The sequence below is a fragment of the Salarias fasciatus genome, chromosome 5 (genome assembly GCF_902148845.1).
Source record: "Salarias fasciatus chromosome 5, fSalaFa1.1, whole genome shotgun sequence".
NCBI lineage: Eukaryota > Metazoa > Chordata > Actinopteri > Blenniiformes > Blenniidae > Salarias > Salarias fasciatus.
In genome coordinates this window covers 4,867,455-5,155,812 of record NC_043749.1, presented here as the reverse complement: position 1 = coordinate 5,155,812, position 288,358 = coordinate 4,867,455, and the positions used below count along the sequence as shown (strand labels likewise).

The window sequence follows — 288,358 nt, the reverse complement described above, 5'->3', positions numbered from 1 at the left end:
ACAGGAGAGTGCATGTGCTCAGGTGAAGTGGAAACTGTAGTTTTGTAGTCGGTTTATCGAGCAAGTCTTACCATCGCAGTGCAGGAAGGAAACTTTCCAAGTTTCTCCACAGACCTGACAGCCCTCGGCTTTAGATAAGGTCTCCCCTCAAGGCATATTAGCCGAGCAAAGTCAGTGTGGTATCAGTCATCTGTGTTATGTTTACACCAAGAAAGAAGCAGCAGCAGCGGTGTGAGGAAGGACAGTATCAGTGGATGTCAACAAATCCAAGTCACCCTCGCCAAGCCTTCCTTCCTCCTCCTCTTCTCTTTTGACACATGCAAATGTTTAGGTCATAAGACTCTCCTGCAGGATTTAACTGTTGAAGAAATGGCTAAAACTGGCGTGACTGTTTTTGTTAAGCGTTAAAAATTAGCCATACATACATGCACACTTGTTTTAAACTTTCCGTTTCCTCTAAGTTCTGCTTTGCTCTCTTTACACTTCTGAAGATAAATTGTAACCGCTAATGCTCAAATGAAGGATTCCCACCCTTTTGTGTGGGTGAAAAGTGATTGTGCTGTCATGTAGCTGTTGTCATTATCTCTGTGTCGTAGGCTCTTTCATAAGGATTACAGTATTGGACCCCAGGGCCAGCATTTTGCAGCAGCTTACCATGAGAAAAGTGAGAAAGATGTTTTTTCAGGCTGTTTGGAATCGTTCCTGGTTTTAATGGTGAAAGTTAGAATATAAAACCCCAGACCTTACTTTGTATAACCACAAACAGCGTCTTGAAGGGATTTCTCACTGAAAACAGTTTTGCTGTGGTTCAGTTTTCACAGCAGTAATGCTGTCGTGTTTATGTGTGCATTACTTGAGGGTAAAAGTGAGGTGTGATCTCTAACTTCTCTAATAATCAGTCGGATTTAGGTAGAAATAAAAGTTTTGTTAACTTTTAATACAACCAAGTTCATCACTAACATGAATAAGTGCTTCAGTTTGGGTTTTTCTGCCCTCTATATGGTTTTGTTTTTCCTGCATGATATTTCAACCCCCAGCCTTCAACTCTTCTGAACTTTTTTAAAACTTGGCATGAAATATATTTTATTTACGCAAGACTAAAGAACAGACCTGGGAACCGGGGACCAACGGCCCACATGTAGACCGATTCTGCCGTTGTGCCCCAAGAGATCGTGTCTAAATTAGACGATGCAATGAAGAAGGTCAAGTAACTTCATCGGAGCCCAATATCACTTACAATTGTTGCTTTATAACTGTAACACTAAAAGCATTTATTTCCAATTCTCTTTCATTGTTAGATAGTCCCAGTGAAACTCAGGAGTAACTCCCATCCAATTGAATGTATTGTATAATTTCTATAGTTTTGAGGGTAATTCAATTGGCTGAAGCTTTTATCTAAACAGATAACAGAACTTGTCTTATCTTAGATGTTGGCTTTAATCTGCGTTCATTGATAATATCTTTTGAAACACAAAGAGTCTTTGTGATTTTTATGTCTTTTTTGCCATAGAGTGTTAATACAGCACTTGCCGTGACACTTGCCGTGTTAAACAGTGATTGCTCCGTGTTCTGCTGCAGGTGACAGAAAACTGAAGCTATTTATGATCAAGCGAGACTCCTTCAGATCAGCTCCTCGTTAGAACATCGGACCCCAGTAAATGAATGGATCCATTATAGGAGTCTACAGGGCTCTCTGTTTGAAAAAGGATGGGGTAGTCATGTTATTTGGCCAAGTAACAGTGCAAATTTAAGTGATTCACTCATCACTCAGACATTATCGGTTTTAAAGCGCGCATAAGACTTTAATGATAGCCTCTGTCCTCCTGTTTTTAATCACGTACTCCTTGCTCGATTTTGTCGGAATAATTCTGGCGAAATAAATGAGTGTTTGTCCAGGGAAGATGGGTGGCTAGAGGGCGAGTTGTGGCCTGCAGTCCATCCATCAGTGGCGGTCGCTAGTCCTCTGAGGCACAAATAAGACCCCAGTTCTCAGTGAAGGGAGGAAAAAAAAAGCACTTAATGTTCTCCAGTTGTCAAAATAATCTCCTGATTTTAATGGTCCTCTGTGAGTAAGTGGCCTTGATGAGTCTTGCAGGAAAACAAAGGTGCGGGCACATCGTGGCAGATCCATGAAGGAACGAGGGGACTGGAGTTTGACTCAGAATTACCTCAACTTTACTCACTCTACTCAGTAGCCTCGCTGTACGTGCTTTCAGCCTCACCTGATCTTCAAGAAAATAGTCAGTATTATGCACTTCGAGCTTCCCCTCGAGGTCAGTCGTTGCCAGGTTTTATTTCCCATCACCCTCTGCTGCTTTGCATCAGTGCTCCTGTCTAACAAACTGACCGTCGGGCTCTGAAGCTTGTCTCTTGCTTTTGATCGATGAATCGCCTAATAATATTCAAAGCAAGTTTGCTCTCACACAGTCACATATTGGCTCTCAGGAGTGGCGTCTTATCTTGTTTGCAGCCGCAGTAATGTGTATAAAAAGCATTTTTGCCCACAGTGCCACAGGCGTAATGGGATTTTGCTAGTAAATAAAAGCATGAGCATTACTAATTTTGGCAGTGATTGCTGTGGTTGGAGCGAGATAAAACAGATACAGGATGTCTGTTTGCCAGCGTCTCTCAGCCTTCTCACATATTGTGAAGTCCTTATTGCTGTTGTAGAAATATATGTCCTGTTATGGGCTTTGTCTTTTATTTCCATTCGTCGTTTCCCGTTTTGGAAAGTCACAGTTTTCATTCGTGTTTGTCTCCATTCTCACTGTTATTTAACAGCGATTCAGCGGCTGTGTCACCAGCTAGCATAGCAACATCATCTTGAATGAACCCCTTTGTTGCTCCTAAGCGGTTAGCCATGTTTAGAGGTGTTTTACAGCGTTTGTAGCGCTCTGCTTCGACTCAACCTCAAACCGTAGCCCTATAAACCTCACAGTTAAACCCCTATTGGTAAACACCAACTCCCCCCTAAAGTTGGTTTTGGTTTCTACCCTCAGGAAGTGGGTTTGTGTCAGTGGTTTTTCCTGACAGGGACTGGGAGCACAGTTTTGCTGGCTGGTTGTGGACCAGTAGGGAAAGCGAGCAATGGGGGTGTGCGGCTGCAGATTACCTGGCCCGGGGGGAATGTGAGAGGAGGCGGGGGCCAGTTTTAACCCAGAGCATGGAAGTGTTTTGTTAATGTCATGGTCTGCTGCCGCCGCCGCTACTGCCTTCAGGCGGGTTCCCGTCGCTGGTGAAAGTCCTGTCAGTGGTCAGAAACCTCAACCACTGTCACACATGTTGGAGCACACAGAGGAAACCCAGAGGAAATGAAACATTAAGGGACCGTCTGCTTGAATGTCACAGGCTGGCAAACACAGCGTTTTCTCCTTTCAGCCGGCGATTTGTTTTACTTATCCTATTAATAAGCGTGAAAAGTAATTTTCATGCACTGCAACTGCTTTTGCTCTCAGTTCAGGGTTTTTGTCACGGTAACTCCTGCTGTTGGTAGGTTTGAGTTTGATGTAAGCACACCGAAGAAACATTTCGTCTTTGGCTGGAGCGGCAGATCTTAGTGCTGAGATGCAGCAGCAGCAGCAGCAGCACTCAGCAGGGTTGACTCTTGTGGTTTTTTTCTGCATGTCTCGCTACGCAGCCTTGTAATTTTGTGGTGTTGGGAGTCATTATACCCAGTTTGTTTATTGTCATAGTTTTTGCTCGCCTTGTGACTGGCGTATCCTCTGGCAGATGTTTTAAAGTCCCAGCTCGAGCGTTTGGAAGGGTTTCGGATGATGTTATCGTTGGCACTGATTTTTATCAACCGCTTTTTTTTTTTTTCCCTGCCTTATCAAGCCGTTTGAGACGGAGGTTCGGTCCAAGCTCACAGAGAGCCAAATTCAAAGTGGCAATATCTTTTCGTACCCTTCATTAAAGCAGCTGAGGCCACTCGTGCGGCACATTAGCGTTGAACAAACTAGGAAGAAGCAGCAAAGGTTAAGCCCCGGCTCTAATAACGACAGATAAAGTCTGACATTTACATGAAGATATGGAATGAGCTCACAGCCTCACTCTTGGCTTTAATGACAATCAAACAGCTGCTACCACAAGTCATCCTGCAGGAATCCAGTCAGCAGAATAGATGGCCCTTTTGTGAAGACACTTCCAGGCGCCAAGTTTTTTTTTTTTCTTTCTTCCCCCTTCTCTTCTCCCGCTCCCCCAAAGTCAGTGTCTACAAAGTGGGCTTGATCAATGAATCATCTGTGAATTCTCTACATCTGGTAAGAGTTTGAAGAATCTGGAGAAGATGTTAGAAAAAAAAAAGCGTGACTTGGACTGAGACAGGGAGAGGTACTGCGCAAGTGAAGCAACGTCTGCCCAGAAAACAGGAGGTGCTCGGAGACGGGGGAGGAGGGGGGCATTAACTAACTTGGTCTCTAACTTCCCTAACACTACATCCTGTCTGTCCAGCATATGGTATTTTATGATACTGTAGAAAAGCAGCAGCAGAGATTTGGTGTCTAGACACCCACTAATTTACGTGCAATTATTATCAAGAGAGAGTAATTAGTGCTCTGCTCGAAAAACAAACATCGGTCGAGAGAAATTCGACCAAATGAAAATCGTTCTCACTTTGAAGTTGACCTTTCTGTCGACCGCGACAATGAACTGCTCTGGAAGGACATGCAGCATTTAAAGCTATTATTTCTGATGTATAAAGTTTATTTTCATTGAATCTGGTAGAGGTAAGACCTGAAAATTGTTCCTGTGGTCTTGGAAATGATGCAGAATACACACAGATTAGTTCAACATCACAACTTGACAAAACTTTTCTACGGCTGCCTTTAGCTGAACCAGTGTTGTTCTGTGGAGGGTCTTCAAGGAGCTTTCTGAAATATTTCCACTTTTTCCGCGGGAATTCTAGACTTTGACAGTATTCAGATATGTATTTCACCCCTCAGCAGTCAGACCTTTTCAGCTTAGGAGTTTGGCTTTGAACACACCGTAACTACGTTTTATTGAAAGTATTCTGCTGAAGCCTGGCTAGAATCAAAGTGGCTATGAATAAAGACTTGTCCCTAGTTTGATGCAATGACATAACTTCCCCAAGAGCCTCTGCAGCCTCATTTGTGAAGTTCTTAGAAACATCAGTGATTTAATAGTTGACATATTTATGTTTTGGACAAAAACATTGAAAATCCTGTGTTAACAACAGCTTTTAATTTAGACATCAAACTAAGGGTAGCGTTCTGAGACTGAGTGTCTGGGAGTATGATATCTTGACTTTTTCCCCCTAACCATGGGTGCATGTGGCCTGACTTCATTCTTACACATTGCAGCCTGTTGTAGGTTGTGATTGAACTCCTCATCCGGAGTGTCCAGGCTGGCGTCGCTGGGCCCGGCCACGGGTTCACGTCGTGCCTCGGGCTGGTGCAGACTCTTTTCTCAACCTTGTCCCTGTTTGTTTGGAGGGCCCCGCTCCGTCTGCCGTTCCCGAGAGCGGCGCGCTGCACATGGTCCCAAGATGTTGGCCCGTTCTTCCTGCCTCGGAAAAACTTCAGAAACAGAGTCACGCTCCGGGCCTGACTGATTTCAAAGGCCCGAGCAGCTTCTTTGTTGAGTTGTGTGGGGGCGTCGGGGATCTGTAATGCAAATGGTGAAATATGCCGACCCCATCTGCGCTACGTCTCTCTGATCTTGCACCTAAGTCCCCCCCCTTTACCTCCCCACCCTTTCAGGATCTCACGCTTGCTGGCAGTTTTTCATGGATTTTAGCGAATCGGATTTATCACTGTTGTAACAAATCTTGTTGGTCAGCTTATGCTTTTAACCTTGTCAAAGTTGATAAGATATTGTATGCTTTTCTTCTCCTCCTCTTCCTCCTCCTCCTCCTCCTCCTCCTCGTTTCCTTAAGTTTGTCTTGCGTGTAAAATGGTGGCCTGAAGCTGGTGTTAGCTTTGTGTACACTCTCACTGCAGTTGCTGAGCTATAAACTGGTCCTTTATGGCAGGAAGAGCGGTGTGTGTGTGTGTGCCTGCCTCTGGCTCTCTGACACGCAGGTTATTATTTGACTGGTTTTATGATGCTCTGAAAGCAGCCGCATTAAAGGGCCTTTGTCTTGCAGCTGGACTACAGGAGGCTCATCACTGACATCACTTCACACTTTCCGCGAGCAAAGTTCGCGCCGCATTTATCTGCGCTGCAAACGGGAAAGATAATGATGATGTATCTGTGTGTGGTGTGTGTACGGGTCCCCGCTCCGTCCCTCCCTCCCTCCCTGCTCACACACACACACACTCAAACACCCTCTTCTCCCACACACAGACTATGAGCTGACTTACTAGCATAGTGTCATTTGCAATGACATCACTTCAAGCACTCCCAGCTTTCACTCGACTCCCACAGCACCCATAACACTGCTATTTTTTAAAGCGCTTTAATGAGTTTTGGTTGTCAAATCAGCTACGTGGTCCAGCAATGACGGTTTATTGCAGGCACTGAGCCCTGTTTTTCTTTGCGAGACAGACGCTTCATCAAACGGGCCTTTTTACGACTTTATCACTTTGTCTTTTGAAGACTTCTTTCCCAGGTTGGCTGAGACAGAAGCAAATGTTCAGATCACTCTTGTAGGCCCCCAGACATTGGTTAACTTATATCTGCCGTCTTGAATGATGAATGGAACTGCAGCTAAAAGCAGTCCTCTGTATGATCCAGCTGTTGATTTGCCTTTGTTTTTTTCACATTGTCTTTGAGTGACTTTCACACAAACTCAGAAGTGACTCACTTCTTCATGTCAAACCTGTGTAACAAACAGAACATTCCAGTTGTCACCGGGACTCCCGATGGTTTTCATGGCTCAGGAGCTCACGTTGCAGAAGAATTGAAGCCTGAATTGTGAGTCAATTTAAAAGACAACCAATGTCTGTAATTTGACATTTAGCTCTTCACCAGCTCATTGTTTTTCAAGAAGTGGCGATTATTGTCATCATGAGTCATTATGTTACAGCAACGATGATTTCTGGCCTTTCGTGCTCAGGCGAGGTGTTATTTCCTTCTTGTGGACATTGTGTGCGACATGTGGGGCATTGGACCGAGGCGGCCCTGGACCGGCCGGGTGGGGTTGGAAGGTGGGATTGTAACTGTGCCTCTTTATCCCATATGAGCCCTCTCTACAGCTGCCCTCTTGTTTCATGTCCCTCCAGTTCTGCTGACAGAACGCGGGTTACTCTGACCTTTGAGCTTGCTGGTGGCCAGTACAGCTGCAGGCTCCAGTGTGGACTGGATAGCAGACATTAAATACGGCCTGCTTTTGTTATATTTAAAGCTAATTGTGCAAAGTGCTCACCTGCATGCCGTACAGCGGCTTCAAATTGGAGGGAAAATCGCTACTTGGCTCAGCCTGCATCTTCTCATTATCCCACACTTTCTTTGTTTATGTTCTTTTGATTTGAATGGCGCTGAGAAATGTCCAACCATTATGAAGTAGCTGTTCCATACAAAAGAACGCAGCGTTTCAAGCATTCAAAGAATTCACAAGCTAAATCACTTTGTGCTTATTCACAGCATCTCAACAACACATCCTTTTACTAGTGGCTGAATCATAGAGCCTGTTTTTATAGAAGGTTAATACCGGTTTAACTTCTGACTGGTTGTTTTCGTTTGTACGAGTGTGACTTGTTCCTATTCATGTGCGTCTTTCCACACATGCAGCAGCCTCAAATTCCCCCTCAAAGTCAAAGAGCTTGAAAACCCATTTGCCTCTGTCAGCACTGAAGCTGCATTCCCCCTCCTCTGCCCCTACGTGAACAAAGTTTTATCTTCGTCGGCCTTGCAGTAGGCGCTAAAACACTGTGAAACTTATCTCATCTGATAGGGAAGTCAAAATTAATCCGAACGGATAGTCTGGAGAAAAAGGCTCAGTTGTGTAAACACCATGCATGACTGAGGAAAAAGCCATATGCCTGTTTGTGCACACACACACCCATGCACGTATGCACACACACACACGCACACACACACACACACACACACACACACACACACACACACACACACACACACACACACACACACACAAAGGACTAGTTTTGTTTATTGCCACGGCCTTTAGCACTGGCATGGCAGGTTTAACTCGCAAACGAGACTTCTTTTTTTTTAATTTTCCCAGTCTCCGGCTTGTGTTGTTTTGCCATTCTTCATTTTAGGCTTGGAGTGTCACACAAATAAACACATGCACGGCGAAATTCCTCCAATCCACTTCAAAATAATGACCGAACTCCGAGTAATTCCTTACGGTGACCGGTAAAGCTCCTCAACCTCATCAAAACTCCGGTTTGAACTTTCAGTAGACAGCGCTCTCCCAAGTTCATCCTGTCTGCTGCAGAAATGTGTGTATGCGTGTGTGTGTGTGTGTGTGTGTGTGTGTGTGTGTGTGTGTGTGCGTGCGTGCGCTGGACGATTATCCATACCTCCAGGCGGTGGCCGTAACGAGGTAATTGCCTCCCGTTGCAGGGGACGACAATTTAGCAGTTGAGGCCACAATGGGAGGTTCCCCAGTAATTGATCGCGACACAGACATGCGTGCACACCTCCTTGTCAGTCCTTTGCCTGCAGGGCAGACACATGCGCTGCTATTATCTCGTCACACACGAACACACACGCACACATGTGAGTGCAGTAGGAGGCTGTCATTATCTGCAATTGAGCTCTGAAGACAAGAAAGGGAAATCTGTAAAGTGATATTGAGATTAATAGGCATAAATTGTTTTAAAAAGTTCATGATGCATAACTAAAAGTGGTTTATTGTGGTTTTTAGCTCTCTTTATATGCGTTCCCACTCATGGTAAATTGCAAAGAGGTTTTTTTGGCCCCATAGGTCCTTTAAGGCCACGGCGGGACAAGAGAATGAGGAATGTGTTAAATCAGGTAAAAGTGTCCCTGCAGTCTCTGGGAACAAGTAGCCATCTCTCGGCAGGCCTGTGAAACATTCCTGGGTCGTCTCTCACGTCTGGTCGGAGGGACGGAGGGGCGGGAGGCGGGCGGCTCGGAGCTGTGGGCTCCCTTTGTCTCGCCCGACCTAACCCCACCCCGCAAACACAAACAGCGCTCTCACTGCGGCCGCCTCGCTGCCAACGGGCAAGCCGCATGCCAGCGAGGCAGGAGGCGTGTGCGTATGCGTCTGTGTGTGTGTGTGTGTGTGTGTGTGTGTGTGTGTGTGTGTGTGTAGAGGGGGCAGCGATCGCACTTATTTATGCATGAAATAAGCTCGGTTCACATGCGGTGGGAATCTCAATCCGAAATGTGTGCTGGGTTCACCCGCAGCCGCCTCCTCCCCCTCGCAGGCCTCATTCACTCCCTCTCTGACAGCACTGTCTCTGTATCAACAGACAAATCACTCTCTAATAAGCCTCGGTACAAGTCAAGTGCCAGCTATTAAATACACTGTTAGCCTAAAGTGCAAATTGACTGCTGCAGATGAATGGCCTGTGGGTTATGTTTGGAAAGCGAGCCGGGAGAGAGACACCCTGTATCGACGGTATCGATCGCGGCCCTTCTTGAAGGCCGGCTGAATTTATGCACTGCAGTGTTTGGAGGCGTACTTAATGTGAACGGATCAGGCAGTTTGTCAAGTGGGAGATATAATTGTTGCCATCGATCGAGGTCCCGGTTTAAACGACGCAAAATAAAACAACTTAAAAAAAATGTAATAAATGCGCAAATGAACAGGTTGTTGGATTTCAAGCACCTTGACATAAACGTTGTCCTTTCTGTTTTCAGAAATCTTGGCCACAACAAGCTAACTGTCATCAACCCCGAAGCCTTTGCCAACCTTCTCAACTTGAGAGAGCTGTAAGTAATCTCCTTCATCCGAACACCTTCACATTCAGTTTTCCTTTTGCTTTCTTTCTCTTTATCCAAGAGTTGAGGAAGGTTTTCATCCATGACAAACTACCTCTCACTTCCTAGCAGCACCCTTCATGTGCGTCGCCTTGAGCTAAGCCCAATTGAGAATTAAGCGGCGGTTTTCTATATTAAGCCTTCCCCTCCACCACCTGATACTGTGGCCAACACCGGCCTTGTAAATATTTTATATGGTGAGGAGAGGGCTTGGCTTTGTGTCACTCAGCGCCGGTACACAAGGCACACACACACACACACACACACACACGCGCACGAGCTAACCAGTGATACACACTCTGGTGACATCTTTGGCAGGCCTGCTGGCCGGAGTCATACGCTCCTGGACATCTGTTTTACTCCCGGGTTATTTTTGGTCTTTAAAAAGATGACTTTGCCACTTGCTCTGCGGCAGACGTGACAAGTTGTATTTGAAATGTTTTTGATTTATTCGAGGTATGATTCATGTTACTGAAGACCCAGTGAATTAAAATGTCTTTCACTCGTGCTTCTATAACGGGGTGTCAAACACATTTGAGTTCAGGGGCCACATATAGCCCGATTTCATCTTTCTTTTGTTTTCACAAGACTAAACAATTACAGCGGAAATCTCAACATAAAGCCAATTTTAATGAAACCCTCTGGTGTAAAATACTTTCTCCACATACATATCCTCCTCCTTATACATATTTTTACAATGGCATTGCCATGCTTATATTTTCTGTGCACGAGTCTTGTCTAACAGTGTATCCCTGTGTGCGTGTCGATTTCAGGAGGCTCGACCACAATGAACTGACCTCCATACCGGATTTAGGACAGGCTGCTTCCAAGATCGTATCCCTCTACCTGTGAGTACCGCTCGCCTCACTGCTTAACATGGTATCAGAATGGTGCGGCTGTATTCTTAGTTCCAGTGGCCTCTTTGAAGCGCTCTTGAAATAGTCTCGTGACGTCTGTCGAGACTGCGTTTGCCTCAGCATCTCCTCAGTGAACGCTGCGACAAAGCGACCGGGCCGCCTGAAGCCGGATCCGAGCTGCCCTCGGCAGCGGGCTCTCTGGTGCCAACGGCACTGAGAGTCTGTCTGGAGCGATCAGCATGTGGTCGAATAAGCGACTGGTCTCATTAGCCGGCCTCGTCTGCGGCGTCTCACTGAGCTCGTGTGCAGTTCCTGCTTGGCTGCTTGCAGTTGTGAAACCGTGCCTTTGGGGACTGCCAGCGCTGGCATCTCACCGGAGATTTACTGCCGTATTTGGGAAGGGCGTATGTGCGCCTGTGTGGGTGTGTGTGTGTGTGTGTGTGTGTGTGTGTGTGTGTGTGTGTGAGCCTACGCATTACTGAAGTGTACTCAGCAGCCTGGTTTTAAACCCATCTCAAGGAACGTTGTGGCTCTTTGGTGGTTGCCAAATACAAAGTTTTAGGAAAATGCACAAAAATATGCAAAATATTGATTCCAGAAACTCAAAACCCTTTGTAATTCATTGGAATGCACTAGTAGTACTTGAGTTTCTGCGACTGCCAAAAACAGAGAACAGCATGTGTACACAAGCCGCAGTTCATTATTCATCCAATACCTCAATCTTCAGTGTAATTCGAGTACCAACGCTAAGTTGTTGTGTTGCTGTGACACTCAGGAATGCCAAGAGGAATGCCATGCACACAAAGCAATCGGCGGAATAAAAGGCTTGCCCAAATCGGAGCGAAACAGGGTAGAGATGAAAGTCAGAACGATATAAAAGCTTGTTGCTATGTTTATTAGAAGAAAATTATGTCAGGCGCGCTCGCACAGAGGGCTGAGTGTGACGGTGTCGATGTTCCACTGGTATCATATGTTGGACGCTCTGTTGTTTTTTCCTCTCGTGTGACCGGGGAACATTCTCGCATCTCATTCAACCCGAAACAAGAAAGTCGTCCGCCCCCTCTAAGCTAGCCCGTTGCTAACCGTTAGCACTGCGCCCGTATTTTCTTTCACACCTTGACTTGGCAGCTCCGCCGAGCGCCCGGTAGTAAAGCGCTCAGCTGCCGGCTCCCGTCACGTCGGTCGCCGTCGTATCGCTTTCAGCGGTGAGCTTCGTGGGAGTCACACGCTCGCCTCCCCCCCCATGTGTCATCTGCCTGCTTCTCAGAACTGACCATGATGCACTGATGTGGTCAGAATATTCCTGTAAGCCGTGGGCAGTCGGCATGGGGGAGTGATTTGAAGTTTGACTCAGCAAACGCCGACACCTGTCCGGTCAAATGTGCCATTTTTCCACAGATAGGGCGCATTATGAGCCTGGATCAGGGCGGTCCGAACAGAGAGCGGCGCGAGTTCACCTTTACGTGCACAAACTGTGTCACGGCCCATCCGAATGATCGGGGTGTCTTTTTTTGGCCTGACTTGAGGCCTGTTGCTAGGGGGAGGGGGAGGCTCTGTAGCGGCGATGGGAGTGGAGGCTGGAGGGAGGGTCAGATTTTTACAAAGCCACGCAGCTGAGGCGAAGGCCTGCCGAAGCACTTGCAGCTGCAGCTGTCAGTCACATGGCTTACAGTAAAACGGGCAACAGCGAGGAGGGGAGGAAGGATGAGAAAACGGGGAGGGATGTGAATAGCGCCGGGCCGGGATGACATCAGCCCACGTTGAAAGAGGTCTGGTTAAGGAGAAGCAGTGGAGGAGATAGCAGGAGGGTGCAGACGGAGGACGAAGGGAAGTCAACGCAGGCTCAAGTTTTTGTTTTTTGTTCTTCCAAAAATTGATTCCAGTGCCCCGACCGACCGAGCCGTCTGGACTGCGCCAGGGTTTTCTCTGTGCGTGCTGGCAAACACACTGCAGGCCACTGTCGTGCCATGAGTTTGAGATAGTCTGGAATGTTGTCCAACTACAAGTTTGTGTGAGACGGCAGCTCCTCGTGCACACAAACAAATTGAGAGGGAGTCTGTCTTCAGCAAATTCTCTAATCTCTGAGAATCTTTCATATAGTTCTGTCTGAAAACCAAACGCTTGTGTCTGCCCGTTCACCAGTGAGTCAGTGGCCAATCATTTACTGATGAAAGAGGAGTCAAGTAAGACATGGCTGGTATTACATTTTTGAGAAGGAAAACAACTCGGAACAAGTTCACCATCCGTCTTCAGTTTTCAGTAACTTGACTCAGAATCATTTTGAAAGTCCACAATTCTGCATTTGTGTCATTTAGAAATACACCGTTTGGTAGAAGACATGAAGAAAATGAGTTGTGAAAAATAACACAAAACATCAGCGCACAAAAAATAGTCCCAATTATTCCACTCTCGAACTCAGCAAATCCTCCACAGCTGTGTATTAGACCGACAGTGTGTGGCGGCCAGTTTTTCTCATTCCGCATGGATCCACTTCTGTGCTCGGCGCTCGTCTGACGTATTTCACTTGTTTATGGCGCTTTCCTTTAACCCAATTGCAATGTTTCTTGTTACTTTATTTTATTGAGTTGTATTTTTATGCCTTCAATGTGCCTGTAAAGCTCTTTAAATTACCTCGTGCCTGAATAGTGCTATTAGAAATAAACTAAACTTGCCTTGATTTATCTACACTGTCTGTAAATGAAACGGATTCAAGGTCTCCAAAGCTCCTGAGTAATACAGTATTTATCATATTTTGAGGGGAAGACAGCAGGGATTTGTTGGCAGAACTAAAAACACAGTAAATTCTGAGCTGTACTGAGGTAAGGGAACTACTTTTTGTCTATTTATCTAGCAACCATATTTCCTATAAGAAAACTCGTCACTTAATAGGTAATTATCAGCTTGTGACACAGTTGGCGAAGTCAGACCAGAAAGTTCCCGAGCTGTTTGTTTTCCCTGACAGGTACACACATAGCTTGAAGCTTGTTTTCTGTATATGATTCTGTATCCAAACGGTCCTCTGAAATGACACAACAGAGCTCACCAGAACACTTTATCGAGGGTTCTTGAGCTGTACCGACCGGATCCAGAAAATATTAATCAAAACTAGTTTGTTTTTTTTTATTATTTTTATACCTTGTTGTGAAAAAATACAAAGAGATGAGTTGTGTTTTTGCCATTAGACCTGCATCCACATGAATTGTTCTTACGTGGTTCTTCATGCTCCATTTAGGAGCGAAGTACCCAGTGTTTGCTCCAAAGTAATGACTGAAAATCAGCATTTTGACCACAGGAACTTTCCCCAAGCACTAGGAACTATCACCAACTGCCGAAATGAGTTTCTAAATTTAGTTTGGGATAATTTTTCTTACCCTGAAAAAGTCCCTGGCCGTGGGTACATTCCGAAGGTTCAGAAACGTCGGGCGTTTGGTCTGCAGTGCGAAATGTCTGACTGGATGACTACTGGCTGTATCGCATTAATAAAAAAACAACTCTGTACCAAACGCTAAGCTTCATTTATCTCTGCTGTGCTTTGATGAAACGGAGGACTGAAACATTTCTGGTGTTTTGGATCAGCCCTGCCACTTTGTTTCTTCTTTCCAGTGTTGTTTCAATGATCCTGTTTACAATGTAGTGAAGCATGATCAAACACAGCACAAGTGAAGCGCAGACGCCGGCCTCTGCCTTGCTTTTGGGCATTGCCGTTTCAGACACTGATTGTCTTCTTATTGTGCCCTTCTGATCGGAGGAATTCATTCATTGCTTTTCCCGGTGTCCCACTGTGAAACCCTTTAGTTCCTCAAAGACCTCAAACCAAAAGTTTGGTTGAAAAGTGGCTAAAAATGGCCTCCAAACATGAAAGGAGTGTGGATTTACCAAAGTGTGACCACGCACAGGTTCTGATGGGGCATCAAAGCTACGAAAAAGGCTCCTCTTGTCCAAAAACCCCCTACGATTAACGGATCTGTTCAGAGCAGTTCAATTCACAGTCTTGGAAAGGTTGAACTTGCTGATGTGCTACACAGAATTACAAAGAAGAGCAGAAATTCCTAAAAAGGAATGCTTTTTGGCTGCTCCTGATTTGCTTAGCCCTCTTCTTTCTTCCTAATCTCTTGCTTAGTGGAGAGGTGACTCAGTGCCTTTCTTTTGCATTTTTCTGCTTCCTGTTGCTCGCTCCCTTTAGTCCTCCACTGACATGTCTGGCAGCTCTTTCTGATGGCGGCAGCCCTTGTGGAATTCATTAGGCGCAGATAAACCTGACAGGATGGCCGCCTTCACTGTCTGTCAGCAAGGCGACCGGTCTGAGGCCTTGAGGTGCATTTCACCAAGAACTGAGTCGAACAGTAAAACCGATCATCTGAGCATGTTGGAGCTTCTCTCATGACGCGTTCAAAGACCCATATGCCCGTTCTCCCACTGTCCCACAATGCTCTTGGCGAGCCCACTGGATGTCCCACAGGCTCTGAGAATGCAACAGCAGGATGTCTCCCCCCACCAACCCCCCCCCCCCCCCCCCCCCAAAAAAAGAAAAAAAAAAAGTAGAAGCAACAGAAAGTTTTAAAAATACAGTGTCAAAGTGACAGCAGAGCAGCACAAACTTTCCCATTGTGCTCGCTGCCTGCCCGGTCGACATCAAAGAGGCCAGGGATGGAAATCATATGGCCCGCTGGATGATCTGATTTTGAAATAATTCTCCTTTTGTCCCCCATCGCCGGCTTCAAACGGAAAAGGGACAGGCCAAACAATCGACCTCAGAGATGACACTGGAAGCAGGAGAGTGGGTATGCTAGTGCAAACCCCTGATGGACCCGCTCTACATCAAAAGAAGTGTCAGAACGAGCCGGGCCCACGCTAATCAGATGGTCAATGGGGCAGGGTAATGAGATTTGGAATTAAGTGGAATCAAGGCGCATAAGGCCCTCGCAGACATCAAAGAGAACAAGAGCAAACCAAACTCCTCTTCATCAGAACTGTCACTGGCTGTATGATAATCAGTTTTTATAAACGCTGCTATTGTATGTGCGGACTTCAAACGCGTCGAGCACGGAGGCTTTATCTGCCTCTCACCCACAGCTGGGCTTTCGGCTGTGGGATGTCGGAAGGGAGACGGGGGGAAAGGGGAATTCGGTTTTAGCCCTGGAAGTAGAGCGGGGCGAGAGAAAGAGTGAGAGAGGTCAACCTCTCCCACCAGTTTGAGACTGATCTGTTTTTCCCAGCAAAGGTCACCAGCTGTTGACCCCACCTCACTCTTTAATTTGCTCCCGCCTCCTTTTTTTTTCTCCTCCCCCATTCCTTCCCTTCCCCTTTCCCCCCTTCTGCTCACTGTAGCCACTGTGTGTTGCTCCGTCTTGTGTGTGTGTGTGTGTGTGTGTGTGTGTGTATGTGTGTGTGTGTGTGTGTGTGTGTGTGTATGTGTGTGTGTGTGTGTGTGTGTGTGTATGTGTGCGCGCGCAGTTGTTATTTGTGTTGTGTGCGTGCGTGTTTGCGCATGTGTGCTCATCCTTAACCATTTCTGCCACTGTTTATTCAGGTGGGCCTCTGCGGTGTGACCCCTCCTCCTCTCAGACGCCAATAAATATGTGTGTGTGTGTGTGTGCATTCATCTGTTAGTAGTTGTTAGCTGAAGGCTAGGAAGGAAGGAGGGACTGACCTTGTTTTGATGAGTTTGACTGGTAGGACACCTGCTCTCCTTTGCTCTCTGTGAAACACACATGCCCACACACACACACACACACACACACACACACACACACATACAGTCGCGCGCGCCAATATTCTCAAATTCTGGGTGGTTCAGTGAATCAATACACAGATTTGAACATTTTTAAACCAGTGAAGGTTAATCTGGAAGAGACTGATTGTCCTGCCTTCGCTGCTGACTAGTTCACTTCACTGAGTTAATGGTATTTTTAACGAATGACGCAGCAGTAAAGCCAGGCCTACACGCTCTGTTAAGTTAAGATCGATTATGACAGAGTACAAGAAGTGTTGAATATACCACACTGGCTGGTGGAACGTGCTCCAAACACCTGCAGCAGGCCGATCTGTCAGTCTGCCAGGTGCTTGGAATATTCTTAGCCTCTGATAAGACAATCATCTGGATCTCATCGGACTGGCTTTGACACGGTCAGAACGCGTATCATCAGATTTGCCAAAACCCCGAGTGTGATTGTGAAGGAATGGATCGGTCCACTTCAGACGACTCTTCCTCGTTGTGGAGTTTGATGCTAAATCACTTTGTTGAATTCACTCGTGGAAATAAATGTATTTCCACAGTCAACTTTCCCAAAAGAGTCCGATTGGGGGGAAAAAATGATGGAAGGAGGTCAGAAATGTAACCAGTGTGGGATTGAGAGCACACAAGCTTATGTGTAGGCTGACATGTCACAAGCCCAACTCTTAACACACACTCACACACACACACAGCACTGATGTAGCAAGATGGATCACCATCGAACGCTATTTCCCACATTCCACGTCTCCTCCAGATTGAAGAGAAACAGCATTCTTTTACTGTATCGTTCAGTTTTTTTCTTTCTTTTTTTTTTTTTTTCTTTTTTTTCATTTTGGCCACAAGTCCAAATTCCCAAAATAACCCGATACAGATGTGGAGCAAGTGACCCTCCATTCCACAAGAGACCCCCAAAACGAGGCCAAAATTACAGTTGAAATCCGCTCAGTCTCCTCTTAGGCGTCTGGCTCAGCAGTGTAGGCTAACAAAACAGAGTCCAGACGCAGCTCCTGAGCTGAGCTCGTGTGTTTTCGGTCTGCGTAGGAAACATTTAGCTTGTTTCCCGATGTGGAATCACCACGCATCCTTTGTTTCATCAAAACCTCTCTTGTACCTTGTCTGCTGAGAATTTGAAGACCGTGATAATAGTCAGATGTTCTTAAGCACAGGTAGCTGCGGTTGAAGAGTTGATCAGATTTTGCAGTTGTTTCTTTGGCTTCTGAGTTGTTTGAAGAAGATGAACATTCGTTTGGTGGGTCAGGTGAGGTTATAGGGACACCGACAACCAGAGGATTGGGATTTTGTTGTTTTGGGTCCAGTGTTTAACTGCATTTAACACTATTCTTCTTTTTTTATGTACCTTCTTTGCTTTCCAGACATCACAATAAGATCCGCAGTATCGACGGCAGACGGACCAGAGAGCTGGTCTCTGTGGAGACGCTGGACCTGAGCAATAACAACGTCAGTGAGCTGCGGGGACACTGCTTCCCCGCGGGCCTCCAAATCAGAGACCTGTGAGTAAAACCTGGGGGCGTTTCTGTTGCTCGTAACACACCAGGCTTAATAAAACTATCCTTCTCATTTGTGTCTGGATTATCAATAACAAGATTGTTTTTAATGTCAAAGCGAGACTACATGAGGTGAACTCATTGCAGCATTAAAGAAGCATGCAAAAAAAGAAAAGAAATTTTTTTATCAGCCCATGTTTGAGGTTTGTTATGAACTTGTTATGCGGTGCGTCTGTGTTCAGGTACCTGGCTAACAACAAGATCAGCGCGCTGGAGCTGGGAGCGCTGGACCATCTGGGCTCCACGCTGCAGGTTCTGAGACTGAGCCGAAACCGCATCAACCAGATCCCCGTCAGAGCCTTCCAGCTCCCCAGGCTCACCCAGCTGTGAGTACCGCTGGATGCTATCAGCTTAACAGCGGCGTTAGCGTGCTGACAAGCCCCTGCTTTCGTCTGTCTGAACGGTCGGCCCTGCGAAAACACTCGAGACACGCTGCACAATTTCAAAGACTTAAAGAGCGCTAAAGAGGGAGGAGTCTCGAGTGTCCGTTGATCAAGAGCTGTGTGTTTAACATTCGGAACGCTATTAGTGTGAGCTATACCTCCTGGGCTGGATAAGGTCTGACTAGGTAAACACCCGGGCCGTAATATCTGTGATTTATTGCCTCCTTCCACAGCCCCAAAGTGGTTTCGTTCGTTCCCCACATCATGCTCCATTATCTTCGTCAAACTTCCCTCCAGTGGAACAGCCAGCTCCAACCATTTGTAGCTCAACGCCTCCATTCTGCAGAGCAAAGGGACTCACGTAATGAGAGTCTAACCCCCCCCCCACCCCCTCCTCCACCTCATTGTAGCTTCCCCAGGTGCCTTTTGTTAGCCAGGTGGCCCGGGTGACACTGTATCTGCACACGCTGGTGGTGATGCACAGGAGACACAAAAGAAAGCTCTGTGGGTGTTTATCTTTGCCAACCTGAGGGCTTTTACAGCCCTCGCACACACATCGCAGCTGCACGCATTCATTGTTACACGCACAGAGAAAACAGGTGTAGTTTTTAAGCATCTTACACCACCGTTTCTGCCCATCCATCATTTTTAGTTAATTCAAAGCTTGACCTTTGTTTGGGAGCTAATTCCAGCGGGGGAAAGGACACCGCCGAGGAATGTGTGTTTGCTACAGGCCTCTGTGGTTTTGACTTGGTCGTGATGAATGTTTGTGTAGAATGAGGGCATAGCATTCCTGAGTAGAGCGTTCATCGCCGTACAGTGCCTTACAGATTCTGTGTGTGTGTGTGTGTGTGTGTGTGTGCAGTGAGCTGAACAGGAACCGAATCCGTCAGGTGGAGGGTCTGACCTTCCAGGGTCTGTCCAGTCTGGAGGTCCTCAAGCTGCAGAGGAACAGCATCAGCAAACTGACTGACGGAGCCTTCTGGGATTTGGCCAAAATGAAAGTCCTGTAAGTGAAATCAGAGACACAGAAGTACCAGAATATTCGTGCGTTCAAGATGCAGCTGATTCATCCTTTAACCACTCTAAACTTCACACAACAGAAATAGCCTCAGCATTGTCAAGCATGTCATTTATGGAATCCGTGTGCTAATAATAGCAGGGAACGTGCGCTATGTGATGGACTAATCCTATTTGTACCACTTACTGGCTGTTACAGTAACACACATCAGCCAGATCTTTTCAGAAGAACATGTGTTTAAACCTTACTGGAACTCGCGCACAATCAGGAAAATCACACTTCTCCTGAGCTGACCTGCTTTTTTTAAACTCAATTATTCCAATTACATGCAAAATTACAAAGTAATGGCCAACGATTTGTGCTCTGACAAATTTAGTCATTTCAGCTCAGAGTGAAGTCTCTCATAAACTGATTTTCACTGGTGTTCTCCTGCAGCCACCTGGACTATAACAGCCTGACGGAGGTGAACAGCGGCTCCCTGTACGGCCTCTCCTCCCTGCAGCAACTCTTCCTCAGTAACAACTCCATAGCTCGCATCAACCCCGACGGATGGAAGTTCTGCCAGAAGCTGAGAGAGCTGTGAGTACCAGCCTTTAAATTAGATTCTTCAGATTAGATTCAGCAAAAGCCTCTCTCGCCGGTTCCCAAAACTGGGACAATCAGCGCAAATTTATGTTGCAAAGTGTTGATTTAAAATTAGCCATAAAGTCCTGTGACTCAAACGGAGTCATTCTGAAGGCCTGAGAACTGCAGTGGCCCCTCCCACCACCCGTATCATCCATCTACCTTCCCCAGGGTTAAATGACATTTTGCTTTAACACTTAATACGCACCGCTATTCTCAGGATAAGCTGTTTATCCCATAATTAGAGCCGGGCTCTACAGCACTCAAGCCCTTCGACAAGAGTTTTTGTGCTCCGCTCTGAAGCGCCGGGGTTTGGCAAACTGGCGTGTAATCCTCCGCTGGTTGTGTTGTGGTAATTACACTAAAGGATCACCTTCACTGCCTTTGTCTACCAGCGTATTATCTGACAGTCTTCCCCTGTACTGTTGACACGACCGTTGTAGCGCCGCTCTAAAGAGCTTCGCTCAGCTGAGGCGTTGCTAACCAGGAGGTAGCCCAGGCCGCCCGCGGCGCCTGTGTTTGTTTATGTTACGCAGTGCAAAGGGATAAAAACGGAGATGGCGATCCTGCTAGTTTGCTCTGTGTATCTCGGTGCCGCTTCCTGTGCGGCCCCCGCCGTACCAGTCACCAGTTATATGGTTTTTATTATCTGGGGTTATGATGACACTCGGGGCTGATAGAAGTGAGTGACTTGTCTTTATGAGGAGCCTGTTATTGCATTCCTGATGCGCTAGGCTGAGCTGGTCATCAGGGGAGAATCTCTGCACACATGATTGGTCAAGCAAACCTGAGGCCGGGACACAGAGGCAGAAGGAGAGGGCCACGGAGAGGGCAATAAAACGCACAATACTGCCTTTGACCACTGATTGAAAGATACCATTATGGCATTTATTATTATTCGTAATCAGGATTTACCAGAAAGGATTATGTACACTGCAGGAAATAAAACATCCGTACAAGCAGCGTTATCGTACTGGCAGAATTTCACACTTGAGAAAAAAAAGCTGGCAGCGTTTATGTTCCTTTATTAATCCCTTTGGAAAAACTATTTCTTTGCTGCTCCCCTGCACCAGGGGAACGGTTGGGTTTTATGGGTCATGATGAAAGTGGAGACAGGAGATGGCTTTCTATTCCGTCACCTCTTCAGTCTGTAGGCCACTGTGCATTTATGATACGTACTGCAAAATATTGAAACATTTACATCATTCACTGAATTTCCTTTTCAAAAAGCTGATGTTGATGCCTTCGAGAGTGTCAACTCAAGCGCTTAGAAAACTAAAATATCCCATTCACATCGTTGTGGAACAAGGACAAGCTTAAGTGGCTGAATATATGAAGAAGTGACACTTTGAGGAGCGAAGCGGCAGAATCTTCAGCCGGGGTTCACCACACGATCCGGGACGCTCGTAAAAAGACAGTGTAGACACTTTGAGTTCCAGACAAGAATTCCTTTTTCTCCCTTGTCAAGTGATCAGGACCTCGGCGAAGCTCTGCTAAGCTCGTTCCCCATTAGAACCACTTGCGATGAGGAAAAGGTCACAGTGGAAAAGCACATCGGCGAGTGGCGGGCAGACTCCGAATCAGCCATGAAATTGAAGTATAATGATGTCGCGAGCCGCCTCGGTGTTCTGCCAGCCGGCTTCTCCTTCCAGACCTCACACAGAACGTCTCTCCCTCTTCCTTCTTTTCCTACCTTCTTTCACCCCGTCTCTCCCTGTGTCTGCCTGTCTGTCCCTCTCTCTCTCTCTCTCTCTCTCCCTCTCTCTCTCCAGGAATCTGTCCTACAACAACTTGACTCGTCTGGATGAGGGGAGCCTGGCTGTGCTGGGGGATCTCCAGACCCTGCGCCTGGGCCACAACTCCATCAGCCACATCAACGAGGGAGCCTTCAGAGGCCTCAAAGCCGTCCGAGTCCTGTAAGTAAACCCCCCACCACCACCACCCCCCAGCAGCAGCAGCAGCAGCCCTCTCATTACCAGGCTGCCCTGATGTGCCACTGGGGAGCAGTGAAATCGGAGACGTTTAATATTGGCTTTGACGATGCGATATTTGATATTTAGGCGAACGCAGCCCCTTCGGTTGACTTGAAAAAGTGTTGATTGTGTACTTTAGTCTAATTTGCATCTGTGCCTATTGAGGACTTTCTCTTTGTGACTTTTATGAGGGGTCTATTGTCGCCGTCTCTTTGGCAACTTCTTCATGTTTTTGTGCCTTTTCTCACTTAGCTCTCTGGTTTTGTTTGGCGGGGTTGGAGGTGGGAGGGGATTCGTTTTGTCTCCAAACATAGGTTCCCAACAAACTTGGATCGAAAAGTGTTCCGTGTCACTCGGCTCCCTTGAGATCCTTCCCTGGCTTTTAAAAGCCTTGAATAAAGGGGGGAGTTCTTTTTTCCCCTCCGATCCACCTCTTGCACAAAACAGAAAAGGAGAAAACCAAAAGGGAGAAAGCCAGTGTGGATAAATTCAGCAGGAAGACTTGCGGGTCTTGGTTCCTGACCAAGGTCGCCTTGGCTCCAGCTCCTCTCGCCGAACGAGCCAGAGAGGAATCGTGCCAGGGCTCGCTCCACAAGCTCCCTGCCTCGCTCGCTCTCTCGCAGCGAGACGACGAGCCAGCGCACATAAGGCGTCTCTCGCTCTGCTGGCACTCCGGGTTCGAGATAACTCGCTACGGAGGGAAGTGGAGAGGGTGGGACAGCAGCTCCGTCTGCCAAATCTCAACCCTCCTCTCTTGTCTGCCTTTGCGGTCTTTAATTGCTCTTTTTGTTTTGTTTCTTATCCCAAGAGGATCCTGTCGTCGTCTTGTTTTGTCCCCACAGCATCTTGATTTTGCGTGATTTTTTTTTTTTTTTTTTCTTGTGTCGGTGCTGCTTTCCGTGTCTTTGAGGCAGGCCTAATCAAATCAGTGGAGGGGAGGACGGGCCGAGACCGGGCCCTGAAAAGGAGCCGGGGGAGCTTTAATTGGGCCTGCGCCGCTAGCCGTGCTGGCATGGGGCTGGAGCCTGCATCGGGGTGTGAAAGCTCCAAACAAGCCAGCCTGCCCTCTAATTCGGCCACGGGGGTCGTTGTGCTCATCGGGGCCCCCCTTGTCCATGTGCCCGGCCTCTCTCTCTCTCTCTCTCTCTCTCTCTGCTCTCTACCCCCCCACCACTGGCCTTGCTTTAACAAGGCATCGGCCATTCACATCCAGCCAGCCAGAAAGAGGAGGAAATTGGCAGCCCCAATCCAGTTCCAACTAAGACAGTGGCCAGCAGAGACTGAAAGGAGCAGAGGGGGAGAAGAGATGCTTAGAAAGCAAAGCGGGAGGAGGAGGAGGAGGGGGAGGGGGCTGCTTTTGTGGAGGTGGTGGAGGAGGGAGCAGCAGACCGTCATCCTCTGAGGCCTTTCCCAAAGTTTGAGGACGCCGTTAATGGTTGAGTGGAGTTTCTCCAGCTCTGTTGTTTTTCTTTATGATTGCGAGGTTGGGAGGGTGGAGCGGCGCCTCCTCCACAGCTATGACTTCACATAAAGAGGCAGTTTTCAGGCCTTAAAAGAGGGACGGCAGACGCATTCAGCAGGCTTTGGGAAACCCCTGACAGCTGTGGAAGAAGCTCTTTCTCTCCTCTCGTCCTGTTTTCGACTCCGCCTGGCCGCAGCCGAGAGCCGGCCCCCGACCCCGTTGAGACTCTTGGCTTTCCTGCCACCCATCTCCAGGCATTGTGCCCTTGCCGGTTCCTCCGTCCCGTCATGAATGATACATGCTTTTTACCCGTCCTGCGGCGTTTTCTTCACACACACACACACACACACACGGACGCAAACGTGCATTCACGCCGGCCTTCACGCTCCACCCCTCCGAGGAAAGAATGCGCTCGGTTGGCAGAGCAGAGAAGGACCGGGGGCTCTCAAAGCCAGGTGCAGCAGGAAGGGGATGGGGGGGTAAACCCGTGACTTCCAGGGCTGTGAAACCCCTCCAGACCCCGTCCCTGTCCCTCCTCCCGCCTTCCAGCTCTCTTATCCCCCCTTCTTTTCTCCCTCTCTCCGCAGGGAGCTGGACCATAACGACATCTCGGGGACAATAGAGGACACCAATGGGGCCTTCTCCGGATTGGACAGCCTCAACAAGCTGTGAGTGTCTCCCCTCTTCTCTTTCTTCTATCCCCCGCTCCTCTTCCACCCCTCCTCTTCATCCCTCCGTCCGGGCCTGCCGCTGTCTCTAGGAATCTTCAGAAACAGAAGCCAGAACTCTCATTTTTCTCGCATCCAAAAGTTTATGTCCAACTCCCGCTCGCTCTCCCCGTTGCCAAATAAGCTTCGCCAGTTTGAGATGAGAAGCTTAAGACATCCGTCGCCTCAGGACTCCACACTTTCCTCGGAGAGGAAACGCTCACACTGAGCATTGACTCGCTCTGCCTCCCTTTCTCCTTCAGAGAAACATTGAAGGTAATTTTTTTTACTCCGTTCTGTGAAAGGCCAGGCCGCTTTCTCTTCAGCCCAGCTTTTATCTTGTGATATATTAATTTCCCAGAAACTTTACGAGCAAATTGAGTCTTTTTCTTTACACTGATAATGCTGCAAAAAAAAAAAAAAAAAAAGAAAGGGGAGATTATTAAATCAGTTTATCATTACTAATCCGTTTTCATGTGGTCAGTCGAAGAGATCAGCGTAGAAAAACTTGGCGCTCTTAGCAGTTACATCGGGCATGAAGTCGCTGGCAACAAGCAGCAATCGTCAACCTGCAGGATGAAAAGACGATGTCCAGCCAAGATGGTTCCCAGTGTGAGGGCCGCTGGAAGAATAAGACAGAGAAAGAGGCAGAGAAAGGGCTTTTCTCCGTGCTGGCAGGGGTTTGCTCCCCAATAGGCTTACTTCTATTCCTCCTCCGTGCCTTCCCTCCTCTCGTCCCCTCGTTCCCAGTCTCCGATTGTTGGGAGCTGAGAGAGGGTGAAATTGAGGGCCGCATTCAGTCATCAAACATCAAACGCCTTCCACGCCCCGCGCTCCCTGACCCGGCCCTCTTTTGTCACGGCGTTGGCGGAAGCGGCCCGCTGCATCCCGAAGCTGGCAGAGGGAGCCCTGGGAAAAAAGGCGAGACGTCTGACAGGGAAAGAAGGGGGCATCGGAGTCCCCGCTGCACATGCCGAGGCCTCCACAAGCAGCTTTTCCACCAGGCGAACCACGAGGACGAATCAGATTCACTGAGAAAGTATCGACTTCCTTATGACAAGACTGACACCGCGTTTCAAGTGAAAACGCAGCGTTAGAGAAAAGTTTTGCATTTACAGGAAAAGGTCATAGGAAAACGTTAAAATGCGCTGATGAGTTTAAACTGCGGGGTCTTGAGTGTGAGCTGACCGGCCGGCCGTGGCTCCCCGCCGCCACGGGACGAGAGAGGAGGTGGCAGCCAGCAGAGAGGGTGGAGGAAGGGATTAGGAGCCCGAATCAGAGGGGAAAGCAACTCACTTTTCAGCTTGACAGGCACACACACACACACACACACACACACACACACACACACACACACACACACACACCGAGAGCCTTGCCTGGTCATTGCTATTAAATTCTAATAAAGATAAAAGTAGTCTTTGAAGAGCGGCGCAAAGCCCAGGTGCCCCCTCCCTCTCCTTCCTTTACCCCTCCCCCACCCGCCCACCATACCTCTCCCCCATTCAATCCCGCTCACCCTTCCTCCCAGCTAATCTCCGCACAGTTCGGATTTCCAATACCCCAATCCCTTCGCTCTTATCAGATTCAGCCTTGCTAATTGTGCCCCCCCCCCACTCTCTCTCTCTTCCTCTCTGCCTTCATCTATCGACACCCTTCATGTTTGGAAACGGCAGGACTCTGTTTGGAAACAAGATCAAATCGGTGGCCAAGAAAGCCTTCTCCGGCCTGGAGACCCTGGAACACCTGTGAGTATCCCACGAGAGAGAGAGAGAGAGAGAGAGAGAGAGAGGGTGGAGTGTGACGGGGCGGGGGTGGGGGGGTTCTGGAGGGGTGGACGTTGCCAAAAGTAGCTGGCAGAGTGGAGGTTGCTAGCAATTTAATAGCGTCTTTGTAAAAGGAGAAGACAGGGGCTTTTGCGAGCGGCCAGCTGCTCCGCTCTCGTTAGGCTCGCTCAATCTCAACTTTGGCCTTTTTTCTTCCTCTTTTCCTGCCGCGGCGCAGGAGCGGAGTTATTGAGCATATGGCGACGAAGAAGAGGAATTCCTATAAGCTGTTTCACAGGCTTTTGTCAGACAAGGGCAGGGAGTGATGGGAAAGCTGGCGGACGCACAGACCGGGATGTTTCTGGGTTCTGATTCGCCCCGTTACCATTCACCCGCTCTGCTCGTTCTTTCAGGTTTCTCTGATTTACCTGCTCATCGTGTTCTGTTTCGATTTTATAGCTGCAGAATGTCGAGAGAGGGAGAACCCAGATTCAGCTTTTCAATAGGACAGTGTCATGCGTGACACGCTGATGAAGACCGTCATAGTGCTGGAGTCCTGTGGGTTGTTGTAATGACGAGTTAATGAGCACAGAGCTCAATCTGCCTGCTTCCTGGGAGTTTTTCATTTGGCAGGAAATCATAAACGGTCTGGGAGTTATGATGAAAAGAAGTATGCATGTCCAGTCTGCACCGATAGCAGAGGAGTAACATGTTTTTGAGGGTTTTTTTTTTTTTTTACATTTATTCCCTCCACTTCTACTGTTTAATCAGGTATTTAAACAGGAGAGTTTAGATTTGAAATGAATGCAAAAGTCCAGCTGCGACGATGAAGTGTTTACTTGTACTTTCATTACTAAGTTAAAACGTAAATGAATTAGCACAAAAATTGCAGTTTGTAAGACGGTGCCTGATCTCCTAAACAGGAACCTGGGGGAGAACGCCATCCGATCCATCCAGCCCGACGCCTTCAGTAAGATGAGGAACCTCAAAACTCTGTGAGTTAACACATTTACTGAAACACACACACACACACACACACACACACTGGCAGCCTTCAGCAGAAGCAGAAACATTCAGCTGACGCCGTGGCTCTCCTCTCAGGCTGGTGCAGAGCAGCAGTCTGCTGTGCGACTGTCAGCTGCACTGGCTGCCCGGCTGGCTGGCGTCTCGAGGCCTGCAGGCCGGCGTCAACGCCTCCTGCGCTCACCCGGAGAGCCTGAAGGGCACCAGCATCTTCGAGGCTCCGCCCAGCAGCTTCGTCTGCGGTGAGTTGTTCAACGCCGCCCCGAACGCCCGGCTTTGACCCGGACCGTTTTTGATGTTTACCTTCCGTCTCCGTTTCCTTCAGACGACCTTCCCAAACCCCAGATCACCGTGCAGCCGGAAACCACCGTGACGGTCCTGGGCAGCGACGTGCGGCTCACCTGCACGGCGGCGAGCAGCAGCTCCTCCCCCATGACCTTCGCCTGGCGCAAGGACCAGGAGCTGCTCCGGCAGGCCGAGATGGAGAACTACGCCCACGTGCGCCCCCACCACCAGGGCGCCACGTCCGCCGCGCCCGCCGCGGGAGCGGGCGTGATGGAGTACACCACCATCCTGCACCTGCGCCACGTCACCTTCGCCCACGAGGGCCGATACCAGTGCATCATCACCAACCACTTCGGCTCCACCTACTCCAGCAAGGCCCGGCTCATCGTGAACGGTACGCCCCCCTCCGGCCGAGAGCGGGAAACGTTCGCATTTCAGGAAACCGCAGAAAAATATGATGCATGCTAACGCCATCGTTTTCTGTCATTTTCATGTGAACGAACATCGGTACGAAACTTTCCTGAAACAAAAATGCAAAAACGATGCTCTTTCCCTTGAAGCATTGTGGGTAAACGGAGCCTTAAAGGCAGGTTTTGATTTATCTGCTGCTGCATTCCAGGCTGCGGGGGACGAAGGGCTGGGACCGCTGGTCGCCCTCGCTCCGCTACACCGTGACCGAGCACGCCGAAAGGTCATGTTGTTGTTCCTCTGCTGATGGGACCTTGTTTATTTTCGCCCGGCAGTCCTCCCGTCCTTTGTGAAGACTCCCCGGGACAGCACCATCCGCACGGGCCACACCGCCCGGCTGGAGTGCGCCGCCGAGGGCCACCCGGCGCCGCAGATCGCCTGGCAGAAGGACGGCGGCACCGACTTCCCCGCCGCCCGCGAGCGGCGCATGCACGTGATGCCCGACGACGACGTGTTCTTCATCATGGACGTGAAGCCCGAGGACATGGGCGTGTACAGCTGCACCGCCAAGAACACGGCCGGCACCGTGTCGGCCAACGCCACGCTCACCGTCCTGGGTGAGCTCTCCGCCGTCGGGCTGCGGCCGCAGAACGACCACCTTTATTTTATTTTTTTTCTCTTTGTCTGGGCAGCTGTGGCCTTGCAGCAGGTCAGAGGCCAGAGGTCGCGGTCAGGGGTCACGGAGGGGGGGAGAAGACTCACAGAGGGGTGTTTGTTCGGCGTCCCCTCCCCCCGCCGCCGCCCCCCCCCCCCCCCCACCTCGGTGGGAGGGACAGTCATGGCTTCTTCACTGCAGGCCTCGCTGCTCCCACTTTATTGGCTGTTTCACACTGTTAACTCAAACAAGCCAGAGCTTCTCCCCGCATCTCGGCACATAGATCATCTTTGTGCTTTGTCTTTCCGCTCAGTGGCGCCACCCACGAAAAAATAAAAAAAGAAAAAGAAAAGTAAAGGGCAGCGGGAGTCGCTAAATTTAACAGAGTCGGTTTAGCGACGACACTTGTTGGACGTCTCAGCGGGTCCGAGCGGAGCGCTAATCCACTCAGCGGTGTAAAATATTGATGCAGGGAGCCGCCGCCACACGCTGCAACTGTGATGTTTGGGTTTGAGAAGAAGAGGAGGAGGAGGGAGGGGTAGAGGAGGGGTAGAGGAGGGGCCCCTGTCTGGAAGAGAGAAAAACAGGAGCCTAAATAAGAGCTGGAACATGGGGGGCGGGCAAGGGGGAAGCAGAGGGGCTCCAAGAGAAGGAGGAGGGGGAGGGGGAGGGGGAGGGGGAAGCGGGGATTGATGGAGAGGGAGAAAGTATTGATGGAAGAGAGAAGGGCGACTGAAGTGGGTTAAGTGAGATCTCTTAATCTGTGTATGTCCCACTGTGAGGGGAAGTGCTCAATCTGAGAGGAGAGGAGAGGAGCGGAGAGGCCACCCCCCCCCCCCCCCCCCCCGTCTCTCTCTCACACACACACACACACACACACACACACACACACACACACAGTTGCTGAGGAAACACTGAAAACATTGTTCCAGAGGATTGGGTCCCGGGAGAAGTCCTGTGTGTGTGCTGCGGTGTAAAAAGTGTGGATGTGTGTGTGACACAGATGAGCTCGTCATCAAACTCAGATTATTCTCGTTCAGCTGAATCACTGCGATCGATGCCGCGAAGAAACCCGAGAGCAGGAAGCCGAGGGGTCCAGCGGCCGTTTGACTCTCCGCTCTCCCTCCTGCAGAGACGCCCCACCTGGCGCAGGACCTGGAGGACCGCAGCGTCGCCGTGGGCGACACGGTGGCGCTGCAGTGCAAAGCCCTGGGCAGCCCGCCGCCGCGCATCACCTGGCTGCGCAACGACCAGCCGCTGCGGCCGTCCGACAGGCACCACTTCACCCCGGGGAACCAGCTGCTGGTCATCAGCTCCGCCTCGGCCGAGGACGCCGGCCGCTACACCTGCCTCATGTCCAACACGCTGGGCACGGAGCGCGCCCACAGCCAGCTGGTGGTGACGCCGCGGAGGAGCCCCTGCCCGCCGCCCGCCGGCCCCAGCACCGTCACCATCGGCATCATCGTCATCGCCGTGGTGACCAGCATCGTCATCACGTCTCTGGTGTGGGTGTGCATCATCTACCAGACCAGGAAGAAGAGCGAGGAGTGCAGCGTGACCAACACCGGTGAGTCGGTTCAGACGGATTGTTTTCTTCTTCGTTGTTTTTTCTTTGTCGCACAAGAAGCTGCAGCCTCCTCTAGGATGTATGAGAGCGTTCACGTCATGGTTTAAACTTTCTTCTTCTTCTTCTGCCCAGATGAGACCATCGTTCCTCCGGACGTTCCCAGCTACCTCTCCTCTCAGGGCACGCTGTCTGAGCGGCAGGACGTTTGCATCCGTGTGGAGGCCGGCGGCGGCCCGCAGCCCAACGGCCACGTGGTCGACCCCGCAGGTATCCCACCGCTCCTGCAGCTCCTCCCGATGGCTGCCAGGCCGCCGTCTGCTCTGCGTCAGAGGTCATTCCGGCCGTTGACTCTCGGCCTCTCTCTCTCGCCGCCCGCCCGCAGGCTTCGACGGCGCCGTGGTGTGCTCCGACTGCATGGACAACGGCAGCAGCTACTCCAAAGACCACGACTACCTGAGCCACGGCTTCGGCCCCGCCGGGGGCCCGGAGTACCAGCAGCACGACGTCCCGCCGCCCTACTCGCACTGTCACCCGGGGGGGCCGTACGACACCGGCCCGCTCTGCGGCGGGACCCCCAACGGGATCCGGAGAGACGCCCCGGGATCCATGCACCCCAAAAACCACAACACGACACAGCTGAGCCAGCACGACCGGACAGGTGAGGCGATGAGCGCAGCGCGTCTGAAACGGGCCTGTTAGTGCAGGAAGGTTTAACCCCCCCACCCCCAGGACCAGGACCGCCGCCAGCAGCCACAACGCATAAATCCAACGCGCCTCGCTCGGCCCCGCGCCGTCCCGCAGGAGCCTTGCTTCTATCGGCCGATAGCCTGAGAAACCTCAGCGATCCCGGCGCTGCTGTCAGGACGAATTCCTTCAAACCTGATTGTTGATAGATGGTCTCATTCCAGACGGTATCAGAGCCGCGGCGCGGAGCCCCCCCCCCAGGACATCTCTGCGAGCTCTCAGCGCTCCGTCACGTCCAGGCCTGCTCTGGGATATTTTAGCCTCCCAATAACAATTCTCACCTCCACATGTCATCGCGGCTCCGCGCTCACATTCCACCGCGTCTGCCTGTTGAACCCGGTTCACACAACAACATCTCAACTGAAAACGATCCGTTTTGTTTCCGTACACGGACAGACGACCAAGTTGGATCGCCATTACAGATGTAAAACTATCAAGCCCAGGAGAATATTATCCCGTTTCCACGGAGACGGATGCACACTGCTTTCAAAAAGTTGAATTCTAGCACCGCGACACTTGAAGTCATTGCTTCTCCTGCTCTGGTTTGTTCCGCAGCGGGCCGGACGGGACAGCCCAGCGCCCCGCCGCCGGAGGACTCCTTCCACAAGCCGGTGAAGCTGGGCGGCGTGCGCCTCGACACGGACTGCGATTCCGAGCTCAGACAGACTCTGCTCTCCAACGGACACGCCCTCCGAGCGTCTCAGAGCGAGAGCGCGCCGCTGAGGCGGGCCAGCGACTAGCGGCGCCCCCCCCCCCCCCCCCCCGCCCCCGCCCCCCCCCCCCCCCCCCCCCCCCCCCCCCCCATCTGGCCCACCCACGACTGTGACTTCTTGAATTGTTTTTGTTTTTTTGTTTTGTTTTGCACTGGGAAATAAACTGCTACCTCAGATCGAGGCCGAGGATCCCGAGCCTCCCCGCCGCCGCCCGGCGGGGAGGGCATCCGGAGCGTGAAGGCGGAGCTTGAGTGGGCGGCGCCCCATCCGAGCGTTATCAGCTGTACATAGTTTAACAACCTTCCTCTGGGAGGTGACCAATATGAATTCTAGCTCCAAAAAAAAATGTGACTTGCATTCGAGGCATGTAAATGTGGGGAATCCTGTACATGATACTGTATGTGCAAACAGAGAAATCTACAGCGGGACGTTTGACTGTACATAAGAGTTTTCTTATATTATATATTATATAACTTTTACAGAAGAGTGTTTGAATATATGTGCATGACAAAGAAAGGAGTGACGGTATTTTTATTTTTCTTACAAAAAAAAACAAACAAAAAAAAAAACAGCCTTTTTTCAGCTTTTACCAACATCCAGCTGCGGTGCCTTATTGCATGATCAAAGAGAAACTCAACTTGTAATAACATATATCATTTTGTGAGAGCGACCGGTACACTTTTTATAGCAAACAAAACACTTGATTGCACTTGAATGTTTTTTTTTTTTTTTTTTCCGCCAGTCATGGCCTTACAGGAAAAACACACACACACATCACACACATCACACACATTGTCGTTGTATGAAGGAAGAGCTTTGGTCTAGTTTTTGGTACGTCAGATTGTGCGAGGTGGGATCCTCGCGTCGGGCCGGTGTGCTGAAGCACTTTAAAAAAAACACAAACACACACACACATAAACACACAAAACAAACAAAAACCTTCCCTCCTTCATAAACAATCGGGTCGTTTACGCGATCTGCCGGTAGGAATGCGGGAACCTGCGAGGAGACATTCCACAAAGTCAGAGAGAACGCGGCGTACCGCCGAGGCTCCTCCGCCTGCCTCACAGCAGAGCGCTGCCGGGACGGCGGGTTTCGGACACTCGTGGTTCCGTCAGTCCTGCAGCGCTCGGTTTACGTGGCTACGGCCCGCCGCGTGAGTCACGTTCACTGTGCTCAAACTTTGAACTGCCGGCGATGCGATGACCGGAGAGCGACGCCGTGTCGTTGTACTCCTCCTCCTCCCCGTCGCCGTGGTTCACTCATTCATACCCAATACTTGAGGCAACTTGGAAAGCTTGTGAAATGTGCTCTAACCAAACTTTGGGAGGATGAATGCAGCCAGGGATCGCCCCCTTCCCCCCCTCATCAAAACCCTGGGTACACTGGGGGTTAGTAATCGGTGAAATTCAAGTCACACGGTCCTTCATGTACACTCGCGCTCCCCTCCTGTAGTCTGAACTGTGCTCTGTCACCAGTGGCCTTATCAAGGTAAACTGGAGGACACACTCCTCTGGTTACACCCCCCCACTCCAAACCACCCGAAATGATTGGAAATGCCGCAGCATAGCAGCTAAAAGGGACGGACGAGAGGGAGCAAGGTGCACTTCATGTTTTCAGTAATTTATTAAGGCGACCTGTCTGGAAGCGTTGAACCAATGTCAAAGCTAAACCGGTGAAATGTCTCACGTGGCATTGAAGTGTCTAATAAAAATACATTTTGCTAGTAAAACCTGTGTAGTTTCCTGTTTGAATCAGTCGGCGTTCCCGGCGTGTCCGGGAATTCTGATTAACTACTTGGTTTCATATTTAGTGAACCTCTGTCCTGAAGGTTAAATACAGTTGAATTGTGGGATGATGGCAACAATAGCCTGTTGATCCCCACAACTCAAGATGTCCCAAATGGGAAAGTGGACCGCCAGGTACTGGGTCAAACAACTCCCCCCTCTCACACACACACACACACACACACACACACACACACAAAGCTAATCTTCCCAGCAGGAATGTCTGCACAGACAGCAGCCATGTTTTGTTTTCTTTCTGCGGGCTGTTTAAAATATCTGCCATTGGACGGGGGCGGGCCGCGGGTCAGGATGTGCATTCCAGATGGGTGACTGACACGCCCCCGGCCGCGGCCTCCACCAATCGCACGCCGCCCGTTGTTGTCCAACCGCCGGGACGATCCTCCAACCCATCTTCGAACAAGACTTTGCGTTTCTGTGAAAACTCCAGCGCTCGTCCAGTCTGAGCTTGTCTCCAGCTCCACGTCCTCGTGGTCGGGTCAGATGAAGGTTCCAGGGAAGGCCCACGTGCCGCGCTAATAAAACATCAAAGGTGGAATTAAAGGCGCTATCAAGGCGTGCACCTCCAGTCAGAGGCGCAGTCTGCACAGCGAGGAGGAAAACTCCCTCCATGACGGTTTCAGGGTAATCGTCCTTTAATCACCGTGTTTACTTCGCAGTGCGAGTAATTCCAGTCATCTGCCTTTAAATCATCTTCAATAATCTGATTTTCAAGAGAGGAAAAAACAAATTACAGCTCACACTGCTGTAATTAGGTAGTATTTTGAGGTAATTGTACTTTAATATGGAAGCCTATTCACATATAAGTACAGTTTACGCCATGTAAACCACTTCTCTACACAAGCTTTACAGCTCGGTGGCCACAGTTGGAATATTATTTAATCTTTTCGCCACCATGTTTATAGAAAATAATATTTCTCAATTTTCACATTAAAGCTGTTTTTGTAATTTATGACTCGAGTTTTTAGTGCTTTGGTTTTACAAGTATTTTATAGTTTTTAATATTTTTAGCAAATTTAGATCTCTTTTCCTAATTGAGCTGTACTTCCTGCTTTTGTAGTTTTACTTTCTTCAGCCACTTTTTGAGATTTAAAAGTTAAAAAGCTAAAAACAGGCCGTTATTCTCACGCTTTAGCCGACTGCTCTGCCTCAAGGTGTGTTTGCTATTCTCCACTTTGATACACATCAGTTTTGTATTCTTCTGATTCCGGTTGTGAACCAATGTTTACAACATCACGGTGTGGTTTCATGGGAGTTTTTAATTCTGATTTTCTTTTTTTTTTTCCCAAACTCAGCAATTCATGAGCTCGGTGTTTACATGGGAAAATCGAAGGATTAAATCCTATTTAACGCCGGGGGCTGCTAAGCGTTCCGACTGGACAGGGGGCGACCGTGACGTACTTACTGGGGACTCTGGAAGTAAAAGCAGGTTATTTTATGAAACTTATCAACACAAAACCAAAGATAAACTCAAATGTTTCGTGTGGAGAAAACTAACCTTCAATCAGGCTGATTACTTTGGCTAAATTAAACTAAATACAAACAAAAAGATTTTTTTTTTACATTTTAGCTCCATTATGCTGCTGTTTTTTAAGATTTTGGTGAATATTAAAATTTACAAAGAACAATAAATCAATCTTGCAGAAGAATGAACAGTCTGACAAAACTCGACTTCCATAAAAAAAAATGTTGGTCAGGCTGGTCGAAAGCTAAAGTGACTTATTTTAAAAATGATATAACGTGTGAAAAACACAACCAATCAGTGGAAATGCCCAAAATTTAAAACCATGTTCACCTTTTTTTTCCCTCCATGTTTTTTTAAATCTAACTAGAACATGGAATCCATTCTTGTTTGGATTCGTTTATTAATCTCATTAACATTTTTTCTTTTAGTAAATCGCAGTGTGTCGTCACGTCTTACCCTAGGTAATGAGATTCATGCTGCAGGATTTTGATTTAAAAAAAAAAAACTCTGGAGGACACAAGAACAAATAAAGCACAGCTCTCTGTAAAGCTTGGGGTAAAATTATTTTACAGATCAAAGATGATTCCATCTTACATTTCATCTTACGTTTCAAACATTTCGCTGAAGCTCTATTCTCCACACAGCGAATCAGCCAAAGGGAGAAAAAGAAAAGAGGGATGAGGGACTCCCCGAAAGAGAAACAGCTCACCATAAATTCTTGACAGACACGCTGAAGTGCAATAAAAAGCCTGAGAGGAGCACCTGAGCCTCACGCCGTCTCGTTCGTTTAACAAAGTGTTGGACTGCCGGTGCTGACTGAGAGAAAGAAAAAGCCACGGAGCGTTCGCAGGAATGTGGCGACGGCGAGACACGGCAGCGTCTCCTTCACACAGGTGTCTGGGCTCAATGGAGAGGAGAGAGCAATGAAAACACTCGGCTCTCATCCAGCACCTGGACGACCCGGGACTCAGGGACCTTAATCACCAAAACAACCTGATCGTCTGGCTTCTATCAAGCGCAGTAGTGCAGCATTCTGGGTAATGCAGTGATTAACTGATGAATCGTCCTCTGATCACTCGCAGCAGCATGGACGGATCGGGTCACAGCAGGGTGCTCCGGACCTTCTCGTAGGTTCCCAGGAAGATGAAGCCGCCGAGGCTGATGAAGGTCATCCTCGGCACGCTGCCCGCAAACAAGCTGTGGAGGAAGACCAACATTCAGTCTGTCAGCGACCAAAACATCCAGCAGCAAATCACTTTCAAACTCCAATTCAATGTTTTTCACGCCGATTTTATGTGTTTTCACCCGAGCTGGACTGAAATGAGGATTTCCTGACAAACACAACCACAACTACTTTGCCAAGGTTCCATTTCTTTTTTATATTTTCATTTATTTTCACCATTGTTGTAGCTGTAGGATATGAGTTGGCAGGAATTGAAACGGCTCCAGATTTTTGGTGATGGAAGAATGAATAACATTCAAATACAAATGTTTTTTTTTTTTTTGTTGAGGAGATTTACATTAAAAAAAGGCTCATTTAGTTTTTACAAGCAAACAGGACTGTCTCTCGCACCATTTCTAGGTCAGATGACAACGCGTTGAGTAAAAACCCCTTTTTGCATTTTTTATGTTCTTAAAAAGTTGTGTTTTCAGTGTTGTGGTGTAAACGGACCTCCAAAACTCAACCAAAGTTTGATTTTCACATGAAAACATGGTTTTCTAAATGGGCCTGCAGAATCTTGATCACGTGTAGTTTTTTTTTTTCTTTCTTCTTCTCCATAAAACCTTTGCGATACGTCCCACGTCAGGAGGCAGATTGTTCTTTTGCTGAACCTTCAACAGTCCGAGTGAAAAACTATCCGGGAGCAGAAGCGAGATCGCCTAACAAACCCGACCCCCGCCATCTGAGACGGCAGCGCTGCATCGAAGCCGCCCAGACACATGATCGCTCTGGTCGGGGGTGGGCGGGGCCAGAGAGAGACGGAGGGGTCCTGACGGAGCGCTGACGTTGCGGGGGTCAGAGGAAGCGGCGGGCCATGAGAGAGCGCCTGTCTCCCAAGAAGCCCTCCGCCCACGCCTTGTTACGCACAGCTGTTTTTAGGATTAGCCTTCCCCCCCCCCCCCCCCCGCTCTCCTTCTGTCCATGACTGATGGCTAGATGACATCCACACATGTCCTCCGCTGTCTGTCCGTCCAGCCCCCCCCCCCACCCCCCGGCTGGATCAGTTGTTGGGGGATTTCTCCTCCGTCTGCGTTTCTTGCTGCATCATCCGCTCCTCCTGCCGACACCTCCCGTCCGCCAGCAACACCCCCGCCTCACATGGCCAGATGTACAGCATGAGCAGCGCTGTGTGCTGGTGGACGCGTGCCCGAGGTCTCTGCGTCCGTGTGTGTGTGTGTGTGTGTGTGTGTGTGTGTGTGTGTTTGAGGAGAAAGCACATAAAACTGTCTACGCACACAGAAACGTCCGTCTGCGTTCTTCATCACGAGCGCGAGGTACTCGTGTTTCTGTCCCTTCTCATTTTCGCTTAAAGCCCTGAAATGCTGCGAAGTTGGGCTGGGTTTTCGTCAGCGGCGGCGGCGCCTCCGGGGAGCGGCGGCACCAGACACAACACTCGTGAGGAGAAGAGGTTGAGCAGCGAGCGGCCCGGACGGCACGGATTTCGTGTTTGGCCTTCACATTTTCCAGGTTTTGAAGTTTTTGCAGTTTAAAAATCAAACACACCTGCCCTGCCGTGTCTGACGTGTGCGCTGAGGTGTACACACACACACTTTCTCAATTCCTTTCAGCTGTCGTGTGACACCTGCGAGGTCGAGCGAGCCAAGACTTTCTGCTGGTATCTCAGCAACTGGCGGATTTATGAAACAACACAGCGGAGCCTCCTGCGATCCCGGGACATCGCGTTGAGCCGGCCGGCCAATGAAATCCAGCAGGAAACGGACAATCACACGATCTGAGGCTCAATCCACAATCCGAAGATTTATTACAGAGCTGAGCCAAATGTTTTAATTGGTTACGTTTCTGGGAATAAATAATGGAAGGTTGTGTCATTTCTGGCCTTTTTAAGAGAGGAAGCAGAAGTCCAGTGGAAGACGCTGCAGCGCTTTTTGTCAATTTATTTCTGCCTCCCTGCAAAGAAAAAATCTATTCTTCCTCACAAAACTAATTTACAATCTGTTTTGATGACTGTTGTTGTTATAGCTTATTTTACGTAGATAACAAATAAAAAAAAAACCTGCTCCTATATAACACGGAGGTCCAGCATCGATCTGTTTCGCTGAGTTAAAGCCGGAGCAGTAAAGTTGAAATAAGACATCCTATTAAATCTGCAGGAAACGAAGCAGAGCGCTCCCGGGGAAAGTCAAGAGGCGCAAAAGCATAAAAATAAAGAAAAGATGACAAAAAAAACAACACAGGCGAGTCTAGTTTTCCAGGTCTGGTTTAAATCTGAGGCAAGAGAAAGAGCACTGGTGTTTACTGATGCAATGATTGTGCGTTTGCTGGATGAAAATGATCTTCCTGCTGAGGCAGAAACCCAACGGGACGCCGACCGGGACCCGGTGACGGAGCTGCTCGGCAGAGTGAGGAGTGAACCCGTCCTGAACTCGGCGCCGGTGTTTTGTCTCAGCTGTGTTACGTTCAGTCTAGAGAAACAGACTGACGGGACCAGCGCAGCGCTCAGCGCTCACATCGCCACGCGACTCTAAAACCCCTCAAACCTGAAGTCTTCAGCCGAGGAACAATAACTACCAACACACCATAAAAGTTCAGTCTACTTCCCCTCCGGCCTCTGGCGGCTGCTTTGCCGTGTTTTCTCATTTGCTTCAGCTAAAGAAGCTCTGCTCTCCCGCCAGCCTTTGTTTTGCTCGGCGGCGGCGGCGTGCTGCAGGTTACTGGGGGGAGGCGGGCTGCGGCGCGGGGCGGCGCGGCGCTCACACCGGGTCTCTGGGGCCCGCCGCACACATGGAAGCACTTTAGAGCTTCACTACACTGCAATTGGGCCTATTACCATAATTACAGCTTTAAAGCCCCAGCAATTTGTATCAGGCATGCACCAGTGCAACCAGCGGGCCGGCGGCCCCGCCGCTTCCTTCAGCCTTTCACTGCTCACACACTCCGCTGTGTGTCTGCGTCTCGCCGGCCTCGTCCTCCACCCGTCTCTCCTCCGGTTCGGTTTTAAAGAGCTGCTGCTGATTAGTTTGGTCCACTTTTTTAGGTGAAAATGAAAAAAAAAACCCCGTTGGGTTTTGTGTTTGTTTACACGACAGAGGAGATCGGAGTCAACCAACACACAAGTTTTTGAAAAAGGCTCCAAAGGTGGAACTTCTCAACCACTCTGACTCCGTCTCCATGGAAACGGGGGGAAGCCCAAGCTCTCGGAAACACAGACGACCTCTGCAGTTTCTGTGTAAAGGAGAAACGGCAGTTTAACTGCACCAAATGGAGACGCGCTGGACGCGCTTTGCTTTGCTTTGTTTTTCACTTTCAGGTGTTTTCAAACTTGTCGGGTTAAAAACTCAAATCTGGTGAGAATATTGTGCTTGTGTCGTCTATTTATTGGAATTTTTATGAAATTGCAGAGAAAATCTACAGCGATTCTGTTTCCACAGGATAAAAAAAAACAAACTGAAACAAGCTAATCCAACATCTTTTAAAAAGTAGATACCAGGAAAATGTTGAAATTCACAAAGAAATTTCAACATTTTATCATATTTAATGATGATTGTTATTGCGAAATAGAGTCAAATGCAGAAAACAAAGTCTTCTATTTTTCACAAGTTGGAGCAGAAGTCAAACCCTCGACAGGCCCCGGAGCTGCAGTAATGAAGCGATAATTAAAAATGTCTCCACCCGTCTTGTTTTGCTGAACTATTTTGTGAAGTTCTTCACCCCAAGAGGCTCGTCCTCTCTTCAGATCCACGATCTTCATTATAAATAAGATATTTCTGATGTTTGAAAGCAGTTTTTAAACACAAACTTCTCAGGGATCTAATTTTTCCATCAGATTTCTACATCACAAAACATGAATTTCAGAACAGCGCTGCGTGTATGGATGCACTGGTCCGTCTGGCCGCCGTCCTGCAGCTGATCGGCGGTTATTCCTCTTTTGTTCTCGGTTCATCATAAACACGTCAAAACACTCAAATAAAGCGTTCCTCCTGGAACACCTCGATCAATACGGCGGAAGCGGGCAGCAGAGGCTTTTACGCGTGTCGTTTTTCAGCCGGGCGGTGAAGCGGCGTCCAGACCCCCCGCCCCCCGGCGAGCGCTCCGACCCGATTCCACCGGGGATCGAACCCCGGCGTGGAAGCCGCTTGTTTTAACGGCTGCGATGAAACGGTCTGTGTAACAGAGGCTGTTTGGTTTTTAACGGCCTTCAGCTTCTCATCCTGTGGCTGCTGACGGAGTTCGCACGTTTAATAGCTGTGACTCAACTGGCGGCTCGCGGGCCCTATGTGGCCCCTTTTCTCAATCATTCGTGGCCATCCATTCAACTTTTTGACTCAACTGTTCTTGAAAAACCCCATTAATATGATTAAACAGCACAGCTGATCATGCATTGTCAGAATTCCAATGAATTTCTGATTTCTTTCAACATTCACACGGCTGTTATAAAGACAAGAATAAAAAAACTGATAAAAACAAGGGAGAAGCTCATTCAAACCAGTTGGATCAGCAACATGTTAAAAACCATTAAAAGCAGATAAATCTACAACATGACTTTTCTTGGAAAAACGAGTGGACTGTAATATTTTTGGCAGTTCGGCAGACACACACACACACTCACACACACACACACACACACTGACCCTGTGATGCCTCGACTCCTCCACACCTCATAGAGCACCAGCGGGATGTTGCCGCTCGCCGTGGTCGACCCGGCCTGGAGAGAGAAGAGAGAGAGTGTAAATAGAGGTGTGATGATGGATTGATGGTCTCCTTCACTTCCTGTGCTTCGGACAGACACCCTGTTTAGTCTTCCTCAGCTGCCCCCCCCACCCCCACCCCACCCCAGGTGTCACCTCCTGCACCGGCCGGCTGTTCGCCCACTCCGCCGGCTTTATTGACACAACAGGGATGAGGCGGCCGGAGGGGTTTGAATCCGTCACTGCGGAGCGGCGGCCGGGTGACGGTGGGTGAGGAGAGGGTGAGAGGGTGAGAGGGTGAGGGAGCGACTGGAATCTCTGCAGGAACGAGGCCAAGCGACACCTGAAGAGGGGGAAGCTCCCGCGTTGCTGCTGTTTCTGTTGGAGGCAGGAGGCCGAGGCTCCACTCCACTCCCAAGGTTTTTCTTTCCTTCGCTGCTGTGGAACGCCGGAGCGCAGCAGCTTCCAAAACACACAGTCCGCTTTGTGCCGACGAGCAGAAAATATCCCGCTTTCGGTGCATTTCGTCCAGGAACATTGGTCTGAGCTTCAGGTGACCGGGGTGGCGGACGTGCAGGAGTCCGTCCAGCCGGCGGCGTAGGAGGTCTGCGTCCGCCCTGTCCAGCCGTGACCGGACCTGGGCCCTCGCCAGGCCTCACAGCGCCGGGCTTTCACTCGTCCTCCTGCCAGGGTGAAATTGATGTGACGGGTTCAACGCTCGTGTTTCCTCCGCTCCGTCCGATCCTAACTGTCCGTCCACTTCAACCCCAGACTCTCAACGTCTGGACAGTTTGAGGACCAGGAACTCTACTCAACAGAAACTAACCCTAACCACAGTTCAGAGTGTGATGTGTTTCATGATCGCAATTGTTTTAACTGAACTGTCAACACAAGATGCAAACGATTTGTTGAAATGTGTCGTTTCGCATCTGGTTTTCCTCAGGAGTTTTCAAAGTGTGGGTTTATCGTTTCTCATATTATGGGATAATATTGTCAACTGTTGTTTGGATCCATCGAGAATAAAAAGCATAACTTGATAATGAAATGTGTGTTTTAATAATTCGCTGCACGCTTTGTCATTTTTACCATTTCAAAAATTAAAAAGAACAAAATCACAGTGCGGACTGCAGATCTCACTAATAATAAAAACAAACTGCCAAACCTCTGATTGAATTGTAAAATAAAAAAAACAACAAACGAGGTGCTACTGTGACTCATTACTGCCACCTGATGCACAGGAGTGGCATTGCTTTAATGCAACAAATTGACAACTTCAAAGAACATCCAGCAGCAGCATTTAGGAGGAATTATAATAAAAACGGGTAGAAAACTATATTTTAACTTTCTTTTGACAAAATGTGAAAATTAACACAAGTTTTAGACACAATGTTTTAAGTGAAAATGCATCATTTAGGTGTTTTTGTTACAGAAACAAGGGGAAAACAATGTCCGTTTACATGGAAACAGCAAAAAATGCTGAAAATGATGTAGTTACCATGTCAGGCCACGAGTTGGCGCCATTTGTTTGTGCCGTCCAGGCAGGAACAGAGTTGGGGAATTTTTCAAAAACTTGTGTTTTCCCTGTTTCCACAGAGACCGAATTGGAGCGTTTTAGAAAAGTTCCACCTTAGGGAACGTTTTCAAAAAATGCATTATGTGAACAGACCAAAGTTTTCTGTTTCCACTTAAAACTGTCACGTAAACGGGACCATTTCAGATTAAACATTCTGCATTTAATCTGAGTTTTGCCGTCAGAAAAGTCACAGATCAGTAGAAAGGCTCAATAAAATCCATCAGGCTCAAATGTTTCTGCCTAAATTGAAGAAATATCCAGATTTCTTGTGACATTTCCCTTCGTATAAAAACAGAGCAGAAACGAGAGCACTGTTTGACTAACAAACTGTTCCTCTGAGAATGTCTCAGCCACTCTTATGGGAGAACAAACATTTTCTTAGGGATTTTTTTAGGAGGAAAGTTTCCTACTCAGCGCTACATGAATGCGTCCAGGTTTTGAAATCCGCCCACGTTCAGCCTGTCTGCCGAAGCAGCCGGAGTCCCTTTTCCCCGCTCACCTGCGGCGCTTCCAGCGGATCAAAACCTTGGCCTTATAAAGTTATAACTGCGCCTCGGCGCGGGCCGGCCAGCCCTTCGCTGGTGGTTAAATTACAGCAGCTGCATTTCAGATAATGTTTACAGGAAGCCTTTGTGCTCTTCCACCTGCAGCCAGCCGCTTCTCGCAAGACATCAAGACCGGCCGGGTGTTTGGTTAATTCCAGTGTCTCATTAGTTAGGACGGGCGGCGGGGAGGGAACACTGTGTCTTCTCCAAGGACAGCCTGTGTGTGTGTGTGTCGATGGGGGGGGGCTGATTGGGGGTAACAATGAACTCAGTGCCCTTTTATACACAGGAACACAGGACACAGTGAGGGAAGCCAGACGTACAGCCAGAAGCTGGTGGAGAGAGGGAGGAAGAGGAGGAAGAGGAGGGACTCAGGGTTCTGATGGTCTGTTTCAGGAGCCGGACGGAGCGGGACAGCGAACAGGAGGGACGCTGACCCCGCCGCCGCCGCCGGCCGCTGCTTTGCCTCTCCCTGACAAGCAGCCCTGAGATGGACATCCTGCTGGAGCGGCAGCAGGTTTACTCGCTCTAACATTAACCATGTGCACAAACACTGTCTCCGCGGCGCGGCCCGCGCTCCGGCTCAGCTGATGGATGTGTGTGCGCGCGACGCACCGCCGGCCCGGCCTCGCGGCGGCCTGCATGCTCGCTCGGCTCGCTGCCTGCGAGGCATCACCTGACAGCGCTGTTTAAAAGAGGCTGCCAGAGGAGGAGGAGGAGGAGGAGGAGGAGGAGGAGGAGGAGGAGGAGGAGGAGGAGGAAGGGCAGATCGGCTCGGTTTCACTGTGTATACCTTTGCGAGCATGATCCTGGTCTTGGCCACGTCGAGGGGAGTGGTGACGAACGCCGCTACAGCGCCTACAAGAGACACAATCAGAAAACACATGGAGTCTTTTTCACGTTTATCATCTCTCCTCATATCAGAAAGTTGGATTTCTACCTCTAATCAGGCCACAGCTTCAAGATAATGAGGTTAGGGTGAGCTTCTCGAAGGTCGAAATGACTAATAATTTAAGAAAAACAGCAAAATATTCATGAAATCATCTCTGCTGGGTCCAATTAGGTGAAAAATGGAAACTTTCATGTCTTTCCAAACTCTGCTCTGCACATCGTGTCCAGGCCAAAGTGACCCAAAGAAAGTAACAAAGATCAAAATATGAAAATACAACCAGACCCCAGAGAGCTCAGACCAGGGTCCCTGAGAGGGGGGCGGCATGGTACACCAGTGGCATGACCTCCCTCCGTCTGCAGGGTTCCTCCTCCCACAGGCCAAACACAGGCCTGTTAATCAGTGACTCTAAATTTACCGTTTGTGTGTCGAGTAGCACAACACAGAAAACATTTTGTTAGAAAGAGAAAATCAATGCTTTCCTTGAAATTTTGTACAATTTGCCGGGCTGGATTACAGCCGCTAGTGGACCGGCTGGACCCATCGACCTTAGCAGAGTATGACGTGTTCAAATTAAGGAAAGTTCCTGAAGAAACTGGATCAAAGAATTTCCCAGGATGAGAGAAGAGCTGTTTGTTTGATAGGAGACAGCAGTTTACAAAGAAATGCAGGAACACAATTAAAATTGATCAAACAGCTGAAAATATGTAAATTGTTAAATTTATTGAATGTTAAATTTCATAAAATCAGGATAAACTACAATTAATAATATATATATAATATAATATAATATAATATAATATAATATAATATATAATAATAAATAAAAGTTCAGAAGCTCTGTTATCTCAATTTCAAACATTGCTTTATATTAATTATACTTGCTGGTTTAAGATGCAACAAGCTTTAAGTCACTAGCGGGGGTTTAAAATCTTACTATTATTCTGAGCAAGAAAAATTCCTGGATGCAGAAGAACCTTTCGGATTATGCTGCTGATGTCAAATTACAAGTAACCGATGCTGCATAGCAGCATGATCAAAGTCCTCAAATATGAAATCGAAAAAGTCAAAAAGGATGGGGTTTTTTTTTAATTAATTTAGTAGCATTCCAGAAAGAGGAAAGAAAAACAAACAATAACTCAGTGCACTGCACTCCCTCAAACACTGAAAATAAGCTCATAAATAAGTCCAATTACTTAAGCCCAGTGAAAACGACATAATTCAGCATTAAATGGTAAAACGGTTAACCTTTCACTCTACGAAGGTGATAAAAGTGCTAATGTTAGATCATCTCTTACCTTCCCCACTGATTAGACCATTTTGGGACATTATACTCCATTTTGCTTATCAAAATTTGTCTTATGTTAACAGTGTATTCATTTTTTGTTTGGTTTAACAAGAATACAGACATATGAAGACTGCTGTGTTGTTCCTGAGAGAATCTGTAAACTGTTTATCCTTCATGCAGCTTGATGGCTTCCTGCCGTGTGTTCAGAGGAGGATTTGATGGAGGAGGAGACACCTGTGGCTGCTGAAGTGTCCGTCTGCCGAAACCTCTGCAGCCCCTGAAAGTTCTGTGGTCTGATATTTTGATGATCTCCTTTTGTGAAAATTTGAACCACTTGTCAACGAGTCACAGTTCCTTTTAATGCAGGAGCTCCTGTAAAATCACCTTCTATGGTCCCAAATGACACTTAAATGTGTGAGTTAAAGTCGTTACACTGAAGAAAACAAACAGGATGATGGAGGAAAAGGGATTTGTGAAGGTTTGAGGAAGGTTAGATTTGTTGGCGCTTGCGGGGCTCAACTTTCATTTTTTTGTGGTCAAGAGAGTCAAGAAAAAGAAGAAAAACGTGCACACTTGGTTTATGACTGAAATATTCAAATAACCCTCATTGAGTTCATTAAAAATGAAAGATTAGCTTTGGTTGATTCACTGTCAGCCACAAATCATGACATACTGTAGCTTTGTTAGATTATAAAATTTGTCTCAAGGCTAACGAAAAAAAAAAAAAAAAAAAACACAAAGATATGTTTTTTTTTCCACCCCAGTGTAGCTGTTGAAGCTTCTCAGACGCTAAAGGAGACACTTGTGTCAAAGTGTGCACAAAAAAGTCAACATAAAAAGAGAATCAAAGAGGAGAATATCTGAGAGGAGGTGATACTCCGAGCTTAATGAAACAGTGCATTCAGTAACTCCATGGGATCAGGTGTTTCATGACAACCCGAAGCTAAATGTCCTCTGAAGAGACCCACATTAAAGGACGACATTTAGAGTCACACTGGAAAAACTGAGTCTGAATTATTTCTCCACAATTTGGGAACAACAGTGTCTTCTACTGTTGACAAGAAAACATGTTAATAAAGAGAAATTCTATATTTTTTCTCCATTACATGAACTTGTCCTGAAAGTAGTGAAGCTTTTTATTGTTGCTTTTATATTTTATCAAATAGTTTGAGGAGTTTAATTGATTCATTAATAAACTCAATAATACTTTAATAGTAGTTTGAGGAAAGGTTCGTGCTCTGGCCTCTCTGAGCGAGAAATTCGCATATTCAAATCCACATTAAGTGGCTCCAAACAGATGTAGCGATGAACTGCGAGGTGAGAAAGTGGAATAAATAAAGATAAATAACTTAGTTTTTCCTCCTTTTAACAGTCAATGAAGTTGCTCTTCCCATATTGTTGTCTGTCAGGTCCCAGTTCAGGTGACTGTGTTAAACTTTACAGCACACATTAATATAACACTCCATAAATTAATATCCCCACATGCCAAATTAAACTGCAGCTTAGTGCTTTTTGGTATCTGAAAATCAACATTTCACTGTAAAGACAATGAATTTGTATCGAATCTAATATGCACGTCAGAAGAAAACAAAAGTATTTTACATCCATATGCATCAATAGACAAAATGTATTTATTAGTTTTTCTTATAGCTGGCCATTCAGTCTTATGGCACGAGAAAAAAAATGTTGCCGTTAATCCATGCTTTTCACAGTTGGGTCTGGGAGCTGGGTTTACATGTGCAAGGGATGAAATTCACTTTGATATATTTTAGTGTGGATGTGTGCCTGAATAACGTTGTGGGGGGCGTGAACAAGCCGAACCTGTCCTGTGCCCCGACAGTCCCACACCGCGCTCCAGCTGAGCGTCAAAAAACACACACGCTTTTAGCGGTGAAACACGCTCCATTCCTCATTATTTGCCATATTGAACTCGGCTGAATTATCAGAAAAATCACGAGGAAAAAGCTGGTATAAGGCACAAACTGATATAAGGAGCACAAATACGAAAAAAGTGAAAATGAAACTTAAAGCAGACATATTGTGCTTTTTTCACTTTGTGAAGAGTTTCTTACAGTAGTATGTGTTGCCATAGCCTCATTATGACGTTCAAATTTGAGAACTGTTTCCTCCCCGTCTTGCTACGCCACGTTTTGTGAAAATGCCTGTCGAGTTTGAGTTTGGTCCCCTTATCCTGAAATAAGTGGATTTAACTCCTCCCCGTGACTGTGCCCTCACCGTGTGTGTGTGTGTGTGAGAGAGTGGGCGTGGACAGACGCGTTCAAGTGCATACCGAGAAGCAGGCTCAGAAAAAGGAGGGCTGAGGAGGGCTCCTCAGAGCGACTTTTTAGACCACTCAAACTCCAAACAAAGGATGAATTTTGGGCGAACAAACTTAAATACTATGTTTTTGGGATTCTGAGACCTATGTGACGCGACTGAAAAATAGCATAATATGTCCCCTTTAATTCGCGTGTTTTGCCGGCGCAACGTTTCGGCCCCCTGGGCCTTTCTCAGGCCCTTTTAAAACACGCAAAATAAGGTAAATTTCCCTTCAACACACAATCTGGCTTAATAACGGTGAGTATGAGGCACAGTTTGGTGAGACTGAATTCAGGCTGTCTGCTCTGTCTGAGCGTCAGAGATAGAATGAAGTTTGAGAAAGTGTGTGCTCATAAGAAACTTCCATTTTTCATTTGCTCTGGTTTGGTGGTGTGTGTGTGTGTGTGTGTGTGTGTGGGGGGGGGGCAGTCTTGGTAAATACTTGGTATTTTAAGTTATTATATATTATATTTGATTAATTGTTAAAATATTATTGTAAAATTATGCTTCTTGCAAAATTCTTTCAAAAAAAAAATCACTGTCTCCACCTGGGGGCAGGATGATCATAACACAGTACTAATAGAGTACTAACAGAGTACTAGTATTTATTATTGTATTTTGCGCATAATGCGATTAATCGTGATTAGTCATAGAAAAATTCTGCGATTAATCACGATTAAGAAATGCAATCGTTGCCCAGCACTAGTTTTTCTCTATCAACCCTCATTAAGTCATTTTCAGCGGGTAATTTGGGTGACATGAAGACAGTTGTCAAAACAAGACTGTTTCTTTGTCTTCTCCTGCAGATCAATGCTATCGTTCCTCCATACGGCTGTATTCTTGGCGTGCGGTAAATAGCAGCATTGCTAAAACAGTGTTTTGCATTCCAAAGCGCTCGGCGAGGGATCTAAACCGGCCTGATGGAAAGTGACAGTACGAAGCTCAAACACAGGTCAGCTGTTGATGTAAACTGGTCTCTGGAGGCGGTGCAGTTTTCAGCGGGAGGTTCAGGCGGGGTCAGGTCGGCAGTAAGTCAGCCCGGGGTACCAGTGGAGGGATTCGGGATGATTAAAGGCGCCTGTGTGAGCATTTCCAGTGTCGGGCGGATTATGGATGAGTGAAGGGGAGACTGTGAAGAGCCGCGGAAGAGGGAAGTGAATGAAACTCGAGGATCCCTCTCGGATCGCTGCGTGGCCACAGTGGGAAGTGAACCTGACTCCCTCCCCTGGTCCCATGCCCTCCCCGTGCCTCCGCCGGGCCTCGCCGTATTACGTCTCACCATGCCCCCCCCCTCCTCCTCCTCCTCCTGCACGTCTCTGATTGCAGACTGTTTTTTATTCCAACCTAAATAGTCAGTTTTCTCAGTGCTGTGGATTTAAAGTATGCATGTAGTGCACACCGTCTGGGCTTCTGGGCTACTTTCAGAAACATCAGATCCTACTGAGAAACACAAATCACACAGTTTTCATCCAAGACACCCTGACAAGTCTGTAGGTTTCCTCAGCGTTAACCAAAAACACGGTATAAAAAAAAAAGTGTTCATTTTAAAGTTTTCCTGTCTATACTTTGGCAGTAACAAACAATTACTGCAAAAAATGTTAATCTCAGCATGAAGCCACTTTTAAAGACACCGTCTGGTGCGAACAATCATGAATTGTCCATAAAACATCTCCTTCAGCTGTTACATTACATTGTACGTTTTTTTACAGACTCACCCAGACAGCGTGGCTTTGAGGCTGGTGTTAGTTTGCTAGCATTCAGATATCTCTGCCCCGGTCTCAGTGCTGTTTTGTATGCACTACTCTTATGAAATTTCTTTAAAAATCAGTGTTTTCCTTGAAATTGGCCCGATTGAAGCCTCTTGCGGACCAGTCTTGGAACAGGGTTCAAAACTGAATCCCCTGATCTATGACTGGACACCATCGAGGAACTCGACATTTTCTCTTGTTTTGAACATCTGCGAGCGATCAACAGCTGCCATGGAAACCGGGAGATCGGAAACACCTGGTGGCTCGGCTCCGAACATCGATGGGACGATAGGCGTCTCTTTGCTCCGATGCACTGGCGCTGGCTTTGAGGTTTGGGGTTTCCCTGGTGGACTGCGTGGAGAAGATCCAAACCTCTTCAGATCCACTGAGAGTTTAATCTTCCTGAGTCTGAACCTAAACAAAGACACACAACCCTCTTGTCTTCCTGATCCTCTCTAAGCCTTTTTCCCATGCCTATCTCAATCTGCCATCTATTCAGTGGGATCTCTCTCGCTGCTTCCTCCTGGCGGTGGACTGAGTCTGGGTGGGGTGGTGCGAGGCCGTGCCTCGTCCTCATCCTCAACTCTTACTCTCGGTCTGAGCCTGGGAGCAGCTCACCTCCATCTCCCGGTCCTGTCTGGCACGCCGCGGCGCTGCAAGAGTTATGGACTGAAAACTACAAATGTCCGGCCGTGGCTCCGAGGACAGCTCTTCTCTAAAGTGGGTATTTAGATTGCGGGTTTGCAGAAAAAGGTGAAAACGGGACCTGAAGATGAATGATGTGACACATTTTCTCATTGAAAGCGTTCTTCAGCCGGTAATATTCTCCCTGGTTATGAAACACAAGGCCAGAATCCTTCACCGTGTTTTGCAAACGCGGCACAGGTTTTTGACTTGTTTGCAGAGTTGCTGCATCAGTTTTCTTTTTCCTAATGAACTGTTTGCCCTTTCCTTATTATGAGCCATTGAAGCCATGTGTCTGTGTCAGAACTTTTCATTGCTCCCGGCGGTATTACGCATGATCAAAAACTGGGGGCTTACGCAGAGCCACATCATAAAACCACCAATTTATAAGACGGATGGTGTATCGGACTTTATATTGAGCGCCGATCAAACAACAACCCTCACAGGTGTTTTCATTCATTTGAGCGGAGGACGGAGCTCCGCTGCGTCTGCCTGATGTTACTGAGCCTAATGACTGAGTGAGAAGAAGACTGCTCCCCATCCCTCATCGATTAGAGCTGGACGAGCCGTCCCATCTGCTTTAACTCGCCCAACTTGATCCAAAACATCGTGTAACGAGAGCAGCACCGACTTCACCAGAGCCAGGAGGCCGCGGAGCTAATAAAGACTTCTTTTTCTTTTTGTGCACTTGTTGGATTTTACTCTCTGTTTGTTTTGGTAGCGTTTCAGAATGTCACGGCGACGGAGGCGACTGCTTCAAATCAAATCTTGACAGTCCAGTTCCAGGTTACCGATCTGAACTGAACTGCAGTGTTTGTCTCGTTCAGCTTGATTTCACAGGTGGATTGGTAGATAACCATGAAACAACCAACACAACCAATCCACTCCATCCCTCCAAACACAAGATAACCAAGACACAAGTGCGAAAACTTCAACTTCCTCCATCAAACTTAGGATAAGAGGTAGTTTACAGGTGACGAGGTGGCTGCGCCATTGGTGCCAATCCCTGCCTGAACGATCAAACCATCCGCTGCCTCGCTCCACCAACTGAGACCCAGTCACCCAGGAAAACATAACTTCAAGACGTCTCTTTCCTACAGATTTTCCTCAGTATCCAGTAACTCTTCTGTTCATCCTATGAAATCAGCAGAAAATGCCACCTTGGTTTTGCTTCAGGCTTCATAACAGCAACATTTTAAACTCAGATAAGATTGCGAGAAATGTTTCTTTCAAACATACCCTGCTGAAGAAACACATGCAAAGGCATTATAAAGCATAACTTTTAATCTAATGTCCAATGTTTACATATTTAGAGACTGTCTCCGCGCTATGCGCTGTTTTTTTTACTTCCTAGAACTATTGGCTTACAGCTGAATAATAAAAGCTCTCTGAAATGTTTTGACATGAAATGTCCCATATTTAAATAAAAGTAGAATAAAAAACAGCAGTGGCTCAGTCTTTGAAGGCTCATATCAATAAAGCATGACTTCATAAACTGATAAGTGAAGTGTTTTCACTGCTTGCAGCCTTTAAATGGCATGTGCCTCGCAGTTTGACTGCTTTCTCCCTCCTTATCTTCCAATGTTTCTTCTTTCTCTTTGTGTTTTGCAGTCCACTCCCTTTCCCGCTTTCACTCCTTTCCGGCTCCTCTCTCTCTCCGTCCGTCCGTCCGTCTGTCTGTCTCAAAGCGCTTCAGGCTCCAGTGCTCAGGAGGTCGCACAGCTGCAGGGGCCCGGACCCAGAAACGGGCCTCTCCTCTCGCTCTCCCCCGACACTGGTCCGGGCCAGCGCAGGACCGTAAAGTCTGCGTTTCTGCCGGGGCGCTGGCCGGCTGAGCGGCTGGACAGCCGCGATAATGAGGCTCCTCTGTGGAGACGACGGGGCGGGATTGCTGCGTCCGGCCCGCCGGGTTACAGCTTCGACGTCTCGCGCCAACGTTTTCTCTTCGCTCCCACAAGGATTTGGTCATTAGCGAAACGTGACCACACATCCACCTATCCAACATCTATCTATCTATCTATCTATTCATCTCATGGTCCGTGTCCCCGCCGCCTCCAGCCCCCCCCCCCCTCGACTCATTCCCAAAGCAGCATATAATCCCCTGCACCTGCAAAAGCTCCGCACACCGCCGACTGCCAAGAGTAGAGCGTGTGACCTTGCCTCCGCGACCACAGAGTCTGAGAGAGACAGAGCAGAGAAGGGGGGAGATGGAGGAGAGACAAAGAGAAAGGAAAGATTGTGGTTAGTGCAGATATCAGCCGCATTGGAAACACATTGTGATCCCTGCTGCGGTCGGGGTTTCAGAACCGGCGGCTGGGAAACGGGCCGGGCGGCTATTTTAGTGAGGCCTCTCTTCTCCCCTGTGATGCCAGGATGCTCCTTTCCCAAGAACTGGGACAGGATGAAAGGCCGGGTGGGGGTGGGGGTGGGGGGGTTTGGGGGGGGGGGGGTCGGGTCAACCACTGCTTTAACATTCACAGACCACTTAAAAAAAAAACTAAACAAAGTGACATTAAATTAGCTTTATGATAAGATTGGAGGAATTTCTGGTAAAAATTACAAAACTTTACAAATTTTATAGATGTATTATTACAATGTTGGTTGCAGTTGTGACATTTTCAATGGATTATTTAAAAACTACTAAGTGATGATGCTCAAATATCCTATTACACTATGAGGACGTTTGAAATGGTCAAAATGGTTCTCAAGTATTACATTATTGGTTGATGCAAACTATGAGTGCGAGAAAGTGATTGTGTTTGACACAGACAGTGTTTACAGTGGCTATAAATCTGCTTTTCCATCAGAATAGTAATAAATAATTCTGTGTCAGCGGCCACATGCAGCCTGATCTCAGACTCTGGAAACAGTCATTTTTCTGTTTTCAGAAAAACTACACATGCAGACAGAAATATTCTGATAAAAACCGCTGTGCACACAAGAAAATGTTCAGTAAGTATGGAAGGCCACTTGTTAGTGGTGGTTTTTTTTTTTTTAATAATTCGACCGCACATTCCTTCATGTAGAAAACAGTAAAATGCTAATATCCGGGCTTTTTTTCAGCTCTCCTGTTATGTTGTTGATCCGCAACCAGAATGTGAGACACGCGTCTCTCAACACGCCGGTGCAGTGAGTGGGAGTTAATTTTGGGAAGTACTGATAAATCCAGAAGAACGAACATTGTTCTGGAATTGTTATTGCTGTCAAAAAACTTCACATGTGAAATGACTGTGCAGTGCTTCTATTTGTTTATTTATGTATTTATTTTTAAAGAAAAGTTCTGTTTTCTCTGTTTATACAAAGTTCTTTCAAAGATGTTGCAATTTGAAGTCATTTTTTCAAAAATAAAGTCCAATTTTCTGTTGCAACACAAAACAACAAAAGTTTACTGTGGCATCGATCACATCTGATCAACAGAAACTAATTGTAACGAAAAAATGAATATGAACTGTAATCTGCAGTGTTGATCTTCAAATGAATGAGATTTAAAAAAATGGAAAAATCCCATTCTACTCTCATTTTTGTGTATTTGCACAATGAATACATGACAAAATTTGACTTTTCCAGGAATATGACAACAGAAAAATACTAACATTATTAAATCCATTATGATCTTTCATATATTTGCCTAAATGACATTTAAAATTGTGCTGAGAACACACACTGTTAGAGGATCTACAGGTCAAAATACACACATTTCAGCCAAGACATAATCCAGCACCACACTGAGGAGAGCTGTAGAAAGTTGTGTGTGTGTGCAGACCTTCTGAGTGTGTGTTTCAGACCCAGGAACTGGCTGCTCCAATGCAACAGGCTACTGAGTGAAACCACCTGATGTTTGTGTTTTATGATTGAACTCAGGATGAGAAGGGAGGCTCTCTCTCTCTCTCACTCTCTCTCTCTCTCTCTCTCTCTCTCTCTCGGCCCTCCTGGCGGGCGGGGGTCGGGTCGGGGGGACGAGGAGCCTCGCTCTGAGAGGTTATCCTCTGTGTGAAATGCGTGCGGACAGCTGGGCCGCCTCGGGCGCTGCGAGGTATGATTACTTCTCGGGGAGAGCAATTGAGCAACAGCATGGAGCGATTACTAATATTTTCTTTGTGAATCCCTCCTCCTCCTCCTCCTCCTCCTCCTGCAAGCTGCGTGCTTCAGCGTTCGCACATGGCGTATGTGTGCGCATGTGCGAGCGAACACAAACAAGTAAACAGAGAAAACTGAAAGCGGGGAAGCGCGCGTGGCGTCATGTGTATTCCATTAGAGCGCGGATTAAAAAGGTGGTTTTCTTTTCCCACATCAAAGGCGGCAGGCTGGGGGATTCCTCTGTTCCCTCCACTCCGCGGCTTCATGAATAAATAATGAGTAAACCTGGGAAAACAAGACTCTGTGACCTGTGACCTCCTGTGTGAGGGTCACACGTTGCACCTGGCGGACTTCCTGCGGGAGGGAGGAGACGGCGTCCGAAAGGCTGAGAACGACGTAGTTTCATGTGGAGCCACTAGTCGGCACTGTCCCGAGTCCCGGATGTGGACTGGGAGTCAATCGGCTTGTTTGATTTTCTCACGACTTTCTAACATTTCCAGGACCCCTCCTGCATGGGGCACGCCTCTCCGCGATATCCCAGAAATCCACGGAGCAGCTGAACCGAACGCACTGGGCTCAGCTCCCTCCTCACAGCTGTGCCGGCTCGGTGCGAAATACGAGGTTCAGGCCACAACGCAGCACATTATGATGAGGGATCAGGCCGCACACAGGCCAGATCCTAAACTCCAGCACTGTGGTGGTTTTCAGATGAATCACATGAGTTTCGATTGAGAAAATCCTCCGAACGCCTTGGAACGAGCAACAAGATGGAGGTTTGAGCTTAACTTCTGCTGGATGTTACAGAAGGAAAGGAAAGGAAAGGAGGGATGAGACAAGAGGAAGAGAGGAAATGAGCAAAAAGGACAGAGAAAAAGGAGAGGACAGGGGAAGAGGTGAGGAGTTTAGAAGAAAGAGGAAAAGAGGGAGATGATAGAAGAAGAAAGATGGAGGACAGGAAATGAGAATGGAGAAAAGAGAGTAGAGATAACAGGAGATATGTGTAAAAAGGAGTAAAAAAAATGAAGAAAGACAAGAGGAAAAATGTGAGAAGTGATATGGAATGGAAGAAAAGAGAGGAAAAGAAAACAGGATCGGGAGGAAGAGTGAGAAAGAGGAAAAAGGAAGAAAGAAGGAAAACAAGAAAGGACGGGAAAGATGAAAAAGAATAGAAGAGGAGAGATGAGAGGAAGAAAGGATAGAGTGAAGGAGGTAAGAAATGAGAGGGGAGAAAAGAAAGAGTGGAGAAAACTGGAGAAATGAGGAAGAGAAAAAAGGAATGGGAGAGACAAGAGGAAGAAGAGGAGGAAAGGAAAAAGGAACAGAGAGAGAAAAAAGGAGAATGGTGGATAAAGGGCGGCAGAGAGGAAATGAGAAAAAAACAGGTTAGAGGCGACTGAAAAGAGGAGTTAAAAAAAGAGAGAGGTGAGAAGAGAGAGAGAGATTCAGATTCCAGCAGTTCATCTCTCCGCCAACGGACGAGTCCAGATGGCCGCAGAGCGAGAGAAGAAGGCCTTTGACGAAGAAGGACAAAGACGCTCTGTGGCCGACGAAAACCCCGACTCTCGCAAAACGTGCACGCTCGTGCACGCACAGCTGTGCGGCGCATTGTCGGCCCCCGACGAGGGAGGAATGCCCGACGGTCCGACCCCGGAGACGTGACGTCAGTCCTGCAGCACGCCAAGGAGGAGGAGGAGGAGGAGGAAGAGCGGCAGGTGAACGTACCTTTAAATACTCCCAGAGCGGAAACTGCACCAGAGAGAAGGGGATCTGAAAAGCAAGCAGACAGATTTGATGGTCAGGATCGTGTCGGGGGGGGGGGGGGGGGGGGGGGGGGGGGTTTGGATTTTCCTCCACTTTTATCTTCAACCTCCAGCAGCGAGCGCTTTCCTGTCATCCCTGCCACCTTCCTCCTCCTCTTCCTCCTCCTCACCGATGATTAATGAATGAGTCGGCCTGTGGTCTGGCCTTCTTCACTGGCCGTGCGTGCGCATGTGTGTGTGTGTGTGTGTGTGTGTGTGTGTGTGTGTGTGTGTGTGTGTGTGTGTGTGTCTGGAAACGCCAAGTCGACTCAGGCAGGAAGTCACACCAGGAGGAAATCGATGGCAGTGCCAAGGAAAGAGACACGCAGACAAACACACAACGAACACACACTCATCCTGCATTCACACCACTGGGTGTTGGATCAGGAAGGAAGAGAAGAAACAAAGGACTGAGATAAAGCGACGTCCAGCGGTTTGTGCCGCCGCGGCGACAGCAGCATTGTTACCGGATGTGTCGGCACATCAGCGAACAGTGAGTCAGCCAGACAATACACACCGCGCTCAGCATGATGAGCCGACTCAGCACTTTGAGCTGATCTCACATAAACACTCGACGTGAAGCAGATTAGCTGAATGACTGTGAGTCAGGAAACGTATCAAACTCTATTTGGCAAAAGACGGTACTTTCTAAATGAGGGGCGTCTCATTTATTCACACCCGGAGCCTCATCATTACCACAGCTTCCCTCAAAGCGTTTGTTGTTTCTGTGAAAGTTTAAAAAATGCCTGATTACAGTTTAATTCAGTATAAACAGACCGAACACGCATTTCTTTCTTCAGTCTTGAAGTTTGGACAGACTTCTGTAAATCTGTAAATGAAAATAACCACTTTCTCTCTTCTCCTCTTGTAAATGTGGCGTTTTAATGATCCTTTTTAATCACTGATTGGAACCCAGTTCACTAAATGGACACGCACGATGGGGCATTTAGTTTAACATCTTCCACACAATTAAACATTTATTTTCCTGTCTTCTAAACAGTCGAAACTCAGCAAATCGAAGTGAGAACAACAAGCTGAGTTTCCAACATGACCTGAGAGCATCTGACATTCAAAACTACCATTTCTGAGCATTTCTATATGTTAATGTTTGATGATTTTGTTTGATATAACAGTAAAAACAAACAAAAAATAAACTGTCAAGTTCCATGACAATTCAAATATTGTAAATCATTTTCAAATGTAAAGACTACACTGAGCGAGTTGTACATATTTCTGTTCAGAGTTTAAGACTTTTCAAAAGAGCGTCAATAATGAGGAGAAACACCAGATTTTAATTTGCAACATGCTACATTTTGCGATTTGTTGCATTTTAATAGATGAATCATAATATTTGTGACGATCTCTGAACTCTTTATTTCACCATTGGGGTGTCATAGCAGCCAGACAATAAATCAGTCATTAAAAGTACATGAATAAATCATTTGTTTTACTTTATGTCCATTAACAGGCCTCAGTTTGCAGATTTTTTTTTAAAGAGAAATAAACTAAACCAGCTTGGTGGATCTTCTGTTTGAACACAGTTCATTCTGAGGTCATGTATAGAAAAGGTTCAGACTCTGCTGAAACTAATTACACCTTTCTGTTCTTTTCCGTCTGATCCGTCTGTCAGTCTGACTTCATGTTCACACACGCACGTCTTACTGTGCAACAGCAGCTATATTTACTTTCATTCCTTGAATGACTCTATTCAGCTTTATTTTAATTACCGAGCCGTGTCAATGTTTCTGCTGTTTGTGCAGCTTTAATGATGACCACATCCAATACTATTTTAAGCATTAATTATGGTGAATACCGTTTTGCCGCCGTTTCTTCTTCTTGAAAAACGGTTTTCTTACATCAATTTCTTTTTTCTTCATTTTTATCAATATGTCATGATCGTTACAGACGAGGCCTGAACACACTGCAGTGGTTCAGTAACAGCTCTGTACCTACTAAATACATTATTAAAGCATCATGTCTCACGCTGCTGGTCGCTGACACAGGTCTGGTATGGAGGTTGGGGTCGGGGGAGTTCGGCGGGGTAACGGCAGCTTTCGCCCATCTGGTCCATCCGGGGCAGACAGAAGCAGAAATTCTCTCAGTCCGCAGAGATTATCCCCAAATTTTATTTGACATACTGTAAGTCTGGTGTTCAGCCGCTGTTTTAAAAGAGCACCTGTCTTTTATTACAACCCTGATGAGTTCTGCTTTTCCAGGCAGAGAAACAAAAGGAGAAAAGAAATGAAGAAAGAGGAGTGCCGCGGCTGAATGCACGCAGAACATATTGTCCCGATACGACTTTAATCACTTGAAAATCTGACTAAATAAATACAAAGCGTGCATTTCATATTCATTCCTTTGCAACTTTGCATTTTCATAATTCACAGATGTTTCTTTTTGTAGCGCACTGGGAAAACTGCTGTGCTGATCATAAAGTACAGAGGGTTAAAGGCGATGGAAACGCAGCAAACGGATTCCCTGATTTTAAATTTTGCACAAACGAGCAAAGGTTATATTTTTGTTCCTCCAAACAACTGCAGGGAGAGCAGAAAGAGAAAGACAGATGGCTTCAGGAGAAGGTCTGGAAAGAATGATCCACCGGTGATTTATGACTGGCTTTGACACCTCTGGCACACAGGAGTGTGTGTGTGTGTGTGTGTGTGTGTGTGAGACTGACTGAATTGATAAGACATTTCTAGTTATGACAATGCCGAGAGCGAACACACCTCCACACAGTGACTCCACTGAAACACGCAGGTGTTTGTTTGGGCCTGGAAATCAATCACGGAGAATCGGAGAGCGGGTGGCTCCATGACTGCCGAGTTGGTTTTTCCAGAGCTAAAACACACTCTGCTCATCTGACCGCCCTCCCGATGTAATGCTTCCACCTGACGCTGCCGTAATGACGGGAGGAGATGACAGACGGAATAAATCTTCGGGTCGAATGAGAAACGGCGAGGACTGGACGAGCAATCTGTCTCTGCCGCGCACGTCCAAATCGAACTCCAACACACGGATCCTGATAAAGTTTGGCAGCGTGCAAACACACAACTGTATAACCGATGCGTCACTGCCGCTGGCAAGCGCCGACGACTCAAGCCAGGACTCCTCTGAACAGCTCGGGGCGACGGGATGTTTTCCACCTTTTGTTTTTGGTCCTGTGTGATCATGGAAACAAAACATGGGCATCACCTTTGCCATGTGTGGATCAAATGGAGCCATACGTCTCAAAGCTGCAGTCACAGTGGAGTTCCAGCCTTATATCGCAGCAGAAAGTGTGTGTGTGTGTGTGCATGTTTTGAATTGTGCATGCATGAGATTTCTGCAAGTGTAAAATAACATATTTTCACCCCAAGTTTGGACTGGCAGGTGAAAATATATTTCAGAACCAATTCAGATCCTGACCTGCCAAAAACAACCTGTTAGGCAAAACTGAGGGGAAAAAAAGCCCTCTCAGCGGTGAGGGGAGAGCACTAACCACGGTGTGTGGCCTACTTACTTACATTTATCCATTTTTAAACACATTTAATGGTTGATGCTGTTTTATATCACCATTTATATTTATGAATATGTACATCGAAGTTAAGATAATAACAAACAAAATAGATGATTCTGAGCATTTTGTTGAGTAAGATAAAGGTTTGGCGTTCCCCCTGGATCCCTTTAAGGACCACCTGGTTGTAAACAGTTGCAGGTGTTGAACTGAAAGTGACCAGCAGACACTTTTAATAAGCGCTGGTCAGCGGGCCAGAGGACTCTGCCTGGAGGGCTGCTCAGACCTCAGCTATGTCACGCCAGACTGGCGTTGAGCAATGCGGGCAGCCAGGGTCGTTCTACGCCAGGCTAGCATGAAGGCAGCCTGGCAGCAGGAACCGCACGCCGTTCTCAGCCGTAAACTGGCGAGAATGTGTCAGCCTCATATAATGGCTCAGCGAAGGCTGGCCGGTTCAGCTCCACGACGCCGAGGGCTTCAAAAATCCTCTTAAAACTGGAATCGGAAGATATGTTTTTCAGGCGTTTTCCAAACGCTGCAGCGCAGGTTAAATGTGTAGCTATTTAAATGATGAGCTAGCAGGGGGGAAAGTCTCCCCTCCGGCCACAGCAGCATTCACTTTTATATCCACCGAGTGTTCCCTCCGCCTGCCAAGGCTTCCACAGAACACTCCGCTGCAGCTTGAGCCAATCAGCAAGCTGCTCCGGCTCTGTGAGCGACAACCGAGGACACACACACACACACAGACACACATACACACACACCCCGTGTGTCTAACATGATGAGGTCTGTAAACTCGACCTGCCACTGCACAGCAGCTTCACGACAGAATTCACACACCGAACACACACAGTAATGCAGTCATCTGAGAAGCTTGTTGACCGAGTTATTTTACTGTTATTTCAGAAACGCAGTAATTTAGTGGTACTTAGGCAAGAGACCTGAACGTGTAATGTATCTTATCATTTACAATCACATCATGCTGTAGTTTATGATATTACCTCATGTCAAGTATCATATGAAATCATTGTGATCACAATGGCTCTCATGTCATTTTGTATCATGTGTTGAATCATGTTGTGTCTTTTTGGATTGTGCCATTTCCTCTAGTGCCACTCTATATCTTGTGATTTTTTTTTAATCATATCGACTCATATTGTGATAGATTGAACTTGAGATTACAGTAACTGTCTGTATAATGTTGTTACATTTTGTGTCATTTTGTCTCATATTGCATCCAATCATGTAATCATGTATCACTTTTTTGTGTTATACCACAATATGTCGTTTCATATTGTGTCTTTTTCTATCGAGCTGTATCATATCGTATGGAGTCGTATCGTATCGTGTTGTCACGCTGTATCAAATCATGTTCTGTCATCATACATTTTGTTGCATCCAATTCTGCCCATTAACATCCTTTATCACATTGTGCAGTATTGAACTATTTTATCATCTTCAAGTGTGTCATTTTAAAACTGTGTTCCAATGAACTGTGATCTATTGTTAATTCATATAATTTCATATGAGACAGTTTTCTATCATGTCATCTCATATCATATTGCAGTGTCCTGCCATATGGTCATGTATATTGTGTTACATCCAATATTTATATCGTACCACGACGTCATATCCTATCAAATCGTATCATATCCCATTGATGTATCATGCTGGGTCTTAATGCCACACTGTAACGCTTCATCTTGTGTCGTATCATACTGAATTGTGTGAACTGTTTTGTGTCGTGTCATCTCATGCTGAATTACACCACACTAGCAGTATAGTCGTTTTTCCTGAAGTTAGAGTATCACTCCGCTCTCAATGCTCCTCCTCCACCTGACTGACTGCTCCCTTTTCTCTGAGGCGTCGCACTCTTTCCACACAGCGAAATAACAATCGACAACTTTGTGAAACTTGTGCACAAAGAAGAAACAAGGTGCTCTGGAGGCTCTGCAGCATCTGTGTCATCCATCTGTCCTGTGGGAACGGGATCCACAAGCCTGCTCTGCCTCGTGTGCAACCCTCCTGCTTCCTGTATAAATATGTTGGCCTGCTCCATAGTGTTCCTGCTGATTTGTGTGTGTGTGTGTGTGTGTGTGTGTGTGTGTGTGTGTGTGTTTGTGTGAGCATGAAGAGTGGCGTTTAAACCCTCGCTGGCTGTCATGTTCTGCAAATGATCGGAGGTGACAGCGCCACTTGCAGTGACTGTCAGGTGGGGTATTATAGGAATATGGGGAATACGTCTGCTGTGTCATTCTGCTGACAGTGCTCCCGGGTTGTTGTTGTTTTTTTTGTTTTTTTTTTCTGCGTATATATGTGTGTGTGTATGTGCGTGCGTTCCTGCCAACTGTATCAGCGCTAACTTTATTAGTATGCAGAGAGGCTCTGGGCTGTCACAGGTCCTTAGGCACTCAGCGGAGGGCAGGAAAAACACATGTCAAAATATATTCACATTGAGCCTGATTGCAGGCAGGCCAGTTGGCTGCAATTTGACAAATGACTTTTAATAGGTCAGACTGTAGCCTCTGCATACTGATGAGCGTGCAGGAGGGAAACGGAGAGGGAGATGGATATTAAGAGACAAGCAGACAAATATTTGAATGGTTAAACCAACACAGAATAGGGGGGGAAAATTACTTTTTTTCCAGTGGATTCCTGTCTGGGGAAGGGGGGAAGTACCTATTTGCTCACTTTTCAATGTTTTTCAACAACGTATTAGGCTTCTGTATGTTGGAAATCCAAGAACAGGGCCAAAGCGTGTCTTTAATCAAGTACACTGCCAAAAATATCACATATATAGGTAATGTGTAACTTCCACTTAATGGTGACATGTGCGCCGGAAACTCCCTCCTCAACCGAGGACAACAGATCATAAAGCATCACAATGAGACATTAGATCAACTGTTCAAGGCACATTTTCAAGAATACAATCACTCAAACAAAAAGACATCATGTGGCGAGTACGGTAGTAAAAATTTCATCAAAAGTAGCTTTTTGTGACGTTCTCAAACACATGTGAAACCGAAAACCTAACCCTATCAGACATGAGGAGGTCAGATTGTTGACCAGAGAAGAGCGACAGACCGGGAATCACACCGACGAGACTCAAACCAAACAGCTTGACAGAGACATCCCAAAAGATCAGGATTACAACACTGACCGCCTTCAATTGTGGATTTTCTCATGTATCAATGCTGGAAAAAGATATTTTTGGTTCTTTAGAGTTTAAGTTGGTTTCCTGGACATTACTCATAACCAGAACACGCCAAAATCCAGAGAGACTTGACGACTTCATTCAGTCATTAAAAAGGCAATAAAAATCCTTTTCAGGATTATGATATAAAACTTTAGACACAAACAACCACTCGGGCTGAAGAAAGTGTGGCGCAATTCGCCAGAAATCACCAGATGTGGACAAAAAGAGCCAAAGCTTGCCGAGCCAGAGAAGCACACCAGATCCTCGGTCAGTGCTCCATATTCAACCGTCATTTCAAACCTATTCAACAGAAATCTCCAAAAATCTGTGATTTTTCACGGCTGCACATGTACCGATGTACCATCAACTCAAATTCCATCAACGCACAAAATGAAAATCATGCATGGCTCCGTTTGACCCTTCGGTTTAAGAAACAGTGAGTCACACTGGAGTAGTGATTGGAGGAAGAAAGAGGAGCAGATGGGAGTCAGATGGTGGAGCGATCAGCGGAGAGGAATCACTACTGGCTGAACAAGAAACACACACACACACACACACACACACCAAAAAATATAAAAGTCAGCAGAGTAAAGCCTGCAGTCTAAGTCCACATTTATTACCCGTTAATGCAACAGAGCTGCGGGCTGAATTCACTTTCCAAAGACACACACACACACACACACACACACACACACACACACACACACACACACACACTTCTCCCACAAACACGCAGACACACCCACATTCCTTCTGCGTTGTGTCACCAAAGCATGACGGCGAGGAGAGAGCGGTGACACGCTGATAACAAAAAGATCGGTTTTTAATATGCTGAGAGTCGACGGGGTCATTAATCACGTCAGGCGGCCAGGTGGCGGCGAGCGCGTCTCTCCTCGCACCTGTGCCAAGCGCTTCTTGGGCGCACGCCGAAGAAAACGAAGCTTCCAGAAGAGGCCAGACCTGTTGGACTGTCTGCCGCGGTACGTGAGAACGGGATGAGCACGCAAGCGAAGATGACAAAGCAATCGATAAAAAGTGGCACAAGTGGGTCAACAGAACAAACACACACACACACACACACACATACACACCGGTGTGTTTCCAACGGTGTGTTTACAGAACTTCTAATAAAGTGTACCTGATACGTCAGTTGGATGAGTGTAGCAATGCTCCCATCAGCAGTAAACAAGGTGGATATTACCTCTGAGAATAATGCCAGCCCAGATTAATATCCGTTTCACATTTATTTTTAGGTATAATAAAAGAACACACACACACACGCACACAGACACAACTTGCTGCAGCCTTTGATTCTGAAACGATTGCATAAACACTCTTGAAGCAAATTAAATTGGAATTCCCCATCATTATGCTTGTGTAACAGAGATTTTACATCGTGTAGATAAAACACATGCCAAAAATGCTGAAATACTATCTGAAATGTCTGTTAAGTTTTTCATCTATACTTTTATTATTATTATATTTGCGCACTTTAAAATTTGTTCATAATGGCAATATATTCACTTTAAAAATATATGTTTTACCAAAATGTACAACACGATAACAATGCACTTGTTGCAATTTTTGTAATGTTGACTGATTGTTGTGAAGGATCCACCAAACAGTCTAAAATCAAACTCTCCTGTTTTATTCGTATTTTATATTGTGCTGACATTCTGTAATATTATAATTTCCTAGCTTTGCAGTTCAGTCATTTTTTTCCTTATTATTCCACTTCTTGTTTTTGTAAAGTTTCATCTCAGTATTATTATATATTCTAATATCTATTCTGACAGAACACTGTATTCAAATTTTATTGTTATGTCATGATTTAAAACTATACGCCAAAGAAAAACCAGGATGTGTGCATTTAGTTATCGGATCGGACGTTCGCCCTCTGTTCACATTTCTGCTTAAAAACTTTTAGGTACAAAAATGGAAACACTTGGATTTGTTATTTTTAAGTGATGTTATCTATTTCCTGCTCCACAGCAGTGAAGGTGCGATAAAATGAGTTTGCCCGGATTGATTGCAGCAGGAAACAATCAGATCCGAGTCGCACGACTTTCACCCTCAACCAGTTTGAGAGGCTGCGATAAAGAAAAACCAGGCAGACTGGAAGTGGTGACGTTTAATTAGCTTATGCTTCCTTCTCGTCCTGTTCAAGCACGCTGAGCCTTCATTCTGTTAATCGTTTGTTGTTTTGGTTTCAAGCGCTGGTGATAAAGTCTCCAATCATCCTCTCATCCACGGTGTGAACACATGAACTGCGGAGTGAAATGCAGGCAGAGAACAACACTCTATAAACACGAACGCAGCTCTCTGCCCCTGCCTTTTCCCGGCCATCCACCACACCCACCCTCATCACGGTGAGAGAGGAGGGGAGGTAATTATTCCCTGATGAGACTCAGGTGTGCTGCGTTTACTGCCCTCCCACCGGGGCCCCACAGAAACCAGCAAATGTCACGTTTCCTGGCAGCAGTTTACAATATGGCAGCCGCCGACATCGATATGGAACCCAGCTGAATGTGGAACTATTCACTGTCTGTATTTGTACCTTTGTTCTTGCTGTGTTTCCAGCGTTTGGCCTCATCGGGGAGGGCTGAGGGAGAGGTGGGGGGAGGGAGGGACACACCGACTGCAGGGTGTAGAACCGGCGAGCGGCTGATTACTTCTCTCCCGGTGGTTTTAACAGTCCTGGTTAATAAAAAGCTCTGGCCTGCTCTTCTAATTACAGAAAGCAGTGCTCTACTGGCTGAAGCGCGCACACACATAATACCTATCCAGCCCAGACCCACAGAGCGCCCCCCCGCCCCCGTGCTCATCCCAGCGCCACAGAACCTCAATCCGTCACAGATGGGCTGGAGGCCGCGCGCCGTCCTGTCCCTTTAAGGCCCGTACGGTGGAGGTATGAGGAGTGTTCGGCCCTGAGCGACTCGCAATCACTCATCCAAACATCCCCAGCCCGCTCAGCGAGGAGCTGTAAAAACCGGCGCGAGTGTGACTGCACTTGCTGAAGAATTCCACCTGACAGATTTGAATGCCAAGGGCGGCGAGGGCTCAGCGTGTGTGTGTGTGTGTGTGTGAGAGTGTGTGTGTGTTTAAACAAGCCAGACTGGGGTGAGGTTTGAACCCCGGCACATCCTCCACCAGCCAATGGAATGGCGGCCGGCCCCCGGTTCCCATCGCCCGCTGAATCTCTGCTCCTGACAAATTAAGACTTGTTGTGCAGTGAAGGGGGGGGGGGCGGATGAGGAGAGCAGAAGCCTGAAAGTGGTGTCGATGGAGCGGCAGAGAGCGAGAGAAAGAGAGAGAGAGAGAGAGAGAGAAACAGTGCACTGGCAGGGATTCAAGACAGCAATTCCATCGACATGAGAGAAATGCTTCCCAGAAACTCTGGATAATATTTATGTTGTGCTGGAGATTTTTTTTTTTTTTTTTTTTTTTCCCCTTCCTCCCACCTGTGTGCAGCTTTTGTGCAGCCTGTTGCCTCGAGCTGGACTCCAGCAGGCCAGAGCACAAAGGGAAAGCAGACACCTAACGACACTTTCTCAACAGTCCGGCGTGCTTCTAATGAGCCCGACGCGGGACGGAACAACGGCGTTTCGAGGCATGTGAGCAGAGATTATGATTGGTGTGGCAGAACAAAAGGGCAGATATGAAAGGGTAAAAAAAAAAAAAAAAAAAAAGTGTATTCTTTCACCAGGTTTCAAGCATGACGGGCTGATGTGTCACAGCCACTGATGGATGACGGAGGCGTCAGAGTGCATATTAGCCAGTGAATGGTGATGTGGTGCGATACAGGATGCCCCCAGGGTCAACCAATTAGCTGCTGACAGGAAGAGAGATGTATGGCGGCCTCAGGATGTGTCTGAAGCCGCGAGTCAGACGTGGGAGAGTGGACGGAGGGGAAAACATGCTGGTGCTGAGGGCTGAGGCACCGAGGAGGAGGAGGAGGAGGAGGGAGGAGGGGGGGCTTGCTAGAAAGTAATGTGGAAAATGATGTACAATTCTGAATTTTAAAATCTTCTCGAGAATATTTTTATTGTGGAAAAACACACACAATAACAGAACTGTCAAAAAGGTGTACAAAAACAGATTTGGTCTGTACAGTCCAGAAAGGATCACACGTTCTTCTCTCTTTAAATAAGGTCCTATTTACTCAGCGTTTCAAGTGAAAACGCATCAGTTTTACAGTTTTTGTTTCAGAGAAGATCCACGCCGACACGGTAACGATTTGAAAACGACGTCCATCTACACGGAAACGGCAGAAACACCAAAAACGCTGCTGTTTGTTGTTTCTGTAATGAAGCCACACACGTGTAGAGAGAGACATTTGCATGTACAGATGAGGAAGTTGGACTGTTATTAAGGGTGAATCAACTATAAAACCACATAATCTCAGGAGAACATGACACTCTATTGCCGTGTTTCTTCCACCTATTCACTACTAGCAAGTCTCAGAACATTTGCGAAGAGAATCACTGTGACAAAGTTCATTTCAGATCAGAATATTCAAAGAAGAAATCACCTATTGGGCAATCTTTTATTGCCCAATAGGTGCAAAGCTATTTTCAGAATGTATTAAAACTTCATTGCTCCAAGAGTCTGAGTCATTTTATCTGTACTTCTTTATCTCCCTGGTTCTGCCTCACCGAGCTGAGACTGGCCTGTTTTTGAACATCGAGCCTGGTCTCCCGCAGAGAAGCACACGCTCTTTCTGGACCAGAGTATTTGCATCAGGAGCTTTAAACCATCGTCTGAGATCATTCAAATGAAATGCTTCCAGGCTGAACTGACAGACACGGCTCTTGGGGTTTTTTATGACTGTCTGCGTCGCAGTAAAAGAAGTTAGTTTCAGTGTTTTTAACAGCATAATGCAAAACTGAGGCCGTACTTTGGTCAACTGAAGCATTTCATGCGTATAATGTACCAGGGAGTCGTCGACAAATACAGCTGATCCACAGGTTCAGAGCAAGTGGAAGCAGTAAGACGTTATGGGCCGGTGTCTAAGATGGAAATATACAGAAATACACAGTTCAACAGTCTCAATAATGTAGCTAAAAAGAAAGAGAGAAAGAACTCGGCGATGCACATGGTAGAGGTGCAGACAGACACACACACACCCCATGTTTTCTGGGAGCAGAGCCCACAGCTGTAAAACACAGACCAGAGTCATTCCAGTTAACCAAACGCAGCCTGAAGCCCAAGTGAAAAGTTCTTTACACACACACACACACACACACACACACACACACACACACACACACACACACACACACACACACACACACACACACACACACACACACCTTATCAGATAAGCAGAGTTGCAGAAGCAACAGAATCTCCAGAAAAGTGTGGACCGGCAGTGACATAACAAGTCTGGAAACACACACACACACACACACACACACACCACACATGCACACGCACACGCACACGCACACGAACACGCACACAGACAGATGAGTGAGTCAGAACACTCCATGTATGGACCTGATCAATCCGCCTCACGCCGGGACAAAAGACAGATCATCATCGGGCCCGGCTGCAGCATCATTAAGGAGAAATCATTTCCAACACTTCCAGAGAACCTCGCTGAGTTACTGCTTCGTTTCAACAGGAACAAAGACTGAAGAACAATAAATGAACGAGATGTGTCAAACTCACTTTGGCCACAGATGACTCACCGTGCGCTGCACTGGCCAGGCCGGTGAATCAGCAGAACAAGTGGGATCAACTTCAAAGTTTTAGTATCAAAACGTCCGCATATTGTGAAAATATTCAAATTTCAAGCATTTATTAAAAAAAAAAAAAAAAAAAAAAAACTTTTCTGAAGATGCCCTCCGTGGGATTGGGTACAGGGTCATTTAACCATGAACCAGATATTGTTGTGGTTCAGGAATACTCAGCAAACAAAAAAGTCACTTCTCATAACACCTGAACTCTGAAGCCTCTGGCATGTGAGAACAAAATGTAATTCTTCTGCCTACATGTTTGTTTGTTTGTTTGTTTTTTTGCAAATTGATGTAATTACTGCAACACTCGACAACATGATCACATATCATACAGTTCTGATGGGGCCTCAGTTCAGTCTGTTTCTAAATGTTTCCTGCTATGATGTTTTGTGATGATGACAATGAATTTGCAACACATCCTGCAGCCCCAGTTAAGAAAAGTTCCAGTTCTTTTACTGGATGTTTTCATGCGGCTGAGATTCTAAATGATAAATGGTAGACTGTACTCGACAAAAGCTGATGCCAGTTTGAAGAACTTCTCAGATATTCAAAGGTTGTTTGAGAGAGTGAGCATTTGATTTCTGATTAAAATATCTTTAGAAAAAAAGCCTCATGATTAACCTTGGAATACGACTGAAATCATCCCGTTATGGCGTTTGCCAGGTTATTTACTGTCAATAACAAGTTAAAGCTTCATCAAGGTCAGTCAGTTTCTGGACACAAACAAATCCATCCTGGGATAGAAACTATTTCAGCCTGAGCAGAATTCAACAGAAGCCTACTTAACTCTAAAGATTTGTAGAAAGTAAATCCACCATGGAGCTAAAGAACGTTGGAGCAAATCAAGAACCCGTTTCAGCTAAACCTCCGGCTTCCACACAGAGAAGCTCCATGTAACCATCGGTGCTGAATTATGAATTGGTTTGAACTCCTGACCTCTCCGAGGGTCGAATGAGGTAAATGCTTGTGGTTTAGGTGACACTTTATACCCCCCCCCCCCCCCCATCCCCCCGTAGACATTAGGCAGTGACATCACAGCGTGACCTCTGAACTCCAGGTGGTCTGTTCCAGATGCTCCTCCGTCAGCACGGTGATGGCCGTGGCTCTGGAAACCGGGGCAGGCGGGGCGGGAGGAAGTCAGGGGAGCAGGTGTTGTTTCTGGAAAGCCTCGCATGACTGTCGGGGTGGGAGGAGAAAAGGCCACTCGTGAAACGGCGAGCTATTAAACCTGCGGGGTGTATCGCAACGTGATCGGATAATGTCCTACGCTGTCGGCTCATGTTACCGGCGATCATATGTTTTGAGTTGTGGAGTGAACGGCAACTGTAAATCCACAGGCATCTCAGAGGGCCGCTTTCTGAAGAGGATGACGGGGAGAAAAGGACAAGGTTGTTCATCTTTGGATCTCGTTATGAAAAATAACGGCGCTGGAAAAAAGAAGAGTTGGGTTAACCTCTAATTACCCTGCGCTTCCTCATGTGTGGCTTCTGCTCGGCAGCGATCTATCCTCCCTCCAGATCCTTCATCTCTACTGTCATTGCAGGATAAAGTGAAAACAAGGCATCCATCAATCCCTTCTCCCCCAGACTTCGTTCGTGTTGTGTTGGCGGAATAAACTACAGAAGCCACAACATGATTAATTTTTGTAACTTTTTCGAGCTGGTCTGAGGAGACGGGAAGCATTTCAACCCACCAGGTAGCAGTAACCATTAATAAGGTGAAGCATGTTAAGTGCGTTGATGCTAAATGTGCTCTGGACGTGACCTGGAGACGTCCGAGTCCGACGCCTGAATCAACTCGACCAGTTTTCAATGAGAAGCAGCAGCGACGGATTCCTCAGCTTTAGAGACGATCATCCTGGGAGAAAAGTTTATTTTGGCCACTAAGTTGTTCTTTCAGTCATGACACAAAGAACTTTTGTACCATGACTGAAAAAAACAAACAAAAAAAAGACTTTGCCTTTTGGTTCATCTTCCCACATCACAGTCTGGTCCATCGACCACATCCTCGCTGCGACCGATCAGACCCATCCAGAGAGAGTCTGACTGAAATGCTGCTTCAAGTAAAGGCCTCCTGTTCACTATGACTCTCTAATAGTCTAGCTGAGTGAGATGGGTGTTACGGTAATTGGGCAGTTAAAGTATTATGTCACGTTAATGGCTGCTAAAATCAAGTCGAGCCGGCGTCCAACTCACACTGAATCTGCATCGCGGGCATGGCTGCCGGGGGAATAATGCATCACTCTCCATTTCTCGCCGACCAACACCAATGTACAGGAGCACACTCCTGACACTCATTTCCTTCCACATGACATCCAAATCATAGCTGTCCCTTTTTCCCACACACACACAGACACACACACACAGATGCTTCGCCAGGCTGTCGGAGCTGTGTGTTATTAAAAACACATGTGGTGCACCAAAGGTTTTCTGCCTGGATTGAGACAAACATGCATAAAGTTGTGGGAAGCAAACAGAGCCCCGGGACTCAGAGAGACGCGCAGACTAACAAGGCCACCGTGGTCATGTCTGCAGACACACATGCAGCGAAGGGAAAGGGGAACATGTAAACAACTCGGCCTGTCAGAGTCTACTGGGTCTTCTTCCTAATAAAACAAATGTCTGGCGTTAGACCGTGGTAACAAGTCTTCACACGAAAAACGCTGAAATGCACGGAGAATCCCTGCATTGTGAATTATATTCATCAATGACGGATTGGGGGGTGGGAGCACAGAAACGCCGAGCACTGTTCCTCAGCCAAGTCCGCACTGAGCTAAAAGCACAGGCGGGCGTCTGACAGCATGGCAGCCCACTCCCTAAGCCCATCTGACTGCAGAAGCCATCAATCGGAGCGCATGTTGATCTAAGGAAGGTTGCTGAGGGTTAGGCAGAAGCTCCGTTGCCAGGTCGCACGTCAGGGAGGATGGATAGATTTAAGGTGCCTTGGTGAGTGGGCGGGGATTAGCAATACTCCAGATGCACGCCAGCATGGATGTATGGGGATAAATAGAAGAAGAAAAATGCAAAGATGCAATTATATTCACACAAGTAGCCTAATGTGAATGACAGGTGCATCCAGGCACTGAGACAGGATCCCATTCATCTGTCGTCTGCCGTGGCGGTGGGAGTAGAACCATTAATCCCCGGAGTGGCGTCTGTGATAAAGTGATATGAATCATCCGGCGACGACGAGGGAGCCTGAGAGGGTCATCACTCTTCTAACAAGGGTCGTCTCGACCTGCAAACAGCTCCAATAGGGGCGGCGCTCAAAAGGATATTCCATAACTCAGGCAGGTAGACAACGAGGAAAAAACACGGACGACGTCCAGATGGACGGGACGGACAGACGACTCGGGCTGTGGGCTCTTCATGGCCGGAGGCGGCTGTCTTTGAATACCTCGAGTCAATGGTGCAGATTTCCATGTGTCTACATCCATATATCTATATCCACGTAGCTGTGCTTCGCATTGGTCGGACAGAGGTGATTCACTCTTCATTTAGATGAAAGAAATTCGCGCAGTAGCTTCATGCTGCTGTCTGATTGTGAAATGGTCTTGATTTCACCCCCACAAACTTTTACTTTGAAGACTTTTACCTTTTAATCAGTGCGTGCCGAGATAAGCTCAGAGGTTTTCTTTCATCCCTGCAGCAGAACTTTAAAACAGCGAAACGCCGGAGACGTCGCAAAAAGCAAACCTCCAAAAGGTCAAGCAGGAAGCTCTGCTTAATTAGGAGCTTTTGAGAATTTCCTTGCCAAAACCAGGAGGCAACCGTTATAATCATCTGGCTGAAACACAAGGTTTTTCTTTGAAAATTGCAAATTCAAAAACACACAGGCTCCTCTCCAGGTCAAGTCACGTCAAGGATCGACTCTACAAAGGGGCAAAGGACAACAGGTTTTCTCATCCATCTTCAACTCACTGATCGCTGAGTAAACAGATAAGGTAGCACCAGTAACACATCCTTAAAAACACTGGCTGTCATCTGAGAAACAAGCCGTGTCGAGCTTTTATAGATATTTTTGATCGCATATAAAGTATTTATTTGTAAGAGTGTAACTGAAAACTGCAAACCAGAGTCAGCCGGAGAGGATTCCATTTCAATTTCAACCACAAGCCTGATATCTTCTTTGGTTCCCAGTGCCGTCTTGCAATATTTTCCATTTTATTGAATTTATTCTTGTTAAGCAGTTTTCGGTGTTAAATCTATTTAAAAGAGTTATCTGACCGTCCGGCTCTGGGAGAATAACGGCAGCTGTTCTGACAGCGGCCAACTTCAAAACACAAAGCAGGAGGAAGCCGTCATTCGTTTACACGTGTCTCACAAATCCTGCCTTCACGTACGCAGGAGAAAATAAACAGCCTTTGCTTCCCCTAAACCCCCCCTCCCGCTGTTCCGGCTCAGTCATATGAGGGTGTTTAAACCTGAGCCTCCGTGGATCAGCGGCACTGAGGCAGGATGTCCCAGTGATTCCCTTCAACTCCCGCTTCGAAACCTGCATCAGAAACAGTGAAAAAGAAACTCCTTTCCAAATACAGAGCGACTGCAGCTCTGCGGCATGCCAGCCGGAGGTTGGGAGGGCGTCACAGCAGCAGAAAACCCGCGCAGCTGTGACCGCCGCAACTCAGCGTGCGGCCCAACGGCGACTGAGCACACACACGTGTTTGTACTGAGCGGTCGATCCACAAACACACAGAACCACACACAGCTTCTCTTTCTCTAAATAATAAAATAGGACTCAGTCACAAAGCTCATAACAAGGAGAAATGGGTCAAAAGAGAAGAAGAGTGGAAAAGTCTTCTGTTGTATTCATCAATGACGATTGGCTCTGAACCGGACTGCTCGCTGTGTTCAGACTTTAACAGCTGCCAGCACGCCAGCGCCGGACTGAAAGTGCACCAAGACCGAGTTTATTCACGATCCAGGTCTGCTTGTGTGGTGTGCATCATAGTTTGGACATCGGTCAGTTTGATCTTCCACAAAAGGACACTACCGACATGGAAAGAGCTCTAATGACAGTTCTGAGCAAAACGTTCACTCATATTTCCGTCCTGTCGGCTTTGACAACAACTGGCACTCAGAAGACTGTTTATTCAATATAATCTCAGGTGGGCCAGACAAGTAAAAGGTGGGAGTTTTTTCCAAGCACATCCAGAAATTTTTGACATTTTTACATCTCAAATCTTGGCAGCAGTTTCTCTGCCAGACAACTGCACAATTTCTGCAGCTTTTCACTCTCACGTCTCAACAAACTGACCCTGAAGCTTCAGTTTCAGTATATTTAGTTCACTAAAAGGCGGCTAAGCTTTACTTGATGCACCAGTGATCTCAAGTCAAATCAGTAACAGCAACATCAGTCTGATTTCATTGCGAAAGCCAGACCGAACCTTCTTCCAGGCCAGTTTTAACCCACGGGCACTCTGCAGTTCTTCTGCTTGTCTCCCGTCTCCAACTCAACGTGGAATCATTTCCAAAAGGAGTCACAGCTGTGGAAGCCTCAGAGTCAGAGCTGTGTCATCTGACCTGCCCGTATCGGTTTAAAAACCCGAGGTCGGACCCTCGAGGGGGGTGGAAGGGGGGTAAAGAGGAAGCAGCGAGGGAGGAGCTTGGATGGAGAGGTGTTTCATAAACCCTGCAGCCAGATCCTGAACCTCGGCGTGCCGGAGAGGAGAAAAACGCTCAGGAAACTACATGGGACGGTGGAAATGTGAAGACAGCCGAGTATTGGACTTCACTCTCACTTTGCTGACTCAATTACCTTCACTGTCTGCTTGCTTCTCAAGCTAAACGCTCAAAAAAAAAAAAAAAAAAAAAAAAAAGCGAGGACGGAGGATGTCTGTGTTATAGCCAATTAGACAACGCTGGAGGTGGCGGAGACGCCGCTGTCGGCTTCACTTACACTCGTCATTCCCACAACCCTCACGCCGCCACACTGCTAAATTACTGTCTAATAACCCGACGCAGGCTCATTACTGCGGCTCAAACTGTAGCAGTTTGGATCAAATTCGTGATCACCTCACAGCTCTTCAGAGCAGGAAAAATAAAGGGCCTGCCATTAAAAAAAAAAAAAAAAAAACCTCACTAACTGCAGTGCATAAATGTCATAAAGCTGGACTGGTAATGATGGGGGAGGAGAGAGAGAGAGAGAGAGAGAGGACAGTGCTAATCTTAGCACGCCATCTAGTGGCGACACGCGGTACGACCCACAACCAAGAGCAGAGGAACAATAACTACAGTCCTGAATACAATGGGACGATTATCCTGTCATCACTTATCGCCACATTTCAACAGCTCCACACGAGAGAGCAGGGCGTTTCTAAAAGTGCTTCTGACTTCAGTTAATTCCCAGCACTTTGTTGTTGTTTTTTAACAGCAAGATAAACTCATTTTTCACTGCACAGTTTCCCTCCTTCACCCCAATCTGAATCCCATCGATTTCTCGCTCTGTTCGGCCGGAACCCGAAAGATGCCGACTCAGCAGGCGACCTGACGGTTTTTCTTCACCGCCATCGAGATTAATGTGGTGCAAAAGTTAGAAAAGAGTTTTAATGCCCGTCAGTCGGAGGTGTTTTTAAGGTAAAACTTCAGGCGGAATTCTCTCGAACATCTGGAGCAGCTGCGTAATGAACATATAGCAGGGAAGAGGAGGACCCCAATTAGTGCGGCGGCAGCAGGAGGAGGAGGAGGAGGAGGAGGAGGAGGAAAGGGGGGGGGGGGGGGGGACGCCGGGACACACCACGTAAACAAACTTATCTTGACAGGGTCTCCTGGCCGGAGGGAGGAGATGGGCGGACGGCGACGGAGGCCGGGAGAAAATGAATTACCTTCCTGACACACGTCAAAGCCAATCACCGCCGAGCATCCTTCGCCGTGCCCGCGTGCCCAAATCCCCGCCGCCGCCGCCGCGTTTCATCTGCCGGCGTTAGTATGCACACGAGCCGCGCGCCAGCCTCCAAATGTATTCATTTATTCAGAGCCCCTCGGAGAAATCACAGTGTCTTGTTGTCCTCTTTTTTTTTTTCTCTCTCCCCGGCTGTCCAGATGGAATTTGCGTGAATAACATCAGTTTAGTGAGGCAGAAAATAAGTACAGGCTAGCACAGCAGAGGGGGACTAGATTACACCCTATCCCACCTTCCCACCCCCCTCACTCAAAAAAAAAAAAAAAAAAAGACAAGTGTCACCTTCATATACTTCTGTCTGGCTTTCCCTGTTTTCTTCCCCACTGCGATTAAAAGTTAGCGGGTGGGAGAAGCGGAGGGATCTCCTCCGTTATTCAGCGTTGTCGCGCGCTGCAGGCGCAATTAAGCCAGACCGGATCATGAATCAAAGAGCCAAAGCGGCTTTTTCATTACAAGAAAAGGTGAGCGGGCCATCAAGGGAGAGCAGCCATTTGCTCGTTCATCCTCGTTTTGTTTTGCATTTATAACGCATCTAATTGCATTAATTAATCAGATGTACATCTAAGAGGAGCCGGTTCATCTCCAGCAAGTAATTGACTGGGATGGAAGTGAGCACGGAGAGAGGGGGGAAAAAAACTGTAAATCAATATTCTTAACTTCAATAAAGCCCAAGAGAAATTAAAATGTCTTCAATCAGATGAGTGGAAAGCCTCAATATCAATCCAAGAAGAAGAAGGAAAAAAAAGATCAAAAGACGGCTTTGATTGGATGAATGTCTGTTTCTAGTAAAAACTATTGAAATGGGTTTTAGGAGGATGCACTTTGCAATTACCTGAAACAGTGGTGAGATGTGCTTTAGAGCAGGAATTAGAGGAAGTCTTCTTTATCGCTGCTGGACGGCAGAAAGAAACGAGTGGAAGAAGGAAGGAAGTGAAGGAAGACTCACCTCTCTGAGGACGGTGCTGCCGTATCCTCGGTACAGGCCTCGCACGCCCTGCGCCAAAACACATCCATCACAAACACATTCTGGAGCGTGATTAATCCAATAAACGCCACTTTGGCTCAGTTTAAAAACAAAAGAATAAAGCAAGAATTAAATTTACAGCAAAAAAAAAAAACTGAGAAAGCAAAAACAAATATTTCAGAAGATTTAATATTTCAGTGCAACAAACGACCAGACAGGAAGTCAAGTTTAATCAACTTTGTTATTCTCTGTGATTCAGCCTTCATCTTCTCAGATGGCGCTCTGCATTTCATTAGTCATCCTATCTGGTTCAAGTTTATTAGATTTACAGTATCAGTGAATGAAAGGGCACTACCTTCTCCACCATAAAGCATCTGAAGTGTTTCACCTTTTACTGTTAGTTTAGTTCAGGCTGCTTTGGATCAGTGACTGAGATTCTGCCACATTTACCCAGAGAACACATCAGTACTGTTTTCTTGGTCTGTGGCTGGATGGTCGTGCTGCAGAAGTCATGATGAGTTTGTGTGTGTAAAAGTCTATCAGCTTTCGGTTAGTTGAATTAAATTTTCTACTTTACACACACTGGTTAGGCTCAAGACTAAGACGTTATGGTTAAGAACAATTCAAAGACAACTTCTGCAAACTGATGTGATCAATAAGCATTAATAGTTACAATGTGACTGCAGCATCAATGTCACAGCACAAATAAATATTCAAGCAAAGCCACGTTTCTTTACTGCTTTCAATACTTCATAAAAAACACAAAAAAGACAGCTGCATAGGAACAATTCAGACTCATTCTACTAATAAAGACAAAAAAATGACCAGAAACCATCCTGTTATTACAGACAGACTTTCTCACACTCACACCAGGCTTTCTCACACTTTTTGTTTACTACATTTCCCTCACTGGCTCGTCTGCCGTGTTTCGTAAGTAGACTGTTACTTGCAAACCGAAGCTTTCCAACTTGATTTTGTGTCTTTCTTGAATACCCAATAATCACTTGTGCCATCAGAAATCACTTAAGTCTACGAACTACTCCTATCATGTGCCTGCATTTGTTATTTCAGGCCCAAACTTCCTTTTGACTGATCAAACAGACTCAGACTGTGTGACAGCACGAATGAAGGGACAAGCGATGAACAGAGCCCATTAAAGAGAGCCGTCAGCACACACACCTCCTCTCTGAGTGTGGCCAGCAGCGTGTTGTAAGTGGAGGATGAGGGGCAGGCCTGCGTCCGCTGTTTGACCACCTCAGTGGGCACCCGGATCAGACACGCCACCTGCAGGATGAGAGCAACGCAGTCAGGCCAGACGACGGGGACAGGGAACGCGGCGTCTCGTGAATAAACACTCCGTTTGCCTTTAATAAACTTGTATTTTGATTTGTTTTCACACTGTAACTCAAACTCAACCAGATCCATGACAGAATTTACAGGTTCTCCTTTTGCAGCGCCTCCATGAAGGAGACAAGACATTATAACACGTGTCAACAGATTTACCCCACCCCCAGACACACACACACTTACACACCTCCATTTGGCATCCTTTCACCACACATGACATCGCCTTCTGTATGTTTTCACTGGCGTGGCAGGCGGCCATGATCTGGCACGGCGCGAGGAGAGCAATTACACGGAGCCGGCGGGCAAACGGCTTGTTTGCAAACGGGCCAATTACCAGAGCGGGTTCCGCACCGGAGCAACAGTTGCCGTGTCCGTAAAAGGTCACCGGGCCGGCCGCACCGGTGTCCGGACGGCGTGCGTCCGTCCAGGGCCGCCGATGGATCCCGACACGCGTGCGCACCGCGGCAGCCACAAGCTGCGGCCCATCCACCATATGTCAACAAAAATATGGACTGCCAACAGCTAGCGGAGATAGACATGAATATTTATGCTTCATAACTCGCAGCGTCCTGCAGGCAGACAGGCGGGCGGGCACAGCTGCCCACCTGGCGACTCCATTTCCCATTTATCCCGCGCCGGAGTGGAAACGCCGGCTAACGGCGAGCAATCTCGCAGAGCGATCGGCGAGCCGCCCCCACCCGCTGAGGCTCCCCTCGGTCACACAGATGCCAGTCTGCCGGTGCCACCCTCGCCACGGCGGCGCTGGGAGAAAGAGAGATGGAGGCAGTGCGATGGAGATGAAATGCATCCTTTTCCCTGTTTCCATACTGATGTAGAGCTTGGGCTGAGAAGGGGGGGGGGGGGGGGGTAAAGGAAGACACCCAGAAAGCTGTGGAGGCTCGTACTTCTCCACACCGGGACGGTTCAGCTGTGCTGGCCAACGTGGAAACCTCAAACTTTTGGGTTTCAGACCTTCACGTCTAAACTTTCGCCAGTTCTTGGTCCTTCCACAATCATTAGATCAACCTCAAAGTCAGAGTTTAAGAACAAATCCAGAACAGTTTCTGTGAGAAATTCAGTGATTTGAGATCAGGATGACAGCGGTCCGGTCTACTCCAACCGTGGTGCAACACTCCCACCAAGTGGAGACGCCGGCACCTCCTCAGACTGGGTCTGACTCGGAGATCTCATTTCGGTGGACTTATCATTGATAACGCGGCGTGCATCATATCTGCCCCCAAAAACAATCCTCCAAAGGGCTGGTTTAGGCAGCTAAATGGAAAGAAAGTGGCTATGACAAGTAATTACAGACGTAATTGGATGGGAGGCTCGGCGCTAAAGCGGCCTTTCCTCCACTGTCACGGCCGCGGGAAGGCTGGGACGAGACGGAGATTATGCCAAATAAATTAGAGACATTGTTTTTATGGGAGTAATTTGAGCACCGGGAGGTGGGGGTGGGGGTTGCGGGGGGTAAATGAGGGGGGCAGGAAAGATCAAGTGTGTTGGTTCAAACGCTGGAAACAACTGCAGGCGTGAAGATGAACGACTCTGAATCAAGAAACCGTCAATAATGAAGACATATATTGTATGAAAGACCGAGGACGGGGAGGAAAAAAAAAAAAAAGAAAGAAAATGTGTTTGTGATCTCAGCTTTAGAGGAGAGCTGTGGGAAGACAGACATCTGTCTCCTCACCTACTTTGTCCTTGATTCCCGTTGCCTTCCTCTGGCATGTAAACATATTATGAATCCATTGGCAGTCTTTGAAATTCCTGTTTCCATTTATCTTTATTTACAAGCTGTTGGACTCGTCAAGCAGCCTTCATTAGGAGGCCGCCTGCCTGTGATTGAAGCCTTTCAGATTCCGGCAACCCGTCGTCGTTAATCCAAACGACTGAGCGTGTTTTCAATTTCTGGCGCCGGACCGCACGAACAACGAGGTACGGGCCCGACGCTCCATCACGGGGCGAGCCGCGGGAAGGAATGGGAAATTAGCGCAGACTCTCGGCACATTATGGGCAGAGCCAGTGAATCAATCCACAGGCGGGACTCATTAAAAGCCCAACTTCTTCTGCCCCCATGCACACTTTCAGTGCTTTATGACCATCAAAACACAGTGGTCAGTCCGGACCAGCGTTTCCATTTGGCTCCAAGACAACAACAACAAGTTAGAAAAGCACACAGGCTTCAGCTATTTGGATTTATTTGGAATTAAGAGCGGCTTAGATTTTGGGAAAATATCAAACATTCTTGAGAAAACGAGCAGATTCTTTGATGACCGCAGAGCCAAAATTTGTTATTACAACTCAGAGACTAACAATCAAACCGAGAGCGGAACCACGGGGTTCAGGTCTCGATGCTCGGGACGTGACGGAGAAACGAGGAGCCCGAACCGAGAGGGACGACGACGAAGGAGGACGGACGAAAAGGTCACGGGGAAAAGGGGAAGAGATGAGGACACCGCCCGTCTCCAGCTCTGAAACATCAGCCAATAAATCACCGAGCGCGTTGCCGCTTGAAGGCGATGCATGGATTATTCCTCACTGCCAAGTTAAGTGGCTGCCAGTTTCTCCCCCTCCGACACCAGCAGCACCTAGAAAAACTCCTCCCCTGTGCACGCTCCTCCTGACTGTCCCCCTATCTTGTCATGTCACACTGTATTTTCCAGTACATCCTCCTACAGACGTGCGGCGCTGAAGGGGGGGAGGGGGCCGGGGGGTTGTAGATGCGAGAAAAGCCCGCCGCCTGGCCTTGACAAATGAGCTTTCAGGGCAGACGTCGAGCGAATGGGAATGAAGATAAATCTGATCTAATGGCTGGATAACAGCCTGCTAGAGCCTGACAGACGCCATCAGCTTACACATTCTTTACGGGAGCGTCCCGCCGCTGCGGTCGCACAAACACCGCGACGCGGCGCGGCGACGGGCGGGAGGACTCCCCTCACCCTCCCCGCCTCTCTCCAAAACTTCCAGCTCGGCCGCCGTCCCGCTCCGTCCTCCTTTCCGTCCGTCCTGGTTTCCTCTCCGAGCGTGGCCAGGCATGCGTGAAGTAGGTTAATACAGCAGTGGGATTAGTTATGACGTTTGAAGAACACGTTTCCGTCCTCCACCTGAGCGCCGCTCCTCATCCACCACCTGTGAGCCACAATTCTAATGAAGGACTTAATTAGTTCCTGGAATTTTAATTTATTCCCTTTAAAAAAAAACAAAAAAAAGCAATTAATTCCTGTATGTTGTAATTTTCAAAAGCATTTCATATAAGAGTGATTACTGCGATGGGGATTCTTCTTCCCTCCGAAGAGCCGCGGCTCAACAGTCAGCTTGACTAGAAAGACAAAAAGTGATTCGACTCAAGTGCTTCAAACTTCCCGCAGCCACATCTCCCTCTGGCAGGACCAGAACACACTCCCACTGAAGTCCACGTCTTGTAAGTTAGTGCCAAGTCGCGCAGAGAGAGGCCCGCCGATGAAGCTCGCGAAGCAGTCGCTCCCATAAAGTTCTTCTGTTGAGGACTGGGAGCAGTTTTTAAAACAGCTAAATAGACTCTCGAGGAATGGATCATGAGCCGAGGAGCAGATAACAAGCTGCTGACTTGAGACAAGCCGGGAAACAACTCCGACACAAACGGAGCCAACACAGATCAATACCGAGAAATACGCTGATGGATTCTCCTTTAATCAAAGTTTTTAGACAATTAGATTGAGGCTCATTTTAAACAACGGTTGAAGTGAAATCACATTCCATGATACAGTCTGCATGGCAGCATTCTGGATATGACGTCTGATTACATGGAAACGCTGAAAACCCCACAAGCAGCTCAGTTTGCTGCAGACCTACACAATAACTCCTCTCTGGATATCACGCTGAGGAAATCACACAAAAGGCAAAGAGAGACTGCTCACTTCCAAAATAAAACACCGCATGTTGACGAAGGAGGGACTGAATTCCACTTCATGAATTCTCCATCACACTGGACCCTGAGGCAGAACAAGTCAGAGGCACGAGTCCATAAAAATTATAGAAAAACTAAGGAAAACAAAGTGATGCAGAGCCGTCGCCGAAGTAATTTGCCCCTAATTTTCCTCTAATTACCCTCAAACACAACCCTGCCCCCAGCTGTTTCTGAACGTAATATAAAAAATACGATGAGCCGCACTCATTAAAGATTTTAATGGTAAAAACACTTGAAAAAAGTTTGTCCTGGCCTGCAATAAGATAAGTTATGATATGTAACTGCTGCAAAAAAAAAAGTCACTGATGTTTTCTCGGGCCTACAGTGTAAACGAAAATGTTCATTACTGTTCATCTGAGAAAGAAAACGTCGATTCTGCTTCAGGATGCCACAGAGACAACATAACTCACCAGCATCACCAGCAAATTTCTCTGGATTCGACTCATTTTTCGTGCACTAAGCAACACGTGAGAGAAATCTCTGCTGCAGATCTAGCTTCTGCCACTTTTCTGATGCAAGACGTTTTAACTGAACGTCATTAGCGGCGACTGCGGAGACGCCGCCTCCTCCGATGTGGCAGAGCTTGCATCACGGTGCAGACGTTCAGGCTCTGCACACGGCTCGGGGCACGGCGAGGGTAGGCCTTTCAAGGCTAAGCCTCAGGATTACGCTCTTTGAACAAGACGCACCCAGATGCCAGAACGCGAGGCGAGGCGAGGCGAGGCGAGGCGATGGGGGGTGGGGGGGCGGACACCGCCCCCTGCCCTGCTCCGAGGATTTGGGTCTTTGATGTACTGAAATCCAGAACGGGGTTAAAGGTAGTGGCAACCTCTGCCTGACCTTTCGCATCCACGCACAACGTGTCGAGATGAGGAGCGTGAAATAAAATTAAAAAAAGCTGCTCTGATGGGAATCTTGAGTGGAATCTGGATTGATTAATGCAGCAAAGGAGACTTGAAACCATGTGCGACACCTGATGGATCCCAGCTCCTCTGGGCCGCCGTGGGGTTCGGCGGCAGCGGGGAATAATCCCCTCTTCCATAAACATGCAAAACTTGGCCAGATTGCATCCATCCAAAAAGTCATGAATACTGAAGGCAGTGCAGCGGGAGGGGTCCCCGTCTTTCCATAAACTGCCACTTCACCGCGGCTCCCCCTCGTGCCGCCGCCAATACCCATCGGCCCCCACGTCGCCGCCAATGACGATGGGATGCGCGGCGAATGACGGATGGGGGGGGGGGGAATTGCGCTGGTCCTTGTTGGTTTCCAGCCCGAATTCCCCCAGACTGAATTGGCAGAGTCTGGGGGTCGGCGCTGGGAAAGTAGATGAGTCAATAGGCAGTAATGAGAGCTTATTTACCCAGCTGGTGGGGGGTGGGGGAGGCGGGGAACAGGCCTGAGGAAGCCCCCTTATCGCACCCAGCTGGACCCTGAGGCCAGCAGCCAAAAACACACACTCACCTCGGCCCCCTTCAGGAGGGCCGGCCGGCCGGCCGTGTTCGCTTGGGGACAAACGGCGGTGGGAAAGAAACAACGGGGGCAAGAGGACGGAGGGGCAGCGGCGAGTGCTGAAGACAGCTGGGGCCGCTGCAGACGGAGGGAAAACACACTCGCGCACACACACACAGAAACCACTCCAAACCCGACCAAACACTTACGATTTCTCCCAGGGAGGCGGCCAGCATGTGAGTGACGGGTGCGGCGTGCGGCGCTGCCGCCGCCGCCGCTCCACCGGTGCCGAGGAGGGACTTGGTGCATTCGTAGGTGACAAAGAAAGCAGCGGCTGAAACCAAGCAGAACCGCAGCCATTTAAGGCCCATTAGTCAACCAGCATCGAGCAATTAATATCCCTCACTACCACTGACAGGGGAGCAGCCGAGCTCTGTGTGTGTGTGTGTGTGTGTGTGTGTGTGTGTGAGTGTCTGCACTTATAGTAGACGTAAAAGCAGAGAAAGTTAAGTGTGTGTCACGTGAAAAGAAAGAGTTTCCAACTTGGACATATAAAAAAAGAAAAAAGAAAAAATCTGACTGGATTATTAAAAGTGTCACAAACTTGGATCTTGAGGGCCATTTTTTGGCCCACGTGCCTTATGTTTAACAGATGAATATTTAAACCTCAAGACAGTTTATCAAAAGCGATCTTGAATAAGATCTGAAATATTTGTATGGAAATCTCCACACTGATGTCTTCATATTGTTATTCATGTCAGAAAAATGAATCATTTGAATCAGTGTTATAAAACAAAAACAATAAAAAAAAAAAAAAAGCCAAATGTCAGCACACCTGAAGAGCTGCAGCTCGGGAATGTTTGATATTATTTCCTTCTCCGGCGGCAGATTAATATTCTGTCAACAAATCAAAGCGTCGAAGTCTGGTTTTAGTTTTCGCTCTAAATAACTGAGGTACGCTTCCTTCAAAGCTGGAAAAATAAAGCAAGGAAAGAAAATTTACAAGTTATATAAATAATACTGCTTTCAAATGAACATTGTCTAATGTATGATTCTGTTTTATAAGAAAAAAATAATGTCTTAAAACACAATTAACACATCAGCCATAAAATTATGACCAAGGAAATGTTAAACTCTAATTATCTGAATGGAGAGAGAAATAAATAGACAAAAATTTAAGATTCCATTGTCTGGTTGTGTAATTACTGTATATGTGCTTATATTTTAGGCATCTGATGCTCTATCTTCATATTTCTTCTGTAATGATATAACATCTATATTTACATTGTCAAAGAGAATATAAATAACAACTCCACAAACCAGAGCAGGAAAAATCAAAGTAGAAAGAGAACATTTTCTCCTCCTATTGTTGTGTATTATTGTGTTTTCATAGGGAATAGTTTGTGATCTAGTAGGTAGGTTATCACAGTCGTTTGCACTCGGGGTCTTTGTAGGTATATATGATGATATATGATTCTCTTAACACTGTTGCTCCAGACCGGAGGCAGAGCACGACATCACATGTCCTGAACATAAAGAAAAGCTCAGTCTGCATCATGTTTTCCCACAATAAGTCATTTCAGACTGAAGATCGTGTAGATCTCTTCCTGTATGGACAAATCAAGAGAGTCTTTTTCTAATGATAACCGCTTTTTAGTTGATGTCACAGTTCATACAAGACCATTAATTAAAAAAAGAAAAAGTTTTAAAAAGACACCAGACTCTGAATAAAGTGGTTAGTCGGCGATCTGAAGCACCTATTTCTAAATTCATGCATTGTTGAATGAATGTGTTTCCCCGTCAGACATGATTGATTTGTGATTTTCTGAATGAATTTTAATCATGAAAGTGCCTTCAGTCGTGAGTTCTTTGATCTGTGTAGCTTTACACATCATCTTAAAGAGAAAACTGTTTTACTGATGACAAAGAAGCTGAAAGTTTAATCAGATCTGCTTATTTTTTCACGATAGCAAAAAAAATAAAGAAATAAGACTCATTTGAGTGTGAAGAAGAAAATCACTGCATGTGAGTGTATGAGCTACGGAAACAATGTCTGACACTTCGACACGGGAGTCGTTCTGGAGATATTACAGCAAGCACAGAGCAAACAGACTTCTCGGAGGATATCTGGGCTGCCTGCCGCGTGCCTCGGGGAGCAGCAGTTAGCGGTGGAAGCGGATGCGGGCGCCGCGCTGAAGGGCTTACCGTTGGGGAAGGAGCCGACAGCGGCAGATGGGACTCCGGCGTAGATGCCCCTAAAGCCCCCGGCCTTGTAGAAGCCCTGCTGACTCTGGAGTCTGGTCTTAATGGTGTCCAGGGGGAACAGGGTCAGGTCCACACACATGCCGGCGCAGCCCCCAGCCTGCAGAGACACACACTCTGTGAGGCACTTCGATACAAAACACACCTGTGCTACAGCAGGGAGGGAGGATAAATTCAGGTGGTTTATATGTTTCAGACCTCTTGTCATTTCTATATTACAACCTCTTAATGCAGCCAAGTGTCAATTATTGAGAAGAAGAGCAAAGTTTGATCTGAACATTTTCATCCAGTAGCTCTCTTTATTCATCTTATTAGCTTTTATTCTCCAGGTTAGCTCATCAGAGGATCTATGTTGGCAGGTTATCCATCTAAATGGTGCAGGAATGACAAGGAGGAAAACATAAAGCAAAAACATCCTACTACAACTATACAACACTCCTCACCGAGTGTCTGTTCAGTCCAACACAACTCAGTCTTGTCGACATCATACAGACTTAGAGTATTGTTTTTCTTATTCCTTATACTCCAGACATAGTCAATATTTATTCTGTTATATTCTGCTGCTGCAACACACGTCATCTGCTGTAACAATAAGACGATGACCACAGGAATCACACCGAGGCCGACAATCAATAAGGAGATTTATTCCTTTGAAAATGGCCACTGACGGCAGTGACCACAACAAAACAACACTCTGATGATTCACCTGCATCCTTTCACTCTCTCACCCCAGCGGCCATCCACCTTCCCAGCATCCCCCCTGTTCAGTACCCCCCCCCCCCCCTCCCCCCCAGGCCTATTCGCATCCCATCACCATGGCAACAAATACAGTGAACACTGCAAAAATGATTATAGAACAGCTTAACAGATTATAGTTAATAAAATTAACATTTGGGTCATTACAACACGAAACACAATGAATCACCATATTGTACTGTCATACTCTTTAAATTAAATATGTAAATGAAGACACTTTATGTGTCAGTCCCTGTAAAAAAAAATGCAAAAAACTTTGACATATTTATTTGATTTCAATAAAACCTTTTTTTCATTTCCTTTCTCACCCTACGAAAGGAAACTCAACTGTGGTTCTGAACTCTTTTTTGGGGTCAAAGCATTCACACTTCCAGACTAATGTACAAAGCTGACCTCTGTTCTCGACACACTATTCAAAGTGAGGTTAATTAGGACAAAATTCCAAATAAAAAGTAAACATTTTAATATTTATTTTGTTTCAATATTATATTCTGTGGCTACAGAGGCTTCCACAAACTGCACAGAACTAGTCTTTTGGATGAATGGTAGTAAATGCAGCTGCACAGTGTTGAAGCAGTAAGTACTGTCATTTCATTGTGGGAAAGTCCCTGGTTTTGATATGAATGTAAGTACAGAGTTTAAACGTCTCTCTGGACAGTTGTTGACCCTTGTACTGTAGTTTCTTTCCACATGCCAAAATCAAATATATGAGGTTAATTGAGGTAATGATTGATGATTGATTGTAAACTGTCTACAGGTGTGTGTAACCAACTGTCTCTCTGTGTTTTAAACAGTTTAGAAAACGGAAGAACCAGGAAAAAAACAACAACAACAACAACATATGCTTTTAACATTGTTATGTAGCCGATAAAACATACAGAACCAGGACCTCAAGAGGAGGTTTACTAAATGTTCCCAGAGTCAGAAAAAACAAGGTGAAGCAGCTTTTAGTCGTCACACTCCTCACCTGGAGAACAACTTTCCTGAACACTTGAGTCCTGCTGACACACTTATTTCCTTTAAATCAGGGTTGAAAACATTATGTACTCAAGCTTTTCAATAAATGACGGGTTTGACTTATTTTATGACCTGTTAGTGTTAACTATATTTAGTCTTCTTTATGTGCCTTTCTCGGTCGCCTTGTTTCAATGTACGGGCTATATGCACAGCTCCATTACTTACTGAAGTTCAGACAGCACCTTTATTTCATGTGTTTCATGATAGGATGAACAGATTAATCCAGGCGTGTCTGGCCATTTACTGCGGTCAGACACACCTGGATTTAATCAGTTCATCCTATCATAAAACACAGGAAATAAAAGTGCTGTCTCAACTTCAGGAAGTAATGGAGCTGTGCATATAGCCCACTGTAATCAGTGTAAATACTGTAAATTGCCTTGTATGTAAATGGTGGGATACATCTGCACTGCTTTGCCAAATGCAGAAACTTCAGTAAGCTGTCTCTTGCTAACGCATAACTATGACACAAAAGAAACCGTCGCATCCCCAAACATATTTTGCTGTTTAAAAAAAATAACAAGTGAAATCTACAGTACGGAAACAAGAGTGTAGGTGAAACAGAAGCTCAGAAGTTGACTGCCGAAAACCAAAACCTCCTGCTCACCACCAGAGACGCGACGAACTCCTGTCTCTCCATATTCCGCTCACGAACGTTCCCTCTCGGTCTTGTATCCAGTAAAATAGCAGCTGCTGTTCATCTCTGACACTTCACAGGATTCAAAACATGCCTCTCAAGGGCGCCGCCATCTTGGTTCGTCGCTTATATGTGACGTCACAGTGCGTCATTACGTACCCCATAGCTTGTGTTTACTGAATCTGTCAATTTTTTACTTTTAATAGTGCAAAAACTGTCGGTATTGAGCAAATTACTTGTCAGGATCAGCATATCAGAATGCTTTTAAATATAAATGTTAAAATACACATTATTATTTAAATAGAATTTAGAAATCATACATCTGATTGTGAAAACTATTAAAAAATTAATTTGAAAAATGCATATTTTGAAGTGGGTGCAGTTTGAAGATGATCAGAAATGTTCTCATTACGTGAGACTTTTTTTTTTTAAATTTTGATCCTATTTTTTTTCCAGCATACACATGAGTGTCAACACCACCTCATCCGAGACTAAGCCCAGAGCATCCCAAGACAAAACCAACACTTTAATGAGCTGAAGTCGAGTCTCAAGACTGATCAGAAGTACTACAGCACAAGTATTTACAAACATAAATGATGACACTCTCTCTCACACCATTTAAATGAAATACAAATTATATTTACAGCTGTAAACCTTGATAAAAATTAGTTGTAGAAAATAGCATACAACAACATACATCAGATGTGTATGCAGTGTGAAAAATGTAGATGTTCTTGTTTTGTTTGTTTTTTTTACTGTTGAGTGGCTGGTAACTGGGAAATGGGACCTTCCTCACTGACGACTGTGATCCCAGCTGGATGATCACAGCACAAGACAATGTCTTTATGAGCTGTTGAAATAATTGATCAATTAACTAATAGAAGTGACTTCATGCTCATTTGTCCTCTCGCTTAAGTTTAAAAAGAATTTTACATTTCAGATTTAGTTTATATTGATGATTATCGAGGTGAAGTATATGTGCAGCTGCATTATACGATCATCCATGGGATTAGCTGCAGACGTCGACTATGGGATTCATGTGATTGAATCCAAGGGGAATACAATTAACATTTCTGCATGGTTATTTTACATTGCACTGTACACTGGTATTTCTGGTGTGAGAAATGGTCTTCAAGGTACAAACTCACAAACTCAAAGATTTGTGACAGTGATGAGCATACAAAATCCCCAATTCAAGGTCCAGCAAGTAAAATAAATACATTAAAAAAAAGAAAAGATTTAATGTGTAATCACTGAAGACACAAAAATACACACACAAAAACAAGTAAACAGCATGACTCCAGCTATTGCAACATATAGCAAAAGTGAGACTGAGGGCGGCTTTGATTTATATATTTTTGTCTTTGTGAGGTGAACGCATGTCGACATCTTCAAAATCCCACCAGGGATTGAAATGTCCTTCGGGCGCACAAGTAGGTCTCGTCACACAAGTAATCATGCATACAAACAACCAAACCAAATGAATAACAAGCTGTATTTTTATGCTAATTCAGACCTTTTTGTGTTTTGACATATTTACAAAAACTGCGGTGCATGAATGCAGAACAGTGGGACCAGGATCAACATGAAGCCTGTGGCTGCATCGGCTCCAGTACAGAGCGTGAAAATCCATCCCCGACTTCACACTTCAAATATATGTGACTGCCTGGTGGTGGTGTAGTGTGGGAAGAGAGCAGTCCGTTTTTTTTGTCTTCATTCTGACAGGATGAAAGAAAAAAAATCCATTACAGTACGAGAATAAAACACAGCAAAAGTTCAGAATAAAAGCTAAACTTACACACAAAAGCTAACAAACACAAATTCAATGATTGCACTGCGACATGCACACTGTTGCATTCATCAATTTCAGGAAGAACACATTTTCCTCTAATCTTTCATCAATAGAATAGAACAGAATAGAACAAGAGTATTATTTAATTTTTCCACACGATTCCACATGTGTAAACTCCACAGAGAACATCCGGACTCAAGTTATTTCTCATTTGATGTTTGTTAAAGGTTAAAGCTTGCTTCTATCGCATTGAGCCGGTTCATAACGGCCGAGGCAGAGCCGTGTTTCTCCCGGCTCGCCTCTAATAACCTGCCGTGGGTTTCTGCGGCGCTGTGGCAGGAACGCCGGATCACAGAGGGGCTGCGAGTTGATTTACAGTCCAAAAGCTTCTCTTACAAGACTCACTCATCACCAGTCTTGTCGTCATCTTCAGATCCACCTGACGAGGACTCATTATCCCGTCCCTGAGTGGAGGACTCGCCCACAGGTTCCCCCCTTCTCCACTGATGAAAAGAAAATAAATTGCTGAGCTCCCTGAGAACAGCCCCTCTCTCTGTCTCATCAATGACAAAACCCGAGGTGGAAAGGACACCTAATTTAATGTAACCTATTACAATGTGAAAGGGCAGCATAAATTCCACTTGATCTTTTTATTAGACCACCAAAATGTGCGAAAGAATAAATAATAGGCTTGCGTTTCTGTGGCCAACCTTCACAGGCTGCTGCTGTCATTCCACGAGCGTGCGGCCCGATATTCCCGCGCCTCCCGTCTCCCTGGTGAGGCCTCCGAGCTAGCGCGCTCAGGTGAGTGTGTTCTTTCGCGGTGACGGGGCCGACCGGGTTATTTATGGGCTGCTGTCAGCCAGGCAGCGCCTCCTATTAGGGAAGAGCAGGCGAGGGGCCACCACCTCTTTATTCAGCCCGGACCCAATGATGTCTGGGCTGAGTGCGCCCGGTTTGAAGCGCGGTGCCCGCCATCCATCTTGTTGAAGCGGGTCTCGCAGGAGTTTCCCGAGCCTCAGCTGGTTCGGGAGCGGCTTTCCGTCTCCGATAGCATCGCTTTACCTTTCTGCGGCTCTCACTGTCTCCGTGCAGCACTTCATAAGAGGATGATTGTGGGAGAATTTTTTAGGGGGGGGGGTGTTGCTTTTTAGCGTCTTTTAGTCTTCTTTTTCACCCCGCTGAGCGTTTCTAATGGTTATTCATGGTGCAGGTGATGTTACATTACAGCCCTCCCTCACGGGGCTGATATAAACCCACTCGCCGCAGCACATTAATTCTGTGCCATACCTGAAATTGATTTTTTTTCCCCACCCTCTTTGCATTGTTGTGGAGAAGTTTGCAGTGTTCGGAGTCCTGTCTGTTCCTCCACGTGGAGCCATTTATCACCCTGTCACTGCCCGCCCTCGGTTATTGGGATTTTTGTCATTTGTGGTCTTGAAAGCAGTTTATGTTTAAGTCTCAATGGAGGGCAGGACGCTTTAAAATGTACAAGTGATTGAACCGTACTTGAACCGTGAATTGTACTTTACTGTGAAGTTGTTGTTTTTTTTTATTTCTGCTGACTCTTTGTGTATTTTTAGGGGTTTTGATTATTTTTAGCTTTTAGCTCATGTCCAACTCCACTGGACTACCTCGGCACCAACCGCTGAAATTTAGCAATCCAATGCATTTTACAGTATCAGGTCAGCTAGCAGTAAATACTTCTTCTGCACATGTACAACAATAAAACAATGCTACGCAAATGGGGCCAAAGACTTGGATGCATTCCCACATGGATGCATCATTGGAGGTGATTTGAGTGTTTGTGCTTAAGCAAGTCAAAACTTGCTAAACAATTCCTATTTGAACTCCTCTCCCTCCAACGCCTCCTGTTTCCATTCCATCTTTGATTCGTCTTCTTGCTAGCTGCCCGCTACCTTCATTCACCGCGTCTCTGGAGGACTCCGGCTTGACGCACGTCTACAGTGCAGCTCGCAGTCTGAAGTGTAGGAAAAAAAAACTTGTTAATAGAGCAGAAGCAGTTCCGCACCGACGCGATCCATGACTTCTTGATGAAAGCCCTGCGAGTTATCTTTGGAGTTTATCCGAGGAAGAGAACGTGAAAGCCGGCTGGATGAGAGCCGGAGCGCCGGGTTACCCCTGTGTGAGGTCAATGAGAAGCACCCAGAGTCTGGGCAGATTTGCAGGGAGCACCATTGATCTTGACCCACTCGGAGTATGATCTCAGAGATAAAAGGCAGGAGACGAGAGGGGGAACTTATTCACTGTCAGCCGCGAGTCAGCAAAGGGCAATTCTAGCCTGCAGGCTGTCTTTGAAAAACTGAAGGGCGAAAGCGCGGAGGATTAAGCCGCGAGGCGGGGAGGGAGGGAGACGCCAGCAGCCGCGAGGTTTATTGTAATAACACAGAGCGGGATTGCTTCGCCGCGCCTTCGGGGCCGTGTAGGTGACAGTCAGAATAAACTCCTGAGTCAAAAGGTCATGTGACTGGAGCAGGCGGGGGTGTGTTTGGAGTTCCTCCTGAAGTTTTCATACACTTCCACTCGTGCACCTGCGCCTTTTCTCAGACAGGCCGGCAGATTGCTCTCTGTTTTAATTGTTTGATTTAATTTCGGTTCTCCAGGACCCGGACACAGCGACAGGACAGCGGTTGTCACTTCTTTCTCCTCGCCTGTAATTTGAGGAAAACACCATCTGTAATGGCCGTTATGCGAGAGGCGAGCGAAACGCCGCGTCTTGACTGTGACACGACACTATTATTCATGAGACAGGGTGGTCGAACATCGCTGCTGCTCATTAGCCGGCCTAACATTAGCATCATTAGGACACCGCAACAGCAGGGGTGGGTTGAGGTGAGGGGGGGGTGAAATGCGACTAAGCACCTTTCAGGAAGCTCTTTGCTTCTGCTCTGGGGATGATAGGCTACACCCGGCTGTGACAGGGCGGCCAAATGAAGAGGAGCGCGCCGGTGACAAGCGCCAGCGGAACGAGGAAGGTGCGACGAAGTGGGTAGAGGAGAAGAGAAAGGTTAGAGGGAGAAAGGAGAGAATAAAAAGAACATTCATTGTAAATTCACTGAATCGACAAGCTGTCAGGCGGCGCTGCCGTCCACGTTACATCCGAGCCTCGGCTGCACTATTGACTCCTACGTCACTGCAAAACGTCCCGAGCCTCCTCTCTAACCATTCGGCAGCGTCCCGATCGGCCATTTTGGTTCTGATTGTTCTCCTGAGAGCTCTCCTCATCTCTACCGGGCCACCAGGTAGTAAATCCCAGCTATTGATCATCATACCTAAAGATAGACAGATCCCAGACACTCCTCACACTCGCGGTTCCAACACCTCCGCCGGTTTGCTATTGATCAGCCTCACACTGCGCTCAGATGAATGATTTGCATAAGTTTTCTTCATGATGTTGTAATTTATGTGGATTTTCAGCAGAGACAGGTTGATTCATACCACATGAATTATCGCCAGCGCGTACATTCAGCACATTCTGCTGACTTCCACCTGACAAAGAGAAAAAAGCAGGATGCATTAGGTGGAACAGAGCGACACACAGTGCTGCACATTTAGAGGCAACAATTAATCTCACACAGATTTTTTGGGGGGTTGTTGTCAGAAGAAAAAACAGACTCCAAGGAAACAGTGCTTCCCTGTTCACAGTTAACCAGTATGTTGTAACGACTGTCACTAGGTTAACAAGGAATTAAACTTTACACACTCTTTCAAAATTCAAGTGAGAACAATTGTGATCTCAGGCCGAATCAAACCACCGGCAGTCAAAGTGAAGCGTCTCCGAAGAAAAGTGCTGAGAGCTGCAAACGCAGAAATGCAGTCACAGGAAGCCGCTTAAACCAAATTATGTGAAAGGAGCTGTGGCGTCTATTTATCACAACTAGTGCGGCTGACTCTCTCCCTCTGCTGGCGCTAACCGGCCGGCCTCTCCGCTGCTTTGGCTGCATAGTCACAGATGACACTTGCATTTGTCACGGCCTCAGAGCTGAGGAGGAGAGGGTGGGCGCATCCGGACCGCCACACTACACAAAGAGAGGCAGATTTGTTTTGCAGCATCCTGTACTCTTTGATAAATCACTACGCTGTGTTTTGCTGTTTTAGATTCCATCTTATTGCTTCTTTTTGCTTTTTCTGTTGAGGAAGACTTTTCTACCTTTGGGGAGAGGGGGTCTCTGCGGGGGACACTTCATTTTCTTACAAAAACAGGTCCTGACATTACGAACAAAACTCATTTTCATCACAACTTCTTTTGTTTTGCATGACTTAAATAGATTCTCCAGAACCCTGCAGGGCCCTGTGCAGAGGCGCCTCCTCATACTCTGACACTGAAACAGTTTCAAAGCAGTCAAGAAATATTCTCAAATCACCGTCTTTGTGAAAAAAAAAAAAAAAAAAAAGCTGTAAAGAGCTCATCTCTCCTCCCGTGAGGCCAGAGGTTAATAACACACAGGAGATGAGAGGTGAGGTGCACAACAGTGAGGCTTAGTGAGAAGACCGGGTGGCCCCCGGTTTTATTTAAAGGTGCAGTATCTCAGATTTAATTATTACCTTTTCTGTGCGTTAGGTGGCAGCAGTGATTCACACTAGTAACCAGCTTTTTTCATTTCCTGTTTAATGAAGAGTTTCTCCCATGACGCCCCCAAAAAGAACCCTTTTTTTTCTTTAAATTGAGGATCTGGATCCATAAAAACATTTCATTTTGTCTCCAGCTTTCCTAAAATCTGATGCACTTTCAATCTGGAGATACTCTTTCCAGTACAAAGGGCTAAAACCTTTCCTGCTGCGCACAGCTGTCATCTCCACAGTCGAGGAGCGGCCTGCTAATCGGCCACGCCGCCGCTCCGGGCCGCCGCGGCCCGCAGACCGAGCCAGAACAAGTAGATTTCATCACTGCTGGCAGTCATGCCCTTCAGGGGGCTGCGGGTGGATCAATAAAAGCTGGTCCCTCATCTCAGCCAGAATGAGAAGGCTCTGAGTCGCTGCTGTGGCAGAACGCATGTCCAGGACTCCTCGCTCTGCCTGGATCGATTCAGGACATGCACATCAAATGGGAGAGGACCCCGGGACACTGTGTGTGTGTGTGTGTGTGTGTGTGTGTGTGCGCGCGCGCGCGTGCGTGAGCGTGTGCGTGTGTGTGTGTTCTGCAGATCCTGCTGGGAGGTTTTCGAGGGTTTAGATTGAGGTTTAATGGCAAAAGGAACAATTATGTTAAGGTAATATTGGGATTTGGATAAAACCAAGACCTACACACAGCTACACACACACACACACACACACACACACACACACACACACACACACACACACACACAGTGTGTGAAACAGGGGTGTGAAACACCTGGCCTGTGAGCCACTTCCTGGTCGTACGTCTCATACTTCTGGCCCACCGGTTTCCTGTGCAGTTTAAATGATGAATAACATTTCAACATAAATATATTTTAAAGCTCTAGACGCAGGGGAAGAAGAAAAAACAGTTTAGTTATAAAATCTGTTGGTTGTATGTGCGTACTTTTCTTTTTTTTTTTTTATGTTGTTAATTATGATGGAAAATATAAATGTAAATACCATCACATGTCTGGCCAGAAAAAATTGTTAGTACATGAAAAGTTTTTCAATTTAAGACAGAAGAAAACCTGTGTTGAAAAGACTTCTGAGAAGTAATTTTAGTTTCTGTTGTTTTTGTGTTACTCAAAGTGGCTCTCAGCTCATCTTCAGTTTAAGACCCTTGGTCTACGCCAGGGGTGTCAAACAAGAGGCCTGCGGGCCACAGTCGGCCTGCAAGAGGCTCCAATCTGGCCGAACAAAAAGTCAAGCAAATGGTAACAATTTTTTCAAATTTCCAAAGAGCAGCAGACACAATAAAACACTGAGACCCGAGCTGAGATATCCTTGATGCTGCCATGAAAGCTAGCATACTAGCATTAGCTCAAAGTCATGCTGTCAGGGGGGAGTTTGTAAAAACATGCATAATTCAACAGATACAGGAGAAGTTTTTTTTTAAATTTCACTGCGTTTTAAAGCAGAAGTTTTCATTAGGATTGACTTCATGTCGACACTGTAGCCATTTTCAGCATAATTGGTTTTGTGAAAACACAGATATTTTCATCTCTCATACTCTGCCCTACAACAGAGAAAAACTTTAACATTTAAATTTAAAGGTCATTACGGCACTATTTTACTAGTTTGACCCACTCGGGGTGACATTGGGAACTGAAATGTTGCTCGACTACGTCTGCCAATGGTTCCTACAAGCAACGCTTTGCAAACGTGTGTGTGTGTGTGTGTGTGTGTGTGTGTCAACTATTTTGTGGGTCAATGAAGATAGAGGAGCTGCAGTATAGTAAAATATGCACAAACACGCTGGTCAATGCAGTCCTCCCTGTTCTGTGTGTGGGGCCTGATAGAAATATGGATCAGTCCCGCTGTCACGCTGACAGTTGATTGATCCCTTCACAGGCTCATATTACAGCCTCGATCTGACACTGTTAGTCTCACAAACACACACACACACACACACACACACACACACACTGCTGCCGGGTGATTATCTGAGCGCGACAGGAGAGCTGACACTTGGGCATTAGCATGGCCCTCCTCTCTTTTCTCCAGACTGGAGAACCCTGCCAGGGCCTGGGAATGAGAGCGCCGTCCGGACTGTGATCGTGATCAACTCCTCGGCCCTGTTGCAGACGACGATTATGATTCAGCAACATAAATGTTGCATCAGATTGTCCTCTGCTTGCAAATGACGACCTTTAAACAGCAAAGAGTGAGCGCAGAGGGAGAAGCTAACCTTTAAATTTGAATAACATCTGGGTTTGCTTGGCCTTCTTTGTCACGGTGTCATACTGCCACCTGCTGGTCAAATCGTGCACTGTACTGCTGCTCTTGGCTGCAGCCTGGATAATCTGATCACTCAGTGCATCTGTAATCTGCATTTGTTTAATCCTCCCAATTAACTGCATGCATTTCAGGAAAAGGTAAACACATCTGCACAACATGACGTTCCAAGCTACACCGTGAGACACGTCGAACATAATTGAGACGCCTTCATGAAGTCAAAATATCACGCAGCTCCATTATCTCCGCATGTTTTATTCATACTCCCCGGAATTATCAGCTGTCAGGCGTTACGTATGGCGTCTTTCCCCTCTTCAGCACGCGGCAGTGCTCCAATCAGACCTGTGATAGGAAGCAGGCCTTCTGGGACGGCCGTACGGGACTGTGTGATAATAACCAATTAACATGCTAATTTCACTATGCATCTTAGCAGTAATTGCCTCCATCAATATAAGTGGACCCGTTCAGCCTTCATTTGCAGAACATGGTGTTGGACTGTTTCCTTCCTGTTGGAGTTTTATGGCATCTGCCGACTGCGACGCCTGTTCCCTCTGACCTCTCTGCCAAAGGTCAGGCTACAACACCTCATCTCATGAAAATCTGTGATCAGAGATGCTTTTCTGCAGTCTCCAGCCTCCTTTTTTAAACTGAATGCATCAGCACTCATGCAGACAGAGCAGGCCTCGTTAGACAGCAGCCTCCTGCTCATCGCCGCTTCCGGTCGCTTCAGCGAGTCATCCGGGGTTTCCTCAGATAAATAAATAAGTGTTCCCGTCAGTGGGGTGAAACTTTCACTTTAATCTCAAACAACGGCGGGTATCAAAGCCGGCTTTACGCTCGCTGCGCATCTGGGAGTTTAAATGTTGCAACTTCTGCCGCCGTAATGCAATCCCGGCCGGCGCTTCTAAGCAGATTGATTTTCCCTTAAAACACATGAGATGAACGGCCGCTAGTGATGGATACATCAAAGTCAGAAGTCACCACCGGAGTCTCTCTGACTGACGGGTCAGTATTGGTTATGAGTCAAAAACACATGAAAAAAATCACCGTCCCTCGGCGGTGAAACTCTGATCGACCAGCGTTGCCCCTCCAAGTCGAGCAGGCGTCGATGGAAGCTGGAGGCTCTGAAAGGTCCCAGAAACACGAAGCCGTGTCTGCCATGAGCCCATGAGCCACAAACCAACACACACCAGGATCAGCAGCAGTGATTCCACGGCACAATACCACGCCTATCACTTCCTGTACAGCAACACAAAGAAACTTCATGACACTACATATGAAAGAGTTTCTTTATCATCTTCCGGAATGATGAGTTCTTTTCTCTGAGGATAAGCTCTCTGGGTTTGCACTCTGTCTCGAGCTTGCACAGTTTCTGGCTTTTTATTTGGCAGTTTTTCATGGTAAAAGAACCACTCAGATCTAATTGTGTCCATTGCTTCGTGGAAGACACACTATACTCTATGTAATCCTCATTTTGAGGGATTCATCTTACTCTTAGGGTCGTTACGCTCTGCGTTTTAATTTCTCCCATCCAGACAGGATGTTCATGTTCAACACATTCACATCCGTTCAATATTGCAAAACTGTAAAATAGTAATTTCTCCATCTTCTACACTGCTCACAGTGCGGGGTCACAGGTTGCTGGAGCCAATCCTGGATAACTACTGACGACTCAAGGGCAGGATGCACCTGGACACACACACACACACACACACACACACACACACACACACACACACACACACACACACACACATAAATAAATGATACACTTTTAATGTAAAACTTTGTTTTGTTACATGAATGGATTAAATGCTGACTGTCATACACAACTCCAAGAGAGAGACAGAGAGGATAATATGAATTATTTATTATTACTAATAATAATGCTAATTATTAATAACAGTTGTTATGACCTGCTCGATTCGGTGAAGGAAAAAGGTGGTAACATAAAATGGCACAGATGGTAAGTGAAATTAAAGTTATTTATCAACAAAAGTAAGATTAAACGGTAACAAAAAGAGACTAAACTAGAGGCATCGGTTCACAAACCAAAGGCGAAAAGGTAACTAGAAATAAGGGAAATACAGCAAAAGATTCCTGAAACCAAATACAGTACTGAATGTTAAACAGAGAACCAAGTGCCTCGCTAACTAACAACAGTCACAACTGACTCCAGCAGGCCCGGGAGCATGGCGGGCTGCAGACAGCTGCCACTCAGGGTCCTGCCAGCCGCTCTTAACTCTTCAGGCGCTTCGCAGGATTGGCTGACGACTGACTCTCTGGCCAGGCTCCCCAGGTGCAGGCGATGAAGGGATGATTGGTTCCTGCTGCAGCGGCAACCTGGGAAACCACACTCACACACTTGGGGGAGGGAGGCAAGACAATACGGCGACGGCCGTAACAACGGTCATAATGAAAAAATTAGTGCTGTCAGTTTTAATCGCATTGATCGCAATTTAATCGCATTGATCGCAATTAATCGTGATTAATTCATGGAGAACTGTCAACTATTAACTTTTTTAAAGTTGAGATTAATTGCGATGAAGAATCTAATCCTCATAAATCAGTCCCAATGTCAGGAAAAAACACTATTATCCTCTAGTTCTTTTCTTTGACCCAATTGGCAGACCTCAATGGATTAATCGCGATTAAAATTGACAGCACTAGAAAAAATATCAACATATCAATCTATCTGGTGGTTTTACCCGTCACTATATATAGTGACGGGTAAAACCACCAGATAGATTGATATTGATATATATAGTATATGTCAATCAATATGCAGATTAGGAATCTAATCTGAAGAAGAAAAACAACATATAGCACACCTGAGAGCCAAACATAACTCAAAAGCATATCATTCTGTACATCATGCATGAATTTGATGCAGTCAAATGTTTCATAATAGTAATGAACTTTTTTCACAGATACTTCAACCAAACAGCAGGAGGGATTAAGAGAATAAGAGAATGGCAGTGTTGATTAAATGTTCATCACTCTCATCACTTTCCAGTTCCACAGCAGGAGAACTGGAGTCGGTGGACTCTGTCGGAGTCAGGTGGAGTTTGTGCCGGGCTGGAAGCTCTCCGAGCGGAGAGCAGCTCCCCTGAGGGCCTGAAAGCTGGTGGGAGCTGAACGGGCCTAAGAACCTGGATCCATCCACACTGTGGAGTGAGGCCTCCGAGGAGGGAGTCCATCCATCCAGAGAGCAGAATGAAGATACATGCCTCTGGGCTGCAGCACAGGAACATGATGGAGCTGCACCATCCACTAACCTCTGACCAACAAGCTGCCTCATCTGTGTGGTTCAGTGGCCCCGATAAATGTCCCTGGTGTGTTGTTTATTCTCCAGGTATCTCGTGTTCTTTACATAGAGAATATTTTATTATTTCTGAGTCGTTTCATCACTGTGTCTGTCCCCTCAGCTGTCTGTGTAAAGTGTTTAGGTCTTTGGGTCACCTGCAGGCCTTGATTCAGATGACTAATCAACCTGTTGAGGACCCTCTGAATAAGTCACAGTTCACCTCCAGACACTCTCCTCAGAGCCATTATTGATCCCAGCAGTGTGAAACAGGCACTCCGGGTCATGATTCACTTTGCTGAACAGCGCATGTAATTGCATTGCAATAGTATTATTACCTCTGGAGAACAAGGCAAGGCCCCATTACCTTAAACAGCTTGTTTGCAAGCATCACAAATTAGTGTTAATGACTTGGACAGTAAACACGGCTAATTACACTTTACCAGTACATTTCCTTTAATGTTTTTCTTCTTCTTTCTTTTCTTTTTTTTAACTGCGATACTGCCGAGTGTCTCACCGTCCTAATTGGTTCCCTCGTCATCACTCATCTCTGGAAACGGCTGCCACCTAATTGTCCCATGGTAATGTTCCCAGACGCCCGCAGGCGGCTGAAGATGACTCCCATCGTGTCTTCGGTGATTGCAGGCAGTCTGCGTCGGGCGGGGGACAACAATCAACACGAGATGTGGAAGTTTTTAGAAAGATCTAAAACGGGCTGGACGGGAGGTTTGAAGACCAGGAGTGGGAAACATTTGTGTAACGTTGTGACGGATATGTGAACAGAAACAACAGAAACATTATGCTGGAAGCTTTTGGATCAAACAATGATAAAAAAAAACGATCAGCAATGTAATAGTCACCGCAATATGTATCATTACTATTTTGGCAGTGTCAGTTCATACAATTGAAAGAACTGCTCCTAAAAATGCTTCTCCTTACTATAATAACTTATTAGCAAAATATTATTGCATCATAAGTCATATTAGGAAGTTATTACACTATGAGGTTGATTACATTTATCCATTCATTCAGGTTCTTGAGGGGCTGGAGCCCGACCCACTCTGGACAGATCGCCAGTCTGTCACAGGGCCGACACATAGGGACTGGCAGTCATTCGCTCCTTTGCATTTTAGGGTCACCAAGTAACCTGACATGCATGTTTTGGGACCTTCGGAGGGAGCCGGAGTACCTGGAGGGGGAGAACATGCAAACTCCACACAGAAAAGGCCCCGAGCCCCGACCGGCAATTTGAACCCAGGACCTTCTTACTATGAGGCAAGAGCGCTAATCACTGCTCCACCATGTGTGTTACATTCAAAAATAAGGGGAAAAATATAACTCATTGTATTATTGTTTAGAGCTGTTATAGCAGCTAAAATGATCAAAAATGGGCAAAAAATTCTTAAACCACCTAAAAAAAAACATAAATAAATACAGTAAATAAAATTTCAAAGATGACAAAACAACAATAAATTGCTGAAAATCTAATCACACATCTATAGTTTAAGTTATGAAATTTCATGAATGCGATCTAAAATACCATTTTTCTCTTAATGGCAAACTTACAACTTGCTATTGGCTGATCTTAACAGCTAAACATGCTTTTTGACTGCAGTTACTTTTCATTTAGTGAAAAGTGCCAAAAAAAAAAAAGTCTCTGTTGGTCACAAAGACAGCAGATCTCATAACTACAGTGAAAAATATTTCATTTTCTTGCTCTGATGCAGTTAGAAAGTAGACAGGAAGTGATCAGGAACTGAAGACATCAGTGACACAACATCTACTAAGGAAAAGCATTTGATCTACGGAGTTGGGTTTTATTTGATCAGGCTGAAGACCTTACGTGGATGTAAAACTGTCCATACTTCAATTTATTGGAATGAATTAAAGTTAATCCTATTTGGGTCCAACACAGAATGCAATACATTTTATACAGCGTCTCATTTTACTTCTGGAATAAAAAATAAAACACATTAAAAATCAAAATGGCCTCATTTAAAAGAGGGACCTGTTTTGATCAGAAGACAACATTTAGTTTCAAACATACTGACCTACAGTACAGCACACTCAATATATACACATAAAAAAGAGCAGAGTAGTGCTGAGCTGGATAAATATTTAAATATGTGAACGAAGCAGAGCAGCTTTCTCCAAACCCTTCAGAAGGAGCTGAAGTTCTCCAGGTGGGATCAGGGCGGGACGATCCAGACCCTTTAATCTGTTTCTCGTTAGAGGAGCAGAGTGAAAGATGGCCTTCTGGGGGGAATGCTGGAGGTAGAAAAGAGGCTGTGGACCACGGATGGATTTGTAAATGACGGTCTGCTGGTGTGGAAGTCAGTGTCTGGAATATGATGTTGAGCTGAGAGGGAGTGAACTGTGAGGACAGGCTCAGGTCAACAACTTCTGCACAGTCCAGGTGTAGAAAGAAGAAGCAAGCTTGTTCTTTGCATTGAATGTGAAGTAGGACTTATGAAAGAACAAATCCCAGGTGTGATTTTCTTTTCAGAAGGAGGTTTAGAAGAAGGAGCTTTGACAATCATGCGGATCATGTGCTATAACAAGCCACAAGTTCAATTGGTATCAGAGGAAGACTGCAGACATCCAAAGACCATGTTAATGTGACGGTATGTATAGATATATATTTATGCATTCCGAAGCAAATTATTAATATCAATATTGCAGAGAGTTTGGTGCGAAACTGAGTGCCGAGCTGCACCTTTACGCATGTCTAAATAGGAGGCTGGGACTCTAAGAATTGTATAAATATGAGTTTATGTGCTTGGATCTGTGTTCTCTCTTTGATTGGGTGATGAAATTCTACATAATCAGGATCACATGAGCTTTTCCTTTTTTCAGGGTAAAACTGGTGATACTGTTGTTGCTCCATGCAATAATGCATTTAAACATTAACAGCATTCATGTGTCTGATCATGCTTTTCGCTGGCTCAGTCTCTGGCTGAAGATGCTCAAGTGCATCACAGCAATGTAATGAAAGTATTACACTCAGATGGGACGCCTGAAGAATCAGCCAGTATCCATGACAACCAAACGTCCAGCTTCCTGATGAGTTTACGGTTCATTCTTTGCTCTCTGAGCCTCACTGGAATGAATTGGCTGCAGGTAATGTCCCAAGTTGCAGGTTGGCTGCATTACCAAAATCTACCAGCAGAGGGAGCCAGTGTTATTCTCTCTGGATGTTTCGCCACTGCTTGGTGAAATTGGATAACAGTGAAACATGTTTTTTTTTTTTTTTTTCTTTTCAGGATTTTGATCCACTTGACAGCCACGCATCATTGCTCTGCAGGCCTGGAGACCCTCCACACTGCGTTCATGCGAAACACCTGCAGTAGAACATAAACCATCACCAGGCTTCAATCTGATCCTGCGCCGTCAGAGCAGGCCTCCGCCTCAGCGTCAGCCATTTAATTTCCTTGAGCAGTGTGGAAGGAGAAGATGGTGTTGCTGGGCGAGCAGCGGTGATCTCTGACCTGAACTCAGACGGAGGACGGGAAGCGAGGAAATAGGAAATCAGATTTGAGGATTTAAAGCCTTGTGCCGGAATTAGACGTTGGCGTGAGGAGAGGAGAAGATATCATAATCCCAAAGTTGACCCACGTGTGCACGGGAATTAAAAAGGTTCAGATAAGTCAAAAAGGGTGCCGAGAAGAAGTTTCATGAGAAAGAGGTGAAGCGAGAGGGAAGCAGAAAAGCAATAAATAAGATCACATTCCCGATCGCCGCTGCTGCAGGAACAGTGACGGAGAAAGTTGGCGTAAACTTGTGAAGGATGTGGAGACGATCCTTCACCGCCGCGCCGGTGGCTAATGAAGTCTGGTCGCTGCTTTCATCCCGGCTCCAGGTTGTTTAATTAGATCAAAAGCTGATAAATGAGTCTTGACTTTCAAATGAGCTGCTGAACGGGTTGGAGGTGGAGAGATCTCTATCCAGGCTGATAATAACGCCTCGGCTGCAGCCCGCCATCCATCAGGCATCCTGTACATGTTGACACGCACGACATGTGTTCTCGGCCTCGCAAACACAATCCCCTCAAGTGCATTCGCTCTGCAACGAACATAAATCAAGGCTACAGGTGCAACGCATGCGTCCAACTGCATGTAGTGGCGAATACCCAAAGAGTAACAGCTTCGTGAAACATTCCTAAAAAATTCACATCTCTTATCTGCTTCCTTCATGGAACTTCCTCTGGAGGCCTGAGAATTACCTCATAATACCAACAGCATTTAATCTGTCTCTCTTACTCTGCTCACCTCCCATCTCTGCTCGTCTCACTGCCACCGGTCTAATCCTCTGTGACTAATAGGCTGGATATGAGGATTTTTCTTTTTCTTTTTTTTTTTTTTTTCTTTTTACCTGCGAGAGACACAGAGAAAGAGAGACACAGGCAGGCAGAGATGAATGGATATGCAGAAAAGCCGATCTCTTAACGGGATGACAGAGCTGTCGCCATCCGGCTCCCAGACTTTGAAAGTCAGTTTGAGCTGAAATACAGTCTGAAAACCATGATGGCTTCATGTTCTGCCAAAAGAAATGTTTCTTCCCCCGATGCTAAAATTCCCACACATGACTTGAAGGGACTAAGTCAAGCTGCACTCGCAGCCATGAAGACATCTCTCTCTCTCTTCTTTTTCTTTTCGTTTCACTGTATGAAAAGATTAATCACAGTGATCTCTGATCCACTTCCCTCTGAGGGGTTCTGCTCAGTGTAAAGTATCTTAAATACTTACTTTCTCTCTCTCTCTCTCTCTCTCTCTCTCTCTCTGGCATCTACTCTGTGTTCTTTCAGAATTAAGAAAGACAAGCAGAAAAGCTTAAAAGCTAAAAGCTTAAGTGAGCCAATTTAAAACACATAAAGAACAAGTCCAAGACAAAACATAAGCATCCACAGAAACCCACAGAAAGAATGCAGGGACGTCAAATTACATCCAAAATGTATATAATAACACACAAAAGTCCCAATATTGGAAGTGCTGGACAGGGATATTAGAGGGAAGCTCAAAACATCTATGCTGCGTTTGTCAAACTGTATTTATTCTTAAATAAATGGTAATACCAATGCAGATTATTGTGAAAGACACTGTTCAAATATGAATCTTATGTTACTAATGCTAAGGTTTATGTTCAATAGTTTTAATGGTTATTGTTAATAAAAAAAACTTCAGCGCAGTGTGACAGCATAAATAAATAGAAGGAGTCATATAGTTGAAATAAGGAAGATAACATGCCTTAAAATACATGCATTGATGATAATTTGAACCGTGACATCTGATATTCCAATTCTTATGAACAAAGAGGCAGACCTGCTGTTTGTGTGGTGATCAGTACTGGGAGACATATTTAGATCCTGTAATTTAAATAAAAACACCAAAACAGCAGGTGGAAATGCTCCATTACAGAGAATATTTAGTAATTTGTGCATAGAATCCTGTGCTGAAATAAAAATGGTATTAAATATCCCTTGGTAACGTTTTGAAAACGGCAACATACTTCAGAACCTCTGAAAAGTTGTAGTCTTATATTGTTTGGACAGACGAGGAAGTTGGATTGTTTTTACAGGAGACTCCTGGAGCGTCATGAATTCATTCATTCAGTCTGAAAGTCCTGGAGATGTGTTAGCATGAACCGAAGTGTTGGAGCTGAACTCTTCCTTCATGAATGTGTTTTGTAAACTTGGTCCAGAGCGTCTCTAAAAGCGCATTCAGAGCTGCGGTGACCTGTCATGTGAAGGAATTCCTCCCAGACAACAAAAGCTCGTGTTGTAGAAAAGTTTCTGCTGCTCTGCCTCCGTATGGTTCACTCCTTCCATTTGGAGAACTCTGGATGTTCAGAATCCGCAAAGAATGAGCCAGTAAGGCTTTACGTCTGAGACCAACAGGATACAATAACCTTAATCTTATTAACCAACTTCTATAGTAAATATATGCGGTGATCCTCCTTCGACTGGTTCACATTGTAATCCCATCAAAAGGCTGTCGACAAAGGAGGGAATGCGCTCCTCTTTCACCGGCAAGACGAGCTGCATTGTCCCAAACAGGCTCACTCATGTATTTCCACTCGAGAGAAGGCTGTGGGGATTTGGGATAACTTGTGTTGGAGATAAAGCGTCATAATGGCCATTGGATGGGACTGTTATCCACTCTGAGAGCTGGTCGGAGAAACCTGATGAGCTGCATGAGTGGTTTCACATTGTGCAGCAGATGGCAACACGTTAAGTTGTACTGTGAGTTTGAATTCCCATAATGACCGGGATTGGATTATCCTGCGTGCACTTGTTTGGTTTCTTTATGACGGTCTGAGACAAAAGTGCTTTCTATAATCACAACTTAAAATCATCAACTCTCTCTAAGTCCTGTTTAAAACCAGCGTAGGCCCTGGAACAACATGCAAACTCCACACATACAACCGAGGCTTTGATTCACCCATGCAGATTGTCCATTATTTTTATTATTAAGTGAATCGTATGCTTCCTGTTTTTACATCCTGGGAGTTGAACCCTTTCCCCCTGTTTTGATTTCACGGCAGTGAATCCAGTTAAAACCGCTGACATCAGGCAGCAGGCTCAGTCTGAACCTCTGGACAGTCCATGCAAATCGCCTGCTTATCGGTTTAAATGAACGCCGCGGAGCAAGTGCGTCCGCAGAAAGCTCCAGCAGGTGTTAACATTTCCACACGAGCATCTAAAGATAACACTCCGTCTGACCCCTCTTAATAATATAGCCTCCCGGTCGCAGAGGAATTTGGGCTCTATGAGCATCCAGAGAGACGTCCAGTCTCACAGTGAACTGCTTCCTCTGGGATCTCATTTACTCCACTTCTCCTGGGTTTCCAAAAACTCCTGGGAATATGTCAATCGCCGCTGCCGCTCCCGGCCGTCTCTGCTACGTTCACACCTGCTATAGCAACACTTAAATGAATGCAAAGACCGAACGGTGCTCTGTTTACTGGTTCAACCTGTCTGGAGCGCAAAGGATTTATCTCTGTTTGTTTTATTCCAAAAATTGGAAGTACAGATATAAAAACACCTGAAAATCTAATGGTCACAAGTCCAACCTTCCTCCAACCATCAAACTGTTCAGTTCAGTTGTTTCCTTTACAGTTGGCGACTTTGGTTTTTCAGATGTGGCGTCTAAATTGGTACAAAGTTTGAAATTCCTAAGAGTCAACAGGAAACAGCGACACATCTCTGAATCCAGCCTGGACTCATTGTTCTATCTCCTCCTCTCTCAGCCGCTGGCCTGCTTGTTTCCAAACCTCCTCATTACTGATTCCTCTCAGCCTCCAGATCCACAGGACGCTCCTCAGGCTGTTCCTGATGAACACCAGAAATCTCCGCTTCAGTCCCTCCAGGTTTCTCATTCAGCAGCGTCGCTTTAACTTTTGACCCAAAGATTTTCACCCCGGTCCGGGTTGCTAATGCCGTAGACCGCTATGATGGCTTCAGCGTCGCAGGATGCCTGCCTCGCTTCGCCTCTGCGTGCCTGGATGTCATCATTTCCTCTCATCTCGCTCACAATACACAGATCTGCGGATGAACACGGCTGTACCGGTGCAGTCACCTGCTGCTTCAGAGCTTTTACTTCTGCTGTAATTACACCTGTTAGATCCTTGAATTAAAGTTTGTCCCATAAACATTGATGAAGCATTTTATTCCCACCGTGCTGCCACTGAAGCCAGGAAGGCCAAAGCCATTCTTTCCGACATGCTGAGTTCCAGTTTCTGCCTTCTGGCTTTCAGCTCCGACCTCCCGGCGTGAAGGGCAAAAGGTTCCAGCACTTCTTCGTCCCTGAAGCCATTTCCCTTCAGAGTCCAGGAGCTCAGAGCAGGAGGAAACGCACCAAGCAGCAAACCTGAATGTTTAATGAAAACTACAGCTTTTAGCTTTATAACGAAAATAAATTAAAGCCAATAATCCAAAACTATTTCATTTCATACTTGCAGAAAAATACAGAGATGTGGCATGTGTCCTGGTGGCTAAGGCTGGTTAAAAACATCGAGAAATGTAAATAATTTCTCTAAAGCAGAAAATATAGCTTTACATCTAGAGAAACATGAGACATTAAGGCCTTCAGGACATCTGGAGTAAAACCTTCAGATTACAGATCAAATTCTGGTTCAAACTTTTGAAACATGGGTTTCTTGGTCGATCCCATCAAAGCAACAACAAAAGCTGCCACAGAGAGATCAACTTGAAATAATGGTACAAAAGCACTGGCTCATCAAAACTTCTTAAATAATATTTAGAATTAAAAAAAAAAAAACCTGCTGCGACAACATGTCTCCATTTGTTTCTTTCATAGCTGGTGTGCCAGTTACTGTTATCAACACTTTTCCATTACCTAGAGATGCAAAAATACCCCGAGGAGTTAAAATTAGAAACTTTGCAACAACAATCCCCTAAACGTAGTGTTCCCTGCTGAATCAAACACGTTTTTCCCTCCTAGAGGTGAGACATGGATGCCTAAATATTTTCAACACACCTACAGATCTGACTGCTGCAGCTTGAAATGTGACCTTAGGCAAAAACAAAATCTTTTGCTTTGCAAGGCTTTGTTATTTTGGCAGTAGAGTTCATGATAGTTCTTTAACTGGTGACAGTAAACTAAAACCTTGTCTACGCTTAAAAAGGGACACTTGAATAAAACATAATAATCAATGATACATCATTCTGCACACAGCTCTTCAGGACCTGATGTTGACTGCAGATTTACAATCATTCTTAAAGTGGCTTTTAAAGTTATTCACGTGAAATATGAGACGGAGGATGGGTTGTTAATGCTGAATGTTTTTTTTTGTAAATCAAATCAACAAAACCAGGAGGAGCAGGTTTCTTTTCTGTGAATCTCATGAGGTTTACTCTGTTCTCCTGGTCGATGCTCTCATGTGATCCTGAATCGACTCTACATGACTTCCTCCTGCAGCTACTAGAACTGATAATGAGAACACACACACACACACACACACACACACACATCCAGAAATCCGCCTCACACAGGCACTTGTTTGTACGCAAATATTTTCATCATGAAAAATCATTTCCGAGTCACTTCAAATATAGTAAAACCTCTTTATGTCCAACAGTATCAGACTCATAACTTTCAACCACAAAAAAAGACAATTAATCCAAACCTTGTCCCTGATCTAACAGATATTAGCAAATACATTAAGAACAGCAGACACAGCATCACACTGAGACCGAAGCTGAGATATCGGTGATGCTGCCATGAAAAGCTATCTTGCTATCAAACCAGCCTCAGAGCCAAGCTGTCAGACTGAATCTGTCAGAACATACATAATGCAGCCGCTATAGGAGACGTGTTCTTGACATTTCAGTGAACTGTGTTCCAGAAAGTTTCATTAAAATTGGATTTATGTCAACATTATTGCCATTTTTCATAGCAACTATGTGGTTTTGTAAAAATCGAGACATCGTTATCGTGTGTACTCTGCACCAAAACTTAAATTTAAAGGTTATTATGGCATTATTTTACCTGTTCAGTCCACTCAGCATGAAACTGGGCTGCATGTCCTGAGAAAGTATGAACACCTCAAAAATCACTCACTTCCAAAGTTTTTCGCCACAAACAGTTTATGTCACGGTGTCTCATCGCAAGGATGTGAAACGCAAGGAGACATTTTTGTTGTGTTTTGCAAAAACACAGTGTTTAAAAGAACAGCATGATGTTGGAATTCGGGGTTCAGGTTTTATGAAAAGGTTACGTACTTAAATGTTTGTTTAATTGATGTTGTTTGCATCAACACAGAAGGAAACATGGATGGTTTGATTTTACCGGTGCGTCTCACCTGATATCGGTCCGTGCTGTGTTCCCCCCTCAGCTGAAATGAGTTTAACACCCCTAAATTCTAAAGATCGCTGACATTAATTTCCTGACCAACCCTAAACCTGAATTTATCCAATCACCACAGCCTGATCGCGAAATATGTCTTCACCTCAAATTCGATTGATTTGGTTCGTGAGGGCCTCCATTTGTTGGCTTCAGAGTGAATTAAGTCCCTCTGGGTTGGTGTGCAAATAGGTTTAGGTTCCCACTACTATAGAAGAACATGAACACACACACACACACACACACACACACACACACACACACACACACGCTGCACATGCCTGAGTCAGTGCAGCGGCGGTGCCACTTCGGATCACAACAAAGCGCCATTGACGACCTGCAGTTTGCGAGCCCGTGGCGGCGCCTCGGCCTCCGGGCCAGGCAGCTTCCCGCCGAGGACAGTGAAGGCGTCACGCCGCACGGTGTGACCGAGCAGACGATCCCCGCTCGGCACGCAGAGCGGCCCGGTCCTCCCAACCCACCGAGCGGCTCACGCTTTACTGCCTGCTCACTGAACTGGATCACTTTGTTTCCACGGCCGTACGGAGAGAGAGAGGCGTGACAGGAAAGTGTGTACGAGGCCCATGTTGAACACACACACACACACACACGCACACACACGTTCCCCGGTTGGAGTGCATTTCAGTGCAGCATAAACTTTAACGCTTTCGAAAATAGCAGAGTATAAAATATTCACACACAGCTGCGTCAAAGTGGACATAAATGGGTTTGAGCTCCTTTGTGGTGCTGTTGTTAAACTGGGTCGTCTGTTATTAGACAAGAACATGAAACTGGAATTTTTCACTTGCCTCAAACTCTTGATGAGATGATCACTGTCAGTACAGCCTTCCCTTTTTATTCTCAGATATTCTTATTTAAACTTTCATACGGCTGCAGATTATACCACATGCTAAATGATTCTTGCTCCTCGTCATAAGGAATGGCGATCCAAATTAAATTAACAAGCACACATTCAGAAGGAGTCAGTGCTGCAGAGTCGATTCCCACTTCTGCAAAATGAAACATAAAAATAAATCTGTTGGTAAATATCTGAGATGCAGTTGATCAGTTTTCTGTGAATCCTTAACGTAGTTGAAAAAGGGGCATCCATATTCTGTAAAATCTGTAAAAAGTCTGCTGTTTACCCTTTATTATGTGTTTTATTATTTCAAATGGTAACTTTGACAGCATTTGCCTCATCTATTGGTTGATGTTTGGTCCATAATTTGATTACATTCCTTTTTGTTTTGCATTCAGGTGTTTTTATTGTGAGTGTGACGTTCTGAGTATAGATTCAGTAAAAAAAAGGCCGAGATCCAAATAAAATGTTTTTGGACATAATGTTTTCAACAATGTTTTTTTGACCTCCTGAAAATACGTTTTAGTTTTCTACATAGAAACCATGAACAGTGTTCCAGTTTCTAGCGCACAGATAAATGATCCAGTTGTAAAGTCAACACATCTGAAGGTCATCTTTTGTTGCGGCTCTGTTTTGAATTATTGTTCACTTCCTGACTTCCCCGCGGTCCGGCCTTCTCTCAGGCACGAGAAACTCTATCCTGCCTTCACATGATCGAGCTTCACACAGGAACAAGCAGGCAGTCCCGTCCCGGAGCTCCTGGCCCTCGCTCCGGGGCCGGGCCAGCTCTGGGGTCGTGGAGGAGGAAGGCGGAACCGCTCCAGCCTGACCTCAGCGTCTCCTGGACTTCAGCCAAACCGTCATTCAACAGGAGGGGACAGCAGGAGAAGCACAAAGCCTCCAGAGAAGCTGCACTGCCGGAGCTTCATGTTCGAGATGCTTGAAACGATGTAGGAGTCGATGCTGAGTTTGACTCCGGAGGGGAGAAGAAAAGCTCATCTTTATTTCAAGAAGACACAAAATCCACAAACAGAGAAAAAGCTGGAGCATAAGGAAACAGAGATCACAGGAGAGAGCGAAGAAACAGGAACACAGACGGACTGACAACCAGAACACACACAAGACGATTACATCTGAAACTCCAGAACAAAGTGGAGATTTGGAAAAACTCAGTCTTTGTGTTTGAATGTAGACAGACGGAGTTTAACGTCACAGTCTGCCACAGAACCGTGTGCGACCTGTGTTTAGTTTGTCTATTAACAGTCAGTATCTTCTTAGCTCTATGCTTCTCATTACTACTGGTTTGGCTCAGAGCAGCTCTACACCAGATTTTGATGATGCAGGTTTGTGTAAATGAAGCATTTTTTTGGAAACGTAGAGGGGGAGGCATCCGTTTTTGTAAATAACCAGCTATGTGAGAATCAATCATTTTTGCATTTTCATTTTCCAAATAACTTTGAGGTTTACACAGCAGCGCTCTGAACATTTGCACCATCTACATGGACTAAGCGCCTTCGAAACATTCAGAAAACATTTTGTTTTCAGTGGCTCCGAGCACCTCTGTTGTAAAAACGGAGTAAGGCTCTTGCAAAAAATAAATAAATAAAAAGCAGGAGAGAAAATGTGAACCATGACAGGACTTTTTGCTGAAAGCGTCGCCCAGTTCCCGTTAATCCACCAGCATGCCAGATCAAGCTTTTCTTATCCACTGTGATGCATTAAAGTACAGATTCTTTCCTTGCATTTCATTCAGAAGAGATATCTCTGTGGGTAAAAACCACAAAACGAAGCTCGTGTTTCCCATCGTCTGCCAAATCCGGACATCTAAAGCTTTTAGCTAGCACAGCGACGGCACTACAGACCATAAAACAACATTATTTTACTCAATGGATCGTTTGTTTTGGAGCTTGGCTCGCCTTGGGCTGCTCACATTACCAATGCATTTTTGTAATTAATTATAAATTGAACTGAATATGCATATTTGTTTTTGTGAAGTGGAGTTTTTTTTTTTTTTTTTAATTATTGTTTCATTATTAAAGCATTTGGGGCAGCTTCTTCTGCTAAACTACTGGTGGAAGTACAACCTTTTTCTAATTGCAATTTTAAATATAATTTGCATTTAAAAAACCTAATTTCAATTAAACCTCTTCATGCAGGAGAAGTTGGCATTAAAAAGTCTCCAGGATGTAAGAGAAAGCTCGTCCAGACTGTGTCTGTGGGCCCCGGCGTTACGTAACACCGATCAGAACTCCTCTTCAGAGACGACGCCGCATACTTTGGCTCCATAATCATCAACAACAGTCGGTGCCCCAGACAGTGAACCCGTGACAACAGCTTTTTCTCTGTAATCAGCGCTCGGCGCGGTCACAAAGCCCGGCTCTGTGCAGACGCAGGGCGGCTGGAGAGCCCGGCGCTGCTGCCGGCAGGCCAGAGCCGGGGTCGGGCTGCTCGGTCGGGCCGGGCGTTCGCTCATTTCTGTCAGTAACTCACCACGTGGATGCTGCTGGGATTCTCGGTGTTCACAGCGAGGTATCTGTGAGCCCGGATGTCGGAGCGTCCCGTGCACTGGTACAGCAGCGGAATGGATGGAAAATAATCAGCCATTAATCAGTCAATAGATGGAGACGTGTGCTGATCGGGACACGTGGCAGAGCTGACGAGAAGGTTTGGGATGAGCTGATATTGCAGAGTGAAAGTGTGTGTTCATACACACAGCGGTGGTAACTTCCTGGTTTCCAGACAGACAGGCGGACAGGATGTTCTGGACCTGATGATACTCATTTCTGATTTTCCGACAAGAAGACGTGTCAAAATTAACTTCTTAAGTGTGTTAAAAGAATGAGACCACGCTGTGATTTATCTGATGTTACAACCAAAACGTGCCAATGGCTGATTGAGAGGATAAGCTCGATAATACTGAACCATCTGCAGGACTCTGCTCATGAAAGCACCAGTGTTTCAAGAAGCAAAATGAAATCACACAAAATTCTAGGAGTTTATATTCTTAGTAATAGTAATAAATTCATCCTTCCTCCTTTGACCATGTGGATGTCTTTTCACCAGAAACATCAACAGCCTTAAATGCTTCTGTTTGGGCCTCACGTCACTCATGGCGTTCTCCTCAGTCAATAGTTAATAGTTCTGCTGTATTATTTCTTTATGTCACTATGATCAAGCTCATCAGTCATATCAGGCTACCCTGTGATACCCGGATGGTTCCAGCTGCCAATACTACATCATTTTTTTTCAAATCATGTCCATATCAAATAACTTCAGTCCATTTCCTGTACTTTGCCCACCAGGCTCTCACATGGCGTCACATTATCATGAAAATGTCTCAGATATGATGAATCCTACAGTTTGCGGCTCTCATAATGCACAGAGTAGATGTAGCTTTTCCGAGCTGCTTTCTGTGGAAGAAATCTTTTTTTCTTTATTTTCTTTGCAGTTTGACGGATTGAGTCCATTGTGCTGGAGTGAGTCGGAGAGGAACCACCTGCACACCGACTCCCGGGCCCACATGCTTCCTCCATTACGCTCTCAGGGAAATCTGCTTTCTGCTACCCCCAGCTGAATTCATGCCAGCTTACAAACCTTTATAACCAGAACAAATGTTTTCATTTGCTCCTCTGTCTGTCCGACTACGCTGCGCTCAGAGTTCACGCCCGGTTGTTTTCCCTCCACTTGAGAGGATCACCTTGAAGAGTATGATTTAAGACCACCCATTGGAAAAGACCATTACCGACCTACTGAAAATGTATGGAGCTTTTCTCTGTGTGTGTGTTTTGGACTCCGTCCAGAGTCCACTGGGTTCCCTGCTGACTCTGCGGGGACACTGCAAACATTTTGTGTTTGAAAATGGTCCGTCGCTGGGTGAGAGAGAGGAGCGTAGGACAGCTCTGACAGTGTAACATTTACAAACTCTTGAGAGAAAACAGAACCTTGTAATTACGAGACGGCTACTCATTTCAGTCTGCAAGCCGATACCGAAATGTGAACGGCGCGGCTTGAAATGTGAAGTCAGCAGAGCGCTTACGCCACCGTTTAACTGCACGGAGGCAGTTTGCAGAGGTCAAAATATTTTTTGAAATGTCACTCATCGTAATCCCGGCTTTCTGTGGGGGAAGTTTCCCACCAGATCCAAACAGAGCAGCCGTGGGGGGTGGAGTCACGCCTGATGTGGTGAGGAATTCACCAAGGTCGCTCGTACCCGCCCTGGACTCCCGTCCTTTGTCACGCCGAGCGGTCCGGCCGGGTCAAGCAAACAAAGGAGCACCTGGACACAATGGCAGCCTTGTCGGACAGCGTGACAGGTATTTCAAGGCTGACAGGATGAGGGCCGCTTTTCGAGGCTCTGTGAGAACTGCAGGTAGATTACAGTGGTCTCCACTGTCAGGCCAGCAGAATAGTATATATTTAACTTCCAATGCCGTCTGAAGCAGTGCAGGTCTCTGGCCTGGGCACCGAGCTGGGAAGCTTTCTTTGTGAGGCTGTTTTGTGTCCTGTTCTCGGCTGTTGACCAAAGGCGACGACAGATGTAGCCATGATATGAGCATCAATCTCTTAAAGGACACGATAACACATTTTAACTGTATAGTTTGTGCAAATAGATGAGAAATCCTGGCTCTGGCTCGCATAGAAGCATCATGAGGGTAAATCCACAGCTTGGAGAACATGTCTCTAAAAAAATGCAACATTAACGGCTGGTAGTTTTGTATCGAGCACTTTGACAAATATGAGAATATGAGAATCGTGATTGGGTTTCAATAGACATTTTACGCGAAGTTTTCCGCGTTTAATGAACCGAAACTGCATAACCCCAAGAAAACATCCCTTCATGTTTCCCTCGTAAGAACTCAGTTATTTCCAGCCGTCAGTGTCTCTCGGCCGTGATCATTAGTAGGAGAGAAAGCAGAGGAGGCAGAGAAGCAGCGCGAGAGACGGAGGTGGAGGAGCCATCTCGTGCGGCCTGGTCAAGCATCTTCTAGTAATCACGTCTGAAATTGGGAGGAAACACAAAGCGCTCGCTCCAGGCAAGGAGAGAGCGGAGGGCAGGCTCTGCAGCAAGAACTACCCGTCTGTGAATGCTGCGCCTTTAATCCCATTTTTTTAATAACTCTCCTCTCTTTTGGGGTCTTTTGTGACGGGTGACGACAGACACAGCTGAAGGATCTCCTGTAAATGACAGCTGTAGGCCTCGTTCCCTTCGTTTTCCTCATTACGCCGCAGAACATGTGAGTAGAGGGGATTTCACTGGTTATTTGTTGTTTTTTAATCCCAGAGTGTTTTTGTCTGAAGCAGATATTGTGTTGAGTTACTTTGAAGTATTCAGTTTAACGTGACCTGACTCAGTCATTCCCTGGTAATCATCCCGTATCATCATCATATCTCGCTCCGTTTCTCACTGCTCTTTCCTCAGATCGTCCAAGCTTTTTTTCCTACTTTTAAAATCCATTGCTGTAGGAAAATACTTTCTGTAGTGCTCTGATAGTCAGGCCAGCATGGCAACAGCTCACATTTAGCAGTAATAGAGTGTCTAATGTGGAAATATAATGTAAAATATATTGATTCAGATCGGTGGTTTGGATGAAAAGTCAATAATTCTATGTTAACACTTGTAGAATTGTGCAAACATTAGCATTTGTGGTCCCACTGCGATTTGTATTTTGATCTTGAACCAGCTTATTTTGGAAGTTGAGAAAATAACGATATGCTTTACTTTCAGAGCACCAAACAGCCAAACATGCTCAACGCAAAACCACACAGTTGTTTGAGAAAGCTAGCTAGGCTAAAGTTCAAGCTAATGCTATACGCTCGTTTCAAGTGAAAACACTTCATTTTTCATTTTGTTTCAGAAAAGTTTCGTGTTTACATGACGTCCAAAGTCCAATTATGTTCAGTTTATTAGCTTTACAATATTCTAGCTCCAAACATTGATCAGTAATGTTACAGTCTGCTGAAATAAACCAATGAGCACAGAGCTAAGTGATAATTCTCTGAGCGTTCATCACTAAAGCAACCATTTCCACATCAAGAGTCAATGTTTGAAAGTAAATCATGTGTTGCTTTTCCTCTCTCTAAATTGGAATATCTTCATAATGTGAAGTAACTCTATTGTTGCTGCAGCGCTAACTGCAGGCGCTCATCGAGGGAAACACAGAACTTGGTGGCTACATTCATCCTGTTATTTCCAGCATTGTTAAAAAAGAATGTAAATCTGAACATTTTAGGTGCTTCAAGTCTGTTTTGATTCAGCATCAGTAATGAGACAGAGCCTGCAGAAGAGTATCATTTAGATCTAATGTTGATTTTAGCCACAAGAGGGTCGATTCATGATGCAGATCTGCACGTTTTTAATTCCGCCGCATGCAGCGGCAGTGTTCATTAATATTCCATGCCTACATGATACAATATATGTATCATGGAGTAATAAAATCATGCTGCCCTTGGCAAAGATTATCGATTATCTTTTTCAATACACCAAATTCTAAGGGAAGCAGCCAAACTTCCCACATAAACAAAGGTACAAATTCCTGCTTATCTTTCACAGAATACAGTCAGTCTGCTCCCTCAGGCTTTGAAATACTGATAGAATATTAAAAAAAAAAACAGAGGATGATCCTGTCCAGGTTCCTGATGAGGGGAGATTTATAGGGCGACACCGAGCGCTCCTGACACACTGACCCTCATGTCAGACATCTGAGGACATCGCCAAAGCCGGTGTGTGTGACAGGGATTAAAACACTGGCTTGTTGACATTATTCTCAACCATGTGGTCGTGATTGATCAGGATCTTTGTTGTGGCAACAAAACGAGCCTGTCGTCCTCCTAGTTTACACTCTGAGGACTTATCTTTACCGGGCTGCAACCTCCAACCTACACGTTCTGAGTTAAATATATCGATGTGCTGCATTCTTGCCTCTTTGCTTCCCAGAGCCAAAAGAAGAAGAGGAGCGGTGCTGAGCTGGACGTCCCGTTCTGTCCTATATCAACATTTTGTGTCAGCCAAACATTCGCAGCATCCACATCCAGCTGATGTTTTATTGCTTGGGATCGCAGCCAGCTCCGAGAATGTGCTGACTCCAGTTTAGGCTCCTAAATATGCTGAATAATGTGCATAATTCATTCAGCTCCTGCCTCCGTCGCTCCCATCCAGATCCAGATCTCAAATCTTGAGTATTAGAAAAGTAACTATGCCAAGTGCCTCATTACTGCCCGGGTGGAGTAATGCCCCGCTGCCCCGCTGCCCCGCTGCCCTCCTGCCCATGTCCCCGGGTTGGATATGACAGCTCTCCGCAGCCCGGTCGCATAATCTGATGGCCTTTTTGTGCTGAGCCATTCATCCTTAATCTTCCAGGCCAACACGGAGCTTTGCAGCACTGCTTTAGTTAAAGGTCTAATACACGATTTTCTCGAAAAGACGAAGCCCCAAGTCTGTTACTCACTTTTTGAACAACGCGCATGCGCCAGACCATCCGCCCGGCTCTTCTGCTTCTCCCAGGAAACGCGGAAGTGTACGAGCGCGATCACCTCTTCTCCGGCGTGCACGGTTCTGTTTACAGTTTCTGCGATCCGCCTCGCTCATAAATAAAGCTTTTTTTCCGAAACAGTTACAGTTTCATTTTGTCAGACTCGTCATCGGTAAGTACTAGCTCAGAAGCTCACCGGCTACATAAACACTCTGACTGCGCATGCGCAAAAGGGAGAAGCTGATTGGGCGCAAGCACGTAGAACCGCCTTACGAAAGCAGCTCGTCAGAATGATTGACAAACAGACTCACCAATTATTTAGGTGATCCACCCGGAAATCAAAATCGTGTATTATACCTTTAAAAGAAGGATTTCTCCCTCTCTCTCGCCCTCTCTCTCTCTCTGGATAATATGATGAATGAAGCATTATGGGGCCACAGAGGTAAAGCAGATTAAAGTGACATCAGAAGCAGAAATGAAGATCCTCCTCGCGTTAAGTGGTGATCGCTGACACGACTGCCGCTTGTTAAACAATGCAGGGAAAACAGGTGGGATGAGATGGGGGGGATGGGGGGGGGGGCGGCTGAGCCCCGGTGTGCCGACGGGCTTCTAATGACTTATGAATGATGCAGATGTTTCCTCACAGATGTGCAAAAACAGCGCATCAATACGGTGTCACGGCAGAGATGGTGAAAGGTCACGAGTGGCCTGCAGGTTTTCACGTGCACCGCGGCACGCAGCGCCGGTTCTCCTTCCGCTCATGCAAACACACCAACACAGTGCACCCGGAGCTCTCTACACCCAGCTTTAGATAACTCATCTGGGGCCGCGTTTGCACGACAGCGTTTCAAGTAAAAGCGCATCGTTTTTGCGTGCACTGATCAGTAACCTCAAACAGTAACCAGCTCGCTCACTTCATGCACTGGAAGAAACTTTTATCCATTCGAAGGAAAAACTTCCGTCAAACAGTTATACGAAGTTCCCTCGTCGTCACTCGAGTCACAAAAATTCTGCAAAAATCATGAAAGATTGCAGCTGTGACGTGTCAGAGGGAACATTTCCAAACTGAAGGAAGCTCAGAGAGACGACAGGTGGTTTCCCGGGTGGACGAGACGAAAGGTCAGGTGTCTTCACATCATACAGACCTCAGTGTTTCTACATCTGTGACTGCAGCCGTTCAAACCAGCTCCGGCTTGGATTTTTTTCATCAATTTCAATCTCATCTTCACTCTCCGCTGGTTACTGTTTGCTCTTCCTGGCTTCATTTTTAAAGTCGCTCCTCTATTTATAGTGTGAGACGAGCTGTAGCGCAGCGCCGTCCACATCCAAACGTCTGCTGCTGCTCACCAGGCCTGAACTTCACACAACCGCTCCGTTAAATTCTCTCACCTGCTGTTTAATAACTTTTTATTTCACTTTTTTATTACCTCTTACCTGCACCTAAGAAGGAAAATAAAAAAATCCTGAATATTTATCCTTAGGTTTGGTATGCACACTGGTATAAACACTGGTTAAGATCAATGATAGCACAGATCTACATCTCAATATAAATATAGTGGAATTTGCAGGAAATTAGCAGATACTCTAAAAGAAGAAGGATGCATGTTATCTTTTTATGATCTTTTTATATCTGCCGCATTTAAGGTCTCATTCTGTCCAAAAACGGTACAGCTGTGTATTATCTGTACAGAGCCGGTGAACACTGACCAAAACACTTCACCCAACATGTTAACTCCTCCACAGACTCCTGAGTCCCGGTGGACCTTTCGGATATGTTACATTCCACGAGTCGATATCAGAAGCGATTAAACTCTCCAACAGTCTGAGCTGTCAGACACCACGGCTGCATTTTAACTGTCGGCCATTAAGTTCAATCTGTCATTACCTGTCAGCGGCGGCGAGCGCAGTGAATGGAGGCGCTGGATAATAATAGTTTATGATAAACAAAGCGTCCTCGTCCAGGTTCGTCTTCGAAGACGACGGTGATGTGAAAGTGCCGCTTTGCAAGGAGATCTAATTGACGAGTTCCTGAACTAGTCAAAATCAACTCTGGCGTTCGTTCCGGATCCTGTGCAGCTGAGTTTATTATGTAAATCCTCACATGTCGAGCAGAATCACATGTTTGACTCTGGATATGTTACATAAGAGACATCCGGAAGATTTAATGGTCTTCATAAAGGACCAAGATGGAGGGTGTGATGGTGTAGTGATTGTTGGCTTCATGCAGGACTTCCTGTTCACATATCAGCGCCAGAGATTTGCATTATGGGAGTGTTTAACAGAGTGAAAGACAGACAGAAGACGACAGTGAAGTATGGAAAGGCAGGGAGACGCTGACGTGCTCAGACTGATGGATGCGCTGCAGAGGGACCGCGGAGGTTCGGGGGCCCGTGGCGGTGCGTCTGACTCTGTCGATCTGATTTGGGTGACGCCGCGTGACAGGAAGCTGGCGGACTGACCCGCCCCGACTGGAGGTCACCAGAGAAGTTACTGGCAAGAAAACACACACACACACACACACACACACATACACACACTCGTCAAACAGACTGCTGTCATCAAACCTTCCTTCCCCTGATCGCCCGCTGCTGACGGAGGAATTCAGATCAGTGATGAAACAGAATGAAACGACATTTTGCTCACATGACTGTGTGTAAAATGTTCATTGATCGGTGATGACAATGAATCGCATCGACTGATATTAAACTCAATCGAAAAATTAAAAACGAGTGTTCTGTATTTGCACTTCCTGTGTGATAAAGCGAAGGTTATTTCATGTTCCTTTTACATGGTGCCACATTTGTTGGGAGCATGCATTTGTGGGATGAGCACAGGATGAGAAACCCGTGTGAAATCTTTTCAACCACTGGTAGATAGACACCAAGAAGATAAGATCTGCCAGACACAAATATTTGGTGTTGAGTTTCAGTTAAAATATTCAAATGTGATACAAACTCACTTTTTCTTTGAAGGTATTGACTTTGGCAGCATTGTGATTTTGTGTAACTCCCTAAAGTTCACGTAAAACAAGTAAAAAAAAAAAAAGACCCAAAAATGAGCTATTATGACTGATTTTTCTGTCAGTGACTACTATGTTAACTATCCTTCAGTTTCACATGAATAAGGAAAAGGGTATTTTTAAGTTCTTGTAAGCTGATGGTGGGCCTCTGGTTATTGTATTTTTCGTAGTGTAATGTAGTTTTAGGACTATTTAATGCTCTGCAGATGAATGCCAGTGTTCATAATTCCTGACATTCGCAATGTGTTGTAAAGACTTTTACATATTAATGATTATTGGTCTCACTGAGAAATCTTTAATCAGATGAAAAACCACATATATTAATGGTGCTGTTTCTGTTCAAGCAGGTTCGGGCTTAAAGTGCACTCAGTGTTTGCCGTTCCATACAGGTAAATGTTCTCTCCTCTCATAGGACCAAGACTGCGTCTGCTATTATTTTTAGGTAAGAGCTCCAGTGGGTGAGAGGCACACACACCTGATCCATTCAAACTGATCACCCAGCCCGGCTGGCTATCAGTCCGACTGAGGTTACATCGAGTTAAAGGAAACACCGGAAATCAAACCGACGCAGAAACAGGTTCTCAGTTTGATTCCTGAGTATGACATGAAGTGACAACTGAAATTCCACAGACATTAAAGCACCCGGTGCACACATATTTTCCAGTGTGTAATGAGAGATGGGAGTTTTCAGGTGAGCATGAAAAACACAAAGACAGCACCGCCCGTCCAACCTGAAATGCAGGAATCCTGATGGGCAGGATCACGGGGTTAAGCACCGACTGCAGAGACACATGGAAATGCATCCTTTTTCTATCAGTTCAAGTATTAGACTGTCATCATAAGATGGAGAATGTGTTAAAATGTATTAATATATGAGAGGAAATGCAGTTTATTACTCATACGGTGTGTGATGTTAACAGGATGTGCTTTAACTTTAACTGTCTGAACCAAGTGAAATAAACAAACTGACACCAGGCCCTGATTTAGAGACGCCAGAAGCTCATTTGACGTAAATGAGACGCCAACATAGACCCTTTTAGCCCCAAGATGCGCGCATGCGCTCATTATGGTGGTGCTGCCTTCACGTGCCGTTTGGAGAGTCCATGCAACAATTCCAACTCACTGACACTAACTGCGTGTGCATGGATACTTTTAGGCAGTAAACGTAAAAAAACAGAGCTCATGTTGCAGGGTAGTTTTTGAAGAATTAGTGAAGTGGTGCAGAGTCTTGCAAATGTGACGTCTTGAACTAGTTTGGTCTAGATTCTGCATATTATGCAACTGGACACTAGTGACTGAAGTAATGAATTGCAAATAATTCAGAAACGGAGAGAGAGAGAGAGAGAGAAATCTCACACACCCACATCCACACAGCAGCTAATTTAGGGTGACCAGTTTCAGATGCATGATTTCTAGACTGTGGGAGAAAACCAGAAAAGAACCCTAAAAACCAGGGAGAACATGCAAACTAGAAAGGGTTTGTTCACACCCACAGCTACAACACTGTGCTCACCCTCAAGTACATAAGCAATATTTTGGAGTACTAAAATGATAGATTTTAGAAAATAATGAACATTTATTTTACTCATATTTAAGTCTAAATTCATTCATGTGATGTACTTCAATACTTTCACAATGACTTTTAAATGAGTTCAATCACAATTTGAAATAAAACCGTAACCTTTTGATATTGGTATTTCTCATTAACAGAACATACTAACGCTTCTATCTACATCTTTTTCTGAAATAATTCCGCATTATGTCAGAAATGCCAGATGAATCCTACATTCAAAAGTAATTTTGGAGAAAACAGCACCTTTCCTTATATCTATTTTAACTGTCTTTGAGTACAGTATGCAACTCAAGTTATTTTGGGCAATTTGCAAAATCTACTGATTGCAAATAATAAATCCGTTATTTGTGCAAATCTTGCGCACTTTACCAAAATAAATGAGCATGCAATCAGATTGCTCAGGTTGAAACTTGTGCAATCTATCGATTTTGCGCATTCTGTAAATTTTACATGGAACGTCAATTTAAGTTGGTATGAAACATGAATAAGATTGGAAACATGTTTGTTTTGCAGAATTAAACGGTGATGGGTGTATATTTATATATTTTTTTTACTGATCAATATGTTGTTTGGTTTTCAAACTTCCAGCCTGCGGAGCGTTCCGACGGTCCGTGAACGCAGCACGGCCAGCAGCCTGGCGGAGTGTGCGCGCGGCGGAGACACGGACGGACGTACCTGGATAAAGGAGCCCGGGACGCCGCCGACCGCCGGGGAAAAGTCAGCGGTGTCACCCGGAGACAAGAGAACACGGTCACTTTTATCTGTGCGGCAGAAAGAAACGCCATTTGAATTGAGTTTTGAAGAAGAACCGGGAGGATTTGGCAGAGTTGGACGCGCGCGGCTCGTGAGTGGGACCGTGGCGGATGTAAGATGACATCGGTAAGGGAGGATTAATCAGCGGGGATGTTGAGAAAATGATGAGAACAATATCCACACTGTAAGGAGTCACTTCGGGACCGACAGGAATGGCTTGATTTGTTTGTTTTCATTTTTCTTCCATGCTCGGCGGGACCGTCCAGCCAGAGGCTCTCATGCTCCAGTGCAAGAGAGAGAAAGTTTGCTGCGCGTCGCTCGGATCCAAGTTGTGAGACGCACCGCTGCCCGTGACCCGGCTTCGAAACTGTTAAACGATGTCCAAACCCGCGCTGAAGAAGAACCACTGGACCTCCAGGGTGAGCGAGTGCTCCGTCGCCAAAGATGCCCGCGGTGACTTGAGCGTGCCACTGCGCGGCGGCGCGGAGAACGGAGAGTTCGCCTACATCGGGCCACTTTACGCGGATCCGCTGATTTACCAAAGTGGAACATTAAACGAAGGGGAGCTGCTGCTGGAGGTGGAGAACCTCTCCATCTCGGGATTACCCTTATACGACGTACAGACCGTGATCAAGAACTGCAGAGGACCCGTCAGGTTGAAAACTGTCAGGCAAGGTAAGAGCCGGCCGGACTCCCTCCAAACTTCTCCTGTTTGAGTTTGTGGGCTGCATAAAGTGAGATATTGGTTGAAGGAAATGTAATAAACTTTCCCTATTGGTACATACACATCGCATTTTCAAATCGGCTCACTTCAAATTGTAAAATATTGTTGCAAATGTATCTAAATACAAACTTTTAACCGTGCGTAACTGTGCAAGGTGAAGTATCTCTTCAGTGAACTGATTTGACTGTGTCAAGCGTGAGAGAAAATTCCAACTTTTTTCCTGAAACATGTTATTCCAGTCACCAATTTGGCTTATTTAAAGGATAAAAGTATCCTTACAACTTCATCCAAATACAAACCTTTACTCGTGCGTAATAGTGCTAAATGAAAAAAAAAAGGTTTTTATGGACGGAGTTGTGGATACGAAATGTGTCACGATTAAGCAGATTTGGGCAAATAGGTTATGTCAGGTGTGGGGGTAAAATATCCCGTTTTTGCTGAAACATGCATATCCACTCTAAAAGCCCGTTCAGATGTGTTTAAAGCTTTATTCAAGCACAGACTTAATTAAGCAATGGAGAAATGTAGAGGAATTGTTGACATCTTGAGGATTTTGTGACATTTTCCACCTGTTCAGTCGCCTTTCTGCCTACACATTTGTTGCCTCAGCTCCTCTCCAGTCTATGAAATGTTAAAAAAAATAGGCTTTCCGGATGCTTTGTGTACCTGTGCTGACTAGACACCTACTGACAGTACCTGAAATATGTCACCCTCTGAGGATCTACTCATCCCTCGACTTGCTCTGAATTCAGGTTATCCTAATTAAGCTGAACCTGGTCTCAATATGGAAGCCTGCAGGAATGTCAGGTGAAACTGATTAAGAGAGGAGATCAGTTTACTCATTCACAATAGAAACTATAAAACTGGTGGGCGGGTCTCCTCCGACGAGCAGCATTTCTCCAGCAGGAACATCAGACTGCGAGCGGAAAAGGCCGCCGTCCGGCTGGTCTGGCTCGTCCGTGGTCAGCTTGACTCATGCTCGGCCAGGCGGTTTGACGCTGACCTGCTCTGACAGGCTCTCAGCGTGGACACTGAGACTGCTGAGGCGATGCTCGCAGCCCGCTTAACTTTCTGTGGGGACTGGGAAAAGAGCAGCGACTCTTCAAGGGCAGCTTCACATATTCAGAACCTGCGATCGCCCGAAGCTTCGTCCAAAGCCGGGTCTTCAGAAAGGTGCAGGGTTTGATATCTGAAAGGCGTCCTTGTCCTTTCAGTGCAGTTGTTCTCCGAGGTTCACGTTATTACATCAAACAAGTAAACAGTGATTTTTTGTAAACAGTGGGATCACATGGTTTCCAGGTTTGGTGAAAAAAAAAAAAGAGAACTGATATCAAGCAGGTGTGCCTTGTTTTCCCTCACTGGCTGATTAGACCTTGCAGGTAGGCGGGACTTCACCTTTGATCAGTGATGTTACCAAACTCATCCTGCCTGTTCTCACAGCAGGAGGTTCAGGCTGTCGTAACAAGGTTCGTCTCATCAACGGCGACAACGGGAAAAGAACACGTGTTTCCTTTTGTTCTGTTTGATTTTCAAAGAGTTCACATTGCATACATCAACCAGAGGGAGATGAGACGAAGCTCTACGGTTCACTTCCACTCTGGCCACTGCTGTTTGCTGCTAACTTATCCAGCAATTATTAATACCGCCGGTGTTTTTGTTGTTTCGGGTCATTTTAGTGCAGCAGCCTGGTTTGATCTTAATGGAGCCTGAGCAGCAAAAAATGTCTTCATGCTATTTCACTAGCACCTCTGCATGCTTTTCAGTTCTGGGTCTCTGTGGTTTATGTTTCTAAGAGGAAAGAAAATGTTATGGCCGTGCTTGATCCTGCAGGCCGGTCAGCATTCCTGATGCTTTACACCATCTCTGCGAAGCTTCATAGTTACAAATTGCGAGTGTGTTTCATGAGTTGTGAGAAGGAATGTGATTATTAGTGTCTTTATCAGCATGTGGAGGGATGTTCCAGTTCGGAAAAGTCAGCCCAACTGAAGATGCAGCATTGTCGTCACACACAAAAGCCATGGCATGAGTGGGGGAAAAATGTATGCAAATGTATTTTTCCCACTTCGCAATTCCCAGTTTCTCATGAACACATCGTCTTCAGGCAAATGTCTAACATGAAGGGAGCTGCAGGGTGGAGGTCTGCCTCTACTTTGCATGCAGATTGGTTTGGTAATTAAATAAAAGTAGTAAAAATGACTACTGGAGCTGTGAAATATCAATAATTAATTGAAATGCACCCAGACAGTGATGCTCTGGTTCAATATATTGTGATATGCACAGAGTATATTGCAATTTCTTTAAGTAAATGTTGATTTTTAGTGTGTTCTTTCTGCTAATAACTCTAACATTGGCACATTTGTGTTTATTTATACAGTTGCTTTCATGGAAGTCCCTTTAAATCCCAAAATTACCGCACTAGTCTGTGTCATTTTGAGCAGATGAATTGAAATGGAACCAAATTTTCTCTTCTACTTATAATGTTGTTAAATTGATGAAAATGTCCAGATTTTTGTTTATCAGCTTGGTTGGCGCTGGAGTTGGTACGTAGCTCATAATAATGGCTGTCAGAATGTAAAACTCCCCTCCCTCAGCTGTGTCAACTCCTGCCTCATAGTTTTTTTTGTGCACTTTATAATAACTTCAAACAATAGCAGGAAACTGGCAGTTGACTTTGGACCAATCAGAAGTTTCGGGGCCCCCCCCACACCCTGTTTTCCTCCTCTCTCCCCCAGTGGCCATCTGGGAATGTCGGGCGGTGTCGCTTCTTTACAACGTCACATGACCAGATTCCATTTCAAGTTTTTAATAATTCACGGTGTCTGGGAATTTCCCTCCCTAATCAGCCTTAATTGGGAAAATATGCTTGGCAACAGGGGCCATCTGTAAAATCTGAGCGACCTAATTTTACCCCGAGCCTGTGCCACTTTCTCACTTTAATCAAGAGACGCGAGTGGAGGTATCGACGCAGCGTTCAGAAGCTAAAACAGTATTTTCGCACACACACACACACACACACACACACAAGTTCTTCCAGTCTGAGCTGATAAGAGGGCTTCAACCGGCTCCATTGCAGAGATTGTAGTGTTTGCTTTGGTTATCGGTGGAACGGGACAATACACACATGCCGACGACACACCCTTCCTGAGCCTCGGCTGAGCTCTGGCCGTAAGGAGACTGTGTGCAGGAGGCTGTGGGAAAAATAACAGGATTATGTAATTAGGAAGCGCCACATACAAACACTGACATGTGCTCTCACTGCTCAGCTTCCGACCGCCGACTGATCCACGCTGCGGTTTAATGCCCCCTCCGTGTTTCACACGTTCACAAATATGCAGTGTAATGACAACAACGGCCCCTCCGTGTTTGCAAACAGACACTCACATTATGATAAGAAGGTTCCAATCTCATAAAAGCTGTAAGTTCTCTGTGGATAATCTTCATCAGGAGCTGACCTCCTGCCCCACTCGATGGATAATACACATCAGATCACCACGGACATGTTTCAGATGGAGAGCAGATTAGTGTCACGCTCGGGCTGATGTGAGGACGCATGCTGCGTATGGTAATATACGAGTGTATGTGTGTGTGTATTAGCCTGTGAGCTGGTACCGCTTCACAGGCTCTAATTTTCTGATTAGCATTTTAATGAATTTAAGGTGAAAGAGGGTAAGTATGTGCCGCTAATGACGCTGGTACGTTGTCAGGAGAAGATGCCAGCTGCAGCAAACTTTGGCCAGTTTTCCAAGTGGAAACCGTAAACTTTTGTTGCGTTTTGGGTGTGTGTTTAAACGACGGCGGGGCTCGGAGACACTGAAAACACAACGATGAGCTAAAGTAATAAAAATCCAACTTAAGCGTTGAACTTTTATCATTGACTTCATGAAACTTTTATAAGTTCTTCTCAAAAATCTAAAGGAAAAGGCATCCCTCTGACCCCCCTGGCTTTTCCCGCTGGTGTATCCTGGAAGCTCTCTGGCGCCCCCTATGGGAGACCTGCGCCACAGTTTGAAAAACACTGTTCTAGAGAAACGTCAGACAATTTTTTTTTTTTGTCTGTGTGACAGTGTGTGTTTTACGGGAATAAAATGGCCCAGTGGCCCAGAGTTCACGGGTTTCCCCAGGCAGGAGTTTAGTAGCACGTGACCACACACACACACACACACACACACTGAAATCTGAATCCTCCTCATGTAGCAAGAAAAAAAAAAAAAAAAAACTCCCACCATCCCTCTCCCTTCCCAATCAGGAAACCACCGTGCCACCGCTCCCACTGTGCGTATTTCTTTCCGAGCCGCATTCATATGAAGTGGCCGGCGTGATGAACGAGGCCTCGCTCCGCTGTAAATTTCTGGCTGCAGAGAATCTCCTCCCTCCCTCATAGAGCGAGCGGAGCTGCTAACTGGTTCCCCTCCCGCTCACATTTACAGCACCGTGTCGGAGCGTTGACTCTGATTCTGTGTGTCTGTGGAAGTGTGCCTGGCAGGGATTGCATATGGAAGTGTTTATTTCCTCTCTCCCAGCAGGAAGTCAGACGCACCGCCCCCCCACCTCCTTCCCCCCCCTCTCTTCGGCCCTGCGCCTTCTTCCACCTTTGTATTCCCTGACAGCGGTGGGACGGCTTCACTTCCTCCATTACAGCCAGCTTTAGGAGAGATTTCTGGCTTTAATTTGAGTGTGTGTGTGTGTTTTTCTACCCATGTGTGTGAGTGTGAGGTGTAGGTAGGTGTACACTATAAGCAGTATGAGCACGGCGCCGTGGAACACACTGGAGGGACACTCGGTTAGCGGCTGAACAGACCATGAAATGCAGCGCCGTCTGTAATCCCGCTAAGGAAGAGCATATGCGCACACGTGCGCGCCGTCTCCGTCCCTTGTTTGCCGAAGAATGGTCTCTTCTCTTCCTAATGACTCGGGAGTGTGGGCCGCTGCATTGAGCGCCAATCGGAGTCGGTCACACTTGGCACTTGCAGTTTCACACTCTGTCAGCGGGAGAGAAAGGCCAACTCATCGGCGATGGCGAGTTCTGGCGGGGGCGGGGGAGGCGAGCGAGGCTCTTCGCTTTGAAGATTCGCCCGCTCGCCTCAAACTGTGTGCTTGTACGGGAGAGGGATGTGCGCCAACATGTCATTTCCCTGAATTTGTTCCAAAAGAGTTCTGCCCACTCCGAGACGTCAACGACTTCTGGATCACCGTCAGCACAGCAGGAATAAGAACTTTCCCTCACACTCCGGGGGGCTCGGTCACAGAAGTCTAGACCAGGTCCTCCCTGTTCGATAAGACGCTTGTGCATTTCAAAGGTGTATTTTACCTTAGATTCACTTGGAGAATTTTGTTGAATTTAAAAAGAAATAAATTACTAATAAAAGTTCAACTTTATTTATTGCTTGTTTAATGTACGTCAGTTTAATTCACTGAAGAGCAGCTAGAAGTGACCTCGGCTGGCGAACCTTTTTATTCCTTGTGAGGCTGCAAAAATATGTCGGTGATAGATTATTTCCATTCACCGTGTTTGACTGCGAACGGAAAAAGAGGCTTAGTTCTTTAAATTCACGAACCTCAATCGGCATAGAAGTGAAGGAGAACAAAACCAAACCGTCAACAAACCGCTCTGCTTTTCAGATGGTGTGAGGAACTTCAGATGACTGAACTGATAAGGTAACCTGGGGACAAGAGTGAAAGCACTGCTCATGTGATCGTTGATCTTCAGTCGTCTCATGGAGGTTTTTGACAGCGGCCTTTAGTGACCCTTCATTCTCTACCGATGATTCGGCTCAATTCACGCTCTGGAACTCGATCAGATCAGATCTCAGATCAGTCCTTCAGGAATCACGATGAGCTCCTGATGAGTCTCAGACTGAACAGCGTTCTGCGTTGGTTCAGGAAACCAAACGCAGCCAGAGTCCAGGTTGAGCCGACGGATGTAGCCAGAAGGCAGTCGACACTTCGCCTTGTCTGTTTAACATAATCCACCTGCTATCAGGTTGTTTTTTTAAGGCTCAAATTAGCCTCCAACCGCAGAAGTGGTGAACTTCCTAAGCTTTGTGTGACGATTGTAGCACCTCTTGTGAAATGAGAACATGAAGAAGAAATGGCTGTTTATTTTTTTCTGAACATTACAGATGGATAAAATCGTGAAGTTATCGTTTTCTGCTTTTCTCAGTTCCTGAAGCACCTGTTTGATGATCTCCTCATGCCCAGGATTTCGTTAACATCCTCGGGTTCCGCTACAAAAACGTTGATATTTGTTGCGTTTAGTGTGTCAGAGCTGCTCTGAGTTGCTCTCCAGGCTTTCTCCAGTGGAGTCGGGGCGGATGTGGAGTCAGTCGGTGAATAATGACACTTGGTGCGGAGACACCGAGCGGCAGCCGCTTCACTTTTGTTCTCCCTCTCGTGTTCAGCCAGGAATCGGATCATATGCATGCTTGCAGATCGCGGCCGCGCGCGCGCTCACAGCCATCTGCGAGTGTGCGTGCCAGACGGGCTGACGTGGCCAAGTCTCTCTGTCAGCTCGGCTGCTGTTAAACTCACATGAGATGTGGTTGTGCCTCCAGCGGGCTCCACCAGGACGCCGAGTGACGGGATCGGTCGTGGCTGTGGGCGATATTAATATGGCTGAGACGGAACCCGGGAGCCCGGGAGCCCGCCAAGCGCCCGGGAAGAACGCCACTCCTGAAAACTTGATGGTTTTTTTTTAAAGTTCGACGTAAATGAACGGGGACTTTTTCCTCCACACGGATGCGAATTAAGTGCTTTCCGAACTTTCGTTGACTTCTCCTGATGCGTGATAGTTAAAAGACACTTAGTGGCTTATATGGATTTAGCTGGTAGCCGGCGAAGCTAATCGTCAGCTAGTTGAGTTAGCGCCCAGAAACTCAGTCCTTTATCTTTGGAGGCTCCTTTAAAATATCTGGAGAAAAAAAAAGAAAAGAAAAAGAAAAGCCCCTTTCCGACAGGCTGCTTCCTCCTTTTCTTTACCTTTAATTGCATTCTCTTTGAGGCGGCCGGGTCTGTTTACACAAATCCCCCCTCATGTGAAATCTTCAGGAAGCTTACTCGTGCACATTCACGTGCACACTCAGACAAAACAAGGGAGTATCTGCAGGTTTTAGAGAAGAGTCCAGCCCCGATTAAGAGGATTTAGACATGTCTGTCTGTTGGTCCACAACAGCAAACAAGCGCTCCCGTTTCACAAAGCCCCCCCCTAAAGCTCCCAGACGGTCCCCGGTTCTGCAGCACAGACCGCCGCCCGGCCCCGTTCCTCCATCCTCCTCGCTCCATTCAGCCGCTGTCTTAATCTTTCCTCCATGCTTATTGTCATCTGACTACATGAATTGTGACGGCTGTTATTGAGGGGCAGTCTATTCTGAGTGAGACCCCCCCCCCCCCGCCCTCCAACCCGCTCCGTCCTCTTTCCCTGCTCCGGTCTGAGAATGAAAAGATCGGTCGAGCAGGTCATTTCACAGCAGTTATGGGTGACAGTGTGTGGCGAAATAATGAAGACGCCTTTATGTGAGGAGCAGCCGCTGTGAAGGGGGAGAACGCTTTCAACGACATGGAATCAGGAAGACAGATCTGTGGTTTGTCAATAAAATCTGATATGATGAATTAACAGTAGGTCTTTTAGTATCTGATGAATATTTCATCATTGAGGCGTTTACTGCACTCTGACCATCTAGAAATACACGTGACGGTGGCCCGGTTCTGCTCCTGGAACATGTTCAGCCTGCAATTAGCTGCAAACCTTCAGCAGCTTCAGTAATCTCACATGATTTCAGGGTGGATCAGATTGTGTCTGCAGCTTTGTTGGTGGTCTCCCAGCTCTGATTGTTCAGTAATAACCAGGCGGCTGTTGAAAGCACTTATCAACCCAGGAACACGCCGTCTCACACAGGTCTGATGTCTCTTCACACCGTCTCCGAGCTGGACGCTCACTGAACCACCCATCGCCATAGAGACGAATGTCGCTTATATGAAAGGTAGTTTCTTTGACGGTATCCAGTGATACAGCGAAACACACACACACACAGTCACACACACCCTCGTTTCCTTTGAGGGAAACCCACACATGGAGAGAACATGCAAACTGAGTAGAAAGGCCCTGAAGCCTGAACCAAGGTGAGTTTACTGTCAGTCCTCCACCGAAACAAGTGTTCTGCGTTATAGGTGCCGTGAAACTTTCTTGAGAGATAAAAGTTTATATCATAGTTATTGTCAGTTTTTCTTCATGATGTCGTTTTGTCATCAGCACTTTTAACTTCTGGCCACTGCTTCCTCAAGGAACATCCAACAAAACCATCCTGACTCACTTAAACCTGATTGGCTTGAATGGAACTCCATGCTTCCTTGACTGGGGTTTGCCAGAGAGAGGCCTCATTTGAAGTCGTCATATTGAGTTTTGAGCTTAAGTGTAATTTCGGCTTGTTTACTTCTGTCAGAACAATGGCAGCCAGAAAAAGAAGCAGGAAATCCTGAACATGTGCGGTCATGATTGCATCGGTTTTCAGGAGCGCAGCAGTGGGGACGGAAGCACAGCTGGTACTTTATCATCGCTCCCTTAATGACCGGTAATGTGTGAAAATAGATTTATTATGTTTTTTGTTTTTTTTCTTTCCTTAAGAATTTCTCTCATCCTGTAGTCGTGGCAGCCGAGACTGAACTCGCGGTACTTTATAATGGCCTCGCAAAAATAAATGCAAATTGCTTTCAAATTATGTCCAGTGGTTCTCGGTGGTTCGTCTCTGAAACAGGTTAGCAGTTCTGTGTTTGAATCACGGCTGCACCGACTTTCATTGTCCGTTGTTTTTATGAGTGTTGTCCAGAAAGGTCAGTCTGCATATGGCTTCTGGAAGGTCAGCGCACCCACACACACACACACACACACACACACACACACACACACACACACACATACACACACTACTCACAACACAGTGTGTTCTTATTTTCCTCCCTTGGGGAGCCAGTGCACGCACTTGCCCTTTGATTACATTAAACTAGGAAAGTGAATAAACTATAGCAGGTTACTGATGGTATCTTCATTGGAAAAGCAGAGTAATCAGCAAACACAATAGCAGGACTGAGTGTTGGAGGTCACAGAGTGGAGACCGCCAGATGTTCACGGCCGACCTCTGCTTCCAGGACGACTCCCGTTTCTCCTGTAACCGTGTCGGATTCTGGTTTTATTTGCGTTTGAAAATCTAACTTCTGCTACTTCAGAGCTGCTCATTTCTTCCATGTTAGCAGCATATTCTCAGTCTGTGGTCATTGCTCTGCTCCGTTTTTAAAACGTAAATGCAGCCGATGGTAGATGCTGGAATTAAAAGATTACGGCTCATATTATATCACACTTTATATGTAAAATTTTGCTCTGTGACTCTTGGCACAGCTATGATAATCCTCTTCTTTAAAGGAGAAGAGATGGTGCAGCTCCTGCTAGTGTGAGTTTTGACATATAGTTAAATCCATTTTAAAGGAGTTTTTTTTTTCTTTCATTTTCCCCGCTCCTTCCTGTAGCAGCCGTAAAACAGATTCAGTGCTCTGTGCAGCCTGAGCTTTCCAACACTCAGTGCAATATTCACATTCAATCTGAGGCAGTGGGACAGTGTTATATCTGCATTAAAAGCTGTCCATGTGGGGTTTGTTGAATATCGGTTCATGTTGGACTTGTGAGTGTTTAATTCCTCTACCGTCTCCCAGCGGAGACGACGACTGATGTTCAGATCTCATCAGGATCACATTTACGCTCGGAAACCCAAGAATACTGGCTTTTGCCACTTATGAATATGAAACTATTCCAGTGAAAACCCTTTCTTAGGGAGATTTAGAGGTGTTCTAAACACCCCCGTCGGGTCAAGCTGATGTCTGGAGTCGAAGTTAAATTCAACCGAATTCAGAATTAGGAAAATCTGCATTTAATATCGACGTGCCAAATATTTTAATTCAGCGGCAAATCCAGACCCGTTTCATCTCGAGTTGCCAGGACTGATAAAATATTGGGATCATATCCTTTATTTTTAAACTCTTTTCTTATTTCCAAATCAAGCATTACCGCAAACTCAACATACAGCCAACTTAATGATGCAAAATACAGTGAAATGTCCAGAAAACCTCTGTCTGTTGCAATTTGCATCCTCTTGCGTGCCTGTTTCTACAAACTCACCCTGACAGAGTAGCTCTGAGGCCGGTTTGGGAGCAATGCACGAGTTTACTCTCACAGCAGCATCGCTGATATCTCGGCTTCGGTCTCTCCGTTGTGTGATGCCCACTGTTCTTAACAACGTGTTAAAATTTTAATGTTTTCTTTAAGTGTTTAACAATTTCCTTGGTGGTTTGACCGGACTGGAGCCTCTTGCGGGCCGGTTTTGGCCCGCAGACCTTATATTCGATGTACAATGAATCATCAGATAGTTTAACTATTTTGTGAAAAAAATACTCCAATAATTTAATTTTTGGCACAGAACAAGAGAAGATATAAACTTAGTCTTGTTTCCTTTATGCATGCTGACTTTGATTCTTAGTTTAATATTCCATTTTCAATTCCTCCTCTGTATTACAGATCAGACACTCTGGACTTTGCGACTGCAATAACAATAAAACAAACCGTGTGTGTGTGTGTGTCGTGCCTCCACTCTCAGATCTCTTCCACAGTGTGGATCATTTAGTTCTCAGACGGCAGAGAAAACACGATGTGGTTGAGCCGTGTGTCACTGTCGCCTCCCGAATCACATACCCACATGTAAATGGTGCCACACAGCAAGGTTATGACTCCACACACACACACACACACACACACACACACACACACACACACACACACACACGCACTTCGCCAGACTTTGTCATCATGCCTGTATTTTGACTTTATCTAATGACTGCTCGGCAGGCTTGACCTGGAGCTTTCTTATTGTGTAAATTTGTCTTCCTGATGATTCATGCAAGAATCTTTTTTGTTTCCCTTTTAATTTCAGAAAAGTTTGGTGTTTCGAAAACGATGCCCGTTTACACGGAAACAGCAGAAATGACGTTGTATAAATGGGTCCTTACACACCACACACACGTGTCCGCAGACAGCGTGTCCCAGCCGCCCGCTCTGAGCAGGAATGCAGTGTTTACATAGCTGGTCTGTCCTGCATCAGTGTCTTGGTGTCTCAGGTGTCTGCTGTGTGTCACTGGCAGTTATTTTATCGGCTCCCGGTATGCTTTGGTACTCCTGCACCTTGCCCAGAAGTCACCGATCAGCTGGATTTACACAGGCAGCCTCTGGAGAAGACTTTACACAGTGATTGAAAATACACTTCTGCATTCTTGTAGCGTTATTTGCAATGAAATGTCGCTGAATTACTTCAGTGTTTAATGTGCTCCGACTTGTGCTCCTATATAAAGTCTTCTTATTTCAATGAGACACCTCGTCAAATGATGGCAAGCGTCAGTATTGGCTCTAAAACCTTGTATCTCTGTTGTCTCAGACCTCTGCCCACCCTTCCTCTCTCTCTTTGATGTTCCCACTCATTGCCCCCCCTGCTGTGAAGTGACACCTCACATACCGGTGATGCATTGCACCAATCTGTTTAACAAATAGACAATCGCCTATTTGCTTAGAAAAACTGAAAGAGGAGATTGTCGGCGAACACAGACGTCCCCTCCGCGCCGTCCTCGTGCTCTGCCGGGCTCTGGAGCTCATAAATTAGAGGAGAAATCTAATTTCCCTGTGGGGCTCTTAGGCTCTGGCTGCACGCAGACGCTCTGCTTCTCTTCAGGGCCGCTTGATTTCTATTCTTCTTGATGTAAATGGGCTGATAAGAAGACACTTGGAACTGGATCGTGGTTTATTTGCGAGCTGACTCACTGCGGATAACGCACCGATGCGGCTGTGTTGTTTGTGCAGGGCGCATGACGGGCCCGCGCTGGAGTCGACCCCTCGCGTTTCTGAAAAGTGGAAGTTTGTCAGAAGCTCGAATTGAGCTGGCCTCACCGCTCTGGAAAGAAAACACACAACCACACACATCTGAACAATGTTATCAGAGAAGAACAGCTGGACAAACCAGTCTGGGCAGGACCGCGATAAGCAGGAGAGTCGCCACGTTTGGCCTTTTCTTCACCGTCTGTGTGGTTTTAGCTTTTATTTCAGGGGATTTTTCTCTCTCTGTATTTAATTTCGAGCATCTCCGACTCTCTCGCTCCTCTCCACCTTTGTTCTGGTGGACATGTGGAGACTCTCCTGGCATCTCTTGCTGTCACGTTAAGTGACGGAGCAGCCCGGCGAGCCTCGCTGTGGTGAAACGTTTGTCGGGGGTGTGTAGTCAGTGGTGCTTTCCAGATGCAAAGCAGCCAGTGAGACGAGTGAATCACCTGCTAACCTGCAAAACTCTGACAATAACGTGGCCTTCGTCTGCAAATTGACTCATCTCGTCAGTGTGTTTGTAGAAGTGATAAAGTGACCTGAGGCATTGGTTTTCTGTTGATGATCACATTTCTAAACCACGACAAGGCTTCACAGTGAGACAGTATCTGGCGAGAATGTCAAAGATTTTAATCTGGTTGAATTTGGTTCAGTTTGATCCCGATCTCTCCTCTCGTCTTTTTTTTTTTTCTCCGTTCTTACTTTGGGTGAAACCACATCTCCATGACTGCTATCTGTCTGCTCTGATAGTTTTATAACTCACACACATCACACACCCTCTAATACGAGATGCTCCTCTCTCATCTACAGTGCTCCCAGAAGCGGTTTGCACAACAGCCTGAAACAAACACAAACCGTGAATAATGTCAGCATCGTCTTTTTTTGTTCATTTTTTGAGAAATTGGGGAATAATTTGCTAAACCGGCATCATTATCATAATATGTGCAGTTTTAAAAATTCTTAAAAGCTGGCCTTTATTCACGCCTCGTAAGAACATTTAACCCATCAGAGAGAAATGTAGCAAACTGCTTTTAAAGCTGAGTCTAAAACTGTTGCAAATGCAAATGATATTTAATATGCGCTTTAGTAACGTACTGTATCAGTTGCATTACAATGTCTGATATTCAGACTGATACTACTATCTGGAAAACACAGGTAACATCTGAGCCTGGTTTACAAAATGTTTGAAAACTCCACAAACTTTAAAAGCTCCAAATCCAGTCCGATACTGCCTCGTGGAGACAGCATTCTTCTTTTATAGCACTGAAACCGTCCAACAACAACAGTGTGACACATCTTTGTGTTTTGCAACCTATGGACACTCCGCCTCTGCTTCCCGCTGGGCGACGTCTTTATCGGCCGCACGGGGCTCCAGCCGCCTCATTGTCCTTCTGGTAGGAATGGCTGGAATCCCGCGCAGCCAGTCGGGCCCGTTTCACTGTTTGTCATCACAGCGTCTCCAGCTCGCTGTCGGTTGACGGCGCAGCGACACGTCTGTGTCACGCGTCGAGTCACAGCAGGGTCAGGACTGTTAGAAACATGGAAGAACAAATTCAGCTGAATTTGACTTCTGATCGCCGTTTCAGGGCACCTTTAGAGAGAGAAACTCAATGAGGTTTGAGGACAGAAAGAGAAAATAGAATGCTCCGAGAGGGATTCAAACCCTGGTCCGGGTAGAGGGCGGGGATTCTCTGAGTGGAGAAAGTAGATCGAGACACCATTTGTTTGCGAGGATGATATTTTACAATTCTTGTTTGATTTTTTTTGTTCCTGATTTGGATGCAGTTAGAACGTTAAAGTGCCCGGAGGTGTGTTTGGAGTGCGTCGCCATTGTTCCCGTAGCTGAGCCTGTCGGACAGGTCGGGGTGAAACTGCGGCATACCGGCTCCACCTGTCAGGCGGAGTTCTGGGCTGCGCTCGGTTTGAATCACGAGGGCGGACAACACTTGCGCTTCCTGCCACACGCCTGATGCAGATTCTCCGGCGGCGCGGCCGATCGTCACCCGATCGCCACTCGGCGGGGAGATTGATCGCCTCCTCACAGTTTAAATACCACACTCCAAAGCTCTCACCCCCCTCTGTTCATCTGGACAGTGTAAACACGACATGTGAGGTGATTGGTGTCAGATGACCTTTCGGTCGCCACGGCAACGGGGTCCTAAATCCCGAGGCGCCGGTCATCTCCAGGGGCATGGCTGATTACTAAATAAAATCTTCCCACACACGGACGCAGACTTGGAAAGCGGTGGACGAACGGCGGTGGGGAGAGGACAGGCCTTCGGTCTCATGATGAAGCAGGCAGATAACTTTGTTTGGCCGTCGGAGGACGGACGGACCGCATTCCTGTCGTCTCTCTGCGCAGACGGAGAGGCACAGCAGCCTGGTGGTGCACGTCTGAGGTCGTCCTCTCCAGTATTTGCCGTTTGTGATATTTGTAGACGCATCAGACTCGAAGCCACTTGGATCACAATCCGGACGTCTTCCAAGACATGTGACTGATTCCGTTTGATCTGATTCAGTTGGTCTGAGAAAAAAGAAAACATGCAAGAAATGTTTCCTTGTCTGAGTGCAGTGCGCTTGAGCCATAGCGAAAGTAAAACTAAACTCTGGTCTGCAGCGGCACGATAAAGAACATGACAAGATCATAAAACCAGGAGCAATCGTTGGTAGTTTCAGTAGACATTTGGAGTTCCAGCATTTGTTCCATGTCTCTGCTGAGCCTCGTTGCTCTGAAATAAATCTGACACTTTTCGGTTACAGCCGGCACTTGTGTTCGTCTCATTGGGTTTAAACAGAAAACATTCATGTCTTTTTTTTGTACTTCATGAAACCGCTCAGCGGGCTCATATATATAAAGAAAATGGGAAAAGTATCATGATACTGATCTGGATATCTCTTATTCGTCTTATGAAGGTGAGCCTTCTTCCATCGAGTCTCGCCGTGAATAAAGACGTGCAGTTTTACTATGAATCTTCAGTGGATTCCTCTGCTTCTGACTCCTGTTCGTTAAAGTCTCGCCCTCCCAGATCCTCTGCTCCAACTGCAGCATATTTCATCTCTGTTTTATTGTACATAATTTATTGCCTAGGAGCTTCAATCATCCATCCATCCTCCAAGAACTTACAAATAACCCAAATGTATCCACTCTTACTGCATGTGAGGTGCACAAAGGGAACACGAGTGCAGCCATGTTGAGTTCATTGAGAAGGTTTACGGGCCGGCGGGGACGGCACTAAACTTTTCCACAGGAAAGATTTGCTGGGTCGTTTCTTGTTTGAATCCATTTTCAAACAACTGATGTCAGAGTTCTGCTCTTCACTATAAAGTCAAGTGGAGGGAAACGCGTAGCTTTGTTCTGCAAGAACCCAGACGTTTGACTAATGTCTGTGTGTGTTTGTGTGTGTGTGTGTGTGTATGCGCTACCAACTCTGCTCTTGTGTGTGGTCTAAATACAGATCTTTAATGTTGCCGAAATCATTGTGCGCCAAAAGGCACAAACAAGGTCATAAAAGTGACTTTGTTTTGGCGCTCCAAACATAGCACAGCCCTCTATTTTGATCCCGGTTTTTCTAAAGGGGATTGTGTGTTTGCTGGATGTGAGTCAGTGCCGCATCTGCATGCAGCGACCGGTGGCTCATAAAAATGTGGACTCCAGGCTATATTTTTGTCATTAACACATTGGCCTTGGTCACATAATGTTGTTCACAGTTCAGAATCGTTACTTCCTTTTTACAGATAGAGCCGGTTTACTCAGTTCGAAGTAATTAATGTAGAACGGCGGATTTTTAAGCCTTGGAAGATAAGTGATTGACTCATTAAGTCGTATGAATACGTTGTAGTTGTTTGCAAGTCATAGTAAGAAACTGTATATTTCAGAATATACATGTAGTTTACATCTAGTCAGCTTATGGCTTTTCACTAAAGCCAATTTCAGTTTGTCATTGTTGTAGCTAGAAAAAAAAAGTTACAGGTAAAATTAAAAAGTTTGGGCCTACAGTAATGTCATTTTTATTAACAAGATTCTTCTCAGTAATCAAATGGAGAAAGTCCCGCTTGGAAAAACGCAACCCCCCCGACCCCCCTGGTCTTTCCTGCTGCAGAATAATGCAGTGCAGCATATCGCAAATTTATTGCACTATCAATCTGTGCACGATATTTATTGCAGACAAAATGGGCTGAACTGCAATTTAAGTATGTTTAAATGCATTCATGCAATGAAACTTCAAAAATAAAAACTTAAAAAAGAAAGAAAAATGCAAATAATTGCAAATAATTCACAAAAAATGTACAATTAGCTAATTAAAAAAAGCTAATTCATTGATGACTTTACAGCCCGTTTACACATCGTTTTCAAGGGAAACCTAAAAACTGACTTTACATTATTTTCCTATTCCCCTCCCCCGACACATTGTCAGTGCCTCTGACCTCTGGATGAATGGGGGTGTGTGTCTGTGTGTCTGTGTGTCTGTGTGTCTGTGTGGGTGTGTGTAGTCGGTGTGTGTAGTCGGTAAATGTGGTGGGATGTTGCCCATCAACACTGATCCTTGCTTAACCTCAGCTCCATTTTTCCGGCAGCTTGAAGGCACAAACTCTCACACTCCACGTTAAAGCAGCAGACACACGACAAGAGGACAGATCAGGTTTTTTTAATTTTTGTTTTAATTTTGTGTTTAATTCTGTATTCTACTCTGCGTTGGTGTGTGTCTGTGTGTACCTGCTCATCTGGCCGGTTTCTGGCGCTGGTTTTCTGCCCCGCTAAGTGCCAGCTGTACAGGAAGGTATTTGGGTCTACCTGGCGCTCTTCAGCTCAGCCCAGGTTAACCACTGAGCTCGTCGCTCTATTTATAGTGAAATGAATGACAGGCAGAGGACAGTCGAGGTCTGATCGAGGAGGATAATGAGAATATGTCCTTTTCCGTTTGACTAACCACACACACCGCCACTGATTGACTCGAAGCTTTCGGTTTAGATCACACCCTTCTTGTGCAAATACTCGCTCTTTTTGAGGTTTAGTAGCTTTATAGTTTCCACAGATGGACAGTTGTATTCTGAACTTCATCCCTGCGGTGTGAGTGTGTGTATATCTGATGGTCTGCTCACCTGGAAAATCTGCCTGTCTCCAGCTGCTCCAAGTACAAACCGGCAGCCCCATATGTTCCCCATACTGTTAAGTGTAGATTGCCTTTTCATGAATCGTGAAGTTCCACATGAGGTTTGTGCTCCGTTTTCATGGTTGACTGCTGGTGCCGAGTAAATCCATCATAAGGTATGAGTATTTCATGGAACTGATATGGTCTTAAGTCAATATCTCGATATATTGAGCAGTTCACCTCGATGACGATAAATGGACGAAACCAGCAGCAGGCAGCGCCAGGAAAGGTGAGCTGATGTTTATTTTCCGTTGCTCATACATCAGAACTGCCGTCCAACCAGGTTCATGGTGATCTGCTTTCAGTCGCTCGTTGTTTACTCTGCTGTCAGCTGGATTTAGGGAGCTCTGGATTAAAGAGGCACTCCTCCTTCGGTAAACAGATTTGTGGAATATTGACGTTAAGACAACGCCTTTGACTGACAGTAAAGCTAACAGTCCTTGAGTTTGGACCGAGAGAGATGGCGGTTTGTCAAAGTATAATAAAAAGTTACTTTTCATCCATTATTCCTACAGAAGTTTCTACTTCTGCATATATCTGAAATCCCAACTTGTCAAATGTTCAAAACAAAGTGAACCACAGTCTTGAGAACTATATTGTCTCCTTACACCCTTCTTATTTTGGTTTTCCGCCTGTTTCTCCTGGGATCTCTCGCTCTGCCACTGGTTGAAAAGAACACACGCGGGTCATAAAATGTAAGTATGTGTGGTTTGTTTCGTCGGGCGGGTTTTTCTTGACGGAACCTCACAGAGCCCTGACATGGTGCAGAGGTGATCGGAGGGGCTTTTCCACCGCCTGAGTCCCCCCTCCTCTGTCCCCCGAGAGTCATTCCAGCACTGAAAGTGAAATGAATCCTCCTCCTGCAGTCACCTCCTCCTCTCCTCCGTCGCTCTCACCAAGCCCATATTGCCAGAATCCAATTTCATCACGTGAGAGTGTAACCTCGCCGCTCCGGTCCTTTCTTCCCTTGAACAAAGTCATTCATTCTTTTTCTCGTATTGGATGAAGATGAAGATCCCTCACCCTTCCTTCCTGTGGGGCATTTGGCCCCCATCGTATCGCTTTGCCCTGGGCCTCCTCTTCCTCTTCCTCCTCCTCCTCCTCCTCCTCTTGTGGTCCCTGGGTGCCTGGTGTTCTTTGCGTTCCCACACTAAGCAGTCGCTGTGTTGACAGTGTTCCGCCGGTGCCATCACGTTTTCCTGACATGCAGCAGGTGAACCGTGAATGGGAACGGGGCCGTTGTCGGGCCATGGGTGGCTGCGTGTTGGCAGTGATGATACAGATGGAGGAGTTCAGAAAGATGACACCCGGACACAGGACGGGAGTGTTTACAGTTTTTCAAGACAGCTCTGTGAAGCCGATGCAGCCATTATATCCAAACAACGCCCAAACTTGACCTCGAAGGAGCCCAAGTACTATTAAAAAATACTTTTTGTGTGGCTGATTGAAGTAGTTTACGCTCCTCGGTGTCCAGCCTCTGTTTGTTTGCCATCGCTGAATCATTAAGCTGTCTGGAAACGCCAACAGAAGGCAGCAGATATTACCTCCATATTTCACGTCGGGAGGAGCAGCAGTGTCCGGTTGCCTCCCTCTATCTTGTCTAATCAGCCTGAAGTGGACTGTCAATATTCTGCAACCACAAATCTCAGTGATTTCCTCTTGTGGTGTCAAGCGTGTTGTAGGGCTGCATTGTTTTTCTCACAAATTCCGCCTTTCCAGCCCCGAGCAGGTATTTTGCAACACGCTCGTTGTGACAATAAGCCTTTTTCTCCAGAACAAATCGTACTGTGTGCTGCAGGTCACAGACCATGCCCGTGTGGCGAGGTGTGATCACACAAATAAGTTTTCTCATCCACACTGCGTTTCTGTTTTAGTATTATATCCAAGTTTCTGTTTTGATGACATTTAATTGCTTTAAAACTTTAAGTAAAAGTGAGGTTGCTCACACTTGCTATGCAGGATTGGTCAGGCCACCGTTAAAAGCTGCTTTTAAGACACCTATCTGCGTTTGGAAGCCTAATTGCAGTCCTTTAGAATCTGTTTAATTGCAAACCGTTGTGGTTTGGGACAAACCGGCTGTCAGAGAATGGCTCCGAGGGCTTTGTTTTAAAGACAAAAGGAGTGCGCTAATGCACAGGTTTACGTGGAAATGAGCAGTATCCGCTCTGACGGCGGGGTGTGGGTCAAAACAGGTTCTGTGTCGTCTGTCACAGGTTTGTTTGAAATGTAGCTGTTGGTTAATAAAAAAAAAAAAAAAACTGCACTTGACATCTTTTGGTCACTCAGCAGGAAATGAGATCGAAAAAAAAAAACTTCCCTCACCACAGGTGTTATTAAAAAAAAAAAAGGCACTTTTCAAAACCATTGAAGGAAATCCTAATAGAAGTCTTTCTTCTTAAGGCAGAGCCGGTGAGGTATCAAGCATCTAAATTGGATTAGCTTCATTGATTTTGATATGGGTCTACTTTCAGCGTTATGTGGGGAAACTTCCAAACGATGCGTTGAGACTTTGTAAGGTGATTGTTGTTATTGTGGTTGCAGGGAGGTAAAAACCCCAAAGCTGGATTTACCACAGTGGTGTGCAAAACACAGGCTTTTCAATATGGAGGGATTGGCAGACCAGAAAAAAAAAACACAACTCCCTCTATCGTGCATGGACTTCATCACAAAAAGATAAACGCAACAGGCTTCCTGCACTTTTCCCCTCGACACCTGATGTATATGAAGAGGGAGCTGTGGGCTGGCGCAGCCATCTGGGTGGAACAGCACAGCGGAATCTAATCATCCCATCAGTCCTGTAACAAAGTAAATATCACAGCTGAAACGCTCTTTACACTTTCAGAGATAAAATTGCTGTTGTGTTCTCATTGTTCGAGTCGGCGTGTCTGTGTGCTCGTATGATGGATATGCTGCGTGCTCCGTTCTGTCAGATGTGGGTGTTTGTGTGTAATGACTCCACGAAGAGGAGGCCAAACACAGTCAAAGAAAAACACTCTCTCTCATCCTCGTCTCCCCGCCTGCCCTCATCCATCTCTTTCCTTCACTTCTGTTTCTCCTCCTCTGCTGGACTCGTCTGCTATAATGGAATTAAAGTTGGGACGAAGATGTGGTCTCGTCTCATTTTATCTTCAAAGTCATTGGAGTAAAGTCTTGATCAGTATTCCTGCAGCAGGTTTTCAGCTTTGGATCATTCCTTTAATTGTGCAGATACTCCAGCATATATCGCCGTTGTCCAGTAGGAACGTCCAGTTTGAAACCAGGAAGTAGAGACATGAGTGACAGGCAAGAAGACAAGGAGAGCAGGAGAGACGTTTATTATCCTAGGTCAAGGGTGCACACGGTAAATAGTTTTCTTTCTTTGATGAAAGAAGTGGTTTGTGATATAAAATGTCAATTAGCAGAATATTAGTTTGTATTTCATTACAGTGTATGAGCCACTTAGTCTGAGCCATGTCTGTATTCCCCTCAAGATCCTGAGTGTCACACTTGGTTCAGTAAGCTAACAGTGGTTATGTTTTCAGCTTGAAATGTTACTGTGAAAAATGTCAAGATACAACTTTGTCATGGATTTAAATGACTGGAGAATTTGTGGTCATGAAAAATATGAATTCCATTCCGTCATCAGTGTGAAGCTTGGACTTAATGATTGACTAGGAAGTAGTCACGGTTCCCCCTGTGTCTCTCGTGGCCCAGTAACCTGGTTACAGTTCATTTTTATGATGCTTATAAAACACACTTGCATACGTCAGGGACATTTGTCACTCACTGCTTAAACAAAAGACACATTATGAAGATCTACTGGCAGATATGCACATTTTTCCCATCTGCACCAAAACAGTGAAAGCCAAATGCTGAGGAACGCACGTGCATGAGACGGGTAGAAAACAGAGCCCTGCTTCACATTTCAGCGTCCGGTCCGGCCTGGTGAACTGCCAGCGTAGCAGTTCTGAGCACGGCGACTGGCACGGCTCCTCATAAAGCTCCCCAGCCCCCTGAGGCGGCACGCTAATGTAAACGCTGGGCTCGCCCGCCCCCGTTCTAATCACAACCACATGCGTGGCGTTCCTCCCCCACTCGCCTCTGCCCTACCTGGACCCTGCTTACAGTCCGCCTGTTCTATGACAGCTCCTCTGTTCGCGCGCCTGTTGATTTGCTTGGCCTCATATAGGCGGACCGCCTGGTAAAATATTATATTTCAAGAGTTCATATCACACCTGAGCAGGCAGCAGCTCAGCCGCCGTGGAAGCAGAGCTGTGGTCGGACTTGTCAGAAGTGGCAGGAAAGTTGCGGAAGCCACCTCAGAGGGCCGCGCTACTGTGAGAAATGCTCTGTAAAATTAGAAACGCAGATTTAGGAGCTGAAAGTTCAAATGAACACCTGGCAGTGATCTGTGGCTCGTGGGCACGTCGGCAGTTCTGACTTCAGCAGCTCACGTATGACAGCATTCAGGTTTTCCTTCAGCTCAGAGTTAATGGACTGTCAGGCTCAGTGTTGGGTTAGATTTCTGAAGTAAGGTAATGTGTTCAGTAGATTTCTGTTGCATCTGAAGCTTCGAAACTCCTCAAACTTCTTCAGGCTGATCAACATAAGTTAGGAAATTAGTTTTGCACCTAATTGAAAAAGTTTGTCATCGATTTCTTGACTCATTTAAGATTCATCTTCACTGTGCCAAATGATGAAGTGATGCATGATTATAGGAGAGATCTCAATAATTAGACTGCAGCTGCTGTAACTCGCAGGAAACACAGTTATGTTTTTTTCGAAGAAGGTTGCGGTAACCATTGCCTGGATTTCGCTTAGGAATGCAATAGTATTCGCCGTAGTGTTCAATGCTGTCAAAATGCGGCTCTGACCTTTTCCTGAAGCGATTTTTTAATGCTTCTCACACCCACGCTTCCGCGTAGCGTTGGACTGTGGTGCGATCGCTCCAGAGGCTTTTACGTTCCAGGTGCAAAGGTGGCGAGATGCAGCATCCTGGAGGCTGCGCTGGAGTCGGGCGCATACAGTGCTTTATTGTTTCACTTCAGAATGGGCCAGAAATATTGTTGGCAAGAACCAATTACTCAGCAGGACAGTTTTCATAGAGATGTTTATTTGCAGACTTTGCAAATCACTTGATTGCTGAGCGCTGTAGCCCCGACTGAACCTCAATTCCTGAGAGTTCCTTAATTCCCCCTTTTTTTTTTTTTGAACCATCGCTGAGTAATAGTGAATTTCTGTCCTCGTTATATATTTAGAGGAGTAAGTGCTCCAGATGTTAAGCCCTTGTGTTCCTCTCTAGCGGAAGTGAATCATAGTGGGAATGGCGTTTTGTGTTGTTTTATGTAGGACTGATGATGGGTTGACGGATTACCCGCCCCACAAGGCCCGAACACGCCGCTCAATTAGAGCAGGAGGTTATGCGAGGACTCCCCACCTCTGCAGCAGCCAGATGGGAGGCTGTGTGTGCACGTGTGTGTGTGTGTGTGTGTGTGTGTGTGTGTGTGTGTGTGTGTGTGTGTGTGGGTGTGTGGCTCGTTTTGACACTACCTGCATCTTTTGCATAATTACGCTCTCTGTCTCCCCTCCCGTCCGTCATCCTTCATCATCCACGCCCGGTTCCTGGTCGGTCTTCTCTCTCGCCGGCCGGTCGGCTGCGCTCGCCGTCTCTCTGACGCTCCACACTCTGCTCCTGCTCCGTCTTCTGGGGCCGTGATTGATTACTTATACCTGGCTGATAGAGTCACATTCATCATGCCGTCAGACTGATTCATCAGACTTTTTTTCTTCTTCACTATCAGCTTAGTTTTGTTTGTTTTGTGCATCTGTCTGACTTCAGAAAAGAGGAAAGTTATCTAAAGTGCTTCTTTGTCGGAGCTGGTGTTGGGCAAACAGGTAGTTTCTTCTTGGATTTTGAAATCGGTCCAGCTCAGCAGAGTAAAACCCAGCAGGTGAAAGAGGAATGCAGCATGTTGCTGAATGCGTTGCATGTGGTCGGACCTGCTCAGTCGGATCGCCGGTGGTCTGATGTCATGGTTTCTGCCTCCCTGCCGCGTGCGCCGGCTTCAGTTTCAGCGCACATCCCAGCGTTTCAGCTCCCTATCTGCTGATTCTTTGATCTTCCATCTCATCTGCTGGTGAGAGCGCTTCAAAGTGCCCGTGCTCTTCCACTGCTTGGGACTCTGGAAAAAAGAATCACTGTACAAACAACAGATGTGCGCCCTGATCCCGGGCCGCCACTTCCATTTACAAAGAATGGTATGTTCCCAACCCTGGACGTGATTCAGCAAAGAAGATGTGTTCAAAGAATGTAACAGTCTGTTTATACAGGGAACGGTCAGCCCGGCTCCCTGTTGTGGTGTGGTGTTGACCTTTCCATTTGGAACGGCTCCTGTGATTGTGGCGTTTTAATGCTAGCGTTGAGAAGCGCCGTACCCGTAGCCCTTCCCACCGACGCCCTGTGACAAACGAGCAGGCATGTTTATGTGTGCATGCTTGTATGCGCTCCCAGCAAGCGTGCCGTACAGGTTCAGTCACAGCAGACTTGCTGAGAAGACAGGAAAATCTCCTGATATCTGCCTAAATTCCCACAACGCACTGATCCCATCTCTGGACAAGATCTGGCCGAGGTAAGATCGGTTCTCCCACAGAAAGCGCCTTCTCAGTTCCAGGAGAATTATTTGAAGGGATTTTAAAGGTTTTCTTCTTGAACCATCTGAGTTTTAATGGCTGGCCTTAGGTAGAGAATGTTTTTCTTTTTTTTTTTACTTGCTGCTTATGGGGCTTTCATTATATTGTGCAGAGACAAGCTTTGCTCAAATATAAGCTGTATTTTCAATCTGCGATTATTGCAGAATTCAAGTCGGGTCGGGAACATTTCAGAAATAAAGGCTGCACTGTAATATGTTATTCATGAGAGCTTTATTGCTAGCCATAACACTGAAGTTGATGTAATTGTTGTGGAGGGCCGAGAGCCAGACAAAGGTACGTTTCACCTTGCCGTATTTATGTTGACCATAACAGATTATTTTTTTCAAATGTGGGTACCACGAGGGCAGCTTGTGTACTTCTGTTGGTTGTTCAATAAGTTTGCACATCCATCATGTTTGAATGCGCTTTACATGCCTTAAACCAGGGAAGGTGAGACTTTCACATTCTCCTCTGTGAATGCTCTGGGTTCTCTTCATCTATTTCAGTTTCCTCTCGGGCCCTGTTTACGCAACATTTTGAAGTAAAAACAGGAAAGTTTTGTTGCATTTTGAGAGTCCGTTTACATGACGATAATGCTCAGTCACTGAAAACGCAGCTTTTTTTTTTTTTAAATGATGTGGATGGACAAAAACAGAACTTTCTGAAATGCTACTGCTTCACATGAGCACCTCTTATGAATAATTCTTATGCCAATGTGAGTAGATCAACAATAACAACAATGGCGGCCTCCAGAGCGTCATGACTCCCAGTCCATATTCTCCTGCACTTGGTAGTTTTAGAGTTAAAACTTAGCTGTAGTAGTAATCTGCTAGCTTAGCTGTTAGCTTAGCTGTTAGCCACCAGTGTGAAAGCGATGGTGCATTCAAGCCCCAGAGTAAAAGTCACGTTCTTTTCAGATCAGAAGTCTCATTAAACATTTCTGTTTGCACAGTTGGTGCTTCTATTTGTTCGCTTCAAAGGAAAAACAGTCATTCACAAAATTGAAATCTAGAATATATATATATATATATATATATATATATATATATATATATATATATATATATATATATATATATATATATATATATATATGTACACACACACACACACACACACACACACATATATATATATATATATAATTTTAGAAAATGATTTCACAATTTACTCTGCATTTCACATATTCGTGTCATAAAGACAGTTTGTGTAACAAGGTTGTGATTAAAGACAGCAGCCACATTATCACCAGACTATGTTTGAGAGGTATCTCACAATTCAGCTAATTAATGTTTGTTTTTTTTCTTTGTGGAGCAGTAGTTGAAGTGCTTTTTTTTAAACCACCAGATTTCTTGAATCATTATTTGCTGCACACATTTATGCTGCACAATTTCTTGCAAATGAAGGAGAACTTGAAAGTTTCCCCATTTCATGTTTCTAATTTGGAGTTTGAATACGAGTCTCTCTTGAATGCACATGTTTAAAGAAATCAAGCTGCTGTTCTGAAACATTTTGTCCATCCATGCATCTCCCGGTTTTCAAGAAAAATATTAACTGCTGTTTTTTTTTTCGGGGGGGGGGGAATTACATTTTAAAGGATATCATGAGATTATTGTTATCCACTTTAAAAGAAAAAAGGATGGAGAGTTTTTTTTTCTTGCCTATATCATGCACCCCTAGTGTGTACCGTTTCCTTCTAAAGGGACGCCATCTAAACTTTTTCTCAAAGAAAAAAAAAACATAAAATGATGGATTTTCAACATGTTTGTGCAAAAACTCCAAAAACTTTTATTTGACTTTGCATTTGGCCCCAGAATTGCCTGTAAGTATGAGTTTGTGTGGTTTACTGTCTTTTCCCCTGCGACCTGCTCCCTGCCTTCACCTTGGACTAATTTTGATTTTTAAAATATGAAAGGTAATTTTTCTGGAGGGGCTGTGTCGATAATAAACAGGTTAAATTTAACCTCAACATAAAAGACTCATTGGATGCCAAAACACGTATTGCAATTAAAGGCATTGTTTAATATGGGCCCAGCTGCTCTGCTAGGCTCTTCTTCTGAGGGGAAAAAAAAAAAAAAACACACAAAGAAGGGAACTGGTAGCCTCCGTCTCACAGCAGCGGTGTTTTGTTGTGCTTGTAAACTCAGACCACATTTCCTCCATAAAGCTGGCTGCCTTTTTTTTTTTTTTGAGAAGAGGATGTTGGGAGTTGCTCCTTTCCATTATAATTTTACTGTTTAACAGCAAATAGAGCATTTTCTTAAACAGAGCTGTCAGCACTGTACTGAGACGAGCCATTAAACCAAAGACGGATGAGTTCAACGTGGAGCACCATGTTTACTGTCACCAGGACCACTAACACCATCGTACTTGATTGGATTCATTGACTTGCTGCTTCAGCCTCATTGGCTGAAGTCCCGTCTCCTTTTGTATGGGACCCACAGCTGATCTGATCTCTCATACAGGCCAGAAAAAAGAAAAAAATCCGAGCCAACAAATCTGCAAGTCATCATTTCGGTGCAGTCGGTCTGCAGCGCCTCAGTCTTCTCATGCTTTTACTTCTGCCTGTAAATCAGTCAACTGTCTCAAAGATAATCAAAGTGCTTATTACGACTTGTAGGAAGTCTTCTGTCAGTCTGGGGGGGCGGCAGAGGCTGGCCAGCTGTTTTTCCCTCTGCGGTAGCAGCCATATGCTGCGGAGTTCTTCCCAGAATCAGAGAGTCGGCGGACATGTTGTCGTAATCTTTCTGTCAATTCTGCTTCAGATCACCGGACCCGTCGCCTGAACTGCAGTGAGAGGGCCGTAAACACCCCTGTCTCTGCACTCAGCATGTTTCTCTTCACGGCAGCTTTTTGGACTCTCCATTACTTTGTTCTTCCTCCGTTCATTCTTTCTGATGTCTGTGATCGGCCTTTTATTGCAGCTGCAGCGCTGGCAGCCTCTCTGCGCACTCAGTCAGTCGGAGGTCAGGATCCGGTCAGCACGGCCGTGTGTGTGTGTGTGTGTGAAACTCAGTCGGGTTGATTCGTAAGGCGATGCAGTAATTGTTCCCAGTGCGCAGATACCAGTGTGAACTGGGGAGATGTGAGCACGGTGATCACAGAGAAAGATCATAATGGAGGCTGATTGTGTCTGAATCAGTGCTGACTTCACACTAACTTGATGCAAACGCCACACAGTGGAGCTCTGTGGTCCATCGGTGATGCTTCACAGGTGGGTAATCTACCACTGCGAATATGTGACGGTGGTTTGGAAAGACTGTTGAAGTACAAATGAACACTTATCAATATTCTGATCTTTTTCCCAAATCTTGTTGCTCTTTATGAATACATTCCTTGGTAGGTGCACACACACAGCTCTTTACAATGTTTTAGAAAACTTCTTGTATAATTAGAGAAGCGCTGTCAAACAAATCCTTTTTTTTTTCCTGCATTATTTAATCAACCAGAGAAACACAAACTGCTGTGCAGCTATGTGGAAGGCTTGATGATTTCTGCCTTTGTCCATTCAAGGGTGTTAATTTGCTCATTTCTGTAGAATACATTCCGATGCAAAGTATCAGCGTTTCACATTTAACAGCATTTCAGTGCACACGGTTTCTTTTCTTTTTTTTTTTTGCCGTTTCTTTTGCCGTTACGAGTGGCATTTATTCAGCAGCTGCGGACGGGAAACCTCCCTCTGAAATGTAATTAAAAGATTGGGGCGGTGAGCAGAAATGTCATGCTATCGATCAGTGAGTGGGGGCATAAAAGCACAGGCCGGTCCCCCTGCGTTTAACGACTAATTAAAGAGCCTCATTAGGGGGGGGCAGAGGCCGGGGCGGGACTGTCTGCGGGGCAGAGATGGTCCAGCTCCAGTCATCTGGCCCGAAGCGTGCTGAGCTGCAGTCATTTGTGGTATGCCACCGATTTACATAGAGGCCAGTAAGCATGTTCGCTGCCAGCGAGGAGAAGTCTGCAGTCAGCAGCAGGTTCATTTAGCCAGGAAGGATTTCTGCTGCGTTTATGCGTGCATGTTTGCAAAGTTTTTTTTCATGAACTTATTCTCGTCTGTGAGCAGCCGTTTGTCGTCAGGAATCGGCAGAGCAGCGATTCTGTTTATGCATACGCTTCCCGCTCGCCATCCCTCACCTTGACATGAATTCTTCTGCTTTCCTGCCATTGTTGGCCGTCTTTTCCTGGCCGTTCTTTGTTTACATGTATTTTTCTTATTCAGATCATGTGACCGTTCAGCTGATTTGGCAGGCTCTCTCCTCGGTGTATTGAGATTTCCCAGAGATTGTAACACAGGGAAGAAGTTTGTGTAATAGTCTGTTTATAGGATCTTATCTCCTCGCATAGCCCAGCAAACACAGATGGATTGTCATTGTCTATTTGTAGAATCTGTAGAAGAACACTGTATTTTCTTTCAGAGCATTGAAAGACGGTCTGAAAAGCTGTTGCTGTGTTCATATTGGGTGCAGCATCATATCAGGAGTCCTGTTTTTATTCTGGGGCTGATGAAGAAAAACATAAAAAAAGACATTCAGTTCAGTAATGTGTCTGTAAATGCTTCTGAGGTTCATCCGAGGCCACAGAGCAGCGACATTAAAAGCCAGTGTTGCCCTGAAGTCATGTGACTGGTCAGTTTTCCAGCTATTGTCACCAACAGGAAAGTAGGTCCACAGGACCTTAGCGTGACTGTTCCACCTGTCACACTTCGGATGATTCTTCCTTCTTTTCTCATTATACCTGATAGTATTAATGTCATTAGATGTATTTATTATTTACATTTTGTACAAAGCCCCACTGGGATTGAAAATCAAGACAAGTCAAGACATGTCTCAGCTCGCAGCAGTATAAAATCAAGTTATGAAACAAGTATTTTTGTCATTTTAGACTCATTAATCGATGATGTTAGCATGCAGAAGGCTGCTCGCTGCACTCAACGGCAGCATCTTTATCGCTACATTATCTTTTTAGAGCCCAGACATTTGTTCTTTATTATTTTTAATGGGGCGTGTTGTTCCTCTGAAGTGTTGCTGCCATTCAGAATGAGACATCGAGGTGATGGATGCCGTTGAAGCGGCACCTGAGCGAGCGCTCCCCGCACTCCCTCCGTCTTGAACTCTTCTGTTCACCCGTCTGTCTCTGAAGCCGTTTGCGGCTCAGGCTCCTGGCTCGGTGGACACAAATCAAGGCTAACGTTATTTACTGCCCTGCTTTCCAACTTTGACTGCAACATTTTAGGTTTTTCTTGTCCTTGCTGCCCTCACCCCCCCCCCAGACCTCAGTCAGTTTGTGTTTATGATTGCCCGGCATTCCAGACGCCCGGAGGAGGTTTTATGGCATCACCAGCACCTAGAAATGAGCATTTACAGCACAGGTTTTATAACCTGATTCTGCTCCTTAAGAGGTCCAACTTTTTATAGTCGTATGCACTCAAAGGCCGGTCGGATTGCACGGCCGTCCGAGTGAAGAGGGTTCATCCAGAGGAGGGCGCGTGCCGCGTCTGAATCAGATGTTTGTACGTTCTGCTGCGGATTCGAGTGCACTGAAGAAAAGCTGAAAAAGACCGAGTCAGTGACCCTGAACAAAAATGCATCTCGCTCAGATTTCCCAGATGCAGCTTCGTCTCCTTCCTTTTTTGGGCCAGATATTACTCACTAACAAGCACGAGTCATGGCAGCGCGGCGCTGCGGATGCACACACAGTGTTGCGCGAGGGCCTCGTGGCTCCGGGCTGACTTTGAAGCTAATTCAATAGCGTGTTCTCCTCGACTCTGGTGCATAATGAGATTGGAACACAGACATTTGGTCCTTTTGATTAAAGTGTCCCATCAAATGGAGGTTATCGGGAGACGGATTCTTCCAGCATCGACTGTAATGGGGAGCGTTATCGCTGCCTATGTCATTATCGTTTCCTTAATTGCAAATGATGCCAGTGTTCGCTTTGGTAGACCTCTCGGAGCATCCCAAATAATGGGGTGTGAGAGCACTGATCGCAAGTTGGGAATACTAATTAAATAGCCTCCAGTTCAGAGGCTGTCCACTTTTTTGGGAGCTTAGTGGTGAAATAACTTTTCATGACAACTTTCGGAGTGAGGAATGAATGAATAATGCTCGCGTTCCGTGAAGCGACAGGTTGCCACTGATTTGTCTTAATCGCCAGGCCGTTATTTAATACGAGGCACCTTTAGTTTATATCATTCTGGCTTAAGAAATTATAACTTTTTGGAGAGACAAATAGACACTTTTGTGAAATGAAATGTAAAAATGATGCACTTTCACTAGAAACATCACGTCACCGGAGCCTTATAAACTGTTTATTATAACTACTGTAATTCCAGTGTCCTCAGTTCTCATTCCGTTTATTTAAAACCATTAAATCAATGAAATATTCAGCGATGAATTCACCCTCGAGCTCAACATCGCCTCGCTGGTCAACTAAAACATGAATCATTCATAGCTCAGTTTATGGTGTGTTTTGCAGGATGCAGTTTAATGGTATCCTGTATCAAACCCTCATCTCACGCTGCCAGATGTCAGTTTTTAATGTCCACAGTGCGCTCATAGACAGCTATGGCTGGTGGTGTTGGGTCAAGGTTCTTGTTAACCTTAAATATCATGTTTGATGACTTTTTGAGTGAGGAGAGTAGGTTGATTTAATTCATGTTCTGGAGCCGCTCCAGTTTAACCTTTTTATTTGTCCTGATCTCTTGTGAAGCCTCAGATTTAACCTTTGAAGATATAAGCTTTCCTCCATCTTCCAAGTTTAACTGTCTCTTTTCACAGTTTTGCCCCCTCGCACCGCGCTCGCAGCATCCCACCCCGGCCCCCTTCTGCCACCGCACTTTCTTCTCACACGTCTCAATTAGTCATTGATTTTCTTTTCACCGCACATCTGTCGGCTCCAGCCTCGTTTCTGCTTTCTTTTGACCTTTTGACCTCAGCGAAAGCCCCTGCGGCTAAATTGTTAGCATAGACCTGTTAGCCGAGGGCTAATGCGATGGAAGATGAAAGCCTGTGTGGTTCCTGTTTTTCTGCAGGCCTTCAGATCTGGTGTAATTTAAAGTGTTCACCGGGTGAGACTGGGTTGAATCATGACCCCCGCCTCACTGAACTGCAGGGATGACTGTTACTACAGGCTACAGCTGCTAACAGCTAATAGAAAAACCAGCAAAAGATGATAGCTTACAGATTCCTGAGGAATTATAAACATTGACTCACGCTCTCAGTCTGCTTCCTCACTGAAATTTTCATGCAAGAACAGCAGCTTGATTCTGTATTTGGTTATTTACTTCCAGAAGGCGTGCGTAGCCCAGACAGCATCACATTGACATCCTTGTGTATTGAAGTGTGTTGTAACAGTCTTAAGCTCAGTGGAGAGTGACTCGGTGCTGTCAGTCTGTCACGTCAATCCGTCCATCTGTCCGTCCAATCAGTCCTCGGTACCGCTTCATCCCGATCAGACGCGCTGGAGCCAATCCCAGCTCGCTGTGGTGGCGGGGAGGATCCACCACTTCAGATTATTAGGATACATGCAAAAAAGCATAACATTGTTAGAGTGCTTCATGACTGATCGAACTCTGCGTTTGGGACTTCAGTGCCGACATACCAAGGCAGTGACGGTAGCTCACGTTGTAAAAAATAGGAGCAAGGACTTTCAGCATTAAATTTTTACATGCTGGAATTTTTCATTAAAATGAGATAGAAATAATTTGAAGCTTTGCCGTCTGCTAATGTCACCGGGCCGGAGATTTAGATGGCTGGAAGGCAGAGGAGGAGAGGGTAACGTAGCTGAGTTGGTATGCGTCGTCCGGTACGCGTCCAAATCATGAGCACATGCGCTGCCCTCCCTCTGTATACGTTACATGATTCTGCTTTGACCTAATCTTGCCGAGCATCTGTGTGCCAGGCTTTCATTACGCTTTCTTTTTCCATGTCAGTATTTGTAAAATATTGCCTTTAAGCACAGAGTGGACTCATATTTTTTTCCTCTCGGCCTGAGTCTTTCCTGAGAAAAATGTAAACATGATTCCTGAAAGCAGTCAAACCATCCAATGTGGTTTTTTTGTGATTTTTAAAGCCTTGGCCCTCATATATATATCATTTATTTTAACGCCAGTATCAGCGTCTTTTTACGACTCAATAACATTTGCGAGTGAGCCAGAACTTTCCTTGCAGAATGAGGGATCAGCGTACAATCCCTCACTTTAACGGCGACCTCCTTTGCCAGGATCTCGTCAGCGCGCGTCCGCTGCTACTTGCCTTTTTCTGTCTTTTCTTTCGTGGAGCTTCTCTTAAAAGCTTAAAGATGTGAGACTGACGTCAGCATCAAGTCGCGCTCAAACAGCAGCGGAGTCTGGTTTGTATATTACACTGGAAAAGCTGCGCTGGTATTGTTAAAAAAAAAAAAAAAAAAGGACTTCACAAAGTATTCTGCTTATTAACACGGCGTCAGAGCAGCCAGCCAATGAAATGCCATTTATGGAGTGTTTTTGGTGATCTGATGCCCCGACGCTGCACAGTAACTTTTTACATCTCACAAACAAGATGTGACAACTTGGGAATGCTGTGATGACTGCAAGTTGGAAATAGTTTTAGAAAAGCACAGTCAGACTTGCTGTCGCTCTGGACTTTCTCCACGTTAATCTTTGCAGACTGTATTCTGAACAGATCTCAGATTCTATCAAACACGTGGAAGTGAATTTTCTGAAATAAATTGCTTAAACTTTTTTTTTATCTGTTTTATCACTTTTTAGACAGAAGATAAAATCCTTTGGAGCAACATTCTAGTCTTCAAACTAAGTAGGAAAGGCTGTAATTATGTGAAAGCTTTAGGGATCTATTCCAGATTCTAGATCTTTGTGTTGTCTGTCATTTTGACTGGTAGTCGGTGGAATTTCCATTAAAGTTTCATATATTTAATGAAATCTACCCAGTGATGGAAGATCCTGACTTCACGCCACGTCTGTCTGAAAAATCTTCCTCCCATTTAGTTTTTCTGTGTGGCGCGACCCCCTTTGGCCTCTGCCACACCCATCCTCCACCGCCCCACTCTTCAAATAACACCGCTTCATCTTCAGTCCTTCCACCTCGCTGGGTTTCTCAGGAATGTGGAGGTTGAGGAGGTGGGGAAAGGGCGCGGAGGTCACCCGGTGCTGATGCTGCCTGGTGAATCGCTCCTGGAGCGCCTCCTGAAAACTCTGCAGCCACTTGTTGATTCATTTGTCGGTGGGCCGTCGCTCCTCTAAGCTGTTGCTGCTTCTTTTGACTGTCGAGCATCTGCTTTATCTCCCAGGCACACTTAACCATGTTGAGCATTGTCCTCACGTCTCGCTCCCTGATCTTCTCACCCGGTTTTGACGTCATTCAAGTTAATTCTGATCTTTTCTACCTTTTCGTCTTCACACTGAGGCACAGTGGCTGCGTTAGCTCCAGTTTCTGGAATAAGCAGGTCTTTACAGGTGCAGGTTATTATTCCACCGCCCAACCCCCGATCCAGAGGGTCAGCCTTTGTCTGTTCTTCACTCTTCGATCTGTTGAACTCTGGTGACCCTACCAGAGGCACGATACTCCGGTCAGCATCGCTCCAGGGGTCAGAGAGACACCCAGACCCTCCCAGCACAGGCAGGTTTGGATCCCAGCAGGATTATAAACTGTCACATTAAGTAGCTGCCAGTTCAGTGGCTCATTTACATAATTAGACTTTGTTAAATGATCATTAAGAGCACAAATGAGCTTCAGATGACTGGAAGCTTTAAGAGCTATGAAAAATGCCATGAAGGGAGCGTACGCTGCCTGAGTTAAACATGAGACTCTTGAAGAATCAACTTCAGCCTACACACCCATCAGTATCGGGTCGGAGTGAGTTCATTCAAAAATATACCAAATTCCAAACATCTTCATCCAGTTTATGATAATGAAGTGAAGATACGAAAAGCCACCCCACCTTCACTGTGATTCCAGCTATTCCACAGATTCCAGGAGACACTCCCTCATATGGCTTTGAGCTCTCTTGAGGGAAAACGGCTCATAGAAATACTTCCTCAGGGCTGGACATCGCTTAAACGATCCCTGCACATGTAGCTACAGCGATGAACCCAACCGTTGAAATGTGACCATGTGTTCTCGATCTAACAAATGTAAAAACAATTGAAACTGTCAGACGGGAAGTAAAGAAAAAAAAATTTTTTGAACTGGTGGGACCAATTTAAAGAAATCCCTTTAATCTTTATGGAGTTTTGTAATTATTCACATTTAACTATTTTAATCACATCTTAGTATTTGATACAGGATGCAAAATTGTATAATCACTCAACTTGCTGATAATGTAAATTCTTTGCTCCATATTTTGCTGACAGCGGTGCTCTTCGCCACCCATCCATCTTTTTAAACTATGAAACTTTCTGTTCTCTGGTCAAGCAGCACGCTCTTATCTATTTCCTTCTCAGCTGCTTTCCAGCAGAACGTTCTGCATCAGTGTGTAAAAGTATATATATTTTCAGCCTGTTATATTTGATTATTGATTAGAAACGAATGCCTTTAAGCCCCTGTCCTCATCTTTTCATTCTGTGATCAGGCAGAGAACTTGAAAAGGTGCATTTGTCACATTTGAAATTCTCTGACTTCTTGACCGAATCGTGTCTGGTTGGGTCCTCTTTATTGTGGCCTGTTGAAATTCAATAAAACTGACAGAGAGGAGCCTTTGCAAGGTGAAAGGTCAGAAGTTACTGCCCTGCTTCTGATGCTGATCGTGCTCGACTGAGAAAAGACAGCTCTGGATGGCTCCAGATGAACCCATCTGAAGATCTGTTTCTAGTTCAGTAGCGCGGTCTCCAGACTTGACCTCGGGGGGGCAGGGAGCCCAGTGGAAGGTCGGGTGTAATCATGAGTGTGTGTTTGTGTGTGTCTGGGTTTGGGTTGGGGGGGTGGGGGCAGCTGACTAATTGTCGTAATGTGGTCTAACGGTGCTGGACTCTCAGCCGGCCTCAGAGTGCTTCCCTCCTCACTCGTGTGGAATGCACACTCCGCCGTGCATGCATGCGTGCACAAACAAGCGAGAACGAATGATCCACACACACACACACACACAGACACACACACACACACACACACACACACACACACACACACACTCATATTTTCACCTCTTTCACTTCCCAGAGGAGCCAGATCATGAAGTTTACCCACCGCTTCTCGGTGTTTGTTTTTCCAGCGTTTATGTCATCAGGAGAGATTTCCCCTCAGAGTTCCCCGCTGTCCTCCACTGTAAACCCTGCGGTGGGTTCCGGCTCCGGTTAGCCCTAATGGGGGCTGCATGCTGGGAAGCACTTCTCGCTCTGGGCATGTCCCATGGTCCTGCATGGCTCACTGAGAGGAAATGGTGAGAACCTTTGTGGTGGTTTGGTCGACTGACTCTCTCTTTGGGCTCTTGGAATGAAAAATGGAAGAGTCTTTTGCCATGACTGCAACATGCTGCTCCTGCAATCCTTTTTTTTTTTTTTATGATTATCTACCTAATATGAACAATACTGCTATCGCTCATCATGCAAGGCCTTGTGCTGGTAAAGGGAAGATCTCGTGGTTCCATATCAGGTCTGCTTTATATTCAGCAAACTGGGCATTTTGGAGGCCATCCTGAATACTTCACATTCTTTGGTATTCTTCTAATGCTTTTCGTGTTAATTTATCTGATGGAAATGTTTAGTTTTATTTTAATCGGTAATTAGTGGAGCTGTGGGTCATCTCTAATGCAACACACGATGAAAGCCTTTGTAAGTGTGCAGGTCCTGTGGGATGGGAGCCTGATTGATTAGGGTTTTGTTGTAGCGGGCTGATCTTTGTTGACTCTGGAAAACTACAATGCGAAGTGCCTCCTTTATTCATATCAGACTTTCCTTTCAACAATGCCATTTCCCCGTGAGGTTGCAAACTCCTCTTAATTACCATCCAGAGAGTAAGAATCTGTATTTCACAGAGCACACATTTCTGTTGAGTTTGGGTGAGCTGCCTTAGGTACATGGTAGGACTTTTAATTATGAAAAAGATGAAGATACTTTAGAATTTAGTTGTTTAGTTATGCTTTCTGACTTTTTAGGCCGCGTTTTTGCTACAGTGTCTTCAAATAAAGCTTTTGTTGCGTTGTGGGTGAACATTTAGCCGACAACTCGGATGTCTATGTAAATGGACGATAATACAACTTTTTTGAAACGTGGCCGTTGTGCATGTGTACCACGGTTATATTAAACAGTTTTTCTGTACACATGCCAGTAGATGGACAATAACAACGTTTGTCTCCAGAGTGAGAAGAAATATTGAAAACAAAATCCAGTATTTGCACAAATATAGTCAGTAGCTGAAAAGTAAAAACTCTTTTGCCAGAACACCTTAAAGAAATCCAGACTTGGAGGTGGAGGACAGTGAAAGGAACTTGATAAAACAGAACTGTGAACAAATAAACAATGGGATATAAGACATCAAGCTAGTCTGCAGCCTGCTGACATGTTTGGAGCACAAAGCACAGATCGTGAACTTAGAGCTGCTTCCAGAGGACTGCAGAGAAAACAGAGAGCACTGATCAAATGCATCTGCATGAGAAGTGAAAGAGGAAAGAAACACGCTTTAACTTAATAAAGAAACTGCTTCAGGGTGACATGAGCCAGATCCTACTGTGAAGTGTGAACCTAAACAATGGAAAAAATACTCTGTTGACAGCTGCATAAAAATGGAAAATCTGAATTTTCTTTTTATAATCACTCAAAAATGACATTTTATGGATATAAAAACAGTGATTTTGTCTCATATTCTCCTTTGAGTGCTTTCAGTTGGAACTTGTAACTCGTGGCGTGAAGCCGTACTGGTCAAACAGGCATTACTTGTCCTGTTCTCTAAATCTGTACACATAACGGTAAACAAGTGTTGAGTGTGGCGAGTAAAAGCTGCAATGACAGGCAATACTTGTTTGAAATCGATTATCACTGCAGGATTTCTTTGACGAACATAGCCAGTAATGGATCCTCTCACTACGTGCCTCGAAATCAGTGTATTCACATTATTTTGTTATATATTTTATTTTCAGTCAAAACAAAACATCACAGCTATTTATTTCAACCCACAAGCACCAACAGACTGACCCCGATGTCTCACTGTGATGCATTCATGGCCTCGTGTATTTCAAACTTTACAAGTGGCCTCGTGCATTCATATCCGTGACCTTTTTTTTTTTTTTTTCTCTGAACGCTGTGATTTTCCTCTGCCGCTGCGAGGGAGCGCTCACTCTGCCGGCCGGCTCTCTGCCTCACCTCTCATCACTCACGCAGTCACACGAAAAAGGAAGAAGTTCTCCGGTGGATTCGGGGGGTTAGCCACACCTCGCTGCATTCACCCCTTCCACCGAGCTGTCACTGATTGAACTCATTTGCATATAAATGGACGTCTAATTCTCTCCTCCTTAATAGTGCTCGCGAGAAAGATTTCACCACAAAAGAAAACCGCTTTGCTTTTGCAAAGTGTTTTTTTAAGAGGCCGTCTTCACATTGGACCTCAAATGACAGACTTGTTCTCCGTATCAACTTTAATAAAGCCTCTCCTGTTGGAAGTGTCCACATGTGAAGCAGCAGATAACAGAGATTGTGGTCCTGGCAGGAGTTCAGGCCAGTCTTGCTAGTTTGTTGTGCTTTTCTCTCCAGTGTTTAATTATTTCTGTCAATCAGTGGCTCTTTTTCGCTCCGATCATTAAAACCACAGCAGGTTGTCACTATTTCTGTTGTGATATCATAAATGGAAAACAGAATGTTACAGCTCTTATGTCGGTTTTTCTTAAGAATTCCACACAGTTAATTATGCTTTGTAGTTAATAATAATAGTAACAATAATTTAAAAAAAAAGGTTCAACTCTTCCATTCATAAACTGTCCTATGAGTTTGGAGTGTTGAAAAAGGTATCCCACTATGCTCAGTCTTGTTCTCTTTACACTTTATTTAGAATATAGAATTTCTATACAACTGGGCCTCAGATCTGTCATTATGCTGATGATACCATGTTGTACGTTTCACTGCATATCCACAAATTAAAGGACAGCCATTTTGTCTTTGGATCATCTCATCGTCACAACTAAAGATGGCATCTGTATAAATGAAGCCTTGCTATAAAACATTATTGAGATGTAGATTTTTGTAAAAAATGAGAAATTATGCCACAGATTTGAAGAAATCCTAATTAACTGTAGAATAGATCATGTTCATATTTTTTATACATACATATATATACAGCAACTCTGATTTGGGGTTTATTTCTAATGGTGGCTCTAATGTTCATCTTATCATCTTGCACTAAAAGGGCTGAAAAAGTAGAATCATCTCACAGTGGCAGTCTCATCTTCAGTTCAGCTGGTTTTATGCAGAGTTTTGTCATTTGCACAAAGCTACAGGTGCTTGACGTTGTTCGCAAGTGGTTAGAAGTATTTTAAATGGTGCATCTAAAACGCTTTGGATTTCGAGTTAATGGAGGCAGATCTGTGTGGGGATGCTGGAGACTTTTAATGAAACAGTTGGTCCATTAACATAATTATTTTAAAATAACTGAACATTTTTACGAGTGTTGTCATAAAAGTTGAAAATATTTTCCACATGAGTCTTATATATTGGGACATTTTATGATGATCATCATGTATTTGGACTTTTATGACACATATACGACTAGAACTGTTCATGAACTCACCTCCAACTATTTCGGGTTGTGTTTCATGACCTCCACAGTCATTTAAGCCCCGCCCCAAACGCTCCTATTGGTTCAGACGGTTCCAAGTAAACACTGCCCTGAAGCCCACCCTTCCTGTGTCCCCGGGTTTGTGTACATGTGTTTATTTAAAGCAAATGAGCAAGGTGTCAATGTGTGATTAAGTAATTGTTGACATTAGTCAATTATCTGTCTACTCTGAATTACTTTATTTAAATAAGTTTTTCATACGGCTCATCCTCTTCCTGTCACTACAGTTTCCACTCTGATGGTTGTATCTGTCATTTATTCATTAAGAGTAGCAGGTGGGACAGTGAGGGGAACATGAACCCTGCTAAAGGGAAGAACCAGGAGCTCAGTGTCTCCTCTTCTCTCCTCCACCCTTTCCTTTCGTCCGATCTGACTCACATCCTCTCTGCATTCCTGCTCCTCCTCCTCCTCCCTCCTCGTCTTCCTCACGCAGTATCCTCTGGGTCCCATCCAGACTATTTTAGTTTGTAGTCTCGTAAACAACCCCGCGCGTTGTTGATCTATATGGTAATACACTGGCTGTTTATCACCATTTTGCTCTGCGGTGACGGACTTTCAGACCCTGGCATTTTAACTCGTGTATTACTGTGACAGATTGCAGAAAGTCGCACATATATCAGCTCTTTTCGGGTAGAAGCCACGCCAGCTGATATTAAATCTTTCAAAACGCTTCATGGTTATAAGTTTTGTACTGATACAAAACTGCATAAGTCTTTTTGAGTGTCTTTTACTAAACCTAAAGAACACTATTAGTTAGGCACTTAAGACCAAGCACTTTATAGGAGGATATAGTTTTTACATGGTAGTCTGTTATTTTAATCCAGCATTTCCAAACTCATGGTGGATGAAGCCCACTTCGCCCTCTCCTGTCGGTCGCAGCTGCGAACCGACAACAGACCCTCATATTTTCCCCACCCTGCTTCCCACACACTTCTCAAACTCACTGCTGCAACTTCTCATCTCATCTCTACCTTTCGCTGCATCAGCAAGGTAAAAGCAGGGCAGTTTGACCTGTGAGTGTGTGTGTGTGTGTGTGTGTGTGTGTGTGTGTGTGTGTGTGTGTGTGTGTGTGGTGCGAGTGCAGGTGAACCGAGGACGCCGCGAGCCTCTTCTCCTCTCCCACACAGCTCATCAGGAACGGGGGCAGCACACTGTTAGTTTTATGGAGCATTTATGTGACCTGAGACTCAGTGTTTCAATAAAACACACCTCCTCCTCCTAATTCCACTCCATTGATAAAGTTCCAGACCTTGATTGACTTCTGTTGCAGATAGTCAAGGGAAAGTGTGACCTGCTGACCTTCATGGTCGTCCCTCGCCGTTCTCTTCATCGCTCTCTGGGTTTTCTTAATGAATCCGTCACCTTGGTTTACCGCCGTCAGCCCTCCTCCCTCCCTCACTCCTCCTTCCTGTGTTGTCGTTTGAGCCTCGCCTGCCCACAGCTGGTGGAAGCTTGAGTTTTTCTTGCAGCAGGAGATTGCTTTCCCTTTCCAAAACAGTGATTAACGACGCACCTTTTCCAAGTAGGCAGAGGAGGCTCGCTCGCCCCGGGTTTTGAAGAATATTAATTGCATCAACGAGCGTTCGCTCCCAAACACTCATTAAACCTCTCCTCCTCGACAAGGCCCTCTCTTATTTATTTTTTAACCTTCTCGTCAGTTTGCTCTTTATTATTTCCTCATAAGTGGATGGGACGTCTGAGTCTGTTTCTCTTATTAAATGGAGTGACAGATTGAGCTCGTCTTTCACAGGAAGCAAAGATTTTAAACAGATTACAAACTCAAGCATTTAGTAAAGTACTGCAAATACTAAATAAAATAAAATAAATACAATAAAATAAGCAGTTGCTTTCATGTGTCTTATCCAACAGTAAAAGCGCATTTTGTTTGTCCCCAGTGTGGAAGATTCTCAACGCAGACAGACAAGTTGGGGCATTTTGCAGGTTTTTCTACTTTGGCATATTGGGCTGATCAGCTCCGACAATTTTCAAAATGTCAGCGGTGTTGTAATTTCCACAAGGCAGAAAACAAAAACAGTCCCATAACCACTGACAATATCTGTAACACCAGCATTTTCAGATTAGGAAGCATCAGTACCACCCATTTAATGTGAAAACTAAAGAGACAGAGGACTGAGTGTCACGTTCTACAAGTTTGACCTGCGAGGGCTCCTGTAGTCAGATGTGAACGACTGAGTACTGCGATAGCTTAGAACAAGTAGAGACCACTCATGTTTTGGAGAAATTAGGATTTTATTTTAAATAATGTGTTATTACAACATAATTACTTTTAGAGTTAGTAACTCATTACGATCGCATAGTTTGTAACTGCAGTTCTTTGTTTCGTCATACATGGAAACAGTTAAAAGCTGATATCTTTTCTCTGCATAACGTTTCAGGTGAAAACAATCTTTTTTTGCATTTTTTGTTCCAGAAAGGTTTTACTTTCTTGTTTTGAAAAGAATGTCTTTCGAAAAGTTATTTTCAGTGGCTCTGAGTACGGTTGTCCTGTAAACAGACATCCAAAACACGATGGAAGTTTTTCATTTTAGGCTGAAAAGTCATGGTGTAAACAGGACCGAAGCTTAGTTTTTATTTGAAGCCTTTTATTCCCATGAAGAGCAGCACAGAACAGAGGACCAGAAAACCCACGCACACACAGAAAGCCCAACCCAGCAGTTAATCACTGTTCTTCACAGTGAGTTGGTCATTAAACTGGGACTAATGGAGGAGTCACCTTCATCTGATGACCCACTCTTTGGAGTAACTAGTAAAAGAACTGTTACTTTTATCAAGTTGCACAACACTGTCCCTGAATGTGCAACGGCTGCTCTTTCTTGTCTTTTTCTTATATTATACATTATATTGCAGCTTGCATTTGTTTCATCTCCAGAATATACAACCCGTCTGCGTTCTTGGATTTTTTTTTTTCCATGAGTGTTCTTGTGGCTTTAAGTCTTGGTGTGTTGCTCCGTTTTATTGGCGCTGCTGAGTCTCTGTGTCCGTCTTTAGATTTTATGAGTCGAAAGCGTTGCTGAGTTATAACTCTGCGCTTGCCCAGCGGCGAACGCGCCCAGCAGCCTCCGTCGCCTCGGCTCTGTGTAACGTCAGCTCTGGGTCTGGCCCCCGCACATGGCTCCAGTTAGCGCTAATGCTCCCGCCTGCGCCCGGGACTCAACCGTGAGCGCTAACGTCAACAGCGCAAGCCCGGGCCGCCATCACCACCCCACCCACCCCCCTCCATCACCACCACCTAATTAAAACAAGTCCATTTCCACCGTGACCCACATCTTGATGTGTGATTGTCGGGCAGGCCGGGGCCTGCGGCGGCGGCGTGTTGTGATTGTCTTGGTTTACCTAATCTAGATTTCCTCAGATTTGCAGTGGGATCTGCTTCAGCCGACACTCTCAACCATCTCTGCGCAAAACGCAATGAAAACTTCACTTGTACTCATGTGCAGCCCCTCACTTTATGGTTTCCTTTTGGGAAAACGGCAGCCGGGTGTTCTTCCTGTCGATGCTGATTCTCAGCTCATCCACAGTCTGGTTCTTTAATTGTTCCTGACATGGATTACTGTTTTTATTTCTATGTGCCCACAGGCCGTGCGTTTTTATGAGGAGCACTCTGACCGTCTCGGCCTCTGCCTCAGATCTCTGTTTAGGAGATTATGTAACATGTCGTAAACATTTGTTTGGGTTTGTAATTCACGTTCTTCCAGCATTTGTCAGGAGCTCATTCAAGCTGAAAATCCTGTGTTGTATCTGCCGTTCCAGTGGGATTAAATAATGTGGCCGTGGAAGACAAAAACTACATAAATAAACACATTTAGAAACCATTTGGAGGCCACTTTGGGCTTTTGGGGCCATTCTCGTATGTCTATCTTTTCTTATTGGGGAGTTTTCTGTGTTTTTTGTGATGTGTCTCACGGTTCGTATATCTGCCATAATTAAATGATCGATGTTGAAATTTGACTGGTGGTTTGTGGCTGGTTTGTGCGACGTTTAAAGTGAAATCGTTTTTTTGTTTCAGAAAAGTTTCCTGTTTACACAGCAATGCTGTGAAAACGATGTAGTGTGCGATGCAGTGGCACAGGCTGGCCATGTGGCTTTATGGTTGTAAGATCGTCCAGTTCTGTCAACACGCTCTTTAAATTTGGTTCACTTTTTTTTTTTTATCCTTCACTTATTGTGAAGTTTCATCTCATCAGAGATCAGACTGGGGGTCTGTGATCTTTCTTAAAGGCTGTCCAGGACAGGAGAAAATGTACATGTTCATGATTTTTGTATGTATTCTTGTGATCCTAACATCCGTGTCCTCTCTCCCCCTCCCTCCCTCTCTCTCTCATTGGCCTGGTTTCCTTGGTTTTCTTCATGACTCCTCCTCCTCCATCGCTCCGCCAGGTAAGAAAAACACATCCTTACTTGGGCATCTGGCGCTCTTGTGCTTTGATGAATGCATTGTTTCACAGCAAAGCACGCTTCCCTTCATCTACCTGCTGCGACAGGAATAAAAAAAAAAAAAGGCAGTGATTCCATCATTCCCCGAATCGCAGACAGGAGAGCGGAAGGAAGTCGTGAGGATGAGGAACGAGGCAGATATTCCTATTCTGCTCAGTGTTCTGCAGAGTTTATAGAAATAATATTTAGACAGCAAATGACTGCGTAGAGAGTCCTGATGACAGCGGCGGATGCAACACAACACGGTGTTGAGGGCGACTGTGCTGGGCAGGTGAGAGGAGGTCTTCAGACGATGAGGTGGGATGGAAATTTAATGTCGCTGTGGTAAAAATTACCATTTTTATTGCCCTTCTTGTTCGGTGGCATACGAGGTTCACCTGAGGCACAAGCCAAAATATTATGACAAAATATGTGTTGTGCTTGAAAAGGCCACGATGTGGAGGCTGCATAAACCTCTGCATCAAAAACTCTGTAAGCAACAAAAAAAAAAGGTGCAAAGTTACAACACAAACACAAAAAACATGAACAAATGCTGTTTTATTTATCTTTTCCATTATGGTGACCTTGACCCGCCCGAGATGTGGATGCAGTTTAAGTGGAAACTGGTTCCTCCGGGTCGTCAGCGACTCTTTGGTGTTTTGCAGTTTGAAAAAGGGTCCGAATGTCTCCCAGCGTAACGTGACGGGTGCAGTGAGTGGCGCCCGGGCTCTGAGTGAACCGGGTGGCGTGCCTGGGTGGTCCCGCCTCCTCTACTGCTGAAATCAGATCTGCTGGAGCTTGTGCACGTTTGGGTGTGTGTGTTGGGCGTTCCTGTCCACTCATCACACCCTCCCCCCTCTTTAAGTGGTGAGGGGCACATCTGTGGCAGACCTCTGGACCGGGCACCCTTCCAGACTGCCATGCCCCCCTCCCCTCCTCTGTTTTTGCTAGTCCTCCACTTTTTTTTTGTGGCCTTTCCTACTTTGTTTTCTTTTTTTCCCCCGTCTGTGCCCTATTTCTGTCTCCTTGCCTACCAGCACTAATGCCGTCCTCTTGGGCACCAGAAATATCCCTGCCTACAAATCTTTCGCCTGCTCTTGCGCACTCCTCAGTTTTCATTAGAAAACGGGCAGCGTCTGAGCGCAACCCGCTGTGACAGTCCTCAGGGAGCAACAGTACACAACCGTGGCACATGCCGAGCCGTACTCGGGCGCACACACGGATCCTCGGTGGCAGACGAGTCGATGGATCCGGTAGTTTAAAGCCCATGTAATGCTTCGCGACTTTCCCAGTGACAAACAGGGAGGGTTTGGCTCCCGGTGCTTTTGGTTGCAGTTGTGTGCAAAAGTCAAGTAACACTTTCCATTTTCACTTGCAAATATGTAAATGTTGCCTTAGATCCACTAATTCCACAAAAATGACCGTCACAATATTTATACTTGGGTAGAACTACTTTATTTGTACAAGTAAACCATCAGTGGTTAAAAAAAATGCATATTGTCATTTTTCCTCAAGAGTAAGAAAAGTATTAGTTGCATTTCTCTGGATTTATTGGCATTGTCTTCTTGATTCAGTTATCTAGTCTAAAGCATCTATTCTCGTAATTTTTAAAAGAAGCAATAAAGTGCATTAAATACACATGATAGCAAAGAATTGAAAGTGTTTTTTTTCCCTATTGAAATGAAAAATGGATCTCAGTTGTGGGCGTACTCAGTTGCCACTTGTAATTTTAAAAGTGTTACATGGTGCATGTTGTGTCTGCGTACCAGTAAAAGTATCAGGACTAAGAAATATTCACTAATTACACTAATTTCAGTTTTTGTCCACTTCTGCATTCTAGTCATTTTTTGCATAATTCTGACAAAAAATATAATTCAGAATTTATTTCTGAAGTTATCAAATTCTGATACATGTGCCAATAATAATAATAATAATAATTATAATAATAATCATAAAACATTTTCTCCAACTGGGAAACTTTTGAGGCATTGGCAAGACCTCCACATATCGAATTGCCCTTGAGCAAGACGCTGAACCCCAAACTGCTCCCAGTGGACGGATTCAGCCGCCGTCACTGGTGTGTGAACGTGATTAACAATGCAAAGCGCTTTTTTGGTCTGCTAAAGCAGTAGAAAAGCACTACATAGGTTAAAATCCATTAATTCTTTTGTAAAGATTTGATGACCATCATGATCATTTTAAATACCCGGAGACGAGTGTCCAATTACTGCGCTTGAAAGGCTTTTATCACCTATTAGGAAATCTTCCGATTTGAATATCAGTGATGAAATTGCTTTAATTCAGACGCTTAATGCGGCAGCCTGGTGCGACTCGGAGCCACGCAGGGAGGCTCTGGGATGAGGATGAGGATGAGGATTGGGCTCAGAGTGGAGCAGGGCAGGTCTGCTCTCCAGACGGACAGCCAGCTCTGGGATTCAGCTGGCTGAGAACCAGCAGGCAGTAATCACAGTCGGCGGCCCACACTCCTCACCGTCCAGTGTTTTTCAGCGCAGCAGTGTCCGTGTAACCACGCTGGAGCGGAGTTAACCGCCCCATCGTCCTCTGTGATAACCCAGACCCAGCAGGACGAGGCGATACGTATCCAGTGACGGTTGTGCGCTGCGTGAAAACAGAAGCGCGCCTTCATGCAGGGAGGGGTTTTTTTTTTGTGTATGTGAGAGGCATCAACTCTGAAGCCTGTTTGGTCTTCGCTGGCTGCCTCCTGGACCTCTCTGCCCAAACTCCTCGGAGACGACAGCCTCATTCACACAACATTTTCAAGCAAAAATGGAAAATTTTGTTGAGTTTTGTGTTTGTTTACACAGAGCCAATGACAATGCAACTTTTTGAAAATGGCTTTTAAGGTGAAACTTTTTGAAAACACTCCGACTGTAGAAACAGGGAAAATTCTGTTTCTAGCATGTTGTTCTCTGCTCACGCCTGTGTGTTTAACAACGCCAACTAGTGGCCCAACGTGGTAACTACTGCGAAAGAACAATGTTTTCACTGGAAACCTTGTCATGTAGGCCTGGCCTACAAAAAACACTCCCATTTTCTGAGCTGTTTCCATGAGGACAGAGTCAGTGATTTTAAAAATATTCCACTTTGTGAGCTGTTCTCAGCAAGGTGTGTTTTCAGTGGCTCCAAGTACCGTTACGGTGTAAACAGAAACACAAAACACTGTCATCCGCAAAGCCTTGACAGTAACCAGAAGTATGTAAAAAATACATTTTACATAAGATCACTCAAATTGACCACAAATATCTTGAATTGTTTAAATCTGAAAAAAATGGTGACAGCTCCAGCTCCTTCTGTTTGGTTAACGCCTTTCTCATAATTTGGTAGTAAGTAAACACAGAACAGCAGAGCGTTCTTTTAATGGGGCTCATGCTGTTTTCATGCCGTGCCGCTCGTGTTTGGCGCTGCCGAAGCCGTGACAGTCCAAACAGAGAGCGAGGCGGGGGGGTGTGTCCGTCCGTCAGCGTGTCGTCACCACGGTTTGGACGCGGACCCCTCGCTCCGGATTAGGGCTGCGAGCTGGCGGCGGAGTCCTCCTCCCTGGGCTCTGGCGGTAATGCGCTGGCGTGCTGCGTGCCGACGGCTCGCCCGGCCGCTGCGTGCGTGCGACGGGCGCGTTCGCTCCTCACGACTGTGCCGGAGCGAGCCGAGCGACCCGGTTAGTCATCGGCCCACGCCGCCGCAGCCCTCTCCTCACACACACAGCTCTTTACACGGTTCGCCGGGCTTCATCTCGCTCGCCGTGCCGTAAAGTGCGAGGACGTTTTGAGCGGAGCGCACGCAGCCGTGCACACATATGGCCTCGCCGCGGACGTGTGCACTTTGTGGGGCTTGAATGTAAAGACAGGAGTGCGTCCTGGAGCAGCTGATGCATGAGATTGTCCCTGTGTGTGCACTCAAGCTGTTTCCAGGTTCATCAAGTGTGTGCGTGTGTGTTAAGAGGTTTACTACTGGCAGTTCTGGCTTCTGGCAGCTTCTCCGCAGCTGTGCATTTGATGCGATGTTTTCTTATTTGGCTGATATTGTTCACATATTTCATATTCGGTCTGATGATGGTTGTTTACGTCCCAGTATACCAGAAGCACAACCTGTGTGTGTTGTGTGTGTGTGTGTGTGTGTGTGTGTGTCGCTGGCCCGGAGTCAGCTGTGAAGGCATGCAGGGCTGGATGAGCGGTGCCTGATGCTGACCCAGAAAGGACTGCAGACGTAACCAGCAGTGACTGCTGCCCCATTAGCCCACAACCCCAAAATGTCCCAGTGTGGACTGAAATCTGAGAGCACACACAGATCTGTGTGACCTGCACCGCTTTGATGTCTTCAGAGCTGCAGAGGGAGTTTTTAGGCTGGAACTCGTCACTGTGTATTGATGTTAGGATGAAGAGCTGGGGAGTGCGTTCAGTGTGTTTGTTTCGCGTCACTGGATGGGACATCAACATAATTACACACTGGCTGATGAGGACTTGGTTCATCTTGGGACAGACCTGAGATCTGTCACAAATCCTGCAGGAAGCTACAGAGAGAAGAGAGACTGCAGGTTAGGGTCAGGTGAAGGATAAGACTTAAATCTGCAACAGATCAGTGGAAGTCGATGCAGTTTTCCCCAAAATTTCTCTGGATTTGAAGGGTTGAGTTGTGGGTTTAAGGCAAATTATGCTATCTGGATGTGGTTAGTTGAGAGTAAGCAATCAGTTGGGGAGGTTAAGATACTGAAACCTGATGTCAGTGAAGTTCTTCTCAATGCAGTGTGTGCACATCACAGTGTGGACCGAGGAAAAGGAAGACAGTTAGCTGACAGCAGTTCTCAAAGTGATGATCAGTGTGGAAAACCTCACACGTTTTCCAGGAAGATTTACGTTCAAGTGTGTACTTCCTTGCATCTCTGCTTGTTTCTGTGTCGTCTGTTCTCATCCCGGCTCTAAAATTAGCTCGGCGAGCAGATGCGGCGCGTTTCAGTGTTTGCTCCCGTATGCATGTGTTGCCAAACGTATTCATGCGCATGAGCGCGGCTGCGTGGCCCGCGTGTGCGCACATCCACACAGCAGCTTGCACACGTCTTGAGTCAGCAGAGTGACGGGGTGACAGCGGAAGAAAAGTGGGTCAGACATGCTCTCTTCAGGCATCGGGGACGGACGGACGGACGGACGGATGGATGGATGGATTGAAAGAAGTGAAGTGGATGTCAGAGGGTGTGTCTGAGAGATTACCATGTTTGTGGGGTCAGTTAAAGATATTGCAAAAAATGAGAAGAGGACGAATTGAAAAGATTTCATGTCAACAGTCACATGCAGCCCAAATAAGAAGCTTTAAATTCAAACTTGATCATTTTTATTCTTTGTGATGCGGAGCGTCACTGATGGAAATGTCTACATTTTTGCAAAAATCGAAGAATTATGATGATATTGACAACTATCTCAACATGAAGCCAGTTTTAACAATACCCTCTGGTGCAACATGCAGTGAAATGTCCAGGAAACTTCCCTTACAGCTGTTGGATTGTGCATGTTTTTCCAAACTCACCCTGAAACTTTGGCTTTGAGACTGAAGCTGGTGTGTATTTTCACAGTGAGGGAGCGATCATTCACAGCAGCGTCGCCGATAGCTCATCTCGAGTCTCTGTGTTCTGTTCTGTCCACTATTCTTAAAAATCTATTCAAAAATCATATTTTTCTTTGGAATTTTTACTATTTGGTGGGCCGTATTTGAGCCTCTTGTGGACTGATTTTGGCCCACAGACCTTATGTTTGACACCCCTGGTTTAGGACAAAACTTCTGTGTAGGAAGCTACACTTTAAAAATGCCAGTGTCGTCATGTGAAGCTGAGATGCTGCATCTGTTTCTCCTCCTCTGACCTGACAGCAGCGAGCTGATGGATGTATGGAGGCAGCGATGTTAATCATTGTTGTTATACGTGCCCACTCCCATCTCACTGAAAGCATCAGGGGATTCACACACTTCCCTCCTGCATGCACACACTTCACTGTCCCCGGCTCTCAATGATCCTGAGTGACATGTGCCCCCTGGTGGCAGAGTTAATGAGCCTGCCCGGGACCCCGCGGTGAGGCCGAGCGTGGCAGACCCCCGCTTAATCATCGTGCGGCCAATTAGAGGCCCGGAGCCCCAACAGCAGCTCCTGCAGGAGGAGCGGGCCTCCTTCGTCTCCTCTGCCCTCCTCTCTTCACTGCCCGGTGTTTTCTGCTCCCGTTCTCCGTTTGCTCCGGATGTAATTCTTCGTCTTTCCCGGTGTTGTTTGTGTTTTCCCAGCAACCCCCTCCTCCCGCTCCGTGACCGGCGGTGGGTCTGTCAGAGCAGCGTTCCCCCGCTGAGGGCCCGGGGTGACTTAGCGCTCCGCCTCTGATTACACCCCAGCAGTCGGCCATTTATCTTGCTGTGAAGTGGAATCGGGGCGGAGAGAGGCCACAGCATATTATGGTAATACGTCTCACCGGCGGACGGGCCTAATAAACTGGGACGTTTTCAGCTTAGTCACACGTTCGCCTGGTCATTCGGCCCGTAATCTGCTGTTCAGTCGTATTGTAGTGTCACATTTCTGCTTTGAATGACTTAAATCTTTTCTTTATTTGCACAAAATAAGAATATAAAAAAAAAAGAAAAACAGACCTATCTGTGCAGACCAGGAGGCTGATATAAAATCCTCTCTATCAGAGGAAAGAGTTAATGTAAAGGTATGGATATATAGTAAGCTATGGAACAGTGACATTAGACACATTTATGAAATGAATAATAACCATCAGACTAAATAACGGTGTTGCTCACATATTTGATGCAGTTTCCTGTTTCTCCTCAATATATTTCAGTCACATTGATCATTCAGAGGTTTAAAGATTTGTTCTTCTTTTCAGCGTCACCTCGATTCTGTCTGGGAGGTTTTGTCAGAAAGCAGCTTGAGATGAGGATTATATGGTTTTTAGCCTCAGAGAAACCTTGAGTTTAGTTTCCTTAAGCGTTTTCAGAGTAGTTCATTCTAAATTCTGTTTTTTTTCTTCAGTTAATGTCATTCATTTAAATTCATCAAAATATATATTTTTTTGTCAGTAAATCATCAGAATCTGTTTAAAAGAATCAAAATGTTTCTTCCATTAAACTGGATAAAGCCTCGGCTCTCAGAAGCAGTTTTTTGTTGTTGTTGTTGTAAAGTGAAGTCTGAAGCTTTGAGAAGCTGAGTTTCATCTTTAAGAGGCTTCTTGCAGCATGTAGGACATTTTTCCACTCTTTTAACACTTTGTGAATGAAGACATGAAACAAACAGCCTTACTGGAAGCAAACCATTTGAATGCTGTGATTAACTCGATGGCAACATCCTGGGGTTTGAAAGGAAATTCCCTAATTTCCAGTCAGGAATTCAGAGGGCCGAGGCAACTTCAAAGCAGAATGACCAGACGATTGATGTTGCTGCGCCCACCTCAGACACGAGTGATGGGATGATTGTGCTTCAAAAGTTTAGTTCATGATTAATTCCAGCTAAAACGACACAGTGAATTTTTCCAGCTGGTAAAAAACAATCTTGTTGTCTTGGTTGTGTTTCACAGATGGGATCTTGCTATGTGGTAATAATCAAATCAAAGAGAAATCCCTTTCTCCTAAATTGATCTGATGCTTTCGTAACGGCTGCACAGCCTTGTTGTCGGTTAAAGATCATCTTTTATCATCACTGACATCTTCTTCAGTTGTCTTTGAACGTGAAGAACGCCAAATGACAGCGGGGCTGTGTGAAGGTTCCAGTCGGCTGCCTCCCCACTTATCTGCTACGTTCCTGAGTCTTTAGCTCTTTTCACCTGCGGTTCCGTATCTATTTTCATCCTACATTCTTCTTTGTCGTCTCCTGCTGCTTGTTTGTTCCTCGACATCAGAGTTCTGCTTTGGATTAGTCGCCGGGAGATATTCTGAGCCAATCGGCCGGCCCGTCACCCCAGGTAGCTCCTCCCATTCTCTGAATCGTGGCCTCATCAGACTAAAACTGCTGCATTTTGTCAATAATCTCATTTCTCTGAGCAGACCCAGGCCTGACGGACAGTATGCGTTGAGGAAACTTTGATTATTTGTGTATTTTTAGTTGAGTCGTGATCCTCAGGAGGTTCTCATGGCTTCCTCTCATCCTCTGCGTCAGGAGACGATTGATCCCCTCTGGAGAGGCCTCCGATTGAAGGGCCTTCCACTGCATGCAGCTCTCATCACAAGAATATTAATAACATAGAAGTTACGGCCCGCGGATCAGCGGCAGCATAAATCACCGGGCGGGCGCCGCATGATTGTTTATGGTGTCCGAGTCCTTGGCTGGCAGAGGCGGATGTTTGTCACTTCAGACAGATGCTCGTGTTGGGTAAATAATGGCCCCTCAAATACCAACTCCGCATCACTCACAGGCATGTGGCAGCCTCACACACATGTATGCGCTCAGCACCATAAAGAGTCACGTGCGGCTTTTTTTTTTTCCCTCTTGTCGTCGGCTGTCAGACAGCAGAAGGGAAAATGACACCTCTACTGCGGCCCTATTTTTTCCTTCCCTGTGTGCGGAAATAAATCCTCTGAGGATTTTTTTTTTTTTTTTTTTTTCTTTTCCTCTCTCTCCCCGTGTGGAACGCTACGATCAATGAAAGCAATCTGAAACATAGTAAACAGGGGAGCAGCTCCGGGGAGACACAACCATATAGACAGGGATTGAAAATCTGTCAGAGATTTAACCCCAGTTGTTTCGGATCTGTTGTTTTTTCTCTTTTTTTTTTCCCTCCAGCACGAATGGATGAGGCGCAAATGTCAAAGGAGAGAAACCAGGTTTCGCTCTTCGATGCGATCAGGTTCATAAATCTGTGGACTTTGGCTAAATGCTTCATATTTTGCCTCTATAGTTCAGAAACAAAGCAGTCAAGACTTTCATCCTGTTGCAGCCAAACGATTATGAATTACCGCACCTTTAGTGCGTGCATCCACCTTTTTAAGCCGCCACATATAATTGGACTTGTCTGCTGATCCATTGCTGAGTGTATCGTTCATTCATCCTTTAATTTACCGAGAGCAGCTCAGAGGCTGTGGTTCTCAGTGGTTCTCAGTATCATGTGAAGTGGCGCCGCATCAGTGAGGCTAGAAGAAGAAAACGGAGAGGAGGCGAAAACATCAGGCGTGGTCGTATCGACTGTTGGGAATATTCTTCAAAAAGACCTTTGAAACTAAGTGTGATCAATGATGCAGGAACTTAGTGGAGAAGAAGCTGTTCACAGCAGAGTGGACCTGGCAGATCAACAATACGCTCTAGTTCAGTTACAGAATACACTGTATTATTATCACGGCAGAAAACGGTGATAAACCGGTTTCGTGCTCTGTGGTTTTATGCTCTGCAACTCAACACTTTTGGCCAGTGAGAGTCCTGCTGCACTAGATTCACATCCACTGTGTCGTACTGTGAGCAATCAGCCAGCCTTTGTATGTGAAGCACTTCTCATCCAATACTAAGCAACACAAAGTGTTTTACATGGTGAAAACAGGCTCTTTCCTCACCCACCACATGCATAATGTCATAAAATACAAAGACACGGATGGAGAAAGGAATATGTCTGAAGTGTAACTTAGGGGCAAGAGAAAGTGCACTGTTCTCCAGGAGGTCTGAATTAGAGTCAAAAATTTGGAAAATACTTCACCATATTAGAGAGAATTCAGCACGGACTGATTCAACTCCAGCATTCATGAAGAGTTCATGTTTGCAGATTGAAGATGAAGATTTCTTGCGCACGATTGCATATGTCTAACCCTTAGGCTTTATTATCACAACAATCCTGTTGAGAGAAGCCTTTCTTCTGAGAAAATACACAGTTTTGTTATTCTGAGAAAGTGGTGTCTGAATGCCTGTGCTCCTCAGTTCAGAGCTGCGCTGCCTCGTGCCAGAAGCTCCGTGCTCCTTCCTCTAAAGGCTAATGGAAAACATCCATTCACATGTGCATTTGTGAGAAATTACGTGCGCCGGTTCAGTACCGCCGTCCCCCGCCGCTGTATTGTGAGGCCGCTTGAAATTCTGCCTGGCTCGCAGCAGTGTGAAGAAGTCATCACACACATCTGCATGCAGGAGGAAGGACTCGCACTTCAGAGCGCTGAAGGCCATCCCTGAACTTTTCACTCCCCGTAGTGTCTGCATTAGATTTGACGTGGAGCTCTCTGCACCTCCGATATGAACTCTGGATTCAAACACTGAATCAAATCCACCTTTTGCTCATAAACTACTTGTGTTTTCCACTCATTTCAATGTGTAGGAGTTTATTCATCTGTTTATTTAGATTCCATGCATGTAATGCAATTATTGTAAGACTTGTTCTCAGTTTCAGGTTTCTATCATGATTGATCAGATGATACATTTGCATATCATCATCTGAAAGATTTAGTTTTAATGTTTTTACTCATTCTGATTATTAGTTTCTCCGAAGCCTCAGCCTGGTCATAATTTATTGCTCTTTTGTGTCTTTTCAAGCAGTGATTTAACTCTTGAGTTCATGAAACAATTAAAATTCTACATTAGCGTTCACTAAGATACATGTATATCCATATCTATATAAATTTGTTAAAATTCAAAAAGCTTATCTATTTGTGTCAGTAATCCAGCTTTGTTTTTGTAATGCCCAACTTGTCCAGAAGGGGGCAGCAGATTATGCCTGGTTGTGACCCAGCAGCACCTTCACTACAGTCAGAGCTCATCTGGCAGCTGTTGCTATGGATACAGAGCCCAGCCATTGCTGTGATGCAATGCACATGTACGGGAGCGCACGCGCACACACACACACACACACACACACACACAGACACACAGACACACAGACACACACCTCTTTCAGCTCCTTGAATATGAAATCTCTTCAACATGTTTTTGGGCTTTCACGTCCAATTCCAAGACCACTTACTCTCACAATTTCTTCAAAATATCTTTTGTTTTGGTCACTTTCGTGACACTTTGCGATCTCTGCGGACGTCTGTCTGGTATCAGCGCTCAGCAGAAGTCATCGTTCAGGGGTCAGACCCGGCTCCCTGCGACTTCCCCGCATGTTCTTAATCATTCTGACATATGCTTAAGCTCCGATCAGCGGCGATGGAAACGTTAACTGTAGATCACCGCTGCTGGTTAAATCAATTAAAACACCGATTAGCCTTGATTATCTGATTAAGTAGAGCTGCTGTGGGTGGACCGCTCACTTAGGAGATGATTATTTAAGACACGACAATGGACAGCTTGTGCACACAGCTAAATTTAGCCGGTAGGAGGTGAGTTTGGAGAGACACAAATCCCTTTAAGTTTGGAGCGGCTCTCTTTACTACGCCCCACTTAGGAGGAACTAAATTTAACAGTAAACATCACACCAAAGACCATTCAGTTCTAATCATATCTTCTGCCTGGCAACATGCCTCTTGATGTCCACAAGACAATTCAAGAGAGGATTTGAAAAAACAGAAAAAAAGAAAAGGGTTTGTTACCTTGTCTGCCAGACTATTTGTGTATTCTACACTGAAGCCACACTCAGTGCTCAGCCAGACATGGTGGCTCTGCCAGATCGGACTTGGCTAAGTGTAAAACAGGCTGGCACTGCGGCATATGACTGTGTGTGTTTTTTTTTTTGCTTTGTCACTTAGACTGTTGCTTTGTGTTAAGAGGCTGGTTGTGTCTACTGTTGCCCACTGTGATGACTGAAGCCACAATCTGCATTTTTCAAATGCCTGCACAGAAAGGCCTCTTCAGACGGGCCTTGCGCTGAAAAGACAACCAGAGACAGTCGTGTAGGATTTACAGTAAATCTCTAACAACTGTTTTTGACATACAGATGACAAAGTTGGATTGTTGGACCGCAAGTCACAAGCTCAGAGAATCTTTAATGTCAGTGTTGAAACCTCGTCATCCAGGATCGATGCAGCTCGGATTGTTCTCCAGGAAAACAGAAAACCATCCATAAGTGACACCGACTGTCAATTCAATTGCGCTTGAAAGTTTTGAAGACAAAACCAATAATATTCCTGTTGCATAAGTGGAAGTGTTGAAGTGTCACCACACACACTTTGTTTCCGAGACATTCAAACCAGATTTCCGTTCAGTCTTCCAACCAAATAACCAAACATTGTGGAATCTTAGGTTTGTGCTGATTGGCAGTAATTGCTGCTTTTTCCTCCATTTTTTTTTTATGATGCCAGCAGATTTCACTGTAAATCTGATGTGCTGCTGCACTTGAAGTGATTCTTAGCCGTTATCCACTCTGTCAAAATTATGCTGCATGTCTATTAGTGATGGAAACGGCGTCAGGCGGCACAGTGGTAACTCTGGGAATACAGTATGGGGTGTTAACAACTGTTCTCCAATGATAAATATTACAGTATATCTGGATGCAACAGGCCAGAAGTTAGAGATTTAAAAAAAAGGTCCAGAAATTGAGTAAAAGTGACTGGAAAGACAGAATTCTCAACTCTGTGACCCCACAAGAGGACGATGGGATGATCTGTGTAAAGGCAAGAGTGTCCAAGTGCTTTAAAGACAGGCTGCATTGACTAAATATCACATGTCATTGATCAAATGATTTCAACAATAATGGGAAGATGAGAGAACTGAGTATTTTACAAAATCAAACCAGAATTTATTAGTATTACAGTGTTGGTTTGTGCAACAGTTGAGATCCTCTGCCTGTTCACTAACGGGTGTAAATGTGGATTTTGACGATACGCTGAGTTACAGAGACTCTCTAAGACGTGTGAATCGTCCACTAGGCCTGCTGCTTCCAAACCTGCAGAAATTGGTCAAAACCTTTCGTTTCCTGCTCTGCTCTGCGCTGCAAGCAGGCGGATCGAGTTTCAGTGTGAAGTTCGGTTTTTCCATGCTGTGAATACAGATGTCAGCTGCCAGCGGAGGGCCGAGCCGCTGCCATGTCTGGCTATGCATGTCTGAGCAGGGCCTTGGCTGGCTGATCAGAGCGGAGGGTGCAGGGTGGGCTCACAGGGAGATGCCTGGAAAGGAGCGGGGCTTTCCACATTTCAGCTGTGTCTAAGAAACTTTTGATGTTTTGTCTGGCCTACTCTGATGTGCTGGTTGTGTGTGACAGTCTGCGCCTTCCCCCCGTCTCTTATATAAACCCCCTTCTCCCTCTCCTCCCCTCCTGTCATGGATTGCATGTTTCCTCTTGAAAATCTTGCTTGTTTTAGGGGCCTTATGGAAAATCTATAACAGGTGGGGTGTGTTTGAGGGATCTGTCATTTGTAATTATCTGTTTGCAGCAGGATTCTGGTGGGTGGCCACTCAGCCAAATGGTCTCCAAGCACCACCCGACTGCTTTTCCTGCCATGTTCTCATGTGTGTCAAATTAAACCCCAGTTTGGCCATCAGTCTGAGCTCAAACTGTACAACAGTGACTGAACAAATATTCACTTTTGGATAATTGACTGGGAGAGACACCGAAAACCATCACATATTGAAACTAAACTTTTTTTTTCTCTGAAATGTCGATTAATGAGAAATATGTATGATATAAAACAAGGGGGAGCATATAAATGGATGTTGTTGACCTTTGTATAGTCTGATCAGTGTCTTATCATCATCATTATCAAAATCAGACCCTACCAAACCAGATGAAGGCTATACAGTATCGGTTAATGGGCTTATGGTGTTAACACATGCCTGGTATCGGTTTTCAGGACCTGACTTGCTGTCTTAAAAGGCTAAAAGGGGGTAAGACATGACTTTGTGAACCTTCTTTCACTTCCGATGAGTGACAGACTCCTAATCCAGCACATTTACAGTATTGATCTTGAACGCTAGCGGCGTGTATTTGTTGTACAGTCAGATGTGACTGTAATCTATTCAGAGCCAAAAGTCTGAAAGCCCACCCGCTGTGGGAGGGTGCTTTCAGAGTAGTTGGCTGCTGGGTTCGGTATTGCACAGGAAAGAGAGAGAGAAAAAGAAATGGAGAGGAAATGTGGTGGAATGATATTTGACCTCGTACCAGAAACGACATATTAAGTAGTGTTGCCGTGAAAAGAGCCTCGGTTAACTGCTGGCTCCCGTGCGGACTCCGGCTCCAGGCAGAACCAGGGAAAAAAAAAAACCTGTGGTGACTTACTCTTCACTTTCTGTGAAAGTACTGAGGACGGTCTTCTAGGCTGAGTGCAATTCTGTCCAATCAGCATACGTTGAAGACAGAGGAGCAAGAAATCTGAGCATGTCCAGAGGTAGTTTTCACTGAAACCGTCGACTCCGTTCACACCGAAACCTTGCAAAAACTTCTTCCTATTGTGTTTAAGTCAATTATTCCCATCAGTCACTGGAGCTGTTGTGGCCCGCGCAGGTAGCCGACATTGGTTTTAATTTTATTCCGTTGTCAGCACACTTGCAATAAATGCAATGAATAGCCAGCAGATGCTGATCATCAGACACCCAGATGTTCTCTGTCAACACCCGATAACTGCGAAGTGCCCAGAGACAGGAGGACGACAGATCGCGCTATCTCCTTCATCAACACCATCTCCACCTAATTACCTTCGCCTCATCCGTCAGCCGTGAAGTCCTTCAGGGTGTTGTTATTCGTCCCGCCATCCCTTTGAAGGATGTCTGCCCGTTTTATGAAGGTATTGTTGTTACATCGAGATAAGCAAGCACAAAGAGGGAATTAAGAGAGGACACAACTGGATTAAAGTTTATGTAATCGCTCCTTCAGGTGCACAGGCGGTCTGAGAGAGCGTTCTTTACAAACACTGGTCAGTTTTGCTGGTGACAAGCTGGAAATTCATGAGGCATCAGAAAATTCAACACTGTGAACCAGCAAAATTCATACGGTGTTTGGAAGGTGTTACTAATTTGGTTCGGCATCAGTTTTGAGCGTTGAATCTTTTAATTTAGTTCTTTACAACTCGTCCAACTGTCAATAACTTATTTAAATTTACTAGAAAAAAATATGGCAGGTCCTAAATATTGTCAGTAAATTGTTATATTGGAGGTGGGGCTGAGCTGTTTGGCCGAGGTCTGCGCTCTGAGTGCTTTTCGAGCTCTGAGCTTTGTGACTTGTGAGAATTTCACTGAAGTGATACGTCGGGATAGGCGGGAGTGACATTTAATCCCAGTGAGAGGTTTGATGGTGAGGTGAAAAATCACCCTCGAACTACAGGCTGCTGGCTGAAGGAACATGATGTCTCAAGGTATTTATTGACATATATTAGTAATACTTTCACAGAACTGCTTTTAGGTAACGGCATCTTTGAAATCCCTTCCTCTAATTTTCGCTTCTCTAATCCTGATAATCCCACGATGAATGCTTCTCTATCAAAGCATGTTGTGAAACCCCCAAAGAGGTGATGTAGATATATACATTTTGTTATTTTTGAGACCTTTGTTTTCACACAGTCTAGGATATTTCTGAATAGTTTAACTCTATTCGGAAAATGCTTTTTCATGAACATACTTACCTTTTTTTTTTTTTTTGTCTGTTTTTAAAGCATTTATGTGAATTTATGACAATGACAGGCAAAATCATATGACAGATGAGGATGGGGGAAAAAATAGTGGGAGCATGTCTATGGGATGTCCCTGTTGTGGTCAAATTGTATTTTTATTATGTGAACCTACAATCACTCTGCCAGCCAGTGCAGAAAGCTGCTCTGTACTATGCTAACAATCTCAATCATCTTATTAAACACACACACACACACACACACACACACACACACACACACACACACACACACACACACACACACACACACACACACACAGTTTCCATGGAAACAGGATCTAGGGCCTTTTATGAGTGGTTGTTTGCCCAAGACAACCAAAAATGGTCTCGGCAGCCACGGGAAGACGGGAGATAAATCATTTGTATAATAAATAATGGGACAATCACTAATATCTGGAGTGATGAGATGTTTTTGTGGCGTGACACGTCTCCATTTTGGGTTCACACTGTCACATCCATCAGGCCGTCTGATTTTCCCCAGACATCTGTGCGACGGCCGGGGGTGCGTCTCCGCTCTTTGTGTTGCGTTTGCACGCGCAAACTGTCACCTGACGCGGGAACGCTCTTTAACAGCCGCGCTCAGAAACAAAACACTCCACAACGAGCGGACACGTTCCAGCCACGCCGCCCCTCAGTAGCCCTAATGTGTGTCTGAGGTCCAGATGGCGTGGCGGTGGGAGGCCTGCCGCGCGGCGTTAGCCGTGGCGCTAGCGCTCTTGATTTTGGCTAGCCCGGTCTTGTTGCAGAGAGATTTTGCTGCCAGCTTCCCCTCCGAGTGACAATGGCAAGTGTACAATTCACAGCTAAGCACTCGGCGTTGTAGTAAGAAACAACTTGTGTAGTTTTTTTCATTGAAGCTGAGCTTTGCAGTCACCCGACTTGTCACGATGGCATAAACAGTGTACTTTTGGCTGTTGTGATGTGGTTTTCATGCTCGAAAACCCATGTTTGTTTGTTTTTTGTGTGTGTTCACAACGGCAGGAAGCAAGCTGAACAAGGACCTGAAGCATTATTTGAGCCAGCGCTTCCAGAAGTCGTCGCCCGACCACGAGCTGCAGCAGACCATCCGAGACAACCTTTACCGCCACGCCGTGCCTTGTGAGTTCTCGACGCCTCATCCTGCCACCTCCTTCTCGTGTCTTTCATCCTCTGGTGTGCCGTCTCTCCCGGTTCCCTGGCATTTACACAAGCCGTTCTTGGAAAATCCTGTGGCTTTTTCCGTGTCAGTTCTGTGAGGTATTAGGTTTTGGCTCTAAAGGGCGGCATTTGTTTAGCGAGCGCCCAGTTGAAACCCAAACACCCCGAGGTTAGGTAAGTTGGAGCCACTGTCTGAGCTGATTAGTTTAAAGGCTCCTGCAGACTGTGTGAGTTTAGCTATCATGGAGAGGCTCATTCATGCTCTACATACACACAAAAACAGATGTGTGTGCTTCAAGATGTGTCAAGCTTTTATGGTTTCAAGCATCCAATGTGAGCTTGGTAACAGCAGTTACCATGTAAGAAGAGCAGAGTTCTTTGCAAACGGAATTTGCCTTTTGACAGAAAAATCTGAGGATAGGTACGTTTTTCTTTCAGTCATGAGCATTTTGGTGGGGAGGTTCTCTCTCTGGCGTGTCTCGATCTTTAAACTAGATCTCAGATCAAGTTTGCGAAAAAGGTCAGCCTTGTGCTTCCAACCATCACAGCGTTGGTGTTTGCTTTTGCTAGAACTCTCTACAGTGAGGACAAGGGCCACATGAATTTATGAAGCATACAGTAATGTCAAGTATTGTGAAAATTATCTCAGTTGCTGTAAATGCAAACAGAGATGATGCTGATGTCTTTATGATTTGTTCCTATTAATAACAAGACTCTTTCCCTTCACGTCTCCATCTGCAGCTTGCTGTCTTTGTTGTATTATTTTCTGTTCATTTTGTGCTCCTACCTTTCTCCTGTGGCCGTGGTGTTTGAGATAATTAGATTTGTCAATCGATAATATGTTTTGAACGACTCGCACATGTTGATGTTTGCAAAATTATTGAGCAACCATAATGACCATTATCTCATGTAAAAACGATGCATAGGTCCTGCAAATATGGCATGCGTGGTAACTGTGCTGCCAGAGATGGCTGTGCAATCTAGGAACGCAGTTGTTATTTCCTCCTAACTGTCGATGTAGCAAAGATCTGAGGGAGCATTTGTTTTCTGATGCTGCGTTCGTCTTCTGTAGCTGCTGCTGCACAAACACTGAAGTAGCCGTTTGAAGTTTCATCTCTTCCCCGCTATGAAAAACAGCCCTTGAAGACGGCGTCGGAGTGAAGGATATGGCGCTGTTGCATTAACGCAATAATAGCACAGTGATAAATGCAATAACTGTGCAACTCCCTCAGTGCAGGGACGGATGGAACACCCTGAGAGACGGCTGGATTGATGAAACCCTGCCGCATGATGCCACTTTAGTCTTATCCCCGTTTTGCATATCCTGCTGAAATCAGTGGCTCGGACCAATCAGAGGGCGCTTCATCACGATCACGAAACGGGAGTTTGAATTCCCTGCTGACTGCGGTCGCAGTGAGTCTCACTCCCGAACACGGAGACGGAGGAACAAAAGAGGGAAGGCAACAACACTGCAGAGATGACTGAGGTGTACGCACACTGAATTTATACCGCTGTGAGCTCTTATGACAATACCTGTGTGTTTGAGTGGTGAAGCGGTCAGTGTTGGACGGGGGACTTTTGGGTCGCAGGTTTGATCCCTGCAGTGGCTGCTAGTGTCGGAAATGAAAGCGACATCTGTAGATCCATTACAGGAAAACTTATTTTCAAGTTGTTGGCGGAAAGTTTTCATGGTAAAGATTCAGCATGCTCATTAAAAACAGTGATTGCTTTTATTTTCGAGTGTTAACATTCTGTGTCTGCACCTAAAGCTTTCGCACATTGGATTGTTATTTTTCAGTTAATTTTAAACCCGATCATGCTTCAGTTCTGTCGGCTTTTCAATTAGATTATTCATGGCCCTCTCACACAAATTACTATCTGTATTCACGGGGCTTGTTTAAGGGACTTTATCTGCATTACCTCCAACACCATATGTCAGCCAGACACTGCAAGTGGGTGGGGGTCTGTCCATAATGGCCTTTTTAATCACTGAGTGGTCTCCGGCACACCAGTAAAAACCCTGGCGTTGTTAGCAGTAAACAAAGCATGAAGGTGTTCCCTGGGCCACATGTTTTATGGGACTGTAAATGTTGTGTTGTCATGCGCCTGTGGAGGAGAGTGATCCTCCACCTGGAATTTTCAAGTCTTTTGCCCCAGCTTATTTTTTCTGTGTTATGGGAGCGGAAGCTATGTTGGGTACAGCCCATAAATAAATGCTCCCCTGTGCCCTTCACACTCACGGCGTTATGTGAGATCAACACAGCAATTGTACGTTAAGGCATTTGTTCCTGTTGTTCGTTGACATGTTGCCCCAGACGACCTCTTGAAATGTTTCAGACCCCGTTTTCATGACTTTGATTTGAAGGTAGCAGGCCCAAACACTCACCAACATGTCAGATAAATTATTTATAATGACCTGTGCCTGTTCTAGACCATAGAAAGTGTGTTTCATGGTTTTCTATGGCGATCAAATCTAATTCCAACAATCTCAGATCAGGTCAGACCTCAGTTTCCCTTGACTGTTGTACTGCTGGTTTCATCTGAACCAAAAGCAAATTTTGGTGAAATCCTCTCTGATTGTGTGAAGTCAGTGTGTGTCCATGTTAACATATGTCCAAAGGTTGTTCAGTTTCCATGTGCAAGTGTATGTGGGACGGGAGCAAACCAGCCAGGTGGGCAAACAGATGGAGATGTGTGTCTTGCCCGGACAAAATGTAAATCATCTCCACTAACTGTTCCATAGCACTGTCCTCTGTGAAGCTCAGTACCAGCCTGTGAAGCATGGGGATGGTGCCTGAATCATTGGATTCAGGCACCAGGACTTTGGTGTTTCGTGTTGGAGCTGTACAGATTGTGGACTCTGAAATCAGATGCTAGTTGTCTTTCAGCGAGCGACTGATCCTCACAGTGATGGATGCGACTATGACATGAGACGCTCACTTCCAAAAATATTGCAAGTTTTGCGCTACAGAATCTGACTATGACTTGTGCTCATTGAAGTGAGGAGTAGCTATTTTTTGGGGGGGATATTATCTTGAGAAATACTAACTATGATATGCATTAAAACCATGCAGAGTTGAGTCAAGTGAAAATAGACGTGAAAAACTGCTTTAAGGGAACACTGTTGGACCAAAGTTGACTTCTTGCGAGTTTTGAAATGTTTAAGCAGTCGACTTAGGTGATCATTGAAGCTTCTATTTATGAGCAGCAGGTTACATTTCTGTCTGGCTGGACCTTTACTACATATTATTCTCCTCCTGCTTCTCCCTTCATTTCCTTTTCATCGTGTCTTTCACGATATGGACAATGTACTCATTCGTCTCTGAATTGGCCGACTTATTTTTACCCCAAATGAACTTCCATTTGAAATTTAACTGCCATCAACACCAGTCATACACTTTTAAGAAAGAGTTCTTATTGTACTGATAGCAGTTGAATTTGATCTTCTGACAGCTAAACAGGAGAATCAGTAGTTTTTTTTTTTTAGTGAGCAAAATTGTGAAGATAAACAAGTTGCCTTCCTCAAAGGTCCAAAAAGTCCAATAACCCCCTTAAAAATTTAAAGCGCAGCACTCCCACCCTCCCCCCGCCTGCTGAGGCATTTGTCTGCTTCCCTTGTGGTCGCCCCGTCCGCACATTCAGCATTCCCAGTCTCCCATTATCCGCTCCTCTCATTTCTGACCCCCCCAACTCACGACAGCGCTGCCTCACGTCCTCCCCGCCGCCGCCGCTGCTCCCTTTCTCCCTCTGTGTCAGTCTTTTGTCTTCCTCTCTTATTTTGTGTTTGGCTGCCAGTTGTCAGCGATCGGAGCGGCGGCGGCGGCGGCAGGAGGAAGCGAGGACGGCTCTGTCGGGTTTACACCTGGCTCTCACCGCTCGGTGTCGGCCAGCCTTGAGAAAGGGAGCTTCCAGGCTCTCCTTCATCAAGGCAAGTGGCGGCGTTGTCTGGCTGTTGTGGCGCCGACGGCGAGGTTGATCATCACCTCTCGAGTGAGGCAGGTTCGCCGGAGCCGGCGTTTCACGTGTGTGCGCGTTGAACTGCGGGGCGAGCGGCGCCGACGATTGGACGCTCCATATATAGGCTAAGAGGACGGCTTGGAGGGAAAGGGGGGGGGGGGGTCGCTGAAGCCTCGAGGATCGAGGTGGGGGTGGGGTGGAGTTTGGGTGTGGGAGGGGGGCACGGACGGGGGATGGGCAGTGAGGAGGGAGAGAGAGAGAGGGGAAATAATGGGATGCAAAAAAACTCAAATCAGTGTGAATGTAGTTCGCCGTCCAAACTAACACAAACATATGATCACAGATGACATGCGGTGGAGTCACACTAAGACTGTGCTGTCTGATGAGGGCGTGTTTCTGTCCGTGTCCACAATGTCAACAAGATGAGCCTCTCTGGAGCTGCTGCTTTGGGGGTTCCAGATTGCAGCAATCACATTGTGATACCTGAACAAAAGACAGGCTCTCTGCACTGCTCCCCAACAGCCAGAGGAAATGAAGTGAGGGAGGCAAGAGAAGGTGAGCAGACGACTCTCGAGCCGTGCCGGCAGGAGGTTGTTTCTCCTCGAGCTTGGAAAACGTATGAGAGGAAAGTCGCATGTTGTTTCTGATGGATCATTTCTCTGATCAGGTCCATTGTCACAGCGCTTCGGCCAAAGCATCCAAGTCTTGAGCGAAGATCAGCAAGTTGTGTGTAGAACTTGCAAAATGTCCAAAAGTTAGTCATCATCAAAGTTCACGACTTCCCCGTGAGCTCTGCAGGGTCCAAACTTGTTTCCATTTATCAATTTTTCTGATGACAATTTAAAGTTCTGTGCATTTTGATTGTTACAGAAACACTGACGACCTTCTGTACTTTCATTTAACATACCACAGTTTCAGAATTAAAATAGGGTGTTTTACATTTTCTTGTGATAGCCTGAATTTCTGAATCTCAGTGACCGCGCCAGATTGATTCATTGAACCTGAAAACTTTCTTGAGAGGCTCCAGTGGCTTCCACTCGCCACAGTCTTACATCCATCCATGCAAGGTGCAGAGCCACACTGTTGTATTGCATACGATACTACAGTATATATATGTAGCTTGTGGGAAGTGTATAAAGCTATGGAGCCAGGGGAGAGTTGTGAAAGCATAAAGTCTGAGAAAAAAAAAAACAGAAGGAAACTGCAGTCCTGGCTTTATTAAATACAACTGCCTTCATGTTCCACCGTTTGTTGGGTCTTTTAAACAGAGCCGTTTGTGTGCATAGCTGAGCTGCTAGCTGAACTCACCACAGACAGTGAAATTCTCTTAATTCTGTTGGCATTCCTCCACCATACTTTACATTTTCAAACCACTAGATTTGACTGTGTGTCACAGTCCATGTCAGTTCCCAGCAGGCTGCAGGTATCAAGCACATGATATGAAGGGATTGGTGCTGGACATGAAGGTTTTTTTTGAGCTTCCACCATTAGCAAGAGTCAAAGGACCGCTGTCAAACACAGAGTGAATGATGGGATTCGTGCCCCCCCCCCCCCCCAGCTGCTCCACCTACACATGCAGTTCAATACAATGCATCAGATGCATTGTGTGAGCACACTCGCTGGTCGACACGGTTGCGTCCGCATGCAGGAGACTGGCTTCGTATCAGTACTGGCTGGCAGTCTTTACAAACAGTTGGTTACTTGTGCCCCAGTCTGTCTGAGCCATTGTTTTTTTTTTTTTAACATATTGAATATTTATTAATATTCGTTGGAGTTGCAGCACATATTTCAGAAGCCCAACTCCATCAGAACGTTTTACCGATAGAATTCTTTTGCTGCGTCTCGACTCAGTCCACCGTACTTTGGTGCAAACTTGTACCAAAAGGCTGAACAGGCCGAGACAAGTTGAAAAGCTGACAGACTTTCATACAAACTCGCCTTTGAGATGATGTTTTAGTGAGCGTTTTGTATCATTCTGCTTTTGGTTGTGGCTTCAGATATTTGCTGTGTAGATTTTGCTTTTACCTACAGTGTGTTTGGTGAAAAGCCGCTGCGAACACTCTGGAAACAGCAACACGGTGACCATAAATAATGCTTGGTTCTTTCGTTGTTGTAGTCGCTCGTCCAGGTTCCACGATCCCTCTTCATATTCTCCAGCTGTGAATCATTCTTTCCTTATTGATGAAAACTGATCTTTAAAACAGCACTGTCCAGCCACGCCACACTCAAGAAATGAAGCAAATGGAGTGAGCAAAGGAAGATCTTTGAGCTGAACTCTTGACCCTTCCGCCGCCATGATCTTCTTATTGCTTTTCCCAGCCCCCCATCTTCTCCTCACCGCAGAATAAGACAACTCAGCACTGCCCGCAGTGGGGTCTTTTCTCAGACAAGGACATCTATAGATTTACCACTAATCATTTAGTTTGACTGAGCATAATTGGATTTGCTTTGTTCAATTTGAAACCTGAATCTTTAAAAATGTGTTTGTTCTCTGACATCCCTCCTCCATTGTTATTTTTCCTTCCACATGTGCCAAGTTTAGTGTCAAAACAGGACTTATATGTCCCTTTCCAGTTTACTTCTCTGCCTTTTGACATGTAAATGTCTACGACCCCCCTCACGTCCGTCCCGCTCGGCACCACTGTTGTCCCCATGTTTTATTCCAGAGCCTCGGCGTCGCCTCCCTCGACTCCTGTCCTCCTCACATGCTGGTCAAGGATGACTTGTCAGGAACTTGTTCAACAGCCAGAGCATGTGTATGAGTTTGCAAGTGTGTGTGTAAGGCATCGGCGTCTGGGGAGCGACGAGAAGGAGAAACTGGAGGTGCTGCCGGGGATCTTGGGAAGGAGGGAAGAATCGGGGTGAACGGCCGGGAAGAGGGGAGGAGGGAGGAGAGAGAGAAAGAGAGCAGGGGGGAGGAGGTGGGCGGGGGCATGTGGGAGCCTGTGAGACGGGAAACAGCGGGGCTCAGTCAGTAAGAGAGAGACAGAAGCCCAGCATTGGTGTGTGAGTGTGTGTGTGTGCGTGTGTGTGAGAGAGTGTGGGTATGAGACGGAGCGCATTATAAGCCAATGTGTGGATGCTGCTTAGCTTAGCTCCCGTTAGCTTAGCATCACAAAGCCCAGGCTGGACAGAGGACAGACGCGCGGGAGGCGGGAGAGGAAGGTGGACAGAGGAAGGACCTGTGATCATGTTGATTTCTTATTTTTTTCCTCTGACACTCATCTGCACCTGACTGGATTTCTGCCCTGCTCCTGTCGACGGTGGTGTTGTTCTGCCGGACTGTGAGGGGGGAGAGGAAGCCCCCCTCTCACAGCCTGCCTTGATTGAGGTATTTTGATTTATTTTTTTTTTTCCTCCAGTTTGATTTTTGCAGAAGGGGCCGCCGTGATTTAGCGTTCTGGAGGGGTGGTGGTGGTGGTGGTGATGGGGGGGTGGGGAGGTGTCGGGATGGGAGAGAGATGGAGAGGCAGGCGGCGGGGGATGGCTGTGCATCAGGCGGAAGGCATCAGGAGCAGAGCGAGCGAGACGGAGCCACATCGCTGGCAGTAATGGAGGCTGATGTGTTGTGGTCAAACGGAAGCCGTGTGTGTCTGTGGTCTGTCTGTCTCAGGTATACGCTGGCGTCTGTGCACGTCTGTCCGTGGCCCGGTTTGCTGGCTGTGTGTGTGTGTGTGTGTGTGTATATAGAGTGTCACCTCTCCTGTGTGCATGTACAGTATATGTGTGTGTAGCTGTCCGTCCCGGTGATGGCTGTATTAAGGGGCCGTGTGATCTGTTGACATGTGTGATCATGTTGGAAGCCATTACCTTCCAGCTGTCTGTCTGGAGCTTCCAGGATGCTAAAGGTTAGCTCCTGCATCTCTCCTTTCTGTCTTTTCTCTCTCTCCCCCCTTCTCCTCCTTTCTTTCACTGTTTTTTCGGTCCATCTCATGTCTGGATGACCCCCCCCCCCCCCCCCCCCCCCCCTCCCTCCTTCCTTCCTTCCTTCCTTCCTTCTCATTTCCATCCCTCCATCCCCACTCCCTCCCCGCCCCTCGAAATGGATCGTTTTAAAGCCTTTCTTTTCCATTTCCATGTTGCTGGAGGTAGCAGCTAGCCCACGGTGCTTTTTTTCTGGGTGGAATAGAAAGACAAAGGCCGGCTGTGAGTGTGTGTGGGGGGCATTTTCAGGCTGATTTAGCTTCACACTACATTGCTGCTGGCCCTTTCAATTTTTTTTGTGTGTGTTTTTTCTTTCTTTCTTATTTTTTTCTTTTAGTCCAATCTCTCCACCTCATTTCCCTGGTCTCCAGACCCACAGCTCGCCACATCTCCCTGGTTTAAAGGTGAAAGAAGGGAGGCTGCCACAGGTCCGGAGAAAGGCCTGTTTTGATCTCATTGTGGTGTGTCTGTGTGTGTGTTTTTGTGCGTGTGTGTCGCCTCTTCTTAGCGAGCCTCTTTCAGCCAGCCTGAGCAGTGAAAACAACCCCCTCCGACTCAAAACACTCCATCTCAAATGAGAAGCATCCGCGTACCAATCACCGGAAAGCCGCCTTCAGCGTTTGATTCCCTGTCACTGCCACATGAGCAGATTTCAGGGAGACGCTGGGAGGTTGAGCTGGGACTGGCTGATGGACTGTGACACCACCTTTTGGTTTCCTTTTTTCTCTTAAAAAGAAAAAGGCAAAGCAAAATTGATCATCCAGAATGCGGGCAGAATTTTTTTTTTTTTTTTTTTTTTTGGGCTGGAACATGCTGGAATGTGTGGCCTGTGCTTTTGGTTGGATTAACCCTTTACTGGGACAGATGGCTCCATCCCCCTGCCGAGCTGACAAACCCCAGTCAGCTCATCACCCCTCCTGCATTTTGGTGTGTGTGTGTGTGTATGTGTGGGTGGGTGTTTGTCTTTTGGTTGAAAAAAAAAAAAAAGAGCTGGCAGGCTTGCTCTGGCCAAGATGGTGGATCTGTTTTGGTTTTGGAATATGACGACAGTCTGCCGGCCCTCCCCTCATGTTTGTGTACGTGCACGTGCATGCGTCGTCGACGTGCGTCCTGAAAACCCTCCACGAGGACGTGCCTCGGCTTTTTTTTTCTTGGAAAAAGCAAACTAGCTTGACATGAGAGCATGTTTATTGTTGGAGATTTGGAGAAATGCTTCTGAGTTAGCTTATGCACAACAGTTGGGTCTCAGACTTCTGCCAGATTTTCAAGGCAGGCCCATAATCCTCTCTGCTTCATTGTGATCATCCACCAGATACATACAGCACTCTTGTATATTTATCAGATTTTACCCCTAAAAATGACATATTCTTGCTTTGTGCCTTCACGATCAAAGGTACTATATTTCATATATTTTTTAATCCGACTTAACCTGAAACTATTGATAAAATGGTGATAAATATGTCATAACAAGCTGGAATTTATGTGTACAGTTGGGGGAAATAGGGCCCTGACTCTGAACTTTGAATATGTAGCCGCACTATGAAATGCAATTAAGATTGTCCTTTAGTGAACAGTAGTACCAATAACTCAGACTATATGCTTTATTTTGTCGAATTTACATGACATTCCTTTGATAAAGGCCCAACGGTTTCATTAATCCTCCATGTGCTCACATAAGAGTGACCGGTGAATATAACACACTCACCACCCATCTTTACGAACCTCAAGCTGTGAAAGTGTCCGTCGCTCTTCTCGTCTTGTAATACCAACATCTGTCACAAGGGGGTTATTTTGAGCTTCTCGTATTGGGGGTATTTATTGTGGACATAAATGACATCGGCCCCAGCCTAACGAAATGGGCTTGGTCTTTGAGGGACTCTAAGTATCTGTGCTCAATAGCAAACCCTGCAAGTTTGAGTTGAAAAGGCTCCGGCAGTCCAAACCTTTTCTAGAAATATGTGACATATGATCCAACATGGTCGACTAAAACCAAAAACACTAAAGGAATGCATCAAGCCTCTTCACTGAATAATTCTCTGTTGATTAGTGTTTGAGGGAATCAGTGGTTGTAGCGGGGTTAACACGTCACTTCCCAGGCCGTCGGATTCAGTATTGATGGAATCGTGATCAGTTGGTTCTGTGCTTAGACAGATCCCACATCCCACACAGAGATGGGTTTATGGGTATTTGCATTATTTATCCATTAATTGTATAGTTCTGTCCACATTGAACATTTTCAGAGAATGACACTGCTTTTTTTTTTTTTTTTAAAGCTGGATGAATCTGATATCACTAGGTTTCATGTCTTTTTTCATTTTTCGTGTTTAATTGCAGTGCTACAGCACCACTACGGCCCTGTTAGAAACACTGCACCATTTTCACAATTTTTAGTTGCTTTGCCTAGAAAGACACATTTTGTGCATCCAGACGACTTTACCATTAATGTGACATGTTTTCATGAGGATCCAAGTGTGAAAGTGATTCATACTAAAGCACAAGACATCAAATTTTCATTTCACAGAATATACACTATGGTAAATGCACCCAAATAAGACAAATTAAAGAAGTAACTAGTCAATTAAATCTAAAAAGCAAATAATCTAATCTCTTAGTTTAGCATTCTGGAACTTCGATACACTTCTATTGAACAAGAATGACAAAACGTACATTCTTCATAATGCACATTTAACATGTAGTCCGGTTATTGGCATGATGTATGGACTCCAGCAAAAACAGCATTTATGCTTGATTTAAATCAAAAAGTGTGGTGCATTGTTTTTTTTACCAAGCCCATTACCATGCTGCGCTGGGCGGCTGTAGGAGACCGCAATGTGCAACCGGTTTCACTTGAAAGTAAAGTGATTGGAGTCTCTGAAAGACATACAACCGACTAATTCAATCCACCGCTGGGTCTGCCTTTAATGTAACACAGTCATCACATTTCATTTCAAAGCTGCACGATTCAGTGCACAAGGCAGTCTTTTTTTTTCTTCCTAGTTAATACAGGCAAGACCGAGGAAAAGCTTTCCATATGTCGAGGTACCTATCTTTTTTAATCTTTATTAAAACCAGAGCTCTTAGCCTTACCTCTGTACTCCACTTTCTTGTGTGAGATGTGCACAGGAGATACTGTAAATGATGGAGCGGAGATATTTTACCCACGTCATCCCTGAGATTTATGCTGGAGAAGAAAATGCCGTAAGAATCTTGTCTCTGAAGGTTTGTGCTAGTTTTATCCTACACTACCACAAATCGCAAGACACTTGTCTAAAGCAGGGATGGGCAACTCATTTTCCCACAGGGCCACATCAACAATTAGCACTCCTGTTGACGGCCAACACTTATGTTGACTTGAGTTTTGCTTGTTGATGAAAAAACATCTTTTTTACAGAACAGATTTTAAACAGACCAGTAAAAAGTCTGCTTTCAGGCAGGTTTTAATGTGTCACAGTCGACTATCTTAGATGCTCTGAGCCTTTCACTGCAGGGCATCAATGTTGAGTTTCTAACTTTGGCGCTCCTGCAAACCAAACAAGATATAGAAATCCAGACACGTGTCAGGTGAAGTTCAGCTTCATTTGGCGTGGACAGGCTGATTGACTTTACCAGTAATGGTGCCAAATTCAGTGTTTTGGAGAAATGAAGTGGGAGCACCAATTAGAAGTTCATCAGTTCCATGAATGCAGCCTTTCATTGATTGAAAACCTTATAAAGAGGTTTTACAGGCTCTGTCATCTTTTTTTTAAAGTGAAATACATTAAGCTCTCCGGCCACACGACAGCATTGGTGTTAGTCCTTTCCCCTCATTGGTAGGTCATGGCTTCTAGTTCAGCCTGGGCCAGTGTATGAGCTCCATGTGAATGCCAGTGTTTTCTATTGTGTGTACTACGATTTCCTTCCACACCCATCCATCCATCCATCCATTTTCTACCGCTTATCCAGGACTGGTCCGCGGGCGCAGCAGTCTAAGCAGAGATGCCCAGACTTCCCTGTCCCCAGACACTTCCTCCAGCTCTTCCGAGAGGATCCCAAGGCGTTCCCAGGCCAGCCGAGAGACATAGTCTCTCCAGCATGTCCTGGGTCTTCCCTGGGGTCTCCTCCTGGTGGAACATGCCCGGAACACCTCCCCAAGGAGGTGCGTCCAGGAGGCATCCTAAAGAGGTGCCCAAGCCACCTCAGCTGCTCCTCTCGATGTGGAGGAGTAATGGTTCGACTCCGAGCTCCTCCCTGGTGAATGAGCTCCTCACCCTATCTCTAATACCCCTTTCCCACTGGCCAAAAAACCTGTTTAAACCCCCTAACAATCGGCTCCTCATGGCAGTGAGAAAGGGTTTTAATCGGCATTTCGACCCGGTTCGTTCGACCCTGCAATCAACCCAGGAATTTCCGGGGTCAGCTTTCTACCGGCTTTTAGTGGGAGGGACACACCCGGGAACTTACATGATGACGTCGACGCAGCGCGGCTATGTTAGCGCACTAGTTGTTGTTTCTGGACACGGCGTGAAATATCCTTCGTCAAGATGACCCAGCATTGGCAAGATAGCGAGACCAGAGAGCTTCTCTTGATCCGTGGGGAAGAGGAGATTTGTCTACAGGTAACGGGGACTGTGTTCCGCTGCATTGTTTACTTTCGTTTTGCTCCGTCGCGCTGATGATGTCATCAACGTGGGACACCATCAGTGCGGGAAAATGCAGCGACGCGGCTCGCCAGCAGGCGGCTAGACCCGGGTCTGCAGGCAGTGGGAAAGGAGTCTAAAAAGCCAATCGTTAGCGAGTGGAAAACACAGGTTGACCCGCTAGTTGCAGTGGGAAAGGGGTATAAGGGAGCGCCCAGCCACACTATGGAGGAAGCTCATTTCAGCCGCTTGTATTCGGGATCTTGTCCTTTTGGTCATGACCCAAAGCTCGTGATCATAGGTGAGGGCAGGGACGTAGATTGACCGGTAAATTGAGAGCTTCGCCTTTCGCCTCAGCTCCCTCTTCACCACAACAGACCGATACAATGACGGCATCACTGCAGACGCTGCACCGATCCGCCTGTCAATCTCACCATCCGTCACCCGCTCGTGAACAAGACCCCAAGATACTTAAACTCCTCCACTTGGGCCAGAGTCTCTCCACCTACCTGGAGAGGGCAAGCCACCTTCTTCCAGTCAAGGACCATGGCCTCAGATTTGGAGGTGCTGATCCTCATCCCTGTCGCTTCACACTTGGCTGCGAACCACACCAGTGCATGCTGCAGGTCCAGGTTCGATGGAGCCACAGTCAAAAAAAAAAAAAAAGCATAGATGTAAAGGCCTGGTGAGCCCAGTTAGGGATTTAGTGTGAATATGAGTGAGTTCAGTGTGTACCCCACCTTAAATCCAGAGTAACACCCCGAGTTTGTAGAAAATGGTTTAAGAAGATAGATGAAATGATGAAGGAAGATTCCTCCTTTTTCTTTCAGTCGAAGAAGGACAATGATTTTCGTGTGGTGGACTTGAAGCAAATTGAACTCACTATTTGAGCATCTGGACTTCATTGGCATCAACACCGATGTCATTCACCAAATAGCTGGTAATCACGTTGTGGGTAGGATTTCCAAGGTTCAGACTTGACGTGGTTCTAATCTATTCCGTTTCATTCACAATTCAAAAATAGGCTCTTCTGTTTAAGCATCACTGTGATCTTTCACATCTGGACTTTGCTGTCGCTGGTCATTTGAGTAGAAGCTTCAGTGAAATTAGGCGCTTTGCTTTTTTGGCTGAATTACTTCACATCATCAGCATAAGAGCAGAAAAATGAGTTCATTCAAAAAGTCCACGGTCTCTTACTTTGAAATCTGAAAGCCCGCAGAGTTTTGCCTGGCCACCCAGGCTGTCGTCACCACTGCCAAACCCAGACGGAGACGGAGAAAGCACAAATGAGCGGATCAGAGGAGTTTGTGGGATTCACTTTCCTAATATTCTTTGTGTGAAAGTGGAGATGAATGGCAGCTTAAAGATTAAAAGGAGGGTTGCTTGCATTATGTGGTGAAGTGGAATAAACAAAAGGGCTAGTTGGAGGAGCAAATGAGACAATGGCAGAAAGGAAATAATGAACCGGAGGAGATATAGGAGGAAAACGGAGGGGTGAAGGGAGGAAGAGCAAATTCCTCTGTAGGGTCCGCTGGGTCGCACCAATGAAAGTTTTAATCAACTTACACAGACACCAGCTTCCCCTCTAATCTACAGTACATATACATTTACAGGCATGGTTCTGTCAGCGCTTTAATTGGATCCATTGGACGAAGACAAAGGAATTCCCCACACGTTGTCAGAGTCGGGGCTTGCTTTGTCTGCCCGTCGGTGGCAGACCACTCGAAAATCGCACTCTTTCAAATCACTCCTGTCCTGACTGACCCGAATGCCAGCGCACAGGCCGCGTAAGAATAGGCCACTCTAATAATAGAACTATTATGATAATGAATCATTGCCAAACACATTTATGATGGCCTACTTTTCACCCGTGGCTCTGATCACTTCGCCATGATGAAAATGTGGGAGACAAATCACACAGTTTGTTGTTGCTGCTTAGGTGTGTTTGTTCCCTCCACCCCTGCGCCGGGAACAACCCCCCGCTCGCTGTGAGTGACGGGGTTTTCCACCTCGCCGTGCCGTGCCGTTTCTCTCAACCTCCTGACTTTTGTAGACAGCCTGTATCTGGGTCATACTGCGGTGTGTGTGTGTCTGTTGGCGGAGTGTGGACATAATCTGAAGGCCTCTTTCAAATCCACACATGGACAGCGATGGACTGTCATTTTCAGACTAAATTAATTTGTGTCATTTTTATTCTGTTGTTTCATGAAGGGAAAAATCAGCCTCAGGTCAGAAAGCTTCTCCTGCGTATTTACACCACCTGTACAGTTGACCTGGTGCAGATTTCACAGCAGCCATTTGAATAACTCCAGGAATTCTCTTAAAGCACACACTCAGTCACACACATTGTAACACCGGTGCTATATTAAAACAAAAAAAAAAGTGTTCATTTTGAGCGCAGACATGGAAAACGGTGCGCACACTGTTGCTAAATATAACCGCAGAGCGTGACATCTGGGCTTTGTGTGCTTTGACTCAGTTGGTCATTCAACAGATTCAGGTTATGTCATGAGCGGCGACTCGATGCCTCATGTGAAAGGACGTCTTCTGGGACTGACGGAGTATAAATCCATGAAGCGCAGCCAGCTTCACACACATGCCTGAACCTCAGCCACATGCTGAGGGCGGTGCCACCCACCCCGGCCCACCTATCCCCCTTCTGTTCACGCCTCTGATTGTGATAGGGATCAGATTCATCTCATCTTCACAGCTATTAAAACTCCTTCATCAGCAGTTCCAATAAATTCATACAAAAAAAGTCAGAAAATCTAAGAAAAGTTGCAAACTCAGACACAGAGTGTGATATATCCCATTCTAAATGGTATTTTTTTAAATTGTGAGCTTCTAGTGTTTTTATTTTAATTATTTTACAATGAATAAAATTCCAATAACACCTGTTTGGATCGGTAGATGATGAAAAGGGTCATATGAATCCTACTGGAGGCTTTCACCTAGTTTTGTTTGAAGCCTTGCTTTATAGTTGTTGGTGTTCATTGGTTTAAGAATAAAAGCACCTTCTCCGCTTGTCATGAACTGCACCCTGTTATTGCTAGTTCATTACAGATGAATTGGCACGTCTATGTGCGTGCTGTTACTTCTAGGAACACGTGTTTTAAAGTCGTCTGAGCCCCGGGGTCACTAAAGGGCCGCCTCCTAGTTTGTTCAGCAAATACAGTTTGGAAAATGTTTTCACCCTCGATACACTTCAGAGTAACAATTCATAGAAACCAAACTGTACGGACTACTCTTTCGGCAGCTGCGTCTGCCATGTTTTCTGGGATTTGGATAAATTTAAAGAGCGACCTTCCCGTCTTTCTGGACACTTGTCTAAATTCATCAGGACCAGCATACAGTCATGTTCTCTTTTCTTTCTCTGGAGCTTTGCGGATGTTTTGGAAGACGCAAAAGGAGAAAAAACCCCAGCAAAGATATGAAGGCGGCGCTGGAATCCGGTGCCCTCGCCCCTTTCAACAGCAAGAGAGCTGTGCGATTTAAGCAGGACGACGACGAGCCGACGGGAAGCGCCGCGGCGCGCTGCGAAAGCAGATCTAATGAAGACGTCAAGCAGGATGACTCTTCAGCTCTCAGCGATGACGCCAATGTCGTCCAAGGAGTCAAGCCCAATGTTGTCCTTGTGGAGGGAATCAAATGTAGGTCACAGCTAAAATGCAAGGCCAGGCCTGACGGCGGGGGGGTGTGGGGGTGGGGGGGATGTGTGCCCAGGGTGCTCTGTTGCTCCCAGGGAATGCAAGTGCAAGGAAACAAACTGATTTTTCACACATTGTTATTTTTAGAAGACGGCTTGTTGCTGCGTGCGTGGTGTACAGCCTCCTTTTGCATTCTTCATGTGTTTTGATGCCATTGTGATGGGGGGGGGGGGGGAGAAAGCTCTGGCTAATTTTAATCTCATCTGTCGTTTAAATGCGGTCGTTGCTAAGCTGAGCTACTTGCCTCTCCCCCTGCTGGCATTTCTGTCCTGCCTTGCCACATGATTTCTCATGGTTGAAGTGATGCTGATTTACCTCTCAGTCCCTCTCTGCGATGTGGACAATGTTTTTTTTTTTTCTGCGGTGCGTAATGGAATCGCGCCATTTTTGCCCTTCTTTATGATATCATTGCTTTTGTCAAATCCAACCGTGGGGTCGTCCCCACAAATGTCAGCAACCCCAGTCCGGGTCCATCTCGCCACGAGGAGGGCAGACACTCCCTTAAAATAGTCTGCCATCAATTAAATATAGATGAGCTGCTTGGATTTGTCTGCCAGTGAGTGTTAGTTATGCTGAAGGAGGGAAGAGGTGAAGATTTTCTTTGTATGTTGAAGCAGTTCATGTTGTCGCACAGTTTTGAATTCTATTTCAGGATGTGCTTGACTGGTTTGACCTTTTATCGCTAATTTATTCCCATAAAGGTAACATAAGAGGCTCGTTGTTTGTTCAGTGCTTACTAGAGTCTCTCCCCAGTGAGTGTGATAGACAGAGTCAAGAAGCTCAGGACAGATGCTTTCAGAATGGTGTCTTTGTTAATGGTTGTGTAGCGATAACGCCGATCGCCACGGTTCACCCGGTTCGGCTGGCGATGGGAAGATGACATAAGGGAGACGCTTTGGGATCGATGGTCGTGTAAGCTGAGTGACGCCGTAGACAAACTGGGAGGGCCCAAGGTCAAACTGAGAGCTGCGGCCAACGCCTGTCGTGTATCGATCGTGGTTTTGAAAGGCGTCGCGGCGTAACCGGACGCTGATGGGGCTCCGATCTGAGACGTGGGAGCGGAAAACCTGAGGTCACAGGGGTCACCAAGGTGGTCGCTGTTGTTCTTGGAAACTGGATTATGAATAATTTTTGAGATGAATTCAAATCTTTACAGCAGCATATTTTAGTTCCAAGGGCCATGTTGAGATGGTGAGACAGTTGTAGAGCAAAAAGTAAGTCTATATTTTCACAAAACCAAACAATTTCTACTGACAGTTAGTACAATTTAAAGTTAAATTTTTTAATACAAAGCCAATTTGAATGAAAACTGGGGCAAAATACAGCGAAATATCAGAGTAACCTGTCCTGTAGCTGTTGTTTTATGCATGTTTTAAGAATCTCACCCTGAGTGCACGGCTCTGAGGCTAATGCTAGTTCACTTTCTTTAATATTTGACCGTATTGTCCAAGAACACACCTCGTATCTTGTCTTTGTTTTTTATGGAGAAACAAATCGCCAGTATGCTCATCCCCTGCAAAGTCTCTGACACCAGTCCTGAATAAATGTGAGCTCAGCCATGTGAAATACGATATTGCATTGGTCAGTTCCAAACAAGACGCTGCTCCAGATACAGCGTAAAAAGAGCTGACATAATTGTATCAAACAGTCGTGGCACAATGCATTTCTGCCGTAATTGCCTCTTATTGACTGGGAGTCGGGATGTGAGGGGAGAAGAGAGTGGAGATGGGGAGGTTGGACATTTTAGGTAATGATCTATGTTGACTGGGAGGTTATTGAGTGTTCGACAGCCTGGTCATCCGGTTTTCAGGTAGAGGTGCTAAAACCTCTCATCCTCCGTGAGTGCTTCGGCTCAACAATTAGAGGTTTGCATATTTGGGATTTAACGGGTTATTTCATTGTGAATTTATATACTGATTTGTTAGTTTCAAACACAAAACATATGTTGTTGTGGTTTAAACGTCTCAAAAGAGTATATAAAAGTATATATCTTGTGCTTTCTCTTCCTCAGACATGCTTCTCATCCTGGATGTGTGGTGTTTATTGAGAAAAGAGCAGAACAGAAGCTTTAACTGTTCAATAGGAAGAGCGGTATAAATGATTGTGCTCAGTACTGTGGCGTTTGAGGCATTGTAGCGCCCATCTTGATGTAGTTAGTACATCTCCTTGGCGGCTCTGTGTAATGCAGACAGGATCAAGGCTGGGAGTCTTGAATGTCACCAGAACTGCAGCCAGTCGAGTTTCTTTGCTGGGGTTAACGGCTGGGTTCATCTGTTCCTGATTCCTTAAGCACTGATGTGTGGGCTGTTGTCAGGTCGGACCTTGTGGAACTCGCTCTCCAGCAAGTTTTTTTTTTTTTTGTACCGTCTGCAAGTGATGAAGACGCCCACTCTATACAGCATGAATAACAATGGACAGGATGAACGTCCCTGCGCTCAGGTCGGCCCTGCCGTAGATATAGATATTTCTGTTTTTGGACTGTTTGGGACATCGTTTCACTTTGCTCCGAGCACTTCACAACAAATGCAAAGGAAAGCAGCTTCTACATGTTCACCTGCTCAGCTGCAGTTTTTAAATATCTCTGTCACAGCATTGAGGAGTCGGTACACTTTTCCTGAAAGTTCAAACCCTGTACGCTCTCTGGTCCTCTTCCTCTAATTGGTATTTTACACAGGCCTTCTCGAAGTGTGCCTGTAAATATTTACCTGCCAGGTGGAGCGCTGTACTGTCTGTGCTCACTTTGCCTCTCAGACTTTAAGGAAATAATTGCTGCCGTGCAAATTTTTTGCAGTCTGGTGAGAAAAGGAGGCACCAGATCAGGTGTGGATGTTTGACAAGCTTTGGAACTGAACTTCATGGCTCATATTTAGAATATCTTTATTTTGGAGGTTGAATTATTTACAATATTGATCATATGGAAGTGGTTGTGCATTCCATCGTTTCTGAATGTTCACACTTCCTGCATTTTTCTCCTTTATTGACTTTTCATCCCATTATGCTACACAATTGTTATTTCCAATCCTGGACAGCATGGATTGCAGAAGAGCTAAACATTAAGTTGCTTTGCTCTTTGTAGGGGGTGTAATCTGGTCTCCATAGGTGGTGCGCAGCACCGCGGTCTGTAGCTGTCATGGTAATGAAGCTCCATTTATGTCCGAATGTGTGTCACAATGGAGATGGGTGCATAAAGCCCCATTAAGTGATTACCCTCTGGCCACAGCCACCTTTTAGCCCCAGATCATGCCATTTGGTGGCACCTCCTCCCCCCTGCTGTGTGTACGTGTGTGTGTGTGTGTGTGTGTGTGTGTGTGTGTGTTTGCGCGCAGATGAACATATGTGTGCGCTGGCTGGCGGAGGGGGACGGAGCAGCTGCTGATTGTGACAGGAAGTGTTTCCCTCTCAGGCCTGTTTGAACCCAATACAGGACAACAAGTGTGCACTCGCATGTTTTTTGGCTGAGAGGATTTGAGAGGCTTGTAACTGAGTCGACCTGCTGCCTGGTTCCCTGAGGGAACAGGCGGCTCAGCTTTCTGTCCCGGCTCATCCGTGTGAAGGTACAGACAGGATGGTAGAGACGGACAGGACACTGGAAGGTGGCGCACAGCCATATGTTCACACAAGGTCTTATTGATGCTTCTCTGTAAGACGTGCGTCCCATATGAATACATGCTGTCCGAGGCCGACTGTAACCTCTACAGTTATTAGAGCAACTCGCCGGGAAGCGCTTTGAAAGCTCAGATATGCTCCGTTTGTGGCGGCACTGGTGTCCGTACATAGAAATGACCTGTGCCCAAAACAGTGAATGTCTAAAGACTGTAGTGTTTGAGCCTCGTGCTGTTTCCAGATTATTTTCTCTGTGCTTCATGTCGAGGTCCCACCCAGCAGCCTCAAGTTTCATTCTGCAGCTTGACCATGGATTTCATCTCTTGACTGTTTAAATATCTCCAATTAGCATTCCTGGAACGAGACATTTTCACCAAATGTTGTGCACTCGGGCTCCCGACTGGCCCTCCACAGAAACTGAAATGATGTTTGCCTAATTGGCTTTCTAGTTAACATTTGCAGCTGCAGTGACGGCATAAGCTTGGAATATTTTTGACCGTACTGTGTCTCCGTAAATAGTTTGAAATCAATTGGAGCTGCAGTTTAGATTTTGCTGAGCTGTGTACTTACAGTGTCCCACCCGAAGACATGAAAATCACAGAAATAATGGAAATATTTAGGATGAAAATCATGCATGATACAAACCAATAAATGTAACTTAAAGTCCCTCTATTATGGTTTTACCCTTGTTCTCTCTCATGGGAAAATTATTTTTGTTTCCTTCGTTAACAGATGCATGAGGGCAGAAATTACATTTATGAGTTTCGCACAGTAACATGAAGATTTTCAGCTTGTGTCCTAATTCCATATTTGAAAAAAACAGTTCAATATCTGTAGCTTTGAAGTTGGATTATTTTTTTTTGATGTTTTGGTTTTTTTTAGTCCCATTTCTATCATTCCTATGACTATATTTCTCAGAAATGTGCATTGTAACTGTTTGGATCATTTAAGTGGAACTGGGAATTTTTGTTGTCACTGAATTAAATTAAAATAAGTTTTTGCATCATTCTAAGAAGAATCCTATGAGAGGGTTTTACAATAATTCTTCCAGCCTGGTTGCTCCTATAACATATTTGAAGTGTATGAGCAATACAGCAGTAGCAATGTTGGTCATCGGATCGGGAAAGTATCAGGATCGGACGATACTCATCTGAAAAATCGGATCAATATCTGACTTTTATTGGTTTTGCCCAGTAAAACCACCATTTCATCTATAGATAGAAGTTATTACATTTCATGCTGATCCAAACACAAATAGTTGCAATCACTTAAATTACGTTAGAATCGTAATCAATGGTGTCAGAGCTGAACATTATATGGAATATACTGTATGTACGGTTTGCAAAAGAGTGACTTGAGATAAACTGTGTTTCTGTGGACTGTAAGTTCATGCCATGCTAATTGACATGGACCTGATTGCAGGTTCTGGTTTTTCCCACATGTTCAGTCTTTTGTGCATTTATACCCAGAGAGAGCAGGCTCTCAATTCATGACTGACATCTCATTATCAATATTGCTGCAGTGTTTTAACATAGATATTTCAGATTTCTCATTAAAACTACTCACAGAACCGTGCTTTCTTGAGAAAATTGTAAAATTTCATTTTGGAAAAAAAGATAAGACCATGACAATATCCAATATGATGGTATAAGATCAATGTATCACCTGGAAACTTTGAAAAATCAGTTGTAGTTGGAGGCTACATGAAGATCAATAGACTGGTATTTTTCTGTCATAGTAGATGATTCTTTCTGCAGCGGCAGAAAGCCAGAGGCCTGATGCTTAAAGAGACAGATACTACATGTGTGTTTCTTCCTCGTCTTTGTTTCCCGCCCCCCTCGGAGTCTTCTGTCACTTCCTGCTGCGCGTCTCGGTCGCAGCCTACAGTACATTTGAATTTCTTGCTGGCACGAGCGCCGATGCCGCGGTCGCTGTCGTGAGCTCCCTGCGCTTCGCTGTGACTGGCAGCGTCTCAACGCCGGTCCCCTTGATCATCTTCCTGAAATGCTAATGATGGATTTGTTTTCACCGACGCCCACCCACCCAGCCATCTCAGCTGGTGAAGATATTGAAGCTGTTAAGCCGCGAGGCAGCCCGCGTTAGATCAACGCTCTCCCCAACACATCTCTCAGGCCCTCATCGTGCGTGCCGGTCGCTGGATTATGCTAACTCCCAGCTTCGGGAGTCCTACTCTTTCCTGATCTTCCTCTGCGTTTTCGAAGTCGGCGTTTGGACGTAGCTGTCATTGGGCTTAGTGCTCCGCTCTCCGCCGGCCTTCTCCTCACAGCTCAGTCAATGGAGCTTTTGTGGGGAAGGGGTTTGGAATTAATTAGGCCTATAGCGATAACAGTGTCCTGCCCCTGGGCGCGAGCCAAGGCCGAGCCTTTCTGCCCCTTTTGATATACCGGTCACAATTCCTCTTCCTATTTGGTTTTCTAAGAGCAAGAGCGTCTCAATGGAGTCCAATCAATGGGCGCTATTGTTTGGAGAGTCAACTGATAGTCGGCCGAGTCTTGAGTCTCCCCGGCCGAGGACTCGCCACGGTCGACATTTGGTTGAAGTTCTGACATCTAGGTATGTGAGAAAGTGTATTTCAGGGAATTTGATTGCCTTTAAATCCATTTGATTTTGGTGCTCACATTTAATCAGATTTGTGGTTTCTATAGTTGCAGGAGAATGTTTTTTTTTTCCCTCGATGTGCCGGCCGGAGTGATCCCGAACATAACATGTAACAGCATGCAATCTATCGTTTGAGTCCGTTCCCTCACGGTGTGTACTGCATGCTTGCGCGAAGGCAGCGTGCTGGTTTCATCTGAGAGTGTGAGCATGTGTGATTTATCACCGGTGTCACTGAGCGTGGCTGCACTGGGAGCCTCTCCCCGTATCCCCACACATCTATTTTTACCAGCTTATTGCTTACCAGCCCACAGGAGACACAGTGATTGGGAGATAAGACAGATCAGGAGATAGAAGAGAAGGAAAAGGAAGTGAGCAAAGAAGATGGGAAAGCCCCTTTATCGTCAGCTAAAAGAAATATTTTGACTTGAACACAGTCTCAGTGCTTGTTTTGTTTTTTTTTTTTTTGTTTTTTTTTTTTGTTTTTTTTTTGTGAAACGCGTTTCATTTCAGTAGTTGGACACAATAATTACAACAGAGGGTGATATAACTCCAAAGAGAACTTTCTGCCAGCTCAACAATTGAGTGTAACCGAGCATTCGAAAGGCAACGATTGAAATGAATGATGAGAGCGCAGAAAGCAGAATGAAATATTATTTTTAAGAGACCGCATTTATCACCGCTGAAATCCTCCGCTGCAGCTTTTCCAATAGATGGCCTCAGCCTGATTCAACTCTTTTCACTTATTGTACATGCTGGCTTTCTAGATTTTAATTTCCTGCACAGATAGCCTGTTGGTGTTGCTCGTCCTCATCCTATAGAATCATCTTATCGCCATCTTGAACGTGCTCAACCAAACAGGAAGATCTGCATCTTGCTGCAGTTTTTCCTCAGTTTGTTTTTTTTTTACGTCTCCTCCTGGTCTGGATTCTCCTGGAAATGTATTGCTTTGTGAAGTATGATCATCTGACATGTTGGATTTCCAGGGGATTTTGATTTTAGAACCGTTTCTTAAAATCAAGGAGTTTATCAGGCATCATTTTCAAAACATTGTCACGTAAACATAAAACATTTCTGAAACGAAATCACAAAAAATGATGCGTTTTCACTTGAGCAGAGCCTAAGCTTCTGTAATTGAGCTTCTTGTTGTAAGAAGCCAAACATCAGGTGGAGCTGAGTGGAGCCGTGTGGTGAATAAATGACGTTATCACGTCACGGTTATTTCAGCTGTGAATCTGTTTGCCGTTGTCGCCACACCGACCAACTGTTAGCAGCCATTAAAGGCAAGTGCTAGAATCTCACCGGCAACCTGCCAGATCTGTCTCTGCCACACTCACACACACACACACTCACACACACTCCAAACATATGGCAGGATCTCACGAAGGTGCCACTACGAGACCTCACACTCCGCCGGTGTGACGGCGCAAAAACAAACATTGTTCTTCTTAAACTCGGTGACAAATGCTGCTTTTCTTCATCAGTAATTATATTGATTCAGTGTCGTAGATACTGAGAGCAGTGAAGGCTGCATTGTGGTGTAGTGGTTAGCACTGTAGCTCCGTGGTAAGGGTGTTGTGGGTTTGATTCCAGGTGCCTCGATCTGAGTTTGAGGTGTGATTGACTGTGATTATTCAGGGTATTCATCCATTCTGATCTTGGACTGGCTCCAGTCCTCATTGCAACCCTGAGTTTGGTGAAGTAGAATGTAAGGATAAGGTGTTTGATGGGGTAGGATCGTTTCAATTAAACTTTATTTACATTGCGTCAAACAATTTTACAGAGAGGAACCCAACAAAGTCTCTTATTATCTTGACTCTGAATCATATCGTGTTCAACCAGGCACAAGGGTTTGCAGACATGTCACTTTTTTGGGAGGGGGCTGCAGAATAGTGTCCCGTCTGTTGCCGATGTCTAAAAACTGCCTCAAAGCCCTTTTGAGTCACCTTCAGTTGTCTGTAGTTGCGAAGTGAGAACATTGAGATATGAGTCTTCCTGACACAGCGGCTTCTGCACGTTTTCTGAGCTGCTGCACGGCATCCATGTGCAGTAGCATCTGCTTTCAAAGACTGACATTATTTGATGATTATTGTCTCAGGAAAGTATTGTGAGAAGGTTTGGGTGAGATGTGGATCAGACCTCATGCTGTATAATTGTAACGTTTCAACAACACCTTGTCAACACAATTCCAGATGTATGTGTTTCCAACTACGTGTCAGTTGTCACAGATCATTCCTCGGTCGGGGTGATGAAATGGTATAAAAATGTCCTTGTTCGATGTTTTAGTAACAAAAATGTAAAACTGAGTTCTTCAGCTAACTTTTCCTTTCTCCTGCTTTGTGTTCAGGTACAACCCGCGCCCCACGTGAAGGAGAAGTTCCTGGCGTGGATTATAATTTCCTCTCAGTAGAGGACTTCTTGGAGTTGGAGAAGAGTGGGACCTTATTGGAAATCGGAACATATGAAGGTGAGTCAGAAAGCAGTGGGGAGCGATCAGGAGGGACTTTTGGAAATGGTGGAATTGTCCAACTTGTATCAGGAGGCTAGAGTCTTCAAGACAAATACTCAAAATTGATTATCTAGTCCAACTTGTCCTGGAAAGGTTTGCTAGTTGCACTCAGCAGTTATCAGTGGTTCTGCTCTGATGGTTCTGTCCTGTGGCTTCCAGGAGATGGACAGAAATACAGACTGAAGGCTTTTGTGTTTCTAATGTCCAGCATATATGAGCATCAGTATTAATCTCATATCAGCAGAAACCCTTTAAAATCACAGTGCTCTATATTTGCATCATCGACCTTTTCTCGCTTCAGGACGCAGTAAATAAAGCGGATTTTTAAAACAAACGCAGTGCAGGAGTTCTATTTTAGCCACTGCATCTTAAATCACTTCAAGCACCCAAACCCTCTGCCGTGCATTTTGTTATTCTGAAGAATAACTGATCTAACATAGAGGATGTGACATGCTGCTGACATCCTGCCAGTGTAGCTGCGGGTATCACACACTGCTTCAGACCCCTCACACACCCTTCTTTGGTGTTTTCAGTCAGCGTACGTGGCGAAATAGCATTTAACCTCATTCAGGACAGGCGTGGCAGATATCGCCGCGTCTCTCAGCACCGCCGGCCAACACTTTACCTGGCCACTGGCTGCAGGCGTAGAACCCTCGTCCAGGCCAGTTGGCCTCACGCGTGGACGGGTTCACCTGCTGGCTCAGCGGGAAGGAAGCATGTCTGCCTCCAGCCGGCACTCCAAAGCAGGCCCGCCCACGCCACGGCCCGGTTTTGTTGTCCATGCCAAAGACCGCACACCTCCCTCTTTTTGAAAACGTTGGACTCTCACCCGTCTGCAGCATCACGTCGACACGGCGCCGAGAGAAGGTTTACACACCGAGAAGGTCTTTCTCTCAAGTGGGGAAGTGTCAGTTCTGTCGTTCTTGGCGCGCTGCACTCCTGCACTCACTTTATCTGCTGCTTTGTGTCGGTCAGAAAGCAAACAGCAACATGATCTGCGCCTTTCTACAAAGCTGTGGAACAATACTCGTAGGTACAGAGTGAAAAGACGTTTTTCTAACCTGTTGGATGTACTTCATACTGCTACCAGTTGGTTGGCCATCAGATGGGTAGATACCTAGCTGAAGTTGGACTGTACATTACAACATTTACAACACGAATATCACACGATCCAGACTGCACTGCAGTGAATTATGTGTGTCCACGCACTGTGCAGTCGTGACCCGCATGTGGACATATTTGTCCAATCAGACGGAGTCCCACTGCCCTACATTTTCACTTCATTATGTCAAACTTACATGAATCTGCTTCTGAAAGGCTGCCGGTGGAAACTGATAATGTTTTCAGGTGGTTTACACCAAGTCCAAGGAAAGAGAAGGAGTTATTTCACATGGAAGTACTGAGCACAAATTATTTTAATACTCAACATTAAGAAATATTGCATGTTCAGCTGTTGTCGTGTTAGTCTAATCCTGATCAACGGGTGAAAAGGTAAAGCTGTTCGGATTGACAAACATCATCTTTACAAAGCTACAAGTGAAATACGTAAGTTAAACTGAAATTGAGTCAATTCACAAATAAATCAAAGTTTATTAGAAGTGAAAACACAAAACCTCTACAGCCATGAAAAAGCAGCTTTCTGAAAATCCCTAAAGCGTTGCAGACTATTCTTCTCCATCAGGACGCTGTGCAGCGTTTGGCGTCTGAGGGACAATATGTTCAGAGGAAGGTTTGATCTTCGAAATGCGTCTGAAGCTTCTCCTCTTCCAGATCTTCTTCTCATCTCAGCCACTGTGAAACATGTAGCTGCTTCTCAGAAAGCGTTTGAGGCTGTTTCCAGGCAGATTATGAGTTGAACTCTTTGAATCTCTCAGTAGATTTAAGTCATTTCCAGTCGAGGTCCAGTTACTGTATCCGTTCCCAAATTATCACTTTTTGAACAACTTTCACGAAAGTTTCTTGGATTAATGTATTGATAAATGACGAGACCTTCCACTGACAGGGATAGGGAGCTTGGTTTCATGACAGGGTTTTCAAGTGAAATCATGTGGAGAAAAAAAAGAAAGAAGAAAGAAGAAGAAGAAAAAAAAAAGTATCGTCTTTACAAGGCAGCTATCAATGCTTGATCAACATTACTATCATATTGTTAGTCTTCGTTTAGTTGTTTTTTGTTTGTTTTAAAACTTGTGGTTCACAGCCTTGCTTGTGTTGCGTGATTTCAAATAAAGTTCAAAACCGCTCTGACTCTGTGTAAAGAGATAAAAGAACATTATAGATCCAGTTCTAATATTTAACCACAGCTCTGATGCCTTTCAGCTGAATTATAAGTAAGTTTATAATAATCACCCACTTTATTTAAAAAGAAACTTTAAAGGTTGCTCTTTAAGCATATTCTAAGCTACATTGAAAAGTGTGAAATGAATGAAAGAATGAAAATATGTTCTGCCTTTTCAAAGGAATTTTAAAATATTCATAATTTAGATACTGGCGCTTTCTTTACCTCATTATTTCAGATTGTACAGCCTCTATACGTCCGCCTGCTTTCCTGTTTGGATGATCATTACTTGGTTACTGTGTGTTTGGATTCACTTCTTTTTACAATTCTTCAGCTGAGCCAGAAATGCAGCGCTGGCTCCAGAAAACTGGCTGCGGACCTCTTCAGTTAAAAACTCTTCACAGAAATCTGGGCTATTTGGAGCGAAAGAACGGCTCTTTACTCATGTGTTTGTTCATTTTCTCTTTACGGAAATCAATTTTTTCGTAGAACTGCATGAGCGCAGTAACTTTATTAAGCTATGAAAGTGGTGGAATATTGTTTTGGGGAGTCTCCACAGGTTTTTGTCTTTTTTTTTTTAAAGGTTGTTTAAAAGTTTAGGTGGAACAAGAAGAAAACTGTAGCTTTGCTTCTGAGATTAACATTCTCCCACAGAGGAACGCAGTATTTACATACAAAGACTGTGACTAAACCCCGCCCCCCCAACTCTCTCTCACACACACACACCCACACACACACACACAAAGCCTTTGACCCCTCCTCTCACGCCCTCCTTCCACTCCTTTTCTCTCCTTTCTGCCCCCCGACACCCTCCCCTCCTTCTCCGTTGCCTAGGTAACTATTATGGGACGCCCAAGCCGCCCGTGCAGCCCCCCAGTGGGAAAGTGATCAGCAGCGGCGGTAGCGGCGGTGATGCCCCAGTGCCGGACGGGCTCAGCAGTAGCCTGCCGGGCTCGCAGCACTCCACTCCTCGACGCAGCAAGTCCTACCATGACATGCACAATGCTGGAATAGGGCCTGGAGAGCCGCCGCCGGAGGACGACGACGACCTCCCTGACATGAACAGCAGCTTCACAGGTACGCACAGCGCCGCGCCACGGGCCGCCGTTTCTGTTGAACTGTCAGCTTTTTGTTGAAATAGTATTACTTTTTCACTATTTACATGTAAAAACTTATTTGCATATTGCAAGTCAGAGTGGAATTTAATTTTTAATTTATGCCCTTTATAAAAATGCCATTTCCAATCCCCCCCCCCCCACTGTGTATGAATGACAGTTTATAATCAGTTTTCACAAGGTACCTGGTGACATTTGAGATTCTGGGTTTTTACTTAACGGAGGATAAAATCTGAGTAATTTGAGACATGGTTTCATATTCTTACCGCACAACCTGATTTGATCTTAATTGGGTTACAAATGATATCATGACTGGTGACATTTCCAAATTTCCCCCATGTTTTCAGTGCAAAGAAGCACCTGTACACGTTCACGTTTACTGCTAGAATGTGAAATAGTGTGATGTAAGGTGTTTTTGCCACAGAGTTTACATCAGAACACTTCAAGAATCAGCTCGTTGCTTTTCAGGTTTCAGAAATTCGGCAGACTTCAGCACTTAAATCCAGTTTAGAATGAGTGATTGAATACAGTTTTAGCATTTCTAGCCTTTAGTGGAGTCTGTTTTCAATACGGATTTTAGTTATTTTGGCCGTTTTGCCTGGGTTTTATCTTTTTTTAAGCTTGTAAAGTGTCTTTTTTAACTCTTTGAGGCCACATTTACATGATATTTTCAAGTAAAACAGAAATTTTGTTGTGTTTTTTTTTGTACGTTGACATGACAGCGGTGCCCGTAGCCACAGAACACGCAACTTTTTGAAAAACACTATTTTTGCGCATGTGTGAGTAAATATAACATAAAAACAATGTGTTTTCACTTGAAACACCATGTGAATGAACCTTAGCCATACTCACTCTGTTGCCCTTTTTTCATCATGATGATTTAAGGAATTTTAACTCTTGACTATGGAGATTTTATTTATTGATTTATTTTTTAGTGAGTTTTTTGCTTCAATACGTATTTCAGTATTAAGCGTGGCTCCTTTTTAAAATTTCTTGTAACAAATATACCTCCTTTTAGCTGGAAGTAAAATCTAAATAAGTAAAGAAGAGAGTTAATTTCGATATAATTCAGAGAATGCTTCTGAAGCCCCCCGCCCTGCAGAGCCTCAGTCTGCTCAGTGGTCTTCTCTGGCGGTCTCCTCTGCGTTTCCCCTGTTAGGCAGCTTCACATGGCGAGCAGGAAGGTGGGATCCAGTAACAAATGTTCGTTCAAGACACATTTAAAGCACATTCTGAACCTGGGCGTTAAGAGCTTTTTGTCTCCAATCGATTCAGACGCAGTTTTCATTCATTTGGACAGAAAATCCCGGGCTGGAACCGGGCCCCCGGGCCGCCAGCGCGCTCCAGACTAAATTAAGTTTGGCGTCTTCACACAGGCGACAATCCAAAAATGAAGCGTCACAGTTGTTATTGATAAACGCTTGTCTCCATTTTTTATTTTTCTTCCTTTCAGACAGGTTTTTCCACCTTCTCAGACTTTGCCTGCAATCAGTCAACGTCTGCAGTTGTTGTTTGTGAAACTCTCACATTCTCACAGCGAGTTCACAGGCAGATCTGTCCTCCGCAGCAGACCGAGGACCATCAGACCGGGTGGGATCAGAACAGAACAGCAGGGTGTGATGGGTAAAGTGGGAGGGAGGGAGGGAAGTGGGGAGAAGGTACCAGGAAATGAAAGTGAGGGGAGTAAGGAGGGGTTGAGTCAGGGTGGGAGAGAAGTAAAAGGTTTGTGAGTCGTGAAGGAGGATCAGCTCAGGGGAAAGAAGAAGGAACAAAGAGAGGAAGAGGGGAGCACTTTGGTTCCTGCAGTACACAAGAGCCTCTTTGATCGGTGAGTTCAGAGCTATCTGGGTTTGAATGCATCCAAAAATGTAGAATAGTGCCATCTGGCTGCCGGCAGCAGAGGCTGGAGGACTGAGCAGAAGTCTACATTTCAAGTTAGAGAAGGCTGGTCGAAGCGTCTGGCCGCCTGTGTGTTAGCGGGTCGGCAGGCGCGGTGCGGAGGGCGGCTCGGCCCAGACTGAAGCTGTTCCCACCATGTGCTCCTCTTCCCTTTCCAAGGTGGAACCAAAAGTTGTTTGCTTGCTCGCCTGCCGTCTGCGGCTGTGCGAGCTCCGAGGGTGCCAGTCAAGTGTGAGTGTGAAAAGGAGATAACAGGAAGCTAGGTGGTAGCACTTCAGAGGCCGCGAGCGGAGGTGTGAACTGCCCACTCAGCAGGCCTCGCATGTCTTTACCGATGGAGAGCGCTCTGCTCTCCACACCACTGCCTCTCTCACACAGTCAGCAGGATGGGAAAGACTTAAGAGATGTTCTCCCTGCTCTTCTCTGGGCCCCTCCAGGAGACTCTAGCGAATTAGACGAGCTTCATCACTCAGTGCGGCCCTTCGCCCCCCGCCACAGCGACCCGTCCTACGCCGGGACGACCCCCTCACCAACGGCCACCACGGAGAGCACACAGCAAACACACTCTCACCTGAGCCATCCTCCCGAGGAGGACCCGCTGGGACCTCTGCCGGACAACTGGGAGATGGCCTACACCGAGAACGGAGAGGTCTACTTTATAGAGTAAGTAAAAAAAAAAAAAAAAGGCTTGAATTTCAACGTACTCGACTGTTTATTGGATTTAGTTTTAATCTCCTAACTGCATGTAGATCAGGTGTGGATGTTGGATCTCAGTGTCTCTTAACAAATTTGCTTTAAACTTTCTGAACTGAGCTCCCAGCAAATTCCTCCAGAATCCAGACACTTTCCATGTTTGTCTTTCATTGGAAGTTGGCGTTGTGGAGTTTGCAGGTTGGACAATCAAGCAGATACTGTCAACCAAACAACGGGTCGCACTTTCAAACGAAAGGTGTTTTCGTTGAGACTCATCAGGCTTGAACAGACTTCAGATGCTACAAAAAACATTGCTCCATTGAACATGTGACGTTATTTTCAGTTTTTACAGCTAATTTACTGTTGAAGTGAATCATTACCTTGTCTTTGTGCTGCATTGTAACGTAATTATCCACAACAGTCCCCTCCTGAGATCACCTTGACTTCTTTTACCGTTGTAAACAAACGCTGACGGCGTGGACTGGACTATTTTCCAGACGCTAATGGGCCATCAGACGTGAAGCATTGTTCCTGCGTTCGTCTCTGTTTCAATCAAAGCGTCTTAAAGTGGATTTTTAATGTCTCTGTGACTCAGTGGCGGCTGGACTCGGATCCAGTCGTCACCCGCTCACGTCCACACATTTATTTTTATCTTCACCTCTGTCTCGTTCATATGTAATCGTCCGTCCACTACAGTGAGTTCATGACACCAATGTATATATAGACGTAGATGTCCCTGTCACCCATAATGCCATCCACTTTATTCCTTTAATAGTGTCGTCTTCATTTTTCACTGTGTGACTTTAATACCTCCGTTTGCAATCAGTCCGGGTTGATTTTAAAGAAACTCATCTGACCCTCTTGGGGTGTGAAGGAGTCTCAGCTCCGATCAGGCGACGGGGCTGCTCACCGCTTTCCAGTCATTACCCAGAAAGCTCGGTTATCGCTCAGGAGAGGAGTGTGAACAGAGATATCAGCTCAGCGTGTGATATGCAGTCATCCTGCACACTCAGTGACCTCTGACCTTCATGTTTACCCAGTGGGTGGGAAGCTCGGACTTCTGATTGGCTAAATTTGTTGAATCCACACTGTAATTCACTCCGGCTCAGTGAGTCTTTTGATATGTACAGTGCGCTTGTTGATATTTTGACCAATTCTCAGTGTATTGTGCAGCTTCATCTTGTTCTGAGCTCCTTTTTCATCTTCTCCCTTTAGTATTTTTTCCCCACATAACCAAACAATACATGCAATACCTTTTAGCACATAGACTTATTGTTTGATCCATTTGACTTTACAAATCTGAGCCGTTTTCTGAGTTGTAGAGCAGAAGTAATGAAAGACTGAACCCCTTTTAATCAATATCTATAATAAAACAAACACAATGAGGCTTGGAGGACCCTGACTTTCATTTACTTTATCCATTATGTCTGTGCACAGTGTGACGTATTGGCAAAACCAAGGTTTTAATGTTTATCGCTGCGCGTAGAAACTCTGCGAGTGTTTTAATGACTGGTAACAACAGCTCAACTCCAGTGTTTCCAGGACACGCACAGTTTATTATTGTAGATTAAATGTAATTTTTATCATTTATCCTCAACAGGAGCATACACAAGTGGAGCTTTATTGGATGCATTCATCCGATTGTGTGACGTGTAATGTTGTGTTGAACTCTGCTTTTCTGAGCAGTTCATGTAATTCTGGGGAAATATGCTGTAAGTAGCAGACATATGTCAGTGAATAAGAGCCGTGCGTGCTGAAAGGATCTGTGCAGTGCTGACAAAATAACACCATCATCTACGAAAAGTGCAGTTTTCCACGCATCATGTCCTCCTAAAGGCAAATGAATGTAAAGAAATTAAATCAGAAGATGATTTAAGTCAAAACTTTCACAAAGCCAGAGAAACCTAAAGATCCACATTAAAGCCAACAAAATCCCACATTTCTGAGAGATCTCCCACAGATCAGTGTTCACTTCCAGCTAATTGTCCCTGAACTTTCATCTGGTCCAGAGGTGTCGAACACATTTAAATTCAGGGGCCAGACCCGTAAAATTGTTATTATAGTGACCTTTACATTTTAAATGTGTCACTTTCTTTTATTGTGTTACAGATTATGTGGTGAAAATGTCAATGTCTTTACAAAAATTCAAGTTTAGTGCTAGTTTTGTTGCAGAGGTAGCTAGCTTTCATATCAGCATCACCGATATCCCAACTGAAGACTCAGTGTAGCGTCCACTCCTCTGGAGAAATGTGAATATTTTCTTTGTTTGGTGGTTTGGTGAGCTGGATTGGAGCCGGGTTGGAGCTGGTTTTCAGTGGATCAGATATTGAAACATCTTCCAATCACATCGTCGGAGGTTTGATCTCGACTTCGCCTCGTCCCTGTCTCAGAATGTCTTTGGGAAAGACACTAAAACCCAGGTTTCTCCTCCATATTGGTAAAATATTCTTACGTTTATCATAAAATAGATTCATCCCGGATAACAGACCCTTCCATGATCTGAGTGGTTCAATAAACTTGAATCCACTCTTGATCAAGTACGTCTCAAATGAATTAAAACGTACTACACAATTTTTTACAAGATAGAGAAGTAAAAAGAAGAATGTTTTTCACTCTCTACCTCTACAGAGCAGATCTGATGACATGAAGACTTCCGTGTTTCTGTTGCGAACTGTCATTTAATGGTGTTCTTGTGTGTTTTCTTTAGCCACAACACAAAGACCACCTCGTGGATAGACCCTCGGTGCCTGGACAAACCTCAGAAACCCCTGGAAGAATGTGAAGACGACGGTATGGCCTTCTCTACGATCAACTGATTTCAGCATGTTCAGATGTTTATGTCAGATGTTTTTAGTTTCAGCCCTCATGTCAGAAATAATTCACACAAATATGCTAAGTTGATGAAGTTCTGTATGAAATCAATCTGTTGATTTCAACTCAGTAGTGTTAAATCATTAAATGACTGATTTCTCAGTGAAGCTGGGGTTTGAGGAGAGTGGAGGAGAGTGGATGTTCCCCTGCCGGCCCATAGGTGTCAGTGTTGGGTCACAGCAGCGTTCAGGTGGCAGTGCTGCTCCTCCATGCTCCCTCTCCAAACCCCACAGCTTTCATCAAATCACTGCTATCTGATCCAAACTGCCTGAACAAGTCACAGTCAGCTTGAATTTAATCTCAGGCGTCATGTTAAAAGGATATTTACCTCTAATATATGATCTACACATTCATAGATACAATATTTTAATGACACATGATGCTTGATTGCTTGCTTGAATTTGGGTTTCTGCTTCAAGCTTGGAAAACTCTTCCTCTAGCTTGACTTTTGTTCCAAACCGCAGACCAACCTCCGTTCGGTCGTCTGGAGGGAAGTCATGCAGAGTGATTATTGTAAACATGGGTGGTCACATGAGGGCCACAGCTTTGATTGAATCTTGCCACCCAGTGGCGAGATGCTGCTATTACACCCATCTGACCCACAGATGTGTGTCTCTCTCTCTCCCCTCTTCTGCCCCTTCCTGCTCTCTCTGCCATTCTGCTGCTGCTGCTGCTCCGTCCGTCCCGCCAAGCAGAAGGGGTACACACAGAGGAGCTGGACAATGACCTCGGTAGGAACGGCACGCCGTCGTCTCTTCTTCAGTCTGAACCAAACCCTTCATTCACGCCGCACCAGAGTTGTCTCGTATTTCTAGCCCACATTGTTGTATTGTGTCCTCTGTTTTGTCTTGAAGAATCATTAGAGGAGGAAAATTAAACAGTACGATTCCCAGAGCGCATTTCCATAATCACATTCGCCACCGGTGACTCGTCCAGAGTCGCTGGAACAGTCGTCTGGAGGTGACTGGACCTCCCGTCATTTACAAACCAGACATGATGCTTGACATCCACTTCACTTCTCACTCCTCCCGCCTCCCCTTCAGCATGTCACTCTGGGTGAATGCGCTCTGCGTGCGGCCTTCGACGGCATCGTAAACTCAGCCGGCAGAAAACCCTGGCCCATCAGCGGGATCGTCGTTTCACACATAAGAGGGCGAGGCGGTTCCGAGGGGGATTGTTACGGCCGTGATTTTCCTAATGCGTGTCTGTCTGAGCCAGACGGCAACAGGCCGCCGCTCTGCTCCCCGACGCCCATCGGCATCGCTAACCAGCCTATCAGACGGAGCGGCGAGGGCTCCTGTTGCAGGATAAATGGTGTCTGGAGACGGCGTTACGCCCTGGCAATGAATGATGTCATTCCATTTGAGGAGATATCAGAGTAATGATTGTCGCGGGCCTTCATCATCATCATCATCATCATCATCATAGGTTGATTCAAACTGGAGGTGGACTGACATACAGAAGATGAGAACACATCAGAAATGTCCACAAAACTGCACAAAAACCTTCCCTTTATTATATTTGGTTAAAAAGAGAAGTTTTCTTAGTGAAAGGCTTATAGACCGCATTCAGGTTTTCATCATCCCTTAAAGCTCCACAAATCAATATATTCCTTTATTAACAATGAGTAAATTTACTAAATGTAATATGAAGGAGGTCAGCAGCAGAGAAACATCTCTGGCACGTCTGCAGACAAAATGCATCTCGAGATAAACCGTGCGTCGGTTTGGTTCTTCAGCAGCTGCCGTTGTGAAACTCCTGAAATCAGGCGTTAAAAAGCAGCAGATCAGACGAGTTCCCCGTCCATTAGACAACTGGACGAACGTGCTCGATAAGTATCGATCAGCACAATCCAATACAGGTAAGGCAAAGAAACCCAATTAACTGGAGCTCTCCAAGGAGAAGCATGTGTCACACACACACACACACACACACACACACACACACACACACACACACACACACACACACACACACCGAGAAATTCTTCCATGCACAGCTCCTCTCCGCGGCTCACGGTTTACTCAGGAGAAATCAATCACGCCACTGTATCAAGAGAATGAGATGCAGACGTGTAATTCATCACGGCCGACGTCCGCCTTGAATTCACAGTGTGTTTTAGAAAATGGGACAGGTTTATTTCCCCGCCTGTCTTTCTATTTTGGGCTTATACACACACGTCGAGAGGTGTGTTACACTTTAAGAGACGGTTGCAGATCTTAAACGTCCTCTGCTGCTGCTGCTGCTGTCACACACACACAGACACACACACACAGGTGCTCCTCCTGCGGCGGAACGAGCGCGCTGTGAAATCAAGTGGGTGATTAAAATTTTGCGTGAGGCGAGGCGAGGCGAGGCGGGACTGCATCCCATTTACCGTTCCAGCTCAAAACATCTGAATGATAATTCGGCGGCGTGCGTTCGCCCCCGCCGCCGCTCTCCGCTGTAACCTCGCGCTCCTCCTCGGCTCCCCTTTTGTCTGTCGCTGCGTTCGCCTGCTGTTGAGAAGACAAAAACGACGAGCGTGCTCGCGTGCATGAAGCGGTTGGCCTCCGCCGCCGGCCCGGTGACTTGTCTGACTCATCTGAGCCGTGGTGCTGGGCACAAGAGCACTTCAGCAGCATCCTCATTTCACTGCATCTGCTCCTGACTCCACTCCACCAAGGAGCCTCCTCATTAGAAACTAGGGGGTGGGGGGGGGGGGGGGGGGGGGGGGGGGGGGGGGGGGGGGGGGGGGGGGGGGGGGGGGATGATTATAATTACAATCTACTCGCGCACAGGGCATTGAATTGGTCCAGGGTAATAATATGTAAAACTTATACATCACAGGGGAGGGATATTGGACAATCTGTGTTTGTAGCCAATTAGAAGCCTCAGACATTATCCGCATGGAGGCCGGCCAATAATCAATGCTGCTGTAATCAGGCTTTGGATGTGAATCAGAGCTAATGGCATCGCGGTCTGGCAACAAGGAGCTCACTGTGGAAAACAAAACAACACGCCGTTATGGTGGGTTCACCACGTCAGGAGCTCACTGGGTTTCTCATGAGCTGCTGTCTCTTAACAGTTATTATTTCGCTGAACTCTGGTTTATAGCAGAAGAAGCGCATCCTTAATTCTTGCCATGATAACTGATGCCTGTACCCACACTACCTGATTCATTAACAGCATTCGATAAAGGTTATTTTCATTTCTGCATTTAAGTCATTTTTCTGAGCTGCTGTTGCACAAAATCATTAGTTTATAATTGAGATATTCAAACTAGAGCAGGGGTGTTAAACACATTTCAGTCCAGTCACACACACAGAATCCAATTTCGTCTTTAGTGGGCCGGATCGGTCCAATCGGTTTTTCTCTGTTGTTGCAAAATACAACCATTACTCTGGAAAATGATTGCAGCATCAGCATACGTCACTAATTTTAATGAAAACCTCTGGTGAAAACTACAGTGAAATGTCCAAATGTCTCATTACAATCTCATCCCAACAAAATAGAATAGATTAGAAATAGTTTATTTATCCTTCTGGGAAATTCTTGAAACGTTCTTGACAGCATGGCTTTAAGGCGAGTTTGATGGCAACGATCTTTCATGGCAGCATCTCCGATATCTCATCTCAGGCCTCAGTTTTTTCTCTGCTACTCTGAAGAAATTTGTTGGAAAAATCTTTGAAATTTCTGCCTTTTGCTTGGTGGTTTGATGGGCCGCATTGGAGCCTCTTGTAGGGCTTGTTTTGGCCCACCAGCCTTATGTTTGACACCTCTGCTGTAGAGCATCTTCCTCCGTTCAGTTGACTTTTTATATTAAACTATCAGCTCCAGCTGAGTTGAGGTTGGAAGGATGAAATTGTTCCATCTGCTTTTCAGTCCCTGCGATCAAGCGCCGACTTTCAGGAGCATGCTCAACGCAGAGCAGCAGCTTCTGTTAAACGTCCAGTTAAATGTGAGCCTGTGTAAGCTCTGGATGAAATCCTGATTCAAAGCGAGATGCAGGAGGGCGGGTCAGGTGAAGTCAGGTCCGCAGCGGAATCGCTCCGTCACGTGTTGGGGGGGGCGAGGAAGATGCACAACACCGGATCTGTAAGAGGTTCTGTAATATTTATGGAGAGTATGAGGAGAATCAAAGGTATAAATAGCTCTTCTGTCCTTTACGAGCACCTGCCTCTCCTGACTCCTCTTCCCCTCTCGGCGACCCCTCCGCCTCTCCTCTTTCCCTCCTCCTTTCATCTGCTCTCACTCTCCGCTCATCCCTCCATCTTCGCCCGGGGGGGGGAGTGGGGGGGTCTCGCTCTGCTCTTGTCTGATGTGTGGAAATGTCAGCGGTGTGAGGAGGACAGACAGCGGGGCTGTGGAGCCGCGCCGGCCCTGGAGGCTGACTGACAGGCCCACACACACACACACACACACACACACACACTTACAACTTCACAGCTTCACGTATTTCATTATTTCTTCTTCTTTTTTTTAAACAGAACTCCCCCCTGGATGGGAGAAAATAGACGATCCAGTCTACGGGGTCTACTATGTTGAGTAAGTGAAACGCCGGCGTGCTGACACAGAAAACTACATAAACACGACGCGGAGTTTTAGTGCGACACGCTGCTCTGAACCCGACTGTAAATCGGCGCCGCTCCCGTGTGTTTACAGTCTGCTCTCACACCACAGCCCGACTTCGCCTCCGCTTTATTTTCGGTCCTGGAAATGTAGGCCATTTTGTTTTCATCGCCACCACTGGGGGAGAATGTGCAGCGAGCGTGCGTTTCCTGCGTGCGCATATGTGTGGATCTCATCTTGTGTGACGCCCGTGGGCTTCAGCATTATTACAAATATGTTTCATGTGTTTTGATGTTGTTCAAAGCAGCACCTGGGGGCTCAGAGCTGTGGCATTTCTTTTTTTGTGTGTGAGTCTGAAATACTTTCCCTACATATATTATTCAGTTTTTCTTCACGCTGTGGATGGTTCAGGTTTAATTCCTCAGCTGTGGTTGGGTTAGCGGAGCTGGCAGGCCGGGTCTGTGATATGAGAGGTGTCTGTGAATTAAGCCGTCATCGCTGGAGGGCTTTATTTGACGTGATTTGCAGACGTGACTGTGTCCTGCTCTTTTCAAAGACGCGGTTTCCGTGAAAAGGCTGAGCGCGTGTGTCTCGTGTCACAATTAATCGAAGCTCATCGCTGTGCTCCTCCTCTCCTCCCTCCCTCTCTTGACCTGATCTCTCCCTCCCTCCCTCCTCTATTACCTGATCCTCTCCTCCATGTCTCCCCGTCCACTCGCCCCTCCCCTCCGCCGTCCCAAAGTCACATCAACAGGAAGACCCAGTATGAGAATCCCGTGCTGGAGGCCAAGAGGCGCCGGCAGCTGGAGCAGCAGCCGCCGCCTCAGCAGCCTCAGCCCCAGAGCCAGCAGCCACCTGAAGGTGAGCGCTACATCCGAGGTTCGTTCACAAGCCCCCACCAAGGGCGTCATTTCCTTTCTTTTTATTCATGTGTGTGAATGGCTCGACTGCGTGCTCGTGCGAGTGTGAGCGCGGATGTGTGTGTTTGTGCCAGAGGTTTTCAAAGTGTGGGAGGGGAAATGGCGTCAAAAACTCCAATAGATGCATTAATTCCCCAAAAACTGTAAGATTGAATTTTAATTTTAATTCATTTGACTACCTGCTTTTCTTTTAACATAAAATCAAAAGTCAGAGGCACAAAAATCAAGAAAAATCTTTGAAAAAGAGCAGATTCACATCTGGAAGTATGAAAACATCACCATCATCTGCATAATGTTTGTATTGATTAAAAATCATAAAAGTGTCACAATAATTAACTTTATCCTGAACATTTCTCATTTTGTTTGGTCTTTATAGAGACAAAATTCCATCTAAATTATGTATTTGATAATGATATAAAAAAATTTTTACCTTCCACATATTTCTTTGTGCCATAATTGCTTCACAAAATGGAAAGATGAATTCCTGCTGGGAAAAGGCATCCCCACGCCCCCCCACCTTCCCCCTGACAGCGCCGTGGCGCCCCGTCTCCTCCGACTCTTCGATCGCCTCTGGTTTATACCAATACTGCTGCTGTGCTACTTGCTGTTGCCTGCTATTGCCTTATGATTTGCTAAGTGCTCTCCCATAAAGGCATAACTATTATTTGCGGCTGCACGGCGCAGCCTTTTTGAAGTTAATTTCTGTTTTCCGCGCTACCTTCTGGATGCTCGTTTGCGCTAATAACTTGAAAGCCTTCTTTCTTCCTAAGGCGACGACAGGTGAGTTTGAAAACGATCTGCCTGCTAAAGAGTCTTACCTTCCTAATTTGTGTCACTTAATAAAGCTCTAAGTGCTTCCAGTAATAACGCTAATAACACGGCGAAAGCACCTCGTCTTGAACAGCTGCCAGAGCCCAACAAATAGGTGGAATTAGGTTACTCCTGCATCCTGTCTTAAACCTTAAACATTCACAGACGCCCCCTCGGTGAAATTAATTGTGAGTGCGATCTGGGCCACGAGGGAATTCTCCCATCATGCTCCACCTTCTGCTCACTCAGCAGAAAACATCCGGTTCACCTCAATTACCTGCTGACTTTTAGCCCGTCTGAGAACACACTCTTCAAATCTCCTTTTGTGCAGAGTTTCTCCTCTTCCCTTCATGTCTGCATCGATTCTATCTCACCGCTGAGAATATTAATGAAGGTTGCAGCCTGATCTGTGCCACGGCTCTGTAACAAGGCGATTCATCAAAGATGGTCGCCGGAATAAAGAAATAACCGTTTCTCACACACACCTGTGAGAAATGTGAGACCGCATTAAGAGTCCTGGGGTCTCTTCAATCTTAAGGGTGAGATATGAAACTGTAGTAAACATTTCACAAGGTGAAAGAATGCATTTGTTTGTTGTTTTATGGCGTATTAGCCGTTCAGTGAGCTTTCACCGCAGTAAAACCGGAGATGTGGAGAAGAACAAAGAAAGGATAACAATCCTTAAATAACCATAAGAGACTACAAAATCATGTTTAGTGTGTAGCATCGCTGGTGTGTGAGCCCTAAAACTCATGGAGCATGTAAGTGGACTTGAAGTAAAATCCTCCTGGATCCACTGAGCAGTGATATCAGGTAAACTCTGCTGGTCCAGATGTTACTGGTGATACTGGTATCTATGCATCTCCAGCTAAAATGTGAACAGACTAAGCTCTTACTACACACTAAACGAAGTTTGGATTCCATCCGGATGACCTGAAAGATCAGCAGGGACCAAAACGTAACCCAACAGTTCAGTCCTTGATTCACTTTTGAACAGACTTCCTTCAGCTTCACAAACTCCCTCCTGAACACAGCAGTCTAATCCGGTCCAGAGTAGTCCACGTCTGCGCCTGTCCAGCCTCTATCTAGAGACCACGTGTCTTGCCTTTGCAGAATGGATCGAGGATTCCACGCTGGCCGGCGCCCCGTTGGCCAGCTACGCCGCCAACCACCAGGAGACCTACAGGGACCCCCAGACTGGCCCCCCGGTCACCAACGCCATGGGACAGAAGAGTAAGTCGCGGCATGTGTGGAGGAGAAGTGTTGAAAGGAGCAGCTCATTACCTCTCTGCTTCCAGACCGCGTTACCCCACAGCGACTCATTATGAGCTTAACAGAATTCAGCTCTGACGCCGCGGTTTGTTTACCTGTGCCGGCGCCTCGGGCCATGTTTGAGTTTTCATGATGGAGGACCGGTTTTGCACCGACGCCGGCTCTCCGAGTCAGTCGCTCCGTATATTCTGAATAAGTAACGCTGAGCTCATCTGGTATGTACGGCGGCTGCGTTTGATCCCGGCGGTTTTCTGGATGTGAGGACGGAACGGCGGAGGTTCTGCCACCTACTGCTGCGCTCTAAAGCCGCGCTAACCCCCCCCCCGTGTTTACCGTGGCCCTGTGTACATCCTCCTCTGTGATGCGCTTCCTTTCTCAGGGATCAAATAATGGCCCGATTTCACCCACCGTTTAGCGACGCGCACACCTACGAGCGCCGCGTCTCGCCGATACCGTGGGCCTTCCAGCTCCTTTCACGGCCGCCTCCCACCGGCAGCTTGTCTAATTAGCAGAGAATTAACAGCTTCACCCCGTCTCCCTTCCTCTCTCCCTCAGCCGTCCATCGATCTTTTTATTTCTCCTCTTCCCAGAGCTGTTGGCTCTGTCCGTCTTCCCCTGTCTGTCCCTGCCCCACCCTCCCCTCAGACTCTGACTCCAGCTGCTCCAGCCCCCTTGATATCCCTCCAGAGGAAGACGTCATTTGAAATCTCTTTATCAAACATCCCGGCTTTCATGTTTTTCCTTTCCTGCTTCCTGGTCTGCTCTTACATCTCCGGATCCCTTGTGGATAAAGCCACCGTATCAGCTCGCAGTTTTGTTACAACTCTCCTGTTTCTGAGGGAAAAGACGAAAAAAAAAAAAGAAAAGAAGCCATTCAAAGACAACAACACACAAAAAAAAACATGACAAACACAAGGACACGACCTGACTCCAAGGGTAATGCATTTTTCATTGAATGGATGAGCTGTGGAGCCACCGTGACCTGGCGTCGTACCTGCGGGTTGCTAAACACACATTTCTTATGATCCTCTCTCTTTAATGTGCGCTCTCTTCATCATCTTCCTCTTCCTTTCCCTCACCTCTGGCTGCGTCTCCTCATTCGTTCCCATGAAGGAGGTGCAGCGGCGTGCGGGAGGTTCTTTTTAGCCTTTCGTCTTTTAATAGGCAATTTGAGTGCCTGTTTTCTGCTGTTGTTCTCAGCGGCGTTGACGGAAAATGCTGCATTTTTTTATTCAGCCCGAGACACAAAAATGTCTTCATTTCATTCCTAATGCCAGATAATGAGGTGGTGAAAACAAGAAGAAAGAAATTATGGGGAATAGGAGTTCGGTCCTCAGCGTTTAAGCCGTTCTCCACTTCTTAAGGCCGCTTTGAAATGTGTTTTGGAGAGATTTTCATGTTGATTAAAACCCTGAATGACGCGGATGTCCTGCTGGCACACGAGGTTTCGGTGGCTGTTTACCGAGGCTGAGCCCTTTCCAATGCAAACATGTTTGCCGTGTGACCTTCAGCGAGCGAGGGCCCGGTACTTGATGTCACATCTTACGATTCAGCCGCCTCTCAGCTACATCCTCAGATCCAGAAACCACCAGTCAAGCTGAAAGGGACCCTGCATATTAGCGCATGAATACCCTGAAATAGTACCATTCAATCTGCTCCATTTGATATTCAGAAGTAGTTATTTGTTGCCTGAACAGATTTGGGATCCATTTCAAGTGTGAATGTTCCTCTTCAGAGCAGCCTTTGATTGAATGTATCTAAAAGTGATCCGTAGCCGCTTATGAAGTATTAAATGCCATGTTCAGCCTTTTTAACCTACTTAAAGTGTTTGTATAAAACTGTATGGGCTGCAGTACACATGATGAAACACGGGTCTATGTAGAACTGAACTGGTACCGGGAGTATTAATGCCTGTTAATTAAGTTTGTGCTCCGGTTGTCCAATGAGAAGCTGATCTGGATGTATGTTGGTGTCCAGGAGGAAAGCCTTTCTTCACTCGGAACCGGTCCGAGCTGAAGGGAACCTTCATCAACACCAAACTGAAGAAGAGTCGCCGCGGCTTCGGCTTCACCGTCGTCGGAGGAGACGAGCCGGACGAGTTCCTGCAGATTAAGAGCCTTGTCCTGGACGGACCCGCAGCCCTCGACGGCAAGATGGAGACAGGTAGATCTCTCTCTGTAGTGACTCCCTGCAGCTTTCACCAAATCAGATGTAAATAAAGTGATATTTTATTTGCCTGCAGTTCCAGATGACAAATCTGGCACTTGGATTGAAGAGTGTTTTAATATTTTAACTGCTAAGAAATGTCACGTGCCCGGACTCTTTCACTGCAGCTGATTAATGTTCGGCTTCAGATCCCGGCCCTCAGTCGGCTCAACGTGGATCAATCCAAAAACAGAGAAGTCTCAGAGGGAAATGGACTTTAATTCATTGTGGCCCGACAGTGCTCTTTGTTGGAATCGGGGCGAAAAATGGCATTATCAATCAGAGGGCCTACAGACTGCTGTCCTTAGAGGAATAAGTTTGTGAATGCTGATTGTATCTAAATAATGAAGAGTATAGTTTATGTGCCTCATAGAAACTTTAGAAAGTAACTTTTCTTGGTGAAACTATAACGATCTTCTGTTTTCTGCTCACCTCGAAGGCGACGTGATCGTGAGCGTTAACGACACCTGCGTCCTCGGGTACACCCACGCCCAAGTGGTGAAGATCTTCCAGTCCATCCCCATCGGCTCCATGGTCAACCTGGAGCTGTGCCGAGGCTACCCGCTGCCCTTCGACCCCGACGACCCCAACACCAGCCTGGTTACCTCAGTGGCTATCCTCGACAACAAGGACCCCATCATCGTCAACGGCCAGGAGGTGTCCAACAGCTACGACTCGCCGTCCAGCCACGGCAGCCAGAGCAACGGCAACGGGCCCGCCAACGGCCCGCCGCCGCTCAACGGCCTCCCCCGACCTCACAGCCCCTCCGTGGAGGTGGCCTCCGATACCTCCTCCCAGCAGGGCTACCCCAGCGACGTGGTCACCCTGGCCTCGTCCATCGCCACGCAGCCGGAGCTCATCACCGTGCACATGGAGAAGGGAGACAAGGGCTTCGGCTTCACCATCGCCGACAGCCCCGGCGGCGGCGGGCAGCGGGTGAAGCAGATCGTGGACTACCCGCGCTGCCGCGGCCTCCGGGAGGGCGACATCATCGTGGAGGTCAACAAGAGGAACGTGCAGAGCATGTCCCACAACCAGGTGGTCGACCTGCTCAGCAAGTGTCCCAAAGGCAGCGAGGTCACCATGCTGGTGCAGAGAGGTGAGTGGAGGCGAGCGCGAACCGCCGCCGCCGCCGCCGCGTACGTGACGCCGTCGCTTCAGTCGCAGCTCTTCAGAGCAGGGAACCGGTGTCGACTCATGCGGCGCCTTGTGATGTTGGAAGTATCGCAAAAACAAAACGCAAACCTTTCCCATGAAGGCGTTTGATGCCGCTGAGAGAAATAATAACAGGTTGCTGCTGTTCTCGCTCAGAAGGAGCTGCTTTTATTGACACACACACACATTTATTTATTCATGCAAATAATGGAGGGTGGAAGCAGAGAGAGATCGGTACGGAGGCGAGATGGAGGGATAATTGTTTGGAGGAAGTGGACTCGGAGCCACGGAGGAAGTTAAAATAACATTTGAGGACGAGGCTGGAAACACAAAGGGAGGAAAGGAGTGTTGATAATGAGCGGTATTAACAGACTGTCACAGCGTTCCTCACCAGTTCTGCGTGTCGGTGAAGGAGCTGTGGAGAGAACCTGGTGTTTCAGGTCAGACAGTCTGATAGTTTCCTTTTCTCCTCCAGTCTGTCTTCTTTCATAGTCTGCTGGTTGACAACATGTCTGGTTTATTTTGGGCTTTAAGTGTTCTCCCAAGTTGAAGCTTGTCACTTTAAAGATGCCGACGATCCTTTCATCCGCCCACCTGGCCATCTGGCTCAGGAAGGGCTGAGATGGTTGACGTCTTGGCCTTACAGTAGACTGTCGGACGTGGAAACGGCTGGCAGACGCGCCGACGCTTCCATTCACCGTGCGTCATTCAGGCTTTTGTCCCGGCCTCTGATTGAAAATCACAGTCGCACGGAAAAGCTAAATGGAAACAAAGCGACTGTGAATGGAGGATAAAACTGAAATGATTGAATTTCTGTATTTTCCCTCCAACCCTCCTCAGACTCGCCGACCTCCAGAGCTCTGAATGCCCCCCGTGATACCAGTAATTGGAGCATTTTCCCCGTCGGAGTCTCGCTGCCTTGCTTTGTGGGCTCATTAATTCAAACGGCTGTAAGGTTCTGTGTGTGTCCACACGTGTCGTTTATCCCCCGTCCTATAAGGTGGAGTTCTCTGAACCGTCAGATGAATGCTGGAGAAATCATATTGAATCTTCCTTTCCCACGTGTGTGATTGTCACTCCTCATATCTTCATGCTGCTCTCCGTTCTGTCACCTCGGTGAAAACACACACATGCCAAGCAGGCTGGCTCACTCCTGTGAAGCTTTTCCTCTTTGTGCTCATGTAAACAAGCGATGTGGCCTCACTGTGAGCGAGGCCTTAATGGGTTTATCAATAACACAGAGGGAGGGTTCTCTGCTTCTGCAGTGTGGTTTTTACTTATTTTTTACAGTAAGAATCACAAACACATCAGAACCAAACTTATTAGCTTGTCGTACTTGGTGCAGATTAATTAAAGAACAAACCCCCCCCCCCCCTTCCCATTTGTAGCAGCAGCAGCTTGTGGTGATGAAGTTCCGGATGTCTCCGTGATCACACACTTTACTTCTATCAGAGTCATTAGCGAGGAGAAGCACACACTGGAGTGCAGCACTGCGTCTGCTTCTTCACTTACTTGTTGTTATTTGGGCTGTTGTTGATCACAATCTGGCCAGTTTTAAAGTATATTTTATGAGGAAGGATTTTGGAGAAACAGGCTTTTTATTCATCAAAGTTTGGCTTTCTTTTTTAAAAAAAAAAGTGTCCTTCTAGTATCTGAAAAATAAGTCTTGCTAAATCAATTTATTATACTTATTATGAATATTTAAAACTTCCTCTAATTATTTCAGTATATGGACCTAGATTCTGCAAGTATTAGATTTTTGTTTGAGTTTCTGTGTCTTGGTGATCCAGCTGGAGCTGCAGGAGGAACCGACTCTCTTCCTTTCAGACCGGTGAATCACCAACCAACCTCAAACATGTTGATCGACTGGGAATATGAATAAACACAAGCAGAGAGAGAACATGCAAACTCTGCATTTGGAGCTGCATGTGAACAAACCCATGCCATCAGGATGAGTTTATAGCCATTTTAAACCTTTTTTTTTTTTTTTTTAAAGCAATTTGGTTGACTTTGCCCGTTTATGCCTTTATCCCACCTTTAGCCATTTTTTCCCTCCTTACCATCTTTAGCTTATTTAGCCTTGTTGGTTATTCTCACTGGTGTTTTTGCCACTGCAGCTGTTTAATGTGTTGTGAGTTGTTTTTGTCATTTTAGATGTTTTTAGTCATATTTTTTGAGCTCATGGCTTCATGTGTCTCCAGACTCCAGTTATGCTAATGAGAAATACAAATATAAACTCCTGCCAGATCCATGACAGAAACGCGATAAAAGCCTCTGAGGTGCCGTCTTTCCTTCTTTAACCTATCAGCCTATAAACCCAGCACACTCAAATTTGATTTAAACTGACATGAATTTAAAAAAAAACAAAACGTCACATTTGGTAAGCCGGAAGATGAGTGATTGGTGTTTGTGGCTTCATTAATAACTAAATATCTCCATCGCTTCTTAAAATTGCCGTCAATTGATTTCCTGACGATTACCTCCTCAGAGCTGGTTTTGATCTCCAGCTTGTAAATAACAGAGAAGGTTACACTTCCTCCATCGAGGCTTATTGACACTGTGTGCACAGCAGAGTCCCCCCCCACTGGATTCCCTCACATTTCCCATCTGTTGGTATCAAGTCATACTGTTATGCTTTTAACATGTTACACTCAAACTGAATCAACTTGCATGTCATGTATGGTAACACACACACACACACACACACACACACACACACACACACACACACACACACACACACACACACAGATGTGTGAGATTCTGCACAGTGCATAAATTACGAACCCCCCCCCCACGGCTGTCTCACTCCAGATCACTCCACCGGTAGCTGCAAAGCTCGCTGGCCTCTAATTGGGGTCCTGATGTCAGCTTTGCTTATGATACGCACACATCTCGGTTCTCTCTTGTGCTTCCCTTTGCTCTCACTCTCTCCTCCATCTATCAGAAGTCCCCCCCCCCCCCCCCCCCCCCCCCCGCATGTGTGCACACGGCTTGACCCCGCACATGAACACACAACTGTAAATTACTCACAGGATTGTGGTTGGGCTTTAATTGGAGATCCGCCTCCGCCGCGTTCCTCCGCCCCCCCTCCCCCATCGTTCGTTTCTGCCGTTGCCCCTTTTCCCGGCGTGTGCCAACACCTGCTCGCCCACACCACGGCGGGAGCGAATCCCCGAGGACCGGCGTGCGCTCGTTAGGGAGGCAGGCAGCGGCGTCCCCGCTCTGTTCCCGTCCTCTCAGTTTAGGAACGTGTGCAAATCAGCGAGCGTGAACATGGAAATGTGTGTTTTTGTTCCATGCCAGCAACAGCAGGAGGATGTTTTTCATCGTGGGTTACAAAGTGCAAATTACTCCACAACCTTCTGGGTACTTTTCATCTACTTCCTCTGGAAAAAGTACGTGTGGCTGATCTTTTTTTGGTTTAATTAATAGGTGCAGGAGGAGGCATCCGCGGGTCAGTGGCGGGTTGTGAGCCGCTGACAGCGTTTCACAGGTTAAACACACCAGACGCAGCAGTTTGGAGCATTCTGCTGCTTCCTCTACCCACACAGGAATGATTTATTACTTCAATCAGGTCCGTGTTTCATGATACAGTGTACTTTCATTTGTCTAATTACGCCGCTCTAATGGGCTCATTTTCCCCTGTCTGTCTTCTTCTGCCCTCACCGACGCGCTGACATAATTCATTTCGGCCCCTGAAGTCTTAAGGACGATTTTAGCAGACCCGTCGGTTCATTACCTGGCCCGATGTGCAGCCTGGGTTTAATAAACTCCCAGGCAACGCCGAGTGTCGCCGGCTGCGTCATGCATCGATACGCAGGGACGGTGACTTCACCGTGTATTTCAGCCCCGTGCATCAAACCAAAGAAATAAGACTCACAAAAAAAAAAAAGTTTATGTGCATGGAAAAGACTGGGAGGAGACGGAGAGTCCAGACGGTCTTGGCGTGGGGGGAAAAGAAAGCCACCTTGGGACGCAGCTCTGCAAAGATTTGCAATTCTGACAGTCATAAAATGACCGCAGGCCTTCGGTGGTGGAGCTTCTTCGAGGCCGGACGTCCTCGGGACCGTCCGTCTCCTGTGGAACGCTGCCAGAGTGTGCAGCCACTGAGATTTCACCTCCTCTGTTCTCTTTGAAAAGCTGTAAATGCTCCGGGTCCTGTGGGATGCCTCTGCCCACCGTGAAGCCTTTTGTCTGGGAAAACACGTTCGGCTGTAGAATTTCTGAAACACGACTTCTCAATGGCCCAACAGCTCGAGTCATTAATCAGCCATAGAACAGAAAAAGCGAAGCCCCTTTTCCTCCGGTCCGGATTGTTTTTACCTGTTGGTAAGGCCGAGCAGCTGCTGCCGTGAATGCAAAGTCGTCTGCGGCCGGCTCGTCGCGACGTGGAGAAAATGGGAAGATAAGGGTGGAGGGGAAAAGAAGGGCGGATGGATGGACTTCAGAGCATTGGAGAAATGATGAAAGACCAGTGCAGAAACCCCCATGATGCTTTGCTTCCCCCACCCTTCCCGAACATCGTGACTCATCAATCAGCGGTGACACACGAGTCCCCTCCGGGCAATCAGCCCTGCGCACCCCCCCCTCTCACCTCTGCCTCCTCCGACGTCGCCGACAAATGAACGTGCGTCTCGGACGGAAACTCGTAAACCAGTTTGTAAACAACCGGCATACTTAATGAACCCCTCCACTCCGTGGTTTTCTTTTTTTCCTTGTTATCTCCTCTGAACAAACGGAGACAAACACTCAGACGTGGCCAAGACCTCAGATCATCAGCTTTCCGGGAGAGCTCTAATCACATTCATTTGCAAAGCGTCTATGGGGGGGGGGGGGTCTGTTTGCTTCTTTTCCTTTTAAGTGCTCTTTGAGGGATTTATCGCACCCTTGAATTAAGACGCAGTTCTGTTTAAATCTACTTTTTTTTTTCTCCTTTGTGTTTTTGTTGTGCAGCTAAGAAAACAATGAAGAGACACCAGGTTAAAAACACCAAGTGGATCGTTGCCTCGCCAGATAGCTCTTACACGCGTAATGGCGAGCGAGTGCGCCGGCGGCGCGCAGACGCGTCCTGTCAGAAAGCACTCCACGGATCAGTGGTTCTTTGAGGACACGCGCCGATATGCACAAACAACAATTACGTGAACCCACACAACCCGTATAAACAGGCCGGCAGTTTACCGGCACGCTCATCCATAAGGCTCGTTTTACCGTCTGGAACACACGCCGGCATTAGGAGGAGATAAACGCTGATGATGGGTCCCCGCGCGGACCATCGCAGGAAATCAATTCACTGTACGGGCAGGAAGCGCCGTTATTTTTGCCCAGTTCGCATTAAAGATTCTTGCTGACTGAACGGTCCGGCGGCACCGGAGCGAGCAGCGCTGCCGTCTGGAGGAGCAGCGGTGAGGGGGAAACCCTGTCGCCTGGCAGCCGCCGCTCACGCTGGTGAACCACTGCTTGTTGTACAGGTGTGGAACCCCCCCCCCCCCCCCCCCCCCCACCGTCTCTTCTCCCAACCCCAGCCCATCTCCCATGACTTCACACCTCCACAGCCGGCGGGCGAGTCGTAAATCTCCACCATCTTTTGTTTCCATGACAATGCTCTGCAGATAATCTGCGCCGGGGTCTCTGCTCTGGGTTGGGTGTGTGCGTTTGAGGGGAGGGGTGGAATTTTCACCCCGGCTTTCTCCGAAAGCCGTTGAGGGCGATCACCGCATGGTTCACTACTTTTATTGATAAGTGTTCTTCTTTTTTTTTGACAAGAAAGCCTTTTGTGTTGCGCTGCGTTTTCCAGCAGAACTCTTTGAAGTCCCTGTGGATTTAAAAATGCGTTTTGCCCTGTTTTTGTATGTCTGTGATGGTGGAGGGCTGGACGGGCAGCTCGGTGGTCCGATGGACTGATAGACGGGTAGACGATAGCCAAAAAAAAAAAAAAAAAAACCTGCACAAATGAGATGAAGTGCACTGAAGTGACTCCAACCTTGATTCTTAAATAAATGAGGACGATGAACTCAGCTATTCAGTACATGAATAAATTCTGTTTCATTGAAGTAACACAGATATAGATATTCATAATATTCATAAAGACAGGAAACAGATGAAAAGGTAAGCAGATAGAAGTCAGATTTTTCAGTCTGATGAGCGGTCAGATGATGAGTTTGTGTATTTTTACATTACATTTCTATGAAAATGTGCTCAATGTACTCGAAAGAAGGTTTGTAATTCTTGAAGGTACGCGTGACGCTCAAACAAGTCAGTCCAGTGAGAGATGATCATCGCCGTCTAATTAGCTCCGTCGCTTCGCTCGTCTGTCGGACTCGTGTCACTGTTTGCACACACGGAGGACGCCAAACACAGCTGATACCTGCCCCTCGCCGCCGCCGCCGAGGCTCGCCACAACAACCGTTGCTCGGAGACCGTCTGTCAGTTCACCCGGGCGCCGTCGCCACGGTGACAGATGGACCCGCCTGTTGGAAGCCATCGCTCCCAGCCGGGATCCGGCAGCCCTCGCGCGCGCACACGCGCGCACTCCGCGGACAGACAACATAATCTGCTTAGTAATGGCTTCCGTTTAGCGAGCGCCGCGCTGCCAGGTCGGAGCTGGAGGAGCTCCGGCTCCTGTCTGACGGCACCATCTCAGGTCATTACTCCCGTTTTCTGGTAGCAGCTGCACATCCTCCTCCTCCTCCTCCACTCTTCATCCTCTGACATATTCCAGCATGCATTGCTCCTCATACGCCTCGAAACATTAGAATCGAACCAGCTGTGGAGCTGTCACACACCGAAAAAAAAATCACCCGTGTTTTTTTTTTTTTTTTTTGCCTTTCGTTTTCCTCGGGCGGCGAAACAAGACTGTTTTTCTGTCGAGCTCAAGTAAAAAAATCTCACCGCAGTACTCCGATATACACAATACTTCATTATTCTGCCGTTCTCCGAATTCACATTATTTTGTTGATGTAGGATCCATCATAAAAACGGCCTCACATACAGATCGAGTGTCCCGCGGGTCGATTATTCTCCGTTAAGGAAGCACTTTTTAAGATTTAGTAAGGAGGATAAAATGAGGAAGGAGAGCCCCGCAGCGGCCCGGCTCCATTACTGGAGAGCTGGAGGGTTTAGCTGAGCCTTCTCACTCCCCATCTGTCTCACCCTCCGTCTGTCTCTCTCTCTGTCTCTCCCTCTCTCTCTCTCTCTCTCTCTGCACCTGTTCTAATCCGCTGTTTCCCTCTCTTGTATATAATTAGGGCTGGACGTTGGCCCAAAAAACTTACAATAGCTTTTGATCTGGGGACTTCAAATGCACTCAGCTATGACACACGCACGCACGCACGCACGCACGCACGCACACACACACACACACACTGACTTTAGTGTGGTTCTGTTGTAGGATTGCACTGAAGACAGTCTGTTCCTTATTTTATAATATATATAAAATGCCAAAGAACAATGAAGCTGCCCATCAGCCATAAGAAATAATGCGCTGTTTTGCAGGGTACTTGGAGTTCAACATAGTGCCGTTTACTGAAGTTGTAGTGGATTCGCTGATAGCAAGTGGAGAGCTGCTGTCTTTATTCACATCTCACAAGTTGAAGCTTGCTTCAGCACGAGTTCTTCATTTTAAATCATTATTCCACTGATAACTGAGTCCTCCTGACAGCAGCATGAAAGATGTCTGACTCCGTAACTTTAGCTTGTCATCAAAGTTTGTCATTTTCATTAGTTTTTCAGAGCATCTTCCTACTGATGTTATTAAAATTATTGAAAGAGTAACTTCACTGATTAATGACTCCATTTTCATATCCAGTAAATTGTAGAGTAACGCCACTTTCTGTGGGGTTTTGAGTGACTGACTTCAAGAGAAAAATGTGCAATATTCAGTTTTCCCTCACATTTGAAAAGCTAATAATCAGAAAGTCTGCACTGGAAGTATTAAAGCTTCTTTCAGAGTGAGCCATTCAGACATCAAGGTGAAACGGAAAAAGACTGATAGAGTCCTGGAATGACCCGGATCTCTTCGGCTGCCTGGGCGTGTCAGGCTCTCTCTGTGTCAGTGTGCCTCGCTCTGGAGCTGGTTAACGCCGAGAAGCGCCGGCATCGCGGGCATCAGCGGCCGATCAGCTGCACCGGATAATCAAACGTCATCCCGGCACTTTGACTGACAGCATCCTGAAGCCGAGCGGGATCGACCGTGCCGGCCTGCGTGCGTGTCTTATTTAATAACCAGGGTGGGAGGGAGCGTATCGCCATGCGCTCCTGAATGAATGATTCCAATCGATCGGTCGGGAGGAAGAGGTGAGGGGAGGGGAGATGCAGACGTAACACAGTCGGAGCTGTCAGCTGTGAATGAGCCCAGATGTCTGAGAGATCAAGAAGACAAGAGGACGCGTTTGTGTGTAAAAGATCTTATCCTCTCATTTTCCCCGAAGGATTGACACACAATAGTGTCCCATTTTCCTGCTCAGACTCGGGCGTGCTGTGTGTGTGTGTGTGAGTGTGTGTGTGCACGCGCGGTACCGTGTAGCTCATGTTTCATTTAGTGTGAAATTTTAAATATGGCGGAGGAAATATTATAAACTCTTAGCCTTGCATTTCGCACGCCTTCCTTCTGCTCTCCTCATTTCCATAACTTCATACTGTTTATTCCAGATAGACGGCGGAGGGAGGTGGAGAGGGCAGCGATGTGCTGGAGGAGAGAATTTCCCTGGTTAGATCCAGGCTGTGTTAGCATTTTAGTAATCTGTCAGTCTTCCTGCGTGTGTGTGTGTGTGTGTGTGTGCTCATCTGCTATTTCTGCAATGATATTTCGTGGTTGCTGTTGAATCACGTGGAACCGTCGCACCTTAAGCACTCTTTGATTTGTGTCAGGAGAGCAGCGCAGAGCCATCTGATGCCTGCATGAGCGTGTGTGTGAGAGAGTGTGTGTGTGTGTGTGTGTGTGTGTGTGTGTGCAGCTGCATGGATGTTTACCAGCATGTGTGGGGGCGGGAGGGAGCCTGTGAAGGAGCGTAGAGAGGAAGAGGGTGGAGAAGGAAGGAGGGAGGTGATGATGCTGAGGGAAGAAAAGGGAGGGAGGACAGTGTGCAGCGAGGTGAGAGAGAGAGAGAGAGAGAGAGAGCGGCAGGGAAAAAAAGGAAAAGGCGGCAGGAAAGGGAGAGACGGGGAGGACGCGCCAACTGCCTATAGATGCTGGAGCCTTCGACAGCGGAGCGCGGCGCTCAGCGGACACAGGAAGATGGTCTCAGTAAGAGGGGAACTGACGGTTGCCTATAATTTAATGTTCAGTATCTTGGACTCCTTCTCCATGGGTAATGCTACGGCCAGCAACTCCAGAGCTCCGCTCGCTTTCCTCCGCTCTCCTCCTCCTCTCTTCTTTATTCTCCGGCTCAGTTGCTCTCCAGGATTCCGTCCGTCCGTCTCAACTCTCACTTTCCCTCGCTCAGCTCGCTCGCTCGCTCGCTCGCTGACGTGCATGCGCCGCCGCCGCCGGGTAGCCAGGCTCCAGCGAGCGCCGGGTTCGCCCCCGGGGCTGGCCCCGCTCCGCTCCTCCGCCGCTGCACCAGTCAAGCCGAGCGCCGGCCGCGGCAGTGATGCAGATAGATCGCGCTGCCTCGCGCTCTCTCCCCCACCCTCCGCCGCCGCCGCCTCCTCCCACTTCTCCTCCTTCTCCTCCTCCTCAAACGCCAGCCGCGGACGGGCGAGCGAGCGAGCGAGCCGAGCGGGGAACGAGAGGAGAGGAGCGATGACGGCTAGATGAAGGCTGTTGTGACATTGTTTGGGAGTCTGCGTTATCAGTTCTCACTTCTTCTTTTTTTTTTAATCCTCCTGAACGTGGACTACATGCCATCCCTCCTTTGGTAATTGTGTTTCTTTCTTTTCCCCCCTCCCTCTCTATCCGGCTTCACAGGAGTGGCACCTGCAAAGAAGAGCCCAAAACTGGTAAGTAGTTCTTCTTCTCGTCTTTTTAGCCTCCCCTCCCTCCATTTCCATGTGTGCATCATTCAGAGAGGCATTGCTCTCGATCCCACTCCCCCGCCGTCCCTCGCCGCTGCTCGCTGCTACTCGCGCCGGTGTGTTTGTAGATGTGGGATGCTGCGCTGTGCCTTGCGGAGGTGGAACCCCGGTGGCGGGGGATGGTACAGGGGGGCTTGCGATGGCGTGGCGCCGGGTGCTAAGTTTGCGGTGCGAGAGTTGAATGTGTGATGGCAGCCTGGGGGACGGCCTGGTCCCGGATGAACTGAACTCAACATGCATTTCTCTTGTTTTGCAGGACCGTTTTGATCTGGCGCCTCCGTACAGAGATTACGTTAGGGTACGTGATGCAGGGCAGGTGGAGGGGAAACTTTCTGCTGCTGGTTTACGGTCCTTAATGGTGACGGTTTTCGGGATTGTAGTGGTGTTAATGCATGATGTTCTTCTTGATCGTGTCCGGCAAAACCGACTCCTGATGGATTCCAGTGTGGCCTGTTGGTGGCAAAGCAGGACAGAGGCCAGCCTGAGGAGGCGGCAGCAGGGATTTGTTTTCATTGCCCCACCTCCCCACCCCTCCCGCCTCCACCTCCCCGTCTTCAGCCTCCTTAATAAGTTATTGGAGCAGGAGAAACCGATGTATTAGAGCATTCCCGGAGCACAGAGGGGGAGCACAATGACTGCAGAAGGTCAAATCTAATAGATCCATCACCAGGCAGAGATTTGTTTTCATTTGAAGGGGGGAGCAGGATGTGGATTTTGTGCATCAAACTGAGAGAAAAACAAGAAGAAATGCTGCCTTGGTGATTAAACGGAGGCGCCATTTTGTTGAGAAGGAAGGAAAGAAACCCAAGAAAAAAAATAATTTAGCAGCTGGAATGTGAGCCTGAGCTTTGGCTTTTCCTGTGACTCCATCGATTTCGGTGTTGCGCCCGAGAACCCAGAGAGGTTCGGTCCTCAGCAGCGGCATCGCGAGCGTTCCAGCGGCTCCCACTCCGCATTTGCCAAAGCGTCAGTCTTCTTTTATGTCTAACAAGGATGATGAATATAAACATGAATTGCAGAGGTGTGGGAGACTGATTCCGAGAGTAATGAGTCTGAATTTATTGAAGACGCGGCTCCGCTTTGAAGGCCAAACACTTTGATATTGGAGAACAGATGAGCCACTTGCCTTCGCCCCGTCCTCCCGGTGTATTTTTGTCCGGCGCATCCAAAGCAACGCGGGGTCACGTGACGCCGAGCTGTCATTCTCCCTCACCGTCTTAAAAATATCCTCCTCTGTTTCCTCTGTAACCCTTTCACTCGACTGGGTCCTGTTTGAAACCCTCCCAGCGGTGAAGGTGTGACTGTAAAGAAAGATCAGGATGATGAAGAGCGCTGCTGCCTGCACTGTCATTGTACTGGAGCTGCGGCTCATACGTGCTTTTGCCCTCCTCAAACACCTCCAATCCTTGAGCAGGTACTTAAGTGCCCATGTTATTGAGGGGCCAGCGGCAATTTATGAGGAGTTTTACATTTCTGCCGTCCCCGGTAAAATCCTCCCTCCGCTCTCAAACCCCACGAGTGCCTTACTCATTCACTGTGAGTTCCTCCCCGCATGCAGCAGGGGATGCAGCTTCTTGTTAATACATTCCACTCTGTTAAACAAAAGGAATAGGCAATGTGGGCTCAGAAGTTGAGCCACAGTTTTCTTTTTTTTTTTTTTTCCTCTCATAGTGGAAGGACTTGATCATGAGAAACCGTTCACTTCTCTTTATTCCGCTCGCTTTGTTGGCGAAAAGAAATCTCTGAATTAAAGCGTGTGATTATTCTCTGCGCTGAATAAGGTGGCATCACAACAGCGCCTTGACATCACACTCCGTCTGCTTCCTTTCTACCCCGAAGAGAGGCCGTGTTTAATCCGTTTGAACTCTCATCCCAAATTCCTCTGTCTTCACATCTCCATGGTCGCTGTTCCTCCTAAACCACAACCCCGACTCCTCTCCTCCTCTCCCCGCTGCTGAGCATGCAAACAACCCCTTTTTATGTTTTTATCTCCGACTGTCTGCCGGCTCCCGAGCTCCTCCGAGAGCCGACTTTGAACAGTCATGTGATATCGATCCGCGTTTCCCACAGCAGTTGTCGAGGAAGGACAGCCAGAACAGCTCGCAGCACAGCGTCTCCAGCCACCGGAGCGCCCACACCGACTCGCCCGTGCACGCGTCCCTGGCGCCCCCGCTCAACGAGAGCGGCGCCCCCCCGGCCCCCTCGCAGCCCCTGCCAGGCCTGCCGCCCCAGGACTCCCCGGCGGACGGGACCATCCAGAGGAAACCGGACCCCTTTAAGATCTGGGCCCAGTCCAGGAGCATGTATGAAAGTAGGCGTAAGTATATAATTTTTTGGTGGCGGTTTGGATGAGGTTCTGCATGGGGTGGTGGCTCAGTGGACCGTAGGTATGTGTTTGGGATCAGGGCTGAATTAACAATGGTCTGGACTGGGCTTTTATTCTAATGCTTTGGTGATCAAGTTCAATGTTTATGAAGCGTTTAATGCTGAATCTTTTGGGGTCAGAATCATCATAGATTAGAGGCCACAGTGATAAATACCACAATAACCTTTAAGTTTTAAAGTTTTTCTTTGTTATGATGCAAAATAGACGACAACTTTAATGAAACCTACAAAATACAGTGAAATATCCAAAATATGCATGTTTCCACAAACTCCCCCTGACAGCGTGGCTTTGAGGCTAGTTTGTTAGCAGCGCGGTTGGCTAGCTTCCATGGCAGCATCACCAACATCTCAGCTCGAGTCTCAGTGTTGTGTCTGCTATTCCTAAGAAAGCTGTTTAGTAAAAAATCATTAATTATTTCTTTGAAATCAAAGCTATTTGCTTGGTGACTTGGTCGGCCAGATTAGAGCCTCTTGCGGGCCGACTTTGGCCCACAGGCCTCATGTTTGACACCTCTGTCTGACAGGATTACAAAACCATGAATGAAGAATAAAAAATTGAAAATAAGATTAAATAAGTTAAGGGAGAGAATTCTACCTTTGGCCACCTCTTGTGTTTCTTTTCACGTGTGACCAGCGTCGGCAGCGACTCCCCCTCCACTCCCTCTGTCCGTTTGCCAACACTGGCGTCACTGACACACTTTTACACCAGACTTCCCCCGAAGAGGCACATGGCGTATAATTAGCAGCAATAGTGGAGTGGATGTCAGTGGATTGCATAAATCCTTTCCCTGGTTGCCAAAGCAAGGGGATAGCTCTAATTAAAAAAGAATAACCCTCAGATCCATTGTCAAGTACAAAAAAAAAAAGAAAGAGAGGGGGAGAGAAAACAGGAGCCTGTGAGGGCAGGAAATCTTTAACGTCTAATCACTTTCCCAGGCTCCACTTGTCAAGGATTTTCATTATTTAGCTGCTTCTGATAGAGAACATGGAAAATAAAAAGGCTTGGTTATGGGCTCGTAGAGCACTCACCTGTTGGAGAGCTGCCATGAGGAGCCGAGGGGACAATAGGATTTGATTTCAATAAAAAAAAGGAAATAAAGAGTCAAGATGGAGAGTGAAAGCAGCCGAGAATTAATTCCACATACCTGTCCTGATGTGAAGGGTTTTCCACATTGCTTTGCAGAAATGGAAAGAGCGATCAATAGAACGTGGAAGTGTTTTCTAATGGCTTCTGAAAGAGAAACATCAGGAGAGACGAGGGGACTCGGGGATATGGAAAAGTTCTGAGGAGCATCCGGGACGGCTGCGGCCCGCCGCCCTGAACCGGCAGGTGTAAATCCTCCGCCCCGCTCACGCCGCATTGAGCTCTCCCTCTGGAATCCTGCGCTCGGCGCCCCGTGGGGCTCAGGGCTCAGGCCTCGGCCGCGGAGGGAGAAATTTCTCCACGCAACGTTCGCCGCGATAGAAAGTTCAGCTGAGATCAAGGTCTTTAAACACACTATGTGGTGAACGATTTCCAATTGCAGAGGAGGGGGGGGGGCAGAAATCCTTGCAAAGCCTCACACAGCATTAACTCGCTCTGTGGAGAGAAGAGGAGGAACGAGGTCAGGTGTGGCTGCAGACGCACTCCGGCTTCATCCGTCCTCGTTTTGATGATTCTTGAGCTTTTTAAAATGTGAGCCGTCCACACTCTGTGTCTGCGGCCGGCTGTGCATAGAAACCGTCCATCCTGGTGGAATATCGATCCGTTCATGCCCAGTTGGCTCACTTATGGATTTATTAGTCGGCGGGGAGCCGGGCCGTGCGTTTGACCCTCCTGAGCACAGGTGCAGATCGCGACAGTTAGCCTCTGCCTCTCCGGGCTCGTCCGCTTCCTCCACAGTAACGCTGTGATGGATTGGTAGCGATGGCTCCGTTCCGCCGGGATTTTAACTGTTGACTGAAGGAACAGATTGGAAAGCAGGCTGCTTATGCTTCCCGCCACCCCGCCGCCTCTTAGTGGCTTTGGCGGCCTTGGCAGCGGCGGCGCGAACGGAAATCTCCTCCGGAGTTTGCTGTTTGTCCGCGCATACGACACAGCTGCGACCGAGCAAACACATGCACATACCTGCAGCCGCGATCCCAGACTTCCAGGAGCTCATGTGTATGCTGGAGAGAGGCCACACACACACACACACACACACACACACACACACCGCCCCCCCACCATCCACTGCTACATGAACCATGAGCTGTCAGCCGCTGCGGTGCAATGCCTCTCTTATAGCACGGCGCCTCACACACACTCCACGCCGCCTCTCGGGGGGCAGGAGTGGACTGTGAACCCACCGCGCTCAATAATGGATGGACTGCTCCAGCATGTATTAGCGCCTCTATCCGCTGGCATGAGGGACGAGGGGAAACGGGCGGCGCCGCGTGTCACGCGCCGCCTCAGAAGAAAGGCGAGCGCAGAATCCTTCAGTGCGTCCGGCGTGTGAGAACGCCACCGAGAACGGTGGAGGAAGCAAAGCAGAGGTTTTCTATTTCCGACATCAGAAGGCAGTTTTAACCACGTCGTTTCTAATTATGGGATCAGTGAATGAAGGGCCGTGGTTTTTTTTTTTTTTTCTCTCTCTCACAACCTGTCTGGTGTTTGATTTCAGCTCTATATTTATGCTTCTTACCCCAAATAGATCCTTTGTTATCTTTTGATGGATCGCTTCTTTGTTTGTTCCGACTGCTGCATCCGCTGCAAAGCTGAGTTGCGTGCGTGTTCACACAGGCCGGCGAGCGGTTTGATTCCTGGTGAGCAGTGGGCGTGTCCCGTACAGCAGGGCTGTCGAACACGTTTCGGTTCAGGGGCCGCGTACAGCCCAGTTTCATCTTAAAGCGGGCCTGGCCTGTAAAATAGTGAGATAATAATCTTTGAATTTAAAGTTTAATGCTTTTCTCTGTTGTGACGATGATGAAAATGTGCATATTTTCTCAAAAACCAAACAATTACGACAGAAAATTACTATAAGCTTAATATAAAATTTTCTTTTTGAAAACTTTCTGGCGCAAATTAAAGTGAAATGTCCTGAAAACGTCTCCTGTAGCAGTGAGGTGGCCGTCTGCCACGGCAGCATCACTGATAGCTCAGCTCAGGTCTCAGTGTCGCATTATGTCCACTACTTTGAACAAGTTTATTTAAAAAAGAAGAAAAAAAAAAACATGTTTACTTTGAAATTTTTCCCTTTTGTCTGGTGTGGGCCAAATTTAAGCCTCTTGCAGGCCGGTTTTTCTCCCACGAGCCTTATGTTTGACACCCCCTGCCTTATCGACACTCCGACTTTGGGAATTACTGAACGGGAATACCTGCCGGCTGCGTGAATGTTAATGCGTCTGTGTTTGCTGACTCTGCAGTTCCAGACTTCCAGGAGCAGGACATCTTCCTGTGGAGGAAGGACACGGGCTTCGGCTTCAGGATCCTCGGAGGCAACGAGCCCGGCGAGCCCGTGAGTCCTAACCGTCATCCCGTCTCTCTGCAAGTTTCACGTCTTTCCCTCCATGTTTGTGTGAAATGTGCAAACCGCACCAGTCGGTAGCTCGCATGATAAAAAAGGAGGCCGTCTTCTCAGCTCTGGTCGGAGCGCGGTTTGTAGTTTTCTTCTGCTTTTTACTGTTTTTCTGTTTGTCTTCTGAACTTGTGTGTGTTGGACTGAGATGAACCGGTATCACTGATTTCTTCAACCCGGCCTCTCTTTGATCTGGCCACTGTAGCATCAGTCTGTTCGAAAAAAAGAACATCTCTCACATACACACTTTCTATTTTTTAAAGAGTCCGAGTTGTTTGTTCTCGCTGGCTGGCCCCCACTGCGTGTGGTTTACTTCTTTCTTGAAGAAAAAAAAAAAGAAATAATGATATACTTCAGAGCCTGGTTTGGGGAACTACTGGTTCGCCCTGGAGAAGCGAGTAAAGATCCGACTCAAAGGCTTTGCTCGCTGCAAACACGATGCGCATGCCGCATTCATGAGTGCTGCGTTTTTCTCCACAAAAATCCATCTTCTCTTCCGATTTGTGCAACTTAGGGAGGAACTGGGTCCAGATTCTGGTTGGGGAACGGCAGAGCACAGCGTGGACGAGCCACAAGTCTGTCTCTGGACTCAGACAGTTCATAATGCAGATTCAACTGATCTATCTCAGCCTCTCAGTCAAAGTCCAGTCTGGTGTTATGAAATCCATCCATTTCTTTGAGTATAAAACAAATTTGGGTCCTAAATTTGGTACTAAATGAATATTTAAATTCAAAATATTATCAGAGAAATAATATAAATGAAATTGAAGAAAAGCTCCTTTGTTTTTATGAGTTTAGAAATCAGTCGATCACCCGCCCATCTCTGTGTTTCAGATCTACATCGGCCACATAGTGAAGTACGGCGCCGCGGACGAGGACGGCCGCCTGCGGTCCGGGGATGAGCTGATCTGCGTGGACGGCACGGCCGTGGTGGGCAAGTCGCACCAGCTGGTGGTGCAGCTGATGCAGCAGGCGGCCAAGCAGGGCCACGTCAACCTCACCGTCCGCCGCAAAACCAGCTACGCCGGTGAGAACCCCAGAGCCCGAGACGTCGGAGGCCCGCCGAGTCGTCCAAAAAGAAGCTTTGATTTATTTCTGCCGAGCTGCCTGGTCAGAAACCCGCCTGGGGATCGAGACTTATGGCAAATTCGTTCAGTACAAGAGGCAACAGTGGGAAAAGCTGCGCGCTGAATGACTCGGAGGCTGTACTCGTAACGATCCCTGTTCTGGTTGAGTTGGTTAAAGAAAAGGTGATTTAATGCCGCCGCTCCCAGAACTGTGAGCACAGCAAACAAGTCACAGAAGAGCTGTGGCAGCAGAGCGGCTCCTGATGATCAGTTCACCGTGCAGTCAAATTGACGAGCGTTGTTTTAATGAAGAAGCCAATTTTTCTCTCAGACACGGCGATCAGCACGTCTGTCGTCTTGTTTCATGTTAAAAATTGTCTTTTCTGTTTCTGCGGTCTGATGTTAGATAAAGTTTAATGTGAACCAGCAGCAGCAGGCTGTTCAACATTGGCGCTGGATCAAAAAATGATTCCTAGTATGAGTCATAGAATATACTTTTAAATTATGGAAAATGTTCTAGTTATTGGTCCTTCACTTTTTTGAAAAATTAATTTTGCACTGCTCTTCGGTGAACTTTTTTCCAGGAGCAAAATGTTGAATTTCTTTTAAATGCGGAATTTGTCTGTCCACATGTGTGTCTGGCTGTATTTCCATTACATTGTTATGATTTCCATCCACCCATCTGTCTTCTCCGGGGGGGGGATCATGGGGGACGTCAGATCACACCAGTCCTCAAATCACACCAACAGACAGTTTATACCCATTTTAAACAATGTTTTCAAGTGAACAAAGGAAACTTTCGTTGCGTTTTGGATGTCTGTTTGCACGGCAATGCTCAGAACCAACGAAAATATCATTTTCAAATCGCAAAACTTTTCTGAAACACACAACCAGTGTGTTTTCGTTTGAAACATAAATGGGGCCGTAGAATCACCAAATGCTGAAATGTACCGAACTGTCAGAGGAAACGGGAATACCGGGAGAAAACCAGCACACAGGGAAAACATGCAATCTACTCGGATCATTGCAAGTCTAACAGAAATACGGGGAAATGAAACACTAAATGTAGCAGACTTATCTGGTATTAAAGCCACCTAACAACCATGAAGACGACATTCGATCCAAAACTAGCAGTTTGTCGAAGCGTCTGCAGAGACGGTGGCGTCGCCGTGTTCCAGGCTTTGTGACGCTCGGCTCGCGGTGGGGGATAATCACAGGTCTGTCAGACGCCTTGTTGACTCCATGCAGGGATTCCTCTCTGCTACTAAATATGGAAGCGGCCGGTCACCACCACAAGCCGACTCCCATCTCCCCCGCCGCCACCGCCCCCCCCCAGCACTCCGCTCCTCAGCAGGCGATAAAGAAAGGCCCATAAATATGATGAAGAGGGTGGTGGAGCGCCGGCCCAGTGGCAGCAGCAGCGCCGCTCCTCGCCGCTCCTCCGTCTCCGTCAGAATGCGAGGCGCCCCCTCCCCCCCCGCCCCCCTCCCGAGCGGCCGCTACAGGAAATGAAATGTCCAGATACACCGGGCGGGCCCACGTCTTCACTTCATCTTTTGTTCGGAAGCAGATCAGACGAGAAATCGCCGGAGAAGCGTCTCCTCCCGAGCCGCCTCGCACCGCTCCTCTCTGCATTTTATCATAGCGGGACAAACAAGCTGCCTTTGTTTGTTTTGCGTTTTTTGATTTTCAGATTCCACAGATGATGTTGCGCTGCGCTGTCGCATCCCGACAGTCAGACTCTGAAGCTGTTTTCTTCCTCTGCTCCTTCCGCACGCGTCGTTGTCTCCTGATCGTCTTGTGTGGCGGCGCTCGGCCCGATTCTCCTCCGCCTGTCTTCGTCCTCTGCTGTTGTCTCGTGCGTCCGCTCCCTCTCACCTTCCCGTCTCCTCCTCCTCCTCCCCCCTCCAGTGAAGGCGGAGGGCGACGTGCCCCCGTCGCCGGCGTCCTCGCACCACAGCAGCACCCAGGCGCCCAGCCTGACGGAGGACATCGGGAAGCGGACCCCGCAGGGCAGCCAGAACTCCCTCAACACCGTCAGCTCGGGCAGCGGCTCCACCTCCGGCATCGGCAGCGGGGGAGGGGGCGGCGGGGCGGGCGGCAGCGGCAACGCCGTGGTGGCCGCGGCCGCCACCACCACGTCCTCCCAGCCCCCCAGCGCCGTCCCCGCCGTGTCCTCCTCCTCCTCCTCCTCCGCGCTGCAGCCCTACGACGTGGAGATCCGCCGCGGCGAGAACGAGGGCTTCGGCTTCGTCATCGTGTCGTCCGTGTCGCGGCCCGAAGCCGGAACCACCTTCGGTAAGACGCGCTCCTGTTTTCCAGTCATACATGAAACATTACCCCGAACTGTTCCACTCAGCAAAACCTCACACACACACACACACCACACACACTGGAGCTTTTCCCCTCTCTTCACTGGGACCTTTTATCTTCCTGTCTCCTTTAACGGGATTCCTCTGTTTTCGCCCATGAGGACCCCTGAATGCTAAATGGCCCCACTGCCAGAACCAGATTCTGGCTATTTACCGTCCCTCCAGATCAATATCAACACTCTTCAAAGAAGTGGTTCTTCTTTCTCATTTTCATCTGCGCCTGTCAAACACTGAAACCCTTTCTCTGCGCCCGCAGCTGCCTCTACACTCTGCACAAAGCTTTCATAATTGATCACAAGTGAAGTGGGTCTTACGTAAGGCGCTTGTATTATTCAGCTGAACTTAAACGGCTTCTGTGGAGCGGGCCGCCGCTGAAAGCCTAATGACACGTTAATGAGAGCGGGACGTATAGGGGGAAGTGATCAGTGTGACTGTTTATTTATTAGAAAAGAGCCGCTCAAAATCACCCTGTCCGCTTTCTTTTTAATCATCTGGCTGCGGAGTTCCCAGCGTATAGCATACAGTTCCCTGATGTTTGGGTCAAGATCGCACCGAATCTCATCTAAAGAAAATCAAAATCTTAAAGCAGATCTGGCAAACCGCTTCTTGGGGGTTTTTTTTGTCTTTGATATCACTTATTCTCAAAATGTATCCGACCTTTCCAAAGCCGATGGAGTCTTTTGAGTGCAGCGTACTCCTCGCCCCGCCGCTTCGCCTCCCGCCCCAACCTCTGTGACAGTCGTCTGTTCTCCGAGCGCTGGTGTCAGTGTGGGTGGAGCGAAAAAGCAGCAGAAAGGGCTCGGGCTTTTTTACAGGTTCGCCTCACAGACTGGCAGCGCTTCTCCCCTCTTTCACACGTGAGCAGACGCCACGGGCCGCGAGATGAGCTTCATTCCTTGTGACTCGACACATGCAGTCCAAATGGATACGAGAGAGGAAGATCTTCTTCTTTCACTCAGCGTTCAATATTTCACAGCCCAAAACGGCTCGATTCACGAGGCCGGGGAGATTGAGTTTGTTGGGGGAATCAAAGAGCGAAGTCGGCGGGACGGATAAATGAATAATAATGAAAAGTGAGGCGGATACGGAGAGAGAGCGGGGAAGTGATTGCCTGCATCAGCGTGCAGTGACTCACGTCAGCCAGAGAGAGACCTCGGGGTAGCTGGATGAGACGTCGGCTCTGATGTATGTTTGCGTCTCTAACTTCCTGCAGGTGCAGGTGTTTGCCACGCAGAACTATTACGGCATTAGCGCTTCGCTGCGGAGAAAACACAACTGCAAATGAAATAATGATGCCTGCTTTGGAATCTGGATGTTGGGGCGGCTTAAAGCTTCACGGCGGAGTAAACAAACACGTCGGATCTGGTTCATGTTCAGTCTCAACAGGAAAAAAATACATTCCAGGCGGTGCTCTGCAAGTCACTGAAAATTAGTACCGAGTTTCAGAAAGTTTTAGAAAGTAGTGGAGTTTCAGACGAGTTCACTTCTTTAAATGACATAACTAAACTTTGGGTGGCCAGTTCAGTTTTTTCCATCTATCACATCGCATTAGTTCGTTCAGGATGAATGAAAAGCTCCTCTGGTAAAGCAGGAGGTTAGTGCAACGGTAACCATTAGCTTCAGCTGATGTTCAGCATCTCCACACCTTCCAGTCTCACCAGTGTTCACTAGAAACCCAGTTTTCATGACAAGCACTCCTTTGCCAAGCACATGTAAACCCACCCTTCCTTGCCACTGCTTGCACTTGATCCTGCTGCGTTTTGATCTCCTCTGGCTTGGCTGGCTGTTGGCTGTCGGTGAATTAACCCTCAACCCTTCTGATCCTATTTCTCTGCTCCTTCTCTTTTCCCTGATGTCCCTCTCCCCAAACACAAATCCCCTCCCAAAACACACCACACACTCGATTCACGCACCCCGACACATCAATGGTGACCGTAGCTGGAAATGCATGTGTGGCCATGCCCCACAAAATAGGGCGCATCATCGAGGGCAGCCCGGCGGACCGCTGCGGCAAGCTGAAGGTGGGCGACCGCATCCTGGCCGTCAACGGCTGCTCCATCACCAACAAGTCCCACTCGGACATCGTCAACCTCATCAAGGAGGCGGGGAACACGGTCACGCTACGGATCATTCCTGGAGACGGTGAGTCTGACTCTTTTTTTGTTTGCTTTAAAATCTTCATTTATCTGATAGTCCTGCGCTTTCCAGGAAGCTCCATCTCTTAACCAGCATAGCGACTCAGTCAGTGATCTAACCCAGGTGGCGGCGACGACATCTGATGGATGTCAAACAGTACAAGCATTAGCTATTGTGAGCATTATTACTTAGTCATTAGATTTGGGGAGCGGGCCCCGTCGCTCCTCTGCAGAGTGGCTGTTAAGTATGCCTCTAAGTGTTATATAAAGCTTGAAGTTGCTTCCAAAGTGAAGGGAACACCCCTGCAGTGCTGACAGAAGTGCCTCTTTGGGGATATTTGGGGAATCTTCTCAGCCTTTGCTTTCCTCCCTTTTTTGGCGTGCCTGCACTTTTAAATCCACCAGTGTCCTTTAGATGTGTGTGTGTGTGTGTGTGTGCATGTGTGTGAGAGACACGACGCTTCCTCTGTGTCTCTGGGTGTGTCTCTTCAGTCAAAGTGGTTTTAAGGGGAGGTTTGTGCCCGTTGTGTGGTGTGTTTTGCAGTTGAGAGCTCTCGCTACTTTGTGCTGACAGATCACCCTGGCATGCTTCACGAATACTGTTCAATTAAGTGTGTGTGTGTGTGTGTGTGTGTGTGTGTGTGTGTGTGTGTGTGTGTGAGGGAGGCGATACTCGCTGTCAACCTGCACACTGGTAGAAATTGGAGCTATTTGTCCGCCGCTCGTTGCTTTCCGTCTCACTTCCTCTGGACGAGGAAGTTGGTTTTTCTATTTTTTTTCTCCCTCCAGAGCAGTTGATGAGAACAGTGAGCCAGAACGGCTCGACCAGGAAGACATGCAGAGCGGGAGGAGAGGAACGGCTGGATGTGCTCTATCAGAAAAGTTCTGCTCGTGTCAAACAAACAAGACGCCCGTCTTGACACGGCGACGGAGGGGGTGTCAGGCAGAGAGACGGCGGCTTGTGTCTCCAAGCCGCCGCCTGTTTACAAATGGCTGAGCGTGTCTATTTCTGCGCCGATCAGTCCTTTCGAAAGTTTCTGATGTGAATAAATGCAAGGTGAAATCAGGTTCAGCTCCCTTTGAGCTCACCTCTCCTCCCCCGAGCGAGAGCGCAGATGGAGTTTTGTAGTGACTGATGCTCAATACTTCTGCGGTGACAAGGAAAACTGGAGCGGGAGTCTTCCTGCTGCCGCCGCACACTAATGCATGCACAAGCTGCTAATGCTTTCATCAAAGCTTCTGTCTCTGCAGCGCAGACGGAGGCGCAGACCAAACACACCTCACTGTCTCTTATAGAGTGACAGAGGGGAGATAGACTCGCCTGAGGAGATAGGATTCTTTTTTTTTTTTTTTTAGCACATATTGTATATTAGATATTGTATAGAACCGACCCGCTTCTCTTATCTCCTCTCCGTTTCTTCCCGCCCGTCTTGCTCTTTTCTCTCGCTTGAATTTCTCGTTTCGATCATACCTGCTCCTCGCTAATCCCTTTTCTGGGCTGGGAGGGCGATACTGGGAGGACTCAACACAAATCATAGAGAAAGCTCAGTGGCTTTTCTTGGGGGCTTTTAACCCTATCCTAGGAAATTGAGCCGTATACAAGAACAAGACATGACGGTGGTTTCCGAGACTTCACTGAAGCATGACCGTGTCAACACTGACGTACCAGAAGCTATTATGCATTATTATGTAGCTCCTCGTCGTCCTGAAGAGCGAGCCGAAACCCCACTCCGTCCGCTCTGCTGGCTGTTTTCACTCCTCCTGGGCCAACAGGCGGTGGAAGAGTTAAAGCAGCGAGGTTCAGAGAGGAGGAGGAGGAGGAGGGGATGAAGAGGCCAGAGGGGAGCTGTCCGTGAGAGGAATAGAGAGCTGCGGACTTAGAAGGGAGGAATGCGATCAAATGTGGGATACCTGTAGCGAGGCGGCGGAGAGCGGAGGTTGTTAAGGAGAAGAAAGGTTTCTTTATGCAGCGGGAGAGCTGCTCTAATGATCATCTGCTTCTCTCATCTGGTGCGCTCCATTGATAAAACCAGCTGATTGGCGGGAAACATGAAAGACGGGAGCGCTTGTGTCTCTGCGGGTGTTAGCGTCAGTCCCAGAAGGAGACGAGGGGGAGAACTGACGACTCGTGTGACAAAATGATTGATGGTACCGACGTGTGTGTCCGGGATCGGGGTCCGGCCCCGTAGGTTAGCCGACAGCTGCTGAATGGACACAAACAAAGCTTTAATTCTATTAGACCAGCTTCCAAGACCACACGAGCCTCTGTGAGCACGAGGCTGTCGAGAAAACCCGTCTCACGTCCAGCCTTTCCCTCCTCAGAGTCGTCGAACGCGTCCCTGCTGACGAACGCAGAGAAGATCGCCACCATAACCACCACTCACACACCTCAGCAGCAGGCGGCGCCCGAGGCCAGGTGAGGAGTGAGATAAAACGTCTATAGAGTAAAACTTTCCCTAAACAATGTCAGTTAGTGTTGGTGTTTGCATCCATCCCTGGACTTGTTTGATCTTAAATCTGTTTCCATATTCCTGCTTCATCTGGGTTTAGTTTACCTGTCGCCCCTCTGGAGTAAAACGTTTAACCCCGAGTGGAATTACTGTTTCAACACCTCATCAGAAGAGTAAATCTGACCGGACTCGGGATCATCTCAGCTCACGTTACCTGTTAGTGGGCGAACAAGCTAGTGCTTGATGAAAAGCACTCTCTTTTGTCCAAGAAAGTCAAATTTAAGAAAAAAAAATAAATAAAAAATTGCATCAAGGTCGCTCAAATCTCAATTCAAAATTTGGGCTTTCAACAAATCTCCTCTCATCTTTGACATGATTTCAGTTTGTGATGGTCCGTCACCTCTGACCTCTGGTCCGGATTTAAATGCATGCCTCTGTACAAATAGTGAGAGCAGCCGTGTCCCGGAAGAGAGAGAAATGTCATTCAAAAAGTTGTTAAGAATTTTTTAAAGCCAACTCTTTTTTATGGATCTGACTTCTTACAGCCAGAGTGTGACAAAATGTTATAAATGTGCAAAAAAATTGAACAAAATCACATTGAATTTCTCAATTTAGAGTGGAAAAAAATCCTTAAGTAAGATTAAAGTCTCTCTCGAAGAAGCTTTTAAATCTTGTCTTATCCTAATGAGAAAAGTTCTGCGTTCTGATTAACTGAAGGTTAGTTTGGCTTTTCTTCATTTAGTCCTCGTATTATTGCATCCTTGACCTTTTGTATTGGAAAATAAAGACGAATGTATTAATTTTGTATATGTATATGCTTTTCTTCAGTTCTTGATATATATTTAATCTGTTTTTATGACCATCCTGATTCAGAAAGGAAAGATTCCGCTCTGATTTCCTCTCTTGACTGCCTCCCTTCTGTTTGCAGGATCAACACCAAACCAAAACAGGAGTCTTTTGAGTTCAAGCCCCCGCAGGGCCCCCCTCCGCAGCCCCCCACACAGACGCTGTCGGCTCAGGTGAGGAGCCCGCTCATCCCCCCCGCCTTCCCCAAGGGCAAACCAAGTGCACTTTTATTTATTTATCTCTTCACTCCTACCTGCCGGCATTATCTCCGTCTGCGCATTAAGAAGAGGCTGTTTGCTTTCAAAGTAGCCCCTCAGTCCGGCGTGTTGCGCGCCGCATTAATCTGCCGGTGTGGAGATGGCTCCGGCCGATAGCATTGATCCTTCAGCGGAGGAGATTAGGAGAGGAGAGGAGCTGCCGAGGCTGTCTGCCTGTCCTTGTGCTGCCCACAACAGCCCCGCGCTCTCAGCATCAATAATTCAGCATCCTTACACCTGAGCATATGCATGTGTACACACACACACACACACACACACACACACAGAGGCACAACTATTAAGTAGGCGTGACTTTCCTGAAGGTGGCGTTTGTCCCCCGCTCCTGAAACGGGACCCCGCTTCGGAGAAGTCGCGCACAGCCACGCCTGAAATCTGAATCGCAAAAGTGACCTTGATGCAAATGTGTCTCTCTTTGTCCCCTCTCTCTCTCACTCTCTCTCGCTCCACCAACTCGTGTGGTCCGTCTCCATCAGGATTCTGAGTTCTACTCGGTGGACCTGGAGCGAGACAACAAAGGATTTGGCTTCAGCCTTCGGGGAGGCAGAGAGTACAACATGGACCTGTACGTGCTGAGGCTAGCCGAGGACGGCGCGGCCGTGCGGAACGGGAAGATGAGGGTACGGACACCAAACAGCAACAGCTCGCACTCCCCATGAACCCAGAAGGCCGTTTCTGACGCCGCGTTTCCAGACAGTTACTGCTCTGCTGCCGAAGCTCTCAGCCTAATTGATAAATGTACTTCTTTTTTTAGTTGTGTGTGTGTCCTGCAGTTTCCGCTAACATGTAGTACACAGCTGAATCATGGGAGATATTGGATGTGAGTGCACCTACTGACGGCAGGTTTTTTTTCTCTTTTACCCAGTGGTGTGAATTCAGGCCCGCTTTGATTGAAATCACATGAATGACAGTTTATTAGTGGTGTAGTGAATATTAGAGCATCCTACCAACTCATTAACGGGCCGATGGAGGACGACGACACTGAGCAGAATTCATCATACACTCCAAACCTCAAGTTTTTTCTGATCCTGCTTGTTTTGTTGTACAGGAGAAGTGAACATGAGCTTCAGCTCCACTCGATATCCTGCAGGTTTCAGCGTGATAGCAAAGGGCAGTGATAAATCTCTGGACCGCTCCTTGAATATTGTACCGAAAAACGTATATATCTGACATTTCCCTATTTACTTTCCCGAGCTTACTGAGATATCTTCAAATAAAGGCTGCATATAGCTGTGCTGCAGGATTACCTCAGGAAATAAATAATTTTCCTCCATATATTCCCGCGCCTGCCTGCCTGCCTGCCTGGTGTCCGTGCTGGACGGCCCCCTCTGCAGGTTTGGCTCATTCGGCCCCGCTGGCTGGCGTCCCCATGGCGTCATGTTCTGTGGAGTCACGATCTGTCAGCGGCGCGCCGGGGGAGTCATCCCTGCAAATGTTAAACACAGTGAAGAGGAGTAGGCCCCCATTATTATGGAGGAGCAGTGTGAGAGACATTTCCATGCGTCTCCCAAATGTCAGCCTTTCAGAAGCATGACAAATTACCTTTTTGTTGTTATTGTACACAGTGCAGTGGGGGGGGGGGGATTTTCTCCCAGGGGATTATCCACTGTTCTTTTTAAAGTTATGTTTATTTAAATTAAGAATTAGGAGAAATCTGTGCACCTTGGTTAATCTGAACAGTCTGCGTGACGAGAGAAGCCCAGAGACGTCAACCTCCTGTCAGCAGTCAGGGGTTTAATAAAGGCTGCCATCAATACTTTTTGAAGGATTTTTTTTCCCGCTTCAATGAATTACCAAGTTGATTCTAAAATGTTAGTACAAAATTGGCTCAAATATATTATTACAGTATTATCGAGTTCTGTTATTGACTTGATTACATCCAAACGAGCAAAATTTCTAAAGTTATTGGCTTGATTGCATTTAAAATAGTCGAAATTGTAAGTTTATTGACTTTAATACATATATTAGGGCAAGAGTTTTGCAGTGTATTTGCCGAATTACATCGAAATTTACCACCGCTGTAAAGCCATTGGCGATACTGCAGTGGATACAGCCCAAATCATGAAGTTATTCGCTTTTTTTTACAGTTATGTCCAAAACATAAAAGCCTAAGCTCTACAGTTTTTGGCTTTATTGCATCAAAATGATCCAAAATTATAAAGTTATTGGCTTTTTACGTTTATAATAAGTTCTTTTGTCATTTCACACGCTCTACAGGACCAGCTGTTACATGATAAGACCCCGGTCTGACAGATTAAAACCACCGAACACCACTCGGACGTGGCCTGTATGGATTGTTCCACCTGTCTAAGTTTGTTTTTGCAATGTCTGTATAAGCTAAGAAAACGAGGCGCCGCCGTTCCCTGACTAATGACTGAAGCCATTGTTGCGCGCTGATGTATTATGGCGAGCTCTCCAGTCGAGCAGCACTCCAAGGCAGTTGACTGTTTTGATTAGCTGCGGGGGCTGATGGCTCGGCAGCCATCAGATATCTATCAATGTAATTGCTGGTGCATAATTCACCCTCCAATTACTGCACACTGCGCCTCGCCGCATAGAAACGCAGTCACCTCCGGGCCGGGCCCCCGTTAAACGCTTCGCGTCGGGAGCGCCGCGCGAGGAGTACAGTATCACAACAGACAAACAACGGCGCCGAGTGGCGGAGCGGGCTCTCCTTTCAATTCATCAGCGTTTCACAGCAAAGCCGGGGAAAGTGGCTCTCACACCCGATCCGTCCTGAAAACGTGAGATCTAACCTTTTAATGTGATTAATCACAGAAAAAAATAAAAACCTATGGGAGCTTCCCCTGGGCTGCAGCGGGGGCTTCGTCATGTGGATTGTGCAACATAAGAGGGAATTCTTCATCTGTATGTATAAATATGCTGCAGTGGGGAGTGTGTGGGCGTGTGCGTGCATGTATTAACACATTAGCGCATGCATACATGAATACAGCCGCCTTGTGTTTGCGCCCCTTATTAGCAGAGAGGATATTATTAGCAGCAGATCCGCGGGGCGGGGGCGGGGGTGGGGGTGGGGGTGGGGGTGGGGTGGGTTTGGGGGTGTCAGGGAGAGATTGGTATTCTGCCGGAGCAGTATTCCCCCCGGTGCGCACGTTGCTGACAGACAACCTGAGGAGCGGTTTCAAAGAATCGGGGAGCGGAAGCTGCTCCCGCTCATTGTTCCTGGCTCCGTTTTGACATGATTTGCTCTGTAAATGGTTGATTAAGGAGAGTTCACTGTTTGTGATGATTAACTTCTCTTCAATCTGTCCACCCTTCCCTTCTCTCTTTGAACGTTTGTGCTTTTCCCCTCCTCCTCCTCCTCCTCCTCCTCCTCCCCGCTCTTTGCTGTCTCATCTCCTTTATCTGGCCCTCCTTTTCACCTCTGCTTCACCTCCTCTGCTTCCTCCTCCTCCTCCTCCTCCTCCTCCTCTCTCCAGGTCGGCGATGAAATCCTGGAGATCAACGGCGAGAGCACCAAGGGCATGAAGCACGCGCGGGCCATCGAGCTGATCAAGAACGGCGGGCGACACGCCCACCTGGTGCTCAAGAGGGGTGACGGCTCAGTGCCTGAATATGGTGGGTCAATCTACGAAAACATTCCCTTCTCCCCCATCTTCACACCCTGAGCCGGGGGGTGGCGCCCGGCGGACGGTGGTGGGTCGAACCGAACTGAGCCGCCCTCCCAGGAGCGGAGGGCGGGAGGGGGCCGTGTGCTCGGGGGTCTTCTGGGGGTCTCTCTGTCGGTGGAGGTCACTGCTGGGCTTTTGGGATCCGGGGTCAGGGAGGCGGCGGCACCTCCGCCCCCCCCTGCCCCTCCCTCCTCCCTCCCTCCCCCCTCCCCCCTCCTGCTGCCACCTGCTCTCAGCTTCCATGTCATCCCGCTGTCACTTTTTTCACCTTCTGGCCTCCGATGCGAGAAGCGAAGGCGCTCTGCCGGGACTCCACAGAAAGGCGGTGGGTCGGATTTCAGTGAAAAAAAGGAAGGGAAAAAAAAAATGTTTACAAGGTTTGAACGAGCTGAGTAGTGAGAGTTAAAAATCAATATTTCTGGTGGGGAAGAAGTGAAACCGACAGTCTCCTCATTAAACAGCGATTTAGCATTAAGAGGAGGGGAAAGCTCCATCCCTCACATCCCACCCGCGATCAAACGGGACCTCCCACGGCTTCGGTTTAGGACGTGACACAAACATATTTATGATATTTATTGAAGGTGAATGTAAGCTACTGAACTCTAAAGGGTTTTAAGTGAAAGCTGTATCGAGAGAGGGGGAGAAAAAGACAGTCTGAAGCTGTGTTTTTTTTGGGGGGTTTTTCGCTCTCACAATACTGTGCTTGAAATAACTCACTCATCTTTCTTTTCTTTTGTTTTTTTTTTTCTTTGCACCCACTGTTTAATGTCATTGAAAAGCTGTGAAGATAGGAACTCCACCCATTCCCCCCCGTTTCAAAAAGACAAACGAGTCGTTCCAATTCCAGAAGCGTTTTGTACAGTGATAAAAAAAAGAATAGAGGCATTTTTACAAGTATTTTTGTTCAGTGTACAGAGCCATGAAACAAAGCCACATATTAATGGATAAAAAGTCTATTGCTGCATGAACTTGTCAAAAGTGTAAATTGGACCCCCCCCTCCTTCTTCTAATGTCTATTCTCCATAATATTTATGGAATTTTTTTTTTTATTTTCAATTGTACCGAGCAGTTTTGTTGATAGTCTCGAGTCATTCTCATTGTTTTCTTTGACTTTTCGTTGCGTTCTGTTTCTTTTCAGTGGAGATGCATTTGTCTTGAGAAGGTCATCTATGTAATTATTTTTATTTTTCTCCGTTCTTTGCGCTCAGAATGTGCTGTGGTTAACCTGCACCGATCATGTGAACTTGTACATTATTTCGGATCATTGTTTGTACTTTTTTTTGTTTTTATTTAGTTGGCGCCGCCTTCGACAGTCTCGCCAGTGTTTCTTTTGCTTCTTGTCGGCGATGTAAAACTGCTTCATTCGCTCTTGTGGGTGTGCCGGTCTCACTTGTCTTTAATTTTTGGGGGAAAACTTTTTTTTTTTTTTTGGCTTTTTCTGCTGCTTCTATGTTCATATGTCTAGGTGTGTGTGCGTGCGTGTGTGTTTGAGTGAGTGTGTGTATGTGTGCACGCTTGTTTCCAGGATTTTTTTTTTTTTTTTCTCTGTAACTGATGGTTTCCACTGAAGGGGTGAAATTGGGCAAATTTTCCTGGACTGTCTCTTAATCGATCAAATAAACACGTTTTTTTCATTTAAATCAACAATAATTCTCCCTTTTCTTCCTTCAAGTTGCTCTCCAAGCAATCTAAACTTCTGTGCTCTTCTCTTTTTTTTCTGTTTTTGTGTATCTTCTCCTCTTGCGCCGGGCTCTTGTCTTCCTTCAGGGATGGTCGCTCCCCATCTCACTGCATGTATGAGAAATGACAAGATGGGGGAGGCCTCTGTCCTCCAAAATCAGACCACGGTTTGTAGTTGTCCTCCACTGTCGTCTGGCTCGTTCTCTCTATCCGTCCCACTCCTCTCCCTCTCTCTCTCTCTCTCCATCCTGATGTGTCTGTGGTGCGGCCTCGACTCACCCATGCCCGTTGCTCCGCTCCATGCATAAACACATCCATTCACACGTTGTAAGTGTCGCCGCTGCCGAAGCCGCCGTCCCAGACGCCTCATGCATCTGTCTGTTGTTTGGCTGCGTTTGACGTTCTCCAGATGAGCTGAAGAGGAAAGTGCTGCGAACTTAGTGAGGCCGGGAATACAAACACTGACAACCCAAAACTATTCCAGGAAGTCCTGCAGGAGCTCACAGTTAATAACAATGTTTTTTTTAATTATTATTATTAATATTTGTTGAGGGAAAAAATGGTCCAAAAGCCAGTTGCAGCTCAAATCTTAAGATTTCTGCATGTTGTCAGATTTTATTCACATTTAAACACGACTGGACAGGTTTCATTGAGCAATAGCAGCTAATGTTTTCTTTATTTTGACACTCTTGAGGTGATCCTGTGAGACTTCAGCTCCGCTGTGGCCACTTGTTTGACATCCCTCATGTGGTCCAGTGTTGCTCACTTTGGGATGATGGATTATATCTGCGAGTTCCAGACTCGCTCTAAAGTGGATCGATGGTGTTATTTCATTTTTCTTTTTAACTCTACTCAAAAAGGATCTTTTGATATTGTTTTTTCTCAAATTGGCCACTTTTACAGCCTCACTGTCAAAAAAAAGCACTATATCTCTGTCGCACTTGATATAAATAGCACTGTTCAAACATTTTCCGAAGAATAAACAAATGCAGAAAGGAGAGGGATATATGGAGCCATATTTAAAGTATAACAGCTAAATGATCTGTTAAAATCAATTTAGTAATAATATCACCTACAGAACAATTCCATTGATTGCAGTTTTAGAAAGCCCATCTGATCATCCCCGAGTCTGACGGCGCTCAACTTTGTAATTTGGCACCGGCGTCATTGCATTAGCTTAGTTCACTTCCTGTAACCCGAACCTTTACAAGACTTTAAAACATGGACTCGCAGTGACATAAACATGTAGTTTATTTGATTAAAAATAACATAAAACACTTTCAGTTAGTCAAAAGACACACAAACCTCGCCAACTGTAACACAGTCACAGCTTTTTGGATCCGATTTTGAGCGTTTGATGTGCTTTTAAGATTTACAAAGTGTCAAAGGCATCATGACAGCGCATGAAAGAGCATGGCTAATCAGTACAGCCGAGCAGCTTCATAAATATGCAGCGCGACGGCACAGACGGGAACCAACCTCCCGTCCGACCGCCCGGCCCGCCGAGTCCCGCCGCGCTTCAGAGACGACCCAGGTAGACCGGGGAGCAGGTTTGTAGCGCCTAACTCATCTCTTCAAACAATGGCTGCCTCACTATTGTGTCACTGGCGTTGTTTTTAATTTATTTATTTTCTGTAAGCTACGTCGGCTTCTGCTGTGCCAGCATTAACATCAGAATGGCTTCCATTGGAAATGTTCTCAGCTTCTTGTCTGAGTGATTCAGCATGATTACTGTGAGCAGAGATGGACGTTTGGTCTTAACGTCCGGTGCGGATGCCTGTTTGACCGCCGTGCCCCGGCCTGTGTGTCCCGCTCTGTTGCAGACGGCGGCCCCAGTGACAGCATCACAGCCAGCTCAGCCCCAGGGCTACAAAACGCTGAGGAAGTGAGCCTCCTGAACCCAACCAACGCACCATCAGAGTCCAGTTACCCACCAGAACCCCAACAACCATCCCGGAGCAGGACGGAGGCGAGCCGCCCCTCCAACGACACAGGCAGGCACCACCATTCCAACCACCGCCACCACTCCCCCAGCAAGAAAACCAGCACGGGAAAGTACAAGTTTAAAACGTCCAAGGGGAGGCTGGTCAGGAGGAAGGATAAAACGGCAAGCGACGGCCACCGCCACCATTCCAGCGGGCAACACCGGAGCCGCCAGCGTTCGCCCGAGAAGAGCAGCCGGTCACGCAGCGCAGAGAACACCCTGGACAGCCGACACAGGGGACACCACCGCGGCCGCTCGCCGGACAGGCGCCACGGTCACACCTCCTCCTCCAACCACCGCCACCGCTCGCCCTACCGCTCCCCTCACCGCCACCGCTCTCCCTACCGCTCGCCCCACCGCCACCGGTCGCCCCACCGCTCCCGCCACCACTCCCCCAGGCGCCACCACTCCTCCGACCCCTACCGCCGCCACCGCTCCCCGGAGCGGCCTGGCTACAGCAACGAGAAGCCCAACGGAGCGGAGGCCGTATTGAAGGAGCCGGACCTGAACCTGCCTCCTGAACTCAGCCTCCCTCTGGAGGACAGCATCCTGCGCGAGCCCCCGGCCCTGGACCGCCTCAACCGGGACGTGACGCTCCCGTCGCTGCGCAGGGAGGACCGCCCGTTCGGGGAGGACAGCCTGCTGATGAAAGCCTCCACCTTGGATAGAGCCTACAAGGGGGACGGCCTCCTGAGGGACGTGGCGTCGGGCGGCCAGAGGGACCTCTTCAGGGACGCCGCCCTCCCCAGAGTGCGTACCCCAGACTCGGATTCAGCCTTCCAGAGGTACAGCTCCCTGCTGAGGGGGCGTTCGCCCGAGAGGAACGGACGCCACGGCAGCCGCGGCAACACCCCCGAGCCTCTGAACCGAGCCCGCAGCCTGGGGCGAGACATCTCCCCGATCCGGAGCTTCAGGAGGGACGACTCCGTGGACGAGGAGGACGACGACAACTTCGTGGCGGAGAAGGTGAGGGAGTACTACAGCACGATGAAGAGCAACACCCGCCGCTCGTCGCAGCCCACGCTCCCCGAGCCCAGGGCCTACAGGGGCAATCCCAAAGACCTGAGCATCTGATTGGACGGTCGTCGGCCAATCACCCGCAAGACACCTCAAGTACTCACTCCCATCAACATGTGGTTCCACGAAACACACTCACTTATGTACACACACACACACACACTGACACACTCACACACACCTAACAATGTTGAGTTACTAACAAGACAGTGATTCCAAAATGACTTTTGAAAGCAGTTTATTTTCTTTCTTTTTTAATTGTATGTTGTTTTTTTTTCCTCGTTTTTGTTGAAGCATTCTGCATTTACAGTAACTCGAGATTTTTCCAGAAAATGGTAAAACCATAAAAAACAATGATGTGCCTAACAACAGTTCCATGAAAAAGCGAGATTGTCCTTTTTTTCCTTTTATTTTTTTCTTCTTTTTTTTTTGGGTTGTGATTTGATATGTGCCGGGCGTTTTGGGGCCCCCACGGTCAGATGATGAAATGTACGTACGTTTTCCACGAAGGATTCCATGGAAAAGCCGCGCGCCCGGACCACCGCAACCGGTGCTCATGATGCTGTGCATGTCTTTACCGGTTTCAATGTCTCTCTCTCTCTCTCTCGTTCTTCCTTCTCTCTCTTCTCTCTTCTGTCTCTCTCTCTCTCTCTTCCCAGTGCCACTGTTTTTTAGACATTCGACCAGACTATAGCACAAGCCTGCATTTGTTTGTATATTTTTGACAGTTTGCAGTATGTGTACATTCAGAGGTGATCATTTTAAATGAAGGGAAAATTAAAAGTTAACCTATGATGATGATGAAGTTAAAATAAAATAATATATTCAACAAAACGAAGTGTGTGTATGCGTGGGTTCTTGTCACCATCTGAGGCATTTTTCAGCCTTGTTTGGGAGCCAACATATATATACTTCTCAACAGGCAGAAAGCCGTCCTCATCTGTGCAAACAAAAACGGCGAGGAGGAGTGGCGTCAGCCTCCTGAAAGTCTGCGAGTCTTTGAAGGCGACGGCAGAGAGCTTCCATCCTTTTGACAACATCAAAGCTTGAATAGGACAGTCTGAAAAATGTTGGCTCACTCCTCCTCCATGCTTTGATTTGTGCCGTTTCTGTGGCCTAGCTGCGTCTCATGTCGCCCTCCCCCTCTTCCTCTCACTGCATTCACTCCATTTATTTATTTTTTTCATTTGATGGAGCGCGAGCAGCGGGGAAGCTGTGTCCCCATTTCAGGACAGCGATGGCAGTAGGTGGGTGATGATGGGATGGTGCTGGGGAGATGAGAGAGAAATGGCAGAGAACAAAGTGGTCACTCTCACAGTGCAGGAAAAAAAAAAGTGAAATAACACTGATTGAGCATTATGCATGAGGAAAAAGTGCCTTCTCAACTCTCTAACTTATCTGACCACATTTTCTAATATTCATCCTCAAACATGCATGTAGCTCGGATTCACCGTCACCACATCCGAGCGACGGAGGTTTTCTTACATCACAAAGTTTCTGCAGCACATGCCAAGGTACTTAATGCCACATGTTCATTAATGTGCATCCAAGATTACCCTGTGGACACAATCTGCGCAGCTCATAAGAGGAAATGGGAAACAGAGATAAAGCATGATGATCAAACGGTAACATATCAGAGCTTTTTTTGGCCCAGTTTCTCTGCGATTCAAGAGGGCCACGATTCATTTGGCTCCTTTTGATTCAACGATCTGAAACTTTTTTTTTTTCTCTCTCCTTCCTGACGTCAGTCCGCTCGCAACAGAAACACTGCAACTTATTTATAAAGCTAAGTGCAAAATAGAAAGTTTGCACAGAAAGTGTTTCAGCACTCCATATGATAAAAGCAAACAGGAGCAGTGGTTGGAAGTCGGACAAGTTGCTATAAAACTAGTTAATTTTCCCAGTTACTTATTGACTCGGAAAGGCGACCGAAGCATCAGTTCTCGGCTCTCGGCTCGTGTGGCTCAGTCTAATGACGGGTTCATTAAGTTCAGATGAAGTTTCATCAGTCAGGAGGAAGTGGAGCGCTGGTGTACACACTTTATTAGTAAAGTCCTGCAAATTCAAAGCGAAGCACTTCACTGCTCATGCTCCCACCAGGGGGATACAGTTTCCAGCAGTCATGCAAAACTCAACAGAGGACGTGTTCGGGAAAGAAAAAGATGAATGAAAGAAAAGACGAGCGCGAACTGTACAGACATGCAGGCGCTTCTTGTCAACTTTAGCTCAGTAATGCTAACAGTTGCCTCGTTGAGCGACAGAAAGAGACAACAGATCGGCAACAGCTTTTACATGTAAACATATTCACACAACTGTATTGTTCATTTCTTCCTAGTAATCAGATTCTCACAACCACTAAAAGGAGTCGCAACACAGTAACAAGTTACCTTAAAGACTTTGTGTTTTAAAGCCATATCTTGATTATTCAGTATTAATCATCCAGCATATTTCTCAGTGCACCGGTAGAATAAGCTCAACGCATCAGCCAACAAGCAACAGAAAACAGCAGAAGGACAGCGAATGCTTAGCATGAAGCAGGAAAGGGCAGATGGAAAATGTTTGGTTAAAAAAACACACAAACTTGGATTTGATTTTTCTGCCACAGATAGAGAAAATCAAAAAAAGTTCTAAACTGTGCTCATTGTCACTGGAGTAGAATATTATAAACTTTCTATGAAATTTCACAGAAATCATTTAACTCAAATTAACCCCCTTGCAGCTTTATTTGAGGGAAAACCGTCCTCGGTTCAGCTCAGACCATCAACACAAGAAGGCATGAAGGTTAATCCTACTCAACTGGAAACAAAAGAAGGAAAACAAACAAACAAACAAAAAACCTCCTGCCCCTTTTTCTGAAATAATGAAACTCACAAACAGAGAAAAAATAATTTTCTCAATTTTTTTAAAAAGTTGAAATGGGAGGAAAAAGAGATATATAGCATGTCCTTTTTTGGGTAGGATAATATCTTAGTCTTTGGAAAATCATCTTGCAATTAAAAAATGTTTTTGTATAAAATACTGAGATGCATTGAATTGATTTCGATGGATAAATAAATAGGTTGTTTCTCTTGGTGAATCCCACCACCAGTTTCCTATAGGCTATTTTCTTCATATCACTGGTGATTAAAACAAGGTGAACATTTCCAGTTTCTGGATTTATGAAGAAGTCAGACTGAATTTTGTCACAGGCCCACATGTAAAAAAAAACAAAAAACAACCTTGTATCCCGTGGCAGACTGCCGTGAATTGAATATTTTTCCTCTTGTATTTGTTTTAACGTTAAGTGCTTTTATCAATAACCACAATCTTGATGTGAGTTTTGCCAGGTTTTCCAAGGTTTGTTCTTATAATTACACTCTGGTTTTGGCACATTGATGCCTCGTCTGTTAGCAAACTGTATCAGACAGACAGACATTGTTGAACTTTGTACATCTTGTTCAGTTTTATTCCAGTCGGTTACAACTGTGACTGATCAATAACATGCATGCAGACTAAAAACAGCTGTCTGAATGTATGCACTCTTCTTTTAACTGTGACCAGTAATGCCATCTATAGGTCACTCTTCATTTTAGAGACTGCGTTTTCCAGTGTTCACCAAGAGCTCCAGTGATCTCCTGCCTGCTGAGGAGAAAGAAAGACATTGTCTTTTAATTATGTTCTTCCAACTACATGATTTCGGAGCATGTGTTTTACTTTGGTGATTTTACATTCATTCAAGATGGTTATGAATACCAAAAGTTGCATTAATCTTCATAACATTAGATCTGCCGGTGAACATTTTAAAAAGAAGGAAATGTTTCAAAAGGTTCACATACTTTACTGTGCCCATGTTGTAGATCAGGGGTATTGAACACATTTTAGTTCAGGGGACAATTTCATCTTGAGTAAAAATCTCCTTAAGCTTTGTTGTGTGCTGAGTAAACCTGAGGAAATGTAATTTTTTTCAGAAGACAAACTTTTCACCCAAAATTCTCCATCTGCACGGAGCCTGAACATTAACATAAAGATGTTTTCCCACTGTTTACACCACAACGGACCTGGAGCATTATTCCGCCTTGGGAGCCCATTTCAGAAATTGCCAGCACCACTGCTGTGTAAACGGACTGTCAGGAAACAACAGAAGTCTTGTGTTTTCCCTTCAACTCCGAAATGATGTAAAATGGACTCTAGTGTCACCGGTTATGTTTCTGGACTGAGGAAAGAAAACCCACTGCTGCACAGGGAGAACATGCAAACTCCACATATAGAACCAAATACAGCACTCTGTGAAGACGAGCTTTAAATACTGTCTCCAGCTTCTTTATTACTTATTTCCAGAGATGATGTGTTGATTGAATTTGGCAGCTTTTTGTCGCTCCCGTTCGATTGCTGTCCTTCTTTGTTCTCTTCATAAAGAGACATGGAGGAGGTGTGTGTTTCCTGCAGACACGTCTACTTTCTTTCCCCCGCTCTCTCACAGGAGGGGAAGCAGCGCCTAAATAATGGATGTAATCCACTTCCCAGCGCTGAGGCTCTCTCCTCCCCTCTCTTTAAATATCTCTCTCTCCCCCGTCTTTATCAGGACACACTCCACTCTTCTTCATCAAACGTGGGAGCCGAGCCCGCCGCTTTATTGCCTGTACAGCCCCCCAGAAATGATTAACAGCCCGCGTCCGGCGACAATCCATCATGTCGGCGCCGCGCGGGAGGAAGCGGCGGTTAATGAAATGTCCAATAACGCAGTGACCGGGGCCCGGCGCGGCCGCGGCCCGCCCGGGTCAGAGCCCGCTGCTCCCCTCATCGGCTCGGCCGCAGGTGCTCTCGCTCTGACCTCGGAGATGTGCCGCTGCCCCGTTGCCGTGGAAACAGCGATGCAACAGGCTCCCTCCTCCAGCCGGCTGGAGCAGATGGGAGCTGCGGATGCGTAAATACGAAGGCTGAGGGGGGGGGGGGGGGGGGGGGGGGGAGAAGGAAAACAAGAGCGGCGGGTTTATTTTTGGCAGGAGGAGCTCGCCGCTCTGGAGACGAAGAAAGTTGCCTAAATGTTGAGAGGACTTTGCTGCGGATTCATGTATAACAAGCCTGCTGTGGCTCCCCCGGCTGCTGTCATGTTATAGATGTTCACTCTGCTGTCATGCAGCAGCTATCCTCTGTCCTAATATTGTATCTGTCTCATGCTCGGCTGCGCATGGAAATCGGCCTTCTCAAGGAGGAGAGGGAGGAGAGTGTTTGGGCTCCTCAAATGGCTTTCTGTGTGTTTTTCTTATCGAAGGTTGCAACAGCAGCTCTGGCAGGTTGTGGACACGTGTCCATGCAGGGCTTGAGGCTACACTGCTGGTAGAGGGCGGGGTGTTCAGTTAAAAAAAAAAAATGGCTGCAGCCTCGTTGTCATGCTAATCAATCAGCAGCTGTTCCAGAAGAAATGTGCCCACTCTCATAAGCTCTGAGACGGTTTTAATTAAAAGCTGAATTGGTTTTTTCCAGCAAGTGGAGTCTTTGGGATGACTGCAGATCTGTGCTTTACTCAGTTACAGACAATTCAGGATTCATCACTGCACTTTCAAGCCTCTGTTTGTACGTCCGCATCCAGCCGTGAATTTTCAGGACTATTTCAATTCAACCTCGGAAACCGATTTCACAAAGTTGCAGTTTCCCTGGCTCTAGATACCTTTGTCATGGAAATATGCACCCAAAACGTGATAACAGGGCAACATCGGAGTGACTGAACAACGTCGCCCACTACATCTCCCTCCCTCTCCTTCTCTTCCCTGTTTCTTTTTTGTTGTTTTTGCCTCTTCTCGCCTGCCATCAGTCGTCTATTCAGCCTGAGCCTTCATTAACTGGGGTCTTCAGCTACCCCTGGTAAAGTGGGTATAAATAAGCTCGTACCACAGTTATGCTTCTGAAACTATCTTCTAATCAAATATTCATGATAAAAGTGATCTCTATTTACCAAGAGCATCTCAAGTGACCTGAGGCCCATTTTACTATTATTGTTCAGTATGTCTTGGTGGACTGTGGGGCTCAGGGCTTCTGTTCAGTGTCTTCATGATGGGGTGTTTGACTTCCTCACTCTCTGCTGGATTTTAATGGGTGAGAGACGACTGACGGACCAGTTGAGGTCCTTTGCGATCCGCCACCCCCTTCCAAAGTGCTGTCGACGGCCAATCACAGAAAACAAAGCAGGGTGACATTATTTTTAATAAATCTTTACACATTTTTTAACCCAAATTTATTGTAAACGTGAGACGAAAACGCAAAAAAAGATGCGCTTTGGCTTGAAGCGTTGTTGGTTTAGAGTTCTGTGTTCTGTGTAATAAAGGTGAGACTGGGACTGGGAGACCGGGACACTTGGACACATGCCTTCAGATCTGAGGTTTACCCGCTGAACCATCTCAGCAACAGCTGCTTCGTCTTGCCAGCCGATCATCAAAGGAGCAAAAGAAATCCCAAACGTCTCTCCCTCACCGCCCCGGCCGATAATGACCGCCGTGCTGGAAAGGCCTCAGATATAATGGCTGACCCTTCTCACCTCTCCCATCACCTCTTTGCACTTCCACCATCTGGAGGCAGACTCCGGGGAATTGGTTCAGGATCTGCCAGACTCTGCAACAGCTTCTCCCCTGAAGCCATCGGGAGCCCGAACTCCCCGGAGACGCCCGCCTCCCCGTCGAGGGACCCAGCAAACCAAAATGCCCACACACTCCTGTGGGCACATCCTCCACAAAACAACAGGCACTTTCCCTCTCAGCGGCTCTGACATCCGCAGCGATATTTAAAGGTTTTTTTTGTTTTTGGTGTGGGCTGATGGACTTTTTTTATCGTTGATTGGTTGTTTTTGTTTGGTTTTAATGATTCATACTTGAGGTTTTCAACCACACTGTCCCCATTCTCTCCAGAACCTCAATTCCTGAGCAGCTCATGCTTTGTCTCATGCCAAATAGTCTTTTTTATTATTTTGGTGAAAAGGCAGACATGTCAATATTTTCCCCATGATAATACATTATGATGATTATTTTACTCATTGTCCCACGATATTTTCACAAACTGCAGTCTATTATTGTTTGTTGTAGAGTTTGTGTGTGTAGCACACAGTGTTAGTTTCTGATGAGTTCTAGTATTTTAGGAAATATTTCGGTTTTTGTTGGAATTGTGCTTGCAGCACATTCCAGTTCCCTTTATATTTTTTTTAGGAATGGGCGTCCTATTTAATTTGACCTATAACATCACTAGCTTCCCACTCCTTATGGGACGCTGTGGCTCAGTCGGTGGAGTGGGTCTCAGTTGGAATTGCAGGTTTGATCCCCCGACTCCTTTGAGTAGTTTTACTTTTTTTCATGCTTTTTTTTTTTTTTAAGAAGACCAGAGTTTATATGAGTCTGTTGAGCATTCAAGCATAATTTATTGAGTCTGGGTAATAAAAAGCATTACTCTTCCCATGCTAGTGGGATGTTTTTAATTCCAAATATCTGGTAAGACTTAAATTCAGTTCATTTCAGTTCAGAAAATCTGTGGTTTGTATTCAATTCCTTTGGGCAAACAAAATAATGAATAGACAGAAAAAGAAATCATGCTGGGAAAACATATTCCCCTGCTCTCCTCACTTTTGTGACACTGATAACAATTAGACGAGGAATCTTCCAGTTTGGATGCTTGATGCTTGACACTTGGTTGAAGAGTGCTGCCTTTATGACCACGTTTACGAGGCTCAGCGCCACCGTCAGCACTTCCCCGGCCAGGAGGGGGAGCAGCCCAACCACACACCATCATCTCGAACCCCTCGATGAACGACTGGGGGTCGTCTGCGGTGGTCATCCTGCAGAGGGTGGGGCCGGCGAGCGGAGCGACGGGTCAGCGTCTCTCCGACCGGGACAGAAAACGCTCCACCAGCTCGGTCTGCTCCTCCAGTGCACCCAGAAACCACCGGTTCTCCGCCACTGCTGCCGCCACACATGCACCACCGCCACCATCAGATCGGCCAGAGTCTGAGAGCCAATAATAACCCACTGGTGACTCTAATTAGCTCTCCCTGCACTCCTCTCCACAGCCAGCCACCACCTCTCTCCTGCATCCCAGCGTGGCCATGCCCCGCCGCCACACCATCCATTTGGAGCAAATTGGGGTTAGTTTCTGTGGACACTTGACATATGGAGAGGAGGAGATGGAAATGTGGAACATGCTGCAGTGCAATTGAAAGATGACCCCGTGAACCAACTGTGCCAGAGTCATTAACTGCTGCTGTTGAACCTTTGACTCGCTTTGCCCCAGAAGGCGCTGCCCCCGGCCTCCCTCCAAAGCCCCGACGCCGGCCTGCTGCTCTGTCTCTGCAGGGGATGGAGCAACTTTCCTGAAACCCTGTCATGGCAGTATTAAATACTTCTTCTGCACATGCATGAGTAGATGGATGACAAGAGTCAACATAGCTTAAATAGCTCAAACATTTTCAACCAAAGGCAAACACGCAATGGCTAACACACTGAAAAGTAGACAAAAGGCTGAATCTACAATAGATCTGCTAAAAATAGCTGGAAAAGCAAAAAGATCTAAAAACAAAGTGAAACTGTTTTATATCATGGTTATGAAAACTCTGCAAGTATCCCAGAACTCTATACTCTACACTTCATGAGCTGTGTTACACTGATTTTAAAGGATAAACATCCTTTGTTGGAAAGTGGAGAAAACGTCTCTTCGGGTCATGAAGGTCGCAGACCTCTGGTCCGGGGTAAAAGAGCGAAAACCCCCCACTTCTGCACAGTCAGGTTTTTTTTCCCAGGTCTCTGTCCCACATCTGTAATCCCCTCATGCCTTTCTTCTCCTGATCAAAGACGAGCTGCAGAGAACAATGCAGATTTAAGAGTGACTCATCTTCTTTGAGAAACGGAGTGTCTCTCTGAAAGCAGCTCCGGACGGAGCCAATAAAATAGTTATACTTTCATAAGAAATGCATGTGGATATGTCAACTGTGCCTGTTGCACTGCTGAATGATTCATAGAAAACTTTGTGTGAGGCCACTCGGTCATGGTTATTCCAAGAAGAGTGTTCAATGCAGACCTTCTGACGAGTCCTTTTATTCATATCCGTCTCTGTCGCCGTGCTTCAAATTGCGGCCGGCAAAATGAAAACCCTCCAATTTTTGCGTCCGCAGAAGCAACAATGTCAATACTCGGTGAGATGTCCTTGTTCAGCCCGTGAAAGAGCTAAGCTTTCATCGCTGGGAAGGAGTGAGTCTGAATTTGTCTCATGAGAAGGCGTGGGGCTGGAGGAGGTGGGCCGCCGCTCGGCCGGCTCAGGTTCCTCCGGCTGACACAGATCAGCGACGGCCATCAGCTCTCTGTTATCCTCCGAGTCCGTCCTCCCAAAGCAATTAACAGCCAGGGGGAAAAAGAAGAAGAAGACATGTTTACATTCATGTGGCAGAACTCTTCAGCGGCTCTGGTAATTGTTGCTCTCGTCCCTCAGAAGCAGAGCGCGAAGTCGGCGGCGTTGCTGCCGAGCGGCAGAGTCCGCTGAGGGAGTGGGTGTTGCTCGTTCTCAACAGTAAGCTCTGACAAACGACGCCGTCCCGCTGATCGGAGCGTCAGATCAGGGAAATGCATTCACAGTGTGTGTCAGCCACAAACAGCGCGCTTTGGCACTTTAATTGGTGAAGCAGGAATATGGGGGATGGTGGGGGGCGGAGGTTCAAATGGACGGGAAACACGTAGATCACGAATCACGCGGTGCCGCAGGATTTCCAGGTTTATGATGCTGCTGAACAGGGTAGTCAGATCTGATGGACGCTTCCCAGTCAAACCACAACCCGTTAAAGAACAGCCCAAATCACAAATCTGAAAATTATCACATGCGGATGTGCCAGAAGTACAATTAAAAACTTCACAACTGGACTAAAGACACAATGAAAAAGGAAGTGCAAACATATTCTCTGCAAAACACGCAATCCTGATTTTCCCCTTTATTGTGTCACAGGAACCTCCAGAAAATCATCCAATAGCAATAAGAAACCACACCAGCTTGAATCCAACTGTTTACATCACATTTTCAAGTGAAAACTGGAAACGCTCATGGTTTCGTGGGTGCACGTGCAGTAAAACAGGGAGATCTTTGTTTTAATTGCTTCACAATTATAGGACAATACATGTTCCATGAATTATATCCAAGTAATTCATATTCGGTATATATCATCTCAAAATTTGGTATGTGCACCAACAGTGTCAGATGAGTTCTCTCTGGTAACCTATGGATGAATATGGTATTTTTGGGAAATTAAAAAAAATTTGATGTTATCTCAATACTGTTAAAAAGGAAAGAGGATCAAACGTGAAATTCGTATTTCATATTCATATCAACTCGCTTTGTCTAATTCATGCACTTAACCTGGGCATACTTGTTGAAACACGTTTGAATTTTGATAGTTTTTGTGAAGAAAGCGAATAAATCAGAATAAGGTGAGTTTGAGTTTCTGCTTTGGATACAGAAATCATATTCAACAAAATCTGTGTGATTGATTGATCAAGGGCTGCAAAGATGGAAAAAAAAAAAAAAAATCAAAATTCTGATGAAATGAGGATTACCCGAATCCAAAAACAAACATCCGGTACGTCACGCAAAATTTTACTGACACCTTCAGGGACATTACTTTCCTGTATTTAATGCATTCTATTAACCTTAACATACTGGGAGCAGTGAGCTGCTGTAGAAGCAGCGGGATTAAATGTCTTGTTGAGGTCCACCCTCGTACCCACAGTGGGATTATAACGAGACCTTTTGACCTCATACCTTGAAACAACAACAGGCTGAAAAGTTAAATCACTGCTGCTGAAACCGGGATCGAACCAGAGACCTTCAGCTCTTCCGTACAGTTGATCTTAAACACTCTTGAAAAGCACCGAACTCTTCATATTTACAAATATTTCACAGCATTTACTTGGAAAACATTATAAAATTCCATGTATTTCTCACAGGGTTTCTTGGGTTATGTTGTCTGGAGCACCCCCGTCTGGCCTGGTCGGGAGAGTGTGTCATCTCTCTGTTAGCGGGTTGCAGGTTCAATTCCCCATATGTCCATGTGCTGAAGTGTCCATCAGCAAGACACTGAACTTGTGAATGGGTGAATGTGACTTACAAGGCAAAGTACTTTGGCAAATTGCTCTCGTGGAGGAAAAATGAAATCCAGTTTACTGTATAGGGTTTTATTTCTTCTCATAGTTATCTGAGGTCATTACACAGTTTAAAGCCACAACTTTAAAAACAGCTTTAGGTCTCATTCTTATATGGTGAAATACATTTAAAAGTATCACAGTCACTAAACTCACTTTTATTTAATCATTTTTAGTTTAAAATTCTGTGTATTTCTCCTGCAGTTCAACATAACTTCAGCAGAACACCACCGCCTTATTATATAAAGTTATATAAAGTATAAATTCTTAGCATGAGCACTTTTTTTATGGTTTACTTATTCTATGTTCATTCAGGTAAAGTGACTTAAAGGAAAAAATGTGAGCACGACTCAACTATTTGTCGTTGAATTCTAAGTTGTACGACTGTCATCGACGTACAGTTACGAGTTTGAAAGAATTGGAAAGAAATGCAGAGGCGTAAAAGTGAAAGGTTAACAGCAAAGTTTTCCTCAACTTCCCTGAATGAAGTCCTTTCAGATGGTGACAAATTTGATTAAGTCCGTCTGAAAAGTGACGCAAAACCTTGGATCTGTGAGGAGAAAAAAGCAGATTAATACCAGTCTGTCAGCTCTGATGGAGGTCCGCGGACGTGATGAAGTTTCTGCTGCGCGGAGAGCTCGCAGGACGATTCTCACCCTTCTTTTGTCATGACGGAGCTGAAATCTCGATTAGTAAGTGTTGCGTGAGATTGCTTGTCTTGTCCTGTCAGCAGAAAATCAAGGAATTTTTTTGGAAAAAAAAGCAAAAAAGTAACCCTCATACCCTCATGTAAAAGTGGCTGCCCGGTTTGGTTCCCATCAGCACGAGCCTTAATGTGTGTGTAACCATGACTGTGATGTCTGTAGTGCCATCAAGGAGGAAATCAGGCCTGTTGGACGCAGGCAAAAACGCTTCAAAGCGTTGCTTTCTCTTCAGCTTCGGTCCTTCTTTTAGATTTGACGGTGTCGGGTTAAAGATTGATGCAGTGAAGCTGCTTCAAAGCAGCAGAGGAAAGAGAAGGCAGCGTTACAATGCCAACATACAAAAGGAGTATTGAGTTTTTCTCAACCGAGTGAGAAATTTAGAGGACGGGAGGAAAAAAAAAAAAAAAAGGCGGAAAGATAAATTATTGTTACTTCTGCAGCCAAGTACGTCTCAGGATCAAATAAAGCTTTTAGTTTGATTTATTGGAATTGAGCGTTACGTCGGGCTGCGAAACTCGGATAATAGCAGCTGAAATCATGCAGATTGGATTTACAACTGCTGATACGTGGGCTTCTTCTCAAGCGTCTTTAGCGCGCGGGTCGCCTCTCAAGGCTGAATTGTTTTATGCATTCACAGACGACCAGCGGCTCCATTAGCAGTCCGACTCACACACTCACACACACACATGCACAGACACACAAAAACAAATGGGGAGGGAAAGGACATTTTTTTCCAAAAATCAATCCTGTGGAGTCTAAATATACACTGCTCTGTAGCGCCCATACATAAATAAATACCTCCTGACACATTTCTGTAAGCACAACCTGCTTCATTAATATTTATACACAGTGTATAGGATCCAGCTACATGATACCGTTCACACACACACACACACACACACACACACACACACACACACACACACACACACACACACACACACACACACACACATTTCACCTGCAAAGAAATAAAGAGTCCGGCACTGTGGTGTGATGTGAATCTACAAATTGGACTCTCTTCAATATTTATGCTTCATGATCATGAATATCACAACATATATTAGCACTTTGTAGTCTGGCTGTTTTCACTGCGGCTGTTATTTCACATTACACAAGAGCTGCTCCGCTGGAACTCGCTTCGACTGCTGATTTGCCCACAAATGAGAGACATTTATTCTACATTAACCGTGTTTTATATTCATGTAACCAACCATTTCAACCTGATTTAACCGTTATTGGTTATGTGATGATTATTTTGTAATTGAAAAATGCCCGGTTGTCGGACAGAGGCGAGCTGGTAGTAAACACAGGTGAGCTCTGATCCACACACACACACACACACACACACACACGTTTCCTTGACTAGAAAAGCAACTCTTGAAGAAACCATAGAGGAGAGGCTCTCAGGTATGACCCCTCAGGTCAGAGGAAGCCGCTTGAAACGGTTAATTTGTTCTCCTCCGTGGGTGAGTGCTCATTCAGAGAAAACTCTCAGACAAACAAACCTGTCACACAGCGCAGAGGAGAACAGGTTCCGTGCAGAAGTACCAAACACTGGACACAAAATCACGCTGTGAATGGATCAGCTTTGATTAAACCGTGCTTCGGCTTGGAGATGTCTTGAAGTATGGGGTTCCAGTTGTGTCAAAAAAAGTACATGTGATATGTGTCGATGTTGTTGGTCTATGTTGTTGCTATGTGTACTTGGCTGATGTCTTGTGTTGTTGCTTTATGTATATGTATATTAATTATTAATCTCGTCATTAATCGCACAATGAATACGCTTATCATCAGCCCGATACCGTTTTTGTTAGGACCTCTTAGGTGCCCTGATTAATGCCTGAAGCAAAAACGATTTTAAAATACAAAACTTTTAAACCTTCTTTTATTGAAAGACCAATATTTTTCGTAATGTCGAATAAAAAATTGGACCACGCATGGTTCATTTTAACAGTAATTGATGACGAGAGCAGCGATCAGGCAGACCAACGGCATCGACCAACGACATGGACCAAGAACAAGGACCAACAGCAGAGAGCAACGACATGAGCCAATCACAGAAGACAAAGACATGTGCAGACAACTTCATAAGCCACCAGCAGAGGGCAAGAGCATATGTAAGTAATGACCACAACACCAGCGCAACATATGCAACAAACACATTTACAATATTCACATATGCAGCAAATACATGTGCAAAATCTGCATATGCATCAAACACATATGCAGCAAATACATGTGCATCAAACACACATGCACCATAAACATATACATAAAGCAACAGCACTTGGCAAAAACGTTAATCCCATAGACATCAGTCAAATACACATAGCAACAGCATAGACCAACAACATCGACACATATCACGTGTACTTTTTTTTGACACAAATGGAACCCCATATTGAAGAGACATGGCGTTGATTTATATGCAGATGACACACGGCTGTACGTTTTCATGTCATTTGAAGACCTCCTCCTAAAGAAAACCCTTCAGGACCGATCAGATCTAGTCCTGCACGTTTTCAGAGCTCTACCAGAGTCAAACCACTCGACTGCAATGAGCAACTCATCGATGTTTCCGACACTTGGATGAGATTCAGGTGAGTTGGAGATGCCTCTCTTCTGCAATCATGCAGCTGGGAACTGGGAATGTTACCCGCTGGGAAAGTCACATTTCCCAGTTTAGAGTGAACAACATCGCTGCTGAAGCAAGACAAACAACCTCATCACAGCCAGGATGACGTGAAAATGATTTTTCTTCTTCTGAATTCACATCAAGAGGACAGATTGTAGTATATTATTAATGCAACATGGGCAAAATATCCAGCGAACAAATGTATGCTGTCCTCAAAACATTCCTGAATAAGTAGTGGCTTTTTACAAGTCATCTTTTAAACTAGAACCTTTCCACGGGTTACAGAAGCAACCTGCTTAATGCAGCAATCAGAGCAGGTCTGATTAGCTGAATAAATAATTTAGTTTGAAGGGAAGCATTCCTCATTTCCATCAGCAGCTGTACTTGCAGTGAAACAGCTCTTAGCAGTAATACATACATACTGTGTTACCAATTTCTTACAACCACGTTGCCATGGTTTCCAGTACAATGAATTAGCCGTTCTCCCTGATCCAGTAGTAACTTCCATTCCTCACTCCTTTAATTGCTTCTACATTTCATTTTTGCAGATTAAGTTATTACATTTCCTAGATGAAGCTTGTTTGGATGAAGATACTCAGCTGTTTTGTTTTGGGGGAGGAGGGTTTATCCTGACTCAACCTCAGAGAGATATTCTGTAACTGGAGTCAATGAAGGACAAAAAACATCTTAATTATTGATAAATAACTGCTGTTGAGACCCTCTCAGTCCCTGAGTTGTTAACATAATGACTACAGCATCCCTCACATCAGCTTCTACGGATACTAACCTGACTCCCTTTCACCAAACAGGAGATATGATGCTGTTGGTGGAGGAGTCTGTGAAAAACAGCCGTCCTCATCCGTCCTAAAAATAAAAGACATAAGAAAGAATTTACATGATAATAGTGAAAATATGCTCTGAAATGACAGTTTTAAAAAAATGCACAAGACCTCATCTGGCATGCACACACAATACAACTCTAGAGTTGAATGGCAAGCAGAGGCGTGTGTCCCACAGTGACATCTTGTGGTCAGTTGCGGGTATCACAGGTCATACAGACCTGAAGCTGTGGGAAAGGACCTTTTTCTAATAGAGTCAACAGACCATTTCCTGTCTGCAGGCATACTGTCACCTCCAGAGCTGCAGCTCAACAAACTCAAGTGTGACTGATGATCCAAAATAACACCAATCTGTTTTTCTTTTTTTTTTCCTCCTCTCCCCATCCTACGTCCTCTGTCCTCAGCAGTGAGTTTACAGTCAGGCTGTCACACGCTGAACATCCGGGGCCAAGGACTCTGTCAGAGAGAGATGGATCGATATGTCACCAAAGGAATTTTAGTGCGTTTATGTGTGTGTTTGCTTGTGTTTGCCACAGTCAGGGTCAGGAGGAGATGAGTCTGGAGCTTCTTTGTTGGTGGTATTGATTCAGTCTAGCAGAGCGATCTGATGTCACTAAGTCAGAGTCTGACCCGGCGGCGGCGGCGGCGGCATGGCGAGACGCCCTCTACTGTCAGGGTGGCTGCAAATTAAAGAAATTTTCAGACAATGATGCTTAAAGTGGTTTTTGCTGCAACAGGAAAGTTTTCAGATTTGATTTAATCTTCCTTCCAGACACAATAAAATCCAGACTAAGCATTAAACTTGTGGATGATTTAGCTCCACGTTCTGGAGGTGAGCCGCTAACTTTTATCCTGACCTCCGCGCATTTAAAACCCACAGGTTGTGAAAAGTCTGCGAGATGATTTACTGATGTGACGTGAAGGATTTTTTTTTTTTTTTTTTTTGCTGCACTAAGAAGATGGGAGGCCCTGTGTGGGCTGGAGCTGTGTTTACTACATGAGTAACACTGACTCACACCCCTCCCTATGCAGTATACGACTCGGCTGTCCGGTGAACACACACACACACACACACACACACACACACACACACACACACACACACACACACACACACACACACCGGGAACACATGATTTTCTTTCGGGCTGAGATATGGCCTGGCCGCTGCACCGTGCCTCTCCACTCGCCCTGTATGCATCACTACATCAAAGTGCCAGTTCCTCTATAGCATGGCGGAGCTAAAGACAGGCTGCAGGGGCTGGACACAAAGTCATCAGCAAAAAAAATACTGCAAAATATGCTGAGTCACCAAAAGCTGAGTGATTTTTCATGGCCCGTTTCTTTTCTTTCTTTCTTTCTTTCTTTCTTTTTTTCTTCCCCTTCGCCTTTTTCAACAGCTGCTTCTCTGTTGTACCCGCAGTTCACAAGCTATAGTTAACAACAAAGATTTGTGTTGACTGACAGCTTCTATTAGAGAGCCACGTTCAGCACAGCGAGGCTGATGCCGGAATGCATGTAAAAAAATACCCATAAGGCCAGTGTGGAAATTAGCTGACTTAATTCAGTCCCCGACGTGCGGCTTTGGTATGTATAAGTGAGTCTCAGCAGTATCTAATGTACACAAACTGAATAGCTTTTGTAGTGCAGGGCACACACACACACACACACACACACACACACACACACACACACACACACACACACACACACACACTCATACACACACAGTCAATCTCCACCACAGAGGGAATTACTGAGACTTTCACAGCATGCTAATAAGCCTGCAGTCCAGCCAAGAAAAACACAAATCTGATATACATCTGCGTTTTGACCCCGCCAATGGCCTGTAGCACAAAACAAAGTAGAAATAATGAAAGGTACATTTGGAATAAACATTTCCGCAGACGAAAGCCTTTGTGTGGCCCGATTACTGCCAGCGTGACTGAACCGGAGCCTGTGAGACTTTTGTTTTCTGCGCGATACGGAGTCCTCCGGTGGCACCAAGCAGTCCTGAGACGCTCTCCGCGGTCTCTGGTCGCGGGCTCCGTCTTTATTACCACAGAACAAAGGCTGTTTGGCCTCCTGAACAAAGACCAGCGTGCTCTGGGTTGACTGTTGTGGCTGTAAACTTCCTGCTGGGTGTACCGAGCCGACGAGAGGCAACCGGGTACTTTGGAGTGGGCATGTGAAGGCGGTCATTACAGAGAGCAGGAATCCAAACACTTGGGAGAGTTTTACAGCTTTAAAGGTACTGCGATGCGTCAGTGATCCAGAGGGGCCGTGGGGTGGACCACTCAGGTTTAGTTTGAGAATGAGAGATTTACTTTATTTCAAATCGAACTTTAAAGCAAACAAAACAGTAGAAATGTTCACAAAGGAATCGCTTTTCCAATTCACTTTCCAACATACGACCGATGGGTCAAAACCAGGTGGCACGAAGCTCTGATCTGCTTCGTCCAAAGAGACCTGTCAAAGACCACATGGGTGATGCAGTAGTCAGTGCTTCACACTCATATCAATCCATAAAAACTATTCCCGCAGTCCCAAAACACGTGTTTAAGGTAACTTTCTGACACTATATTGAAAAATTACAGTTTTAATCATCATCATTACAGGAAATACAGGAGCGCCGTCCCTGCAGAGTAGAAAAAGTCACTTTTAAAACCATGCTGCTTTTGATAAGAGTTATTTACATAATGAGTGGAAGCTGCGGCTCAGCCCTCCACAGCAGTTTTATTTTTTCATGTTTCGGCCATTCCTTTGTAAAACTGGCCAGACATCGGTGCCATTTTTCATGTAATGTGATTGCAATTACACTCCTCCTTTATGGACCAAAAGGAGGAGAATATAAAACGAGGAAAATCAGTACATACTCATTCAGGGACTAAAGCAGGCTGGAAATGTTCCCCATTAATCTCTCCTTCCTTTTCATATCTCCACAGCCTCTGAAAACATCCTCAATCACTGTGATTTGAGAGGCCATTGTTCAAACAACCCAATCCATGAGATTTCATCTCTTCAGTGAATCTACTTGAATGCATAATGCGCCGCGCTTCACTTTTTTTTTTTAATTCCATAAGAACAAGCAACAGCTCGAGATCAGAGGAAAATGTGGGGAAAAAGAGATCATCAATTGCCTGTTGACCTCTCAGCCTGTGCGATTCTCTCAAGAAAAATTATAATCAGAGGCTAAATAGACTCTCAGAAGTGAGCAAGTCCTCGTGCGGCGCTAAAATTGTCATCATGATGGGCCTGTTTTATGAGCCCAGGCTCCACCGCATCGCTCTCTCCGGTCTATTAGCAAACCTGCGCAGGACGTGGTGGTGGTGTTTCTGTGGAGGCGGAGGAGTGAAGCACCCAGCGGGGAGACGGCGAAGCAGCAAAGGAGGGATTCATTTAGTCTTTCGAGCATCTTATGTAGTTATTGCCACAAAATAAAACGTGTTCCTGTAGTGCATATTAAAACGCTCTATTTCTGTACTGGTGTGGTGATATCGCTACAGGAAGGCTGACCGCTTTACAAGAGGTGGAGGGGGGATAACTGGAACAGCGGGGGGTCGAGGTGTGTGTGTGGGGGGGGGGGGTTCTGACCATAAATTCTGACTGATCTTTTTCGATTGGGAAATCTTAGAAAACCCTCCCGTCCAAAGGAAGGGAAGAGCGCGCACTGGAGAGTTTCCTGCTTCTGTTTACTAGTTTGGAAACAGAGCCAACACACTTTGATTCATGGGATGTTCTCTTGAGGGGCAGAATTTATGAAGTGGTGACGTCCACCTGAGCGAGGGGCGGACTGACAGCTGAGAACACGGCGACGCCTCTGCTCAATGGCTGACGAGCAGTGTAGACGAGTTCCAGTAAGGTGAAGGTTATAATCGGGGTGAAAGTTGGGAACTCTCTTATGGTGCGTGGGTGTGTGTGTGTGTGGGGATGTGTGTGTGTTCCTTCCATGAATTCTTCTCCGCTCCACTCTACATCCTCCGAGTGTGAGCCAGCACGTGTGTGTCGGGGATGTTAGAAATTACGCAAGGTGTCTCACGCTGCCCCGCATCGGACGGACGGAAGAGGTGACGAGCGGCACACACCCGCATCGTCCCGCCCTGCGCGGGACAATGCGGGTGTGGCGGGCGGGCTCTGAACAGGACGCCGACCGTCTCCCACCTGGAGACCGCCGGATGGGCCGTCTGGGAGCGGCGACGTGGAGTTCCCCATGAGCCTCATGGAAGGTCCCACAAAGGAAGCAACTAATGGATGTGCTGTAAATGTTACTCATGAGCAGAGCTGGAGTCGAGCAGCGGGCCCGGGGAAGTGACACAGTTTTCTGTTGGAGAGCATCACACAGCAGGACTGAGGACGTACTCCCAGTCAGTTCTGTGGGAAAAAACACAGTGAGCGTGCCCTCTGACCCCTCCCGACCAGCTTCTCCGGAGCCCGACTGCAGCTTCTCCAGAGGATTTACATGTTCCTGCTGTGCAGAAAAAAAAAAACAAAACAAAAAGAAAAAAAGAAACTCTCAACCAAGTCATTTCTATTTAACGGTGGTATTTCTCACCACTTTATCTTCAGGAGCGCCCAACGTGCGCAGAGCGCTGGGCAAAGCAAACTTGCCGTGACGCTTCCCAGACTGGGAGTAAATCTTAGAGCGTGCGTTCTGCTCCGGCTTTTCCCGCCCATCCGTCACCCAGCTGATGTAACGGGCCTGCGAAAGCGCTCTGCCGTGGGAGGGCCGTGACGTCCGCCGGAGACTGGATTTCTCCGCCTGGCTCTGCTGCTCGGGTCACTGCTGCACAGACGGCAGCGTCACGTCACTGCGTTTCACTGAACGTTGTCTTCTTCCTGGAGACGCTGTGGGACATGTACAACATGGCCCGAAGTTTGGCTCAGGTCAAAAGATTAGAAGTTGTTTTTAAAAAATCAGCCTGTACCTTAAATGTCAGTTCTCAGCTTGGAGTTTCTCTGAGTGCTCCGGTTTTCACCAGCACGATCAACATTCAGCTGCTCTGCTGGGTCATAACACTGAAGACCATCGCGATCAGATTTAAAACTCAGCTGAAGGTAGAAGATCTTCACACAAACAAAACACATGGTGCCACATATTGCAGTCCATTGATAAACATCTGTCTGCATGTGAAAACTGACTGCATAGGCCCTCATAGATCAATGACTGAAGTACCTGAATCTGAAAAGTTCAATATTTTCCACAGAAAAGATGAACAGTGAGTCCTGAAGCTGAACCAGTTAAAATAAATAAATAAATAAATAAATAAAAAAAACCTCTGTTAAATTTTGCTCACCACAACAACACCACGATTCAACTTATTGATTATGGGCCACAGCCTCCATGGAGCACCTTGAGCTGGATAAAAAGGGGAAACTCACCACTCACATGTTTGACTCGGATATAAAGGAGCATTGATTTTCCATCCATCCAGACATTTTCTGTTTCTACTTTATTCATAACGGTCTTTCTGGGCGTTGGGGATGAATCCAGGTGACAGGCGGGAATCAAACTCGACAGGTTATCACTCCTTCACAGGATTGAAACACAGGCCCTGTTTACACAACAATGTTTTCAAGTGAAAAGCTAAACGTTCACCATGTTTTGGTTGTCTGTTTATACGAAAACAGTACTTTAAGGCACTAAAAACAACTTTTGAGAAGCTATTTGAGTAGCTGGACAATAACGTTTGTCTCTTGAGCTCCATGACTCATTATGGCGGAAACCCAAAGTACTCAGAGAAAACAGACACAGGTAGAACATCCACAGTCCACACAGGAGACATACGGTGGTTCGTGACAGAGATAACTAATCCACCACGGTCGGACGAGAGGTTTGTGAAGCACAGAATATATTGCAGTTTCCTCATTGTGCCATTAGTACAAAACACAGTTGATGAACAGTCAAAGTCTTTGCCTGTGCTGGTATACTCAGAGTTAATCTTTTGCCACACACACACACACACTCTGTGTATTCAGATTTGCCCCCCAGCTGCCCCTCGGACTGACCCCTGGCTGGTGGGATGATGTCAGACACAGAGGTCAGCGGAGGTTATCGCCGCTGAATATCCAACAGTTTGAGCCTTGAGTGTTTGAACGCCCCACCGAGACCGACCGTGGTCAAATAAGCCACTCCACGCTGACTCAGCATCCCCCTTTTTCTCTCTGACACACACACACACACACACACACACTCACACACACACACACAGATCGGAGATGAAGTCACTCTCTGAGCACTAGCAGGCCTCCTGAATCTTTGTGTCTGGCCTCGGCCCAGATGTTCCTGTCTGTGTGTGGTGAAGCCGTACGTTCCTCCTCGGGGTCTACGAGCCTTTTTCCTCTGACCTTTGATCTTAATGGCCTGTAACTCCGACTCGACGGCATTCTTCATGGAAATGGGTTCCCCTCGTAGAGCTGACGCTGCTGGCCAGGAGCCCTCACATGTTTCACATCCATGCCAGTTGGGGAACTTGTTGAAAGCTTACGGGGAAGAGGACTCCAGCTTCTCAGGGTCCTCAGGTTTTGTTGAGTGGCTTGTTTGAAGTTTCCGATGCCATCATGCACCAGACAACAAGACCTCCAGACACAAAGTGTTTACAGACCCTCCCTTTGAACGTCATTCCTCACCCTTCTTTTGGTTATTGTTTTCTTTCGCAGGTTTTTTTTTTTCCTTTTTCATATTTGTTTTTTTTTTCTGATTTAAAACCAAAGCAGGGAGCAGGTTCCGTGGCGCCACCACACACCCAACCAACATCAGCGTGAGCCGCTTGTCTCATATCTGCTTTAACTCGCTGGCCTTTTCATTACAACCTTTTTCCTTGATGTAGTAAATATTGAGAAATTCACCCCCAAAAAATGTCAAACAGCAGAAAAATTGTGTTGTTCCTGCATGAAGATGGAGATTTGATGTGGATACGTCAAAATCTGAAAGTGATTTAGGGGAGAGTGAACGTACTTCAGTGATCATTCTTTTTTTTTTTCTTTTGAACTTTTTTTCAAATCTTTAAAAGTTTTTTTTTTTTTTTTTTTATTAAATTTTCATTTATAGAAAAGCTACCAATAGAGAATGATAGCAATCTGACAGGTTAACCTTCTCTCCAAGGCTCCATTTACACGACAACGTTCTCAAGTGAAAAGGAAAACTTCTGTAGCATTTTGTGCTTTAACGTTCCTCCTGTTTCCACGTCAACAGACATTTTCTTCTTAGTGTGGCTTTTCTGTAATGCAAACAGAAAAACGATCCATTGTTGTGAAAGTGCTCTTGTCCTCGATCAGGTTAGCGACCTGGTTGCAAGATGCTCTTTTTCCAGCTATTTATTATGGAAATAATGTTGCTGGCAACAAATCTGTTGTTTTCTGTGTGCTAAACTCAACATCCGAGATCTGTTTGATATTGTGAACAAAACACAAGCTTAAAAGATTTACAATGGACTGATCTACGTTTCACATATTGTCACGACAGTTTAGGATTCAGAGATGAAGAATGAATGAAAAGAAAGTCGTCAAAACTGAACAACAATGCAACATTTCAATAAATGAGCTCAGCTGCGTCTGGGCTGATTCTCAGCTTTGGTGAAAATGAGTCGTTTTGTCTCCTCACTGACTTCAATAGCGCGGCGAATGAGTGCATACATCCAAGAGCGGACCGGTCCTAATCTTTAGGCTTCGGCTGTAATTGCATTAGTGAAGGAGATAATTAATGGAGATAAGAATGTTTGAGTTATTGACCGAGCGGATGAATTAATACGGCCTGACGTGATTAAAAACGAGGGGAAGAAAAGTAATATGTTATTAAATCTGATAAAACTCCATTAGCAGGAGACGGCTTTGTCAGAGCTGAAGATTCAGAATGAGATGAGAAATAAACATTAATGATGTATGGAGAAGACAGAATCAAAAACCAAATAATGAAGTCACAAAATATGACTGCAGATAATGTTGCTAAAACAGTGAGTATACTGTAAATCTTTAAAGTCAGCGAGGCATTTCCTGCGTTTCTCTGTGAACACACTTCTCTCGTCTCTGTTTCCACTGATGTGCCAGTAAAGGCAGAGCGCCGAGGAGAGGAAGAAGGAGAAGAAGAGGAGCAGGAGAACGAGAGCGTCTCATCTTTTTCCTTTTATCCGACTGTCAAGGCTGTTAATTAGACAGCGGAGTGTTTTCACGAAGGCACATTCCCTGGATGTTCAAACTATCAGTGTGGTACAATGGGGCCAGGAGCACAAGCTGTAGGGGGTGAGTGGGAGGCTGTGTGTGTGTGTGTGAGTGTGTGTGTGTGTGTGTGTGTGTGTGTGTGTGTGTGTGTGTGTGTGTGTGTGTGTGTGAGTGTGTTTCTGTTTGTGTTTGTACCGGGATCTGAAGCTGTGTGAGATTGAAGACGGAGACACAGGGAGGTGGGACGTGATCAGAGTGAGAATCGAGGGAGAATCTTTGCTGGAAGGATGCAGTAACATTATTATTTTCCTTCCTTCCTTTTTCTTTCTTCCTTTTCATTCGTTCGATGTTCATTGTGTCTTAATTTTATTTATTTATTTATTTATTTTTGTATTTTAAGGCTCAAATTTACCTTATTTCTATTCACATATGCGTATATATTCAACGACACCTGAATGAACGACACCTGCTCCTCCACTCTCTCCTCCTCTATGCATACACTGTTTCCTCTGAGGTGAGGAAAGGTGGAAAGGACAAACAAAAACCAAGTGGGACACTATAGAAAGAACCAGAACTACAGTCACATCTCAGGCCTTGAGATGTAACCTCGCTCATTGAAGGCAAAACAAACTTAACCAACCGACTCTGGAGCACCTCAGTGAACTTCCACAGAGGTCTGTATCCCGTCTTCCTCCTTAGTAACGTAGGGTCTCCTCCAGTTCTCCTCAACCCCAAGCTGGATGATGAAGTGGTATAAAAGATGAGTGTATGAGCAGGATTTCCAGATGGACAAACCTTCTGCTTCACATTTCTTATAGCACCATAAACACAACTGCTTTGCTGCATTGAGAACGTGCAAAGTCCACACACAAAGTCAGGTTCATGGTATTTCATTTTACAATTGAGTGTGTGTATATGACTTGTGTGAACATTTAAGGACAATTTTTAAGAAATAGGTTGAAGGTTAAAGGTGCTGTGGGCAGGATTCCGCATCTCCGCCATCTTGCTTAGGTTTACCAAAGCAAGATGGCGATTTGAAACCCAGCACAGCCAATCCTCTCCTGTTTTCTCTGACATCACGCCCTTACGCAAGTTAAGCCCCTCCCACAAGAACGTGCGACAAACGCCCCTCGACCAATCACGGCGAGAGCCTCATGGGCTCTTCTGATTGGTCAAAGATACCGGGAGCTGTTGAGATTCCTTTTCAGCTCAGAACAGAGACAGATGGAAACGCTGCGCCCTCACAGTAGTGCAATTATGCTACACTCCTAAAGGATTATCAATGGATACTCTAACATTTAATCCAAAGAAAACGCAGAAAACTTAGCATTGACTAGCAAAATCCTGCCTACAGCACCTTTAAGCTCTGCATTAGCATTCATAGCTGACTGTAAAGAAATATTTCATTTTGTCTTGAATTAGAAGGAGAATGGAACGTTTTTACGTTGAACAACATAGACTATAGCGATGTTCTCAGTAAAAGGAGAAGAAGTTAGCTTTATAGTTAGCATGTGAAGGAGACCTGCACATCCCGAGAGACTATCGTCTCCTTGGACCCTCGCTCCTCTGGGGAGCTGGTTTCCTGTCTCGGTGGCCTCGTCTTGTCAGTCTCAAGCTAACCACAGCCATTAGCTCACATTCGGACCCAGTAAGTCGCCAAATCCCCATTAGAGGCCAGGTTTTCTGCTTTCTCATCATCCAGTCTGCCCGGCTTCCTTATCAGCCTACGGAGCTTTTCATCTCCCTCTCTGGTCCTCTGCTGCACCACCAGGTTCTCGTTTAGCCTCCCACCCCGAGAGCGAAGCTGTTTAGAGGAATTATCTTTCATCTTTGTGGGTGAACATTTACATCTGGGCGGAAACAATGTCCAGCAGTGTAGGTTAGACCTGCAACTCTTACCGTCTTCTGGCTGAAATGTTTCACTTTGCAGTTTTTCTAGATGCCTCGTTGGTTTTTCATCACTTGCCAGAACTTTCCACGTCTGTGTGGTTGTGTTTGACCAGTGTGTGTTTGGTTGAGGTTAGCTTTTGTGCTGCATTCACTCCGGCAGCCCAGTGGGTTAAGAACAGAGGTGACACACGTTTTAGTTCAGGGCCCAGTTTCAACTGGAGTGGACCTGACTGGTAAAAAACCAAAAAATAATCTTTCACTTTAAACAATACAGTCTTTCTTTGTTGTAGTGCATCACATACGCACATGAAGAAAATGTTGATATTGTTCCAAAACCGAACAATTAATATGGAAAATGACTACAGTCTCTACATAAAACTGTTTTTAATGAGATTTTCTGGAGGAAAGCACAGAGAAATGTCAGAAACACTTCTAATAGAGCTGTTGCATTATGCATGTTTTTGCAAATTCAACTTGACAGCATGACTTTGAGGCCAGTTTAATATCAGTGACACAGCTCTCTTTCATGGCAGCGTCACTGAGATCTCACGGCTGAGCTGTGTTCACTACTTTACATTTAAGTTCATATAAAAAAAAGAAAAAAAATCAATGCCTTCTTTGAACTTGTTATAATTTGCCCATTGGTATGACGAGTCAGATTGAATCCTGGTTTTTGCCCGTGGACCATATGTTTGACACCCCAGCTCTAAAAGGAAGTGTTTATTGTGAGATCCAGATTCAAGACCAGGAAGGCCAAGCAGAGAATCTGAACCCAGGTTTAAAGAAGAGAGAAAAAAAAAAAAGCCTGTAATGGACCTTTGTGCCGACCCCGGCCGGTGCCTGGAACTCAGTGGTTCACTTCAGTTCTTGGACCTGGCGACTGGGACCTGCTGCTGGGGACAAAAGGCCTCAGCTTTGGCTCTCATCTGACTCCAGCCGAGGAGCTCTGCAGGCACTAATTCTCCTCTGTCAAACCCTGTCAACCCCTGCTCATTACACCACTTACTGGGAAACCTCTGGTGTATACCTCGGCGCAAAAGTGGGACAATACCTTTGTGGAATGTGAAATAACAACAATGCACTGTGGGAATATTGCACGGGCGCGGGGGACGGAGGACTGTTCGTTACAAATAACTGCGTCCTTCCTGCCAGTGTTAAAATCCTGTGCTAACTTTTTAAAGAGAAAACATGTTTACCGTTTAGTGCACGTCTACCTCGCAGCTGTATCTAAAGGAAGCGCGGTCTGTAGGTTCACCCTATACCGCGTTTGGAACTCACAGCTACTCATTTCTCTTTGTTTGCAAACTTTCACCGTCTCTCCTGCCAGCTGAACCCTGTCATTTCGTGCCCCTACAGGTTTATACGTTCATTAAGATTACGGTGTGTGTGATTGACCTAATAACACATAATCTCACAAAATTGCAACCCCCCCCCCCCCTTTTTTTTTCCCCTCCTGTGCTCCCTTTACCCCCCCGATCGCAGACTGCTTGTTTCACACACTCAGCAAACCAGTCCCAGTCTGTTTGTGTCTGTGACCTCAAGCGGTGTGTGTGCATGTTCATCCATCTGCATGTGCGTCCCCCCTCTGCTCTGGCTGCAGATGCACATGGACGACATATTGTGTGCCTGGCTGGAGGTTTTTGGAGGCCATACTTGTGGTTTTACTTCCCCGCTGCGCCTGCAGGACCGAGTCTGGGGAAAGAGAGACGATCCCCGATCTGAACCCTCCCTTTCCTCCCCTCCGTGCTTTTTGACTCCCGTTCTAAAGTTCCCCACAAGATGCAGCTGGTCTGTGAGCTCATCCCTGCCCCGGCAGACTGTAAATAAACCCGCTCCGTCGCTCCCCCTCGCGCTTCTCGCCTCTATTTTTCTCCTTTTTCCTGCTCTTATCGGTCCAACTTCTCCTCAAGGAACACATCGTTCTCCCTTTGTTGCTGACTCGTCTGACAAGTTGTCAGCAGACCTGCGGAATAAAGCTTTGCACACTTCGGTTGTTGTCACTGAGATGAAGAGAGGTGATGGTGTTCAGCGT

General features: G+C 46.2%; 3 protein-coding genes across 5 annotated transcripts in view; 2 read left to right on the top strand and 1 right to left on the bottom strand.

The window, feature by feature from the left end:
- The window catches only part of lrig1 (leucine-rich repeats and immunoglobulin-like domains 1), a 35,932-nt gene extending 2,855 nt beyond the window's left edge, over positions 1-33,077 (top strand). Inside the window, exons 2-19 of the mRNA XM_030091435.1 lie at positions 9,757-9,828; positions 10,650-10,724; positions 17,841-17,978; positions 18,215-18,358; positions 19,281-19,424; positions 19,872-20,015; positions 21,833-21,976; positions 24,083-24,163; positions 25,879-25,950; positions 26,892-26,963; positions 27,070-27,233; positions 27,317-27,670; positions 28,020-28,301; positions 29,472-29,906; positions 30,039-30,173; positions 30,289-30,564; positions 31,206-31,395; positions 31,438-33,077. Coding sequence (XP_029947295.1) covers positions 9,757-9,828; positions 10,650-10,724; positions 17,841-17,978; positions 18,215-18,358; positions 19,281-19,424; positions 19,872-20,015; positions 21,833-21,976; positions 24,083-24,163; positions 25,879-25,950; positions 26,892-26,963; positions 27,070-27,233; positions 27,317-27,670; positions 28,020-28,301; positions 29,472-29,906; positions 30,039-30,173; positions 30,289-30,564; positions 31,206-31,390 — 2,917 coding nt within the window. The 3' untranslated portion in view covers positions 31,391-31,395; positions 31,438-33,077. The remainder of the gene's footprint in view (positions 1-9,756; positions 9,829-10,649; positions 10,725-17,840; positions 17,979-18,214; positions 18,359-19,280; positions 19,425-19,871; positions 20,016-21,832; positions 21,977-24,082; positions 24,164-25,878; positions 25,951-26,891; positions 26,964-27,069; positions 27,234-27,316; positions 27,671-28,019; positions 28,302-29,471; positions 29,907-30,038; positions 30,174-30,288; positions 30,565-31,205; positions 31,396-31,437) is intronic.
- A 2,055-nt stretch (positions 33,078-35,132) lies between these two features.
- slc25a26 (solute carrier family 25 member 26) lies at positions 35,133-87,246 on the bottom strand. Its single transcript, XM_030091871.1, has 10 exons — positions 87,105-87,246; positions 84,668-84,824; positions 82,672-82,796; positions 76,897-77,001; positions 75,700-75,747; positions 55,347-55,391; positions 51,655-51,724; positions 43,413-43,477; positions 40,445-40,518; positions 35,133-35,830 (listed from the first exon to the last, which is right to left on the bottom strand). Exons 1-10 carry the CDS (start codon positions 87,135-87,137, stop codon positions 35,734-35,736), a joined length of 819 nt encoding a protein of 272 aa, XP_029947731.1. The 5' UTR covers positions 87,138-87,246; the 3' UTR covers positions 35,133-35,733.
- Positions 87,247-122,510: 35,264 nt separating this feature from the next.
- On the top strand, positions 122,511-261,128 carry magi1b (membrane associated guanylate kinase, WW and PDZ domain containing 1b). Of its 3 annotated transcripts, XM_030092786.1 has the most exons (25): positions 122,511-122,747; positions 122,888-123,296; positions 182,720-182,836; positions 207,646-207,765; positions 210,917-211,159; positions 213,534-213,759; positions 216,497-216,579; positions 217,356-217,391; positions 221,130-221,187; positions 221,954-222,090; positions 224,055-224,174; positions 226,191-226,376; positions 226,858-227,517; positions 237,481-237,512; positions 237,844-237,885; positions 239,658-239,904; positions 243,357-243,448; positions 244,343-244,535; positions 246,487-246,873; positions 248,886-249,089; positions 251,405-251,498; positions 252,461-252,551; positions 253,130-253,273; positions 256,094-256,232; positions 259,789-261,128. In XM_030092786.1, exons 2-25 carry the CDS (start codon positions 122,999-123,001, stop codon positions 261,021-261,023), a joined length of 5,184 nt encoding a protein of 1,727 aa, XP_029948646.1. In that variant the 5' UTR covers positions 122,511-122,747; positions 122,888-122,998; the 3' UTR covers positions 261,024-261,128. The 3 variants fall into 3 exon arrangements, with proteins under 3 accessions (XP_029948646.1, XP_029948647.1, XP_029948645.1); XM_030092787.1 differs by having other exon boundaries at positions 122,511-123,296; positions 248,922-249,089; XM_030092785.1 differs by having other exon boundaries at positions 122,511-123,296.
- The last annotated feature ends 27,230 nt before the right edge of the window (positions 261,129-288,358 follow it).

Coding starts and splice junctions, on each gene's coding strand:
- slc25a26 (XM_030091871.1), bottom strand. CDS start 87,137: ATGGAGAGACAGGAGTTCGTCGCGTCTCTGGTG. Junction 77,002..82,671: donor CCGCCTCCCTGGGAGAAATC/GTAAGTGTTTGG, acceptor CTCATCCTGCAG/GTGGCGTGTCTGATCCGGGT. Junction 40,519..43,412: donor CCAGGATCATGCTCGCAAAG/GTATACACAGTG, acceptor TTCTCTCTCCAG/GCCGGGTCGACCACGGCGAG.
- magi1b (XM_030092786.1), top strand. CDS start 122,999: ATGTCCAAACCCGCGCTGAAGAAGAACCACTGGACCTCCAGGGTGAGC. Junction 123,297..182,719: donor GTTGAAAACTGTCAGGCAAG/GTAAGAGCCGGC, acceptor TCACAACGGCAG/GAAGCAAGCTGAACAAGGAC. Junction 256,233..259,788: donor CGGCTCAGTGCCTGAATATG/GTGGGTCAATCT, acceptor GCTCTGTTGCAG/ACGGCGGCCCCAGTGACAGC.